The 270,574-nt window shown below is 44.0% G+C and overlaps 4 protein-coding genes across 5 annotated transcripts; 2 read left to right on the forward strand and 2 right to left on the reverse strand.

Moving 5' to 3' along the window:
- Nucleotides 1–3,886: 3,886 nt before the first annotated feature.
- Nucleotides 3,887–20,968, reverse strand: LOC311246401 (uncharacterized protein; the record flags this gene model as incomplete). Its single annotated transcript, XM_084336559.1, has 4 exons — nucleotides 3,887–3,921; nucleotides 4,571–5,200; nucleotides 6,766–6,882; nucleotides 20,794–20,968. The coding sequence occupies 4 exons, from the start codon at nucleotides 20,966–20,968 to the stop codon at nucleotides 3,887–3,889; spliced, it is 957 nt and encodes a 318-aa protein (XP_084192685.1).
- Nucleotides 20,969–21,469: 501 nt separating this feature from the next.
- LOC311245790 (uncharacterized protein) lies at nucleotides 21,470–36,248 on the forward strand. Its single transcript, XM_084335773.1, has 2 exons — nucleotides 21,470–21,788; nucleotides 33,222–36,248. Exons 1-2 carry the CDS (start codon nucleotides 21,548–21,550, stop codon nucleotides 34,529–34,531), a joined length of 1,551 nt encoding a protein of 516 aa, XP_084191899.1. The 5' UTR covers nucleotides 21,470–21,547; the 3' UTR covers nucleotides 34,532–36,248.
- A 14,848-nt stretch (nucleotides 36,249–51,096) lies between these two features.
- ythdc2 (YTH domain containing 2) lies at nucleotides 51,097–181,471 on the reverse strand. 2 transcript variants are annotated; one of them, XM_084336258.1, is made up of 31 exons: nucleotides 181,356–181,471; nucleotides 176,837–176,976; nucleotides 174,014–174,104; nucleotides 169,116–169,312; nucleotides 157,965–158,167; nucleotides 155,514–155,680; nucleotides 147,607–147,709; nucleotides 143,525–143,681; nucleotides 140,939–141,046; nucleotides 124,595–124,746; nucleotides 114,258–114,393; nucleotides 112,294–112,420; nucleotides 109,897–109,962; nucleotides 108,739–108,917; nucleotides 99,846–99,942; nucleotides 97,607–97,694; nucleotides 96,771–96,851; nucleotides 93,956–94,038; nucleotides 91,570–91,675; nucleotides 88,378–88,494; nucleotides 80,122–80,394; nucleotides 78,918–79,044; nucleotides 75,435–75,643; nucleotides 75,049–75,244; nucleotides 74,503–74,597; nucleotides 73,473–73,592; nucleotides 71,235–71,431; nucleotides 64,596–64,746; nucleotides 58,548–58,754; nucleotides 55,376–55,558; nucleotides 51,097–52,491 (listed from the first exon to the last, which is right to left on the reverse strand). In XM_084336258.1, the coding sequence occupies exons 2-31, from the start codon at nucleotides 176,970–176,972 to the stop codon at nucleotides 52,333–52,335; spliced, it is 4,311 nt and encodes a 1,436-aa protein (XP_084192384.1). In that variant the 5' UTR covers nucleotides 176,973–176,976; nucleotides 181,356–181,471; the 3' UTR covers nucleotides 51,097–52,332. The 2 variants fall into 2 exon arrangements, with proteins under 2 accessions (XP_084192384.1, XP_084192385.1); XM_084336259.1 differs by lacking the exon at nucleotides 58,548–58,754.
- A 16,786-nt stretch (nucleotides 181,472–198,257) lies between these two features.
- LOC311246403 (dynein regulatory complex subunit 7-like) lies at nucleotides 198,258–259,847 on the forward strand (the record flags this gene model as incomplete). The annotated part of the gene is made up of 15 exons (XM_084336560.1): nucleotides 198,258–198,352; nucleotides 199,523–199,697; nucleotides 200,133–200,258; nucleotides 211,601–211,795; nucleotides 215,319–215,477; nucleotides 227,806–228,024; nucleotides 232,688–232,751; nucleotides 233,147–233,275; nucleotides 239,672–239,794; nucleotides 242,706–242,932; nucleotides 245,041–245,226; nucleotides 253,343–253,453; nucleotides 254,904–255,014; nucleotides 257,644–257,835; nucleotides 259,833–259,847. The coding sequence occupies 15 exons, from the start codon at nucleotides 198,258–198,260 to the stop codon at nucleotides 259,845–259,847; spliced, it is 2,127 nt and encodes a 708-aa protein (XP_084192686.1).
- Between the last annotated feature and the right edge of the window lie 10,727 nt (nucleotides 259,848–270,574).

Raw genomic sequence — 270,574 nt, forward strand, 5'->3', positions numbered from 1 at the left:
ATCCTTACTTACAGTATGTTCAGATACAATGCGAAGAGAAACAGTGTCTCACTTTCCTCACGAAAATTGACGTAGTGACATGGCAGTACGTTTGGTCTCAACGGTGGAATTGTTGACATTTACAAAAAACTAGACAATTTCTAAATGTAACATTCAATATATATATATATATATATAAAAGCCACAGAGCATTCATAGCAGTCCATTTAATATCCATTGTTACTATATTTGCTCCATCTTGCCTAGTGAATTTCTCGCTCAAGTTGAAATATTTTCAACTCAGCCTATAGTGAAGCTGCTTCTGTTCCTCTCCGTTTGTGTCTTTCAATCGACTTGCATTCACACCGCCTCCAAATTCCATTTGTTGTTGTATTTGAACTTAGTTAAGACTTCCACATTGGTTCTTTAGCCGCAGTGGTTGCGGCATTTATAGTTCCATGCGACCTTCTCGCTAATCCCTTGTCCAGAGGAGCGCAAGGTAAAGGCGGAAATGTGCGTCTCAAGGCAAGTGGGCCAATCACGGTGCTTGAGGTGCTGTGTCGCTCGACACAGTTACATTTTGGGAGAGGTGCGCGTAGGCTCCTTGGCCGACGCCGGGACCAGCAACACCTGCCGGACGTGTACCGTTCAGTAATGACTGCATCCTTCGTCACACGTGCTCTGACTGTGGTTTTGGGGTTCCTTCATGATTCTCATATGGATTCTCATATTTTTTCAGCTAATTTCCCGCACGATCAAACCGTTGTCATATTTCACATCTCACTGTCTCACACCATCTTTTGGCTCATTTGGAGTAATGAATATAAAAAAACACATCTTTTTTGTGGCATCTAAATTAGAGTTGAAAATAAGAGAGGAGGGCAGACAAGTATTTTCTGGGAAAGATTTGGTTCAGTAGTTAAAGGGAGAATGCGCCCTACAACAGAATTTGCATTGTGTATTCCAATAATTATTGGATAGTTAAGAAACACACCAACATTATGGGAAATACGCTTACAGTCTTCTCCAGAGTCAGACAAGAAGATAAGATACCAATTTCCTCTCTGTGTGTTCAGTAGAAAGCTATCTGGCGCCAAGCTAGCCTAGCTTAGCAAAAATGAATGGAAGCGGATATGGACCACTACCCTAGCTTAAAACTCCGGAAGGTGTTTTCGGTTCAACAGCTAGGCTAGCTGGTCCATATCCGCCTCCATTCATTTTTGCTAAGCTAGGCTAGCTTGCCGCAAGATAGCTTTCTACTGAACACAGAGGAAATTGGTATCCATCTTCTTGACTCGGGAGAAGACGGTGAGCTCACTTCCCACAATGTTGGCGCGTTCCTTTAAAACAATACATCATAGACAATCATCTCCAGGAGCTGGAAATCAGATCAAGACCAAAATCTGTGATGTCATCGAGTGACACTGTTGGTCCATTGATGTGGGGGCTCATAGACATTTACTTTGAGATATTACATACAAATGAGTTTCATTTAAATATAGATTAATAAAGTTTTACCCATCTCCCAGTAAAATAGATTGTGTAAAGTATAGGGCTGACCCCGATTAGTTGAATAGTCAACTAATCGATCGAAAGGAGCCGTAGTCGACTTAGTTTGAATGCAAAAAATATATATATATATATACTATTTTTTTTCCATCATTCTTTCCAAAAGCACCAGAGAGGCTAACTGCCTAAGATAACGGGCACAGAGGCACTGAAAGAGGATTTCACCCATCTGGACAAGGAGCCTTCAGTTGACTCCTTCAGACATTAACACTTTGAGTGCCAACGACGAGATTTCTCGTTAGTTCATGCCAACCGTTCAGTGCCAACGACGAGAGATCTTGTTTTTTTTATTATCAGCCATTTCCATTAATATTTCATCAATCTAGCCTCACGTTACCACTGGAACTCTCTCTGAGCTCCATTGGGAAAATACCGCCCTCTATCGTCTCTCCGGATGGTACTGCACCCGTTTGGATTGGATTGAATGAAACGCATGGGGGAAAAAAGTCCTGCTTCCACATTTTACTTCTCAGGCATGTAACTCGAGCCGATCAGATTCATTGTGGACCATCAGAACAGCGTGGAATCTGTGTTTCGACCACCCAGCGTTGGATCAATAAACGCAATCGATATTTGGAATGGCGATCAGGAATTGGAATAATCTTTTTGGAGAACATCTGATCTGAGGTAAGGAATCTATTTTACCAGTCTTGGGATAATCTGAGCTTTTTTCACCTATATATCAACGTGGGGCCTATGTGTGTGTGTGTGCGTGTGTGTGTGTGCTGATTTGGGTTGTCAAAAATATAGATTTTTCTATACACATCGATTCTGAATATTTAAAACAGTTTCAATACTCATTTTCCGCAATATCGATACTTTCTGCACTATCGATACCAGCTGGCGTTCTCGCAATCTTCTCTCCTTGTTGACACACACTCACACACGCTGCTGCGGCATGCTCCTCCCCCTCCCCTCTGTCTTGTGTCAACACAGCTCCTCAGCTCTCACTCGCTCCAAGCTGCAGAGAGCCTCGACAGCTCTTCTTTCAACATCACTGAATCATTAAACGAAATGACCCATTAAACGATTGACTTTAGTTTAATACATGAGGCGTTGTCTAACGTTGGCCTTCGTGGCGTTTGTTGCAGCTGTTGGCTAGCTAGCTATCTTTCTCAGTTGGCTAATGTTAGCTACCTAGCTAGCTAATACTGGCCTACCTTTTAATTCGCAATGGAATGGCTAGCTAACTAACTGTACATATCGATGTGATTGGCTGTCTGGCTGAGACCGTAATTTGTACAGTTGGCTGGATTGGGGGTGGCCAGCTGGCAGTTCATGGTGCAGTAGCTGGCTAATGTTGGCCAATATACAGTAGCTGTAACTGAATGATGCTAGCCTTATGTGGTCTTATGAGTTTCAGTTCATAGGAAAATACTTTGACTATAATGGTCAGAAGTAAATTAACTGTATATACTCTCTTTTAGAAACTCTGTCTCTTAAACAGTACTGTATATCTTGTATGTCATAAATGTCTGGATGTAACAGTACTGTTTATCTGTATATCATATATGTTATGATTCATTGAAAATGGGGGACCCTGATGTAAACAAGACAAAAGTCTTTCTCTGGTCTGCATCCCCTTAACAATTGTGTGTATTGAGCCGTACTATATTGTACCCATTCTGCAATCTGTTAATAAAAATGTCAATCAATCAATCTGTTATGCTTAACACGCAGTACTATTAACTTTACTTAATTTCTAAGATTATATGTACACATACTATCGATAATCTAGCGTTTATTTGAAAACTATTCATAAATAGGCCGAAAAATTACAACGTTTTGTGTATTCCAGTGTATTCCACTAAAGGGCGATTATCACAGAATCTTTATATTTCCCTGAAACTTAAAAAAAAAAAAAGGTTGTTCAAAATGGTATAAAACGGAAATGAACCGATTAAAAAACAATCCGTTTCGACAATGTTGACTGCAAACAAGTCATTGATAAGCGACGGCCATATTATACACATAGCCATAATTTAAGATATAGTTTATGTGTTCGCAAATATGAGAGCTCCATCATTGAAGTGGGCGTTGGCACGCAACAGGGTTCCGGGGGAACCGCATGGCTGGCACGGAAAGTGTTAAGAACCCCCCACAGCCCAAATGGAATGATAACAAAATTTAAAAATTTCAGCCAATCAAAGTTGACTATACAAATCCTTAGTCGAGGTCAGCCCTAGTAAGTCACAGTATGCACACTAATTCAGACTAGACTACACCAAAACCTTGTAGTTGCAGCTTTTGACTTGAGTTATTGGTAATAGCAGCGCAGGTGACAGCAGGACAACCAACAGCTAACCTAATGCATCACAACCATCCCCCGTATGAAGCCTCACGTGTGTCTGCAGATGAACTTTTTGTCCAAATCTTTTGCCACAAAAAGAACAACCAAAGGGTTTCTCCCCGGTATGACATCTCATGTGTGTAGCCAATGACCCACTCTGACTAAATCGTTTGTTACAAACTGCACACGCAAAGGGCTTCTCTCCCGTGTGGCTTCTCATGTGTGCCGCCAGTGATCCACTCTGACTAAATTGTTTGTTGCAAACTGGGCAACCGAATGGTTTCTCCCCCGTATGACTCCTCGTATGTGTGACCAATGTCCCACTCTGACTGAATCGCTTGCCGCAAATTGTGCACCTGAAGGGTTTCTCCCCCGTGTGAACTCTCATGTGTATCTTCAGGTGTCCCTTCTGACCGAATGCTTCGTGACAAAACAAGCAAATGAAAGGTTTCTCCCCTGTGTGAATTCTCAAGTGTCTATTCAGAATTTCCTTGCGATCGAATATTTTCCCGCAATATAGACAACTAAAGGCTTCCTCTTGAGTATGAGTTCTCAGGTGTATTTCCAGAGCTGCAGTGGAGGTCAATCTTTCGCCGCAGACGTTACATGTCCTGAGAGCTTGAGCTTGGAGTTCCAAGGTCCCTGGAGGCTCCAAATGAAAACCAGTCGAATGCACTTCAACATGTCCCACGAAAGAACCCGCATCGGGAGATTTTCCAGACACATTCAAACCAGGCGTCGACGGGACGTGGTTGGATGACTTCTGCTCGCGGGATGACTCCGTAGATCTCTTGAACTCGCCACCGATAGGAAACCGCCGTAATTTGTCCTTCTGCGTCCTCTTAGGTCTCAGTGCGTTTGAACCGGACTTGGGCTCCCTAGTCTCTCTCCAGTCGTCGCTTTCGCAAGTCTCCGTCTCAGAGTAGTCCGAAGAGAGGAGGAGCTGGCCGTCGCCGGCAGCTTCAAAACCGCAACCCGGTTCCGAGTTACCGGCCGGTTCCGACGCTCCGCGGTCGTCTCCACCGGGTTCCGTTTTGGCCTGTTCGCTGGAGGCGCCGGGCAGAGGCATGGCCTCTCCGTTTTCCGCAATTTGAGTTTGATTGCGTCGCGAGCACTGAGGCTTCTCGTCCTCCTTCTCCCGCTTCACGGGGACAGGGGTGAACGTGAACTTCATGATGTCGGCCTCCTCAAGACCTTGGAGCTGCTCTCCCGCCTGACCGCTCCAGAGTTTCTCCGGTTTGTCCGGCTTGTCTTTCATCTCCGGGGGCCCTGGGGGGTCTGGGTCCTCCTGAGCCAGACAGGGGCTCCACTCCGGCTGCACGGGGGGAACCTCCTCCTCACAGGCGGCAAGCTGTGGCGTGTCTGGAAGAAACAAATGATAGAAATATAAATTTTTATCCAAGGCACTTTACACGCAGAGACTCTGGGATCTAATTCAGCTGTCAGCGGTACCTCCGGTTTGTTTAGTCGTCCTTACTAGAAGCACGGGCCCGATATTTCGGCCCCAGCCCTCGGCATTCAGGCAGGCGCTACCCCTAGCCCGACAAGTTAAGCAATTACTAAGCCCTAGCCCGACTAAAAGCCAGAGGCCAATATTACATTGTGATGACAGACGCATGTCACACACACACACACACACAAAATCCAAGAACAAACAAAAACATTCGCCAACCGGCTAAATCAAAGAACAAACAATAAATGAACCACTCCGGTCCGCTGTTCATTTGCGGGCGCTGTGGATGAAAATAATTGCATCATCCACCATTGATGGCTTCAGCGCTGTCTGTTCCCCTCTCCTCGAGCGTTCTCCCTGCGTTCAAAATGCTTCCAAAATGCAGCTTTCCCAGATGCATTGGGAACTTTTCAAAAGCTCTCCCTTTACTATTTTATCTGTTAGCTTATCCATCTTGACTCAGACACGAGGCTCTCACTCTCTGATCTGATGACAGCACTATGTTACGTTACGGCGCAAAAAAGAAAGTGAAAGTAAAATAAAAGTAAAATAAAAGCTGCCCGGCCGAGCCCGAATTATTTATTTAAAAACAAAGCCCTACCCAGCCCGAACCCGTCTGGTCGGGCAGGGATGCAGTCCACTAGTCCCTACTAACACAATTGGCAGTGTTCACGGGTGGGAAGCCGGTGGGATAAGAGTCCTGGACGTTGCAAACAGCGACTCCTACTGGTCGGTCGGGGTGCCTGTTCAGCAGGGAGGGGATATGGGGGAGATAATGTGAACCTCTGCACGCATTACGTTCCCCCAGTGAAACTCCTCGCTGTCAGGTGAAAAGAAGCGGCTGGCGACTCCACATGTATCGGAGGAGGCGTGTGGTAGTTCTACACCCTCCCCAAACCGACAGTGGAGACATGTGGTAGTCTACACCCTCCCCAGACCAACAGTGGAGACATGTGGTAGTCTACACCCTCCCCAGACCAACAGTGGAGACATGTGGTAGTCTACACCCTCCCCAGACCAACAGTGGAGACATGTGGTCGTCTACACCCTCCCCAGACCAACAGAGGAGACATGTGGTGTGGTAGTCTACACCCTCCCCAGACCAACAGAGGAGACATGTGGTGTGGTAGTCTACACCCTCCCCAGACCAACAGTGGAGACATGTGGTAGTCTACACCCTCCCCAGACCAACAGTGGAGACATGTGGTCGTCTACACCCTCCCCAGACCAACAGAGGAGACATGTGGTGTGGTAGTCTACACCCTCCCCAGACCAACAGAGGAGACATGTGGTGTGGTAGTCTACACCCTCCCCAGACCAACAGAGGAGACATGTGGTGTGGTAGTCTACACCCTCCCCAGACCGACAGTAGGGCAATGCGTGCAACGACCAGGAAGGGAATTGGCATAACAACTAAATTGGGGATGGGAGAAAATTATTATATAAATCTTTTTTTTTAACAATTGCCGGTAACCTTTTAGGTAACATGCCACAAAGGACTGGTCCCCTGGATCTTCCTGGCACAGACTGGGGCTCCACTCCTGCTGCTCAGGGGGAGCCGGCTCCTCACAGGCGGGGAGCTGCGGGGCGTCTGGAGGCAGAGGAGCACAAAACACATTGACATTTCCTGACGAAGGCATGCTGCCGAAACGCCTGGGTTTTTAACCCTTTCACTACCACTCTACCAAAAGGTGAACCCTTTCACTGCCACACTACAGAAGGATAACCCTTTCACTGCCACACTACAGAAGGTTAACCCTTTCACTGTAGTGTCTGTAGTGTGGTAGTGAAAGGGTTAATGATATGAATAAAGAACATTGTTGGTTTTATTTTAGAACATCTGCTGAACTCTTCTCCCTTACTGCTTGTTTCCAGTTCACGCACCTTGTTTGAAAGACGAAGTTGCGACAGATCTTTTGTTTCTCTTTCATTATAAATTAAACAAATCCCAGTCGCTATTGAGGCAACTGGCTGAAAACAAAAGCTGAAAAGATTATTCAACAACGATTCTCAAAAAAGTCGACAATAATATAATGTATAGAAAGTAGTGATGCACCGATGTGAAAATTGTGGCCGATACCGATAACCGATATTAATATTGCTGTTCTGGCCGATACCGATATTTACCGATGCCGATATTTACCGATGCCGATATCTCTGTATAGAAAACACTTTTTTATGATAATCAAATAAAGAGCTATTTTCCAAAAGGATTTTTTTTTTTACCTTTTAAACTTTTTTTCAGAAATGACATTTTGAAACTATTTAAGGCCAAAAGATGTAAAAAATTAAAATAAAAAAAAATATCAATTTTTTTTTTATATATCAGCCCATATCTGCCCTATCTTGATATCGGACCGATACCGATGTGTAAAAAACGGCCATATATATCGTGCATCACTAATAGAAAGTAAATTCCTTTGTTGATTTGCTGCTGTTACGGACGGTGTCCTTTTTTTTTTTTAAATTTTTTTTATTATTGCAAAACAAAACGTATTAAAAGTCAGTACTCAACACACAATGTATAATGAAACTTTCAGTAAAGGTGGTTAAAATATATGCAAGTACAGAAACAGGATAAAACAAAAATAGTCAATAATAACATTTTAACCGTATACCGTGTATATCCAGTGAAGTTACAATTATATAAATGTTAGTATATAATATACCCCTAATACCTATTTTCTAAAACCCTACACACATATGCTCCAGCTCAAATCCCCCCCTCCCGGACCCCCTCTTGGATAGTACCTCCATTATCCCTCACTCCTAACCAGACATCACCATTATAGGCTAGCTTTTATTCTCTCCACCACTTCTAACCACATTAACATTTTGGATTCATTGAGCCCCAGAATTCTTGCTGTTGATATTTCTTGATATATCACATCAAGATATGTAAGAAACCACACTTTCCGGCACATTTTTTCTGGTTGAAACCAACGTGATGCAATCAGTTTTTTAGCTACTGTGATACCCGATAAAACCAATCTTTTTAGTTGTGGGTTCACTGCAAACTCAAAAACATCATTCAATAGCAATACCGCGGGGTGTACAGGTATATTCCAAAATACGAGTATTGATAATTGTTGGGACACATCTTTCCAGAATGCCTTAACTGGTGGGCAGTCCCAATACATGTGCATAAATGTTCCTTCGTCCCCATTTGTACATTGGGAGCATTTGGAGTCTTGTATAAGCCCCATTTTGCACAGCCTTATAGGAGTCAAGTATGTCCTGTGAATATAGTTCAGATTGATTTGTTGATGATCCGGGTTCCTTGATGTAAGTCGGACATTTGCCCAGGCTCCTTGCCAATCAAAGTCATTTTCCAGGTCTGGTATATCCCTCCTCCAGACATTGTCTAGTTGAAGGGTTTCGTACGAGGACGTTAGTAATTGATAATAAAAACCTGATACAAAACCTCCCAATGTATCTCTTTCATAGAAAAATTTGTGGTATCTGTGGTGTTCAATTGGTATGTGTAATGGAACACCGTGAGATCTCATACAAAGTCGTAACTGTATGTAAAAAAGCCATGTGGACTCGGTGAGGTTAAACTTTATGCATATTTCGACATAACTACAGAGGCCCTTGTTATTAAAAATATCCCCTAATGAGTGTATGCCTCTTTCTTCCCATACAGGGAATCTTATAGGTCGTTTTCCCATTAAGAGAGCATTGTTATTGAATATGGGAGTGTGATTATGCCATACTTGATGGTTAGGAAATTTCCTTTGTGTTTCCCGCCATGTCCTGATTGCATGGGTTATTATTGGGCCAAATTCTCGCTCACAATGCTTGATTGAAAGTTTAGTGTATGCTATGTCTTTCAATCTCTGTGGGGCTACTATGTTTTCTTCTAATTTTCTCCAAGATACCAAAGCCTCGGGGTCAAACCATATCTTCTTCAATGGTCTTAATGTGAAGGCATTAAAATATTGTAAAAAATCTGGGACTGCCATGCCACCGTCTGCTTTACTTCTCTGTGCGGTGGATCTTTTTATGCGAGGTGGTTTGTTATTCCAAATAAATTTGTATGTGGAGGTTTGTAATCTTTTCCAGTAGCCCTCTGGAGGAGGTAACGGAAGCATTGAGCTGAAGAAATTGATTCTTGGTAATACATCCATCTTAACTATTGATACCCTTGCCTGTACTGAGTTTTTAAGTTTTGCCCACCTGTCCAGGTCGTCCTTGATTTTGTTCTGTATTTTTGTGTAATTGTGCTTCACCGTTTGTCTTATGGTGGGAAATATTTCCACACCCAAGCATCTGAAATGTTTGACCATGGGTATCGCACCTGGGAGGGTTGTCTCTTTTTTTGCACTGGTGTTAAGAGGAAGAAAAGCCGACTTAGGCCAATTTATTTTAAATCCCGATAAATCACCAAAGTTCTCTATCAACTTGAGTATAAGCGGCAATGTGTTGTTGGGGTTTTGCATGAACAATATTACGTCGTCCGCATATAAACTAATTTTATGATGTGTGCCCTTGATTACTATTGGTTCTATGTGTTGGGATTGTCTTATAAATTGTGCTAAAGGTTCTAATGATAGATTGAATAGTCCGGGACTAAGAGGGCAACCTTGTCTGGCTGAGCGCGATACCGGAAAGATATCGGAGATGAATGTGCCTGTTGTAATCCTGGCCGATGGGTCCTTGTATAGTACTTTAATCATATCAATGAAACCTTTTCCTAACCCCATCCTTTCCAATACTGCCCATAGAAACGACCATTCCAACCTGTCAAATGCTTTCATAGCATCCAGGGATAGTATCGCCTTAGGTGTGATGTCCTCTTTGTCTGTATCTAGTACGTGCAGTATTCGCCTTATGTTATCATTGATCAGGCGACCTTTTATGAAGCCTGTTTGGTCCATATGAACTAAAGACGTCATATGCTTTTGCAATCTGATGGCTAATATCTTAGAGTACAGTTTGACATCGGTTCCGAGGAGGCTTAAAGGACGGTAACTACCGCATTCAGTGGGGTCTTTGTCTTTTTTGTGAAGAACTGAAATGAGTGCGGTATTTTGGTGTTCAATGAAGTTTCCCTCTTTGACTGAGTATAAGATCATATTTAGTAATAAGGGTCCAAATATGTCCCAGCAAGAAATGTACATTTCTGATGGGATACCGTCAATTCCCGGAGCTTTGCCGTTTTTCATTCCGGATATGGCCTTCTTGAGTTCTTCTAATGTGATCGGTACTTCTAACTGTTTAGCGTCTTCATCCGTAAGTTTAGGGAGAGTAATTTGATTAAGATATGTGTCTAATTTGTCTTGATCAAAGGTCGTTTCTGAGTTATATAAATCGGAGTAGAATTCTTTGAATGTATCGTTTATTATTTTGGGTTCTGTTACTAGAGCTTGTTGTTTCCTAATGGCAGTTATATCTGCAAATTTTGCATTAATTCTTAGTCGCATGGCTAATAGGTGACTAGGTTTAGAACCTTGGAAGTACTGCTGTTGTCTAGTGCTGCGTATTTGCAATTCCGATTTTTGTCTGTACATTGCTTTGATCTCTGTCTTTAGAATGTTAACTTGGTTATCTAGTCTAGTAGAGTTGTTGTATTTTAAAGAATTAAAAAGCGTTGAGTAAAGCGTTTCCATTTCAGACAGTTTTGTGTTTTGATTTTTGCGCAATATGGAGGTAAATCTATCCGAGAAATCCTTGATCATATTCTTTACCGACATCCATAATATTCTGGGATCTTGCACCGAGTTAGCATTATCTTGTAGGAATACTGTGAGAGCTTCTTTAATTTGTGTAATGAATTCCTTGTTGTTAAGCAGCATCGAATTAAAACGCCATCTTGGGGCCCGGGTAGATAGTGTACCAAATGTTGCTTTCAGGATTAAGTAGCAGTGATCTGATAGCGCATTGGGTGTCATTTCCACTTCGTATTTATCAAATATTCTCGGGGATGCAAAGACGTAATCAATTCTGGATAGTGTGTTGTGTCTCGCCGAACGACAGGAGTACTTGCGGGTCATGGGGTTAAGTGAACGCCATAAATCAGTTACTCCTGTTGATTTCGACCAATCTTTTAATGCTTTAGATGAATTCTTTTGTTCGCTGGAGAAGGAAAGGTAAGTTTTGTCCATCCTTGGGTTCCAAATGGCATTAAAATCCGCACCTATTATATATGAGTACTCGGGATGGTTTAACATTTCTCCTGTTAGTGAAGTGAAGAAACCCACTTCGTACAAATTCGGGGCATATACCGCTGCCAATGCAATTTTCCTGTTATTGTGTATAATCCTAGCTATAGTTATGCGCCCCTCAGCATCCGACCATACCCCTTTCAATTCGATATTTAATTTGCGTCTGACGACTATGGCTACCCCTCTAGTTCTCGTAGCAAAAGAAGAGTGACCAATATTATGGTATATGTTATCCGCTAACGTATTTATGTCTCCCTCTAAAATGTGCGTTTCGCTTAATAGTGCCACGTCCACATGTTCTTTTTTCATCAGTGTAAGCACGCTTTTGCGCTTGTGTTGTTTGTTTATCCCACCGGTGTTCCATACCATTATATTCAAACTAGCCATAGTCTATGCATGTTTTCGTGTAGTTTTTGGTAATGTTTCTGGAGTATGAAGCTACAATAGATGCACATCCAATTAATGAGGTCCCGTTGAGAGCTGAGCTTAAAAACATATATATATACAAATAAAAATCCCCTATTTTCCCCTCTCCCAGAAAGTCGAACATGCCTGTGTTCCAAGAACACATCCTCCGCGATTGACTTTCTCCCATGGTCCACCGGATTGCCCAACCTGAGCATTGTAATCCTAATTTTCCTATGCTCATTGCCATAGGATCTAACATTTCCATTCTATTGCAATAGAATGTCGCTTTTGGTCTTGCACCTTCCCTTACTGTAATGAAGTATTGTGATAAATAACCTAAAGATAAAAATAAAAAATAAAATAAAAAGAGAATAAACCTTTATCGACATATTCCTTTGAACCCTCCACCAACGTGTGGGGGAAAAAAAAAAGGAAAAGATTGTAGATCAATATTGACACCTTAATGTGAAGAACATTGGAAAAGAATAATGTAAGTTACAATATATTTAAAAAATATATAGTAATATTGACACCTTAATGTGAAGAACATTGGAAAAGAACAATGTAAGTTAAATTATATTTAAAAAATATAGAGTAATGAGAAGAAAAAATTTAATAAAATAAAAATCAATGGAAAGATATAGATAAGGAATAAGAGATAAATAATTATCAACGTGGAGAAGCCACTAGAACCGATTTAACTGATTAGATAAGATAGAAAAGCAGCGCCTTTTAGCGCTTCAATGTGCCTTTAATGGAGTGATTACTTAAATTGTTAGAATAACCTTGCTGTGCTCATACGTTTATGTGTGGATAATTTTTAAGTATTATTAAGGGTTGATTGCACTTCATTTAATTTATTATCTGCTATGTGTATGCACACCGAATGTTATTGTTAGAGTTGTATGCTTCGTTGTCATGGTGCCTTATATTCTAGAAGGTTGTAGAATATACTAGTGCCTAGACTATTTTACATTCCAGAATGATCTAAGAGACCCAGGGCATTTGAGCGATAAACCCAGAATATTCCAGATAGATCTTTTTGCATTGATATTTATTTGTCCCCTCAGAGACCAGAGACTGAAATTATAATGTATTATGAATCGTATTATACACAGTACACTTTGTTATAGACGACTTGCATATCGTTTGCTACTTTGATGAACACAACAATGTCATTCCAACACTGGTGGAATGACCTCATTGATGAACACAATAAAGTCATTCCAACACTGGTATATATTTAGAGAGAGGCTTAACTGATTCCGGCATTTTCGTCATGCTTTGGGTTATTTGCTGCATTTTGCTTCAGGAAATCCTCAGCATCAAAGGGTGTAAATGGACCTGACCTGCGGCCGTTATTGTCCAAGAATGATAACAGCGCCGGATATGCTAGCCTTGGCTTGTGGCCGGCTATGTACAGCTTTTGCATCACATCTTTGTATGGTTGACGTCGGATGATGGCCTCTCTGCTCAAATCTTCGTAGATAAATATTGGTTTATCACCATACTTCAGCTTCCCACGTTGGTTGCGCGCATATTTGATGATTTCATCCCTTGTTGTAGTTTTCCGCAGAGTGACAATGATGACTCTCGGCCCGTTGATATTTTGCCCCTGGGAACCAATTCTGTAAACTTGTTCCACTTCTGGCACTTTGTTTGGATCGGAGTTTTCCAAAATCGTTGATAACTCTTTTGGAAAGTTGATGTCATCGCAGTTCACTGATTCATCAAGCCCCACAATGCGGATGTTATTCCGCCTGTGGTAACGATGGGTTTCTAGTTGCCTCTCCATCACTTCGTTTTTAAGCAATTTTATTTCCCTCCGGTATTCATCTTTCACTTTTTCCATCTCTTCTCCCATCTCTGTCATGATACCTTCGTTCGCCTTGACTGCTTTTGTGTTTTCTGTCACCGAAATCTCCACTGTCGTGATTCGCTTTGACTGTGCATCGATCGCTTTCTTGACTTCTTCTAATTTCTCATCGATGCAATCGAATTTAGCCTCGATGCGATCGAATTTAGCCTCGACGTTTGCCTCGAGCGCCTTGATGTGTGTAATCTGCAGGTTAGACTGTTCTACCATCTGTTCTTTCATCAGGTTAGACTGTTCTAACTGTTCTTTCATCAGGTTAGACTGTTCTACCATCAGGTTAGACAGTGTGTTGAAATCGGGTGGATTTCTGCTTTCTTCAGTTGACGGCATATGGTAGATGCAGTGACGTTGGAATCCATAAATCTGGCTGCTCTCCCTTTCACGGAGCTTGAATCTGTACCTTCTTTTATGTTGGTCTCTATTGACTCTCTTTCGGGGACCGTAATCGATGATCCCGGTAAGTTGTCCTCTTCCTTCTCCTCCTCGGAGCTTGTCGCCGTCGGCTCAGAACCAGCGACGGTTAGGACGCGTCTTTCTCGTTTTTTTACGTCCTGCGCCGTTGAAGTTGCCGTAGTTATTTTCTCTGCCTTCTTTCCACCTTTAACCATATTGTCTTTTGATATGGTTAGTAGAGGGTCTTAACAATACATACGATGTGGTCTATTCTCTTTCTTTACTGTCCAAATAATGTTTTTAAACGAAATTAGCGTTAGTGGGAGCGGAGCAATTGCAAAATGTGTGTGCTACATGTTGTAGCGTAACCGGAATAAGGACGGTGTCCTTATGTATATGTATAGAGGGAGTAATGTATAATATCTGTTGTGTGTATATATAGGCATGTTTTTGTTTGTTGTCTTGTCTCCCTCTTGTGGACACATCCCCATTATCAGGTGTCTCAGTTCCAGCAGCAGCAATCACCATCTCACTCCAGCAACAGCTGAGGCTTGTCAGCAATCAACCTTCTCTCTCTCTACACCATTGTGTGCAGTGTTAAGTTAGCTCCCTGGTTCATTGGTTGTGGTAACTATTCTGTGTCTTTGTGGGAGAGCTGGTACTTTGTAGAGCTGGTGAAGGCTCTGGCACTTTGTGCTGTTAAGTTAGTTTAGGAGACATCTTTTGTGTTCAGCCTTATTGTAGAACTGTGTCTTTTGGAGTATTATTGTAATTGTACAGCTGTGTGCTTTTGAGTAGGACCTTTGGTGAATAGTTCTTTATTGGAATCCTTGTGTCTTTTGGTGTTTGTAGTATATTTCTGTATTAATCCCTTGTATATTTGTTCCCTGGTCACCCAACCTATGGTGATTCCTTTTTCCTTGTGTATTAATCTTTTGTTTTCTCACACAGGGACATTGAGGACAGGAAGATACCCTGGGGTCTACATTTTGCACCACGTAGGTGACCTGATGTTAAAGACACCAGCTTTAGAGTGAGCACCACCGCCTGTACTTTTGGGCGCCAGCGCCTGTAGAGGGGGGGGGGGTCATTTCCTTTTGGTATTTCATTTGGTGCCACTAGGTAGTCCTCCTTGCTCTCTGTGTTGCTGAGTTTTTTTGTGTTTGTAAAAATAAATACTATTATTTTGCAAATTGTTTCCTTGGTTTTGTGTCACTGCACCCTCACCTACCCTGTCTGTGGCCTTGTGTTGTGTCTCGTTACTGGGGGACGTAACACTGCTTATATTTTGAAAAGGCTCTATTCTTCAGAGGAATGTCTCTTTCAAACCGAGGAGGGTATAAACGTGCAGCATCTAAAAGGAGAATGGCTGGCGCTTCTAAACACAGAACCAGATCTTTGAAAAACCTGTATAATAATAATGTGTAATGTGCAACAAGTTCAACGGTATGTGTATTCGTCTTTGCGACTTCGTGGTACGGACGTCACGGTTCGCTGCGTCCAGCCTCACAAACTTTAGAATACATCTAGTTTTGTTGTTATTCTGGTCATAGTGCAATGTGCCTATATCACCACAAGATGGTGCTAAATGATCATAATAAACATCTGCAAGTGCGACCCTGGTCAGGAGGTGAAGAGTCAGAGTGGAGGTCGATCTACATATACGCGACAGATAAACATAGCAGCCGTGGCAATGATCAATCGTTTTATACTAACGTTATAGTTCAAAATGGCAGACGGTCGAAGTTATCTTTGCATCTGTTATTATGCTACATGCAACAATGTGCAAAAATGCTAAAATGATTCTAAATTACATTTGGACTTAAGCTGAAATGACAAGTGGAATAGCCATGGTCTTAGAATCAGCAAGAAGAACAACAGAACATGTGGATTTATTTTTATTACCAACTTTCTTGGCAAGTTGGATCGTATATGTGTCACGGTCAGGTAAGCACTAGGGGAGAAGACCTTTAACACATTAAGTGCCACGGATGCGTTTTGTCGTTAGTTCATGCCGACCTTTGAGTGCCCCCGACGCTATATAGCGTTTGTTTGTAGTTTTATTTTAATTTATTGGCGATTTTAATTCATATTTCATCAATCGAGCCTCGGGTTAGTGCTGCAGAGTCTCTCTGAGCTCAATTGGGAAGATACCGCCCCCTATCGTCTCTCCCTGTGGTACTGCACCCCATTACTTTACACTGATGCAGGGGGGGTGGCCAGTTTCCTCATTTTACTTTTCCGTCAAGGCCAACTGAAGAGACCAAGTGATCGCCGGCCCGGAAAACACGTGGATTATGTATTTACAGGACCCAACACTAATCAATAAGCGTGATCGATATTTGGAATGGCGATCAGGAATTGGAATAATCTTTTTGGATAACATCTGATCTCAGGTAAGGAATTTATTTGACCAGTCTTAGGATAATCAGAGCTGTTTTCACAGAGATATCATCGTTTGCCCTATGCGTGTGTGTGGTTGTGATCGCTGATGAGGAAATGAGAGAATCGATTTTTCAGGCCGCCTCTATAGCGTGCATAAGTACACATATACTATCGATAATCTAGCGTTTATTTGAAAACTATTCATAAATAGGCAAAAAAATGACAATTTTTGTGTATGCTAGAATATTCCAGTAAATGCCTTTTTATCACGGAATCTATATATTTTCCTGAAAAACGAGGGCTTTTCAAAATGCTATAAAACAAAAATGAACCGATTAAAAAACAATCCGTTTCGACAATGTTGACTGCAAACAAGTCATTGATAAACGACAGGCAGATTAGACACATAGCCATAATTTAAGAGAGATTATGCGTTCACAACGCTATCATTGAAGTGGGTCCTGGGCTGGCATTTAACCATGTTTCCCATGTTAATGGCTGGCACTCAAACTGTTAACAATCGGCTGAATATTGCAACTTTGTGTCATCAGTGCGACCAAGGCAGTGTCGTAACAAAGCCAACAAAGTAATTACATTACATTATGTTGCGCCTAATTGGTGAGCATTTGTTTTCTGGCCTATTGTATTTTCACCTAACCTCGTCCTATGTGGTTGAGCACAATAGAGGTTGGGTGGCTCAGGAGGTAGAGCGGTCGTCTGGTAATCGGAAAGGTTCCCGGTTTGATTCCCTCTAAAATCAGAAATAGCCTATTCTGACAAAAGACAATGTTTAGCCTAATTTAATACTGATTACACTTGCTTGGTAATCCCATTGTTTTGATTAATTCGTCCATTTTCCGGTTGATTCATAAATTAATCAAACCTTTGGGATATATTGGGTTTTCATCTCAGATTGAGCTCCCCAAGACTCCTGGCTCCCAAGCAATGCCACGTGTGGTGCATGAATGGGTCTTTATTACATGGTGTGTGTGATTCACAGCAGTAAAATAGATATAAAGACATAGGCATAAAATGAACATACGATTGACAGTAATGAAGGTGAACTGGTAGAGTAGCAACACAGAGAGTAAGAAAATGGTAAAAGCAATAAAGGTAATAACAACACGTCTGGTTAATGAATTAACAGAATAGCATTACACCTGTGGAACAGATTAGCCACTTCTTCACACCCAGGCCTGGTGTGGAATAATGACATTAGCTACCTGGCATAAAATAGATGTAAATGATTGTCTAGAATAATTTAGATACGGAGTTAGCAAACATATTGACTATTGGTTACAATTCACCACAATGCTGCTCAACACACCAGAGAGATAACATTGATGTGGTCAGACAGGAAGGGTACTGGTCATTTAGCAACAGACTCTGCTGCCACCATGTGTCATCTTTGTGCATAGCACAGTGGAAGGAGTACTGAGAACCACAAACCAAACCAATGTCACTCACAAAAAGATTTCTGGGCAAAACCACTTGCATTTGTCTAATTAAAGTGACAGCTTGGTCCTACTGGCTCTATAATATAAGGTTCTCATTGAAAGGACGTTTAGCGCCCAATGCCCGCCCATGCACAAACGCTGATACTTGCAGAGGACTGATGTCAGCCTGAGCTACAGCAAACCCCCCTATTTCTTTGTTTTCTTTCATTCTTAAATTCGTTACTTACTACTGTGTAGTACTACAGAATTATTTATACATTCATCATTCTTCCGTGCTTAATATTATTTACTCTTTATGTTTTGAAGGTGTAGGGGAGTAGGGCGACAGTGGCTCAGGAGGTAGAGCGGTCATCTGGTAATCAGAAGGTTCCCGGTTGCGTGTAGTCTTTTACCAACAAACTTGCAGTTCCGCGTTCGGGTTCTGCGATCCGATTGGCCACTGACGTACGCTCTCTCTACACCCAAACAGCGCGTTACGCTAGTTCTGCCTCTAACAGCCTGCACTGCAGCCTGCTAGCATTATCCAATTCATATCAATCGAAATAACGTATTGTTTTCATCTCTCTATATTAACGTGATTCCATCAACACAACATAAATGTTCAAAACATGACCTCATTATTGCACGATCTTGCAGTGATTTGAAGCTTATCTCTGTTTACGTTGGGTGGACGAGCAGTGAGTTTTAATATCTTGATTATTCGGGTAGCTATAATCCGCCTAAGGTCAGCAGGCGGTCATTGCTGCATACAGAGTGTAGCCATGTGTGCTTTCGAGCTGTTTCTACTGTATCTAGGTTTGAGCAGCTGACACCATTAATTCAATATCGAGCTCTTGTGGAGTGGAGTTCCATAAGAACGGCAGCTACATCAGACGACAGACGACTGGTGTTGAAACATGCCAGTTATTAGGCTACCTTCTAAGTAACGCCGGAGTGAGCACGGCATAAGAATAGCCTACCAGTAGCCTAAAAACCGCATGAGCATTCTATTTGTAGGTAATATGCTCTTTAGATCACAGGCTGGTCATGCATAATCTCGCCCACTAGACTATTCTCCCGAATTGACTAGGTCATGCAAGTCAATCAATAGATTACACTTTCTGTAGGCCTAACACTCACCTACTCATTCTGTTGTGACACAACATGACATGTTAGGGTTGTCACCTTCCGTGATCATGTTTGAACCAATGTGTAAAAAATCTGTTTTAGATTAGGCTGTAAAAATCTGTTCGATAGGCTATATTTAGTCTAGTTTATTAGACATAAAGCATTTAAAAATACTTTGATGAGTCTACATCAATAGCATTAACCATACATTGTCAAGGTTGACAGAATAAAGTCTTACCGCGGAGTTGGGGGGCAGAACTAGCGTAGGGAACTTACCGCCGCGGAGTAGCTAAGGGTCAGTGAATACCAAAGTTAGTCAAACTTTGCATAATAGTTTATAGATAGACATATTAGCATAGTAGGTAGTAGTATAGGCATGTCATTTTTTTTTTTTTTATATATATTTATTGGAAATGTGTGTTTTTAGTTGACAGTGGAAATCGGCGGTTTCAGCTGTCTTGACTGGTGGGAAGTTAATTCCACCACTGTGGAGCGAGGACAGAGAATAGCCTGCTTTGTTTCAACGATGCCCCAGGAGCCCAAAGAGGAGTGAGTCTCACAGGCGGCCGGAAGATGCAGAGTGTAGGTATCAGAACGCAGCTGATCAGAGCAACTGCTATATCGACCACTGCTCTTCCGCGTTACATTGAGCTCATGGGAGAGAGAGCGGGGGGAGAAAATGAATGAATGTGGATGAGAGCGTTGACAGTCTCCTGAACATGGAGAGACCAATCCCAAGTCGATCAGCACTTTCTCTGCCGAGCTATAATCACTTTTTCTCACCTACTCCCAAAATCCACATGCGCAGATTGATGAACCTAGATCTCTGGACAATCCAGAGAGACTCCGTGGGCAATCTGCGCATGCAGAGTTGAGAAGTAGGTGGGAAAAAGTGACTATAGCTCGGTCGAGAAAGTGCAGATCGACTTGGGATTGGTCTCTCCGTGTTCAGGAGACTCAGGCGTACAAGTCTATTGGATCATGTCTCCAGCACCCCCACAGCCATAGCTACAACCACTTAATGTCAAGGCTCTCATCCACATTCATTCATCTTCTCCCCCCACTCTCCCCCCCATGATTACAGAATACCGGAAGTGTTGCGGTGGTCTATGCATGCCTTGGACACCATAGGTGAGCCAGACAGAATGGTGTAGCTTTGGCATAGTGTCCGGACCAAATTATTAAAATACTATCACCAAAGTCACATTTGGGGCTTGGCTCTACGCCCCTTGCAGGAAGGTGCCAAACCCCAATAGTAGATAGTATTTTAATACATGTGTTTTGTGGGGGTGACCCTGCACCATATTTGTGATTAACAGACGTTTTCACGTGTTTCGCACCGCTGTGATTATTGGGAAAAGTGCAGATAAACATGGCCAAAACTTTAACAGGAATTTTATTCGATATGACGAATGACAAAAGCTGACCCCAAGTTGCAGCAATTAATTATTGGTATTTGTAAACACAGAGCGGGGCAAATTTGAAAGCCACGGGGGTGAATCCCTCTTAGGAATTGTATGTATACATGCAATGTATGGAACATCAGCCATTCTAGTGCTAACTACGCCCCTGCTCGTGTGCTGCTAACTGAACTCGGATGCATCGTGTCCTCAACGCTAACCACATTACACAACTCTACTCGAGTCTGATAATTGTCGAATGATCCTAAAACGTTCCGTAAAATACAATCTAACTGCAAAGTATTTCACCTGATCTGCGCGGCTTCGTCTCGGGTTCGAAAACAACAACACCCAACATCTTACGCAGGCGGCCGATTTCCTCTTCATATTGTATCACTGTTCTTTCAAAGACCCACAGTATCTCCTCGGCAGCTGCGGTTAGTCGCTCGTTGACCACTGTTTTCAGCATTTGTATTTTGGCCATGTTGAAGGAAGAGTAGAACCGTTCTTCTTATTCGGTAGCTTTGCTGAAATTCAAATCACCGATCATCTGAGGAAAGAGATCGAAGAAAAACAACAACCGGGGGACGGGGTCCTCCATGAGCTAGGTCGCGTAGTAGTGACGTCACTACTTCCGGGTTAGTGTGTCCTTGAAAATAAAGGCTCGGGAAAGTTAGTTTTTTTTACCACTCGATGGCAACAATCAGCTCTTCGTAAACATGACATTATTCAGCGCTATAATCTCATAGAATATATATATCAAAATGCAATCAAGTATTTTCCAAAGTGTTGAATTTGTGTGGCGAGTTCGACTAGAGGGCTTTTATTTCGACAAATTCCGACCGGAAGCCCAAACTATATTCTGATGTTCGCGACTCTTCAGAACACTGTCAGTATTCATTGAACACCATCATCTATAAAACCTTTACTGCTTCATACTGGGAGACCGTTGCCCGGTTTGGGTTCTTACATATAAAGAGAGGAGACAGTGCTTATCCAAAAGGATCGTCCCGGTTGATCGTGTGTGTCTGTGTCTCACAGGCGAATATTGGGCTTTTAAAAGATGGTCGGGAGGTCTTGTTGTGTGATCAACTGCCACAGCAGATCTCACGACCGTCGAGGGAAACTCGGCAACGGAATACGATTTTTCAGCTTCCCTACATGGAAGAGGAATGAAGGTAAACTGGTAGAAGATGTGACTTTAAGACGCAGGACGGCCTGGGTGGCAGCTGTGAGACGTCCCGACATCACGTTCCACAAGATCTCGGCGTCGATGAGAGTGTGTTCTCTGCATTTTCATTCCGGTGGGTTTTAGTGATATGTTTGCCTAGAGATCCAGGCTCGTGGCGACGCGAATTATAAACCACTGCACTTCCGCGTCACATGGAGCTCGTGGGGGGCGTGAATGTTGACTAGAGCCGTGATTGATTGATTGAAAAGTTTATTAACAGATTGCAGAATGGGTTTTGATTGATTGATTGAAAACTTTATTAACAGATTGCAGAATGGGTACAATACAGTACAGCTCAATACACACAATTGTTAAGGGGATGCAGACCAGAGAAATACTTTCGTCTTGTTTACATCAGGGTCCCCCATTTTCAATTCATCAGGACATATATGACATACATGACATACAGATAGTTAGCCCCTTTCGTGACTTTCGGTTTGCAAGCCTGTGGCTTTTGTGACCGGAGTCACTTGCCCACCCGCCCCGATCACCCAGTAGAGAAACGACCAAGCGCCGTCAAGGGGCTCGCGGTGTGTCAAGAATACATCAGATCTGAATTTCAAAGATACCCAGCGTACAATATGGGTCCAACACAGCTCCACGATGGGGTCTGGAAGCTCGCAGTTGCCAATAAACAGTTTAAAACATTGTTACTCGACGAGTGGTATTTACAGACCGAACGTCCATCTCCGCCGTTGGTGTCACAGCGCATGCGCACCATGCCGCGTTCACGTTACTGGGAAGAAGCGGAAGAACCAGAGGACATCTCGTTGCTACAACTAGGAAGCTTCACGCTTTGACTCTATATATATCTATGGATGAAACGCCCACATCCATACTTCCGCAATTCGTGACGCGAAGTGGGAGATATGGGGTCTATAAAAGAATCCCATATGTCCTAGTAGGAATTACCACTAGGAGGCTGACGTGAATGGTTTTTCCCAGTCGGAAGCTGGTTCTTCCGCTTCTTCCCAGTAACGTGAACGCGGCATGGTGCGCATGCGCTGTGACACCAACGGCGGAGATGGACGTTCGGTCTGTAAATACCACTCGTCGAGTAACAATGTTTTAAACTGTTTATTGGCAACTGAGAGCTTCCAGACCCCATCGTGGAGCTGTGTTGGACCCATATTGTACGCTGGGTATCTTTGAAATTCAGATCTGATGTATTCTTGACACACCGCGAGCCCCTTGACGGCGCTTGGTCGTTTCTCTACTGGGTGATCGGGGCGGGTGGGCAAGTGACTCCGGTCACAAAAGCCACAGGCTTGCAAACCGAAAGTCACGAAAGGGGCTAACAGATAGTCAGTACTGCTACATCTATACATTTATGACATACCAGATTTGCAAATACAGTACTGTTTGTGATACAGAAGGAGTCAAGAAAAGGGAGTATATACATTTGACGTAGAAACTGTACATTGGAGGAGGTTGGGTGGGGGGGGGTTGGGTACATTGGGATATTGACAACCATACTGGGTAATTTACATTGGAGGTGGTTGGGGGGGGGGGGGGGGGGGGCACACTGTATAAACAAGCAAAACTGTACATTGAGGGGGGGGGGGGAGACACTGTACAAACAAACAAAATTGTACATTGGACTATTGACAACCATACTAGGTAAATGACTGTACATTGGAGGGGGTTGGGTTAGGATATTTACAGGGGCCAGTGTTGAATTGCAGTCTCCCGTAGGTGTCCCTTGAGAGAGGTTTTGAAAGTGGGTAGTGATCCACATTCCTTTACAGCTTTGGGTAGGTCGTTCCACATTGATGTGGCATAATTGCGAAACGTGTTTAGTCCCTTATTTGAGCCGAATCTGGGTTTAACATGATTTGTGGAGCTCCCTCTGGTGTTGTGATCGTGGTATTCACTGACCTTTGGGAAGTATTTTGCCATGTACATGGGTACCTTGGTCGTGTAGTGTATCTTGTAGACCAGGCCCATTGCAAGTTGCTGTACTCTGTCGTCTACTCTGTCGTCTTTCACACTCAGCCTTTTGTATCGAATCACCGTCCCGGAGCACGGGGGGCAGTGTTCTCACTCACCACTTTTGGGGTGCGAAACGGCGCTGAATCGTTTCACCCCCCGCTGAACGGGACCAGCTGGCAGAGGTGGTCTCGGGATCGGTCCCGGGAGAACGGGGGGTGTGGCTTTGCGAGCTTGTACCTTTTCACGGGCGTGGCGCCTGGTGCTGACATAACGTCATAAATGTTGTTTGCCATTGCTATGTCTATACATTTGTTCGAATGCATTTATTTCTATTAGACCAGTGGTGCCCAACAAGTCGGCCGTGGTCGACCAGTAGATCGCTCAAAACGCTCAAAAGCGGCCTCTACAACACCATCCATTCGTGATAAAATATAACTTCATATTTATTGGCAATTTGTTCATTTTATATCAACATCCAGAGTCCGCAGTCGTGTTAAGACATTCCCGTTTACATTTTCGGTCGACCAGTAGATCAATGACATTCAATATAATCGATGCGTATGTTGCATGTGTAGTAACGTTAGCGTTAGCCGTTAGCTTAGCGATATTGTTAACCCTGCAAAACGATCAAAAGCGGGCTCTACAACAGAGTTCCATTCGTGAGAAAAGGGGGGTGGGTTATATTGACAAGGATTGACAAGAGGTTCAAATATAGCTTCATATTTATTAGTTATTTGTATCTTTATATCAACATCCATTCTCCAGTCTCCGTGTGAACACTTCCTGTGTTTACATTTCGAGCGTGACATCATCGACAATAGCCGGGGGGGTGTCGTGATTTGTAGCAGCAGCAGCAGCGCTCCTCTAGTGCAACAGCAATGAGCGAGTGCGAGAGGGATCTGTTTGGCAGTAGGCTGCTGTGTTATTAGCTGGCTTGCTAGGCTACTTATCCAAGCTACCGATATCCCTCCCTCCCTCCCATCCGTGCTTTTGCTCATCGACTACGGCAAGCTTACAAGCTCAAAACGCAAACCGTAAACAAAACCCAGAGCGCACCCAGAATGAAGTGTGTACACAAACTAGAGGGGGGAGAGGGGGGGGGGGGTTCGGATCAGATCTCGGCACGGGCGGAACGGAACGAAATAGAAACGAATAGAGTGAGTGAGAAAGGGCCCTAAGCCATCCTAGGTTGTCAAAGTGGGCAGGGGTGAGGTGGGTTCTAGGAGTAAGGTCAAGCAGTAGTCTGACCAGTTTGTTTTGAGATGTTTGTAATTTTGTTTTTAGCGCCTTTGAGGTGCTTTGGTACCATGAGGTGCAAGCATAGTCGTAGTACCCCTGAATGAGTGCTCCTGCCAGAGTCTTCAGGGTATTCTTGTTTACCAGAGAGGAGATCCGGTACAAGAATCGAGTTCGTTGGTTGACTTTTTTTATTACATTGGATGCCATTTTGTCACAGGAGAGATTAGCCTCTAGGATGGAACCCAGGTAGGTAATTTCATCTTTCCTTGTGACAATATTGTCACCCACTGTAACTGAGAAGCCGTCGGTCTTGCTGAGTTTGTTATTTGAACCGAAGAGAATGGACTCTGTTTTGCCCATGTGTAATGATAGTTTGTTATCAGCGAGCCATATGCAGATTATGCCTAGTTCCGAGCTGAGGGTTTTTTCAACCTGTAACTTGTTCTTGTCAGAGACCAGCAGGGCTGAGTCGTCCGCAAACAGGAACAAGTTGCAGTCACAAGCTGACGACATGTCATTTGCATAAATTAGGAACAGTAGCGGTCCTAGTATGCTTCCTTGTGGAACACCACAGCTCACTGTGAGGGGGGGGGGATAGGGTACCGTTTACCTCCACCATCTGTTCCCTCCCCTCAAGGTAGGATTGTATCCAGCTCACTGATAGACTATCAAAACCAATTGCTTTTAGCTTGTCAATCAGAATGGAGTGATTGACCGTGTCAAAGGCCTTTTGTAGGTCCAGCATGACCATGCCGCAGTATTTGCCTGCGTCCACCTCTTGTTGCCTGCGTCCAGACTCAGCAGCCGCCATCACCCCAGTCATCACACACATAATAAACCTCTCCATAAAACAGGGACACATCCCCAAGGACTTCAAAATTGCGAGAGTGACCCCTCTGCACAAAAAAGGCAGTAAATTAGACCCAGGCAACTACCGCCCTGTTTCTATCCTTACCTCCATCTCGAAAGTCATGGAAAAAATTGTATACGAACAGGTCGAAAAATACCTTGCGGAAAAAAATCTAATCTACGAATTCCAATCTGGCTTCAGAACATCCCACTCCACTGACACATGCCTTCTCTATTTAAACGACCACATCAAACAAGAGGTGGACGCGGGCAAATACTGCGGCATGGTCATGCTGGACCTACAAAAGGCCTTCGACACTGTCAATCACACCATTCTGATTGACAAGCTAAAAGCAATTGGTTTTGATAGTCTATCAGTGAGCTAGATGCAATCCTACCTGGAGGGGAGAGAGCAGATGGTGGAGGTAAACGGTACCCTATCCCCCCCCCTCACAGTAAGCTGTGGTGTTCCACAAGGAAGCATACTAGGTCCGCTACTGTTCCTAATTTATGCAAATGACATGTCGTCAGCTTGTGACTGCAACTTGTTCCTGTTTGCGGACGACTCAGCCCTGCTGGTCTCTGACAAGAACAAGTTACAGGTTGAAAAAACCCTCAGCTCAGAACTAGGCAAAATCTGCATATGGCTCGCTGATAACAAACTATCATTACACATGGGCAAAACAGAGTCCATTCTCTTCGGTTCAAATAACAAACTCAGCAAGACCGACGGCTTCTCAGTTACAGTGGGTGACAATATTGTCACAAGGAAAGAAGATATTACCTACCTGGGTTCCATCCTAGAGGCAAATCTTTCCTGTGACAAAATGGCATCCAATGTAATAAAAAAAGTCAACCAACGAACTCGATTCTTGTACCGGATCTCCTCACTGGTAAACAAGAATACCCTGAAGACTCTAGCAGGAGCACTCATTCAAGGGTACTACGACTATGCTTGCACCTCATGGTACCAAAGCACCTCAAAGGCGCTAAAAACAAAATTACAAACATCTCAAAACAAACTGGTCAGACTACTGCTTGACCTTACTCCTAGAACCCACCTCACCCCTGCCCACTTTGACAACCTAGGATGGCTTAGAGTAGACGACAGAGTACAGCAACTTGCAATGGGCCTGGTCTACAAGATACACTACACGACCAAGGTACCCATGTACATGACAAAATACTTCCCAAAGGTCAGTGAATACCACGATCACAACACCAGAGGGAGCTCCACAAATCATGTTAAACCCAGATTCGGCTCAAACAAGGGACTAAACACGTTTCGCAATTATGCCACATCAATGTGGAACGCCCTACCCAAAGCTGTAAAGGAATGTGAATCACTACCCACTTTCAAAAACACTCTCAAAAAACACCTAAGGGAGACTGCAACTCGAAACTGGCCCCTGTAAATGTCCGAACACAACCCCCTCCAATGTACAGTAAATTACCAAGTATGGTCTTGTCAATAATCCAATGTACAGTTTTGTTTGTACAGTTGTACAGTGTCCCCCACCCACCCCTCCTACCCAACCCCCCCCCCCCACTCCTACCCAACCCCCCCCCCCACTCCTACCCAACCCCCCCCCCCCCCCCCCCACCCACCCAACCACCTCCAATGTACAGTCCCCCCCCACCCCCACCTACCCAATCCAATGTACAGTTTCTACGTCAAATGTATATACTCTTTTTTTTCTGGACTCTTTTTGTATCACAAACAGTACTGTAATTGCAAATCTGGTATGTCATAAATGTATAGATGTAGCAGTACTGTCTATCTGTATGTCATGTATGTCATATATGTTACGATGAATTGAAAATGGGGGACCCTGATGTAAACAAGACGAAAGTCTTTCTCTGGTCTGCATCCCCTTAACAATTGTATGTATTGAGCTGTACTGTACTGTACCCATTCTGCAATCTGTTAATAAAGTTTTCATTCAATCAATCAATCAATCAGAGTTTGTCTTAGAGAATGGCAATATTCTTTCGGAGTTGGTTATGCCTTATGGATAAGGTTAGGCATGGTTAAGGTTAAGGTTAGGCATAGTTTCGGAGTTGCTTAAGGTTAAAGGGTTATGTTTAGGCGCTGTTAAGGAGCTGGTTAAGGTTAGAGTTTGTCTTAGAGAATGGCAATAGACAGCCTATTTCCGTGTTGCAGCGCGAGGCAATAGACAGCCTATTTCCGCGCGACAGCTCTCAGCAGCCTCGTTGCGCGTCCTGAGGCTGCCGCGGGGCGTGGCCGCGCCTGTCACGTGCCTGTCGGGGCCAATCAGGCCTACCCCGGAAGTAACTTATAGTTGCGGAACCGGTACAGGCACCCCGTCAACCATACTTCATAAGAGGGGACGGGGAGCGACGTACCCCTATGACGGGGGGAAACCCATGACTCAACATAGGGCTGGGCGATAAAACGATAACGATAAATATCGCGATATATTTTAATAATCGATATCGAATATCGAAATAAAAAAAACAAAAAATCGTTTTTTTTTTCTTTTTTTTTATTTCTTTTTTACCTGCAACAGGGCAGTTTTAAAACCAGAGACAGTGGACAGACTTGTCTTTCTTGCCTGCAACTTAAAGTAATGGCTTTGCTTGTCCAAATGACAATACTGACCAAATTCAGATTTCTTTTTCTCTTTTTATTTTGTTTGCTTTCTAATTTAAAATACATTTTGAAACCGTCTGTACACAGTAGGCTATGTGTGCTAGCAGAACTAGACTCCAGTCACGAGTCACAGTGCACAGTGTCCACCAAAAAAGCGCCAAAAGATCGAAAATAAACTAGCAGAGCCAGAACTGTTCAACTCCTCTGGAGCCACAGCCAGCAGAGAAGCCGGTTTACTTTAGCTTTTAAACCAGCTGCAGCCTGAGAACTGGAGTGTGAGGGGATGTAACACTAAAGATGGCGGCAATGACAAAGAATTGCTGCAAAATAAACATACATCTGTTGTTAAAAAAAAAGAAAAAAAGTTATTTTTTTTTTTATTCTTTTTATACTTTCGATATATTCGATATATTTATAAATTCGATAATTATCGATATCGAGAAATAAAATTATCATATCGTTATCGCGATATGATTTCTTTCCATATCGCCCAGCCCTAACTCAACATACGTTTAAGGCGAGGAGTCAGGGAAACCCTAAACAATACCCCGTCCACCTACTCCAAAAAGGAGAGGACGGGGAACCCCCAGAGAGACTTCCCACGTGAGCAATAGATTGAAAAGACATATTGCAACCACATACAACAGAGCAGAACTTCTTTTAAAGTTCTACTCACCTTGACAATCTGAGGAGGAGGCTCTGAAACTCTGAGGAGGCTCCCTCACCGGGAGGGAGGGTCTGAACTCACAGGAGGCTCTGAATTTCACTCCCTGAGGAGGAGGCTCTGAAACTCCCTGTAACAGAGGTCCACAACATGGAGCCTGAATAACCCACGGAAGTCTTACCAATAGAAACGCGCCCAGAGACGTACTCTATGGCGGGGGAATTTTCGCGGTCCACACGCCCAATCTTTCATGGCGTGGGACCAGGAAACTCCCTCCCCCCCCCCCCCCCCTACCCTGTAACGTGCTGATCCAGCAACGTGACAGGAAGCCCGAAGGACAGGGGGTTCCAATCAGAAAAAGGGGAGGAAGGTTTACCAGTTCACCCCTTTACGACCACTCACCCCTGATACGATGTAATGACAAAGTAGAGCCATGACACCAGTCATAGCATGCTACATGAATCGTTTAACAGCTTCACATAGACTCATGTGAAAAACCTGCCATCTGATTTTTACAAAGAAAAAACACAGACCCAGAGAAAACAGCCATCTGATTTTTACAAAGAAAAAACACAGAGGGCCCTTTAAGAGCCCCGGTCCAGACTTACACATGTGCTTCTGTAGGCCAACACCTAAACCAGTTGTAGATCTTAACGACACACACAACCCTTCATCACAATAAAAAAGGCAAAGTACACTCGCACTACCGTAAGAGGAATGCCGTTTTCCATAACGAGAGAAGACACAAGTCCTCGATTATGTATTGGCCACAGGCCTTGCTAAGCCCACATGACAGCGACCAAAACAATCTTTTCCCTAGGAAAAAATCGTTTTCTCAAGCAGGAGCACAACCCCAGCAGAGTTGAGGGATTACACCGTATCCCCACAAACATAGTGACACAATATATTGTAAACAAAACATGTTTGAGAGGAGGGGGGGAAAAGCCCCAGGGAACCCGGGGGGAAAATCACCCCTCCCTACCTTACCCTTGATACGACCAGGTACTGCCCTGTTAATATGTGAACACGCTACCTGTTTATTGTCATCACAGGCTGAGAGAAGGACTCACCCCTCTATCACATGTCACTAAGCATAGCTTTGCAGGGTAAATAACCCAACTAGTTGTGAGCTCAACCACGCTACTAGGGCTGCAACTAATGACTAATTTGGTAGTCGACTAATCTGCCGATTATTTTTTCGATTAGTCGACTAATCGAAAACCAATGTAAACAACAAAAAAAAAAAAAAATGATTTTTTTTTTTTAAATGACCTATCAGATTGGACATTGAGCATGACCTCAGAGTTGCTTGTCTACCATCACCCCAGACTTTGAGACTCTTGTCAGGACCAAACAACAACATCATAACATGATGATCCCATAGCAAATTAAAATAATGACTCATGAAACATTTGAATTTGGATCTTTAAGCCACTTTAAATGAAAATGTATTTGAAGAACAATACAGCAATCACTCATAACAAGATAAATAAATTAAATAATACAAATTAAAGTGGAAGTGTACTTTAAATAACTTTTGTTTGCTGTGTGTGAGAGGAGTCCGTGTGTGTGTATGTGTGTGTGTCTTACTCTGATCGCTGTGTGAGTGAGAGGAGTGTGTACTGTGTAATTTGTGTGTGTGTCTTACTCTGATCGCTGTGTGAGTGAGAGGTGTGTACTGTGTAATTTGTGTATGTGTGTGTGTCTTACTCTGATCGCTGTGTGTGAGTGAGAGTGTGAATGTGTGTGTGTCTTACTCTGATCGCTGTGTGTGAGAGAGAGGAGTGTGAATGTGTGTGTGTCTTACTCTGATCGCTGTGTGTGAGTGAGAGGAGTGTGTATGTGTGTGTGTCTTACTCTGATCGCTGTGTGTGAGTGAGAGGAGTGTGTATGTGTGTGTCTTACTCTGATCGCTGTGTGTGAGTGAGAGGAGTGCGTGTGTAATGTATTGTGTGTCTAGTCTGATCATCATCTCCTGCAGGGGAACAATGTTTTCAATGTCCAAAATTTGCTATGGGATCATCATGTTATGATGTTGTCTGGAACCCTGAGAAGCCACTCTCACAAAGATAGGTAGTGCACAAAAAAAAAAAAAAAAATTTTTAATGACTAATCGACGCAACAATTTCTCGTCAACGATTTTTTATAATCGACGTTGTCGATTATGTCGACTAATCGTTGCAGCCCTACACGCTACTAACGTTACATGAACACACACGTTCTCATCACAACTAAACCAGTTCATTTTTACTCACGTAAAAAACAACGCCGATTTTCTAGGTAGAGAGAACCTATACCAGCGACAAGACAATTCACACACAACACATGTCGTATTGTATTGCAGCAACATACGTTTTGGAAAACATCGTTATTACAAAACATTTAGAAGGGAAGGAAAGAAGAGGTGTTAAGTCCAGAAGGACTCCTACCTACACCCTGAGCACAGGCTGAGAGGACTGCAAACACTGGTTAACGGAGACAACCGAAGTCAAACCGGTGTCTCTTGCGTTGGTGACGAGGGCAATGTCCGCTGCGCCACCCAGCCGCTACGTTCTCCATGTTGACGAAGTCCTCGCTGGCACCCGGTGTAGGGTCGACTAACATCTTCTGTCAAAGATGAGGTCGTAGTCAGAGTGTTAAGGCTTGCTATTCTCACGGTAACGTTCAACAGTGTAGCATTAAGCTAACAGCCAACTCCCGACTGATAACAAGCTAACGTTCCTAGCCTAGTGAACGCAACGAGCTAGCGCCGCAGCTAACAGCTAACTGGCTAACAGGTAGGCCACCCAGCTAGCACGCAAGCTAAACAGCTATCACCTGAACTGTACACAAGAACATAATAAGCCACACTTCAGACAGGCCGCCATCTGACTCCCTCCTCATCCTAAGAGAGAAGAGAAAAAGAAAAGTCAACACAGTTTACAGAACGGTGATTTGACAGACATACAGCGGAGTCGGCACAATTCCCTTATAGGCTGCAGCCGGCTTGAGCATGGAGCTTCCGATAACGAAGATCCAAACCCACTTTTCCTCGTGTTTAGGGTTTAAACTTCCACTCATTTGAAAGATGGGGCCTTCACGGGACAGAGAAGAATCCGCTCGTCCAGAGACCCCGGGTTTCAACCACAAATCTCGGTCGCGGCCCACTAGTTTGACTATCATGGGCTTCGTAAAATTGTGCAGCTAACCCCCATAGCAACACAACCGGCACTCGCATAGCAAAACATCACTCACCCAGAGGCAGCCAGTTTCTCACAACAGCCGACGCCTCCTGCACAGTCCAGCTGTAGAACCTGAGGTTCAATACCTATCCAGCCGTAGCATAGAGGACTGCAGGTGGGGATTAGACCAGCGACGCGAGCCCCTAATACGAAAAAGCCGGTGGAGGTCAGAATGATCATCATCTTAAGTTCCAGACACCCCAGTGACAAAGACATTATCGCCGTATTTTCTCGAAAATAGTGAGAGAAAAAAAAAAGATATAACGTCAACGTATCTCCTTCCTTGCTCTTCTGTTCTCCTTTCTTCATACTAATACAACCTAGCTCAAGTGTTGGTATACAGGCACGTCATTGTGGTGAAAATTGAAGAAGGAGATGATGGTATGACCACACCCCTGCTTATGTAGGTAGCGGATGGGGGTGTGGCCAGACAGATGATGGTATGTAAAGGTGCATTGTGAAGTTTTATTCAGTGCGCAAGTACTGAAGTGAAGTATGCCAATATGACGCTGAGCAGAGCTATGTGAAATATAACCTTTCACTACCACACTACAGAAAGTTAACCTTTCACTACCACACTACAGAAGGTAACCTTTCACTACAGTACCACACTACAGAATGTTAACCTTTCACTACCACAGTACACTACAGACTGCTAACCTTTTACTACCACACTACAGAAGGTTAACCCTTTCACTACCACACTACAGAAGGTAACCTTTCACTACAGTACCACACTACAGAATGTTAACCTTTCACTACCACAGTACACTACAGACTGCTAACCTTTTACTACCACACTACAGAAGGTTAACCCTTTCACTACCACACTACAGAATGTTAACTTTTCACTACCACACCACAGCAGGTTTAACCCTTTCACTACCACACTACAGACAAACCTTCTGTAGTGTAGTAGTGAAAGGGTTAAAGTATCATCACGTGACGTTTTGCACTTCATAACCTTCTACCCGGTGTTGTTTACAGGTCAACCGGCGTATGAAATGCTGCAGTCCCATCCAGACTGGATACCTTCTCTACACCTGGGCCACAGTGACGGCAAGGTGACAAACATGGAGCGATTTTCAAGCAGGTCTGCGAGAGACCGGCGATGGAGGGAGATTGAGGCGAGGACACATAGAGAGGAGGAGGAGGAAGAAGAAGTAGTAGCAGCAGAAGAAGAGGAGGAAGAGGCGATGGCACGTCGAGAGGAGGAGGAGGAAGTAGCAGCAGCAGAAGAGGAAGAGGCGATTGCACTAAGAGAAGCAGGCGAGAGTGGACGGGAACGAGGAGAAGACGCGGCTCGCGGTGACGAGGCGGTCGGCGAATGTAGCGTTTGCGAGCGCAGACGTGACGAAATCAACCGCCTGCTGGACGAGAACCGGCGGCTGAAGCGCGAACTCGACAAGCGGAAGACGACGGAGCAGTTCCTGGTGGACGACGACGCCAAGGTGGAGTACTACACCGGGCTGCCGAGCTTCGCGAGTTTCCTCGCACTGCTGACCAGCGTCATGGCCCACTTGCCTCAGGGAAGGAGAGTCTTGACCCCCTTCCAGACGCTGCTACTGACCTTCATGCGCCTGAGGCTGGACCTGCCCGTCCGACACGTCGCCCACCTCTTCCGCGTGGACCCGAAGACCGCCGCCGTGGCGTTCGGCGACACCATATGCGTTCTGCACACGCACCTGAGTCCACTGCTGCGCTGGCCGGACAGGAAGAGCCTGCGGGCCGGCATGCCCGGGAAGTTCCTGAAGGCGTTCGGAGACGGAGTCGCGGTCATAGTGGACTGTTTCGAGGTCTTCGCCGAAGAGCCGCCGAATCCGCAGGCGCCGTCGGACGACAAACGACTTCACTCCCGGAAATACCTTGTGGGCATTACGCCGCAGGGAGTCATCTCCTTCGTTTCCAAGGGGTGGGGGGGTCGCGCCAGCGACAGACAAGTGACTGAGTGCTGTGGCTTCCTGGAGAAGCTGTCGCCGGGCGACACGGTGCTGGCACACCGGGGTTTCGACATAAACGACGGCGCGGGGATGATGTGCGCCGAGGTGAAGGCCCCGGCGTTCGCGAAAGGGGGACAGTTGGACACAAAGGACGTGGAGGAGACGAGAGAGATGGCACACGTCAGAGTACACGTCAAGCGAGTGGTCAATGGCGTGTGCAACAGGTACAAAATACTAGCCGGAACGATACCCGTTAGTCTGGTGCTGCTGCCGTGCGAGGGGGAAGATGGTACTGCCTTGGACACGGTTGTCACCGTTTGCTGTGCCCTGACAAATATGAGTCCTAATGTTGTTTAAAAATGGTAAATGGTGCATTTATATAGTGCTTTTATCCAAAGCGCTTTACAATTTGCTCCTCACATTTGATCCATTTACTCACACATTCACACACAGACGGCAGGGGCAACCATGCAAGGTGCCAACCTGCTCATCGGGAGCAATTAGGGGTTAAGGTTCTTGCTCAAGGACACTTCGACACGCGTGGAAGGAGCGGTAATCGAACGGGGAACCTCTGGATTACCAGACGACTGCTTTACCTCCCGAGCCACTGTCGCCCCTCTAGTTTAGTGTTGGGAGAAGGACAAATTGATATAGATTAGGTAAAGCTACTTGAAATGTGTATAACCTGTTGCGATCAGTAACAATACATTTGTCAAACAAAGCAGTGTGTAATGTAATTGCAGGAGTGTTGTTAGATTTTGGGTCCCATCAACAACAAAATGGGTTGTTCACAGACAACGTCAACGTCGCGGCTGGTGGCTCCTCCTGGGAAAGTGGGCAGGAACACAGCCAAACACAGCCAGCACAACCGGCTGCGTTTTCATGTAGAGCAGGAACGTTAGATCTTCGCAATTCACGTCGGACGGAAAGTCAAATAAAATTACACTCCCCCTCGCAATACGCCATCGAAGAGTGCACATACCCAAGTGCACTCGGCCAGGTGTGGAGAAATGGCCCATGAATAGTGGAGCTAACGCCTAGGGCACTATGGCATTACCCAGAGCTGTAAGCTCAAACAAAAGCTATGAGCCAGGAAGGTTGATCACTAATGTCTCTTGATGACGTCATTCATGTCTTGATGCTCTGATGTCCAGCTTCGGGAGACGGTCGTCTTTGATTATAAATATTGACTTAAAGCTACAAGGAGAATTTTCAACAATAATGTACATGTATATCGTCAGATTAGTTACCTTGGTATAATTATACTAGTAAACATAAACATAGACTGTTGCCAAAACAATTGGTAGCCTAATTCACCACGTTTGCCATAAATCAGTTGCTTGCTGTTGCAAAGGAAATTATGGCGTTTTCTTCCCACCCCCAGCAATAATAATAATATAAAAATGTGTAGTTCACAAATTATTCAGATAAGGGACAAAACATGTTTTTAGAACTAAAAAAAAATAAAGATATATTCTACATTAACTTGAAATTGATATATTTGTACCATGTAAAGGAAAATAAACTTCACTTCATAACTCAGACATTCTGAGCCTTTATAAGGCTGGTTACTATGACCACACAAATCCACTGCTTATAAAGTATCATGTTATGAAATGTAATGATTTGGTTTATTATAAAATATGCAAATAATGTAGAGAGCTAAAGCAAAGTTACTCCCGGATGGTGTGCAAAGTTTTTTTTCAATACATGAAAGAAAATATGATTTGAGAGATATTTGTAAATGTACTGTTCAAAAAGCTAAGAAAGGGATTAAAAGGAGATTTATTTCTATTGTTGGGGTTAACTTGTGGAACAATCTGATATACATTTAAGAATGAGTCATTCGCTTTTGGATTTTAAGAAAATGGTTTGTATAGCTATTTTTGAAGATTACACATGTGAATAATTCTTTTTTGTTATTTTCTTTTGGAATACTGTTTTGAGTCTTAATTTTGTTAAGAATATAGGACAGGCATGTATAAGCATTATGCTTCAGTCTACCTTTTCAGTCACTGCCAAATAAGATTGTTGAATGATTGTGCATATTGTATTGTGTGTGATGACTGAATAAAACTACTACTACTACAAAAAATCATTTGTTCAGTCCAACAAGACTTTAAAGTCCTCAAGTATCTAATTATCAGTTACTCTGATATGTAATAAAATACAATATCAACTTTTGTTCCGATTTCACACTATTCTGAAAAACCCAATTTCTAAATTCCTTTATTTTCTACCTTTTTGTTTTTAATGTTAAGACTATAAAAACACATTTCTTAGACAAATAATTGGAGTTTAATCCATTAATAACTTTAACTCATTCACTGCCAGCTATTATCCTTATCCCGTTCTCACTGGGCCACGCTAAAAGATAGGCATTTTCACTGTGCGTTTCAATGTTTGCATAGCTATCTATTAGAGGTGTAACGGTACACAAAAACCACAGTACGGTACGTACCTCGGTTTTGAAGTCAAGGTTCGGTACGGGTTTTTGGTACAGTGGGGGAAAGTTTGGCTTTCCATGTTGCACTCAGGGGTGATGTAGTGTGCAGTAACTAATTGTACTTGTAGGGCTGTCAAGTGTCAACGAATATTCTATATTGAAATTAATAATCGACTTGTAAATCTTTTTTATTTTTTATTTTATTATTATCTTTTTCCCCCTCTTTCCGATTTTTCTCCCATCCCACTGTTAGTCGTTATGCCAATTCCCAACTCCCTTCCTGGTTGTTGCGCACCCCCCCTACTGTTGGTCCGAGAGGCCGGAGACTATCACGTTTTCCTCCGACACATGCGCAGCCAGCTGGCAGCCAGCCTGGCAGCTCAGATTCTCACTGGGAGTGTAACGTGTGGAAGGTCACACTACCTCCCTCCAGATCCTTCCTTCGCTGAGCAGGCGCCCCGACCGAACTGTAGGAGTATTTTTCTGTTTACAACGCCCAGGACCCACTCATCAGCTTTCCCACCCTCTAATACTGCCAATTGTATTAGTACGGACGACCAGCCAAACTGAAAACAATGTGGAGAGCTGGATTCGAACACGCGAACCCAGCGTCTCCAGCATTGGTGGTGAGTGCCTTGCCCACTGCACCACCTAGCCGCCCTTGTACATTGTTTTTTAAATAATAATAATTATATATTATATTAAAAAATGGAAGTAGTGGTTAACATAATTATATATTATATTAAAAAATTGAAGTAGTGGTTAACATACCGTTGTATTCGTTCGGTACACTACACAGCCGTTCGGTACAGTACGGTACACACTGAAACGGTTCGGTATGGATACGTGTACCTTTACACCACTACTATCTATATTTTATATTATAGCTATGGAGACAATACTATGGCTCATTTAACAGTAACTATCGTCCAACATGCAAAAAGGAGTGAATTTTTTCATGTATACGTTTGCACGTTATCTCGTGGTGAATATTGTATAGTTTCAGAGTGGTCCAGGCTAATTCCTGAAAGCTGGCTGAGCGCTATGTGAATTTTGCTAAAGTCGTTTGCGTTTCTCGCCTGGACATACTACTGTTTCCAAATCAAAGGTATATAATAGGTATTATGTTTCATCATGAATGGGGGGGGGGGGGGGGGGCGTAGTTTTTTGATGTGCTGATCGCCAGCAATGGCATTCGTTTTGAATACTACATACGTTGATCAGCTGGATCGATGTGAAATCATTGTATGATCAAGGTGGAATTGACGTCAGATAGTCCTTCCCTTTGATCGGGTTATTCCAAAAAGAATATTCCAATTGTCTGATCGCAATTTCCAGTATTGATGTCTATCGGGTCCCCGACATAATCTGGCACAACACATGCATCGAGTGTCCTGGATGTGTTCCAATGAGCTCGGATGAACCGCTAGACTTGCCTGGGCCAAAATTCTCCGCCCGGACGACATTAGATGTGATACTGGCCAACCCGCGGCTCGCGAGCCACATGCGGCTCTTTGCCCGTCAATGTGCGGCTCTTCCATCCATAAAAAAAAATAAAAAAAATATCTTTTTTTACTTTTTTTTTTTTAATTTTTTTTTTTTTATGTCACTCATTCCATAAGGACGTAGAATAAACATTTACAATTTTTTTTTAAATGGTCCATTTGCATGTTCTTGGTATCTCTTGAATCTAGGGACATATATGGATCAGTGTCAGAAATAGTGTGTCTGTTACTAGGCTTGAGTAAATTGTAATGAACCAAAGGAGAATATCAATTCTATTTAAAAAAAAATTATCTTTGACTGTAAATAACACCATGCTAAAATTGACCAGACCTGAAAAATCTAAGCAAATGAATAAAGGGAAGATGATTAAACAGAAGGTTTTGTAGATACAGTACTGAATTCTGCCATCTTTTTTATAATGTAAATTTCTCCACCATTTTTCATCATATTGCAACACCGTTTTTTGCAAGACGTTCACAGAAAGGTAGAGAAACTAACTGCGTTCTGTTTTATGGCAATAACGTTCAGGTTTGTGGGAGATAATCCCAAAAAATAAGAGAAATTAAAAAGTAAATCCAGAAGTCAGATGATTGACAGGGGCTGGTGTGAGCTGGGTAGGGTAGTTTTTCGAAATTTGAAAGCCCTGAGTCTCTTCCTTCAAAAGACTACACTCACTTTTGGCTGTGCCACTTCCTCCTGTCAATATGCGCCGGTTTCCGACTCAATGCCCTGAGATTTCTATAATCTTATATTTCACTAATAACAGTTAAAATAATTGGTAAACAAACATAATGCTGAAAATATACACTTTTACTGTATATCTCGGGCTTAAGAGGTTAACCCTGTGAGGCCCAAATTAAAAAGAAATTAGCAACTTCAGAGGCCAGAGGGTGGGACATATAAACACATTTACTATCAAATAGCATTGTGAGGCTGAACAACAGGACCAATTGACTATACATGTGCTTAAAGGGGAACTATCTTATAAATGGCTTTTTTCAGTGTTTACCATTGTTTCTTAGCTATGTGGACTTATATTAATAGGATATATGTCTCTAATTCTCATATTGGCGAATTCTTCCAATTCTCCTCTCACAATATTCACCCTCACTGAACTGAGTCATCTGAAAATGTGCATATCTGTGATGTCAGAGATTTCTCAGCTGTTGTGGCAGTTGGCACCAGGCCACACAGTGGTTGGAGCCCAGCCTCAAAACGGCTTAAGATCTTGAGGTAGAAAAATGCGGTTTTTAGTACTTTATTAGAAATACAAAACAATGCATTTTTTTTGAAAAAAACCTAGGTGTTCCATAGACTCACAGGAATTGTGTAAAAGTGCCCAAATAGTGAAAGAAATAGTAAAATAGTTCCCCTTTAACATTTTTTAAATAAACATTATTTTTTTAAATGGCTAAAAGTGATTTTGTAATTTTGCAACCGTGGGTCTCACAGGGTACTTTTAACCCTGTGATGCCCAAATAAAAAAGACATTAGCAACTTCAGAGGCCAGAGGGTGAGACCTATAAACACATGAAGGGTGCCGTGACTGAAAAAAAAGGTTGAGAAACGCTGGTATATAGTGTGGCTCTTTGTGGTACCACAGTAATTTTTTTGTGGCTCTTAGTCTCTGACTGGTTGGCCACCCCTGTGATACAGTCTGGAACAGGGTTTCAAAGGGTGGGCGATACTGCCACCTAGCAGGATCTGGCCGGTATTGCACTCTCTGGGTCTCTGTATGGCTTTTAACGGTAACAGAGGTCCGTGAGACTGCATAGAATATTAAAATAGAAAAAAAGGAAAACGGACCAAATAACGTATATATACGTGATTGGCACTCAACGGTTGGCGAGCAAAGACGTATATACGTGAATGGCACAGATTGAGTTAATAGATGAACAATACAAACAACAAATAGTAAAAGATGTTTTTGAAAATTAACAAAAACATGCATCTGACGGTGTTGACAAAATCAGTAATAAACACCATCATGTTTGAGTATACTAACAACGGAAAACTAAATAAAAATACTGACAAACTGATGACAACGAGGATAGTCCTTGCAGATGTGTGTCCTCTTCTGTGGCTTCCTGGAAACATACTGTCATACATACGGATAACATTGCAGTACTGTCAGTTGTTCTCCTGATTGAATGTAGTGTTCTTTATCGTGATTCTCATTTTAAACACGTCTGACGGTGTTGACGAAAGGGCTTTCTTTTTCATGTCAAATAGGGCTGCAACTAACGATTATTTTGGTAGTCGACTAATCTGTCGATAATTTTTTCGATTAGTCGACTAATCTAACGAAATAAAATAATAATAATAATAATAATAATAATAATAATAATAATAATAATAATAATAATAAATAATATATCCTTCTTAGCTTAACATCCCAGGGAACTAATGGGATAACTGGGGATGTTGTTTGCTCCTGACAAGAGTCTCAAAGTCTGGGGTGATGGTAGACAAAGCAACTCTGAGGTCATGCTCAATGTCCAATCTGTTCCTCTGCTTTGTCTTCAGCTGGACCAGAGCTGAGAAGCCACTTTCACAAAGCTAGGTAGTGCAAAAAAAAAAAACAGTACTAAAAAAAATTATAATTTCTTTTTTATGATGCATCGACACAAAAATTCTGCGTCGACGAGTTTTTATGATCGACGTCGTCGATTATGTCGACTAATCGTTGCAGCCCTAAATTGTCAAATATGTATTGTACACTGCAGCCATGTTGTTTTTCCTTAGTTGCTAGCTGCCTCAATAACATCACTAAAATGACTAGATTCTAGGGGTGCAACAGTACACAAAAACCATGGTTTGGTATGTACCTCGGTTTTGAAGTCACGGTTCGGTACAGGTTTTCGGTACAGTGGGGGAAAGTTTGGCTTTCCATGTTCCACTCAGGGGTGATGTAGTGTGCAGTAACTAATTGTACTTGTAGGGCTGTCAACGAATATTCTATATTGAAATTAATAATAGACTTGTAAAGAAAAAAAAAAATATATTTTTAGATTGTGAAAAAAACAGCCCCCGGTGGCGGTCGTTAGTGGTTAACATACCGTTGTATTCGTTCGGTACGGTACACACTGAAACGGTTTGGTACGGACACGTGTACCTTTACACCCCTAGATTCTTATTCCAAAATTCTTAATTAAGATGATCATTATTGGGAAGACGGTGTTGACACACACAAGCTGTGACCGCAGTGATAAACTGTCTAAAATATCAAAAGTCAAACTTACCAGATCATTGTGTTGTACTGTTGCATGATACAGAGTGGAAAAGGGGTCCTCGTGGATATAGCTGACCATATGGATGCCTGATTTAACCAGGATTTTGAAAAAGTCTGACGGTGTGGATGGAAACGAAAGGTTATCCTATAACCTAGTTATATGAATACTGGCTGAGCATCTCGCTCTTCGCCATTATGAGATATCTCTTATCTCCTAGCACATAATGTGCTCACGAAACAACAAATGCACGTGACAAGGCCACGCCCCTGCATCCCACTATATGACGCCGGACATGGTCACACTCCACCTTCCTCAGAAAGATTTCCAACACTGAAAACCCATCCAAGGGACCTCAGGGCGCTAAGAGCGAGACGCTCAGCCAGTATTCATAACTAGGTTATAGGATAACCTTTCGTTATATTATCATACTGGCCAATCGCGTCTCGCTCTTCGCCATTATGAGATATGGGGCAGAGCAGACGCGTGGCCCGACAAGTGTACACCCTGAGGGCCCGTAAGCCCCAACCAGGGAGGAGGGGAGTCCCGTCCACCCGCCCGTCCTAACAAAGGGGGAAAGGGCAGTCAACTCCACCAAAGTGCGAAAAAAGGGGGAACCAGACACCCCTGAAAACGCACAGCACAGGCGGGACCATGTGTGACACAGCACCCCGTGGCACACACCCACACACCCCTGCTAGCCCACCAAATGGTGGGACGCAGGAGAGGTCCCAGACCTCAGAACCGCCTGGGAGACAGAACCCCCAGTCACGTCCACGAGGTAAAGCCTAACGAAGGGACCCGGAGAGGCCCAGAAGGCCGCAGCACAGATGTCCTCCACCGAGGCACTCCCTAAAAGGGCAGCAGCCCGAGGGGGGACCTGTCCAGCCAACGTGCAGCAAAGGGCAACGCCCCCGCACAACCAATGTGACAGGTGCTGCTTGGACAGCGCCTCACCCGCGCAAGGGCCACCGTAACAAACAAACAGTTGAACGGAAGCCCTGAGAGCCAGAGTCCTGAGGTAAACCCCCAGTGCACGGACAGGACACGACAGGTGAAGGCCCGCCTCCAACTCACTAGCGTGATGAGGCGGACGAACGCCTGAACCACAATATCCCTGGAGCTAAAAGAGCTCCGGATATTCGTTGGCACGAAGACTAGATTAGGCCTCAGAGTCGCACCGCTATCGGCCGAATAGACAGGCACTCAGGCCTCACCGAGAGAGCACACAGCTCACCCACGCGCTTAGCGGAGGTGATGGCCAAAAAGAACGCGGTCTTAAAGACAGCTGATCCAATGGCGCCTGCTCAAGAGGCTCAAACGGGGCCTCCGACAACCGGCCCAGGACCAGTTGGAGGTCCCACTCTGAGACAGAGAACGTTCCACAGGCTTGAGACGCCGAGCGCCAAGCAGGAATGTTACACGAGAGGGTGGCTGAACAATGTTCTGCCCCCACACTCGACCATACGCCACTCCCCAGCGTAAGCCGCGCTAGAGGACGGAGCATGCGCGTACCGGATAGCGTTAACCACAGAATAGTCAAGACGCATCCCCACCAGATTCACACTGTCAGCAGCCAAGCCTAGAGGCTGCTCCAGAACAGGAGGCAGAACAAAGTTCTGCGTGCCTGAGAGAGGGCCCGCGGTGACCACGGAACAGGCCACGGCGGGGCCACCAAGAGCTGAATCAGGGCCGGGGACCACACAGCTGAGCCCCGGCCCGGCGCGACCAGGATCAAGTCCCGCGCTCCCGACGTACCCGCCCCAACAGCTGAGCTATCAGGTGTAAGGGGGGGAATGCGTACAGAATCCCGGACGGCCACGGAATCGGTCCCAGACCTGTCCGACTATGTCTGGACGTAGTCCCCACTCGTCAGGGTGAGGACCGCCTTGCGACATCACATCTGCACCCACATTCTCCCTGCCGGGGATGTGGAGAGCCCTCAGGCAGCGCAGATGGAGAACGCCCATAGCCAGAGCCCGACCGCCGCCCGGTGCAGACGGGGGGAGCGCACTCCTCCCTGTCTGTCAATATACGACGCTGACGTCGTGTTGTCTGTCCTGACCAAAACATGCTTGCCCACCACAAGGTGGCCAAGCCGTTTGAGGACCAGAAGGACTGCCTTCAATTCCAACACATTGAATGTAGCGCAGACCGGGCAGCATGGTCTTGCCAGCTGCCCCCTACTGCGTTGGCCCGACACGTCCCCCCCATCCCATGAGGGAGGCGTCGGTGAAGACCGTGACGTGCGACAGCCTGCTGCCCACGGGGACCCCGCTGGTGAGGGCACCAGGCCCTCCGCAGAGGACGAGGTCCCCCAGTACTGACATGGGAACCTTCAGCCGCTTCCACATGTCTCTCACCGGGTCCATTTCCATACTGGAAAAAACCACCTCTGTATCCTCCTCATGAAGAGGAGGCCAAGAGGGACCACAGCAGCAGGCGCATCACGGACGTAACCGTCCTAGGATGGAACCTCCAGAGCGCGCCGAGAACCACCCACTCGCCGCCGCTCTGAGAGGGATGCCCATATAGACCTTGAGCTTAGAAAAAGCCCAAGTACTCCACCCGTTGACTGGGAAGAGGAGTACTCTACTTCCAGTCTACACCAAAACCCAGGCTGGCGAGGCACCACCTGCCTGGTATGAGACCTGGCGATCTACCCTGACCGGCCAAGGACCAGAACGTCGTCCAGGGTAGAATAGAATTCATAACCCCCGACGACGCAGAGGCCCCAGCGCGGTCTCCACGCACTTGGTGAAGATGCGGGGAGCCAGAGAGTAGCCGAACGCTAAGCCCTGCAAAGGAAGCATAGGTAAGCCCTAGGATGGAAGATTGTGATGCGAATACGCATCCTACAGGTCTATGGAGGTGAACCAGTCCCCCACCTGACAGTGCCTAACAGGTGGGAGACGGTCAACATTCTGAACCTTCCATGGGACAGTTCCAGTATGGGTCTGACACCCCCCCCCCCCCCCCCCGATTTCTCGGGCACCAGAGAATACCGGGAGGAAACGCCACTCGTCGTGTCCTCCTTTGGGACCACGACGATGGCTTGCTTCGCCAACAGAGATTGGATCTCGTCAGCCAGAGCTGTCACCGCTGCTGACCCTGACAACAGGGTCTGTACCAAACCTGAAAACGGAGGGTGGGGTTGTGCAAACTGCAACACAAGTCCCCGCCTCAGCGTTCTCTCCATCCACCTCGACATATGGCACTGTTGTAGCCATATGTGACGACAATCCCAAAGCGCACCCGCTGTAGATAGGAGGCCCGGTCCCACCCGCTGTACGTTGCCAACCCTGGACTCGCCAACCGTGCAAGCAGAGCGTCTCGCGGAGCCGGGATATCGCACCCTGACACCAACGAGGCAATCGCACCCAAGGGGGGACCCCGACAGAAAGGGCCGGTCTGATACGGGGGAAGCTGACATCACCTTACTGGGTGACATAAGCTCCCCCACTGAACATCTCCCTGGCATGTACTGCTGAGGCCTGCTCTGCAGCTGGACATGCAAGGCGTGTGGTCCCCACACTGCCCGATAGGGTGGGTTCCTACACACCGTAGCCCTGCAGTGATATTACTACCACCCAAACCACGCGTGCCTGACTGACCACCGCCGGTCTTCCGGCCGTGGGAGGCACTAACGTGATACCCGGCCTGGCGAGGGCGGGGCTGGGGGAACTCACACTGCGACCTCCTGGGCCTCGAGTTCCCCCGCTGACAACCTTCGTCGTTGACAGACACAACACCAGGCTCACCAAACACAGACGCAGAACGTGTGGCGTGGGAGCCGCTTGACAGCACAGCATTATCATAGGCAGACCCAGGCCTAGCCAGCAACTGGGTGTCAGCCCGTCCCCATGAGAAGCGAAACGTGGGGCCGCTTGCGCTTCACTGAAAGCATGCGGCCCGCAGCCAAAGGGAACAAATCAGAGCCCGTATCCCGCTGGTGTTGGGGGGGGGAGGGACCGGAGAGCGTGCTAGACACAGCTAGACGGCGAAGTTTTTTTAGGGCGTGCGCATCTAATGTAGCCGATCCCTCGCCAAGTTCTCAGGTGGGGGAAACATGGCCGCTGGTCGGGGGCCTCGCCACAGCCGCTGGCGAGGCCGCGCCCTCACCTCTGGCTGCGCGGTGTGAGGCCTAGGTCAAATACCGCCCGCGCTCCTGCGGAAAGACCAAAAGTCCCTCTGCGGAGAGGGGAGCCCTGAGGAGGGCATTTGACAGAAAAAACAGCAATTTGAACAATGTTGCCAGTCGCTGCTAATTCTATACCGCGGCGGTATAGGCTTTATCAGCCCACCAGCCACCTGCCGGGCCAACTCGCCTCATGGCGTCAGCCGGGCGGGACACCATTCCACCATGTCAGAAGCAAAGGACTGCCACCTGCTTCACTAAGCATGGAACACCAGTGGTGGCTGCAGACCAAAGTCTACTACTAGTGAAGCACTGCCTCACTAGTAGGCATGCAGCAACCTCCACTGTGGTGTGCACCCATGAAGGGGTAAATGAATAAATAAACGAAAACTCTATTAACATATTGCAGAATGGGCTAGCCTATACACACAATTGTTAAGGGGATGCAGACCAGAGAAAAACACCAGTCCTGTCCACACCAAGGACCCCCATTTTTAATTCATAGATTCACAAAAAGCACACAAGCCCCCGTTAAACCCCCAATATTAGACACAGATTGTCCATCAGCATGAATGGTTAAGAGGGAAGACGTTTTAGTAAAGACAGCCCTCGGCGGGGAACAAAGGAACGGTGTCCCAGCATTGTAGCATTAGCATTAGCCGCACGCTCTAGGATAGTTGGGAAAACACCCAAAACAGAGTTATGACGACCATGTTTTCCCAAATATCCTGCCCCTCGCGCCAATACATCACTCGGCTGTCTCACGGGACAACGAGCAGTATTACTCATGCTAGTATCACTGCCTGACAACGCAGGCCTTACCTGTGCACGACTTAGCTCGACTGCTAACCGTCGCGCGACGTCCCTCAGTCCGCTGTCACGAGACGAGGAAAACCCAGGACAGGCCCGTTGCACTGTTTAGGATGTGCCGAGAAGATTCCAGGGGCTGGTGAACTTCTGGCGAATACCCAACATTGTGTAAATTCTCCCTGCGTTTCATAACAGCTAGTTCACGGAGTGCACTGCTACTTCCGTGTTGGAAACAAAAAGAGGAAGGTGGTGTGACCAGCGATGCAGTGGTGGGCATACGCGGTCAAACGACGTTTAGGCTACGTCACTGAGGCAGAAGTGCGCGCATCCTATTATTATGCAAAGTCTAGGTGATAAGTGCCGGCCGGGGTATACGGCGCGACGACACAAAAATGACTCGTCGCGCCGTATCGGTCGGCACTTATCACCTAGACTGTGTGTGTGTGTGTGGAGTGTTGGGCGTGTGTGACAAAAGACCGCCCGTCTCATCCCCAGCTCCGACTCATGAAAGAGGAGAGATACATGTATGCGCGGGAGCGCACGTGCACGTGGCGTTTGGCCTTGGCCCATATTACGACTGCATTACTGGGTGTGACCATGTCCGGCGTCATATAGTGGGACGCAGGGGCGTGGCCTGGTCACGTGCATGTGAGTGCATATGTTGTTTCGTGAGCATATTATGTGCTAGGAGATAAGAGATGTCTCATAATGGCGAAGAGCGAGACGCGATTGGCCAGTATGATAATATAACTGAAGAGGACACAACTTTGATAGGCAGATTTCTACGTTTGATATTTATAACCATTCTTTTTCATTTGATTAATATATTTAATCAAATTTGTAGTTTTCAAAAGGTTGTTTGGGCAGTTTGATATTGTGACCTGTATAGAATAACATGTGTATACACAGTTCCTTTAGATTTACCGTTGTCATCATCATGTTTCGTCTGGAAAGGCTTCCTTTGCGTCCTAATGGCGCTCAGCAGAGCTCCTGTGGAGCCAGAAAACCATTGCTGTGGTTCTCCTCAGACCTTCTCATCGGCCTCATCACGTTCAGGAGGTCATTGAACCAAGAGGGTATGGCTATTTTTAATAACACATTTTTCACGCCCGTTTTCAAAAGGATTCCTGTGTCCACACTCCACACCAACAGTGTTTAAGAAAGTCTCCATCCACACACGAGGCAGGGATCTCTCCATGGTCCCGATTGCGAGAAAATACTTAACATACAGGCAAAGATCTCCACCCTGGAAGGTATTTGTGAGGCTCTGTTTTCAGTTACCTTTGTTTCCATGTAGATGGGAGGCCAACATGCAGAGAAAACTCTTGTGTGGACAAGGCCTGAATTTACAATGATATATATATATTTGTATTTTTTTATTAGTTTAAAATACAGAGACAGTGCATAGGAACATTACTGTAAATATGCCAGTTTAGCTAGATTGGCTAATTTCCAACCGTAGTCTCTGGGGCAGGTGTCATGAGCACTACAATAATTATAGCACAGTACAATAATTAAAACAGTAGGAATCAGTACGTTACAAGCCTGCTGATAAAATACATTACAATACAACCCCTCAGTGAAAATGGTCGCACACTTGACCATCTCTCAACCAAGTTTGATTCCACTAGTTTATCTCCCAAGATCAGTGGAATAGCACAATGTACATTGTTTTAGGGTGGAAGAATAGTACTTTAATAAGTCTTCCATTCTAAATTCTATGCAACATGTTTATCTCTTTTGTATTCGTATATAAACTATATCAAAAGTTAAAATACCCTTTCCAACATAATGTTGGATATTATTAGATTAGTCAATGTATTGTCATTGTATCTAACCAGTGCAAAGGAGCAGTTAAGTGCATTGTACATAGTATAACAATATGGAGCATATCTGCTAACCTAATGTATGTACAGTATTATATACAGTGGTGCAAGGAATACACTTTGATAATAACCACTAATAGCTACTGTATATATACAGATATAGATATGAGTGTACAGTGTTATATGAATAAACTATAGGTTGGGATATAGGTAGCATAATGAAGGTAGGTACCGGTATGAGTACAGTGCAAGACAGACATAGGCAGTAGATAAGTATGGATTTGAACTTGAGTATTGAGTTGGACAGAGTTCTGGAGTGGCGGGTGCAGAGTTCAGTGAGGTGACAGCTGAGGGGAAGAAGCTTAATATCTGATATTTAGGTATGAAGAAGGGAGTTCTGTGGTCGACCAAAACTGCTGTCAACGCAGGCTGGCACACTGTTACTGCTGCATGTCACCAGAAGAGGGTGGCATAGAGGAAACATTGCCGTTGATAGTTGTTCTCTCTCCTTGCTTTAGCCACTGGATTGTTGTAAGTGTTCTCTCTCCTGACTCTAGCCACGTGATGATTGTTGTACAGTAAGTGTTCTCTCCTGACTCTAGCCACTGTGATGATTGTTGTAAGTGTTCTCTCTCCTGACTCTAGCCACGTGATGATTGTTGTAAGTGTTCTCTCTGATGACTCTAGCCACTGTGATGATTGTTGTAAGTGTTCTCTCTCCTGACTCTAGCCACTGTGATGATTGTTGTAGGTGTTCTCTCTCCTGACTCTAGCCACTGTGATGATTGTTGTAGGTAGGGCTGGGCGATAAAACGATAATGATAATTATCGCGATATATTTTAATAATCGCTATCGATCGATAAAAGAATATCAATATAAATCTTTTTTTGCAACAGGGCAACTTTAAAACCAGACAGTGGACAGACTTGTCTTTCTTGCCTGCAACTTAAAGTAATGGCTTTGCTTGTCCAAATGACAATACTGACTAAATTGAGATATACTAGTCACGGTGCACATGTGCAGTGGTTTGTCCACCAAAAGATAGAAAAGAACCTAGCAGAGCCAGAACTATTCAACTCCCCTGGAGCCACAGCCAGCAGAGAAGCCCGTTTACTGTCGCTTTCAAACCAGCTGCAGCCTGAGAACTGGAGTGTGTGAGGGGATGTAACACTAAAGATGGCGGCAACGACAAAGAATTGCTGCAAAATAAACATACATCTGTTGTTTAAAGAAATATATATATTTGTGTATTATATCGAGTGATATGATAACATTATCATATCATTATCGTGATATCATTTTTGGCCATATCGCCCAGCCCTAGTTGTATGTGTTCTCTCTGATGACTCTAGCCACTGTGATGATTGTTGTAAGTGTTCTCTCTCTAGTTTCCCCATTATTCAGGTTAAAGCTGTATTGTGTACATTTTGGGAGGGAAACTGACTCGGAACAATGTGAATATTCTTTATTTACAATTATTTCTGAAGTTCTTAGCTTATCAAAACAAAATCTGGAGGCAGTGTGAACCGTACATAAGCCCAGAAAATATGTATAGTGAACTAAATTGTTGACCCTTCACATGTAAACATGATCTTTCTAAAAGCTCTGGATGTATTATGTTTTATAATTATTATTCTACATACAAATAGTATCTATAGCACCTTTAAACATTGTTCTGAAAAAATGGCATCCTCTTGCCAAGTGAAGGAAAACAGAAAAATTATGACACCATTCATTTAGTTCATTCAAAGCCTGCTGGGAATTCTATGCACTTAACGTATGTTTATTTATTGTTCAGTTTGTTCAAAGTTCACTGCCTGCTCTCCACACAGTTCGTAATTCATCATTCCATTTATTTTACGTTTTGGAAGTTATTTATTTTGATTTAAAAGATTCTACAGGATACAAACGAATATGGTGCATCTGAAAAGGTGAACTTGACGGGATCAGAGAGAGGCAGAGGCGAATAAAGGCTTTAAAATGAATGAACACCTTTATTACAAATATCATATTGACATAAACATGAACAGATAAGAGAACACAAATGGAACATATTAACATAAACGGAACACAAATCCACATGGTCTTACCCAGACCAGATCAAGAACCAACCAAGTCTCGACATCCGGGAAGCGTGTCCCCAGGTCAGACTCACGCCTCTGGGCGCACAAGCTTCTGATGGCCTCACGGTCCGCCATCCCACTTCTGACGCCTATAGCGAATTCAGGGGCAGCCAGGGATCGAAGGCGGGCGACAGCTCTAACCAGTCGACTAAAGGGTCCAACCCTTTAAGCCAAGGGCTAGAGGTTGGTTCTTGATCTGTCTGAGGAAAGACCATGTGGTTTTGTGTTCCGTTTGAACTGAAACCTAAAGTAATCCCGAGCGAATAGGACACCTCCTCTCTGATGACAGGGAGCCACTTGTCAGAGGTGGGACCAAGTTTTAGTTTTAGCAAGTCACAAATAAGTTTGAAGTCTCGAGTCAAGACAGGCAAGTCACAAGTCTTAAACTTTGCGTTTCGAGTCCTAAACAAGTCCTTATGAGTTCTTTGCCAAATTGAATGCCATTTCAACATTTTCAAAACAAGATTATTAGAGTAGGGTAATCATTCAGCTTTCAAAATGTAATGTTCATATTACTCATTACTCTTAACTAAATGTAGCCTGACTAATTATATTACTTCTTCTTCATAGTGATGTGTTAGAAACTCATATTACATTTGCTTTACCTTCTCGAATAGTGAGGCTATGGCAAATCTCATCATAGTGCATCAATCGATTGGGTCCCGCAGACTCTGCGTTGCAAAGTTCATCGGCTGAAACGCCTGAGGAAGTGCATTTAATTAATAAAGGATTGGTTCTGTACCGGGTCGCGTCTATGTTTTAAGCAAGTGGCTTGTCCTTCCGCGTTCCCGTTTTGCACTCTGATTGGCCATGCACGTTTCTGGTCATGTGACGCCAATCGTGGGACGGCAAGTTCCGGGTCGAACAGCCTGCAAACTACCTAACGCCTAGTTTATCACTGGTTAAGCTTAGGTGACTCTTTCGCAGTTGGTTAAGGTTAGAGTTTGGAATCAGGGCAGGCGTTCTATCGCCATGCTCTAAGACAAACTCTAACCGTAACCAACTTCGAAAGAGCGCCTAAGCTTAACCGTCCAAAAACTTGCCATCCCACGATTGGCGCACATGTCACATGACCAGAAACGTGCGTGGCCAATCAGAGCGCAAAGCGGGAATGCGGAAGGACAAGCCACTTGCTTAAAGTATAGAAGCTACCGGGTCTGCAACGTGTAGGTCAGTGGTGTTAAAGGAACACGCCAACATGTTGGGAAATTTGCTTATCGTCTTCTCCAGAGAGAGACTAAAAGATAGATAGAGATGAATGGAAGAGGACAGTGCCGGTTAGCCTAGGCATTGTCCAACTAACACCTCTCCCGAGGGCTAACCGGACCTGTCCGCTTCCATTCATTGTGCTAAGCTAGGCTGCCTACTCGCCAACAGAAGTCACAGGACATCGACACCCTGGTTCTCCTCTGCCACCAGAAGTCACAGGACATCGACACCCTGGTTCTCCTCTGCCAACAGAAGTCACAGGACATCGACACCCTGGTTCTCCTCTGCCAACAGAAGTCACAGGACATCGACACCCTGGTTCTCCTCTGCCACCAGAAGTCACAGGACATCGACACCCTGGTTCTCCTTTGCCTACTGAAGTCACAGCACATCGACACCCTGGTTCTCCTCTGCCAACAGAAGTCACAGGACAGACACCCTGGTTCTCCTCTGCCTATTCGCCAACTGCGGCAGGTACAGAGGGAATGATACTGTATAACGTAACAAGAAGGAAAATTAGGAGTTGATTAGCTTTTAATTTAATTTTATTATTGTGTTTTTATGGTTTGGGATTGGGGAGGGTATCAATTCTCAACAAGTCATAAGTCACGAGTCATTGGTGTTAAAGTCAAAGTCCAGTTCAAAGTATTTTATGATTTTGTCAAGTCAAGTCACACATTACCAAGTCCTCTGATTGAAGTCCACACCTCTGCCGTCAGGAGAAAAGTGGCCCTATTGGCTCTTCTTCCACAGTGAACATCTTTGGAACAAAAACGTTGTTGTGGAGCACGGAGAAACTTCTCTTTCTTTTTAATATACACCAAAGTGCATATGCTCGTACCTACATAACCAAGCCCAAGCCCATGGCCCTATGGCTGGGGCTCGTGAACGTGTAGTGCAGAGAGGTCTGTTGGTAGAGACCAGGCCCCTTCTGGTTGAACCTGGTGCTGAACCTGAGGCTGCTGTCGCTTCCCTGGCATTCTGTCCCACAGCTGCAGCAGCTGGCCGCCAGCCTGGGGCTCCAGCTCCTACACATCACCACACACAGAGAGAGACAGACACTGAGGCTCCTACACATCATCACCACACAGAGAGAGAGACAGACACTGAGGCTCCTACACATCACCACACAGAGAGAGAGAGACAGACACTGAGGCTCCTACACATCACCACACACAGAGAGAGACAGACACTGAGGCTCCTACACATCACCACACAGAGAGAGAGACAGACACTGAGGCTCCTACACATCACCACACAGAGAGAGAGAGACAGACACTGAGGCTCCTACACATCACCACACAGAGAGAGAGAGACAGACACTGAGGCTCCTACACATCACCACACAGAGAGAGAGACACTGAGGCTCCTACACATCACCACACAGAGAGAGAGACACTGAGGCTCCTACACATCACCACACAGAGAGAGAGAGAGACACTGAGGCTCCTACACATCACCACACACACAGAGAGACACTGAGGCTCCTACACATCACCACACAGAGAGAGAGACACTGAGGTTCCTACACATCATCACCACACAGAGAGAGAGACACTGAGGAAGGCAAGGAAGCGGGAGTGGCCATGGAGTGTTGCATGAACATAGCAGAAATTGCCCTCCCATCACATTTCAATTTTCTCAATGATGAAAAGAGAACCATTGCAATGTTAGAGCTGCCCTCAAAATTCTTACTTGAGTAATAGTCATAGTTAGAACTTGAATGAATTAGTTGATTTAAAGGTATCTAATGGTGTTTTTAACCACTAGTTGATTAAAATGGTGTGTTTAACCACTAGTTGATTAAATTGTGTTTTTAACCACTAGTTGATTTTAAAGGTATCCAGTGGTGTTTTTAACCACTAGTTGATTACAATGGTGTGTTTAACCACTAGTTGATTAACTTGTGTTTTTAACCACTAGTTGATTTTAAAGGTATCCAATGGTGTTTTTAACCACTAGTTGATTAACTTCTTTTTTCTTTTTTGACGATTGCATACCCAAAGTAATTAACTATTTATTATACTGTATACATATAGCACATGCATGAGTCTGATCTCTTTTGAAAGGTAACATTCTGAAGTTTCTTACACAATATGAAAAATCTTTGCGCTCGTCTGCCGCCTCCAGGGCTGCGTTTCTCCCAATCATTCAATACATTGTTGGAAAGTTAAACCTCCCGCTGTTCGATCCGACACCACTCTCGACCTACCTTTCAGTCTTGAGCAGTATTTATTTTGTCAGCTATTCTTTATTTTAGTCTGTCATGTGTCAAATGCTCTTTTTCGTTGTCATCATATTTAGTCACCTTTATCTATTTTTCGTTTAGTCTCAATTTAGTCTTGCCACTCAGTTACAGCCTCATAAGTTGGCGTGAGCTTTTTCTAAACAAAAACAAGCTAACATTAGTGCTAGCTGGTTAGACTTATGTAAGCTATTTATTGTGTTCCATGTTATTATTGATGCTGACGTTATTAGGTGGAGTTGCGCGCCCTCTTGGGGTTTTGTTTTGGGGAAGAGTGGGCACGGGTGCGCGCCTGTGACAGGTCCGTTGTTGTGTTGTGGAGTGGAAAGAAGAAGGTGAATAAAACCGCTATGTTGATGATCAGATATCAATTCTCCCGTGATTTTATTTGACTATAGTTTGAAAGCATAGGCGGACTATTCCTCATTGGTGGCAGCGTGAGGATTGTTTCCTGCATTAGTTTCCAGCGTGAGAAGAAAAGGGAATGCCGTTAGAGATGGTTTGACAGGTAGCTAGTTGCTAACAGTAACATAGCAGTTAGTTTCAAAGTATAGTTAGACAGCATTCGCCGTTGGACAGTAAGAAGTGGAAACGGTTCTTGACTTGAGTTTGGTGATCAACATAACAGTTTTATTCACCTTCTTCCTCTTTCCACACCACAACACAACAACGGACCTGATCACAGGCACGCGCCCCACTCTTCCCCAAAACAGCTGTAGCTCCTTCCAGCTCTATATATCTACTAACGTATTCCCAGAGAATCAAATCGCTTGCGCTGCACACAGGACACGGAAATGCTGCACTAATAACATTAATTATTCTAAAAGTTATAATTATTTTGTCTAGTCTTAAAATTAGAGATTTCGGCAAGATTTTATTTTGTAAACTACATTTAGTTTTGTCATCGTTTGTAGTCAATGACATTGCATGAATTATTTCACGTTAGTGAATGAATGAATTTCATGTCACGTTAGTGTCACATGATCTGCATTAACGTGACGTTTCGTTGTCGTCAGGGGGAAAAGCTTTGTTGACGACCATATTTAGTCATAATTTCGTATAACACTGGTTTTGAGTTACATGACGAAACAGCCGACGAGCGTCATTTGACAAGTAATTCGGACAAGTGACCACGTCCGGTTGTGAACGGACCAGTCACCTCTGATGGCGAAAATGATTGACCACCTTTGTAGCCAATGAAATTCTGGAGCCAGGGATATAATAATAATAATGAATACATTTAATTTGTAACACACCCTACCTTCCTGAGAATCTCAGAGTGCTACATAGTTAAAAAGAATAAAATATCCCATGCTGGGGCTGATCGCAATGATCGCAAAATTATATATATATATATATATATATATATATATATATATATACATACACACACACACACACATCGAAATCAAATAAGAAAGGTGCAAAGTATTGCCTTCCCCCCAAATAAATGATGAATTCATCATTTAAAACATTTTGGCGGGTCCAAAATCTATGTTGTTTACATGTTGCCTGCATGTATCCTCTCCATACCTCCCATTTCCCCACATGGAATGCACCTGATTGGATAAACGTGCTGCTAGTTGAGACACGCTGGTGCTCTAGTGGGACACCTAGTGGCTCAATGATCTATATAGTCTTGGTCAACTAAGAGTTAAGACTCTCACCTGTCCATCCCTGCTGATCTGGACCATCTTGTTGTCGTTCCAGGGGTTGAGGAGCTGCTGGGTACACTGGAAGGGCAGGCTCTCCGTACGGACCCACGCCACGCCGAAGACCCCCCCGAGCCCCGGGGAGCCCCAGTCCTGGCAGCGCTCCTGGCTGATGACCGACGTCATGCGAGAAAAGCCCTGAGATACAAAGATCAAGCAGGAAGAAAGACAGTCAGGTTTTAAACTGTGTGGGTATTAAACAGGAAGAAAGACTCATGTTTTAAACTGTGTGGGTATCAAACAGGAAGAAAGACTGGCAGGTTCTAAAGTGTGTGGGTATCAAACAGGAAGAAAAACTGGCAGGTTCTAAAGTGTGTGGGTATCAAACAGGAAGAAAGACTGTCAGGTTCTAAACTGTGTGGGTATCAAACAGGAAGAAAGACTGTCAGGTTCTAAACTGTGTGGGTATCAAACAGGAAGAAAGACTGTCAGGTTCTAAACTGTGTGGGTATCAAACAGGAAGAAAGACTGTCAGGTTCTAAACTGTGTGGGTATCAAACAGGAAGAAAGACTGTCATGTTTTAAACTGTGTGGATATCAAGCAGGAAGAAAGACTGTCAGGCTGTGTGGGTATCAAACAGGAAGAAAGACTGGCAGGTTCTAAACTGTGTGGGTATCAAACAGGAAGAAAGACTGTCAGGTTCTAAACTGTGTGGGTATCAAACAGGAAGAAAGACTGTCAGGTTCTAAACTGTGTGGGTATCAAACAGGAAGAAAGACTGGCAGGTTCTAAAGTGTGTGGGTATCAAACAGGAAGAAAGACTGGCAGGTTCTAAAGTGTGTGGGTATCAAACAGGAAGAAAGACTGTCAGGTTCTAAACTGTGTGGGTATCAAACAGGAAGAAAGACTGTCAGGTTCTAAACTGTGTGGGTATCAAACAGGAAGAAAGACTGTCAGGTTCTAAACTGTGTGGGTATCAAACAGGAAGAAAGACTGTCATGTTCTAAACTGTGTGGGTATCAAACAGGAAGAAAGACTGTAATGTTTTAAACTGTGTGGATATCAAGCAGGAAGAAAGACTGTCAGGCTGTGTGGGTATCAAACAGGAAGAAAGACTGTCATGTTTTAAACTGTGTGGGTATCAAACAGGAAGAAAGACTGGCAGGTTCTAAAGTGTGTGGGTATCAAACAGGAAGAAAGACTGGCAGGTTCTAAAGTGTGTGGGTATCAAACAGGAAGAAAGACGTCAGGTTCTAAACTGTGTGGGTATCAAACAGGAAGAAAGACTGTCATGTTTTAAACTGTGTGGGTATCAAACAGGAAGAAAGACTGTCAGGTTCTAAACGGTCTGAGTCAATATTTGTGAACATGAGCTACTCTCTTTTTTGATTCTATAGTAGTGGTCTCAGTCCTCAAACAGAACATGTACCTATGAACTCAGAACATTCCCCTGGGTGCTCTCTTTATGGAGCAGCTACTGACTTTAAATTTGATGACTAGGGCACTCTAGTTTTTGGATTTGGGAAAGAGTTGCTAATTTTCTCTAATATTGTTATACAGTCTCAGACCAGAGGAATAACATGTATGAATTCTGAAATTGGCCACATTATAAAAACACCCCATTCCTCAACCAAACCAACATCAGCCTACTGATGTACGCCTCCAGAACCCTGAAGCACGCAGGCAAGATTGTGGCCGACCCGTACCACCCCGGTCAGTCACAATCTGTTTGAGACACTCCCCTCTGGCAGGAGGCTGCGGTCCATCAGGGCCAAAACCTCACGCCACAAGAACAGATGAACCCCATGGTTTGGTTTTTATAATGATGGGGCAAACAATTTTATGACAAAGGCCCACAGTGTCCTTATTTTTTTGTATCCTCTTTTTCTCCGCCTGATTTTCTATGCTTTTCTCCCAATCCCAATTTAGTCGTTATGCCAATTCCCCCCCTCCCCTACCTGGTTGTTGTGCGCATGTTCCCCCTACTGGTCGGTACAAGGGAACCCTGAAGTTTACCACATGCTTCCTCCGACACATGCGGAGACAGCCAGCGGCTCTCTTTTCACCTGGCAGCGAGGACTCTCATTGGTGAAGTGTAACGCGTGGGAGGTCACGCTGCCTTCACCACTTCCTGCCTTTCGTCTCTCTAGTCCTGCAGACGTCTCTAGTCTGCCTCGTCCTACAGACGTCTCTCTAGTCTGCAGATGTCTCTCTAGTCTGCCTCGTCCTGCAGACGTCTCTCTAGTCTGCAGACGTCTCTCGTCTGCCTCGTCCTGCAGACGTCTCTCTAGTCTGCAGACGTCTCTCGTCTGCCTCGTCCTGCAGATGTCTCTCTAGTCTGCAGACGTCTCTCTCGTCTGCCTCGTCCTGCAGATGTCTCTCTCGTCTGCCTCGTCCTGCAGACGTCTCTCTAGACTGCAGACGTCTCTCTAGTCTGCAGATGTCTCTCTAGTTTGCAGACGTCTCACTAGTCTGCAGACGTCTCTCTAGTCTGCAGACGTCTCTCTAGTCTGCCTCGTCCTGCAGACGTCTCTCTAGTTTGCAGACGTCTCTCTAGTTTGCAGACGTCTCTCTAGTTTGCAGACGTCTCTCTAGTCTGCCTCGTCCTGCAGACGTCTCTCTAGTTTGCAGACGTCTCTCTAGTTTGCAGACGTCTCTCTAGTTTGCAGACGTCTCTCTAGTCTGCCTTGTCCTGCAGATGTCTCTCTAGTCTGCAGACGTCTCTCTAGTTTGCCTTGTCCTGCAGATGTCTCTCTAGTCTGCAGACGTCTCTCTAGTTTGCAGACGTCTCTCTAGTCTGCCTCGTCCTGCAGACGTCTCTCTAGTCTGCAGACGTCTCTAGTTTGCAGACGTCTCTCTAGTCTGCCTCGTCCTGCAGATGTCTCTCTAGTCTGCAGACGTCTCTCTAGTCTGCCTCGTCCTGCAGATGTCTCTCTAGTCTGCAGATGTCTCTCTAGTCTGCAGATGTCTCTCTAGTCTGCTGAACTACTATGGAAACTCAGTTGAGCAAATGACATCTGTTGACAATGGTCCACTAAAAACCAGTGCCATTACGCCTAATTGAATCGATGACCTTGGGAATGGAAATTTAATCGGGGGGGGGGGGGGGGGGGGGGGGTTAATCAGTGCCGCACCCCAACCGTAGTATTGGAGCATCACGCCGGTTGGTTCTACGCCTGGGCTCACCTGGAAGTGTCCAGAGCCCTGGACGGAGAAAACGAGGAAGACTGCGCTGCTGTTGCAGAAGGCTCTGTTGAGCTTGGGCTCGTTGTTGGGCGTGGTGGACCAGATCCCCTTCTGCTGCGAGGTGTCGATGTTCCGCAGGTTGCTGCTCTTCATGATGAAGTAGCGCACCGAAGACAAGGGCGGCCGCGGGAACGGCATCTTGGAGTGCTGGAGGAACGGAGCCCAGCGGCGGGTCAAGATACAGAGAGAAAGGAGGGGACGGACTACAGTATACGTATGTTCACATCGCCAACCAACAGTGTTCTCTAGTCTAGAACCTATTAAGACCATTAACCATTTGGAAACGTTAACCCACCTCCCTGGTTGCTGCTGTATAGCCCCTTCATGCACCGCCTCCCTGAGTCATGGTTGCTGCTGTATAGCCCCTTCATGCACCGCCTCCCTGAGTCATGGTTGCTGCTGTATAGCCCCTTCATGCACCGCCTCCCTGAGTCATGGTTGCTGCTGTATAGCCCCTTCATGCACCGCCTCCCTGAGTCATGGTTGCTGCTGTATAGCCCCTTCATGCACCGCCTCCCTGAGTCATGGTTGCTGCTGTATAGCCCCTTCATGCACCGCCTCCCTGAGTCATGGTTGCTGCTGTATAGCCCCTTCACGCACCGCCTCCCTGAGTCATGGTTGCTGCTGTATAGCCCCTTCATGCACCGCCTCCCTGAGTCATGGTTGCTGCTGTATAGCCCCTTCATGCACCGCCTTCCTGAGTCATGGTTGCTGCTGTATAGCCCCTTCACGCACCGCCTCCCTGAGTCATGGTTGCTGCTGTATAGCCCCTTCATGCACCGCCTCCCTGAGTCATGGTTGCTGCTGTATAGCCCCTTCCGGACAAGCACTGGACTCTAATTAATGGCACATTAATCTGAGGCGCTGTATGTCCAGGTAATGACAAACTGTGCTCATGTCCGAACGCAGTTTATGAGTAATGATTGTGATTGATTGATTCACTCTGTAAACCAAGCACAGTATTACCATATGTGCAAAAATGCTTCTGATGGTGTCATTATTGGAATAATGACAGTACTTTAAATTCCCCTAGAATACCATTTAACCATTTTCCTTTTTTATTAATTTATCTTCAAGTGCTACAAAGTTGCATCAACTGCTGCTCTCCGTTCCTCTTCGTCAGTTGGAAGTGTGGCATCAGAGCACTGCGCGACTTTGGACTGAAGTCGTTCCTAAAGACAACTTGTGTTTTAAGTGTGGCATCAGAGCACTGCGTGACGTTGGACTGAAGTCGTTCCTAAAGACAACTTGTGTTTTAAGTGTGGCATCAGAGCACTGCGCGACTTTGGACTGAAGTCGTTCCTAAAGACAACTTGTGTTTTAAGTGTGGCATCAGAGCACTGCGCGACGTTGGACTGAAGTCGTTCCTAAAGACAACTTGTGTTTTAAGTGTGGCATCAGAGCACTGCGCGACGTTGGACTGAAGTCGTTCCTAAAGACAACTTGTGTTTTAAGTGTGGCATCAGAGCACTGCGCGACGTTGGACTGAAGTCGTTCCTAAAGACAACTTGTGTTTTAAGTGTGGCATCAGAGCACTGCGCGACGTTGGACTGAAGTCGTTCCTAAAGACAACTTGTGTTTTAAGTGTGGCGTCAGAGCACTGCACGACGTTGGACTGAAGTCGTTCCTAAAGACAGATGGAGCGGGGATCGCGTCTATATTTATCACAGCCGAAGAGTGCGTCGCGTTTCTCTGATTGGCCATGTGACCGCGGCAGCGCGACAGTGCGGAAATAGGCTGCATCCTCCACGTCAAGAAAGACAGACAGGCATTCTCTGTGACAAACCCTAACCTTAACCAACTCCGAAAGAATGCCTAACCTTAACCCTCCCTAACCTTAACTTAACCCTAACCTTAACCAACTCCGAAATAATGCCTAACCTTAACTTAACCCTAACCTTAACCAACTCCGAAAGAATGCCTAAAAAAAGAAAATTGAAGTGATTCGAACTTGTGACCAACCGCACCGCAGGCTCCACAGCACGGCGGCGTACCAGTTGAGCTAAGCGTCGATGGAAAAACATCTGGGATTACGGCTACATAATGCCGCAAGCTCTGCCGCGGAGCGGCTGCCGCGCTGCCGCGGGGCGTGTCGCAGCCAATCAGGGAAAACGCGGAAGCACTCGGCAGCACTCTTCGGCTCCAATTAAAGAATAGGCGCGGGGATCCCGTCTCGGACCAAAAGCCACTCTGAGGCCGATGGATATGTGTTGACAATAATGAGTGTGCTCTCCCGTCATCCATTCAAAGTGATTGACTGATTGACACCAGCTGAGTGATGGACTCATTAATATCAGCTGAGTGTCTGTATATAAGAGCGACCTTCACAAATAAAAATGTTGCTTCCTTGATACACGGATTCAGTCTCTCAGCGTTTTATTCCTTCTCTCTATATACTGTATAGTCCAGGTTATGATGTCTAGCCAATACGCAATATCCGACATTCAACAGGTTATGGGCCCAGAGCGCTAGAATCATGACGACCAGACAATCGGAAGGGAGTTCGCGTTGGTCTCGTCTAGCGTTTGACGGAGATGAACAAAAGTATGAACTGTGGGAGACTAAGTTCATGGGCCATCTCCGGCTACGGAGACTAAAGGGCACTCTCGAAACGGATCTCCCTGACGAGGCGTCTGCTGACGAGTTGAGAGAAGATGGTGAGACAAACGCATTGATATACACAGAGACGGTACTGAATTTCACATCCATGAACATAATAGGCTGTATTATTTGCCCATAGTGGATGACCAATGTGATCAGAGCAAGGGCTGTTTTGATATACAGACATGGCATGAAATTCTAGGACACTGCAATTATGCTGATGTTGAGAAACTCCAGCCTATTGTTGATGGTATGACTATTAAAGGGAAAATTGACAAGTCTAAACTGAACTGTGAAGTGTGCACTCAGGGAAAGTTTGTACAAAGCTTCAACAGGAAGCCTGATGTGAGAGCCAAAAAGGTTCTAGAGTTGGTGCACACAGACCTAGCGGGTCCTATTGACCCAGTGTCCATAGATGGGCATAGATTTACACTTTCGTTTACTGACGACTACTCAAGTACTGTGTTTATCTATCATCTGAAGCATAAGAGTGATACTGTGCAAGCAACAGAGCAGTTCATAGCTGACACCGCCTCATATGGGAGGATCAGACGCATCCGGTCTGATAATGGTACAGAATACACTGGTAAAGAGTACCAAGGGCTACTGAGGAAAAATGGTATAAAGCATGAGACGTCATCACCATATTCGCCACATCAGAATGGTACTGCAGAACGCCAGTTTAGGACTCTTTTCGACATGGCTAGATGCATGCTATTAGAGAGCAAGCTCCCAAAAGAATTATGGCCTTATGCAGTACAGACTGCAGCTCAAGTAAGGAATAGATGTTTTAACAATCGCACTAAACAGACACCTCACATGCTGCTGACAGGGAAACGTCCTAATATGTCTAGGATGCAGAAGTTTGGAACTCTGTGTTATGCCTACAGACAGCACAAGAAAAAGTTAGACCCTAGGAGTGAGAAGGGCTTCTTTGTCGGGCATGACAAGAAGAGCCCAGCTTACCTGGTTTTCTACCCCGACAGTGGAAAGGTGAGAAAGCACAGGCTGGTCAGATTTATGCCAAAAACAGTAGGTGAGCAGCAGACACAGACTGAGATATTCATAGATGATGAGGATTTTGGTGGGCCACTTAGGGCTAGCACAAGCAAACAAATGGATGCTAGTCCAGAGACTGCTAAACAGCAGATTCCTGTGACCAGGCCAGAGAACAGCCAGGATCAGGCTAGAGAGGAACAGGAGGTCAAACAGGAGTCTCCACGCTATCCTTCTAGGGACCGGAAGAAGCCAGATTATTTTGGTGATAGTGTATATGAAGTAAGTCAAGACCAGACACAGGTTAATGTTGATTATTGTTACAAAATGTTGTGTAACATACCTTTAACTTACAGTGATGCAGTGAAGTCACCCGAATCAAAGGAATGGGTCAGTGCCATGGAGGATGAAATGCAATCACTGAGAGAGAACGGTACATTTACTTTGACCAACTTGCCACAGGGCAAAGTTGCAGTGGGGGGTCGATGGGTGTATGCTATCAAGAAAAATGCAGATGGTACAGATAAATACAAGGCACGATATGTTGCTAAAGGCTACAGTCAGAGAAGGGGTGTTGACTATGGAGAGACTTTTTCTCCCACAGCCGACCTGACAAGTGTCAGAGTATTGATGCAGAAAGCTGCACAAGAAAATTTGATTTTAAATCAGATGGACGTTAAAACTGCCTACCTACATGCACAGATAGATTATGAGATATACATGGAACAGCCAGAGGGTTATGAACAGACATCTGGCACAGAGACATTGGTGTGTAAACTAGAGAAGTCACTGTATGGTCTAAAACAGTCTGGCCGGAATTGGAACAACATGTTACATGACTATCTAATTGTGAATGAATTTGTGCAAAACCCTGCTGATCACTGTGTATATACAAGAGAAACTGAGCATGAGAAGGTAATCATGATTATATGGGTTGATGATTTGGTTCTTGCAGCCAGTAATGAGAATGGAATGAAGGCTGTAAAAGAGATGCTCACAAGGAAATTTCAGATGAAGGATATGGGCAGATTGACACACTTCCTAGGAATCGACTTTGAACAGTGCGATGGATGTGTGACAATGTCACAGAAGCAGTGTGTAAAGAACATGCTAGAGAGGTTTGACATGCAGGACTGTAAACCCAGATCAACACCATGTGAGCGGGCACTCGATTACACTGAAGGGGCAGGACTAATGAATGATGTCACCCGGTATAGAGAGGTGGTCGGTAGCCTAATCTATCTTACTATGTGTACTAGGCCAGATCAGTGTTTCATAGTGAGTAAACTGTCTCAGTATTTTAACAAACCAACTGAGGAACATTGGGCTACTGTCAAACATGTATTGAGGTTCTTAAAGGGCACCAGTGATAAAATGTTGTGTTACAAGAAGTGTAATTCTGATTTGAGGTTACAGGCTTACAGTGATGCGGACTGGGCAGCAGATGTCACAGACCGACGCAGCACAACAGGGTACTGTGTTAGTCTACATGAGACTGGTCCATTGGTCTCATGGAAGACCAAAAAGCAACAGACGGTGGCATTGTCCACATGTGAAGCAGAGTACATGGCACTAGCTGCAACCACCCAAGAGTGTTTACACCTGGTACAACTGCTGACACATATGGATGCATGTAAGTATGCACCACCCATTGATCAGGGAACCATAGGATTAGCTAAGAACCCAGTCTGCAGACAAAGATGGAAACACATAGACATAAAGTACCATTTTATCAGATCTACAGTACTAAATGGACAGATCTGTTTGCGATACTGTCCCACAGATCAAATGGTGGCTGATGTATTTACCAAACCAGCAACTAAGGACAAACTAAATAGGTTCACAAAGGTTATGTTTGGGAGAGAAACCACATCAGTGTGAGTAGTGACCAAGCGGTCACATTTTTTGTTTTTCTTGTTTATTTCAAAATGTTATAAGAGTGCCAGTGAAAGAAAATGGACTGTGTAAATAATGAAATCCAATGATTTATGTTCTTGTTTCACTCAGGAGAGGAACCATATCAATGACGGCCTTCGTTTGATTAATGGAATGTAAAAGTGTTACAATAACCGATTGTTATTATTATTTTTCCTTCTCCAGTTTAGATAGGTCAGTAGATAGCAAGTGGGGGTGTTGACAATAATGAGTGTGCTCTCCCGTCATCCATTCAAAGTGATTGACTGATTGACACCAGCTGAGTGATGGACTCATTAATATCAGCTGAGTGTGTGTATATAAGAGCGACCTTCACAAATAAAAATGTTGCTTCCTTGATACACGGATTCTGTCTCTCAGCGTTTTATTCCTTCTCTCTATATACTGTATAGTCCAGGTTATGATGTCTAGCCAATACGCAATATCCGACATTCAACAATATGTGTGAATGAATACCTTTCCTGAGGAGGTCGGGGAGCAGCTGCTGGAGGGGCTGTTGAAGACAGTAGAGTCAGAAGACGGGGTGGAGGAGGAGTGCAGTGAGGCCTTTTCTCTGACGTGAGGCCTGGCTTGGAGCGGGGCAGAGGCTGGGGACAACCTGGAAGACCTGTGTGTGTTAATAATAATAATAATAATAATAATAACTTTATTTGTATAGCACTTTTCATACAGAGCTTGCAGTTCAAAGTGCTTCACAACAATAAAAAATACAGGCATAAGCGAGCATAAAAAATAAAAAATGTAAATACAAAGAGGTAGCAAGGTTAGGCAAATCAGTTCTTCAGCAATACAAATAATAAAATAGAATTGATTAGATAGAGTAAAAAAGTGCGGTTTGATTCAGTTTAAAATAGGCTAAAAATAATAAGATAGAACGGACAGTAAAAAGTGTGATAAGATTGTTCAATAAAGAAAAATATATAACAAGGGAGCAGTGTATCGCTCTTAGTACTTTGAGTTTCCATCGCTCTTAACACTTTCTAAGTTACCTTATAGAACAACAGAGCAGTGTGTCGCTCACAACAACAGAGCATCACTCTAACATCATAGAACCGACATATGAATTTCATTGGAAGTGTATGAAAGTAGGTAGGGTAATAATAATAATAATAATAATAATAATAATAACGAGCATATAACGAGATCTAGCATCCCAATAGGCTCTCTGTTTACAGTTTGATTCAGTAATACAAATAATACAAATAGTTTAAAATGATTCAGTTTAAAAATAGTCATCAGTAAGAAGTAAAAAGTAGGGATGTCCCGATCGCCTTTTTTTGCTTCCGATCCGATCCCGATCATGTGATTTTAAATATCTATCGATCCGATCGTTTCCGATCCGATCTTTCACATTAGTAATCAATTTTGACGCATTTTTGTCAGAAACTGGCAGAACAACAAGCCCATCTGTTGCCTACAGTCCGGGGCGCGAGAGCGGAGGCTTTTGTTATTACATTCACCCTGAGAAATGTGCTTCTGCTTCATATGAGAAATATTAAAAGTTTCAATATATGTTTGCACATTAGTATACATTCAGTGTTCGACTTACGTAATGGTCCATTCTGGTCTGAAACGCAGACGATAATCCTCAGTCACGTAACGTTATCCTCCAGGTGAAAAGTTAGTCTGAAAACTTCGCCTCGAGCCTGTCCTCCTTGCAAACATTGCAACTGGCTTGACTTTCTATTTTAAAATGCTTAGTTCCAAACCTCTGACATTAAGTCTAGCTGCTCAAGTCAGTGGATATTAACCGTGTTTCGGGAGCGACGTGTTGTACTGTTGTTGTGATGTGGTCGAGCGTGTAGCGTCTAAATTAAAGGGGTGTTTGTTGCAACGGTGAAAATTAAAGGGGAATGTGTTTGTTGTGGACAATTATTCTGCTCTGTGTGACAATAAATACATTAATGATGATATATTATATGTAATTTAAAACCAAAACTAAGGCCTCCGTATGAGTTTAAGACGTGGACATGGTCATGTTTGTTGAATAAAATTTCTCTTTTTTTGACTGCCGATTTTTATTATAATTTTTTCCCGATCCCCGATCCTCTGAAAAGCACGTGATCGACGCCGATTCCGATCACGTGATCGGATCGGGACATCCCTAGTAAAAAGTGTGATAAAATAGTTATCTTAAAATTACAGCTTTTTTCCCATTCTGAGCTCCTGTAGGGGCTGCTGTACCAACGGGAGACTCGGTTGATGAAATATGATTTCAGATCGCTAATAAAACGATATTTGTCGTCATCGGCACTCAGTGGGGGGGCTAATAAAACGAGTTATGACGTCCCTGGCACTGAAAGTGTTAAACCAGGAAGTGAAAGCACTGTTGATAAGGCTGTAGCCTCCACTACTGTGTAGTGCCCTGCGCTGCAACACAACTAACAGAAGAGTGAAAAAAGAAACGCTCATGGACCTGCGGTCTGTCGTTGACTGCTCGCTTGTGTTGTTCGTTGGATTAGTTTTGGATTATTTGGGCTCGCCAAACCAACTATCAAAACGTACACGGACTCAATCTCTCACGTTGACTGAACTGTCACTGTGTGTCAGACCCTGGATGCTTTCAAACCTATACCTCTGATTGGCTTACCGTGCCATTTTACTCAACCTCAGCCAATCGCGCACTGTCCACTAACTAAGGAAAAAAAGTATTGCTTCCGTCTGATGAAAAAAATCATAGTAACTTTTTGGCAGTAACGGTAACAGCGTTATTAAGATTGGAAGAGTAATCCGTTAGATTACTAGTTACTGAAAAAACTAACGCCTTTAGTAATGCCGTTATTTATAACACCGTTATTCCCATCACTGATCATCAGCATAAATCGCTATACCCATAGGCGGTAGGTGAGCTGGACATTAGGGTAGGCTATCGATGGGATGGGACTCGCATGGAGCATGCAAAATGTTTCCTTTTTCTTTTTTGCTTGCACGCAAACGGTGCTGTCCAGGTTCTGATTTCATACAATACACACTAGGCTACTGAATGAATGAATGAATGAAAACTTTATTTAACAGATTGCAGAATGGGTACAATACAGTACGGCTCAATACATACAATTGTTAAGGGGATGCAGACCTGAGAAAGACGTTTGTCTTGTTTCCATCAGGGTCCCCCATTTTCAATTCATATAGACATATATGACATACATGACATACAGATAGTCAGTACTGCTACATCTATACATTTATGACATACCAGATTTGCAAATACAGTACTGTTTGTGATACAGAAGGAGTCAAGAAAAGGGAGTATATACATTTGACGTAGAAACTGTACATTGGAGGTTGGGTGGGGGGGGTTGGGTACATTGGGATATTGACAACCATACTGGGTAATTTACATTGGAGGTGGTTGGGGGGGGGGGGGGGGGGCGGGGGGCATACTGTATAAACAAGTAACACTGTACATTGAGGGGGGGGGGGAGGAGACACTGTACAAACAAACACAATTGTACATTGAACTATTGACAAAACCATACTAGGTAAATGACTGTACATTGGAGGGGGTTGGAATGATTGGGTTAGGATATTTACAGGGGCCAGTGTTGAATTGCAGTCTCCCGTAGGTGTCCCTTGAGAGAGGTTTTGAAAGTGGGTAGTGATCCACATTCCTTTACAGCTTTGGGTAGGGCGTTCCACATTGATGTGGCATAATTGCGAAACGTGTTTAGTCCCTTATTTGAGCCGAATCTGGGTTTGACATGATTTGTGGAGCTCCCTCTGGTGTTGTGATCGTGGTATTCACTGACCTTTGGGAAGTATTTTGACATGTACATGGGTACCTTGGTCGTGTAGTGTATCTTGTAGACCAGGCCCATTGCAAGTTGTTGTACTCTGTCGTCTACTCTAAGCCATCCTAGGTTGTCGAAGTGGGCAGGGGTGAGGTGGGTTCTAGGAGTAAGGTCAAGCAGTAGTCTGACCAGTTTGTTTTGAGATGTTTGTAATTTTGTTTTTAGCGCCTTTGAGGTGCTTTGGTACCATGAGGTGCAAGCATAGTCGTAGTACCCCTGAATGAGTGCTCCTGCCAGAGTCTTCAGGGTGTTCTTGTTTACCAGAGAGGAGATCCGGTACAAGAATCGAGTTCGTTGGTTGACTTTTTTTATTACATTGGATGCCATTTTGTCACAGGAGAGATTAGCCTCTAGGATGGACCCCAGGTAGGTAATTTCATCTTTCCTTGTGACAATATTGTCACCCACTGTAACTGAGAAGCCGTCGGTCTTGCTGAGTTTGTTATTTGAACCGAAGAGAATGGACTCTGTTTTGCCCATGTGTAATGATAGTTTGTTATCAGCGAGCCATATGCAGATTCTGCCTAGTTCCGAGCTGAGGGTTTTTTCAACCTGTAACTTGTTCTTGTCAGAGACCAGCAGGGCTGAGTCGTCCGCAAACAGGAACAAGTTGCAGTCACAAGCTGACGACATGTCATTTGCATAAATTAGGAACAGTAGCGGTCCTAGTATGCTTCCTTGTGGAACACCACAGCTCACTGTGAGGGGGGGGGATAGGGTACCGTTTACCTCCACCATCTGTTCCCTCCCCTCAAGGTAGGATTGCATCCAGCTCACTGATAGACTATCAATGAGCCCCACTCATTTTATATAGTGCAAATTAATTGTTCAAATGAAGACATCCAATATGATTAAAACAATGTACATAGTAGCTCTAAAAAGTTTCCACGATTTGATTAACTCTGACTCAGTCTCATCATGCCCTCGTAGAGCAAGCCCTTGGCCTCAGGTGATCCGTGTTATGGCGGCATGTAACTTGGAATGGAGTTCCAGGTCTTGGCAGCTCTCACGGAGAGGGCTGATTTGCTAAATGTACTTGTCCTTAATGGAACAGCCAAGTCACCCGGTACAACAGTTCTGGTGAACCTGGAGGTGAAAAATCGGAAAGTGGGGGTGGGGCTAGACCATGGAGGATTTTGAAGACCAGACTGGCATCGGTTAGTTTGATGATGCTGCGTGATTGATTACTGCCTGCACTCTGGAATGTTAAACGGCCACCAAACCTACTGCCATTGACACCTTGGTTGGCCGACCCTTGCGTATTGTCACCACCGGGCTGCAGCAGCCCACACACACACAATATCGTAGCCTAGGCCTAATAATGCGCAGACTGGGGCTGCTGGTTTGGGTCGGCATAGCCTGGCCTGGCCTTACATACCCGCCGCCTATGGCTATACCTGCACTTTTCAATAGATAAGGCATATCATTTACAAATATAAAGTAAAGGAGGGGTCCAAGACAACTTCCTTGGGGAATACCACACTGGAGTGTTACCATATTTGACATGGAACCATTAAATATAACACATTGTTGTCTATTAGACAAGTAGCTTCCCATATGTGTATAATTCAATAATAATAGGTCATGATCTATGATGTCGAAAGCCGCACTGAAATCCAAGAGCACTGTACCCACAACTAACTTCCTATCGATCAGTTGTAGCCAGCTATCTGTAAGAGATGTTAAAGCAGTTCCTGTAGAGCAGGGGTCGCCAATTAGTTTTGGCCGCAGGCCAGATTTTCCCCAAGCCGTTGCTTGGCGGGCCAGGATCAAAAACAATGGCTAATTTAATATACTGATATTGAAAAAAGACAAACGTTTTTCTCTGGTCTGCATCCCCTTACCAATTGTGTGTATTGCGCCGTACTGTATTGTACCCATAACCCATTCTGCAATCTGTTAAATAAAGTTTTCATTCATTCATTCATTCATTCATTCATTCATCATGAACAGCAGATCAGCTGTTGCAGATCACAGCGGCGTGTGATGAACACAGATCAAAATGCATGAAAACACGACTCACCATACCTTGTTTGTTGTTAAGTCCTCCAAAATCCCTGCTAATGTTTGAAACAGGTCATATCCACTCGCCGCCCTCCAATTCCAGATTGGCGTTGAATGCTTTATCTGAACTTTATCTGCCAACTTGAACACAGTTGTCATCATTGCCTCGTTGTTGTTGTTGTTGTTGTCGCCACATATTATGCAGAGAGGACGTCGGCTCGGCACGCAAGAATCACCGACCTGTTGCGATAAACCCGTATTTTAAGTATTGCTCCTGTTTATTAAAAGAAGCGTTATATTTCCCCGTTTTCTTTTTAACTCGCTCGCATCTCGAACGCGGAAGTGAACGTGCGTTCGGGAAATATACACAGGCCCGGTGGGACTATTCCATTGGTTCTCCCAGTCCACGTGACCATTTCTAGCATTTCAATTGGCTATAGTGACAGACATGATGACTACCGGTAGATAGATGCAGCCTCACAATAAAAGACACCCTGGCGTCCCGAGTGAATATTTCCCGCGCGTCACATCAATATCATATTCTCAAAATAATCTGACGGGCCAGAAATTATTGCTGGCGGGCCAATGTCGGCCCGCGGGCCGCCTATTGCCGATCCCTGCTGTAGAGTATCCTACTTTGTATGCATGCTGGAAATCAGAATTTATGTTGTTTTCGTTGAAATACTTTTGAATCTGCTTGAACACAATTCCTTCCAATAACTTACCTATTACTGGTAAAATACTAATGGGCCTACTGTTTGAACCTGTAAATGGCTCTTTACAGTTCTTTGGTAGTGGAGTTACTTTAGCTATTTTCCAAGGCTGAGGAAAGACCCTCTCTTCAAAACATAAATTAAATATATGGGATAGTGGCTTAGCCACACATTTTGCAGACATTTGTAGCAGTTTTCCATTCAGATTATCAACACTGCAATGTTTATCTGGTTTAAGTGCTAGGATACATGTGGAGTCGCCAGCCGCTTCTTTTCACCCGACAGTGTGGGGTTTCACTGGGAGAGCGCAGAGGTTCGTGCTATCTCCCCCAGATCCCCTCCCTGCTGAACAGGCTGAACAGTAGGAGTCGCTAATGCAATGACTCATACCCTCACCGGCTTCCCACACGTGAACACTGCCAGTTGTGTTTGTAAGGACGACTGACCCAGCCGGAGGTACCGCTGACACCGGGATTTGAACCTCGGATCTCTGCGGTAGTAGGCCAGTGCTTAGACCTCTACTACACTACCCAGCCGTACCCGGCAATGGTAATATCCTTGATACCACTGGAGCGCCTCCCTCTTACCACTCATTGGCAGGTAGTGTGGACGTTGGCAGCTCTCCAGGCGGTTCAGGGGTGTCGTGGGGGACCGGGGCCCTCCTGCTGTTGCCGTTCTTCCAGGAGGAGGCTTGGGGGGGCTCCTCAGTAGGCAGGTGACGGGGCCGCTGGCCGATGCCTGTGGGCTGCTGCAGGCCCGCTACCTGCTCCCCTGCTCCGAGCACCTGGGGAAGAGGCAGGAAGACACCCATATGGATCAACACACAGCTACATGGACCATTGTTATTTTCTTGACATTAAGTGTGCTGAGGTTCTGTCTGTCTGTTGCCACCGTCGGAAGAAACCTCCTTTCTGGAAACCTCCTATCTGGAAACATCGCATCTGGAAACATCCCATCTGGAAACCTCCTATCTGGAAAACATCCCATCTGGAAACATCCTTTCTGGAAACATCCTATCTGGAAACCTCCTTTCTGGATACATCCTATCTGGAAACCTCCTTTCTGGAAACCAACTGGATACATCCTATCTGGAAACCTCCCATCTGGAAACCTCCTTTTTGGAAACCAACTGGATACATCCTTTCTGGAAAACTATCTGGAAACATCCTATCTGGAAACCTCCTTTCTGGAAACATCCTATCTGGAAACATCCTATCTGGAAACCTTCTTTCTGGAAACCTATCTGGAAACATCCTATCTGGAAACATCCTATCTGGAAACATCCTATCTGGAAACATCCTAACTGGAAACCTTCTTTCTGGAAACCTTCTTTCTGGAAACCTATCTGGATATATCCCATCTGGAAACCTTCTTTCTGGAAATCTCTTATCTGGAAACCTCCCATCTAGAAAACTCCTTTCTGGAAAAGTACTTTTGGGAAACCTCCTTTGTAGAAACCTAATTTTTCTTTCCGTTCGGCTGGTGAACTTGAACTGTTGGGACTATCTGACTCTTATTTTTTTATCCACTTTTTCTCCCATTTTCTATTTTTCTCCCATCCCAATTTCGTATCATCCAATTCAACCCTCCCCTGTCTCGAACGCTGTTTCTTGCCTCCCACAAGCCGGCTGCAATGTGGACTAAGTCATACATAGCACGAGTCCCCTCCGATACTCGAGGTAACAGCAGTTGCATCTTTTCACCTGTGCGGCGCGATTTTTCAGCGTCAGGGGTCTGCGCTTTGGAGGGGCGCCGCCCCCATCGCTTCCTGATTCTACTGCGCAGGCGCACCAACCGACGCTGTCCACAACGCCCGATCCCTACCCATCAGTTTCCCACCCCCTAATACTGCCAATGTGTATTAGTACGGACGACCAGCTAAACTGAAAGCAATGTGGAGCGCTGGGCTCGAACAGGCGAACCCAGCGTCTCCAGTATTCGTGGTGAGCGCCTTGCCCACTGCACCACGTAGCCGCCCTGGACTATCTGATTTTTTTTTTTTTTTTAATCTTTTCCCCCCTCCTTTTTCCTCCGATTTTCTCCCATCCCAATGTTAGTCGTTATGCCAATTCCCAATCCCCAATCCCCTTCCTGGTCGCTGCGCACTTACCCCCCACAGTCGGTCTGGGAGAGTGGAGGCTATCACGTGCTTCCTCCGACACACGTCTAGCCAATCAACCGCTTCTTTTCACCTGGCCGCGCGGACTCTCACTGAGAGGGTGTAACGTGTGGAAGGATCAGTGTGAACGGCCAGCCAAGCTGGTGACACGCCGGGAGCTGGATTCGAACAGGCAAATCCAGCGTCTCCGGCGTTGGTGACAAACGCAATCTCCGCTACGCCACCTGACCGCCCTGACTATCTGACTCTTAATAACAAAACACTGCACGGACTCTGGTGCAGTGTGTTACTACATTACGGACCACGTATACCATCATCACCATTATTACTGACTGATTGAACCCTGCCATTCACAACTGTTCAATACTGTTATCACTAATCACCATTACTTTGTTCTTTGTTCTATAATTATTATAAATATGATCTATTCTGTCTGTACCTCCCCCCTCCTCCATGCTGCCATGACACCATCATTTGGATCAACAAAGGACCACTCTACTTCTCCAGTAATGGAGCCAATGATTCTTATTTTCCAACTGAAGTCCCTTTGAAACGACAGAATGGCTTTCGAGACAGGGTTCCTCTGTGTCTAGGGTCACAATGACGTTTACTCAACATGTCAAGGACCACTTTGAATTTGAATTAAATGAGAAGTTCTAAGGTTTCCTCGCAGCAGCTGTAATGAACAACGAGGGGTGTGACGCACCGAGACGATGGTGTGGATGGTGGCCTCGTCCAGCTGGGACCAGGGCTTGGAGGGACACCGGATCCTTCGGAGGAACAGGCTGTGCCACCTCTGCCTCAGGTAGAACACGAGCGCCGCCATCTGGAGACGCGGGACAATATCATGTTAGCAACATAAACCTCAACTAGATATAATTAAATAACCGTCAAAGCAGACATTCAATATCAAAACATCTGTTGTTCGATATTACGTGCTTTGTTTAAGAAATGGGGGCATCTTGTTTCAAAGACAATTCTTTGCAAAAGGAGTTGCACGGATATGACAAAAATAATAATTGCAATTATTTTGCTTGATATTGTGATTACAATGACTAATTACCATTAATGGAATTACATACTTGCATTTTTGCAACATTTAATTTGTAATTCTTTATTAAATGGAGATTTCTCCTACTATTTACACTACAGCTTGTCCATAGCCCAAATAATAATGGACGTAGATGGTTATTTACCATCAAATGTTTACTACATATTATTTTTAGCCCATATCGTACCATATGTATATTCTGATAGGAGTGTGCAATGCAGCTCACAGCAAAGAGCTGTTGAGAAGTTTTTAGTTTTATGAGAATACGCAACCATGCGTAATGTTTGGCCAGATGGTGGCGCTAGAGGAAAGGTCATAGGGTCACCAAAATCAATAAGGTTCATCCTCTAGGGGTCATAAATGTGCACCGCAAATTTAAAAACAATTGAATGAAAGGTATTTGAGTTATCGAGTCCATGCGAAAGATCTGCGGCAGAGGCAGCCGGAATAAATACATAATATCCCCCCGACACTCATTCGGGATATAATGATCGGCGAAGGTATTTTTAAAAAGTACAAATACTTTGTCTTGTGAACAGTTTTCAGTTATTTTAATTCCTTCTCTAACTTTGTTTGAAGCTACCGATGTAAACAAGAAGGTCGTGCTCACAGTGCACTGGAACATGAAAAGGCAACATTTCCCAGTGAATCCCATTGGGGGCCAGCGGACAGCCATGTCGCTCACCTCTCGGTCCATACTGAAGTTCAGCCACTCGTCAATCTTCATCTGAGCCAGGTGGTCTGTGGAGCACTCCTCTGTCTCACTGTCGCTGCTCTCATCTGGAGGACATGGACAACATGTATTCAGTGGACTTGCTTCAAAAGTTGATTCGATTTAGGTTGTTGGGTAATTTTTTGAAAAATAAATGGACACACACACACACACACTTAGTAGGAAAGAATGAATGCCAGTGGCGAACCATCTCTGCTTTCTATGTATTGAATGAAGGCCAAAAATTATTTATAAAAAAAAGATAAAATGAAGTGCATTTATATTGATCCAAATGGCATATCGTGTGTCAGCCTTAGAAATGTGTTCTATATAGTAAGGAAAGCCAAATTAGTTTGGTTGCTACTCGCGCAACTTTGAGCATTTCGTGGCCATTATGGATTTTGGTAAATTTTTCAACTTTTGATCTCCTTGACCCAGAGGGTCGCGTAATACGTCTTTTTAGGGGTTTCAGAGGGCAGGGAGTCCATTTATGTAGTTATTTTCTTGAACTTTTACTACCTTTCTGCACAGCGGGCTCCTGCAGAGCAGAGATGGGGAGCTTGGCGCAGCCCCCAAATATCGCCACGGTGACCGGCGACACCACAGAGCAGCAGCGGATGCTGGCTATCCTATGAGCTCGGGTCATCTCGTCGTAGATCAGCCAATCGGTGGGCAGGGCCTGGATCGCTGCCGCCTGCCCATTGGCTGGGGGGATCTGAGTGGGGAAAGACCCAGGTTAGTGTGGACCTCTTTGTACCAACACTGTTTCAATTGTCCTATTACACCATTAACTTTTTATGTAAACAGAACACATATTGTCACCATATGAGAGGTGAGTAAATGCCAGTCGCTCTGAAAACAAGCACTGGGTGACAGTGACACAAGTTGATAAACATCATATCTACCTTCTTGAGGCACTGGGTCTGGCCGAGGACGGAGGTCGGGTGGAGGCGGACCCTCTTCTCCTTGTGTCCGGAAAGGGAGCAGGTCTTTCGCTCCACGTGGATCAGGTTGGGGTACATCCCGGCCACCAGGGCTGCCTTGACCACCGCCCAGTTCTCAGAGTTCAAGTTGACGTCGCGGATATCCCCTGCCCCTCGCGCCCGCACGAACCCTGGGGGACACCGGTCGAAAAGCGTTAGTAGAGATGGAGATCAGCTTAACCGTTTTCATTTTCACAATTACACACCTTAAAGCTGCTATAGATAACGTTTGGCCACTAGATGTCGTACTAGAGCACCAGCATGTCGTTTATCCAATCAGGTGCATTTTACGTGGGGGAAATGGGAAGTAGGGAGGGGATACATGTACAAACATTCATTTTGGACCTGCACATGTATTATGTTAAATAAATTCTTTAATCAATAATTTATTTGGGGGAAAATGAGGGACTCAATGAGGCATCGTGAGCATTACACACAAACTGCAAACTAAATAAATAAGAACTAAACCGATCGCCGTGGATATAGCAGTGTATAGTGGAATATACTGTATTAATATGCCATATACTGTCTTCTCCTCTATATTATTATTTATTGTTGGTTTGATGTATTCAGAACAAAATATGTCTAGAACAAAATAAATGCGTGGAGAAACGGCTTAGTGAGGCAGCCTCAGCGCACACGCATACACACACACTTACTGTATACGTGCAAAATTAATCGTTCCAGAAAAGTAGGCTTCCATTATTCTAATGACTTGTTTTATTAGGTATTCTAGTAGTAAGTCCTACTGTAGAACATGACATATTAGCATGACATCTAGGGGTGGACGGTATAAACGGTATACGGTATAAACGGTATGAATTTGCTCTACGGTATGGATTTTGACTATACCTTGTAACCGGTAGAGCAGCTCTAAAATAGCAATGACGTCATGTAACCACAGCGTGACTATTTCACTGCATTTGCCCCTAAAAATAGATAGAATTAGTCATAGATAATAGATATGTGCAATCTGGAAAAAGTTATTTGGAGGCTTCGCGCAGTGGGCGTGTCAACACGCAATTGTCATTTCATAATAAACACATATCACTGCGGCGCACAGCAAGTTTCAATTTCAGTTCCTGGCATTTTTAACCAGTGGAGAAAGGGAAGAGATTTCCCTATCGTTTTTCTTATATGAATTATTCTACGTTAATAAAACATACCTGGTGATCAACTACAGTTTGCTGTGAACATTATGATATGTGTGTCGTGTTCTGATAACGACGGCTGGGCAGCGGGAGCTGGAAGCTGGATTTTGCGAGAAGCATATGCAGCTGCAGAGCCGCAGAGTAGGGGCGCTTTCAGGTCCGGTCACAGGCCCGCTCAACAGCGCCCCCCACCCAACGGCTGAATTGCCAATGGCTGAATTGGAGTATTGCACTGGCTGAAGCGCTAGTTTGCTTCTAGAATTGAAGGTCCGCTCTGCTCTGGGGTGGCTGATTGGCGCATTGGGCAAGGCGCTCGCCACTAACGCAGGAGACGCTGGGTTTGAGCCCAGCTCTCAGCGTTGCTACCGGCTGGCCGGCCGTCATACTAACACAATTGGCAAGTGTTAGAGGGTGGGAAAGCCGGTGGGTGGGGATTGGACGTTGTGGACAGCGCCTCCTACAGGTCGGTTGGGTGACGCCGGTGCGGCGGAAACAGGAAGTATCGGGGGCAGCGTGAGCCTCCCACGCGTTACTCCTCGCCACAGAGTTCGAGCTGCTGCGGTGAAAAGATGCGACAGGCTGCCTCCTCGTGTACCGGAGGGGACACGTGATGAAAGGCTTCTATCCTCACCACAGCCGACCAGTGGGAGGCATAGTCTAGCAACGTTCAAGACAGGGGAGGGAAGAATTGGAAATACAAAATTGGGATGGGAGAAAAATAGAAAAATGGGGAGAAAAAGACATTATAAAGGATATATAGGCTATAGCAGCTAAGGGTTCCCAACCTTTCTTCCCCAGAGCCCCACAATTCCTTGGAGACATAGGAATATGATATGATATAGGTATACTGGTCCGGCAGCGAGGAGATAGCCCACAGCGGATAGCCATTTGAGAATAGGCTATTATACTATAGCCTATACATATTATTTAATGTTTTCATAAGCGTAAAGATACAAGGACAACAGTTAGATTAACGATCAAGTTAGTTTACTGTATGCAGGCTTCACAGGGCTCCGTGTCTGTGCCATAATGTCTGTTGCATAATGTAGGCTATGCTATTATATATAATTTATATAGGCTACCTAATACCGACACCAAAATAGATTGTATGCCTCTACAAATCATATACCAGGTAGCCAATCAAAAAAGGCATTCATATTAGTGGTCTGCAAGGGCCTTGAAATTAAGCCCGTGCCCAGCCCGAGCCCATGACGTTCAGGCCCTGCCCGACAATAAGCCTGACTGTAATGCAACATAATGAAGCCCTAGCCCGAATGAAAACCAGATTTTTTTTATTTATTTAGACTTACATTTTTACAATTTTCTTTAATTTGTTTTAAATATTCGAAACACTGTTTTATATGAACTTAATAAAAAAAAACGAAAATGACGAAAATGTCCATATTGCGCTGAAAACTAACAAGCATTATATTATAGCCAAATATACATGTTTGTTTTTGTTTTAGATATTTGAAACACTGTTTATATATTAACTTAATAAATAAACAAAAACGAAAATGTCCAATAGGTCTGCCTAAATAACACATCACGCTCAAAACTAAGAAGCATTTAGATAGCCTGTTTCGCTCTTATTAGAATGCCGTCCCAGTGCTTTTTGTTTTTGGCGCAGGATGTGTTAAGACACCAACGCCAAACAGGTTAACGGTCTTTATTAGTATTTTGCGCTGCCCCGGAAGCAATCGTCATTACCGTGTACAAGTCCATCAGCCTGTCGCGTATTTCTCCCGTAACACGCGTTGTGTCTTCTTGGTTCGACAGTGCGTTAAATTTGTTGGTTTTAGACCTCCGTGAACAATCTCGCTCGTGAAGTTTCTCAGAGTTCGCTCGGCTTAGTCCATTATTTGACATCCCATGGGGGTGTTTCATTACCATATATGGATAATCATGCACGAGCATAGACGGTAAGAACAAATGGTTTTTTTTATCAACACTGAGTGATAAATCCCGATTTTTATGTGCGTAGAGACATTCTAAATTCCGTGCTTAGGAACAAAAATAGAACACTTTCTACGCATTATTGATAAATAAGGGCCCTGGTGTGGTTACGTCATTGCTACTTTAGAGCTGCTCTTCCGGTCACAAGGTATAGTCAAAATCCATACCGTAGCGCAAATTCATACCGGTGTACTTTCTATACCGTTTATACCGTCCACTCCTAATTTAGATATATATACAGAGAACAGTAGGCTGACTGACCTATATCTTATAGTGAGAGAACAGCAGGCTGACTTACCTATAGCTCTCAGCTGTCCCAGCAGCTGGGTCCTCATGCCGATGATGATCTCCATGGTGGCCTGGGACAGGAAGTTCTTCTCACAGAACGACCTCTCCCAGCCGTCGTTACGGGCCTTCTGCCACGCCTAGCCGCACCACAAGAGAGAAGAGTGTTATGTCTTATTCATGCTTTGTTGCCTGACACTTCTGACAACCAATGTGCAACAGAAATTAAGCTGTCGCACTACATTTAGTATATATATGCCGTGTATGGGGCGACAGTGGCTTAGGAGGTAGAGCAGTCGTCTGGTACTCAGAAGATTCCTGGTTTGATTCCGGCTCCTCCCGGCAGCGTAACCCCTAGCTGCTCCCGATGAGCAGGTCGGCACCTTGCATGGTCGCCTCCGTCATCTGTGTGTGAATGTGTGAGTGAATGTGAGGCGTAAGTTGTAAAGCGCTTTGGATAAAAGCTATGTAATTGAAGTCCATTTAACAATGGTAACAAGACACCAAACTCCTGACTGTTACTCTACAAATATTTCCTCTGTGCCCTCAATGTATAATATTTTTTTATCAAATTAAAACATAACTTCATGGCATGATTGGCATTCCATCTAGCTATAAATAAAATATTAAATAAATGGTAAATGGTGCATTTATATATAAAAGTTTGTTCCTCACATTCACCATTCACTCGCACATTCACACACCAATGGCAGAGGCAACCATGCAAGGTGCCGACCTGCTCATCGGGAGCAATTAGGGGTTACGTGTAGGGATGCTCGATATTGGCTTTTTTACCGATACCGATATACCGATATTGTCCAACTCTTAATTTCCGATACAGATATCAACCGATACCGATATATGCAGGGTTTCCCCCTCCAAAAAATGGAATAATTTCAGGTAATTAACATTACATATCTCTTGTTGTGGAATTAACACAACATTATGCATACTTTTGACAATAAATAAAATCAGAATTTGTTCTTACTTGCCTGGGTAAATAAAGGTTATAGAAATAAAAAAAATTATAAAAAAATAAAAAATTGAAAACCGATACAGATATTTTCCGATATCACATTTTAATGCCGATATCGGCCGATAATATCGGTAGGCCGATAATATCGGACATCCCTAGTTACGTGTCTTGCTCAAGGACAATTCGACACTGTGCCCGGGAGGAGTGGGAACCTTCTGATTACCAGACGGCCGCTCTATACCTGGAATGCTCGGAGCAGGGCCATGTGGTCACTGAAGGTGCCCGCGGTGAAGCGGTTGCGACAGAGCATGGCTGCTCTCTTCTGGGAGGCCTGAGGGGGAAGCACGAAGGGATCTCGGTGGGCCAGCGTGCAGGCGATGGTCAGGATGGGGTCCAGGCACTTGAGCACCACGCTGCAGAGCACCATCTTGCCCAGGTGGGGCTCCACAGGCAGGTTAGCCAGATGGTAGCCCAGCTCCGTCAGGTCCTCCCACGGGTCCATGGCATCTATGGTCTGGAGGGGAAAGAATCAGTGTCATAGGTCTCCTAGTGCCAATGGCCCTCATGCTCCAGTCTGACCATGCCGGTCTAGATATGAATATGTTTTAGCCCATTTACTAATCACAGGGTTCCCACAGACATTGAATAATGAAATTCAAGGACTTGTAAGTACTTTTTCAAGCACTATTTTTCATTTTCAAGGATGTCACTCAAAGGATACAATTAACTTTTAAATGCTGTTTAAGCATCTTCTTGGCCTGCTTGCCAGCTAGAAGAAGCCACATGCAAAGAAATGAGGAAAAGCAGTTGTAGCGAACGAGACAGCGACAATTTGATCATGGATGAATATTCAATGTGAATGGTTGATTTTAATTTCAAGGACTTTTTAAGCACCTTGTTAAAAAATTGGCAGTTTTCAAGGAATTCCAGGCCATGACTTTCTTTTTTGCACTTTAAGCACTTCAAGGACCTTGTGCAAACCCTGTAATCAGCACACATATTTTACATTACCCCAGACCATTTCCTGAGCATAGCTTGCTTTTTAGATTTTCTTTTTTTTAAACTTAAATTTTTATTTAACATTTATAGACATACAACACAATATTTACAGTGACATCCATAACATAACAACATACAGATATGGGCCCCTTGAATATGGCCTAGTTCAGCCGTCCAGACCCCCGTAAGAGGAACCCCCCCCCTCCCGCCATCCCCCCCTAGAAACCGGGCTCCCCCGCATCACAGGTCCGTCCCATGCGGGACCCAGCACTCAGCGACACGGGTACCCTGAATTTGATTGTGCCAGACCCAGTAGAGGGGCGAGGGGTGATACTCCACCCCCACCGAGCCAAGCCCGCTACCTCCCATGTCACCAAGCACCCCACCCCACGTACACCGAACCCACAACCCATGAGATCCCACTCTCCCGGATCAAACCGCGGAAACGATGCCCCCCCCCCAAAGGAGGCTCTCCAAGCCTCTCTTCACGTCCAACATTTTGAATTCTTGTCCTTCATATTTGTCCATGTGCACATTTAAAGCAACTGCTATTCTAACATAACTCTGAAGAAATAATATAAAAGAGACTAAAGACAATTGGCACTTCCCAGGTAATTCTTTTAACCCCGTTTAACCCCCGTTGGCGGGTTGGAGGGGTAAGGCTCTCCTTGAGAGGGCCCCTCCTATAACGACGGAGATGTCCCCTGTGGGGGTTCTCCAATGTCCCTATTATTGTCCAACATTTTATTTGAATTTTTATCTTTCATATGATAGTACATTTCCAGAGCTCCCGGTCAGGTCTCCGAGTGTGATTCCCCGTGTTCCCCGTCCTCTTAGCTGTGTGTTAGTGTCTATAGTTTAGTTTAGTACGTATTATTTGTATTAGGGATGTCCCGATCCGATCACGTGATCGGGGCCGATCACATGATTTTCCGAAGATGGGGATAAAAAAAAAAAAAAAAAATTATTCAACAAACATGACTATGTTCACGTCTTAAACTCATACTGAGGCCTTAGTTTTGGTTTTAAATTGCATATCATCATTAATTTATTTATTGTCACAGAGCAGAAGAATTTTGCCAAAACAAACCAATAGTATCCAGCTGCAGAACGGCAGACCAGCCACACTCTCAGACCCAAACGCATTTCCTTTGATTTAATTATACATCAAATGATTTATGTCAAGGATTGCAATGCCTCACTTGAATGAAGTTAACTTTTCACCTGGATAACGTCAACATTCAGGGTGAATGTAATGTGAGAAATTGGGATTAAAAAAATAGAAAATACAAATTTGATCGGATCGGGAAAGATCGGTATCGGTAGATACTCAAAATCACATGATCGGGACATCCCTAATTTGCATTATATGTCCCGAGTCAAGTCCCAATTTCCCCAACTAGCGTATTTACCTTGTCTGTATTCCCAGTGGTCTGTGTGTTGTCTGCAGTGCGTCTCGAATCATTGCCTCCATTCACTATCTAATTATATGCATATGTGATATTGAATCTTGGTCGGTGTGTGTGACCTCAGTGCTCGAGTCCTGCTTGGTGTGTGAGACTTCGTTATTCGAGTTCTGGCTGGTCCGGTTGATCTCGGTGCTCGGGTCCCGGTTGGTGTGTGTGGCCTCCGTGTTCGCATCTTGGCCGGCCCGGGCGACCTCCGCGCCTGCATCTCATGTGCGGATGGTCCGGCCGACCTCGGTGCCTGAGTCCCGGTTGGTCCGTTTGTATCCAGCGTCTCCCTGTCCCTCCCCCGGGGGCCGCCCGTTTCACCTCTCCCGAACCAGCTTGTATCACTTGCTGCGTCATATTCCTTGTGTTAACTTCCATGTTAGCTTGCAGCTCCTTCTCCGGCCAGGCCTCGCTGCCGTCCAACACCACGTTAGCTTGTATCCCTTGCTGCGTCATATTCCTCATGTTAGCTTCCGTGTTAGCTTGCAGCTCCTTCTCCGGCCAGGCCTCACCGCGGTCCAACGCCACGTTAGCTTGTATCCCTTCCTGTCCCCTCTTTAACTCTTCCCTTAGTCCATCTATGTTGCTTTGGATATTCTGCGTGCTCGCCTGGTTAGCCATTGCGTTAGCTTGTACGCTATTTTTTAGCTCTAGATTAGCTGTCGCGTTAGCCTGTTGGTTAGCCAACACGCCAGCTTGTATGCTCTGCGTGTTGGTTTGTATGCTATTTTGTATAGCTTGGATAGCTTTTGCGTTAGCCTGCATGTCAGCCCGTAATTCTTGTACGCTGGCAATCATGGTCGCTTGCATCTTCGCTACCCAGGCGGGCTCCACGTTCTCCACGCCTCCGCCTACCTGTGTCACGCTCGTCTGAGTTATCTCTTCCGCCATTTCCTCGTGTCGAGATATTTCCTCCAGTGTTTGTACGTCCTCCGGGGTCCTCTTTCTCTCGCTCTTTCTCGTGGTCATCCTTCCTTTTCTCTTATATCTTTGAGTTACCACTTTTTATTTTGTTTTAGACAGTTTTAGACAGTTTTACTTCCTTCTTTCGATGTTGTTTGACCGGGAGCTCTTTCAATGGTCGACTACCCACACATCTCCAAACCGGAAGTCGCTTTTTAGATTTTCTAATTTTACATTTATATGGTTTTCTTTCAACATTATGGTGATAAACCCTAGAATTAGCCAAAAGTCTCTCTCTCTCTCTCTATTTCTTCGTTTACATTCATGAATCACTGCTGTTCCATAGCGCCTTTCTGGTTCAATGCATGCCAATTCATAAGCAATTTTTACGTAGGTTTATCACCATACCGGTTAACGCTTTCTGCGCCAAACACAAGATTTCTCGTGTTTCAAATCAAACTGTTGAGTGCCAAACACGAGATATCTAGTTTTTTGGTTACTTTTTTCTTTCCCCCCCCCCCGATATTCCCCATTCTAAACACTCGCGCGGACCTGCCTGTGTCTCCCTGGCACCGCTGGGAACTACTGGGATTAGTACCTTCTGACTAAGGTAAGGTCTATTTTAAGTATATTTTACCAAACCTAAAACATGCTTTTGGTAACGATCGCAGCTTCGTAAAACGACCCCCCCTTGATGATTTTGTGAAGAAACATCTATATTGGTATTAGGGCTGACCCCTATTAGTCGATTAGTCGACTAATCGGTCGAAAGGAGCCGTAGTCGACTGCCAACCTCTTAGTCGAATAAAAAAAATAAAAAATAAAAATATGTGACTCGGCGTCATCAAACCCGACTTAGTCCGGCGAGATACAAGCGTCAGAAAATGCGAAAATTTCGAAATCTTGCCTTTTTGACTGCTTTGTAATGTCATTGCTCTATTCCCTTATTTGCAAACTTTAATACAACTTGTAAATTAGTTAATTATTGTTAAGATTGTCCCGACAGTATTGTGTCTCAATACTGTGGAAAGACTACAGGCGAGGGCTTTACGCTGGGTGGTCTGTCTGCGAGTGCTTCATGCATTAATCTTCACAGGTACTTAACGAGGTGTTAAAAACACACACAAGCACTCCTTTCTTAGCAGAGAATGAAAATGTAATACACTTATCTTAACGTTATAAGTTACAGCAACTTAACTTGTGACAAACGCAGTGTCTATATTAACCCATTCTCCGCCAATCACGTGTTAAGGCGGGTTTCTCCACCATGCGTTGTCTGCCAATAACTCCGTAAGGCGTTTTTGAGATCAATATTTCATATTTTCGTCATGGTACTCATATTTCACCCATGGAGTCTTGGGTGATGCTGTCTGAGCCATCACAACTCTGCAACGCTTCAATACCGCCACCTGGTGGCCGATCTGCGAGTTGCCAAACCGGAAGTGCCCATTGTAGCTGGGTCCGTCCCCTATTTTCGTCCGGCCACTCGCTTATCGTCCCGGGGCTCAATACAGACACCGTCGATATAGATCTATACCATAACTCAATAATCAACATGATTTGGACGTGTATTAGTAATATACAAACCGGAAATGGATCGCATCGATCAACATCCCATAATTGGGATCTGTTTGCTCCACTCTCATCGCCCAACGCTACGAGGAAACTGGGGTGAGTTTCAGCGTTTTTCTTTACCATTTTCGATACAAACTGCTCTGATCAATATATCACCCATACTACATAAATCATTTAACGTCCGTCATTGAATTATAAATGACCCCCCCCCCCCCCCCCCCGTTCACCCGCAGATGACCAGTCATGACGTTTTGAAATTTTTAATATAATGTTGATCGGTATCAAACTGCATTTGATCATCTAATATATGCATTTATGCCTATATCTCACGTTCTATGAAATACAGCAGAAAACGATAAAAACATATTTATACTTAAGACGGTATTTTAGTATGAATGTGTGAATGAAAAAGTAAAACGTTCCTACATCCTGAACGATAGATAATTGATGTTGAATGGGCCATAGTAATGTTAATTTAGCAATACAATTTAAAAAGGTATAGCCCTGCAAAGAAGGTGAACATCTCCATAGACTTATAGCGCTGGCAGAGAGGGTACAATGATGGGTACAATGCCCGGCAGAGAATGGGTTAAAAAGACCATCATAAAACGCGAGTCAGGACTTAGGTGTATTGTCATTAAACAACATTAAAACACATTTAGAATGTCACAAATTTTATGAGCGAACGAATTTCGTTAGAGTGGATTTAATGCAACCTAATGCTGTCCTTATTTTAATGTTGCGCTTTGTTATTGCGTGGCTTGAATCCGCAGCAGTAAGCCAGATAATTTTTTTTATTAATGCGCCTTTCAAGATGCGCTATTGGTCAAGACAGGCCGCTGTCCTCATTCAGAGCGAGAGAGGGGGAGGGTAGCAGGCTGAACCTGGACCGCTGAAATAGGTGGTTCCGGGTGCGCACCAGTGGGAGCGGGGGCGTGGTGTACAAGCTTGTACCAAAACACGGGAGGCTTCTGTATCAACTTGCTGACACACACAGCGTTGTTACTGTAATGCTTCATGCTTGCTTGAATTTTGGGCAGATAAAAACACACGGCAACAACTGGACAATACCCACAAAAACGATATTTATGGGCAATTTGCGAGTTCAGACCTCAACCAAAACAAGCATGTGGAGCCTCACAGCTCAGTGGATGAAAACATGAAGCCACGTTACAAAGCACAACACTTCCCTGGCTCGCATTAGGCCTGGCAATTTTGTTTGCCATTGCTATGTCTATAAATTGGTTTCTTGTTCAAATGCATTTATTTCTATTAGACCGGTGGTGCCCAACCAGTCGGCCGTGGTCGACCAGTAGATCAATGACATGCAATATTGCCACGAGCGATGGGCTAATGTTAGCTGCTGAACAGCTGCTGAACATTAGCGTTAACCCTGGGAAACGCTCAAAGCGGAATCCACGACACCAGTTCCATCAACTGACATGCAATATAATTGCCGTGAGTGATGGGCTAATGTTAGCTGCTAACTTTTCGGACTATAAGCCGCGGCTTTTCCCCCCATTTTTCGACCCTGCGGCTTATATAACGGTGCGGCTTATATGTGACTCGACGTGACCAAACCGGAAAATGTAAAAATCTAAATATTGCTTTTTTGACTGCATTGAAATGTTATTTATCTGTTCCCTTATTTGCTAAACTTAATACAACTTGTAAATGAGTTAATTCTTGTTATTTGTCCGACAGTATTGTGTCCCAATGCTAATTACATATGGTAATTAAACATTAAAACACCTGCGGCTTATAGTCCAGTGCGGCTTATATATGTACACATCATTCAATTTAGCTGCTGCGGCTTATAGTCAGGTGCGGCTTATAGTGCGAAAAGTACGGTAGTAGATAGGTCTAGTACAGCGGTTCCCAAACTTTTTTGGCCGTGCACCCCCTGTCACCTCCCGACCTAGCTGACGCACCCCCCAATGGGTTTCTGTTAGAAAAAATTGTTGCTGGTCTCCGTGCACAGATTTTATTTTTTATTTGATCTCTTCCCACGGCGACTATGGATAGGGAATTTCTTTATTTAATTAAATTTTTCACAACAACATGGATGCATGTACTCTGCCAGCATGTTTAATATCCATAATACTAAAGGTTTGACTAAGATTTGTATGAAATTTTATTGTAAAAAAAAAAGAAATTTTAATTTTCTTTTTACCACCATTAGCCTTTTCATGTCACGCACCACCTAGAGGGCGCTCGTGCACCACAAGGGGTGCGCGCACCACAGTTTGGGAACCACTGGTCTAGTAGACTAGATAGACTAGTAACCCTGGAATATGCTCAAGTGGACTGCACGACACCAGTTCCATTTGTGAGAAAAGGGGGGTGGGTTATATTGACAAGGCTTGACAACAGAGGTTCAAATATAACATCATATTTATTGGTTATTTGTTTCTTTTATATCAGCATCCAGTCTCCACCGCTGTGTTAACACTAGGGATGGGTACCGAATTCGGTTCTTTTGAGGTACCGAACCGAAACACGTCGGTACTACAGAGTATCGATTCAAGTGAGATACCGTTTTTTTTTTTTACCTTTTTTCTTTTCATGTCAACGTTCACACGCACAATATATGCTTACCTAGGATTTGACTTGATTCAACAACAAAGCAGTTGGAGCAATGGCAAGCCGAAAACGGTCGAAATTGTAGTTATTTGAAGTTAGGATTTTTTTGTTTTTACAACTGAGGTAGGTAAATACATTTTTTTTAGACTAAAGTACCGAAAAAAGGTACCGTTGGGTACCGGTATCGATTCACAGGTACCGGTACCGTATCGGTTCAAATGTGAAAGGTACCCATCCCTAGTTAACTCTTCCTGTGTTTACATTTTCGAGCGTGACATCATCGCCTACGGCAAGCTTACACGCTCAAAACGCAAACCGTAAACAAAACCCAGAGCGCACCAAGACTGAGTGTGTACGCAAACTAGAGGGGGGAGAGGGAGGGGGGAAGTTCGCACCCAAGGACGCAACGAGGACGGAACGGACTGGAACGGACCCGAATGGTGAGTGAGAAAGCACCCTAAGACTGTCTTTCACATCATTACATTATAGTAACAAAGCCATGTATGCTCTTCTGCAGCTCACCTGCAAGGTGTTAAGTGGGGGAGGAGTTATGTATATCGCAATGGCTCATGGGTAAAGTAGTCAGCATGCATTTCTAACAGAAACAGCTCCAAGCCTTTGAAGCTCTGTGGCTCAAAACGAGCTATTGTGGTATCATCAAGGTTAATAAAACATAGATTGAAAAGTATCCGCCCGATTTGTACAAGTGATGTTATTTTGAAGGTATGAACCTGTACTTTCATATCATGTCAAAAAGAATAGTATCTGCGATACTATTTTGCAAGGGCACAGTCGCTGCATCCTGGGCTTAGCGCTGTCCAGGATGATTGTGATTGGTTTAGAGAAATACAAACAAGCCAGAGCGTTCTTTTCCGCTGTAGCGAGGAGGTTCAGCCAGACCTCTCTCCAGCCTGGCACAGTGCTAACACAGTGTGGAGAGAGGCTGCGTGACACTACAGACACAGTACAATGTAGGTTGCTACCTTGAGCATCTGCACAGCGTTCTTCACTATGTGGATGGGAGGTGGTTCTGGTGCCTTGGCCAGGAAGTCAGCGATGGGAGCAGTGGGGGCCAGCAGCTTGGTATGCAGACATAGTTCCTGGTACACAAGAAACAACAAGACATCGTCAGCACACGGTACAACACCATTTGATCATTTGAAAACTAAGTACCAGTATTATGAACTTTTAATCATAAAGTCCTTGTGGCAGAGTTTGAGAGACGAATCGGTGCCAGACGGGGGAGCGCCCATCTGTGCTCTGATTGGGCAGGGGAGCGCTCATCTGCACTCTGATTGGCAGGAGACGGCATGCAAGTGTGAGAGAGAGAGCGAGAGAAAGAGAGCACTCAAGAGAGAGAAAAAGAGAGCAAGCGAGGGAGAGAGCAAAAGAGCAACCGAGAGAGAGTATGTCCAGTGAGAGAGAGCATGTCCAGTGAAAGAGCATGTCCAGTGAGAGAGAGCATGTCCAGTGAGAGAGAGCATGTCCAGTGAGAGAGACAGGGCTCTACAGTGCGACCATATTGCTCGCATATGCCCCTAGAAATGTGTGTGCGAACCGGAAAAATAAATTACTTGCATGGTGTGCGAGTGAAGATTACAGCCTCAGTCGTGCTTTTTTTCCCCCTCCACTGATAAATCGTTAAAAAACTACAAGTCCCACATTGCACTCAAGCCAACGATCCAATCACAGTAGAGTGACGTGACTGGTTTCAAGGGAAATAAAGGAAATTACCAATCGGAAGCTCTCATTTGCTTTTTTACTTCCTGAAAGTCCGCCATTGCGATATGCGAGAGTTTTCCGAGACACAAGTAACATTAAGTTAATGTAACTTATTCTAGTCTTACCAATAGCAATAGATTTTAGAACACCTAGATGTATCGATAGCAATAGTAATATAACGTTAATGCAACAAAACGAATGCCTTGCTTTGTTAACCATAACGTTGATGCAGTAGCGTATATGTCGTTGTGTTGGCTGTAACGGACATGACAATAACATAACATAACTGTGTACACATTATAATTGCGATAATCGATTCTAACGTTTTTCAAATCGATGCAGTTGAATTTTCCCCTTAGGATCGATGCATTGCGATGCATTGTTACACCCCTACACCAAAGTCACTGGCCCACTGTGTATGAATGTGTGTATGTGCTAACTTGGCTAGCGTTATCAACAGCAGAGGTGGGTGAAAGCGGTGTGACGTAATTGGCAGAATCGACTGTCAATCAATGGTCTACCTGACACGCAAACTCATAAACAAAGCTCTTAGAAAGTACATCGGTTTGTTTACAATCCTCTGTCCCCTGAGGCCTAAATCGCCGCGGGGCGCCGGTTGCCATAGTGTTAACAGTCACAAGTCTCCCAGTCACAAGTATCCAAGTCACACAAGTCTCCCAGTCACACAAGTCTCCCAGTCACATGAGTCTCCCAGTCACACAGACTTGTGTGACTTGTGTGACTGGGAGACTCGTGTGACTTGTGTGACTGGGAGACTCGTGTGACTTGTGTCTGGGAGACTTGTGTGTCTGGGAGACTTGTGTGACTGGGAGACTAGGGAGACTTGTGTGACTGGGAGACTTGTGTGACTGGGACTTGTGTGACTGGGAGACTTGTATGACTTGGAGACTTGCGTGACTTTGAGACTTGTGTGACTTGGAGACTTGTGACTGGGAAACTTGTGTGACTGGGAGACTTGTGTGACTTGTGTGACTTGTGTGACTTGTGTGACTGGGAGACTTGTGACTGGGACTTGTGTGACTTGTGTGACTGGGAGACTTGTGTGACTGGGAGACTTGTGTGACTGGGAGACTCGTGTGACTTGGAGACTTGTGTGACTGGGAGACTCATGTGACTGGGAGACTTGTGTGACTGGGAGACTTGTGTGACTGGGAGATTTGTGTGACTTGTGTGACTGGGAGACTTGTGTGACTGGGAGACTCATGTGACTGGGAGACTCATGTGACTTGGAGACTTGTGCGACTGGGAGACTTGTGTGACTGGGAGACTTGTGACTTGTGTGACTGGGAGACTCATGTGACTGGGAGACTCGTGTGACTGGGAGACTTGTGTGACTTGTGTGACTTGGAGACTTGTGTGACTGAGAGACTCGTGTGACTTGTGTCTGGGAGACTTGTGTGTCTGGGAGACTTGTGTGACTGGGAGACTTGTGTGACTTGGAGACTTGTGTGACTGGGAGACTTGTGACTTGGAGACTTGTGTGACTGGGAGACTTGTGTGACTGGGAGACTTGTGTGACTTTGAGACTTGTGTGACTTGGAGACTTGTGTGACTTTGAGACTTGTGTGACTTGGAGACTTGTGACTGGGAGACTTGTGTGACTGGGAGACTTGTGTGACTGGGAGACTTGTGTGACTGGGATACTCGTGTGACTTGGAGACTTGTGTGACTGGGAGACTCATGTGACTGGGAGACTTGTGTGACTGGGAGACTTGTGTGACTGGAAGATTTGTGTGACTGGGAGACTTGTGTGACTGGGAGACTCATGTGACTGGGAGACTCATGTGACTTGGAGACTTGTGCGACTGGGAGACTGTGTGACTGGGAGACTTGTGACTGGGAGACTCATGTGACTGGGAGACTTGTGTGACTGGGAGACTCGTGTGACTTGTGTGACTTACGAGACTTGTGTGACTGGGAGACTTGTGTGACTGGGAGACTTGTGTGACTGGGAGACTTCTGTGACTGGGAGACTCGTGTGACTTGTGTGACTGGGAGACTCGTGTGACTGGGAGACGTGGTAAATACACAGGTCACAACATGTTTACAGGAACGTTTTGGAGTTGTATTTCGTGACTGTAGGGAACAGGCGTTCCCTAAGCCTAATGCATGCAGAGAGACGAAAAAGGTATGTATCGTCTTGTCTAACTCCAGGGAAGATGTTAAATATTTGTTTACACTGCTTGTGTTGTTTTTACTACCTGTACCCCCCCCCCCCCTTCCCTTCCCCCATGCTGCTATGATGCCTGAATTTCCCCAAGGGGATCAATAAAGGAATATCTTATGTTGGAGTTTTCCTTTAACATGGTGGTGTGTTGGTCTTGACTTACCACATCAGGAAAAAGACGATTTTGTCTTTACCAGCCAAGAGCTGCCCTCCACTAAATGAGCCTCGTGGCTGGTGGTAAACCAGGTGCATGTGTGTTGTGTACCTGCAGGGGCATCCTCAGCAGCTGTGGGACCTGGTACTCCAGCATGTTGTTGAAGCGCAGGCGGCTGAAGATGTGGAAGGAGATCCCTGGCTTGCATCGTCCGGCTCTGACCACACGTGCAGAGGAAAAGAGGGTACAGGGGGGAGGGATGTGTTACCAAAAGGCCTTGAAAGGAAATGTCACAGTAGTCAATAGTTCCCAGTTACTGTCAAATAGCAATTTTGTGACTTTTGCCTAGGGATGGGACAATACCACTTTTTCATGTTCAAATCTTTTAGTTAATAAGTCAATAAGACTACAGCGATTTCATGACGGCTTCCTGTCCTCGCCCCCATTTCCGGTGCAATGTGCAGAGATTTTAAAATCATTGGTAAACAAACAGTGTTGAAAATATACACTGACTTCTGTTTTGATAGGGTTACAGTATGTTCTTTACTCTTGGCTACATTTGAAAAAGAAATACAACATTGTACTTATTTGGGATAGCCGTGTCGGAGATAAAATGCCGGTTTGGCAACATGAAGCGTGGTTAAGCGTCGGAAACCTAACGTTACATTTTCAACAACAGAAAGGGGCTGGTCGTCCTGCACAATAAATTCGGTTCATTTCTCTGTTAGAGTTATCAGCTTTGCTTTGTTACCGTCTGCAGGGAGTTTCTCGCACTTCTGAATGGTTTCCAGCTACGTCAGTTGCGGCTAAACTTTTCCTCTTGGCATTCGTTGCACGTATAAACTCGGCATACTCCCGTTTGCATGATGAATCTGCAAGTGTTTCTGCCACCCCCAGAAATACTTCCGTTGCAGACATTACACTCGGCTGTGTCGTGTTATTCCACAAGTATACACGCGAGTCCTCTGTATTTGTGAGTGTCTTTATTGTTAGCTCCTCCATTATCCGCTCCTAGTCTACTCTTCCCTGCCAGTGCGTACCTGTCCCAGTACGGTGGCCTGTACGCGTGAACACTTAAGGTAACGCACTTGTGCTTCCGCATTGCTCTGATTGGCCAGCGCTCTCCCTTCGTGAATCGCAGCAGCTCTACGCACCGAGCGTAGACGCGTCACTCGTTGCAGGCTCTCCAGGAAAACACAAAGCCGCCATCTTTAATGTGTCAATGTGTCGCATAGGTAATATTAATAGGTTGCCGCGGCATTATGCATTCGTAATCCCCCCTACATAATAACCACGCAGGTTAATCAGCAGGTTAATCAGCAAAGGTTAATAATAATAACCATGCAGGTTAATTAGCAACGCTCGCACAATACCTAGCTTAATAATAAGTAGGGAATTGGCACAAGTGTAAATTATACATTCGTCACTCAGTTTTAACATCGACGGTTAGCTCAATTCGTTAGTCAGCTGTGGAGCCTATGGTCAGTTGGTGACAAGTTCGAATCACTTCAATTATATATATATATTTTTTTACGTTTAATTAATTTATCATCTCTTTATCATCTCTAAACTAGCTATTCATATCAATCGAAATAACGTTAATCTCCGCGAGCCTTCAGAGCTGAAGAGAAAGGAGTTTTTAATTGTTCAAATATGTTGCAGAAAAAGAATTGAAGTGATTAAAACTTGTCACCAACTGACCATAGGCCCCACAGCAAGCTGACGAACGAGTTGAGCTAACCGTCGATGTTAAAACTGAGTGACGAATGTAGTGGGGAGTGTAAACAGTGATTCAACCCCCCTCAATGTACAGTGATTCAAACCCATAACGTTATGAATAAAACACAAAATAACAGCATATAGCGTTATGAATAAAACGCGAAATAACAGCATATAACGTTATGTTATATAACGTTTATGAGTGAATCTGGTAGAGTGAATCTGGTAGTTGTTTTGATAAATATGTACATTCCGCCGATTAACATTACATTTCCGCGAGTAGGTCGCTTAACATTACAAGGCTCGCTTGCGTTACGGGCGTGCGGGCGAAAACGAGTGTAGCATCACGTGCGGTCAGTGGGCCAATCAGAGCAATGCGGAAGCACAAGTGCGTTACCTTAAGTGTTCACGCGGCCTGTACTCTGTGTTGTATTAGCATGCATACATTAACATAACACCACAGGCTGTTTTGCCTTTTTCTTCTTTGAGCTTAAAATAACTCCACACAGCTGACATGACTGCGGCGCTCACGTTTAGCTAACGCTAACATTGTTGTCGCGCTACTACTGTTGACGTGATGGCGCGCTTTAAGGCATGTATCGGATCGGAAAATACCTCCTCCTGTTGTTCCGATATCCGATCCTGTGAATTTGACCAGTATCGGCCCGATACCGATACTGAGTATCGGATCGGTGCCATCCCTACTTTTGCCCTTCGCTAGTTCTAACAAACTCCCCACTCCACTCAGCTCTCCGCGCTAGTCTTCATTAAGACTCACCTGCCCTTCCTCTGCAAAGCGCTGGCTTTGGAGATCCACACCATCTTCAGCATAGTCACGTGGTTGAGAACATCAAAGGATTTCTAGAATATTAGAAAGATTACATTTCACAAGTTGGTCGACTCTATTAGGAGGCTTTCACACCGGCAGGGCTCCGGTTCAAGCTCCAGCTCCGTTCTGGAGCCTCTGAACCTTGGTGCTCTCTGGCGAACCAGCCCGCGTTTACACCTATTTAAGCAGAACCAACGTTCCACCGTCTCCGTCATCAACAGGGGGCGTTACTCAGGCGGAGGTAAACACAACCAAAATGCGTGGAGAAAGGTTTAGCGAGCCTCAGCGTGCGAACGCACACACAAAAACACACACACACTGTATACGTTTGAAATCCGTTCCAGCAAAGTAGGCTTCTATTATTCGAATTACTGGTTTTAATGGGTATCATAGTAGTAAGTCCTACTGTAGAACATGACATATTAGCATGACATCTGATTTATTAATCCCAATACTGGAAGACAAGCGCAATTGGCACTTGACAAGTGTAAACTATGGATTAGTCAGTCACAGTTAACGTCGGACCGTTTAGCTCAAATGATTAGTGCCTATGGATCCTATGGTCCCAGGTTCAAATCTCTCGGTTACAAAAGTTTTTTTTCTTTTTAACGTTAATTAATTTATCCACTCTGGTTGGATGGTGTATTGTACTTGTGCTGTATAATGGCAATACATTTGAATCGAATCTCATTTTGAGATCAGTCGCAAATTGCTTCCTGTTGAATGGATCGATTGAGTGCAATGCAGACTTTCCCCCGTTTACGCTTGTTTTCACAGCCTAGAATATGACACGCCCACTGATGATGTCACGGTTCGCAAGGAAAAAACAACAATTTTTCGGTTCCAGCTGAGCACCAATTGTTCATGTTCAGAACAAATTAATCCCATTAAGGCCATCAGAGCCTTGAACACTGAACACTGAGTGCCACAGAACACTGAACTCTCCACACACAAGCACACATGAGCACACACACGACACGCACGCTGTACACGCTGTTGTTTTATTGGATTCTATTATATGTTGTACTACTGTATTGCACATCGTTGCAGGCAAGACCACCCGCATTTCATTGTATACTTGTATGCCGTGACAAATAAAACTCTTGACTTGACTATCCCGGTGTGAACGTGCTGGCCGGTTCGAGATTACGTTCGGGAACTGGCTCCAGCACGGAGCCCGGCCGGTGTGAAAGGCCTATTACTGAGTTGTATCCAACTTTACAACAAGGGATCCAACTCAGTATTGCTCAATCAAATTCCATGACCTTTCTATGACTATTCCATGACATATTGTGCAATTTCTAAGAGCAATATCTGTCTTAATCTATGTTCAAATGTTTTTGGTGTTGTTGAATAGCTGATTTGTATATCCCAGGCCTTGTTTTAACTATCTTTTTTTTTTTCAAGTGAATCGATACTCTGTAGTACCGACGTGTTTCGGTAGGTAACTTTAAAAGTACCGAATTCGGTACCCATCCCTAAGAATGACACAAGCACAAACCTTCCGGGTTTGTAGAATGACACAAGCACAAACCTTCCGGGTTTGTAGAATGGCACAAACACAAACCGTCCAGGTTTGCGGAACGACACGAGCACAAACCGCCCAGGTTTGTAGAACGACACGAGCACAAACCGCCCAGGTTTGTAGAACGACACAAGCCCAAACCGCCCAGGTTTGTAGAACGACACGAGCACAAACCGCACAGGTTTGTAGAACGACACGAGCACAAACCGCCCAGGTTTGTAGAACGACACAAGCCCAAACCGCCCAGGTTTGTAGAACGACACAAGCCCAAACCGCCCAGGTTTGTAGAACGACACGAGCACAAACCGCCCAGGTTTGTAGAACGACAAGCACAAACCGCCAAGGTTTGTAGAACGACACGAGCACAAACCGCCCAGGTTTGTAGAACGACACGAGCACAAACCGCCCAGGTTTGTAGAACGACACGAGCACAAACCGCACAGGTTTGTAGAACGACACGAGCACAAACCGCCCAGGTTTGTAGAACGACCGACAAGCACAAACCGCACAGGTTTGCGGAACGACACAAGCACAAACCGCCCAGGTTTGTAGAACGACACGAGCACAAACCGCCCAGGTTTGTAAACCGCCCAGGTTTGTAGAACGACACAAGCACAAACCGCCCAGGTTTGTAGAATGACACAAGCACAAACCGCCCAGGTTTGTAGAACGACAAGCACAAACCGCCCAGGTTTGTAGAACAACACAAGCACAAACCACTAGGGCTGTACCAAATGCTTCGAAGCTTCGATCATAATGTTGACATTCAAATTCTAAATCAACATTCGAATTTTTTATTTGTAATTTTTTTTTTATCCGTTTAAATATGGCTACACTAATATTATATTATTATACATAAGTCGTCACCATCACTTTCATACCAACCGTGCCCTTATTGGATTATTTATGTTGACGAAACTGATGAGTTATATTCATTAAAGAAAGTTGATTTAATAAAAGAAAAATACTAATTTCATCAGATTAATCACTTTATTAAAATTGAGGATTTAGTTTGAGAAAAAAAATAAAAATTGAAGTAAATTTTTTTTATAGACATTCGAAGCTTCGTTCGAATACTTCAATCGAAGCTTCGAATGTTAAAAAATGACATTCAGTACAGCCCTACAAACCGCCCAGGTTTGTAGAATGACAAGCACAAACCGCCCAGGTTTGTAGAACGACACGAGCACAAACCGCCCAGGTTTGTAGAATGACACGAGATAAAAAGGGTGATGGTACCTCTTTGACTTTTCCTGAGTCGATGACAAAAACCACGTCGTTGACGGTGATGCTGGTCTCAGCGATGTTCGTGGAGAGGATCTGGGACAAAGACGATGAAGACGGTTATGGTGGAAATTTTTCGTGCAAATGTCTAGACATCATATAGTTCTAAAAACAGGGTGTTGCGCACACAGAGTGGCCCGGGCCAGACCCCATGGGTCACTTGAGCCTTTATGCAGTCAGAGGAAACTTACAACCCTCTAAAACCACAGGGGTAGGTTACTAAATGTTGACGCTACACAAATCAAAACAAATCAAATGTATTTGTACACCCAAGAGGAATATCCACACACTGTATATTATGCTTCCAAAGTGATTTTAATGTTTACATTTAGTCATCTAGCTGAACGCTTTTATCCAAAGCGACCTACAAGTTCTGTACAACAGGTCAGCAGGAAGGGTACAACTCTTTCAGCTGAGTAACAATGTTCATCAAATAGTGCTGAAACTTGGGTGCTGCAGTGTTGAGTGCATAGTAGTAGACATATTAGTATAGTAGGTAGAGTGCATGATAGTATAAGACAGTAAGAAGGTTAGTGTTTTTTTTTTTTTTTTATTATCTTTTGTTATGTACTCATTCACTATGTTCTCATTAACTATGTACTCAATATCTATGTACTCATTAACTAAGTATATATATATATATATATATATTTATAATCCCCATACCACAGACATGATTGAGGACATATAGTTCTTTATACAAGAAATGGCTAGCAGGTTACCATGACAACCTACATAGGTGGGTAAGTTAGGGTGAGTGACATCACAGAGAGATGAAAGAGAAGACCTACTATTTTCCTGACACCGGGGGGAGTGTACTGCAGCACCCTCTTCTGGTCGGAGGTCTGCATGTTGGAATGGAGGGTGAACACTTGGAACCTGAGGGCGCGCACACACACACATTGTATATCTGTCAAGGCATTCACATGCACAGATCGACCACTCCTGTTTTACCACACATACTGACCACTCCTTTGTTGCCACACACACCACTCCTGTTTTACCACACATACTGACCACTCCTGTGTTGCCACACACACACCACTCCTGTTTTACCACACATACTGACCACTCCTGTGTTGCCACACACACACACTACTCCTGTTTTACCACACATACTGACCACTCCTGTGTTGCCACACACACACCACTCCTGTTTTACCACACACTGACCACTCCTGTTTTACCACACACACTGACCACTCCTCAGGGCTGTACACTGCGACGAGATTATCGCAAATTGCCCCTTAATTTGGCCCGTGCGAGTGGTAAATAAAATTTGGGGGCAACCTTGCGAGTAGTGATTTCAACCCTTCATTCGCATTTTACTCCTAAATTAATAAAAATAAATAGTAAAACATTAGCCTACAACCAGGGCTGTACAGTGCGACATAAATTATGTCACATAATGCTGCGGTGCTATGAAAAAATCTGTCGGCAATGAATGAATTTACTGCGATAGCCCGTGTGGGAAAAAAAGATTTGCGTGTGAAGTGAATCTGGGTCACGCTATATACTTGGTAGTTGTAGTCTATTGTGCGATTAAATACCATGTCCCCGTCTGGTAGAGTCCATACATCCAACACCAAATCCCATAATTCCTAGCGAACAATCTAAACTAAACTGAATGTGAACTTCCTTTCAATACGTTTAAGCCGCTAATTTTGCTCTGCAAGAACAACGGAGCGGATATCAGTCCATCTTATGACAACCACGTCCGATGTGGAGAGATGATAAGAGACCATAGCCGGTGAAATTAAGTCGGACCTGGCAGTGATGATTGACGGTCGGGGACACGGACACTTCTAATGTTCAGCCATGCATCCCACTATTAGGATGTGAAATACTGTCTACTTAAATTTCCCTCCGGGGATCAATAAAGTATCAACCTATCTATCTATCTAATAATGAGACAATATGCAAATAAGATAATACTAATAATTGTCACGGTTCCCCGTATGAAAGTGGCTTGCAACTTACTGCTGGTAAAATCAACTGTTTATTTCTCGTTTTTCATAGCATTACATTACTCTTCTATAAACAATCAAAGTCCTACCGTAAGAGCCTCATACGGGTCAATTAAACCTTTTTGATTAGTCTTTCCTTCGAGCTAAGTTGAACTGAACATTTCACTGTCAAAAGCGCAAACTTAAACAAGGTTGCGTCGCAACACGGTTTTCAAAATAAAGGTAACATAACAAATACCGTAGTAGGCCTCTCAATTCTTATAAAAAAAAGTCCTGGATATACATAAAACATTAATTGGCATAGATCTCTATAAATGGCCCAACACATTGATCACTTTAGGCACACCCTGAAACCAGTAACATCATAAATATGAAGCAGGTAATTACCCATAAAAATAATAAACCTTTCATGGGGTTATTTACAATAATAATAATTCATTTTTATTTATAAAGCACTTTTCATTGTGAAACAAAGGTATTAGAGTTTCTTGTCCTCCTGATCCATGCAATGGTGTGTGTGTGTGTTGTGGTGATCTCATTCAAGAGCACTACACAAGCGTGCGCACACACACACACAGTTTGTTGTTTTTGTTCCATTAGTGATTTACACACTTTCTCAGTTGGTTCATTATAAAAGATACAAACCTGAAAACAAACGCACTTAAATGTTAAATAAAAGGACCACAGTAATGAGGCAGGAGGAACATATTTATTTGCACTATAATGGTAAAATTGTTATTTAAAAATGTGCCCCTAAAAAATATTCTGTGCCCCTAAATTTCTCATTTAGGGGCAAGTGTGCCCCTAGTGAAAAAGCTTAGCGTACAGCCCTGTTTTACCACACACACACACTGACCACTCCTGTATTACTACACACACACACACACACACACACACACACACACACACACACACACACACACACACACACACACACACACACACACACACACACACACACACACACACACACACACACACACACACACACACACACACACACACACACGTCAGTGGATCTCTTATCACAGAGGATGTAAAACCTGTGTTTAGTCTGCTTTACCTTTGAGAGTGGTCAGTGAATCTCTTATCGTCACAGAGGATGCGGTCCTTCAATGACACTATCTCATCGTATCCAGGGAGGAAGATCAGAACAGCGCCTTTAAGGGAGGAGAACATGTTTTAGACGGACGACTCCTAAAGGAACAGGCCAACACTGAGGAGAACATGTTTTAGACGGACGACTCCTAAAGGAACACGCCAACACTGAGGAGAACATGTTTTAGACGGACGACTCCTAAAAGAACACCCCAACACTGAGGAGAACATGTTTTAGACGGACGACTCCTAAAGGAACACGCCAACACTGAGGAGAACATGTTTTAGACGGACGACTCCTAAAGGAACACCCAAACACTGAGGAGAACATGTTTTAGACGGACGACTCCTAAAGGAACACCCAAACACTGAGGAGACCATGTTTTAGACGGACGACTCCTAAAGGAACACCCCAACACTGAGGAGAACATGTTTTAGACGGACGACTCCTAAAGGAACACCCCAACACTGAGGAGAACATGTTTTAGATGGATGACTCCTAAAGGAACACCCCAACACTGAAGAGAACATGTTTTAGACGGACGACTCCTAAAGGAACACCCCAACACTGAGGAGAACATGTTTTACACATTGACTTCTCCAAGAAACATAATAGTTCCTCGATATTCATTAAATTCAACTTGGTACACAAGGAGGCAGCCTGTCGCATCTTTTCACCAGACAGCGCGGACTCTCAGTGGCGAGGAGTAACGCGTGGGAGGCTCACGCTGCCCCCGACACTTCCTGTCTCTGCTGTGCAGGCGTCACCCAACCGACCTGTAGCAGTCGCTGTCCACGACGTCCAATCCCCACCCATCGACTTCCACCCCTGACTCTGCCAAATGAGCCAGTACGACGGCCGGCCCAAGTCGAAGGCAATGCTGAGACTCGATACCGGAGTCTCTTGCATTGGTGATGAGCGCAATCTCCGCTACGCCACCCAGCCGCCCGGTCACCCTCATTTTCAAGACTTTACAGACATTTCAATGCACACATTTCTACAATATAACAATAATAAATATTAATAACTATCTATAGTTTTTCACACATGGACCGCAGTCCAGAGTGTGCCACAGCAATTAGTATAAAATGAACATAGGCATAAAATCAGCACACAATTGACAGAATAAAAAAAAACACCCCAACACATCAATCCCTACCACATCCCCATCCAAAAACCCCCCCTGATAAAGCACGCCATGACCGAAGAAAAACACAAACAGCCTGCGCGCCACTCACACGCCATGCACGGCGACGGGAATGCCACCCCAATAATAATAATATTGCATTTCACTGTAGACCGCAGCAACGATAGAAATATATGGCGAATGTAACTGTGCATTCACTGTACATGTATTGCAGGACAATGTGTGTACTGCCTAATATCTGCCTTGGTACAATTATATATAAAACGATATATATTTTAGCGACTAGCCCACTAGCGTCCTGCTAGGCTCATAGCGAGGGGGGCGTACTAGCGTAGGTCAGTGGCCAATCAGAGCGCAAAACGGGAAACCGGAAACACGAACGCGTTGGTAAAAGCATAGACGCAGCCGCGTAGGTAGCATAATGGTCTGTTAACAGCTGGGAGAAAAGAAAAGAAAGATGAAGAAAGAGAGACTGGAGATGTTACAGTACATGGTAGCAACGTTTTGTACGTTTGCCATGATGTTTCACTAAAGTTCACACATTTCAAGCATCAGTGACGTAACGTTCAGAATGAATGCTTTTCCACACACGTACATATACACATAGTTGAAGCATTTCTTGCTTTTCTTCCCAAAATACGGTAGCATTGTGAGTTAGCGTTAGCTGTTAGCTTTGCGAGTTAGCATTAGCTGTTAGCTTTGTGAGTTAGCGTTAGCTGTTAGCAATGACATCAGCCGAGCTGGCTTGTTTGATTGATTATCTCATATTTACTTTTCTTTAGGTGTGAAACTGAAACTGGTGGAGTCTACCTTTCTACCTGTGATTGATTATGGTGATGTGTTATATATGAATGCCTCTGCTCACCGTCTCCACATGCTAGATAGCGTGTATCATGGGGCTCTGAGATTTATTACAAACTGTGGATCTCTTACTCACCATTGTGTATTATATTCAAAAGTGAACTGGCCTTCCTTATGTGCACGTCGGCTCAGTCATTGGTATGTTTTGATTTACAAGGCCATTCTTGGTATGGTTCCGATTTATTTATCGCCTCTTTTAAATTTGAAAAATTACAATCTCCGTTCGAAGGATTTTCTGCACTTTGCCGTTTCCAAAGTCCGAACAGAAATGGGAAAGAAAGCTTTTAGGTTTTCCGCACCTACTGCATGGAACAATCTCCAGTCGATCAGAAAATTCAAAGCTTGGTAACCCTGAATTTATTTAAAGGAAAATGCCAACATTTTGGGAAATTAGCTTATTTGCCATCTTCCCTGGAGTTAGACAAGAAGATGCATACCCTTTTCTTCTCTGTGCGTGCAGTAGGCTTAGGGGACGCCCGCACCGTTAGCGTAGCTTAGCTTCATCAATGGAAGTGGGGCAGTCCTTTACCCTGAAGTTCCGTACAGTCCCCTACAGTCCCGAAATACACTCCAAAACGTTCCTGTAAACATGTTGTGACCTGTGTATTTACCACATGAAGAAATAAAAAATAATTGAATTCGACAATTACGTTTTCTAGGCAGATATACTCTGAAAAATTTTGCCGAACCACTCCTCTCTGGGCTCAGTCAGTGATTTCACGCAACGCAGTGATACTTTCTAACAGCAGCTTTTAGAGGTCATCACATCTGAAATGAAGACATTTTAAAAATGGTTTGATAGAAACAAATTATCATTGAACTTGAGCAAAACTAAAATTATGATATTTGGAAACTGTAGATTAAATACTCAAGTACAAGTTAAAATAATGTGATTATTGAAAGAGTTTATGAAAATAAATTTCTAGGTGTAATAATAGACCATAAAATCTGTTGGAAACCTCACATAAAACATGTCCAATCTAAACTGTCAAGAAGCATTTCAGTCATGAGTAAAGTAAAGCACATTCTGGATAGAACATCACTCTACATTCTCTACTGTTCACTAGTTTTACCATATTTAAATTACTGTGCTGAAGTCTGGGGAAACAATTATAAGTCTACACTACAACCACTTTTTATACTCCAAAAAAGGGCCATAAGGATAGTTCACATTGCAGGTTATCGTGATCACACAAACATATTATTTTTAAAGTCAAAAACATTAAAGTTAAATGATCTTGTGGAATTTAAAACGGCACAATTAACCCTTTAATCGCCAACGACGTGTTAAGACGTCATTCCTCTCCATGCGTAATCTGCCAATGACGTCGTACAGCGTCTTTGAGATCAATATTTCAAAAATCTGTCATGGCAATCATATTTCACCCACAGAGACTTGACGGGTGCTGCAGATCTCCTCTCAACTCTCCAACGGTTCAAGACCGCCATCTGGTGGCCAATCGGCAAATCGCCAAAACCGGAAGTGAGCGGCCAGAAGTGATGCTCACCAGGGGAGGAAATTAGGCCACTTTACTCGCCAAATGCGAGTATTTTTTACGTTTGGCGAGTGATTCATGAAGACCACTCGCCAGTCTGGCGAGTTGACAGTGCCACGAGAGCACTGCACAAGACCCGCGGACATATATGTTTAATAAAAGTTCCCGCAGTACTGGCCAACCCGCGGACATATATAATGTTTAATAAAAGTTCCCGCAGTACTGGCCAACCCGCGGACATATATAATGTTTAATAAAAGTTCCCGCAGTACTGGCCAACCCGCGGACATATATAATGTTTAATAAAAGTTCCCGCAGTACTGGCCAACCCGCGGACACATATAATGTTTAATAAAAGTTCCCGCAGTACTGGCCAACCCGCGGACATATATAATGTTTAATAAAAGTTCCTGCAGTACTGGCCAACCCGCGGAAATATAGAATGTTGAATAAAAGTCCCGTGGTACTGGCCAACCCGCGGACATATATAATGTTTAATAAAAGTTCCCGCAGTACTGGCCAACCCGCGGACATATATAATGTTTAATAAAAGTTCCTGCAGTACTGGCCAACCCGCGGAAATATAGAATGTTGAATAAAAGTCCTGTGGTACTGGCCATCAGTCAAGGAAGCACTCGCAAACAGATAACGTTAAACACAGAAGATGGAAAACAGACAGATTGAGCAACGGGGAACTGCATCCAACCCTAGTACAACTCTTGAGTCCAAGGCAAGGACACATTTAAATTACAGAGGTGTATGTATTGCGCACCGGACTACGACGTAAGGTTAGACATTTTATTTCATGCTCAAAAGCCCCTGGCTTGCACATCGCAGTCACGAAAGGGGCTAGCTCAACCAGTGCACAACAGCAGACCAACCCAACTGACGTTACCACAACACTTGACGGTACTTCACAGCACTGTCGTAAGGCCACTGTGCCGTCTTAAAGGCACAGTGAACACTCGGATGCATACACAACATTGACGTGGCTTGACAACCGAGGTTCAAAGTTAACTTGATTGACTGATTGAAAACTTTATTAACAGATTGCAGAATGGTACAATACACACAATTGTTAAGGGGAATCAGGGGATGCAGACCAGAGAAAGACTTTCGTCTTGTTTACATCAGGGTCCCCCATTTTCAATTCATCATAACATATGACATACACGACATACAGAGACAGTACTGCTACATCTATACATTTCACATCTATCTATCTATACACTTCACAACATACTTCGGTTTTTTTCTTTCACTGCCCAACCCAGTCCAACCCAGCATCTTTCACTGCCCAGTTCAGCCCAACCCAGTCCAGAATAGATCCCTCTTTCATGTTAATATGTGTTATGCTAATATTGTGAAGAGTAGAGACTGTTATTAATGTTTATGCTAATAAATATTTTAAAGAGTAGAGAGACGGTGTGATTATTACTATGATTGAAAATCTATTTAGACGAAGACATACAAAGAAGTAATTATCACAATTAGCGATTTTTTTTGGCTGGTAAAAAATCAGTTTGTCTGGTAAAAAAAATCAGATACTCGCCAGTTGGCTGGTAAGCCAAAAAGTTAGTTTCCTCCCCTGATGCTCACCCATATTTCGTCCGGCCACTCGCTATCGCTCCCGGGGCTCCATCTCGACACACTGGATAATCGATCGGTTGCCCTAACTCAATAAACAACGTTATTTGGACGTATATAGTATTATACAACCTGGAACTGGACCAACTAGATCGACATCCCATAATGACGATCTTTTTGCTCCAGTAGCATCGCCCAACGCTGCGAGGAAGCTGCGGTGAGTTTCAGCGTGTTTGATTATTATTATCCATATAAACTGCTCTGATCTATATATCGCCCATACTACATAAATGATTTAACGTCGGCCACGGACTTATAAACCTCCCCCCCTCCGGTCACCAGCAGATGATGAGGCATGACGTTTAGGACCTTGTACAATTGAAATTTTTAATCTGACGTCAATCGGTATCAAACTACATTTGATGATCTAATATAATGTATTTATGGCTATAACTCACGTTCTGCAGAATGCTGCAGAAAACGATAAAAACATATTTATACTTTAGACCGTATTTTAGTATGAATATGTGAATGAAAAAGTAGAACGTTGCTACATCCTAAACGATAGATACTTGACGTTGAATGGGCCATAGTAATGTCAATTTAGCAATACAATTTAAAAAGTTATAGCCCTGCAAAGAAGGGGAACATCTCCATAGACTCACAGTGGTGGCAGAGAGGGGATTAAGATCAGAATAATCCCTGGCAGATAAAGGGTTAATGTATAAAGCAAGAAGTCATGTACTTCCAAGAAACATACAAGAACTGTTCTTCGATAGGGAGGGGGGTTATAATCTGAGGGGAGAACTCAATTTAAAAGTGCTTAATGTACGCACTACCATGAGAAGACACTGCATCTCGATATGTGGAGTGAAACTGTGGAACAGTCTAAATGTAGTGCTAAAGCAATGTCCAAACATGAGACAATTCAAACTGATGTATAAGGAAATGATGTTCACAAGGTAGGTACAGGGATGAGGAAGGGACTTGATATTCACGGGTGTTTACAGTTTTATTTTATTTCTTTCATGTTTTACATATAGTTTTTTTTGCATATATATATATATATATTTTTTTTTTTATGTTTTAAAATAGTACACTCATTTGAGTAGTGGAAGAGGGGTAGAATTAAATAAGTGTATACTTCTTCCTACTCCTTTTCGAACATGTAGATTGAGTTGGGTTTTGCTTTTGTTATTGTTTGTTTGTATTCATTGCATGTTCGAAATAAAGATTAAAAAAAAAAAAAAAAAAAACGTGACGCCATGCAGTGTTTGTTTTCTCATTTCATTCAAAAGATCCAAACCGATTGAAGTTTATGGATACCATGCCTTCAAATCATCTTACCTTGACGATTAAAAGCCTCCACAATTTAGAAAACAGTATTCCCATGGCTGGTGTTGATATGCTGCTAGCTAACGGAAACAAACAAACACAGGACCGGACACTAAAGCAGATAACTAGGCATAATTTTTACTTCCGCTCAGGGGGGTTCAAAATAAAAGAGCGATGTCTAAAGCACCGGAAATACGTTTATTTTGTACATTATCTAACGTTAACACAAACCTAAACTAACTTTAGGTTAGTTGTAACGTTAGTTTAGGTTCGTGTTAACGTTAGATAATGTACAAAATAAACGTATTTCCGGTGCTTTAGACGTCGCTCTTTTATTTTGAAACCCCCCGACCGGAAGTAAAAATGATGCCTCGTTATCTGCTTTAGTGTCCGGTCCTGTGTTTGTTCGTTTCCGTTAGCTAGCAGCATATCAACACCAGCCATGGGAATACTGTTTTCTAAATTGTGGAGGCTTTTTAATCGTCAAGGATTTGAAGGCATGGTATCCATAAACTTCAATCGGTTCGGATCCTTTGAATGAAATGAGAATGTAAACAAACACTGCATGGCGTCACGTTAGAAAGTATCACTGCGTTGCGTGAAATCACTGACTGAGCCCAGAGAGGAGTGGTTCGGCAAAAAAATATTCCGAGTGTATTTGCTTAGAAAACGTAATTGTCAAATTTAATTATTTTTTATTTCTCCACATGGTAAATACACAGGTCACAACATGTTTACAGGAACGTTTTGGAGTTGTATTTGGAGTGTATTTCGTGACTGTAGGGGACTGTAGGGAACTTCAGGGTAAAGGACTGCCCCACTTCCAGTGATGAAGCTAAGCTACGCTAACGGTGCGGGCGTTCCCTAAGCCTACTGCACGCACAGAGAAGAAAAGGGTATGTATCTTCTTGTCTAACTCCAGGGAAGATGGCAAATAAGCAAATTTCTCAAAATGTTGGCGTTTTCCTTCAAGGCGAACAGGTTTTCTGTATGCAAATGTTTTATCTGATCATTTTGTAACATTACTTTTATCTGTAATGTCTATGTGTTTATTTTGAAACTTTGTGTTGCTGCCATTCTTGGCCAGGTCTCCCCTGTAAAAGAGATCCTGGATCTCAGTGGGACAAACCTGGTTAAATAAAGGCTAAATAAAATTATATATATATATATATACATGTTCTCAACTACAAAAATTGTTGAGCACAGAACTTCAGGAGCGTGACCAGTGAAGATAACTGAAACATCCCTACAGAACTTCAGGAGCATGACCAGTGAAGATAACTCAAACATCCCTACAGAACTTCAGGAGCGTGACCAGTGAAGATAACTGAAACATCCCTACAGAGATCCAGGAGCGTGACCAGTGAAGATAACTGAAACATCCCTACAGAACTTCATGAGCGCGACCAGTGAAGATAACTGAAACATCCCTACAGAGATTCAGGAGCGTGACCAGTGAAGATAACTGAAACATCCCTACAGAACTTCAGGAGCGTGACCAGTGAAGATAACTGAAACATCCCTACAGAGATCCAGGAGCGTGACCAGTGAAGATAACTGAAACATCCCTACAGAACTTCAGGAGCGTGACCAGTGAAGATAACTGAAACATCCCTACAGAACTTCAGGAGCGTGACCAGTGAAGATAACTGAAACATCCCTACAGAGATCCAGGAGTGTGACCAGTGAAGATAACTGAAACATCCCTACAGAGATCCAGGAGTGTGACCAGTGAAGATAACTGAAACATCCCTACAGAGATTCAGGAGTGTGACGACTGACGAGTGAAGATAACTGAAACATCCCTGCTTTCAATCAATTGGCACATGTGCTCCTTTTTACATTTTCTGGGAAAGATGAATTTATTTTTTACTGTATGCTAGTCTGTAGAGCGGCCACACATTTACTGATGACTCAGTTTTGTGTAAAGGGTTGAAAGACACAAGAACATTTACTTCGTAAATTAAAAGTGCTATAGATAACATTTTCACGTAATCATTTATTTTACGAAAACGTTTAGAAAGGCGTGGAATAAAATTATTGCATTTACCCCCCCAAAATATGATTGATTAATGAATTGATCATAAAAAAAATGTTGCAGGTCCAAAATTAATGTTGTTGTTGTATCCCCATGTATGTATCCCCTCCCTACTTCCCATTTCCCCACGTGGAATGCACCTCATTGGATAAATGACATGCCAGTGCTCCAATGCGATATCTAGTGGCTGAATGTTATCTATAGCACCTTTAAACATGCATGCAAAATAATTTACATAAACACTAAGGACTAACTATACTGGCTGACTGTCCCAGCAAAGACTATATGAATTGTACACATTGTTATTCTCTTCTGTATCTTTCATACAAATGTCAGCATATTCTAAGTTGATAAACATGGGCAGAAGTGGCAGGGGGACTCCCTGTCTCTCACCGTCGTCTGAGGTAGTCAGGATGTTATGTAGCAGGTGCATGATGAGGTCCAGGTCCACCATCTCATCGTCAAAGCTGTGGTGGTAGACCTTCAGCAGCTCTTGGTCCTCCACGCTCAGCTCCGCCGTCGCCGACCGCACCAGCGACGACTCGTCCAGCATGCCCAAATCCAACGTGGAGCTGGGCGGGTGACAGGGAGAGGGGATTTAGGCTGGGATATGTGAAATTTTATTTTTTTGACAATTATTAATTAATTATTCAATCGCAGCCATTACATCATGGATGCCTTGATGAAGTTGTATTATTTCCATCTTATTCCTTTTCGTCTTATCTACAAGTATTTTGTACAGGTTCCCATGCAGGCCCCAATATAATATGCCATTATCTTTAACAATATATCAGAGCCTTTCATGTTCCTTTGTCACTTTTCAGCTCAGAAAGGTTCTAAAGGTGTTAAAGGTGCTGTAAGTGGTATTTTTTTCCCTACATCTTAAAATAATATCTCTACATTCTGATAGCCGATCACTGATATCGAGTGTTCGGTCAGTAACATGGGTATCCCAGTCCCTCTGCTCTGCAGTAAAGACAAAATACAGTATATCCCGTTCCTACTTTGTCCAATGAGGATAGAGAACTGCACACTGTAAATATGGTCTGACAAAAATAAGAAATAAAATATGTGCTTGAAACAAGTAAAATAATCTGCCAGTGCTGTAAGCCAATTTGGCTTGGGCAAGACTTCTTGAAATAAGTGAAAAAGAAAATATCTAGGGTTCTCTCTCCTGATTGGATAAAGCGGGAACGGGATACCATAACATTTATTTTGTGTTTACTGCAGAGTGGAGGGACTGGGAGACCCATCTTACTGACCGAACACTCTGTATCAGCAATGGCTGTCAGAATGTAGAGGTATTTAAGACTTAATTTTAACAAAGAAATATACCAGTTATAGCACCTTTAACAGTCTGGATTCCACAACCACCTAATGCAACAGATGTTGGTGAAACAAGCATCCTGGTAGATCCCTGTAAAGTGGCGCATTTGTAGAACCTCCTGGTAGTCCATTTCACTGGAGAACTTCACCGGCATTTGCAATACAGGATATTCCAGCAACGTGGTGACCAGTGGGAGCCATGTATGTTGTGTGCAGTTCTCTTACAGGTAGGACTGAAGTAGATCCACAGCCTCCGTTTGCTGAAAGTGCTTGGCAAAGTCCAGAGCGGTCCTGAAACAAACGCAGACACACGGCGCTCACAAGCTTTTCTTCATGGAACAACAAAAACCTTGTTTAATGGACCAGGCAATTAGACATAGTACACTCACAAATCACAAATGCTTTAAACTCATGTCTAATCACGTCACAAATGCAAAGAAATATAGCTGTTAGAGCAATGTTATTTTTTCATTGCATGAAAGAAAATATGATTTGAGACATTTGTAAATGTACTATTCAAAAAGCTAAGAAAGGGATTAAAAGGAGATGTATTTCTATTGTTGGGGTTAACTTGTGGAACAATGCTGATATACATTTACCGTAAGAATGAGTTATTTGCTTTTGGTTTTCAAATAGAAATGATTTGTATAGCTATTTTTGAAGATTACAAATGTGAATAATTCTTATTTTGTTATTCTTATTTCTTTTGTTTTCTGTTTTGGGGCCTTAACACTTTGATCGCCAGGCTTAAATTCATAATTTACCAGCCTCCGCCAGCCCTATTTAATATGGAGAAGTTCCCCTTCTTTGCAGGGCTATAACTTTTTAAATTGTATTGCTAAATTGACATTACTATGGCCCATTCAACGTCCTATATCTATTGTTCAGGGTGTAGCAACGTTATACTTTTTCATTCACATATTCATACTAAAATACGGTCTAAAGTATAAGTATGTTTTTATCGTTTTCTGCAGCTTTCTCCAGAACGTGATTTATAGCCCCAAATGCATTATATTGATGATGAAATACAGTTTGATAGGAATCTGCGCGAGATAAAAAATGTCAAATGGACATGCTTCTAGAAGTTACTACTGATCATCTGATGTTGACCGGATGGGGGGGGGGGGGGGGTCGTTTATAATTCCGTGGACAACGTTAGATGATTCATCTAGTGTGGGTGATATGATCATCAGAGCAGTTTATATGGAACACGTTAAAAAAAAAACGCTGAATCTTACCGTAGCTTCCTCATAGCGTTGGGCGATGAGCGTGGAGCAGAGATATTCCTATTATGGGATGTAGAAATATGCGATCCATTTCCAGGTTGTATAATAGTATATACGTCCAAATCATGTTGTTTATCGAATTATTGGTAACGGATTGATATCCGTTGTGTCTAGCTCGAGTCCTGGTACTATTACCGAGTGATCGGACCGAATTGAAATGAGCACCAGCTTCCATTTCCTGTTTCCGCTCTGGGCGATCCGCCGATCCGCCACCAGATGGCGCTCTTGAACCGTTGGAGAGTTGAGAGGGGATCAACAGTATATCTCAAGTGTCCGGGGGAGAAATATGATTTCGATCACAGATTTTTGAAATATTGATATCAAAGACGTGGTACGTCGTCTTTGGCAGAATGAGCATGGCGAGGAAAGACGTGGTACGGCGGTTTTGGCGACCATAGTGTTAATTTGTTAAGAATATAGGACAGGCATGTATAAGCATTATGTGTCAGCCTGTACCTTTTCAGTCACTGTCAAATCAAAGACCATTGAATGATTTTGCATATTGTATTATGTGTGATGACTGAATAAAACGACTACTACTAATACTACTACTACTACAAAGCGGACTAACATTAAAAAGGAACGCGCCAACACGCACAAATGAATGGAAGCGGATACGGACCAGCTAGCCTAGCTGTTGGCCAAAAACACCTCTCCCGGAGTTTTAAGCTAGGCTAGTGGTCCGTATCCGCTTCCTTTCATTTGTGCATGTGGGCGTGTTACAGAGAGGAGACATGCTGTGAAAACAGCAGAAGGAACTAACATTGCAGTCACATATCCGCAAAAAAAGTGTCTTGAATCGAAAAATGTCCTTAAATCTTTTTTTATCTAGTTTTTAATAGTAAAATTCTCCTCTCTGAACACTTTATTTACATAAGACATAAAATATTTAGAATTTCTATTGTGCAACTATGTCATGTAGCTTTAAAATGTAGAATCTGGTTCATCTGATGAATGTGATGTTATGCAGCACCTTAAACTTTACAAGGTTCTATTGAGACAGTATACTGTACACACCACATCTACCAAGAGGTCTGGAGAAACTCAACAGTATACTGTACCCACCACATCTGCCAAGACAGGTCTGGAGAAACTCAACAGTATACTGTACACACCACATCTACCAAGGCAGGTCTGGAGAAACTCAACAGTATACTGTACACACCACATCTACCAAGAGGTCTGGAGAAACTCGCAGTATAAAAAATCCAACCCACACATCAGATCAAAACCAAAGTGCAATACCAAGCAGGGCTCTGTTGCAGAGAGGCCGTTGTTTTGGCATCATTACAGACCCTACCTTCGAGTGTCCACAGTAAAATTAGGGATATCCTACCAGCCGTTGGCGGCCTTGACGTTAATGCTGGCCCCCATGTTGAGCAGTTGCTCCATCTGGCTGAGGAAGCCCCGGCCACCCGCTGCCATCAGAGGGGTGAACGTGGTCTTGCTGTGCATGTAGTCAACTGCAGGAGAATGGAGAGGAGTAGGTTGGTTCAGTAAAACACTGCATGGTTTGGTTCAGTAAAACACTGCATGGTTTGGTTCAGTAAAACACTGCATGGTTTGGTTCAGTAAAACACTGCATCAATCAATCAATCAATCAATCAATCAAATGTATTTATATAGCGCATTTAGACATGACACTTGTCAACCAAAGTGCTTGACATAGCTAAAAACAAAGAAACGTGCTAAAGTATAGAATAAACAGAAAATAAAACAACCAACGGATAGACAAGGAAACAAAACAACACGTCAACAAGCAATTCAAGAGTCAGAGTGAGTCAGGGAAGGCCAGGCAGTATAGATGGGTTTTGAGTTTCGATTTAAAAGACTCGATAGCAGGGAACAAAATAACTACACGCCATTCGCCAAATGCGTGTAGATTTACCGTCTGGCGACTAAAAATAATAGTCTGCCCGCCAGCTGGCATGTAGTTCATATCGATACTCTTATTTTGAAAATCCTGGGCGGGTCTCATTGCCGCCCCAAGCGCAGCTCCAGTCATAATATCTGGGCTCCGGCAGCTAGCAACGTTCAGGTTCATATGATACTCTTATTTTGAAAAACCCTGTAGCACCTCCGCGAGTCATATGATATCCGCCGACTCCATGTTTCACTTTCTTGAAAACAGAGCAGCGTTAACACAGCAGCGGTAACACAGCAGTGCGCCTACAGACGCGAAATAAGTCTGTGATGTTTTTTTTCTTCTCACAACGAGTCCAATGCAGCTACATGCTTTGCACCGTCGCCATTCCTTTCTGCCCACATCGCCCAAAATTAACGTTTATGTACCAATCACTACAACGTTAACGTAAGCTAACAAGCTAATCCTGATGATCAGACGAGGCAGAGCCATAAGCCATAGTGAACAGCACTGAGGAAAGGGAAATGGGGGGGGGGGGGGGGGGGTACTCTCCCCTTCCCCGTGTGTGTGTGTGCGTGCGTTTGGAAAGACGACGGAGTCACTAGTCAGGACTCAGGACAGGAGTATATTATAGTAAACTGAGGATTACTGAGGATGGACAGATAATGTTGATATTCAAATATAAAAAAGTTTTGAGAGGAGTGGAAGTTTGAAGACAGACTACAATATGATGCGGGGGTGGTGAGTTGAAACACAGTGTGTGTGTGTGTGTCCCGACCCCACTTCTATGTTTCAATAAATTATTTGCATTTAAAACTATTAACGCTGACTCATTCCTTCAGTCTACTCAATTATGCTAATATTCCTTATGTTGTTTATGATATTAATTGAAAATAGCATATGAGAGTATTATATGTAATAATAACACATGGCGATATACTAAAAAGCTATTTATAATTTTTGGCTGGTAAAAAATCTGCCCGGCTGGTACTTTTAAAAATCTACCAGCCAAATGGCTGGTAAGTCAAAAAGTTAAGTTTGTTCCCTGCGTCGATAGTACTGCATAGTTTGGTTCAGTATTCAAAACACTGCATGGTTTGGTTCAGTATTCAAAACACTGCATGGTTTGGTTCAGTAAAACACTGCATGGTTTGGTTCAGTAAAACACTGCATGGTTTGTCAAGTCTATCATCGACTAAATAATAATAATAATAATAATCTTCATTTATATAGCACCTTTCATACACGGAGTGCAACTCAAAGTGCTTAACAGAGACACGTCTTCTTTAAACAAGTCAAGAAGAAACAACACAATAAGTCAAGAAAAAACAAGAATACCATAAGGTCCAAAAAATTATAATAAACTCAAAATAAATAAATAAATGAATGCATGCATGCAACACTCCCAGACAAAGACAAAGAAAAGTCAGTCATACCGCTGACGTCCTCGCTCAGGACGAGGTTGAAGAGTTGGACGAAGCCGTCAGGGTCCTGGTTGAGGAAGATATCAGAGAGGCAGGCGTCCATCTCCTTCACCAGCCACGGGGCGAGGGACACCACGTCCTTCTCGTTCTGCAAATACAGAAAGAGCACACTGACTCAACCTGACCCAACTAATGCCATATGTGACCAGGCATGAAGAATAGGGTCTTGTTGAGCAGTCTTCAAATTTGTCTTTTTTACATTATATGAAAGTACAGGTTCTTACATTCAAAATAGGCCATCACTTGTACAAATCGAGCGGATACAATTAAATCTACAGTATGTAGTTATTAACACTTTGATCGCCAGGCTTAAATTCATAATTTACCATCATTCGCCAGCCCTATTTAATATGGAGAAGTTCCCCTTCTTTGCAGGGCTATAACTTTTTAAATTGTATTGCTAAATTGACATTACTATGGCCCATTCAACGTCCTATATCTATTGTTCAGGGTGTAGCAACGTTATACTTTTTCATTCACATATTCATACTAAAATACGGTCTAAAGTATAAGTATGTTTTTATCGTTTTCTGCAGCTTTCTCCAGAACGTGATTTATAGCCCCAAATGCATTATATTGATGATGAAATAGTTTGATAGGAATCTGCGCGAGATAAAAAATGTCAAATGGACGTGCTTCTAGAAGTTACTACTGATCATTTGATGTTGACCGGATGGGGGGGGGGTCGTTTATAATTCCGTGGCCAACGTTATATGATTCATCTAGTGTGGGTGATATGATCATTAGAGCAGTTAGTATCGAACACGGTAAAAAATAACATTGAATCTTACCGTAGCGCTTCCTCATAGCGTTGGGCGATGAGCGTGGAACAGAAATTTTCCTATTATGGGATGTAGAAATATGCGATCCATTTCCAGGTTGTATAATAGTATATACGTCCAAATCATGTTGTTTATCGAGTTATTTGCAACCGATCGATGTCCAGTGTATCAAGATGGAGTCCCGCTAACGATAGCGAGTGCGGGGGGGCAGGTGGCGCACGGAGATTACGTTCGTCACCAACACCGGGAGACACTAGGATTCGCCTGTTCGAATCCAGCTCCCGGCGTTGCTATCAGCTTGGCTGTCCTCTCACGCTGATACAATTGGCTGTATCAGGGGGTGGGAAGCTGAAGGGTGGGTCCTGGGCGTTGTGGACAGCGACCCCTACAGTTCGGTCGGGGCGCCTGCTCAGCGAGGGTTGGATCCGAGGAGAGATAGTGTGGCCTCCCACACGCTACACTCTCCCGGTGAGAACCTGCGCGGCCAGGTTGGCCTGCCCCAGGCTGCACATGCGTCGGAGGAAAGCATGTGACAGTCTCCGGTCTCCCGGACCAACAGTAGGGGAAAGTACGCAACAACCAGGAAGGGTGGGATGGGAGAAAAATCGGGAAAAAGGAGGGGAAGAAAGATAAAAAAAAAAAAAAAAAAAAAAAAACGATAGCGAGTGCCCGGACGAAATATGGGAGAGCACCACTTCCGGCGCATCACTTCCTGTTTGGGCGATCCGCCGATCGGCCACCAGATGGCGCTCTTGAACCGTTGGAGAGTTGAGAGGGGATCAACAGTGTAAGAGCCAATTTACATGGTTGTAGTGCCATATGTTATATTTTATGCATTTGTTTGGATTTATGTATTTATGAATTCTGCCTCTATACATTGTGCCTGCCAGCCTGCCAAATTGAGTTTGTGGCATCAGTTCCCGTTGCTCACCAGTAGGTGACATACGTAGCTACTTAATGAGTAACGGGACTGATGACAGGCAGGTGTGTTTGGTTACCGGTAGAGCCAAACAGTTTTTGACCGTCAAGTCGTCAAGTTGTCACGTCGACACGGCACGTTGTTTGTTATCGTTTTGTTTGTAGGGTAAAGTGTTTGTTTGTTCTTTTGAAAGGTATCGTTTGGCAATTGCTTTATATCACATTTGTGTGGTAAATAAACCCATTGGGGTATTAGTGGAACGAACCTTGTGGACATTCATTCCTTTCACCAAGACGGTTACAACAGCGGCCACAGACGCGTCAATTACAGGTTTTTAGCCGGTAGCAGCCTCCTCAAGGGCTTATAGTTTTTATTGTTTTGTTAAAGTCAAGTTGGCCCTTATACAAGTCAAAAACTAGTGCTCGTTGAGAACACATGAAGAGCAAGTCAAAAACTTGTGCTCTTTAGTATAAAGGTGGATTGGAAACCACACCAAGAGCAAAGCAAAACTTGCTCATCAGTAAAGTGGATCAGCACAGAACCACAGCAAGACGAGCAAAGTAGGTTTAAGCTTTGCGCAACAAGAAACGTTGAGGACAGCGGGGAAGCCATTCAGCCTCGCTTTGATGCGCGCGCGGAGCTGATGCGTTGAGGACTGCGTGGGATTTGCGCAGTTCCAGCTGTTGGATGTCAACATAGCCATGAGCTGAGAAGCGCTGAACGACAACCTACTCATCAGAGCTCCGACTACAACCAACGGTACCCAACGTCAGCTGCCAACATTTTCCGTGGTAGGCTACAAGCCGAGGTAAGGTAGCGCTACCCCTTTTTTTGGCCATGGTAAATGTGTGCACACAACTCTTACGTTTTGCGAGCATAAAGTCCAATGCATTGGTAGCTGAAAATAGACTGCGCGTACCAGTCTACCGTTAACTTCGATTTGTTTGTGCGCGCCACCGTTGGCGTTGAATCCGTTATGTGCGCCACGCACAACTATCGTTGACTGTTTGAATCCCTTCATGCGCGCCGGGCATAACGTTATTGCTTCAATCATTTCACTGCTGATTGTCAACATGAGCGTTGCGGATGACAATCAAGACATTAATAATGAGCAACTCGTCGGTGCAGAGGCGGCTGTGAAAACTGTCACAATGGAAAAAAGGGAAATTAAACTGACCTTAAAGGCTGTAATGGAAAAATTGGGAAAATAAAAGATCAGATATATTAAATAAGGCACAAAAGTTGTACAAAATGATGGAGGTATTTATGCACAATGCTGACGTGACAGGGGTACAAGATGTATTATGTGAATATGTAAGGCTGTGTGAGACAGCCAAATCTGTACAAAATGAATTTATGAATACGTCAACTATGTCCCCGGACGAAAATACATTACAAACTGCCTGGTTTGGGTCAAGAATAAACACGTTGGAAAGCTTCCACATGCTTGTTGAGAGTTGGCTGGCACAAAATATGGCAATTACAAATAGCCAGGGTGAAGTGCACTCAGAACCTGTGCACACAGAGGATGTGCACACAGAGGATGTGCACACAAGGGAGGTGCACACTGTCAGTGCACCCACAGAGGACGTACGCCCAGACAACATACCAACAGTGGTTGATGATGTGAAACCAAATGACAGTATTTCAAATATCTCCTTTGGACGCTCACAAGGCAGCAGAAAGAGTGGTAGCAGTGCCAGCTCTGAACGCCTCATAGCAGAGGCTAAAAGAGCATCACTGCTGGTGAAAGCAGCGTACTTAAAGGAGAGACAAGCTCTGGAGGATCAAGAGGAAGAGTTAAGGAGGAATAATGAGGAGCAAGAGCAACAGTTAAGGAGGAGCAAGGAAGTGTTAAGGAGGAAAAAGGAGCAGCTTGAAATGGAGGCTGAGTTGGCTGTATCCACTGCCCATTTGGCTGTTATGCATACTACGTCAGATGCAGGGAGACGGTCACGAACCTCTAGCCAAAGGCATGTGGGAAATCACACTGGACCTCCTCATTCAAGCCATACTGTGCTAAATCCAGCAGCACAGCAATTCAGCACTCCTATGCCAGAGCCTGTTGTCAAGCCAAAGGTTAAACCTCACCTCTTCCACATGCCCTCACAAGGTGGAGCTGCTGCACAACCAACCCTCTTCCACTTGCCATCACAAGGTGGAGCTGCTGCACAACCACCCCTCTTCCACATGCCTCACAAGGTGGAGCTGCTGCACAACCACAATTGTATCAACCTTTTCAAATGCCACCACAAGGTGGAGCTGCTATGCAACCACAACTGTATCAACCTTGTCAAGTACAACTTCAAGGAGACTTGAGTACAGTCCTGCAACGGCAGAATGAAATCACTAATGCTCTTGTGCAACAACAGCTCACAATGTCTCTACCATCCAGAGACATCCCTGCCTTTGATGGTGACCCGCTTCACTACAGGAGCTTCATAAGATCCTTTGAGCACAATATTGAAGCAAAGGCCAACAAAGCTGATTGTTTATATTTTTTGGAACAGTTCACAAAAGGACAACCACGTGAGCTGGTAAGGAGTTGTCAGCACATGATGCCAGACCGTGGTTATGACATGGCCAAAGGTCTTCTGAAAGAACATTTCGGGAATGAATTTAAGATCGCTACGTCATATATCGAAAAGGCCTTGGCCTGGCCCGCAGTTAAGGCTGAAGATGTAAAGGCACTACAGGACTATTCTCTGTTCCTGCGCAACTGTTGCAACGTGATGACAGAGATGCAACACATGCAGGAACTTGACATGCCTACCAACATGCGCATGATTATAACCAAGCTGCCCTACCGATTTAGGGAAAGATGGAGGACAACAGCTTATGAGCTACTTGAGCGACGACATCATAGAGCTGTTTTTAATGATCTGGTCACATTCGTGGAACGTCAGGTCAGGATCCTTTCTGACCCACTTTTCGGTGACATCCAGGATAAACCAACCATAAAGGATGGATTGAGCAACAGGAGCAAGTTCCAGCCTCAGTCCAAGTTTGGCAGAGCTGAAGGCAACAGCTTTGCTACAACTGTCACACGTCTGGACTCCAAGGACCCAGACTCAGGCCCTGTCCATAGGGGACAGGATTCCAAAGCCAATTCAGGCTCTGTCCATAGGGGACATGATTCTAAACCAGACTCAGGCTCTGTCCATAGGGGACAGAATAGCGGAGCATACTCAGGCTCTGTCCATAGGGGACATGATTTCAAAGTCAATTCAGGCTCTATCCATAGGGGGCAGGATTTTGAAATGGAGAAATCTGAGTCTTGTGTATGCTGCTTTCAGGATCACTCTCTGTCAGAGTGCCCGCGGCTGAAAGGCAAGAACCACAATGATAAAATTATCTTCATAAAGCAAAATAGGATTTGTTTCGGATGTTTGTGTTCCGGTCACATGAGTGCTGGTTGCGACAAGCGCCTAACCTGCAAGGTTTGTGAGAAAAAACATCCAACCATGCTTCACATTGACAGGCCTTACCTCAGCACATACCAGCAGCCTAATTCATCTGCAAGTGTCACTTCAGCTGTCAAGTCAAGTGTCACTATAGCCACGCAGACGTGTGGTCTTACTGGGGCCGGCGGAGGAAATTGTAAGCTGTCCATTCTGCCAGTCCAAGTCAAGTCCACAAAGGGAAAGATACTGCAAACATACGCCTTTCTCGACCCTGGCAGTTCTGCAACATTTTGTTCTGAACATTTAATGAGTGCATTGGATGTGACTGGACCACAGACTAGCTTCCTTCTGCGCACTTTGAGCCAGGAGCAGGTGGTATCAAGTACCTCACTGAAAGGTTTGGAGGTCTCTGGTCTCAATGGGGACACTTTCTATAGCCTCCCAGAAGTCCTTTCACAAAGGAAAATGCCTGTGACAAGTGACAATGTTGTATCACAGGAAGATTTGCTGAAGTGGCCTTACCTGTCCCATGTCCAAATTCCCAGCATAAAGGCAAATGTTGATCTATTGATTGGTACCAATGCTCCCAGGTTATTGGAACCTTGGGAGGTGATCAACGGCCGTGGAAATGGTCCGTATGCTATGAGAACTGTTCTGGGCTGGGTGGTCGACGGCCCCCTGCAAGAAAATAACGGTCCTGAAAATGGGATTTCAGTGGCCACTGTCAATATGATTTCTGTGAGCAGATTGGAAGAGACACTGAGCAACCTGGGAACTTCGCTGAACAACCAGATTTCGGTGTGCCATCCCTTGAGTTTCCTTGGCCCAGTTACACTTCCTGCCAAGTCCATGCTGCTCAAACTGTGGAGAAGAGTGTGCAGCTGGGATGAAAACATTCCCAATGACATTGAGCGCCAATGGACAAAATGGCGGGAGATTTTATTGACATTTGCAACTCTGCAGCTCCTCTGCAGAGTTTTTAGAGGCCTTCCCAGACGAGAACGGCTTGGGGTGCTCGGTGCTTAAAAGCCAAGACATTGATCTTGGAATGACCATTGACCGGGCTTGGTCCTAAGTTTGTTATGCACGAGGCGATAGTCTCAAATATTTGATTTGTTTTGTGGTTATATGGCATTGATTTGTTTTGTGGTTATATGGCACACTTTGGCTCTTTTTGTTTTTCATTTTATGTTATAATTGTTATATGTTATGACATTTAACAATTAGAGGCCGGGGTGTAAGAGCCAATTTACATGGTTGTAGTGCCATATGTTATATTTTATGCATTTGTTTGGATTTATGTATTTATGAATTCTGCCTCTATACATTGTGCCTGCCAGCCTGCCAAATTGAGTTTGTGGCATCAGTTCCCGTTGCTCACCAGTAGGTGACATACGTAGCTACTTAATGAGTAACGGGACTGATGACAGGCAGGTGTGTTTGGTTACCGGTAGAGCCAAACAGTTTTTGACCGTCAAGTCGTCAAGTTGTCACGTCGACACGGCACGTTGTTTGTTATCGTTTTGTTTGTAGGGTAAAGTGTTTGTTTGTTCTTTTGAAAGGTATCGTTTGGCAATTGCTTTATATCACATTTGTGTGGTAAATAAACCCATTGGGGTATTAGTGGAACGAACCTTGTGGACATTCATTCCTTTCACCAAGACGGTTACAACAGCGGCCACAGACGCGTCAATTACAGGTTTTTAGCCGGTAGCAGCCTCCTCAAGGGCTTATAGTTTTTATTGTTTTGTTAAAGTCAAGTTGGCCCTTATAAACAGTATATCTCAAGTGTCCGGGGGAGAAATATGATTTTGATCACAGATTTTTTAAATATTGATATCAAAGACGTGGTCCAGCGTCTTTGGCAGAATAAGCATGGCGGGGAAAGACGTGTCCCAGCGTTTTTGGCGATTAAAGTGTTAACAAAGATGATAACACAATAGCCCGTTTTGAGCTACAGAGCTTCAAAGGGGCTGTTGGCTGTTCTCTTATGATGCATGCAGAACTAGGCCAGAAAGGCCTCTCCTCTGTCCTGATTCTCCTAGATCTATCTGCAGCCTTCGACACAGTCAACCATCAGATCCTCCTCGCGGCCCTCGCAGGAATGGGAGTGGCTGGATCTGCGCTGACATGGCTGACATCATACCTCAATGACCGCTCCTACCAAGTGTCATGGAGAGGGACTCTGTCGGCCACCCGCCCCCTCCGGACGGGTGTCCCCCAGGGCTCGGTCCTAGGACCCCTTCTCTTCTCCCTCTACACTAAATCACTGGGTAACATTATCACGTCTCATGGCTTCTCATATCATTGTTATGCCGATGATACTCAACTCTTCCTCTCCTTCCCTCCCTCAGATATCCACGTCTCTGAGCGGATCTCGGCCTGTCTGTCCGACATCTCCGCCTGGATGACGACCAACCACCTCAAACTGAACCTAAGCAAAACAGAATTGCTCCACCTGCCGGCCAAATCCTCCCCCCTGACCGACCTCTCCATCACAGTCGAGAATGCAGCTGTGACCGCGTCGCCGACCGCCAAGAACCTTGGTGTTGTCCTCGACGACCAGCTGAACTTCTCTGCTCACATCGCAGCGACAACCAGAACCTGCAGATTCCTCCTGAGCAACGTCAGAAGGATACGCCCCTTCCTGACAAAAGAAGCCACCCAACTCCTCGTCCAATCAACAGTCATCTCCCGCCTCGACTACTGCAACGCACTGCTAGCTGGCCTCCCGGCCACTGCCACCAAGCCTCTTCAACTCATTCAAAACGCAGCGGCCCGCCTGATCTCAAACCTACCGAAGTCGGCCCATGTCACCCCACTTCTTAGGGACCTGCACTGGCTCCCCATTGCTGCACGTATCCGCTTCAAGGCCCTCGACCTAGCATACCGTGCGGCAAAGGGAACCGCTCCCGCCTACCTCCGGTCAATGGTCTCTAACTACACACCCTCAAGACCCCTACGCTCTGCATCTTCTGGCCGCCTCAGATCTACTCCTATCCAAGCTCCCGGAGGGTCATCAAAGAGAAGCCGCCTATTCTCAGTCCTTGCCCCACAATGGTGGAATGAACTACCCATCCCAGTTAGGACAGCCGAATCCCGTCCAATCTTTCGCCGTCAACTAAAGACTCACTTCTTCAACCATTATCTGAAATGATAAAAAAAAAAAAAAAAAAAAACTAACCCGACTAACCTTAATGTCATGCACTTGTCCTAATAAACTAACCTACACTGTAACACGCAACACTTTGATGAACATTGTTACTCAGCTGATAGAGTTATACCCTTCTTGCTGTCTTGTCGCACAGAACTTGTAAGTCGCTTTGGATAAAAGCGTCAGCTAAATGACTAAATGTAAATGTAACTACAAATACCCACTGGCCTTTGCCACCTAACCCCTCCCCCAACCTAACACCTTTCCCAGGTGAGAGGCATTCACTGGTAGGGGGTAGGTGTGCAAAAGTGACCATAGCTCAGCGTATGTACGCGGTCTCTACGTGTTCGGGAGACTCGGGTGCATAAAAACCTGATTATGATCATGTCTCTACCACCACAACCACAGCCCGAGCTGTGAGTGAATTACGCGAAGGGGAGCATTATGGCAGAAGACTTATTTTACGAAAAAGAGTGAGGCACAGGCGGAAGTGGCCATTTTTCTAAGTAAAATACCCGGAAATAGCTGAAAATAAATTTCCCCCCTTTTTTTTTTATTATTATTATCTTTTTCCCCCTCCTTCTTTTTCCGATTTTTCTCCCATCCCACTGTTAGTCGTCCCAACCCCCTTCCTGGTTGTTGCGCACTCCCCCCTACTGTTGGTCCGAGAGGCCGGAGACTGTCACATGCTTTCCTCCGACGCATGTGCAGCCAGCCGGCAGCCAGCCTGGCAGCTCAGATTCTCACTGGGAGAGTGTAGCGTGTGGGAGGCCGCACTACCTCTCTCCAGATCCTACCCTCGCTGAGCAGGCGCCCCGACCGAACTGTAGGGGTCGCTGTCCACAACGCCCAGGACCCACCCACGGCTACCCTCCCCCCAACTCAGCCAAACGAGTTAGTATAGCGATCAGCCCGAGCCAAGGCAATGCTGACTCTCCGGGAGTCGAGACCGCAGCCTCTTGCATTGGTGACGAGCACAATCTCCACTACGCCACCTGACCGCCTTACATTTCCTTTTAAACAACTTTATTCTTTCTTTGCGGCCGGTACCAAATGATCCACGACCAGGTACCTGTCCGCGACCCGATGGTTTGGGACCTCTGCTATAGAGCCTTCTCTCTATACTCCGTTATGCGCAAGCTTACAGACTTGCAGAACTGGGGTCAAGCCAGCCTGCAATTCGGATATCAGTCAAGTGGTCCACCCGTTTATTTTCGTTTTGCGCATACACTTGCCTTATTACGGTAAAAGGGTTTTTAGTTCATGCTAACATTACCTTTTCCTTAATGCCTTCCTGTGTACAGACAGTTGCCATCCTGTATCCCCTTCACCCCTTTGTATCTCATACGATTTAGCAAGAGATGTTATGTTCAGTTACAAATTAATATTTCATATCGTATACACGAGGAGTGTGACATGAAGTGCTACATTCAGAAAGGGGAAAAAAAACTCGGAAACGTTCAGTATTCTGATGTGGCATTTCAAAATAAAAGCCCTCGAAAATGTATAAATTTACCTCAACTTTCAGATTATAATTTAAAGGAAAGAACCCATAGTTTAAGGCCAACACCTCAGTGTGTCACCCAGAAACTTTCAGTACATTCTGATGTGGCATTTCAAAATAAAAGCCCTACATTTTTATATAAATTTACCTCAACTTTCAGATTATAATTTAAAGGAAAGCACCCAAAGTTCAAGACCAATTCCACTTCAGAGTTGTAATGGAACACCTCAGAGTGTCACCCAGAAACATTCAGTACATTCTGATGTGGCATTTAAAAATAAAAGCCCTGGTCGTGGCACTGTCAACTAAAGCGAGCACTCAGAAGACACGCACCGTTTGCCAGTGACCGTGATTGCAGAATGTTTTTTTTTGTTTTGTTTAGTTGCCAGTGTGGCGAGTGGTCTCCATGAATCACTCACCAAGCATAAAAAATACTTGCATTTGGCAAGTCAAATGGCCTAATTTCCTCCCCTGGAAACAAGCCCTCTTGAAGCAGAGGGTCCTCCTGAGAGAAGTGTTGTTTTACCAGCTGGTTGAAGATGACGTCCCCTCCGTCGTCCAGCAGGTCGTGGTTCTGGAGGGGGCAGGAGGCAGACGTCTGGTCCCTCTGGGTCTTCTGGCGAGAACCGACCTCCTGGACCTTACACCACTCAGTCAGAGAGTCCCGCTGCTTCTCCTCTGAGACACAGACACACAAAGCTATGGTAAATATGAAGTCATGATATGCATGATGGTTAACAGTTTGAGTGCCAGCCATTTAAGATTGGAAACCCCATTGAATGCCAGCACCCACTTCAATGATAGCGTTGTGAACGCATAATCTCCCTCTTAAATTATGGCTATGTGTCTAATCTGCCTGTCGTTTTTCAATGACTTGTTTGCAGTCAACATTGTCGAAACGGATTGTTTTTTTATCGGTTCATTTTCGTTTTATAGCATTTTGAAAAGCCATCGTTTTCAAGGAAAATATATAGATTCCTTGATAAACGGCATTTACTGGAATATTCTAGCATACACAAAAACGTTGTAATTTTTCGGCCTATTTATGAATCGCTTTGAAATAAACGCTAGATTATCGATAGTATATGTGTACTTATGCACGCTATAGAGGCGGGCTGAAAAATATATTCTCATTTCCTCATCAGCGATCACCGCGCGCACACACACACAGGGCAAAAGCTTATATCTCTGTGAAAACAGGTGTGATTATCCTAAGACTGGTAAAATAAATTCCTTACCCGAGATCAGATGTTATCCAAAAAGATTATTCCAATTCCTGATCGCCATTCCAAATATCGATCACGCTTATTGATTACAGTGTTGGTACTGTAAATACATAATCCAGGCTGTTCTGATGGCCGGCGATCACTTGGTCTCTTCAGTTGGCTTGACGGAAAAGTAAAATGAGCAAACTGACCACTCCCCCTGCATCAGTCTAAAGTAATGGGGTGCAGTTACACAGGGAGAGACGATAGGGGGCGGTATCTTCCCAATTGAGCTCAGAGAGACTCTGCAGCACTAACCCGAGGCTCGATTGATGAAATATGAATTAAAATCGGCAAAAAAAAAAACGGCAAACAGACGCTATAGCGTCGGGGGCACTCAAAGGTCGGCATGAACTAACGACAAAAAGCGTCCGTGGCATCCAATGTGTTAAGAGTCAGACACACAGACGCCCCCAAAAGTGGGCCTTTTCGTTTAAAAAATTTTGAGGACTCCATACTTCTTTTGCAAACCAAAATATTATATTTTATACTAGCACATGCATGAGCCTGGTCTCTTTTGAAAGATAACATTCTGAAGAGTCTGATACAATAAAAATTCACTTTTAGTGCTAATGAAATAGAGTAACATAGGTCTGAACTTGAGTTGAACTTGAACTTGTGTACTCACGTTTTTCTGTAGTAGCAATATCCCAAAGTATATTTCCAAAAAAATGGTATGGCTGAAAACATATCCTGGGTCCATAGCCTGACGAGTTGCCAAAACCGGAAGTGGCCGGAAGTGCTTAGTCCGTCCCCTATTCCATCTGGCCACTCGCTATCGCTCGCGGGACTCTATCCAGACACCGTGCATATCGATCCGTTGCCATAACTCAATAAACAACATGATTGGACGTATATTAGTATTATACAAACCGGAACTGGATCACCTAGATCAGGGGTGTCAAACTCATTTTCACAGAGGGCCACATCAGCATTATGGTTGCCCTCAAAGGGCCAAAGACCGTATAAATGTTAATGTAATATAAAATAAATGTAGCTACACATTTACATATTGTTAAACATGGTGTTTCTGTATTTATTACTTATTCAAGTTATACATATTGCATATTCATTTGCATAAATATAAAAATATATGTTAGCTTATGTTATTTTAACAAATAATTTTAGTTTATCAGAACCCCATATTACTCCACCAATCAATGATCAAACCATTCAAGTAAATAACAAAGAAGAATATCATCAAATACAAGCTAATGACATTAAGTTTGTTCAAAACCTTTTTGTCACAGTCAAGAGGGGCAGAACTAACAAGTGTGAGCTGCAAAGAACACGTGGGACAGATGTAGCAGATGTTACAAAAACAAATGGCTGCACACAACCTTGCAGAGGCCATACATCCAACTAATGGAAGATAGTTTAATTAACGTTAATTAACAGATTGCAGAATGGGTACAGTACAGCTCAATACACACAATTGTTAAGGGGATGCAGACCAGAGAAACACTTTCGACTTGTTTACATCAGGGTCCCCCATTTTCAATTCGTAATGAAATTGCTATTATGTGTCTGCATGAACACACAACTGTAACTGTACTCAAAAATAACAAAATAAGGGTTGTCTCAGTTCACAACTATATTGGTCAAGTTTTGGGTGGGACTTGTTTGCATCCCTACAGCTTCTTATTCAATTGAGCGAGATGCTCGGTTATGTCACACAGCCAGCTTGCATCTGACAGTTCAGACAATATTTCTTCAGCCCTTTGTTACCTATTCCGCCTGGATCTTTTTTGTATTTTGGGCTGTAAAATTGTCAAAGAATGTCTGAGGAGTAAGTGCTTTTGGCTTTTTTCCTTTGTTACCTCAGATGTTCAACATACATGTATGTGTAAGAATGTGTAATAACTAAAGCTGTCAAAGTTAAAGCTTTATTAACGCATTAACCCACAATTATTTTAACACTGCTATTTTTTAACCCAATATTAATGTAAAAAAAAAAAAAAAAAAAAATTTTTGAGTGAGTTTGACACCTATGACCTAGATCAACAGCCCATAATAGCGATCTTTTTGCTCCACGCTCATCACCCAACGGTAAGAGGAGACTGGGGTGAGGTTCAGCGTTTTTCTTTACCATTTTCGATACAAACTGCTCTGATCTATATCACCCATACTACATAAATGATTTAACGTCGGCCACGGAATAATAAACAACCCCCCCCCCGGTCAACCGCAGATGATCAGTCAACACGTCTAGGATCATGAACAGTTGAAATTTTTTTATCCGGCGTCCATCGGTATCAAACTGCATTTGATGATCTAATATATGCATTTATGGCTACCGGTATATCTCACTGTAACTGAGGGGTACAATTCCCTGACTGTATTACTAGATATGATACTTACTACCACTACCTTTGTACTTAATATTCGGCCACCCAGTACACGGCATAAATATATTATCATAAACACTCTCACGTAGATGAAACGGATCCAACACAAATGTACGAAGTCGAAACAGGTCTTTATTTCTACACAGCGATGGTGTGTAGAACAAGCACTTAATCACTTAATTACATTTATGAATTGAAATAGTATGCACTTTTATGGCAAAGAGTATTCGTCGGTATATCAATAGAGAATGTCCAATCTCTGAAGGCGCAGGTGGTAAATATACGACCTGGAATAGTTAAGGAATAACAGCAATGATACTTTAATGATTATATACTAGATACACTAGAGGGGGTTAATCCGGTCGCTTGTAAGCCGACAGGAGTAGGAGGGGGGGGGGGTAGAATCCGGCTGCCTCGTCCGGCCAAGGGTATCCCAGGTGAACCCACTGTAGTGCCGTTCAATGCGCCGGCGATCCTTGGACCACAGATGAAAGCAGGTGGACTCTTTGTGGGCCGGCTCTCTCCGGTCCACGGGGGAGAGACGTGAAGCGACCTCGTCTTGCAGAGCGTCTCCTCACCTTGCGTCCTCTCCAGGGGGGGGGTTCCAACACACGGCAGTGTCGGGGGTCTTTATCCATGGAATAATCAAAGTATACAAAGCATAATCCGTGCCTGGGAAGGCGGGCTGTCGTCGGTAGAATAATCCGGTATACAGGTCCACTCGCTCGTCGGCTCTGGGACTCCTCGGGTGCAGCTTCACATGGGGTCAACCACCCTGGGTAAGCAGCCAGTTCTCTGCCCGAAACGATGGGGTACTGACTACGGTAGTATTCTCACCGCACGAAGCACTATATATTAACAGACTATTATTAGCTTAATAGACTACGTCCAACTCGACGATATAGTGCCAAATATGACTATTCAAATATTAATATACACGATGTCTCAATACCGATGGTAGGCGAACTTGGCCTTACTCCCACACGTGGCGTCGCGGGGAGGCTTTACGTCTGTGACTCTATTGGAGGGTAAGAAACTGGACTGAAAAGAAAGTCCTACTTTAGTAGCGCAGTATATATACGCACTATGAACAAATAGTCCCATTAGTGGTGCGGTAGCCAGATTCCTACGCGGAACTAGGACTTGTTCGTACATGTGGAGCGGTACGTTTGAACTGGGTCTGAGGGGTATGGCAGCCTGGCACCAAGGTCTCGACCAATAGTAGAATGGAGACTATTATGGGATGTTCAGTAGGCTAGAATGGATATTCAATGCATATTGTACAATGAATATACAAGGGATATCAGGGAATATTAGAGAATATACAAATACAATTAAATATATATATATAAATAAATATATATATTCGGTTTAATCTGGCCCTTCACAACAGCCACCCCCTGAATAGGTCCCAGACCTAATCAGTTAAACAGAGACAGATTAATCGCGTTGTCTATTTACACATAAGGGTTTGCTGTAGGGGTCAGTCAACTTCACAAAGTCATAGGGTTGTAGGGTCATGGTCATCATCGATTGTGTCTGGGAGTCGAGGCAGTTCTATGAGCCTTGCCACGGGACGGGTGTAAGTGCGACCCTGGACGAGCACTTCAGCTGCTCGGACCTTGCCGTCGGCACCGGTGATCACTTTGCTTACGCGGCCGGCCGGCCACATAGCTCTGGGCAGTGATTGATCAATAATCATGACGACTGTTCCTTCTGTCAAATTGTCTCTCTCCTTTACCCACCTCTGGCGGGTCTGTAGAGACGGTAGGTAGTGCAGTAGGAAACTGTTCCAAAACTTGTCGGCTAATACTTGGCTGTACCTCCACATTCGTCGGCCGTTCGCTTCTTCAGGCCGGTACATTGTCTGGGGTAATGCAGGATCTAGCCGCCCCATCAGGAGTGTGTTGGGGGTAACTGGGTCGATATCCGCCACATCACTGGAGACATATCCGAGGGGCTTCGAGTTAAGTACTCCCTCAATCTCCGTGAGGACTGTCAGTAGGACTTCTTCCGCCACAGTCTGGGCCCCAAGTAGTGCGTACAGGGCTGTCTTTATGGAGCGCACTTCTCGTTCCCAAGTGCCACCGAAGTGGGGTGCGTTTGGGGGGTTGAATTGGAAATCAACCTGTGCTGGAGCGAGGTGGGTCTTAAGTTCTGGGCCCATAGCTTGGAAGCTCTCTCTCAGCTCTCTTTCGCCGCCTTTGAAGTTTGTCCCATGATCGGACAATAGGGTAGACGGTCTTCCTTTCCGTGATGTGAATCTTCGGAAGGCCATAAGGAATGAGTCTGTGCTCATGGTCGGGAGAAGCTCGATGTGTATCGCTCTGGTGGTCATGCATTTGAATACAATACCCCACCGCTTCTCGGTTCCTCTTCCTTTCTTTATGTGCAGCGGGCCAAAGCAGTCCATACCCGTTGAGTGGAATGGCTTGTCACCGATTCGGAGGCGACATGGAGGAAGGTCAGCCATCCTTGGTATGCTGGGCTGCGCGCGCCACTTGCGGCAGTCTAGACATGTTCGCTGGAAGCGTCGTACCGCCTCTCTTCCTTGTAGGATCCAGTAACGACGTCTGATTTCCGCGAAGACTCTTTCTGCTCCTGCGTGATGTACATCCTCATCGTATTTCTTTATAATCAGCTCTGTGACCTTGTGTCGGCTGTTCAATACGATCGGGTATTTAATGTCATCCGGTAGATTGGGGGCTCTGCGTAGGCGACCACCCACTCTGATGAGGGTATGAGCGTCGCTCTCGGGGGCCAGGTGAATTAATCTGCTGTCGGATGGGACGGGCTTTCCTCCCTGTAGACAGGCCAATTCATCGGGGAACGAGTCTCTCTGGGCTCGCTGCAGTAGAAGCAATTCTGCTTCCTCGTAGTTAGCTGCTGACATATCAGCGGGGGACTTGCACTCCGGGTGGTACCGCAGGAATGTTCTTTGTTGTGCACTCTCTATGGACGTGCAATCGTCTATGTTAGGGTCGGTGGAGGCTACGGTGCTCAATCCACAGAACACAGACTTCTTATTTTCCACCTCCTCTGGACTTGCTTCCCTCGGGATAGGCGTGGGCCACTGTCCTTCCGGGAGTCTTAGGAATGCGGGGCCGTCACTGTAGACATTGCGACGGGTGAGGTCATCCAGGGGCATCCCCCGGGTGATGACGTCAGCTGGGTTCTGTTTTGTATCAACGTAGCGCCACTCTGTTTCTCCGGTTAACTCTTCGGTTAAGTCTTGAATCTCGGTGACTCTGACTCCCACGAAGACTTTGTACTTGCATGAGTCCGATTTGATCCAGGCGAGTACCGTCGTGGAATCTGACCACAGGATTGTTCTAGACACCGGTATGGTGAGCTCACGTTGGATGAGCGTGGCTAGGTGCGCTCCGGCTAGGGCTGCGCAGAGCTCTAGACGTGGGATAGATTGTTGCTTGCGTGGGGCTATTCTCGAGCGGGCGAGGACGAATGCTGTGTAGATCTCTCCCCCCTGGTCTTGGGCCCGCAAGTAGGCTACTGATCCGTATGCGACCTCTGAGGCGTCACTGAAGACGTGTAAGTCCATTTTACATGTCTCTGGCCTCACCGTGGGTGGGAAGTAGCTTCGGCGCATATTAACGCCTGGGAGTGAGTGGAGCTCCATCTCCCACTCTCTCCAGGTGGATGCAAGGTGTGCGGGAATGGGCTCGTCCCAGCCCTGGTCCTTGTCCCACAATGCTCGTACAATCATTTTTGCCCTGGTGGTGTACGGTAGAATACATCCTAGCGGGTCATATTGTCGGGCGAGTGTTGTGTACACACTCCGTCTGGTGGTCGGCGCCGCCGCCGGCCTTCCCTGCTCCGTAGTCAGGGGCTTGTGTCTGTAGTGAAGCGAATCTGTTTTGAATCGCCACACCAATCCCAGGGTCATCTCCTGGGCTTCTCCCGGGATTGTAGCCATCCAGGTCTCGCTGCTGGCTGCCTTGTCCTCGGAGGAGAGGCTGCGCAGTACTTGCGGATCGCTGCTGGCCCACTGCCTGAGATCAAAGCCGCCTTTGATCAATGAGGCGCAGAGTTTAATCAGGAGCCTCGGCTTCTTCCTGGGTTGAAAGGCTTTGTAGACAGTTGTCTACGTAGAAGCTGTTCTTTACGCTGTGTCGGACCTCTTCGTCCGCTGCTGGGTCCTCTGCTACATGTTTCTGTAGTGCAAATGTCGCACAGCAGGGGCTGCACGTCGTTCCGAAGGGGAGGACTTCCCATTGGTAGATGGCTGGGTGCTCATCTCCTGGCTTCTCTCTCCATAGGAACCGTAACAGGGGCTTGTCCGCCTCTACTAATCTCACCTGCAGGAACATTCCTTTAATGTCCCCGCTGATGGCCACCTTTTCCTGGCGGAAGCGGAGTAGAACGCCGAGTAGGGAGGGGCCGAGTGTGGGACCGGGCAGTAACTCTTTATTCAGATTTTGGGATCCGATCTGGTAGCTGCAGTTAAATACTATGCGGTCTTTACCGTTGTGATGGACCTTGTGGTGGGGCACGTACCACGATTCAGTGGTCTGGTCAGCCTCTTTAATGTCCATCTTTGTGACGTGTCCCGCTGTGATGAGCTTCTCAATCTCAGCGCGGTATACACTCTCTTGGGCGGGGTTCTTGGCTAAGCGCCGCTCCGTGTTCAGCAGGTACCGTTCTGTGGCGTCTGTCTTGGCGTGGAAAGTAGGCATTCCTTCTCGCCGCAGGAGTGGCGTGGCGTATCTCAACACGCCGTTGACCGGGACTCTCTTGGTCCCTGTCTCGAGGAGGTGAATGGCGTAAATGTCATCTTTAGAGCGAATGTCTTTCTTTCCGTTCTTAAAGGGCATTTGTTCCAAGGTCCATAGCCGCTCTACGTGTTGCAGGAGTGCGGTTTCTCCCTCTGTGACTCGGGAGTGGAGACATCGAGTGGCTGTACTTCGGTTGAGAGATTTGGCGAGCGGGCCTTGGAGAGTCCATCCCAAACGGGTCTCGACTGCTGCAGGACAGCCTCGGGGTCCGGTATGAACCCGGTCTATCGGGACAATGAGGTCTGCATGGTCGGAGCCTATCAACAGGGTCGGCATAGCATTGTCTATGAGCGGGATCGGTAACTTGCGCAGATGTGCATATTTCTCCATCAGCTTGGCGACGGGGTATGTGTACCGCGACAGTCCTATTTCTTGGCTGGTGAAAGCGTCTGCAATCTGGTACCGTCGCTCAGGCTGGCCGCTTGCTGCGATAGAGAATGAGACATTCTCGCCCTTTATCGTCTTCAAATCTCGTCTTATTGTCCGAATTGTCATTTGGGTTTCGCTTCCCCGCAGCCCTAGCTGGGCCGCAGCGGAGGCGAGCAGCAGGGTCTTCTCTGACCCGTCATCGAGGACGGCGTAAGTGTCCAGGACTTTATTCTGGTAGCTTAGTGTCACACGCACTACTTTTAGGAGTACTCGGGCTCCACTGCTGCTGGCGGGATCGATGTACATGACGCTCGCTTTGCGGCTGGATGGTGCAGGTGAAGGGCGCCGTCTGTTACTGTCGTGAAGTATGTCCAGATGGGCTCCATCGCACTTGGTGCACCTTTTCTTTAAGCGGCATTCGGCTGCCATGTGTGAGCGCGCACAGCGAAAACAGCGCTTGTTGGACTTTATCCATTGACCTGCTTCCTCCGCGTTCAGCTTGGGGAAGGAGTCACATTGCGCTAGCCAGTGTTCTTTCTCACAGTAGGGGCACACTATCTTCCACTTCTCCGTTCTGGAGGGGGTACTGTGGCTCCTGCTGCTCGGTACTGACTCCGATTGGTGCATCACAGTCACCGATCTTCTTCCATCATTTAGTCGTCTGGTTCCTTCTCTGGAGCCAGGGGTGCTCCGTCCGAATGTATCTAGCCGTAGGCTGCTGACTTCTCTCGCCAGGAAGTCTGCTAGATCGAGGAGGTTCGGTTCGGGGCCATTCGGGTCTCTGTGGTCCCTCTGCCGCCTAAAGCGCTCCTGACGAGCGGGCGGCAGCTTCTCCAGGATCCTTTCCACATTTGAGTTGGCGTAAAGTTCATGCCTCCCCTTCTCTCTTTGCGCTCCCAACATCCCTACCAGGGACTGCACTCTGATGGACAGGTCGTCCAGTGCTCGATTGTCTATTGCTGGGGGTAAGCGGTCGATGTGTCGGATCTCCTGGATCACGTAATCCCATATGCGCCCATACCTCTGGTCCAATGCTACCAGCGCTGCTGTGTATGGGGTGGTGGAAGTCGCGTAGGCGAGCGCTATATTATGTGCGCGGGGTACCTTTAAGTGCTTCAGTAGGATGGCGTATTTGTGGCGTTCATCCAATACATCCACCAACATGGTCTCCAGACACATGCAGAGTTCTGTATACTGGGCCCGGTTCTCTTGGGTGAAGTCGGGTACCATAGGCGTGCCAATGTATGACGCTGACTGTGGATACATCGGCGAGCGTTGGGGGAGAGGCCTCCTAGGCGAGTCTCCTCCCGCTCCTTGGTATGGGCTGGTACCGGCAGTGTACCATGGCCCGCTTGTCCAGGTGCTGTTCCTCGGTGCGGGTCGTGCGTCGTGCTCACCCGGGTATAGAGTCGGGGGTCTGTAGCGCAGCTCCGCGGGAGTATAGCCTGGGCTGTACCGGGCCTCCTGGTCCGGTAGAGTACTGTGCTGTCTTCGGGCGTGGTTCTCCTCCTCTTCCTCTTCGTCTTCAGTTAGGTCATCCAGTGCTTGTAGTCTCTGGTTTAGCCTCTCCACAGGATATGCTGCTCCTTCCCGGTTGCTAGGTCTCGCTTGGACCGGTGGGGGGAGGTGGTCTGTGGGGGGTATAGACCTCGTCTGTTGGTCAAGTTCAGGGTTGTTTACTCGGCTAGGGGATGCCGCCCTGGAGGTGTGTCTAGACGAGTTCCTGGAGCCTCTGGCGGAGGGAGAGGGTGTTGTCCGTCTGATCAGCTGTTCTATTAGTTGCGACTGCTGTCTGTCGCGCGCTGCGTCCCGTTGAGCACCGGCTCGTTCTCGGGCCACATTCTCTTCCATCTGAATGCGTCTTATTTCTAGACGTATCTGCTCGTGTTCGCTTCGCTGCTGGATCTGCAGTCGGTCGCGTTCAGCAGCGGTGTTCAGGCTGATGAGGAAGGCCTGCTGTAGGGTCCTCTCTGCCTCGCTGGGAGAAGGCGGTTGTATAGGGGAGCCTTCCCTCGGGGTACTCCTTGCGGAGCCTTGGAGTTCTATCTCCACGGTGCTCTCCCCGTCTTCTTCCGTGCCGAGTTCTTTCTCGGTAGCGTTGTATTCCTCCCGGGACTCATCGGGGACTACTTCTTCAGTACTGGCGGGGTGTGAAGTCATGTCTGGTTCCCACTGGTCCCCACCGTGAACTTGGTCAGTTACATTAGAGCCCGTAGGGGCCTCTATGGTCGGGGTAGTCTGGGCGTTGGGGTTAGACATACTTTTACTTTCTAGTTTTACCGCGTTTACTGTTAGTAGAAGACTAGGTTGTTGACTGACAGCGTAAGCCTCTAAGTACTGAGGGAGCCGTCGTTCGCGCTGCGGGCGTTGGTTAGGAGGATCGTTTCGTGGAGTGTTCATCATAGGCCATTTCAATATTAATAACACTATATTAATATTACACTAATTACCATCCGGCTCGAAGGACCAATTGTAACTGAGGGGTACAATTCCCTGACTGTATTACTAGATATGATACTTACTACCACTACCTTTGTACTTAATATTCGGCCACCCAGTACACGGCATAAATATATTATCATAAACACTCTCACGTAGATGAAACGGATCCAACACAAATGTACGAAGTCGAAACAGGTCTTTATTTCTACACAGCGATGGTGTGTAGAACAAGCACTTAATCACTTAATTACATTTATGAATTGAAATAGTATGCACTTTTATGGCAAAGAGTATTCGTCGGTATATCAATAGAGAATGTCCAATCTCTGAAGGCGCAGGTGGTAAATATACGACCTGGAATAGTTAAGGAATAACAGCAATGATACTTTAATGATTATATACTAGATACACTAGAGGGGGTTAATCCGGTCGCTTGTAAGCCGACAGGAGTAGGAGGGGGGGGGGGGGTAGAATCCGGCTGCCTCGTCCGGCCAAGGGTATCCCAGGTGAACCCACTGTAGTGCCGTTCAATGCGCCGGCGATCCTTGGACCACAGATGAAAGCAGGTGGACTCTTTGTGGGCCGGCTCTCTCCGGTCCACGGGGGAGAGACGTGAAGCGACCTCGTCTTGCAGAGCGTCTCCTCACCTTGCGTCCTCTCCAGGGGGGGGTTCCAACACACGGCAGTGTCGGGGGTCTTTATCCATGGAATAATCAAAGTATACAAAGCATAATCCGTGCCTGGGAAGGCGGGCTGTCGTCGGTAGAATAATCCGGTATACAGGTCCACTCGCTCGTCGGCTCTGGGGCTCCTCGGGTGCAGCTTCACATGGGGTCAACCACCCTGGGTAAGCAGCCAGTTCTCTGCCCGAAACGATGGGGTACTGACTACGGTAGTATTCTCACCGCACGAAGCACTATATATTAACAGACTATTATTAGCTTAATAGACTACGTCCAACTCGACGATATAGTGCCAAATATGACTATTCAAATATTAATATACACAATGTCTCAATACCGATGGTAGGCGAACTTGGCCTTACTCCCACACGTGGCGTCGCGGGGAGGCTTTACGTCTGTGATTCTATTGGAGGGTAAGAAACTGGACTGAAAAGAAAGTCCTACTTTAGTAGCGCAGTATATATACGCACTATGAACAAATAGTCCCATTAGTGGTGCGGTAGCCAGATTCCTATGCGGAACTAGGACTTGTTCGTACATGTGGAGCGGTACGTTTGAACTGGGTCTGAGGGGTATGGCAGCCTGGCACCAAGGTCTCGACCAATAGTAGAATGGAGACTATTATGGGATGTTCAGTAGGCTAGAATGGATATTCAATGCATATTGTACAATGAATATACAAGGGATATCAGGGAATATTAGAGAATATACAAATACAATTAAATATATATATATAAATAAATATATATATTCGGTTTAATCTGGCCCTTCACAACACTCACGTTCTATGAAATACTGCAGAAAACGATAAAAACATATTTATACTCTAGACCGTATTATTGTATGAATGTGTGAATGAAAAAGTAAAACGTTCCTACATCCTGAACGATAGATAATTGATGTTGAATGGGCCATAGTAATGTCAATTTAGCAATACAATTTAAAAAGTTATAGCCCTGCAAAGAAGGTGAACATCTCCATAGACAAATAGAGCTGGCAGAGAGGCTACAAGGATAGATATAAGCTCCGGCAGAGAATGGGTTAAAATAACAAGAGTAATAATAAAAACAGAGTATAAAATAAAAGAAAAAAGAAAAAACAAGTGGACATGGGCACTCGCTCGCTCTCTTCTCCCCCCCCCCACTCACCCCAGGACCTCAACGTGAGTTAAGTACATAATATATTATCCAACAGTCTAAAGTTTTTTTTTTATCCACTTTTTCTCCCATTTTCTATATTTTCTCCCATCCCAATTTCGTATCATCCAATTCAACCCTCCCCTGTCACGAACGCTGTTTCTTGCCTCCCACAAGCCGGCTGCAATGTGGAGAAAGTCATACATAGCACAAGTCCCCTCCGGTACTTGAGGTAACAGCAGTCGCATCTTTTCACCTGCGCAGCTCGATCTCTCAGTGGCGAGGAGTAACGCGTGGGAGGCTCACGCTGCCCCCGACACTTCCTGATTCTACTGCGCAGGTGCACCAACCGACCTGTAGGAGTCGCTGTCCACAATGCCCGATCCCCACCCATCAGTTTCCCACCCCCTAATACGGCCAATGTGTATTAGTACTTAGTACGGACGACCAGCTAAACTGAAAGCAAATGTGGAGCGCTGGGCTCGAACAAGCAAGCCCAGCGTCTCCAGATTTTGTGGCGAGCGCCTTGCCCACTACGCCACGTAGCCGCCCTCCAACAGTCTAAAGTTATATGCGCTCTTTTAGCTTTGCAACTGCTGCCAACCAGATTTCAATATTCGACTTGTTAACCCCTAAAACCTGTGCAGTGGATATCTCCAGATATATCACATAGAGATAAGTGAGAATCCATACCTTCAGGCATAGCTTGTCTGGGTGTATCCATCGTGAAGCAATAAAAAGAAATTGGCGGCTGTGAGGCCGGCTAGAATGAGTCTCTTCACATGCATAGAAGTCGGTAGTTGAGAAACATCATTCAATAACAATACAGCAGGCAAAACAGGTATGGTCAGAGAGAAAATATCTGATAGCTGAGAGGTAACATCTTCCCAAAAGAGCTCAACAAGGACATTCCCAGTACATATGCATAAATGTTCCGGTGGCATCGTTTGGACATAAGGTACCCTGTCCAATAATTTTCAAGATTGCCAAATGATTGACGGAGTTAGAGCCTCGGGAGTCGGGAGTGGTATTCGAAAAAATTTAAAGTCTACTAAAGACTTCGGTGCATGCCTCACATATCGGCATGTAACTCTAGAACCGCTGTCAATCGACAGGCAACAAATAGGGCTTTAATTAGATATATATATATATTGTATATGCACACCCAAGCCGCTAGAGGTTGCCAAAGTGGCGTGTCGCGCCGGTGGGAAAATCGTGGGCCGTTGCATGTTAAGAGGTTGTTAACACGTTGAGTGCCAGCAGGGGGGGCGCACAATTTATCACTTGAATGCCAGCCTTTTTAGACAGATTTTCCGATATTCCATGATTTCCACGGAGCTATTGCTATATTCTATATTATGGCTATGTGTCTAATACGCCCGTCGCTTATCAACGACTTGCTTGCAGTCAACATGTACGAAACGGATTGTTTTTTCATCTGTACATTTCCGTTTTATACCATTTTGAAAAACGCTTGTTTTTGGAAATTTCCAGAAAATAAAAAAGATTCTGTGATAAACGCCCTTTAGTGGAATACACAAAACACGTCGTCATTTTTCAGCCTATTTATGAATCGTTTTCAAATAAACGCTAGATTATCGATAGTATATGTGTACTTATGCACGCTAGAGAAGCGGGCTGAAAATCGATTATCTATTTCCTGGTCAGCGCACACACACACACACACATACACAGATAGGGGACACGTTGAGATATATGTGGGGAAAAAAACTCCGATTACCCCAAGACTGGTAAAATAGATTCCTTACCTCACATCAGATGTTCTGCAAAAAGATTATTCCAATTCCTGATCGCCATTCCAAATATCGATCGCGTTTATTGATCCAACGTTAGGTACTCGAAACACATATTCCACGCTGTTCTGAGTGTCTACATGAATGGGATCGGCTCGGGTTACGTGCCTGATAAGTAAAATGTGGATTCCGGAGTTTTCTTTTCTCATCCATTTCCATTGAGTCCAATCCAATGGATGCATTACCATCCCGGAGACGATAGGGGGCGGTATTTCCCCTGTTCAAGCTCATAGACAGTCCCAATGGTAATGTGAGGCTAGATTGATGAAAAATGAATGGATATCGCTAATGAAAGCAATAACGATTAAAAAACGAGACTTCTCGTCATTGGCACTCAACGCATGGCATGAAATAACGAGATTTCTCGTGGCTGGCACTCAAAGTGTTAAGAGTCAGACACACTTAGTGGTTAAGAGTCAGACACACTTAGTGGTTAAGAGTCAGACACACTTAGTGGTTAAGAGTAGGGCTGGGCGATAAAACGATAACGATAACTATCTCGATAAATTATTTCCTCGAAAATAAACATGAAACGTGGTCGCAAAGTTTCGATATATCGATTTTCCAAGCTTGGATATGAACACACGCACTAACAACCAATCAGTGAAGGAGATGGCCGATAGCTGAAGGAGACCCGGAAGGAGGCGCGGAGGTAGGACTCGGTAAACAAGGCTGGCTATGGCTAATTAGCTTGCACAGCGCTATTTTACAGTTTACCTGCCGAGTTGGTGTGTGTTTTGAATTCTGAGGGTAACTGTTATAGTAGTGTGGGGTATACGGTGGACGTCGTTGCAATGAATTGGGCGGAACAGAGTATTTTAGGGTCATTTTTTAGTACATTGTCATGAAATAGTCCGCTCGGAAACGAGGCTGGCTATGGCTAATTAGCTTGCACAGCGCTATTTCACAGGTTACCTGCCAAGTTGGTGTGTGTTTTGAATTCTGAGGGTAACTGTTATAGTAGTGTGGGGTATACGGTGGACGTCGTTGCAATGAATTGGGCGGAACAGAGTATTTTAGGGTCATTTTTTAGTACATTGTCTCATGAGATACTCTGCTTGCTTTGGCTAACTGCTAACGTGCGCGGACTGATGACGACATCAACTCGACTCTCTCGTTCACATTCACAGCAGCAAAACAAGTCAGCCCGCGTATCGGCGCCGGGCATAATAAGTTAATTAAACTTGACAGACATTATATCGACGATAATTATCGATATCGAGTTATATGAAAATAATTGTATAATTTTATCGCGATAACGTTTTTGGTCATATCGCCCAGCCCTAGTTAAGAGTCAGACACACACTTAGTGGTTAAGAGTCAGACAGACACACTTAGTGGTTAAGAGTCAGACACACTTAGTGGTTAAGAGTCAGACACACTTAGTGGTTAACCCTTTCTCTGCCACGCTTATGTACATCCTTATACCATCCTCTGCCAGCTCTATTTGTCTATGGAGAAGTTCCCCTTTTTTGCAGGGCTATAACTTTTTAAATTGTATTGCTAAATTGACATTACTATGGCCCATTCAACGTCAATTATCTATCGTTTAGGATGTAGCAACGTTCTACTTTTTCATTCACATATTCATACTAAAATACGGTCTAAAGTATAAATATGTTTTTATCGTTTTCTGCAGCATTCTGCAGAACGTGATTTATAGCCCTAAATGCATTATATTGATGATCAAATACAGTTTGATAGCGATCGTTGAACCGTTGGAGAGTTGAGAGGAGATCAACAGGGGATCTCAAGACTCCGCGGGTGAACTATGATTGCCATCACAGATTTTTGAAATATTGATCTCAATGACGTGTTACGGCGTCATTGGCAGATTATGCATGGCGGGGAATGACGTGTTACGGCGTCCTTGGCAATTAAAGGGTTAAGAGTCAGACAGACACACTTAGTGGTTAAGAATCCGACACACTTAGTGGTTAAGAGTCAGACAGACACACTTAGTGGTTAAGAATCCGACACACTTAGTGGTTAAGAGTCAGACACACTAGACGCTAGTTACCTTTCTGCATCTCCTTCTTGTATTTCACCATATCTTTATTGGCATAGTCCGTCATCCTCAATATGTCCTCCAGGAAGAGTTGCTTCACCTCAAACGGCCGTCCTTTGACTATTTTAAACACAGAAAAGTCATTAAATGGTGCTATAGATACAGGGCTCTACAGTGCAAGCATTTCACTCGCATTTGCCCCTAAACATTTATTTGTGCGAACCAGAACAATTATTTAGAAGCACAGTGTGCAAGTAATAGTTTTGCGTAGTGGCCGTGTCAACGCACAATTGTCATTTTATATTACACAGAACAGCACGGACCATCAATTTTAGAATCCTTTGTGTCTAGTAGGCATGGGCCAATGTGTGATTTTGGTGGTATGTGCCACACACACGCACAGTATAATATGCATGTAATAAATAGTTTGTTAATAAACTGTTACTTGAACATTTTTCACTGTACTGACTGAACTGTCCTGGGGCTCAGGAAGAACATACTGAATGAACTGTCCTGGGGCACAGGAAGAACATACTGAATGAACTGTCCTGGGGCACAGGAAGAACATACTGACTTAACTGTCCTGGGGCTCAGGAAGAACATACTGACTGAACTGTCCTGGGGCACAGGAAGAACATACTGACTGAACTGTCCTGGGGCACAGGAAGAACATACTGAATGAACTGTCCTGGGGCACAGGGAGAACATACTGACTGAACTGTCCTGGGGCACAGGGAGAACATACTGACTGAACTGTCCTGGGGCACAGGAAGAACATACTGAATGAACTGTCCTGGGGCACAGGAAGAACTAGAGATGTTCCGATACCATTTTTTCCTTCCCGATCCGATTCCGATACCTAAGCTTTGGGTATCGGCCGATACCGATCCGATACCAGTGCATACATAAAAAAAATAAAAAAAATATTATATAAAAAATTTACAGCTACAGATACTGTTTTATATATACTGTTTTTAGTAATAACTAGAAAGTAATGGTATTTATTCAACAACAGGTGATTGTATAGACTAGTATTAGTATCATTAACTATGCTCAATGAGTTCAAGGAAAGGTTGTTGGGACATTGTTTCCGCACGGACGTTATACGCTGTTGCACTTGCTATCCAGTCTGCAGAGGCTCTGGCTAGTAGTAACGTGTATGTTGTGATTTTCGATGCAAAATAAATATTCAACATTCTCTTTTGAGACTCCGCCTCAGACTCTTATCCTTTGGCACTAAAAGCTAAACATTGTCACCGGTATGGCTGTCCGCAAAATGTCATTAATTGCGTGCGAGAGGTCGATCAGCGACGACACTTTAGGTTAGCCACTTTAGCGTGAGCTAACGTTAGATGGAAAGACAATGTAACATTACTGCCAGTAACTTACTGGTGAAAAAGTGATTTTTCATTTGCCAACTTGCTGTACTTTGCTTGCAGGTCTGCAGCCATTATTGCTGGATTATGAATAGCCCCAAATTTAGCCAAGAAAACTAGCTTTTCAGCTAGCGCTTCAGCTAATGCTAATAACATCAGCAAGCCCCGCTCTGCCGGGATGATGGCATTTAAGAAAGTATCTGCTGTTAAAATGACAAATGGCATTGACACTTTAATTCACGGTCGATTAAAAACACGTTTGTTTTATAATGCTCGCTCTCAGCAGACCGCACGTGTTGTTGATAAATGATGTCATATGGGATCGGACGCTAGACTTTCGGCGTACTCGCCGATACCGATACCAGCATTTTAGGCAGTATCGGAGGCATTTCCGATACTGGTATCGGTATCGGAACAACTCTAGGAAGAACATTTTGTAATGACTGCAATTCTCTGTGGGCATTACAGAAAAACACTTTTAAGTGGATTGAAGTAGCTATTTCTCACAAAATGATAAAAGATTTATACAACAAAATTAACAGTATTTATTGTGTAATTGCTTCTTCTATATACAGGAATGTTCAAATAATTTTGAATTATTCATCAATGTCTATTTAAAACTGAATCAAACCATAAACAAGGTGGCCTGTTGGGATGTTGGATCCTAATGTGAAAAACTGTGATTTTATATGTCTGCACTTTATGTGCTCATTTTATGCCTGTCTTTTTTTCTGTTGTGAAGCACTTTGAACTGCAGTTTCTGTATGAAAGGTGCTATACAAATAAAGTGTATTATTATTATTATTATTATTATTATTATTATTATTATTATTATTATTATTATTATTATTATTATTATTATTATTATTATTATCAATGATCAACAGCAGCTCAGGAGGTAGAGAGGTCGTCTGGCAACATGTCAAAGTGCCCTTGAGCAAGACACTTAATCCCTAAGAGGCAGGGAACAGTTCTATGACCTCTATTAATTTACAGTTTTCCGGGGGATAAGTGTTGCTGATGTTTATGACAGGACTGGGCGAGGGCGTCATCCTCATATGATGTTTCCAAACCAATGAGTTAGTGTTAAATAATCGTGATTTCAATATCAAAATCAGAATAATAGTGATTCCGTTTTCTTTTGGCCATATTGGAGCACAAGACAGCAAAGACCCAGTGAAGGCCAACAATAGAAAGAGAGGACAAAACAGCGAAGCCTTACTGCGGACGACGGGGCAGGAGCCGAAGTAGCGGAGGAAGAGCTCTACATCCAGGGCGGCGCTGGAGAGGATGAGCTTCAGCGTGGGTATCGTCTGGAGCAAGTCCCTCACCTTGGTCAGGAGGAAGTCACTCAGGCCGTCTCGCTCGTGGACCTCGTCCTGATGGAGGAGGTAACTTCAAATGTCAATGTGCTTCACTCTCTTTTAAGCCAAGTGGTATTTCAGTAGAACGCATTACCCTTTTGTTGTGGCACACATGTAGGTGTTCACAGGGCTGTGGTGAGGGATGGGTACCGAATTAGGTACTTTTAAGGGTACCGACCGAATCACATCGGTACTACCGAGTACCGATTCACGTGAGATCTGTCGGTGCCACATTTAGGTAATATCTTTCTTCTTTTTCTTTTTTTTGACGACGTCAATGTTTAGTTTACCACAAAACTATGAAGTGTGCCGCACGTTCACGTCAACGTTCACACACACAATATACACTTACCTAGGATTTTACTTGATTCAACAACAAAGCAGTCGGGGCAATGGCAAGCCGAAAGCGGTCGCAAGTGTTGTTACACTTTACAAAGCTAGATGCAGACAACGCTAGCTGTAATATTATATATTATAATAAATTATTTGAAGTTTGGATTATTTTTTGTACATCCGAGGTAGGTAGATTAAACTGTTAGAGACTAAAGTACAGAAAAAAGGTACCGTTGGGTACCGGTCTTGTATCACAGGTACCGGTTCAAATGTGAAAGGTACCCAACCCTAGCCATGGTCCACTGGCCTCTCTGGGAACTGTGGGAAGCCCTAGTCTCCACCACTACTGGCCTCTCTGAGAAGTCCTAGTCTCCACCACTACTGGCCTCTCTGAGAAGCCCTAGTCTCCACCACTCACTTAAAGTACTATTATAAAGAATAGTAGTAGTAGCAGTAAAACAACCAAGTAGAAATGACAGATAAATGTTACCAAACAGAGTAGCAATGCCAGGCTAAAACAGTATCAATATCAAGCTAAAACAGTATCAATATCAAGCTAAAACAGGGTATCAATACCAGGTTAAAACAGTATCAATATCAAGCTAAAGCAGTATCAATATCAAGCTAAAACAGTATCAATACCAGGCGAAAACAGTATCAATACCAGGCTAAAACAGTATCAATATCAAGCTAAAACATAGTACTAATACCAGGCTAAAACATAACTAACCTTACTATCATGCACTTGTCCTAATATACTAATATACAAAGTGTAGCACTCAACACTTTGATGAACATTGTTACTCCGCTGATAGAGTTGTGCCCTTCCTGATGACTTGTCATACAGAACTTGTAAGTCGCTTTGGATAAGAGTCAGCTAAATGACTAAATGTAATACCTTATACTTATACGTACTGTAGTGCAAAATAAATCGTTCCAGCAAAGTAGGCATTGTCAATACTGAACGACTGCGTGCTTGTCAAGAACCAATCGCGCAGTAGGTTGGGAAATACTGGATCTGTCACCTGTCATCTCTCTCTGAAAGGTCCCTGTGGCTAAAACCCAGAGTGCGCTCAGAACTTGTAGTTGTGGAGCAGAGAGGAGAGGAGAGGGGGGAGGAGAGGAGATGTTGTAAATATGTGTTCTATGCGTACGCCTGGGCAGCCAGAATCTAACTGTTCTAACAGCAATATATAATCCATTTCCGAAGCAGAACGCATATAGTTATAATAATAATAATTATTGAAAAGTTCTGGGTTTATTTGGGGGTATTTGGGGGCAATAGACCAATGTTTTGCTTTCAACCGATGAACTCCTTCCTCTCTCACCTTTTTATATATATATTTTTTTATTGTATCTACTAACATTTTATTGTATCGTTTGTTTTGTAAAGTGTCTTTGAGCATTAGGAAAAGCGTTATATAAATCTGATGTATTATTATTATTAGGAATGGTAGGCTTTTTTAAGAGTTTTTTATCTGGGTAAGAGTGCTCTCGACCAATTTGGTCTTGCCTGAGAGAAAAGCAACAATAAGAAAACATTGCTGAATCCCAGGTAAGAACAAAATAAGAGGAAATGCTAGTTAAGAACGAAATCTGTTCTTATATCGCTTCATGAATGAGGCCCAATGAGCTCCTATCTAGCTCTGGTGTCTGGCCAACTGTCCAGAGCTAGTATGAAGAAGAGGACTGTGCTGCGAGAGGACTCTACCAACAACATGAAGGGGCCTTAGATGTTTGTAAAAAGACTTCTGTAACAAGTCTCTCCACTTTCACCATTAACACTAATACACGGACAGCGCTAGGGTTTCTTTCACCATTAACACTACTACACGGACAGCGCTAGGGTTTCTTTCACCATTAACACTACTACACGGACAGCGCTAGGGTTTCTTTCACCATTACCACTAATACACGGACAGCGCTAGGGTTTCTTTCACCATTAACACTACTACTACACGGACAGCGCTAGGGTTTCTTTCACCATTACCACTAATACACGGACAACGCTATGGTTTCCCCTCCTCTTGTATCAGGAAGCAGGGGGTCACCATGGGGTCCAGCTGCACTCATGTTGCATGCTGCTATCTGCACACGTTTCTGTTAGTAAACCTTACTTTTGTAGCTTTCTGGTGTGATCCTAGCCCTTCCAGAAGCTCTGTACTTCAGCCTGGAAGAGCAGTGTCCTTTTGGAGCCTTTACAAAACTAATATGGCTTGCATATTAGTTACATGACTTATCTTGTAAAAATTTAAATAGCTTTTCACGTGTGTTGAATAAAAGCTTACCCCCCCCCCCCCCCCACCCCCTGATACACAATACCCTGATACCCTGGGATAACACATTTCTGAAGCCAAAGAGCTTGTTAATTATTGTTCTGAGTTTCTTGAACAAAGTTCTAAATGTTATATTTCAAATGTATAGTGATATAATTTATACAGTAATGTATACATCCATGTGACATAACTATAGCATTGATATTCTGATAGGCCAGGTTGTCCTGGAAAGAAAAGATACACATCACTTCACATTCTACAATACTGGGTTGAGGTTATACAGGCGTCATTACACAATTAAACGAGGCAAACTTAAAGGGGAACTCCAACATTTTGGGAAATTAGCTTATTTAACATCTTCCCTGGAGTTAGACAAGAAGATACATACCTTTTTTGTCTCTGTGCGTGCATTTTAGCTTTGGGAATAGACGCTCCGTTAGCATAGCTTAGCTTCATCACTGGAAGTGGGGGAGGGTTAGAGCCGTACAGTGCCTTACAGTGTATTGCAAGGTCTGACATTGACCAAACTTGATATGCATGACCTTGGTGGGCTCTAGGTCAACTCCTGAAAAGGGGGTCAATGTCAGACCTTGCAATCAAAAGTTAGGGGCGCACTGAAATTATGGCAAGGGTTATTAGCCCCCTAACTTATGATTGCAAAGTCTGACATTGACCCCCTTTTCAGGAGTTGACCTAGAGCCCACCAAGGTCATGCATATCAAGTTTGGTCAATGTCAGACCTTGCAATACACTGTAAGGCACTGTAAGGCTCTAACCCTCCCCCACTTCCAGTGATGAAGCTAAGCTATGCTAACGGAGCGTCTATTCCCAAAGCTAAAATGCACGCACAGAGACAAAAAAGGTATGTATCTTCTTGTCTAACTCCAGGGAAGATGTTAAATAAGCTAATTTCCCAAAATGTTGGAGTTCCCCTTTAAAGGAACACGCCAACATTTTGGGAAATTAGCTTACCGTCTTCTCCAAAGAGAGACAAGAAGATGGATACCAGTTTCCTCTCTGTGCGTTCAGTAGAAAGCTATCTGACTGCATGTTAGCCTAGCTTAGCACAATGAATGGAAGCGGACATGACCAGAGAGGCGTTAGTTGGACAATGCCTAGGCTAACCGGTCATGTCCGCTTCCATTCATTGTGCTAAGCTAGGCTAACATGCAGCCAGATAGCTTTCTACTGAACGCACAGAGAGGAAACTGGTATCCATCTTCTTGTCTCTCTCAGGAGAAGATGGTAAGCTAATTTCCCAAAATGTTGGCGTGTTCCTTTAAAATAGGAACAACTGGCTCCAGCGGGGCACCTCTGGTCAAAACACTCACCACAATGACGTGTGTGACGGTGGCCAGGGTGGCGTCTCCGGCCATCAGGGTTCTCAGCAACACCCCACTGGTGCAAAAGGTCAGGAGTGTCTTAGGAGAGACCCTGTGGGTTCAAAGGTCAACAGGCCATCAGATGGGGAAACTTATATATAGCACACAACTGCCGTCATACCAACACGGTCTCGTCAGAAAACATAAATAAAGTACCAATCAGCCACAGGGTATATAATGTATGTTGTGTTGTGATAGCCGTAATATATATTTCATCATCAACCTTTATTTATTCTCGAAAATACAATTGAGGTCACCCTCATTTTCGATGTCGTCAAGACTTTAGACATTTCAATGCACACATTTCTACAATATAACAATAATAAATATGAATAACTATCTATATAGTACAATATTTACATATTGTAATGGCAAAAGTCCAAAACAAACACCACGACCAGGAGTCGACAAAACAATCATCGTCTCTGGGGCGAGTGCTCTCACCACCATCTAACCATGATTATAGTTAGAGTTGAGGTTAGTTTTTAACATTCGCTGAACGGTTGTGGTTAAGACATAAAGTTAAGGTTAATGTTAGGGTTCCATCCCCAGCAGGGGAACTTAAAAGTATATAATTTTTTTGTATCTACTTTTTTCTCCTCCTTTTTTCTGTATTTTCTCCCATCCCAATTTTTTGTCGTTATGCCAATTCCCCCCTACCCTTCCTGGTCGTTGTGCGCATTTGCCCCCCACTTACCGGTCTAGGGAGCGCTGAAAGTCTATCACATGCTTCCTCCGATACACGTGGAGACAGCCAGCCGCCTCTTTTCACCTGACAGCGAGGACTCTCACTGGGGAAGTGTAACGCGTGGGAGGATCACACTACCTCCCCCAGTCCCCTCCCTCGCTGTGCAGGCGCCCTGACCGACATGTAGGAGTCGCTGTTTACAACGACCAGGATACACCCGACTGGCTTCCCACCCACTGACACTGCCAATTGTGTCAGTATGGACGACCGACCAAGCCGGAGGCACCACTGACAGCCGGATTCGATACCAGTGTCTCTGCGGTGGTAGACAGACGCTTAGTCCGCTGCGCTACCCGGCCGCCCTACTTAAAGGTATTTTCAAAACTATATGTACGTATTTGTAATATGTACAAATGCATTATTCCCACTGCTCCATTGTTGAGCGAATTGTTGATTCTCTCTGTCGGCACCCGCACACGTCAACCTGTTTGAGTTAGTGTCAGTATTTCCACTCGCTCTGTTGTTGAGTGCGCTACAACCATAGAGGGCCGTTAGTTATGCAGATCAGCAGCACCTACTGACGTCAGGGAGCAAGTCAAATCAGAATGGCATATTTCACTGGGGAGGATATTGTCTCAACTGAATTGGAGCAATCCGCCAAAATGAGAATTAGAGACACAGACCCTATTGATACAAACCCCCATTGCTAGAAAACAATGCTAAACACTGAAAAAGGCCATTTATAAGACAGGGGACCTTTAAAATATTTGGGCTGAAATCTACATAGTTTGAAAACTACTAATACTCAGACTAACAATGGCTGCCTAGTTTACACCTAGTTTAGACTAGAGCTACTGTAGCTAGTTTAGTTCAGAGGCATGATTCACCTTCAAGGTAATACAACTGATACAGAGGAGATAATCCCTCATCACAGACATGAGCACAGATGCTTATATTATGAGAAATATTACTACCTCCAGAAGCTCTCAAGGTTCGCCACAATACTAATTCCACACACGTGTCAGACTGCTAATAATAATTGTATTCAATAATAATAGTACTCGCTCTTCAAATTTCAAGTTGATTTGTCCCGTCCCTAACATTTTACAGTAGTGACATTTCTTGGCTCCTGTCTAGCAGCAGCATCGACACAGTAGTGCAGAATAAGCAATAGAAACGGTGTGTGATATAAAATTTATAGCAATAACATAAAAAATGTAAAAAAAAAGGAATAGCATCAATTTACAGTAAAAGTGTAGTGTGTGTGCAAATCAGTATTGTGTGCAAGTCAGTATTGTGTGCAAGTCAGTATTGTGTGCACTGCAAATCAATAGTGTGCAAGTCAGTATTGTGTGCAAATCAGTAGCAGTGATACAATAGCACTGGTTTCCTCAGTCGCCGGTCGTACCGGAGGGTATGAACTGGTCTGGAGTCTGCTGCTCGGGGCCCTGAGGCTAGGGGTGGGAATCACCAGTTTGATCACAATACGATACGCATCGTATCATATCGTGGCAGACTGTGATATCTGCAAATATCGTATCGTTGTCCAAAGAATCGATACGATATTTGTCGATATCACAAAGTCTGCCACGATATGATTCAGGTGCCTGCGATCGATATGAGACGATATCATATGTCCATTTAACAAAATCAGTAACATTAAGATCAACTCAAAAAGGCAACGAAAAATATATTTGACATTTACATTTTTTAGTTCTTCCAGACATTTAAATGAAACGAAATCTATTGTTTTTAATACAAATAAACCTCATGTTCACTGTAAAGTGCCACGTTTTGATATCGAGCTTCAAACCTTTTTGGAACTCACAACACACAACATAAAACCCCTCCCTACCGCTCTCTCCCAAACCGTTCCTACAACAACAAAGGAGGCTCTGGTTGTGTCTCTGTAGAAGACCAGTCAGGAGGCTCTGGTTGTGTCTCTGTAGAAGACCAGTCAGGAGGCTCTGGTTGTGTCTCTGTAGAAGACCAGTCAGAAGGCTCTGGTTGTGTCTCTGTAGAAGACCAGTAAGGAGGCTCTGGTTGTGTCTCTGTAGAAGACCAGTCAGGATGCTCTGGTTGTGTCTCATTAGAAGACCAGTCAGGATGCTCTGGTTGTGTCTCTGTAGAAGACCAGTCAGGAGACTCTGGTTGTGTCTCTGTAGAAGACCAGTCAGGAGACTCTGGTTGTGTCTCTGTAGAAGACCAGTCAGAAGGCTCTGGTTGTGTCTCTGTAGAAGACCAGTCAGGAGACTCTGGTTGTGTCTCTGTAGAAGACCAGTCAGGTGGCTCTGGTTGTGTCTCTGTAGAAGACCCGTCAGGAGGCTCTGGTTGTGTCTCTGTAGAAGACCAGTCAGAAGGCTCTGGTTGTGTCTCTGTAGAAGACCAGTCAGGAGGCTCTGGTTGTGTCTCTGTAGAAGACCTGTCAGGAGGCTCTGGTTGTGTCTCTGTAGAAGACCAGTCAGGAGGCTCTGGTTGTGTCTCTGTAGAAGACCAGTCAGGAGGCTCTGGTTGTGTCTCTGTAGAAGACCAGTCAGGAGGCTCTGGTTGTGTCTCTGTAGAAGACCAGTCAGGAGGCTCTGGTTGTGTCTCTGTAGAAGACCAGTAAGGAGGCTCTGGTTGTGTCTCTGTAGAAGACCAGTCAGAAGGCTCTGGTTGTGTCTCTGTAGAAGACCAGTCAGGAGGCTCTGGTTGTGTCTCTGTAGAAGACCAGTCAGGATGCTCTGGTTGTGTCTCTGTAGAAGACCAGTCAGGAGGCTCTGGTTGTGTCTCTGTAGAAGACCAGTCAGAAGGCTCTGGTTGTGTCTCTGTAGAAGCCTGTAGGATCTGGGGCCCCATGTCGAATGTCGTTAGCCGCCTGAGGTGAAAAGAGACGTTGTGCTTTCTTCACCACCTGTCTGGTGTCCTCGTCCCAGGTGAGGTCCTCTGTGATGTCTGGTGAGCTCGTCCCAGGTGAGCTCCTCTGTGATGTCTGGTGAGCTGGTCCCAGGTGAGGTCCTCTGTGATGTCTGGTGAGCTGGTCCCAGGTGAGGTCCTCTGTGATGTCTGGTGAGCTCATCCCAGGTGAGGTCCTCTGTGATGTCTGGTGAGCTGGTCCCAGGTGAGCTCCTCTGTGATGTCTGGTGAGCTGGTCCCAGGTGAGCTCCTCTGTGATGTCTGGTGAGCTCGTCCCAGGTGAGCTCCTCTGTGATGTCTGGTGAGCTCGTCCCAGGTGAGCTCCTCTGTGATGTCTGGTGAGCTGGTCCCAGGTGAGCTCCTCTGTGATGTCTGGTGAGCTGGTCCCAGGTGAGCTCCTCTGTGATGTCTGGTGAGCTGGTCCCAGGTGAGCTCCTCTGTGATGTCTGGTGAGCTGGTCCCAGGTGAGCTCCTCTGTGATGTCTGGTGAGCTGGTCCCAGGTGAGCTCCTCTGTGATGTCTGGTGTCCTCGTCCCAGGTGAGGTCCTCTGTGATGTCTGGTGAGCTGGTCCCAGGTGAGCTCCTCTGTGATGTCTGGTGTCCTCGTCCCAGGTGAGGTCCTCTGTGATGTCTGGTGAGCTGGTCCCAGGTGAGCTCCTCTGTGATGTCTGGTGTCCTCGTCCCAGGTGAGGTCCTCTGTGATGTCTGGTGAGCTGGTCCCAGGTGAGCTCCTCTGTGATGTCTGGTGAGCTCATCCCAGGTGAGCTCCTCTGTGATGTCTGGTGAGCTGGTCCCAGGTGAGCTCCTCTGTGATGTCTGGTGAGCTCATCCCAGGTGAGCTCCTCTGTGATGTCTGGTGAGCTGGTCCCAGGTGAGCTCCTCTGTGATGTCTGGTGAGCTCATCCCAGGTGAGCTCCTCTGTGATGTCTGGTGAGCTGGTCCCAGGTGAGCTCCTCTGTGATGTCTGGTGAGCTCATCCCAGGTGAAGTCCTTGGTGATGTGAACACAGAAAAACTTGAAGCTGCTGACTCTCCAGAGCAGACCTGTTGTTGATGGGGACCAGCCTTCCTCTCCTGTAGACCATGACCAGCTGCTTGTTCACCCTGCACCATTGTGCATGTTAGTGTACTCGACTATATCAAATAGAATAAACAATACAATATGCAATAAGTGCAATCATGATAAAAATGTGTACAATCAATTAAAACAATTATAGTTTATGGTGGAATGGTTGGTGATCAAGGACATAAACTGACCAAAGTACTGTGTTTTAGGATTTGTTGTATGATGTTCCACGTGTCAGGAGCACAGAAGCTAAAAGATTTCCCAAGTTCAGTACAAACTCTAGGTGCTTTAATTGTCAGCCAATCATTGGAACGTGTACCATAGGGAGCAGAGAAGTAAGATAAATCGGGCGATCTCCAATTATGGCGTTATACAGAAGCAGATGCCAATGCAGCTCTCGCCTCTCTGCTAGGGAGGACCATCCAGTTGGACCGTTCAGGAGTCTCCTGAACACAGGGAGACCAATCCCAAGTCGATCTGCACTTTCTCGGCCGAGCTATAGTCGCTTTTCTGCCCCTACTCCCCAAACTCTGCATGCACAGATTGCCCAGGTAGTCTCTCTGGATTGACCAGACACTCAACAATTCGCTCAACAATGGAGCAGTGGGAATAATGCATTTGTACATATTACAAATATGTACATATAGTTTTCAAAATACTTTTAAGTGACCTTCGATTTTTTTTGGGAATTCGAAGCTTCGGGCCGAGATTCGATTTTAATTCGAAGCTTCGAGATTAAATTTTTTTTTATAAATTTTTATTTTTAAATAAAATTATGTTGTGGGACTTGTCCAGCACATTGTTCAACTTTGTCAGTGCTGTAAAGTTTAAACCTTTTTAAATCTTAGACAAACCAAACACTGTGCTTTCATGAAATATTGTAAGCAGTCATTTGAGGCTTTATAAAAGCAGCACAATGAACACAAATGCAGTCAGTGCCGTCAGTGCCGAGTCCGACCTCATCTTAAATAACAAACAGCATTGCTTGTTGTAGTTAACAAAGAGAGGCAGAGTTGATTCTAAAAAAAAAGAAAAAAAATTATATATATATTTTTTTATAATCGAATTTTATTTTCATATTCGAATCACATGCCTATCGAATGAAGCTTCGAAGTATTTAAGACAGCCCTACCAGACACACAACCGCCGGTTTGAGAGTCACTTCCTACATACAAGCCCAGGGGCCTCGCCTCCGCTGAAGGTGATCACTCGCTTCCCGGTAGACTGAATAACTTTTACTCCAGATTTGATGAAAATAACACAGAGCGTCCTGTTTTTACTCCTTCCAACCCCAGTGACTTGTCTGGGCTGACTGTCACAGAACATGAGGTGCGCAAGGTCCTGTCCAGTACTAAGGCTAGGAAAGCCACTGGCCCGGACGGCATTCCTCCCAGGGCCGTCAGACTCTGCTCTGAGCAGCTTGCCCCTGTGCTCACAAACCTTTTTAATATGTCACTGGAGCGCCGCCTTGTTCCAAGGAGCTTCAAGGAATCTACTATCATTCCGGTTCCCAAGAAATCACCTGTGACTTGTCTTAATGATTACAGACCTATTGCTCTAACCTAACCTCAGTTTTAATTAAATGTTTAGAGCGGCTAGTGCTGAATTATATAAAAGGTCAGATTCCTACCTGTCTTGATCCCTGGCAGTTCGCCTACAAGAAAAATAGATCAGTAGATGATGCTATTTCCTTAGCTCTTAATCCTGTGTATAAACACTTAGATAAGAAACTCCTATGTTAGATTATAGCTCTGCTTTTAATACGCTTATCTAATCCACAAACTTCAGTGTCTGGGTCTATGCGACGCCATCTGTGAATGGATTCTTAGCTTTTTAATTTTGAGACCTCAAGAGTCAGGATTGGAAACAATATGTCTGATGAACTTGTTTTAAGTACTGGTTCTCCACAAGGCTGCATTCTAAGCCCTTTACTGTTCTCTCTCTGCACTCATGACTGTACTGCTTCCTATGATAAGAATCTGATAGTAAAGTATGCTGATGATACCACGGTCATTGGGCGTATAAACTCAAACGACGAGTCATTTTATAGATCAGAGGTACAGAACCTAGTTAGGTGGAGTGAGACCAATAACCTCACCCTGAATGCTTCCAAAACGAAGGAGCTAGTCATCGATTTTAGACATAGCAAGGTATCCCATCTCTCCATTACCATAAATGGCTCAGAGGTGGAGATGGTGAGCAGTTTTAAATTTCTCTGGGTCACTATTTTAAATGACCTGAGCTGGCACTCCAATACCAGAACCATTGTTAAAAGGTCCCAGCAACGTCTTTTCTTTCTCAGGAAACTGAAAGAGTTCACAAATAACAGGGTGATTCTACACAACTTCTATCGCTGTGTGATCGAGAGCGTCCTTACTTCCTCCTGTACAATATGGTTTGGTAACATCACAGACCAGGAGAAGAAATCTCTGAATAGGATTGTGAGTCTTGCACGCAAGACAATCGGGTCTAGCCTGCCAGCTCTAGAAGAGATCTATGGTGCCAGGCTGCTTTCCCGTGCCTCTGGCATTATCAACGACCCCTCTGGTCACCCAGCCGCAGGCCTCTTTGTCCCCCTCCCATCGGGCAGACGTTACCGCTCTATCACATGCTCTACCTCTCGGTTTACAAAGAGCTTTTTCCCCAGTGCTGTGCGGAGCCTGAATGACTCCAAAGGCTAGTTTTGTATTTTATCCTATTTTGTTTCTGTGTTTTTATTCGTTTTTTAGTCAGGTTTGTGGAAACGCTGTTTTAACTATGATATGCACTTTTAGGGGATGTTCGATATCAATTTTAGCATTTGTCCTTTTTATACTGTCTGTGTTTTTACATATTTTTCCTGTACTGTTTACACAGTGTTTGCTCGTGTACCCGTATTCCAATGTGGATTCGTCCATACATGGCAATAAAAATCTTTGACTTTGACTTGACTTGAGGTGCTTTCGGAAAAGTGACTATAGCTCTGGATTAGTCTCTCCGTGTTCAGGAGACCCAGGCATATATATATATATATATTTAAAAAAAAAAGTCTATTGGATCATGTCTCCAGCACCCACAGCCGTAGCTACAACCACTTACACCGAGGCTCTAATCAACATTCATTCATGTTATCCCCCCGCGCTCTCCCATGAGCCGAAAGTACCGGAAGTGTTGCATGGTCTATAGATTACATCTCCGCACCACAAGATGAAAGAAGATGCCGCTTCACCTGCTCTCCAGTCTGATCTGATAGCCAATGGTCTGGCCGATGCTCTCCCCCCTCTCCGCCGCCACCCGCTCAGCCACAGCGATGGCCGCCAGCCGCCTGGGCTGCGTGCAGAAGATCCTGCAGGTGCTTCCCGTCCTGCTGCAGTCGTCCAGCAGGAACTGAGGAATCTGGGAAACACAAGGACATTTGATGAGACTGAAACAGGTCACAACTTCTGTTCAAGGACGGCGGTTATGAACCTCAGTTATATACGTAACTATCGATTTAACTTCACATGAAGGAGAAAGAAGGTTACTTGACTTGACACGAGAGCTTGACATACTGGGGTACCTACGGATCCCCATCGTCTAGTTTCATATGACACCAGTGTCTTCACTGTAGCTTTAAAGCCAAGCCTGGTACAGTCTCTAAAAGACAGTAATGACAGCCGACCCTGCGGGTCTCAGAGGGTTAAAGTATTAACCTCTTAACCCCTAGCCATATTTTCAGAAAATGTAAAGTCCATAGTAAATGGAAGATTGCTCCACTTCTACATGGCCATTTGCATGTTCTTGGTATCTAGGGACATCTATGGACCTCAGGGAATGTATTCCAAGTGTCGGAAATATTGTGCCTGTTACTATGCTTGAGTAAATTGTAATGAACCAAGGAGGAGAATATAAATTATTCCTTTTTTCTTTTGACCGTGAATAACACCATGCTAACATTGACCAAAAGTGAATCATTTCATTCAGCACCTTCTTGAGATCAAGTGACATGTACTAAAAATCTAAGCAAATGAACCAAGGGCAGATGATTTACAGGGTTTTTTGTAGATACAGTACTGAATTTTGCCATCCGGACAATGCAATTTGAAATATGAATATAAAATATCAGTCCTATAAATGTCCTTATTATGGCCAAGTCATACATCTATGGATCGGCCCAACTCTCCTCTTTCCAATGGCAGAGTTAAATCTGGATTTAGTACCACCAGGCGCCTGTAGCAAAGACTGAATGAACTCTACTGTAAGTAAAGTTACTTTTGTATGTGTCCATAGCTCCGCCATTTTTTACCGGATTGCGGTGCGTTTTTCCCCCTAGACGTTCACAGAAAGGTAAAGAAACAATATATGTTGTATTTTATGGAAATAACGTTGAGGTTTGTTCAACCCATTGGGATATAAACACGATTTCCATGTCAATATTTGTAAAAGAAAATTGGTTGGCCTACGTTTGTATGCAGCTGGTGTGAGCTGGGTAGTGTAGTTTTATGAAATTTCAATCTCCATCGAAAGCCCTGGGTCCTCCTCTTTCTTAGAACTACAACTATTTCATGACGGCTTCCCTTCCTCGCGTCTGAATCATCCGTTTTCCGGTGCAATGCACTGAGATTTTTTATAAGCTCATATTTAGCTAATAACACTTTTTGGTAAACAAACGTAGTGATGAACATATACACTTTGACTGCCGTTTTGATAGGGTTAGGTAATGACTCTTGGCTACATTTGAAAAAGAAACGCAACATCACTTAACACAATGGCGCACAACCACGGAGATCTCCGTGTTTCGATTCCACCCGTTGTGGACAGAAGCACGGATATATCCGTGGCAAGTTGTTATTGCTTTTATTCCATTTTAATAACCTATTCAAGGTCGCCGAGCGGCACTGCAGATTTACCCTACTTTTTTTTTGGGTTTTCTAATGTAGTTTTCTACTCATCTGAAGCGATAGCTATTGTCTGTTGCACGGGATACGTTTTGAATTGCGGATTTCACTATGCAATAAGGGGATTTATCATCAGCCAATGGACAGCGATCTACCAGATGGCGATCGATAACGGGGAAATGCTCGGGGGGATCCAACCAGCTCATGGTAAGATCTTTTTCACGTAAATTACAGCCCGATCGAGCCTTGTTATGATACGATACGATCGGCCTATGTGGCTAGTTAGACGAACACGGTTATTGGTAATCAATAATAAGAAACGACGTACCCCCCCCCCCCCTTTCATGCATACATGCTTGAGGATCGTGCCGATCATATGCAGTTTGAGTTTTAACTGTAGCATCTGTATAACGGAAATGCCATTGGCTATAACGTTAACAGCTATTAGCCCTTTATCTAGCCTTCGAGAAAATATACTAGACCAAATCCCGTATAACGCTTATATTCACGGCGCTATAAAATGAGAACGTATTGATGATTTTTTTTTTCTTTAAGCCATTTTGAAGGGACGGTTTATGGCCTCAATTGACAATGAGAATGGACAGATAGCAATACAAACAGCCCCACGTCTGTTTACATTTGCCGGTCCTCTAGAGATTTATTAGACGCATCCCAATGGCCCCGAATGTGTTAATACGGACTGTATTGATCCATTTGTGACGTCAAAAAAATAAACGTCAATTAAAATAAAAAACAGCAGGCCCACTGCGGCTACGTCCATGACATGACTCTCTCCTCCTCACCTGCGTGGTCTTCCCAGAGCCGGTCTCTCCCAGCACCAGCACCACCCTGTTGTCCTTAATGAGCTGGACAATCTCTTCCTGGCGCCTGTACACGGGCAGGGAGTGCCGGAAGCTGTCCAGCTCAGACGGCCGTCTCGCCGGCGGCACCAGGGGGATGCCACTGTTCAGCCGCCCGCTCGTCCGGTTCCTATCTCGCCCGCCGTCTGGAGCGGAGAGAGAACCCAGGCAAGCATTTAAGTAATACATTCACAGAGCTTTCAGAAAGGTGCGGAATAAAAGCATTTAAGTAATACATTCACAGAGCTTTCAGAAAGGTGCGGAATAAAAGCATTTAAGTAATACATTCACAGAGCTTTCAGAAAGGTGCAGAATAAAAGCATTTAAATAATACATCCACAGAGCTTTCAGAAAGGTGCAGAATAAAATCATTTAAATAATACATTCATAGCAGGGCTGGACATTAAGGCTTGTCCAATTGTCCGGGACAAGTAAAAAGAAAAATGGTCGGACAAGCATAATAAAATTGTACTTGTCCGACCGGACAAGTAAAAAAAAAATATATATATATATATATATATATATATATATATATATATATATATTCCCCAAACTAATAGTAACTTTATTCCATCTGATCAGAAAGTGCCTGTCTCACAGGGTCACACTGGAAACTCTCACTGTACATCAATATTACTTGTCCCGGACAAACGGTGCGCGTCTTCTGAGTGCTCGCTTAGTAGTTGACAGTGGCACGAGACCTGCAAACATATCAGAATGTTTCATAAAGGTTCCTACTTCCTGCGATACTGGCCATCCTCTCAGTCAATGGAGCAATCGCAAACATGCTGCACTATTTGAAGTGGATAACGTTAAACACAGCAGAAGAAGATAGAGAACAGACAGACTGACCAACAGGGAACTGCATCCAACCCTAGTACAACCCTTGAGTCTAAGGTAAGGAGTCTATTGGAACTGTATACAGTAGTCAGATATTAGTTAGCATTCTAGCTTGATCGCGGGTTGCTTGCTAGCTAACGTTAGCCCTGTGTGTGAAAAAACTTTACACAGCAGCAGTTGATTTGATTGTGTGTGTATCGTTTAGGGCTGACCTTTGAAGCTTTTTTTGGCAATGGAAGCTTCGGGGCCGAGCTTCGATTTTAATTCGAAGCAAAAAAAAATATATATATATATATATATATATATATATTTTTTTTTTGTATCTTATGTTGTGGGACTTGTACAGCAGTTTGGTAATTTTTTTTACTTAAATTTAAAACGTTGTTTTTAAATGTGCTATATAAATAAAGTGGATTGGATTAATTAATTAAGTAGCACCTTTCGTGACTGACGCAGCCAACAAGGTTTCACTCGGCTGTGCTGCCTGGGTGCAGTGGGGCTGCTCTCACAGCCAACGACATGACATTACATAATTATGTTGCAACCTTCGTCTATCAAGCAAACAATTATATTATATTTAATTCATAATTATATCAGACAATGCACCTACAAAAGCAGATGATTACAATTAAATTAGCCAACTTGGTAACACATTAGTCATAGCAGCATAGGCATAGCCTTATTAATGTTTTGTGTGGCATCGCCGTCGTGTACAACGATACTTACGTTTTTTAAGTGATTTGACAAAGTTGTTTGTTGTTGTAGAGTTGTGATATGCCATTTTCTTCTGGCATATCTGGCACTCTGCTTTTTGGGCATTGTCTTTGCATATTTTAAAGTGTAACCACACGTCTGATGACTTCTTTGTCGACATGTCTGCTGCACATGTCCTTGTTGTTTTCAACACCGATAATCTCCATGTGATTGTTGTAGAGAGGTGGAGTCGAGGCGCCACTTACTTTTGTTTAAAGGATAACTCCACTTTTTTTTTAAATTAGCTTATTTAACATCTTCCCTGGAGTTAGACAAGAAGATACATACCTTTTTTGTCTCTGTGCGTGCATTTTAGCTTTGGGAATAGACGCTCCGTTAGCATAGCTTAGCTTCATCACTGGAAGTGGGGGAGGACAGTAGCCTTACAGTGCCTTACAGTGTATTGCAAGGTCTGACATTGACCAAACTTGATATGCATGACCTTGGTGGGCTCTAGGTCAACTCCTGAAAAGGGGGTCAATGTCAGACCTTGCAATCAAAAGTTAGGGGCGCACTGAAATTATGGCAAGGGTTATTAGCCCCCTAACTTTTGATTGCAAAGTCTGACATTGACCCCCTTTTCAGGAGTTGACCTAGAGCCCACCAAGGTCATGCATATCAAGTTTGGTCAATGTCAGACCTTGCAATACACTGTAAGGCACTGTAAGGCTACTGTCCTCCCCCACTTCCAGTGATGAAGCTAAGCTATGCTAACGGAGCGTCTATTCCCAAAGCTAAAATGCACGCACAGAGACAAAAAAGGTATGCATCTTCTTGTCTAACTCCAGGGAAGATGTTAAATAAGCTAATTTAAAAAAAAATTGGAGTTATCCTTTAATTCCTATATTTCCCTCCCACACTGCTATCTCTCTACTTCCTCCCTGCCACTCTTGACAAGACAATGTGTCTCATACCTATATCCACAATCTGCTCCTCCAGAACTGACTCTACCCATCCACGCCAGTTTGCTAGCAACCCGGCTAATCTCTCCTACCCTCCTACAGCCACTAATACACCTGTCACAGTACGGGGAGGCTTATGGAATTGTCAATCAGCAGTCAAGAAAGCTGACTTCATTACTGCCTACGCCCATAGTCTAAATCTGCAGCTCCTGGCTCTAACTGAGACCTGGATAACCCCCAATAACTCATCAACACCTGCAGCATTATCTACAAACTATAACTTCACTCACACACCTCGACCTTCCAGACGGGGTGGAGGCACTGCCCTCATGACATCTCCTTCATGGGCTACAAACGTAACACCACTCCCAGAACTGTCACTCTCCTCTCTCGAATATCATGCAGTATCTGTCTCTAATCCTTTCAATCTCACCATTGTTACACTCTACCGCCCTCCAGGTACACTCGATCACTTCACAGATGAGCTGGACATGCTTCTTAGCTCCTTACCGGAAGATGGTACCCCTCTCCTTCTACTGGGCGACTTCAACCTGCCTGACTCATCTCAGTCAGTCATAGTAGTCTCCCTCCTACAATCGTTTGACCTGACTCCCACTGCCATGCCTCCCACCCACAAAGCAGGCAACTCCTTGGATCTCATATTTTCCCGTAACTCCAGCATCATTAACACCACGGTAACTCCCCTACATGTATCTGACCATTCCTTCATATCCTTCTCACTAACTCTCATGCTTAACCGAAAGGTCTTCACCCCAACTCAAACAGTCTCACTCAGACGCAACCTGCCCCCCCTATCCCCCTCCACCCTCTCCTCTGACATACTATCCGCTCTACCTTTGAGTGACACCTTCTCTGCTCTCTCCACAGAGATGGCAACCTCCACCCTCCTTTCAGCCCTTGCAACCTCCTTCGACAAGCTCTGTCCCCTCGTTGAGAAACCTGCCCGCCGTTCCCCACCCAGTCCATGGCTGACAGATCCAGTGAGAGAACAAAGACAGGTCCTGAGAGCAGCTGAAAGGAAGTATAGAAAGTCACGCCTCACTGCTGACATCGACACATATCACAACCTCTTGTTAACATTCTCCAAAACCATCACTAATGCCAAAGCTTCTTTCTTCCACCATAGGATCGAGGCCTCTGCCAAGAATCTTCGCAAACTGCATGCTACCATGTCCTCCCTCCTCACTCCCCCCCCACCCCCCCCACCCTCATCTTTCTCTGCCGAAGACTTTGCGATCTTCTTTGAGGAAAAAGTGGAGAACATCCGCAGCTCCTTCTCCCAACCCCCACCCATTCCAAATGCTGAATCGAGAACCTCATCCTTCACTCTGTCATCTTTCTCTCCCATTACAGAAGCAGAGACCCTGACACTGGTAACGTCAAACCGTCCGACTACTTGCCAGCTGGACCAGCTACCCTCCCCACTCCTCCAGACCATAGCACCAGACATCCTCCCATTCCTAACTGCAACCATCAACTCCTCACTCAACTCGGGGGTGGTCCCCACCTCCCTAAAACAAGCCAGAGTCACGCCGCTCATAAAAAAACCAACCCTGAACCCTACCGTCATAGGCAACTACCGTCCTGTCTCTCTTCTCTCCTTCCTTTCTAAAACACTTGAACGTGCTGTATCCAACCAACTTACTGCTTATCTCTTACAGAATGACCTCCTAGACCCTAATCAGTCAGGCTTCAGGACTGGTCACTCCACAGAGACAGCCCTCATTGCGGTCACAGAGGCACTTCACTTAGCAAAAGCGAAAGGCCTCTCCTCTGTCCTGATTCTCCTAGATCTATCTGCAGCCTTCGACACAGTCAACCACCAGATCCTCCTTGCGGCCCTCGCAGGAATGGGAGTGGCTGGCTCTGCGCTGACATGGCTGTCATCATACCTCAATGACCGCTCCTACCAAGTGTCATGGAGAGGGACCCTGTCGGCCACCCGCCCCCTGCGGACGGGTGTCCCCCAGGGCTCGGTTTTAGGACCCCTTCTCTTCTCCCTCTACACTAAATCACGTCTCATGGCTTCTCCTACCATTGTTATGCCGACGATACTCAACTCTTCCTCTCCTTCCCTCCCTCAGATATCCACGTCTCTGAGCGGATCTCGGCCTGTCTGTCCGACATCTCAGCCTGGATGACGTCCAACCACCTCAAACTGAACCTAAGCAAAACAGAATTGCTCCACCTGCCGGCCAAATCCTCCCCCCTAACCGACCTTTCAATCACAGTCGAGAATACAGCTGTGACTGCGTCCCCGACCGCCAAGAACCTTGGTGTTGTCCTCGACGACCAGTTGAACTTCTCTGCTCACATCGCAGCGACGACCAGAACCTGCCGATTCCTCCTGAGCAACGTCAGAAGGATACGCCCCTTCCTGACAAAAGAAGCCACCCAACTCCTCGTCCAATCAACAGTCATCTCCCGCCTCGACTACTGCAATGCACTGCTCGCTGGCCTCCCGGCCACTGCCACTAAGCCTCTTCAACTCATTCAGAACGCAGCGGCCCGCCTGATCTCAAACCTACCGAAGTCGGCCCATGTCACCCCACTTCTTAGGGACCTGCACTGGCTCCCCATTGCTGCACGAATCCGCTTCAAGGCCCTCGACCTAGCATACCGTGCGGCAAAGGGAACCGCTCCCGCCTACCTCCGGTCAATGGTCTCTAACTACACACCCTCAAGACCCCTACGCTCTGCATCTTCTGGCCGCCTCAGACCTACTCCTATCCAAACTCCGGGAGGGTCATCAAAGAGAAGTCGCCTATTCTCAGTCCTTGCCCCACAATGGTGGAATGAACTACCCACCCCAGTTAGGACAGCCGAATCACGTCCAATCTTTCGCCGTCAACTAAAGACGCACTTCTTCAACCATTATCTGAATTAAAAAATAAAATAAAAAAAACAATAAAAAAATCTAACCCTAACTAACCGTACTGTCATGCACTTGTCCTAATAAACTAACCTACACTGTAGCACTCAACACTTTGATGAACATTGTTGCTCAGCTGATAGAGTTGTGCCCTTCCTGATGGCTTGTCGTACAGAACTTGTAAGTCGCTTTGGATAAAAGCGTCAGCTAAATGACTAAATGTAAATGTAAATGTAAATTGGAATGGAGGCGGGAAGGCGCCGCTTACTTTCGTTTCATTGGAATGGAGGCGCAAGATTTGAGGCAAAAAAAAAATTCGAAGCTCGTGCCATCGAACGAAGCTTCGAAGTATTTAAGACAGCCCTAGTATCGTTCGCTCAAAGCAGCCCGCCCCATGTTAGATAGGTGTATCTGTTATATTGACAAGGCTTGACAACAGAGGTTAAAATTTTACTTTTATTGGCTGTTCATTTACATATTTAATGCTAATGCATCGGAGGCCAGCGTACAACTGTGTTTGTCTTGACTTCCGGACCTAGTGTGACACTCAAATACGGCATCCAAGAGGATCAAACACAAACCCAATACATCAGTCTCTGTTGTAATCCCCTGTTGTATGACTACGCTGCCACCGAGAATGCCAGTTTGGATTTCTTTACTTTTCACTACATGTTTTATTACTTCATAAACTATCCCATCAGTCCTTAACACATTAGACGCCAAAAACGAGTATACTCGTTATTGCCCACCATGCGTTGTGCGCCAGAAACGAGTTAACTCGTTTTTGGGATCAATATTTCATTCATAATTCATCCAGCCTCCCTCCGGGACTGCAGCTGGACCCTGTCTGATATTGCAACGCCTCAATACCGCCGCCTGGTGGATGTCGGGTGAGTTACACTCCAAGCCAAACCGGAAGTGGCGCTCTGTGCATCGAGGAAATTCCTCCGGCAGTAATATCTTGTAGCGTGGATCTAGATTAGGAATGCACCGAATGGGAAATTCTTGGCCGAAACCGATACCGAAAATAGGAAACAGTTGGCCGAAAACCGAATGCCGAAAATGATTCATAGAATAGAATATTTTTTTTACCAATGTTGTTCAGCTACCTGATTATGGAAAAATATATGATTATGGCAAAACTTAAATAATCACTATTATGGGTCCATAAAACATTTATTCAGCACTTCTGAATGCATACAGTACATTAATTCCAAGTCAAGTGGCGGACGGACATCTGTGCTCTACTGAGCGCACCTTTCTAGTCCGCAGATGAATGTGCTCTCTTGACTTTGGCACAGTAGATGCACGACGTGTATTCTCGAGAATGATAATAATAATAATGCTCTTCAGATTATATTATCAACGACAGACAGCATCAATGTGAGAAACACAATCCCCCCCCTCTTAAGTTAAAGGGGAACTCCACTTTTTTTGGAAATTAGCTTATTTAACATCTTCCCTGGAGTTAGACAAGAAGATGCATACCTTTTTTGTCTCTGTGCGTGCATTTTAGCTTTGGGAATAGACGCTCCGTTAGCATAGCTTAGCTTCATCACTAGAAGTGAGGCAGGACAGTAGCCTTACAGTGCCTTACAGTGTATTGCAAGGTCTGACATTGACCAAACTTGATATGCATGACCTTGGTGGGCTCTAGGTCAACTCCTGAAAAGGGGGTCAATGTCAGACCTTGCAATCAAAAGTTAGGGGGCGCACTGAAATTATGGCAAGGGTTATTAGCCCCCTAACTTTTGATTGCAAAGTCTGACATTGACCCCCTTTTCAGGAGTTGACCTAGAGCCCACCAAGGTCATGCATATCAAGTTTGGTCAATGTCAGACCTTGCAATACACTGTAAGGCACTGTAAGGCTACTGTCCTGCCTCACTTCCAGTGATGAAGCTAAGCTATGCTAACGGAGCGTCTATTCCCAAAGCTAAAATGCACGCACAGAGACAAAAAAGGTATGCATCTTCTTGTCTAACTCCAGGGAAGATGTTAAATAAGCTAATTTCCAAAAAAAGTGGAGTTCCCCTTTAACCGCAACGGGCATATAGTAAATAAGGATATAAAGCATGTTAAAGACGCATTTACATAGAAAACGGCCGAAATTTTGGTGCATCCCTAATCTAGATACACACTCGAGTGCATTGGGATCGCTTTCGAAACGCAATAATCAATATGATTTCGGCGTTTATTGCGTCATACAAACGGGAAATGGATCTAGCAGATCGACTTCAAATAATTGGAATATTTTTCCTCCAGTCTCATCGGCGAACGGTAAGAGGAATATAACCTTATTTTCAGCCCGATTGTTTATTCATTTCATGGCAATCCATCTGATCCAACGTATCAACCCATAGTAAGAAAAGACGCTACTGACGATCAAGGAATTATAAACGACCCCGCCCCCCCACCCGTTCCTTCACGCATGATGAAGCATAATGTATACCGATCATATACATTTGAATTTTTTTATATAGCGTGTATAGGAAAGAAACGCCAATCGATAATCTATCATATGCGTCAGGGCCTATAACTCGCGTTTTAGGAATTACTGCAGAAAACCTTAAAACATACTGTACTTTTCGCACTATAAGCCGCACCTGACTATAAGCCGCAGCAGCTAAATTGAATGATGTGTACATATATAAGCCGCACTGGACTATAAGCCGCATGTGTTTTAATGTTTAATTACCATTATGTAAGGAGTGGAGCCTGCGGCTTAATTTGACTCAACACGGGAAACCTCACCCGGACATGGAAAGGATTGACAGATTGATTGCTCTTTCTCGATTCTGTGAGTGGTGGTGCATGGCCGTTCTTATATTGAGCTTTAAGTTCCCACCTCTACAGAGAATGACTCCCATTGGGACACAATACTGTCGGACAAATAACATTAACTCATTTACAAGTTGTATTAAGTTTAGCAAATAAGGGAACAGATAAATAACATTTCAATGCAGTAAAAAAAAGCAATATTTCGATTTTCACATAAGCCGCACCATTATATAAGCCGCAGGGTCGAAAAATGGGGAAAAAAGCCGCAGCTTATAGTCCGAAAAGTACGGTACTTATATTCGACGGTATTAACACGACAATGTATGAATGGAAAAATATAACGTTCCCACATCCGGAACAATAGATACCCGATAGTAAGGGCCATAGTAATGTCGATATAGCTATAATATTTAAAAAGTTATAGCCCTGCAAAGAAGGTAAACATCTCCATAGGGTTACAGCACTGGCAGACTGGGCCCAAGGATGGGTACAATGCCTGGCAGACAATGTGTTAAAATAATAGAGTTGCAAATATCCATAATAATCTACAAGACATCATTAACACTAAGAATATATATATTTTTATTTGTATGTCATAATGATTGTGAAATCTTTCCACCTGGGAGCTTTTTGACTAAATCAATTTATGTTCTCTTTCTCTACAGAAACAAATACTGAGGCAACTGACTGAGATTTGATGCTCGGTCTCTCCCTCTCTCTCACACAGTATTACTCTGACAATAATATAAGAAAGGTGTTTCAATATTGTTATTGTTTTGGTTGTTTTGTTGTTACCCGTTTATTATTGTTAAAATAAATTATTTCAAATAAAAATACAATTTATTTGAATGGTGTTTTTTATGGCAATAACAACTATACCGTAATAACAACTATAGGCGTAGACCAGGGTTTAACCCCTGGTCGTCAAGAGAGATGGGAGATGAGGAAGATGAGCTGGTGCCGATTAGGGTTGGGCACCGAAAACCGGTTCTAATTAGGAACCGGTTCCTAACTTCCGGTTCTGGAACCGGAAGTAACATGTCTTCATTTTGATTCTTATAATAAAAAATAATTACTTTGTTAAACCCTAGTTACAGTACAGCAACCAAATTAAACTGTATCAAAGTCAACTGTGAAAGAAAATAAAATTTTTCAAAAAAACTAAAAAATTGTCCTGCGAAATAAGCTGTGACCTGCACCTCAAAGAATCGGAATCGAGAATCGTTCAGAACAGGAATCGATATGGAGAACCGGAATTGGAATCGTTCAAATCCAAACGATGCCCAACCCTAGTGCTGATGGGGAGTGAAGATGAGCTGGAGGACTGATGATACAGTATATACCCCACACACAAACACTGTGTTTAAGTTATTACCGGTAAATCATAATAATTGTCCAAATCTCTTGTCGGTTTTATATATATATATTTTTTAATAGACCTTTATTTTCACAAGTACATTTCGGACAAGTAAGTTTAGCTTTCGGACAAGTAAAATATCTGAGCCATTTGTGTTTTTTATATTAAAACATTTACCATTTTAATTTATTTTTTTAAAATACTAAAATAAATATTTTCGGTTCATTATAAAACTGTGGCGGGCCGCCAGTCTAGTTAATGGGAAACACTGCATAGTATTATATTCAGATGGTAAATGGTGCATTTATATATTATCCAAAGCGCTTTTCAATTTGTACCTCACATTTTACCCATTCACACACCGATGGCGGAGGCAACCATGCAAGTTTATAAAGTGTATTTGTACATTTAAACAAAACGAGAATACAAACGACAAAAAAGCTAGGAAGTGGCCGGCTGCTGTCGGTGCTGCCGCCATCATTCAATCAGCTGACAATTTGTTCGACAATTTACCCATTCACACACCGACGGCGGGGGCAACCATGCAAGGGGCCAAACTGCTCATCTGGAGCAGTTAGGGGTTAAGTGTCTTGCTCAAGGACACTTCCGACACGCTGCCCGGGAGGAGCGGGAATCGAACCGGGAACCTCCGGATTGCCTTTTGTCATCCCCATCATACCATACTAGGGATGTGAATGACACTAGTCGACATGTCGGGGGCATCTATGAAGTTGTCGCGTTTAAAAAAATATATATATTTATTATGTAGAACCGTCGGCTTAATAGAACTGTCGCTCTATTGGTTGGACTCTTATATTATATTATTACTTGTATTATGCACATCGTTACGGGCGAGACCCCCCGCATTTCACTGTATACCTGTATGCCATTGCCGTGACAAATAAAACTCTTGTATCTTGTATCTTGTTCCAACAGACCGTGTCTGCGCTGTCCTTTCAGCACAAGAGATGGATGCTCTGTTGTGTTCTGTATAACGGTATGCCGCATGCGGCTATATCCATGTGTTTTCAATGGAGGAATATCCGCTTGTTGGACAGGGTTAATGTTGTGTCCGTCTCCCTGCCAGATGTATGTCCGTTTTGATGGACGGAAAGGTTTGGAGGATGAACTGCCGCAAAACTGATGTTTCTGCAAAGGCATGACTGTGTTTAAAAATAAACCAACGGACAGTAATACCTTCCGTCAAATTTCTATATGTTCATTGGCGGATAGACGGTGCATACCACTCTCATATACACACACAATACTAGAGTCGCGATATTGCGATATATTACGATTTATTTATTTTTTTCCAACGGCAAATCCCCAAAGGAAAACGTTGTTAACATCTGCAATAAAATATATACACTTCATCTGTTTTATCTAATAAGATAAAGTTTTTAGTCTGTTCACCTCATTTTTATTGCAGTAAAAATGGGATTGTCAAGCAAATCTTTTTTTATTTTAATTATGCATTATTTTTTTTATTTTTTTACTTCCCTGCATCGATATAATATCGGCAAAATAGGACAATACATTGCTGTATTAATGAATGTTATGTACACTCACCGGCCTCCAGGGTGGCTGACGTGCCTCTCTCTGTGCGGGGAAGCAGCTCTGTGCGCTCCTTGTTGCTGAGGGGAAACCTCTGGAGCAAACTTTGCACCTCGTGCACAGAGCTGTGAGAGAGGTCGAAGGTCATGGTGGACTGGGGCGTGTCAGAACCCCCCTTCTTCCTGACTGTGAGGTACCGGCTCGACCCTTTCCTGAACAGAAGGATAAAATGGGATTAAGATGATATTCCTTTATTAATCCCCTTGGGGGAAATTCAGGCATCATAGCAGCATGTGGGAGGTATGGGCAGGGTAATAGTAGAAGACATAATAAGGTATTCCGGAGGTTCCCAGTTTGATTCCCACTCCTCCCGGGCAGCGTGTCAAAGTGTCCTAGAGCAAGACACTTAACCCCTAACTGCTCCCAATGAGCAGGTTGGCACCTTGCATGGTTGCCTCCGCCGTCGGTGTGTTTCAAGTTTCAAGTTTCTTTAATAGTTGTCATACAGAAGTACAGAATACTTTTGTACAAAATGCTTCTTACTGTTGCGCTCCAGAGACTGTGCATGACAAGATAAGTATGAAATAAAAACATAGTAAAAATTAGAAGTAAAAAAAAGAGGTCACAGTGTTCAGTTTAGACATATGTACAATGTTCGTAGACGTAGTTACCATACAATATACAATACTGTGCAGTGTACTAATATACAATACTATATAGTGCAAGGCATAAATGGACGAGGTGCAGTTTAGGTACAATTCACAGTAGGTGTACGAGTTGTAGTGCAAATCCTTTATCAATAAATATAAAGTGTAAGTGTGTTTGTGTGATCTAAAGTGTGGAGAGTGGGTGCTGCAGTGTGTTGTTTGTTTGAGTGAGTGTGTGCGTGTGGGTGTGTGTGCTGTGTGCATTTGATGGTTGTTGCATAGTGATTATTGTTCGTTTAGCGATTATTGTTCGTTTAGCAGCCTGATGGCCTGGGGATAGAAGCTCCTTCTGAGTCTTTCTGTGCTCGCCATAAGACTCCGGTATCGCTTGCCTGACGGCAGCAGTTCAAAGAGGCAGTTGTTCGGGTGGCTCGAGTCCTTAATAATTCTGATTGAATGGGTAAAATGTGAGGTACAAATTGAAAAACGCTTTGGATAATATATAAATGCACCAATTAGGCCTACCATCTGAATATAATACTATAATGAGTAAGTAAGGTACCCTAACTCAGTGGTTCCCAAAGTGGGGGTCACGAGCCGCCGTGGGGGGTCGCCAGATGATTTTATTTTTTTATTTTATTTTTATGTATGCAGTCAGGCCACTGAACTTAGAAGCAGGTCAGGCCAGTGTTTCTAGTTGCAGCGGTGCAATAGTTAGATAACCTAGGTGGGGAACAACCAGGAGATCACTGCAACTCACACAAGTTGGAAAACTATCTCTCTCTCTCTCTCTCTTGCTCACACACACACAAAGGGAGCCGCATGGGATTGGTGGAGGCGGGACCCTTACAAAAAACAAAAAATCCATCAAAATCCGTGTTGTTGCTAATCATTGTGCTAGACAAGATAAGTACTATGTTATTTGATACTTATCTTGTCTAGCACAGTCTCTGGAGCGTAACAGTAAGAAGCATTTTGTATAAAAGTATTCTGTACTTCTGTATAACTATTAAAGAAACTTGAACTTGAATTGACATATGCCTAGCCTGTAATAATCCCCCCCATGCATTTGATATATTGCAAATATATGCCATCACACACTGGCATTTAAAGGGTTAGAATTATAAAATGAATATGTGGTGTTATGATCAGGGCTGAAGTTGAATAGAAGATTTATAAAAGAAAAAGTGGTAAATTATTTCAACATAGTAACATTTTTATGGTGTTTTTGAAGAGGACAATTTAGTCCCTTATGGTAAGAGTGAGTATTTTTTTCAATCTGACATTACAAAAAAACTGAAAATCCATTAAAATCAGTGTTGTTGCTAATCATACATATTATGCTAGCCAGTTTTTTAACAATAATTTGTGATGCCATCACAAACACTGGCATTTAAAGGGTACAAATAAAAAAATTCCTGCACCAAAATGCAGGAAATCAAGTCTTTGTAACAAAACATTTCCTGGTGGGGGACCCCCAGACCCCCCGCTTAAAAAGTGGCCTGAATGGGGCTATATTTCGCACTATATTTCCTGGGCTGAATGATTTCCCCAGTCCAGCCCTGGTTAAAAGCCTCCAATGCTGCCGGCGGCTGGGTGGCGCAGCGGAGATTGCGCTCGTCACCAATGCAAGAGACTCCGGTCTCGAATCCGGGTGTCAGCATTGCCTCCGGCTTGGGCCTGCCGTCATACTGGCTCAATTGGCAGTCAGCGGGGAAGTCGATGGGTGGTAATCTGGACGTTGTGGACAGCGACTCCTACAGGTCGGTTGGGGGACGCCTGCACAGCAGAGACAGGAAATAGCGGGGGTAGTGAGCCTCCCACACGTTACACCTCGCCAATGAGAGTCCGTGCTGGCAGGTGAAAAGATGTGACAGGCTGCTTCCTCATGTACCGGAGGGGACACGTGATGCAAGGCTTCTATCCTCCCTACAACCGACCAGTGGGGGGCATATGCGAGCAACGTTCAAGACAGGGGAGGGGAGAATTGGAAACACGAAAATTGGGATGGGAGAAAAATAGAAAATAAGGAGAAAAAGTGGATCAAAAAATAAATAAAAGCCTCCAATGCTTATTAGTGTGTGTGCGTTTGAACGTTTGCATGTTTCAACCATACATTTATTTTTTATTTATAATAGTTTTTTTACCTTATAATACTGGGGGTTGCGGCTCTCTGACACCGTTATTTCGGGGGGTCGCGGCCTGAAAACTTTGGGAACCCCTGCCTAACTGGCATGATATAAGTCATACGTAGGGATGGGTATCGTTAGGATTTTATCGATACAACTTAAAGGGGAACTATTTTACTATTTTTTTCACTATTTGGGCACTTTTACACAATTCCTGTGAGTCTATGGAACACCTCTGTAATATATATATTTTTTTTTATTCATTGTTTTGTATTTCTAATCAAGTCCTCAAAAACAGCATTTTTCTACCTCAAGATCTCGAGCTGTTTTGCAGCCGCAGCTGCAGGTGCCACCTAAACCACTGTGCACCGTCGTGTTCGCCTGAACATTAACATGCAGCAGTGACTATGTGACATCACATATAGGCACATTTTCAAACGACTCAGTTCAGTGAGGGTGAATATTGTGAGAGGAGAATTGGAAGAATGCGCCAATATGAGAATTTTGAGACATAGATCATATTAATATAAGTTCACATAGCTAGGAAACAATGCTAAACACTCAAAAAGGCCATTTATAAGATAGTTCCCCTTTAATGGTTCGGTACTTTATCGATACCCTTATCGGTTCTTTTAGATTATTATTTAAAAAAAATGCATACATTTATTATTAGAGTGGCTTAAGGCTATATCTGTACTTGATGTTTGTTTGTCGTGTTGCATATTTGAAATAAACTTCAATCAAATCAAATCAAACCCCCCCTCTTAAAAACTAAAACCTGCGGCGAGCTCCCGTAGCTCACCGCGTACCTCGGCGCTATTTCTGCGTCGGGGACAACCGTGCTCGTCACGGATCTGGGGTACACGAGTTCGATTCCCGGACCCGCCGTATTTTCTCAGAGTGTCTTCCCCTACTCTACATCCCATTCAACCTGTTTCTGTCGGTCATGCTTGACCAGAAAAAGCGATAAACGCTAAAAAATAAAGTTTAAAAAATAAAAATAAAGAAAAACCTGTGTTTAACCTAGCCATCTATAAAAGTTTAACATCATGCTAAAACTGTGAAACAAATGTCCTACTCCCCTATAGGGTTGTCACGAAACCAACATTTTAGTTTCGATACTATACCAATATTAATTTCGATACTTTTCCTCAAAATCAGGGAAAAACTCTCAGATGTCATTATTGTTCTTTATTTTAAAACACAACAATGAACAATGACAAGAATTAAATTAAATTAAAAGTAATGGCATTCAAAATGCTGGAGAACTTTTTTTGCACTCAAAACAGTTGCTGTACAAGGTTTCTGAACCCAGCTTTCTCAACTGTATATATATATATTGGAACTTGGTCCATACAGATGAACTCTGCTACTGCCCTGTTGATCCTTTTATCATCTTTGGACTATTTGTGTACTTAATATGCTGCTCAAAAAAAGCTGGGAGGTTAGGTTGCTTCTGAGTGTAGGGAGTCACTCTGTGAGCCGAATGCAGCAGACTTCTGTAGTTAAAAAAAATTCAAGGGGTAGAAAAAGTATGGTTGTATTATTATAAATTTGTCATAGCAGAGGGCCTAATTAGTTTGAGATACCATAAGTTACCTAGAAAACATTTTGATGAGTGAGACTGATTATAGCCTTATCATAATTCTAGAACTAGGTTATGTCATATTGTAGGCTGTTTAACAAAAATAAAATAGATTTCCGTTGTCTTTATACAGTATGTATGAACCATTAATGGGCAATTGTCAAATGTCTCTGTATAAATCACGTTTGTGACTAAGCCATAGAGATGAGATGCACGTGTGCATCAATTAATTTCTGTTGTGGGTAGGGAACAAACAGGGGATGCTGTGTTTACTAGCTTTCAGCACGGCAGTTTAGGCTGTGTATAGCTTATTATTAGGCTTTTCAATTTATTTTATATTCTTGCGAATAGCATTGTGGACATTTTCTAATGCTCGTATAAGGAACTGTAGTCACGAGAGCTAGCATAGCCCATCCAACGAACGTTGGCACCAACGACACGACCACAGCACCGATAGGAGCCACCGCAGCACGCAACGTCAGCCACCACAACCACCATGACCTGAAAGCACAGTCTCGCCGGGACATTCTCCCTTCGATAACTTTGACATACCCTCTGCTTTTAGAGATGAAGCCCAGCGACGGTGCCAAGCGGTGGACGAAGGCCCTCTCTGTGCTGGTGAAGGACGAGGGAAACTCCATCTCTGTGTAGTTAGGAAACCATGGGTACAGTTAAGACGGCAAGGCAAGTGACGTCGTCAGTATGCAAAGCACACTTTTTGTTGCGAGTTACTGTACCTACACCTTCCACATACCTTTTTGTTGTGAGTTACACACCTTCCACGTACCTTTTTGTTGTGAGTTACTGTACATACACCTTCCACGTACCTTTTTGTTGTGAGTTACTGTACCTACACCTTCCACGTACCTTTTTGTTGCAAGTTACTGTACCTACACCTTCCACGTACCTTTTTGTTGCGAGTTACCTACACCTTCCACGTACCTTTTTGTTGTGAGTTACTGTACCTACACCTTCCACGTACCTTTTTGTTGACAGTTACTATTAGGGCTGTCCTTCGAAGCTTTTTTTGGCAATCGAAGCTTCGGGGGCCGAGCTTCAATTTTAATTCAAAGTTTAAAAAAAAGAAAATAAATGAAAATAAAATATTTTTAATTTTTTTTTTTATGTTGTGGGACTTGTAACTTTGTTGTCTTTAAATGTGCTCTATAAATAAAGTGGATTGGATTAATTAATTAAGTAGCCCCTTTCGTGACTGTGACGCAGCCAACAAGGTTTCACTCGGCTGTGTGATTTAATTCAAGGTGGATCGCTGTTGTCGTTTGAACAACTTCAGATTTCATGGGAACTACCAATCCCCCAAATCAAGAATGTTTAAGATGAATGAAGTAAGATTTTGATTATTTGAAATATGGCCTGTGTAGACTAAACTATGCACAGAATTATGTCAGTCTACAAGGTCCGGATTCTACATGGTCCGGCAATGTAGACCTTGTAGACTCCACTACAGACCAATTATCAGTGAATGTTCATGCATTTTTAAGAAGGGCTACTTCCACAAAAAAACTAAGAACTCACCAAAACATCTCAGTAGCACCTTATCTAAATGTTCTATTTCATATATGGAGATTCATAATTGTAACTGAGGGGTTACAAAACCCTGACTGTATTAAAGATTGTGATAGATTAAACCACTACTACGTATTATTATTATTACTTGCCAGACAGTACAGTTAAATATGGCAGACACTCAGAATAGACGGCACGGTGACAAGGAGATATCATTTACAGTATTTATTATTATGCATCCAATATACAAATGGGAATGACTTGGTCGCTCTTTTATGGCGAATAATATGAGAAAGTCAGCGAGTAGCAAAGTCAGTGGGAATGAATAATTCCTAAAATGGGTATACTAGACCAAACGCCGCCTGGCGTGGGATGGCAATATAGGGGGGCAAACGAGGGTACCGCTGGAGACAGGTGATATCCTCCCAGAGTTGTAAGCTCCAGGGGAAGGAAGAAGGTACGGATACTCAGGCTGTTCACTTGAAGAAAAGGGGTTCTCATACGGATCCGGTCCTTATAATCCAAGTGCTCAGTAGCAAGGTAATAGCTGTAATCCAATGCCCGATAGCAATGATGATAGCCAGCCAGCTTCGTCCTCGAAGCTAGCCCGAGGTAAGATCTTCAAGGTAGTTAAATCCAAACGACAGTGGGTATTAACGATGCTCTTCTCCACGGTAGTACGTTCCACAATCACTATAATCCAACCAATAATGGTTCTACAATATCGCCGCGGTAGGTTCCAATGTGCACATGTCCAATAGTTCTGCTACTAGGCCCTCCTCGTGTGCTGGCACTAATTACTAAGTCCACACACACTTGCTAAGGTTCACACTAGTTACTAAACGAACGAACTGCTTGTTAATGCTGCACACCGAACGAACTGCTGTAATACGATTCACACTAAATGACGACTCTTTACTTCACATTAAGTTAGGTCGAACTTGACTCTGCTATACGCTAGGTGCAGCTACTGCTGTTGCATTACTCCGGACGAACTTCACGTTACTTCACACACGAACGCCGAATCGCTACTGTTTGCGCCTTCCACGATATATATACTTAGAGGGCTTTCTAGTGCCCAGCCTCAGCTCTTGTCTGGAATCAATGCGCTGGCACCAGGCATGTCCCAACTTGTCCAGACTCGCCTTTGAACCTGTCTCAGGGGCGCGGTCCTTGGCGCCGTGAACGTCAAGGGCATTATCCAATGAGGAAAGCGAATAATGCTATGATTCAAACGGAGGCTTAAAGGGATATAGCTTATATATATAAATAATATACAAGTTATATAAAACAATAAAACATAGATTCTCAGTGTTAATCTGGCCCTTCACAACACATTTATTTATGTATTGCATGCATTTCTACATTTTATTTCATATTTTGTTTATTCATCCCAGTATCTTTCTTTCTTATGTGTGGAATTCTACAAGGCATGTAGGTGTATATGTGTTTGAGGATGATAACCTTCAAACAGGCAATAGTGATGATATAATTTGGGCAGTGCTGAGCTGGGTTACTTTCCTCCAGTGTATTTGTCCCCCGGCCCCACCCAATGGCCCCATGCACAAAGGCGAAGTAAAAAAAAAAAAAAAAAAAAAAAATGATTTCGATTTTTTTTTTATGTTCGAAGCTTGTGCCATCGAACGAAGCTTCGAAGTATTTAAGACAGCCCTAGTTACTATACCTTCCACGTACCTTTTTGTTGTGAGTTACTGTACCTACACCTTCCACGTACCTTTTTGTTGCGAGTTACCTACACCTTCCACATACCTTTTTGTTGTGAGTTACTGTACCTACACCTTCCACGTACCTTTTTGTTGTGAGTTACCTACACCTTCCACCACGTACCTTTTTCGTCGCTGTACTGAAAGTGCTCCAGGGCGATGTTCACAGCTATCTTGACTTCTTCAATGAGACAGATGTCTTTCAGCCCTCTGCCTCTGTGGCCGCCGGACTGTCTGCCCTGGCCCTTGGGACGTGACATGATGCTGTGCAAGATAAAATGGTAAACGGTGCATTTATATAACAGCTTTAATGCAAAGCGCTTTGCAATTTTGTTCCTCATATTCAACCTGCTCATCAGGAGCAATTAGGGGCAGCGTTTCCGTTAGCCGGTAATTACCGGTATTTGACCGGCAAAATCTGTTGAAGTCCGACATATTTAATCTCTCCGGTCATAATGTCCGGTGAAAATAATTCCCTCTAAACACAATTAGATTATTTGAATTGTATTAAAATAGGCTAAAATTAAATAGCCTATGCGATGAACGAAACAATCATTACATTTGTCGTTGCTTCACCAAGCAGCCGGTCTAATAATGACATCCTGTTGTCAGCGCGAGCTGGCTGCTGATATATTTGCGAGAAGCATGGCTTGGCAGGGTGCAGTACTCCAATTCAGCCATTGGCAATTCAGCTGTTGGGTGGGGGCGCTGCTGAGCGGTTTCCAGACCGGACCTAAAAACACCACTCTGCCTGCTCCATGCTTCACGTAAATATATCAGCAGCCAGCTTGCGCTGACAACAGGATGTCATTATTAGACCGGCTGCTTGGTGAAGCAACGACAAATGTAATGATTGTTTCGTTCATCGCATAGGCTATTTAATTTTAGCCTATTTTAATACAATTCAAATAATCAAATTGTGCATTTTCCCCTTAGGATCGATGCATTGCGATGCATTGTTACACCCCTACACCAAAGTAACTGGCCCACTGTGTATGTGTGTACAGCTAACTTGGCTAGCGCTATCAACAGCTAGCCATAGGGTCCAGCTGCAGCGCCGGACGGCCATAGGGTCCAGCTGCAGCGCCGGACGGCCAGAGTGCAAGCGGTGTGACGTAATTGGCAGAATCGACTGTCAATCAATGGTCTACCTGACACGCAAACTCATAAACAATGTTTCTGTACTGGAGGTGTACAGTATTTCAATAGGCAACCCTGAAAGGATTATTTTTTCTAGAAGAGCAACACTAGCTCCCCCCTCTACTGATGGCCCTGGTGGTAATGCCAGTGTCTCCTTTTTGTTCAATGTCACTGCCTTTCTTATTAGGCCTAGTTGTTGGCTACAACTTTGCCACAGTAGGCATTAATCACTTAATTAATAGTTCAAATGTCTGTGTCCCATTCCCGTTTGCACACGCAGATACACACACAGTGGGCCAGTGACTTTGGTGGTATGTGCATTGCACAGATGTGTGTCCCGTTCCCGTTTGCACATGCACGCACAGTACAAATATATTTATTTTTGAAAAAAATATTTTCACTGTGCTCCTAAATATTTGTGGGTGCTCCTAAATTTCTTTGTGTGCTCCTAAATTTTCTCATTTAGGAGCACGTGCTCCTTGGGAAAAAGGTTAGCGTAGAGCCCTGTGGAGCATTTGTTATCAGGAGCTATCAGTAGCTAGCCGGCTAGATACCGTTAGACAATGCATCATGTATTAAACTAAAAGTGAATAGTTTAGGTAGCTAACGTTAGCTCACGGTCCCATGCACTAGACTATAGCAGAGGAGCCTCCTCTGTGTTTACACGGGTGCGGGAGAGGCAGGAGGAGGAGGAGCGGCAGTTTGCAGCTCTGTGTGTCTACAGAAGTCAGCAAGTGAGATCTCCGTTAAGAATTGGATCATGTTTTTCAATCGGTTTTCACGATTGGCGAAAATAAAGCATTATCGGAATTCACCGATCTCATATTTATACTGAATATCGGCCGATACCGATCGATCGGGGCATCCCTAGTCCTTTTAGAATGTTATTATTATGGTCAGTCACTTGTTAATTGTTGTTTAGACACCGTCTGAATGAATGAAAACTTTATTTAACAGATTGCAGAATGGGTACAATACAGTACGGCTCAATACACACAATTGTTAAGGGGATGCAGACCAGAGAAAGACATTTGTCTTGTTTACATCAGGGTCCCGCATTTTCAATTCATATAGACATTTATGACATACACAACATACATGACATTTATGGCATAGGGACATACAGGTATTTAGTACTGATACATTTGTGACATAAACGGTATTCAAATATACAGTACTGTTACCCATAGATCCTGACAGAGTATGATGGGGAGGGGACTGTACATTAGGAGGGGGTGGGTGGGAGAGAAATATACATACGGTGGGGTGGAGACTGTACATTTGGAGGGGGTGGGTGGGAGAGAAATATACATGCGGTGGGGAGGAGACTGTCTATTAGGGGGTGGTGGGGGGTTTGGGCATTTATGGTGGCCAGTTTTGAATTGCAGTGAATACCACAACCACTACACCAGAGGAAGCTCAACAAATCATGTTAAACCCAGATTCGGCTCAAACAAGGGACTAAACACGTTTCGCAATTATGCCACATCAATGTGGAACGCCCTACCCAAAGCTGTAAAGGAATGTGAATCCCTACCCACATTCAAACCCGCTCTTAAAGAGCACCTACGGGAGGCTGCAATTCGAAACTGGCCACCGTAAATGCCCAAACACCCCACCACCTCCTAATAGACCTTCTCCTCCCCACCGCATGTATTCTCTCCCCGCTGTATGTATATTTCTCTCCCACCCACCCACCCCTTCCAAATGTACTACAGTCTCCTCCCCACCGTATGTATATTTCTCTCCCACCCACCCACCCCCTCCTAATGTACAGTCCCCTCCCAATCATAAATTATGTATATACTCTGTGACTGTCAGGATCTATGGGTAACAGTGCTGTATATTTGAATACCGTTTATGTCACAAATGTATCAGTACTAAATACCCGTATGTCCCTATGCCATAAATGTCATGTATGTTGTGTATGTCATAAATGTCGATATGAATTGAAAATGGGGGACCCTAATGTAAACAAGACAAACGTCTTTCTCTGGTCTGCATCCCCTTAACAATTGTGTGTATTGAGCCGTACTGTATTGTACATTTGTACCCATTCTGCAATCTGTTAAATAAAGTTTTTCATTCATTCATTTCAGAGTACAGTAGAGGGTCGAAGTCAACTTCCTGTCTGTTGTTGCTAGGCAACTGCGGCGTGGGGGAAACATGCACCCGGGTACATTGTGTACGGTTCATTTAGTGCAGAAACGGATCGGAAAAGCGGCAAATTAAACACAACCAAGGGTACTTTTCTTCAGTGCATCACAATGCCAAAGAGCCACTGTGTTACGCTTTGTACTAGTAATAACATAATCAAAAATCCAAATCGAAAGTTTTATATAATACCAGTTGAGGCATCACCGATAGCTGGCGGCTATCAAGAGGGCACATGTAGACTCAGATTGATTGATTGATTGAAAACTGTATTAACAGATTGCAGAATGGGTACAAAACAGTACGGCTCAATACACACAATTGTTAAGGGGATGCAGACCAGAAAAAGACTTTCGTCTTGTTTACATCAGGGTCCCCCATTTTCAATTCATCATAACATATGACATACACGACATAGTCTGGTTGATTGAAAACTTTATTAACAGATTGCAGAATGGGTACAGTACAGTACAGACGGGAGAGTCGATCAAAGCAGACCCTGGCCCCCAAGTCAAATCATACGTAATTCTGCTCTACCCATTTCATAACAGGTGAGAATAAGGAACAAATATGTATATCGTAAATTAAGTTTAATTGGCTGTGAGGCAAACAGCAGAGAAATGTTAGCTGCTAGCTACTTCACCATATAACGTTAGTCCATTCTCTTCAATAATTAATTAGTTGTTAGACTGTATAAGTCTTTATTTGTCATGCAGTTTTAACACACACGCGAGATGGGCGACCCACAGGAACAAGTAGCCTACATGACTTTTTTTCGCCTTAGAATCACCAGAAAGGCTTTCGAAATAGTGAAATGCCATGTTGGCCTCAATATTTTCAAAACAAATTATATGAAAAGGTTATTAAATGAACAAGAATGTGATAAAATATGTAATAAAAACAGAGCTCAACGCATACATTTGATCGTAGAAATCAGTTTGTTTTCCACCATACCAAGATGGCGGCGGTCTCGTGACATCAGAGTGTCTTCGAGAATACCAGCTAACGTTACGTATTCTCAATGCGTCGTTGCCATCATACAATATCACGGCAGGTGTTGTCACCAGCTTATTAAAATCATCTGTGGTTTGCGACCAAGATAATATAACGCGATCGTGTACTAGTGTGTATGAATATCGGCTAATTCGACCAACGAACAAGCTATAGCGTTAGCTAGCTAACTTAATCACTTCAACCGCTCGACCAATTTAGCGGCTATCTTTGATATCGTGTTTCAAACGAAGCCTGACGCCAGGCATGTTGGTCCAGTCAACTAAATGTGAAAAGACATGCTGAGATAAATACAAGTTATGTCCGCGGCACAGAATGATAATAAGTTACAGCGCTACCTTGTTGTAGCAGAACCTCTCGTAGCAAATCAGAAAAACGAGGAAACCGAGTGTCAAACGAGCCGCACACACATTAGTTGGATAACGTCCCACTGACTGTCAAACATGTGTGTTTATCAGCAGGCGGTGATGATGATGATACAGGGCGCAGGCGCAGAGGCAGATCTGCGTAGGAGTGTGCCCAACTCAAACCAAACACGAGGACAGCGACGTCACATCCGGTAACAATAGACCTCTCACGCGGCCCACAGCGAAACAGGCGTCGGCCAATCAGAGAGCGTCTCCGAGAAATGCGGCTAGGAAACAAAAATAACGCCGGCAGGCACGCCCACGGGCGTCCAAGTATAGATATCTATGCAAGTATGCGTTATTTTTTTCCGTAGCCGCATTTCTGGCAGACGCTCTCTGATTGGCCACTGACGCGTTTGCCCAATCGCGTGTCTTTGCCCATTTCCGCGTCAAACAGCCTGCAAACTACCTGATTGATTGATTGATTGATTGAAAAGTTTATTAACAGATTGCAGAAAGGGTACAGTACAGTACAGCTCAATACATACAATTGTTAAGAGGATGCAGACCTGAGAAAGACTTTCGTCTTGTTTCCATCAGGGTCCCCCATTTTCAATTCATCATATGACACACACGACATACAGATAGACAGTACTGCTACATCTATACATTTATGACATACCAGATTAGCAAATACAGTACTGTTTGTGATACTAAAAAAATCCAGAAAAAGAGTGTATACATTTGACATAGAAACTGTGCATTGGAGGATGTTGGGTAGGTGGGGTTCTATCGCCATGCTCTAAGACAAACTCTAACCTTAACCAACTTCGAAAGAGTGCCAGTACGGTAATGCGCATTTCCTTTTCCTTCGCCCAGGTGCTCGCCGCGCATGCGCATGAGGTCGCCGCTTGGTTTGACGCGGTTCAGACCCCCATTAATCACAGATGCCAGAACGCGCCAGCCCATATGCCATATTAAAAAGCCAAAGCCTTTGGTTCATATTAACGCTGGTCAATCACATATTAACACGCCAAAGCCTTTGGTTCATATGAACGCTGGTAAATCACATATTAACATGCCATATTAGCACACATTACAAGACGAAAATCTTTCTCTGGTCTGCATCCCATTAACAATTGTGTGTATTGAGCCGTACTGTATTGTACCCATTCTGCAATCTGTTAATAACATTTTCATTCAATCAATTTCATTCAATCAATTTTATGAATGCCCGAATAACGTTATGGCGTTGCGAGTGATAATATACATGTATTCCATAATATGTAAAGTACAGTTGACAGCTGCGTTGTGTTAACGTTACAATGTACAGGGAAATAACATTATGGCGTGTTATGGCGTTATGTGGTCCTCGTTTGGATAATATGTAAAGTACAGTTGACAGCTGCGTTGTGTTTATGTTGCAATGTACAGGGAAATGCTGCATTGTGTTAACGTTGCGATGTACAGGGAAATGCTGCGTTGTGTTAACGTTACAATGTACAGGGAAATAACATTATGGCGTGTTATGGCGTTATGTGGTCCTCGTATGGCGTTATGTGGTCCTCGTTTGGATAATATGTAAAGTACAGTTGACAGCTGCGTTGTGTTAACGTTGCAATGTACAGGGAAATAACGTTATCGCGTCGCGATAATATACATGTATTCCATTTGGGCGTCTGAGTGGGGGAAAAGAAAATGGGCATTTGGAGGGCATTACCGGGGCCAATCAGGGCAAAATGCGGAAGCGCTCTTGCACTCTTCGGCTGTGATAAATATAGACGCTTCCGGGTCTAACAGCCTGCAAACTACCTAACGCCTACTTTATCACTGGTTAAGCTTAGGCGACTCTTTCGAAGTTGGTTAAGGTTAGAGTTTGGAATCAGGGCTGGTGTTCTATCGCCCTGCTCTAAGACAAACTCTAACCATAACCAACTTCGAAAGAGTGCCTAAGCTTAACCGGTGTAGAAACAGGCATCACACGATTTGGGGCGCACATGTCACATGAAGTGGCCATTCAAAGAGCGTCTCCGCAAAATGCGGCTACGCAAAAAAATAACGCCTCCAGCGTGCGTCGTTGCTTTACCCAAACGGTGCATTGGGCGCACATGTCACATGACCAGAAACGTCAGTGGCCAATCAGATTCGCAAAACGCATGAACCATTTGGGTAAAGCATACGCCTCCAGTATACATTATTTTCCCGCCTATGGCAGAAATGATGAATGGTCTTTTACTTGACCAGTTTACCAGTAATGTCCGTGATACTGTATGTGGGGTTAATGGGGAAATTGCTAACCCAAACAGCTGTAAAAGAATGTGAATCCTGTGTAGTGATTGTAATGGTACATAATTCACCCACGCCCGAACATTCTGGAACATTTGTGATGATGTCATAGCTGAACGTTCTAGAACATGGGTGATGTCACCGTATGATGTCATGACCAATGTTCTAGAACATTTGTCTATGTATTCGGCAATTCAGAGCGTCGGCGGAGTGCAGAGTGACAGCTCGGCTGACCAACCGACCCAAATCCCAGGGTCGCTACATTACCCCCCCCACAACAAACTCCCTCACCCGAGGGACGAACCAAAACCACCCACAGTCCAATACAAAATTACCCGCCCAACAACAATGCTATGCCAGCAGCTAGCCACGCGACGCTTCCGGTGGCTAAGTGTACAACGCCATGCTCACTGCTAGCCCCCTCATGCTCTGTTGGTTACCGGCTGCTCTGCTCTCTGTCAGGCCCCAAGAGACGACAACCACCAAATCCCATTGGTTCCAGGTTGCTCGCGCCCTCCTGTTCCCAGACCGACAGAGAGATGCCCTTTCCAACAGAGACGTCTTGCTTCCCACCCCACACAATGCTATGCCAGCAGCTAGCTACGCGACGCATGCCGGTGGCTACACCTAACCACCAGGGGCGACGCTACGCTAACTGCTAGCCCCACCCCAATACCCGCTAAACACAGTACTTAAACTCCCCATACAGTACACAGACCCACCCAGTACCCAGACCCACACAGTACACGTACACACAGTACCCAGTACCCAGACCCACACAGACTGTATCGGAATTAAATCAGTCCATTGCGCCATTTAGTTTCCACACATCGACATTATTAATTGCGATGGTTCTACTTAATTCTAATACGGCACATAGTATATATATATATATATATATATATATATAGTCCGTTCCATAATCCATTCCACATGTCCCGAGTCACGTTTCATTCATAAATACAGCAGCGTCCAAACAATTCCATTTCGCGGTAGGCCATTACAGCTCTTCATGTCCTTCAAATACTTTATCCAGGTCTTCATTAACAGAGGTTTCCAAACAATTGTATCTTCACAGAAGGCTGGTTCAGCTCTTCACGCTATTATCAATTCCTTTATCCAGGTCTTCAACAACAGAGGTGTTATTCATAAATCTTCTTACCTCTGGCTTTCTTTGGTGAGGGAGGTTGTCCAACTTTATACTCACACGTCCTTCTTTCATGAGGAATTTTTCCTACTTTGTAGTGGCCAACTGCCATTCCTCGATGTGCTGACAGGCGTCCACGATGCACCCGTAATTAATTCTCTACTCAGTATCAAAGTTTGTGATGTAAATATGTAAGAAAGTCCAAGTTGCGGCTGGTACAGTTTACAAGGTTTTATAGTCCAAAAATGAATGATAGTAAATTAATGAGTAAATCAGAACAGTTGTCAATTGCTCTATTTGTCAGTTCCAAACGGTGAGACAGGTAGGAAAAATTAATCATCATAACAGGTGCATGAGATTACAGTAATTAGCTAGGCTACTTATAGAGGTGGGGCTGTAATGGAGGTGGTGAGCCCCCTAGTGTTCAAACATAAATAAGACACTAGTCTAAACGATATGAATTCTAATATTCTAGCAATATAAATCCACCAAGTCGGTTTCTGCTTCTACAATTAAAGAAATATAATCTGATTGATTGGGGTAATGAGGGACTTAATATTAGCCTATAGATTATGCATTTAACTTGTCGGCGAGGCTATTGAGCCGTACTGTATATTGTACCCATTCTGCAATCTGTTAATAAAGTTTTAAATCAATCAATCAATCAATATAAATATATGATTAAATATAAAACCATTATATATACTACAGAAGAGGGCTGTACGAATCACACATAAAGTGAGTTATCGAGAACACACAAATATATTATTTATTAAATCTAGAATAATTAAACTTGAAGACATGGTTAAGTTTCAAACAATGTTAATTATGTTTAGGGCAAGAAATAATACACTGCCAGAAAAACTACAAAATCTTTTTCATTTAGAAAGTGAGTTTAGTAGGAGAAAATACAATTTTAAACATCAGTTTGCACGTACCACACTTAAACAGATGTGTCCTTCAGTTATTGGTGTAAAGTTATGGAATTCTCTCCATAGCGAGCTTAAGGGATGTAACAGTGTTTATCAATTCAAAAACATTTATAAAAAAAAAATATTTAGTCAGTATGAAAATCAAAATGTGATCTGAATAGTGAGATCTTTTTTTTTCTCTTCTCTTTCTTTTCTTTTTTATTCTTTATCATTATTATTATTATTTAAATTTTTCTTGTTTAACTGTGGATTGTGTTTCTTTTATAATGGTATAAATGATTATTTGTGTAAATAAGGTTATACGCCGACCATTAAGAAAATACATGTTAGTTTAGGAATAAGGGGCAGGTAATTATAAGATTTATTCTTCTTCCTGCTCCTTTTGTCCATGGAATGGCTATTTATGATTTTTTAATGAAGAAACTATGATTGTATTATTCCATGTGGCAAATAAAAACTCTGAACTGAACTGAACTGAACTGAATGCCGTTAGAAAATCAGGATTTCTGCGATCAACATCTGCTGTCTTTTCAACTGAGGCGGCCGCGCGCAATTATCCTGAGTATCAAGTCTGGTTCGAATTAACGAGACTGAATCAGCGTTAGAGGAACAGGGAAAGCGCAGATTCAAACATCGGGTTAATTGAATCTGGATAATGGGACTTTTGATCGACTTAGTTGAACCAGGTACGAGGAATAGCTGGAATCTCACTTCACTCACTCTCTACAGAAAGGGTTCATCTATAATTTTGATTATTGTTTTGCATTGTTAAAATGCAGGCTTGTTTGGATTATCTTGTGTCAAATAGAGTAACCGCTGTTGAAGTGAAGTAGACTATATTGGAACACAACCCCCGATCTGTTCGGTCTGTACCAGGGGCGGACTGGGACACAAATTCAGCCCGGGACATTCAGACGCACCAGCCCACACACCGGCCCACGCACCGGCCCTGAAACCGGCCCACACAACAGCCGTTATGAAACACTCGTCCAGTATTAAACAACCAAAGGCTGTGGCTAAGGAGTCAACATCAGGGAGACCAAATCTACACCCCGCCCCTAGATGTGCACTCGTGCACAGTGCATGCACACACACACACACACACACACACACACACACACACACACACACACACACACACACACACACACACACACACACACACACACACACCGTTACTTCCTGTCATTGGCATACGTTCTTTTTTTTTTACTAACATCTTAGTGCCTCATTAGCCTATATTGGAACACAACCCCCGATCTGTTCGGTCTGTACCAGGGGCGGACTGGGACACAAATTCAGCCCGGGACATTCAGACGCACCAGCCCACACACCTGCCCACGCACCGGCCCTGAAACCGGCCCACACAACAGCCGTTATGAAACACTCGTCCAGTATTAAACAACCAAAGGCTGTGGCTAAGGAGTCAACATCAGGGAGACCAAATCTACACCCCGCCCCTAGATGTGCACTCGTGCACAGTGCATGCACACACACACACACACACACACACACACACACACACACACACACACACACACACACACACACACACACACACACACACACACACACACACACACACACCGTTACTTCCTGTCATTGGCATACGTTCTTTTTTTTTTACTAACATCTTAGTGCCTCATTAGCCTAGGGATTAAGGATACATGAAGTATTAACTACACCATAATAATATTGAGGTTTTGATCCATAGAAAGGTCTGTGCTACACAATTTCAGTTAGATTAGATTAATTGTCCTTTAATTTTGGTCATAATCACGGCGAGAGCCTTCTTCACTCCTCCTCATCCTTCCCCACTTTCACGACGGAAGCCTCACTCACCCCTTATCCTCTCACACCCATATATGGGCAGCATCCGTTCCCCGGATTCACACGCTGCCAAGCTCATCAATCAACACGGCTGTTTCTCATCCCCTGATTCACACGCTGCCAGCTCTTCACTCAACACGGCTGTCACTCATCCCCTCATCAACAAGATGGTACATCAACTGGCAGATCCTGTTCCATCTTTGTGGGAGTGTTAGGCCATGTCCCCACGTATCTGGATCTTTTGCCAAACGGATATTCTCAGGCTCCGTTTAAAAAGAAATCCTCGTCCACACGACAGTGTTAAAAAAAAAAACCTGATCCAGACGCAAACACATAAACGCATATAAATTGATCCAACAAGCATGCGGGCCAGTAGGTGGCGATAAGCGATATCCCAAATACCATAGTGGTACGAGCGGTCAGGACGACTGAGAAACTATAGGAATTGTCCATTGGTTCACCCAGCCCACGTGACCATTCCTAGCATTTCCATTGGCTATATTGACATACATAGATGATAAATAGATAGATATAGCAGAGGATTATGCAGTCCAGAGGAAACAACCAATCTAGATATGTCACGATTCAATGCTTTACTTCTGCGCACTGGGCGACGGAGAGATACAATGTCAATGTTGAGATCACAATCTCCTAGCCCCTTTCGTGACTGTGATGCACCGAGTGAATCCACAGTCACTTGCTCCTCAATAGGAAACCAACCTAGATTTACCATGAAGGACTGGTTCTAACCGAACCGTTCGTTATACAAGTATCACAGAGATGTTTCAAAGGTACTCACAGTTGCACGAGGGTTTCGGACAGACATACGGGATGGTTTGAAATCTCGGCGTTGCTAATAAACATTTTAAATATTCTTTATTAACTGCTCAAAACAGCATTATTTCCGGCGTTGGGTGCATGATGTGCATGCGCTGTGATCACACCAGGCAGCCAACGCCGGAAATAATGCCGTTTTGAGCCGTTTATAAAATATATTAAAGATGTTTATTAGCAACGCCGAGCTTTCAAACCATCCCGTATCTCTGTTCGAAACCCTCGTGCAACTGTGAGTACCCTTGACATTTCTCTGTGATACTTGTATAACGAACGGTTCGGTTAGAACCAGTCCTTCAGGGTAAATCTAGGTTGGTTTCCTATTGAGGAGCAAGTGACTGTGGATTCACTCGGTGCATCAGTTACGAAAGGGGCTAACAATCTTCGGATTCTGAAACTAAATATGGCGAGTCCTTATCACAAACTATATATATACTAATTACAACAAGACATTCATTAATTGCATTGTACTGTTCACGTGTGGTGCCGTCGTCGCATATATAAGTAAGGATAGTTTGAATGACATTTCAGCACCAAGTCCACCGAAGTTATTATTACTTCAAAGCGCTACTGCCTATATGGATAAAACAAGGTGTAATAAGGATGTTTTAGGTGGTGGTAGTTTCTCTGTTAGGACATTATAGCTGAAATATATAGCCTAGCTAGCCTATAGTCGGTCTGATATATATTAGAGAAATAGTAAAGTAATATTCGCCAAACAATCTGACGGGCCAGATATTATTACGGCCCGCCACAGTCTGAGCATGCGTAGTGAGCTGTGGCGTCATCGTTTATCTAGACTATGCGTTTACAGTGGCTGCACGGATCCACTGAACGGATATTTTGGAAAATCTTCACTTTAAAATGCGTTTAAGAAAATCTCTGTTTATGTCTCTGAAAACACCCTTTACGTGTGGATGAAAGGCCCAATCGTGGAATAAAATGTGCGTTTGCCAAAAGATCCAGATATGTGGGGACATGGCCTCGAGTGTTAAACTACCTTCCTAGGTACGAAGACTGAACCTAAGCCTTGCAAACCTGTACTTGTTGATATTCCTTGACCTAACCTTTGTTCTCCATGTGCCCAGGACCTCCGCTCCAGTACACCTCCTACCTGGACATCCCGTGCTGCACAAGGAATGCTCCTGCTCTCACCCACGACACAGCCCTGTGTCTACCTGCCTTGTGCTGCACAAGGAGTGCACCTGTCCTAACCTCAAGAACATTCTCCCGTAATGCACAAGGAGTGCACCTGTACTAACCCCAAGAACATTCCTGTACCTGTCTGTCGCACATTCCAAATTGTCAAACTGTCTGCTTGGGGAAACTATATTAAAACACCCTAAAACGCTCCATTCTCTCTCCTCCTGTGTTCTGCTATTGGGCTCCGCCAAATCCCATCCTCACAATTTTGCACTCATGACATTAGTTGCTTGCCGTTTAATCAACATCGAAAGACCCCCCCACTTCCTCCCAGACACCCATTCCAAGAGCCTGTTCGCTTTCCAGGTCTCTCTCTCTCTCTGTGTGTGTGTGTGTGTGTGTGTGTCTGTCTCTCTCTCTCTCTCTCTCTCTCTCTCTCTCTCTCTCTCTCTCTCTCTCTCTCTCTCTCTCTCTCTCTCTCTCTCTCTCTCTCTCTCTCTCACACCTTTGTAAAACACTCATGAGACCCAAAAAAAAAGCCTTTGAAAACAACATGTAAAGATATATAAGATGATATATACATATTGTTCACACTATGGTGAGGCATGAGACATGGTGTTTACACATTCAAGTGGTTAGGGCTGGGCGATATAACGATAACGATAATTATCGCAATATATTTTAATAATCGATATCGGAGAAAAAAACTGATTTTTTATTTATTTTTTGTTAAACCCAGAGACAGTGGACAGACTTGTCTTTCTTGCCTGCAACTTAAAGTAATGGCTTTGCTTGTCCAAATGACAATACTGACCAAATTGAGATTTATTTTTCTTTTGTCCATTTATTTTGTTTGCTTTATAATGTAAAATACAGTTTGAAACCGTCTGTACACAGTAGGCTATGTGTGCTAGCAGAGCTAGTTTCCAGTCACAAGTCACAGTGCACATGTGCGGTGGTTTGTCCACCAAAAAAGCGCCAAAAGATAGAAAAGAAACTAGCAGAGCCAGAACTGTTCAACTCCCCTGGTGCCACAGCCTGAGAACTGGAGTGTGAGGGGCTGTAACACTAAAGATGGCGGCAACGATAAAGAATTGCTGCAAAATAAACATACATCTGTTGTTTAAAAAAAAATATATATATAAAAATGTTTAATACTTATAACAATATAGATAATTATGGATATCGCCTGATATGATATTGTTATCGATATCATTATCGCGATATCATTTTTGGCCATATCGCCCAGCCCTACAAGTGGTTATAGTGTAACAGAGTATTTTCTGTTTCCCAAATAGTAGATTCTTATCAAACTGGTGAACTACATGCCTGTAGCCCCTAAAGCTGCTAAAATACTCATTTTGTTCACTGTTTTGTTTCTAGAAGTAGAGCAGGTTGGAAACCCTAAGTATTACTCTCCCCAAAACCAAGACTTCTCCCCAAGCAGAAACAATTTATGAGTAACGCATACCTACTCCCATTATGGGCGGTAAGTGTGTACACAAAGTTAAAACACAGATATACACATTCTCTCCTCAAGTAGATAATGTTTTTTTTGGGTTATCAATGAATAATTTTTTTCTTTTTTTACATGTATTAACTCTAGAATTGCCGCTATCTACAATAGCAACGATAAAGAAGTGCCAACCACATATTATTATAATAATTCATCCAGTTTTCTTTTAAGTGTTTTGGTTAATCAGAGTGTTTACCAATCGTTATTATTGTTTTCTTTTGTTCCAAGTGTTATTTTTGAATACATCACTAACAAAATAATAAAAGAAAAAATACTCATTTAATCAGATTAATCACTTCATTCAAATTGAGGATTTAGTTTGAGAAAAAATATATTTAATATATAATTATTTTTTTAATAATTTTCTTTTAATTAAAAACGAAGGTTCGAACGTTCGTTCGAAAAACCCTGACGAAGTTTGAAACACTTTATTCAAATTGAGGATTTAGTTAAAAGAAGAAAAAAAAACTGACGAAGTTTTAATCACTTTATTGAGGATTTTGTTTGAGGATATTATTATTATAATTTTTTTTTTTACTTTTTTAATAAAAAAAAAGGTTCGAACCCCCGTTCGAAGAACCCTGATGAAGTTTGAATCCCAAAAACAAGCTTCGGGGACAGCCTTACCAAACATTATTTATATTATTCAAATGGGTCAAACATGTTCCGTTGTGATGTCACAGTTGATGTCATAATAGAACATTCTAGAACATTTGTGATGGCTCAGTATGGTGTCATAATAGAACATTGTAGAACAGTTGTGATGTCACAGTATGATGACATAATAGACATTCTAGAACATTTGTGATGTCACAGTATGATGTCATAATCAAACATTCTAGAACATTTGTGTATCTATTCAACAATTCTCTCAGAAGTGCATTTTGAAACAGTACTGAACAGATAGACTAAACAACATAGATTGAAGCCTGCATTTCTCAACCAAGGTGCCTTGCCTACCGTTTTGCTGTGGAAAGGTGAGTGTCCACAACGGCTAGCTAGCTGTTCTACTTGAATACTGAATGTTAATATCAGACCATATTGAATACTGAATGTTAATTCAGGTTGACAGTTGACATCATTTAACAGAGGGGGCTGGAAAGTTGATTTAAAGGGGACATGCATTATAAATGCCTTTTTTCTGTGTTTAGCATGGTTTTATAGTAATACAGGTTAGTATCAATGGGTCTGTGTCTCTAATTACCATATTGACTCATCATTCTAGTCTCGAGTTCACGAGATCTTCCCTCACTCAACTAAACTGTTCTGATTTGACGGTTTCTGTGACGTCGACATAGAATTTATCTGCAGTAATGCCCCCTCTATGGTTGTTGTGCAGTGTAACCCGACACTTCCTCAAACGGGTTTTCACAGGCAGAGAACGAGCGAGAGGGAGAGAGAGAGAGAGAGAGAGAGAGAGAGAGAGAGAGAGAGCGAGAGAGAGAGAGAGAGAGAGAGAGAGAGAGGGACGGCGGGAGGGACTGCAGAAGTGTGTGTAATGTGTGTGCACCATCTCTCCCTCGTCGGGGACACACACATACACAAACTTGACTGCGTGTGTGTCGGGGACGTAGGCATAGTGTAACCCGACACTTCCTCAAAAGGGGTTTGACAGGCAGAGAACTAGCGAGGAGAGGGAGGGAGAGAGAGGGAGATAAATATATATATATATATATAGAGAGAGAGAGAGAGAGAGAGAGAGAGAGAGAGAGAGAGAGAGAGAGAGAGAGAGAGAGAGAGAGAGAGAGAGAGAGAGAGAGAGAGAGAGAGCAGGGAGAGACGGCGGGAGGGACTGCAGAAGTGTGTGTAATGTACTGTGCTGTTTCATTGGTTTTCTAACTATTTCAATGTGCAAAATCGACCTACTGTCCTGAGAGGTCGATGTTGGACTTTCAGTACAGGAATTATGCATAGATCGGCAAAGAATATCGATCTGACATTTTTTAACGAGTAAAACAAAAAAAACTGATTCATTAGGATAAATTGAACAGCCTTAACACATCCACCGCCATAAACGGCGTACGACATGTTTGATGTCCATGCTAATTCCGCCAAGCCACGGCGTACAACGTTATTGAGATCATGTAAAAAATCTGGGAAATCCGTCCGGCAGTCACATATTGTTGCGGGACTCTAGACACACATCCGTGTATATGGATCGCTGCCATAACTCAATAATCGATATGATTTGGGCGTTTATTGCGCCATACAAACCGGAAATGGATCTAGTTGATCGACGTCAAATAAGTGTGATCTTTTTCCTCCAGTCTCATCGGCGAACGGTAAGAGGACAGTAACGTTACTTTCAGCTTGATTGTTTATTCTTTTCAATGCAAACCGCTCTGATCAATATATCACCCATGCTACATAAAGCATTTACTGATGATCACGGAATTAAAAAACGACCCCCCCCCCCCCCATTCATCCGCGCATGATGAGTCATCACGTTTAGGATCGTATTCAGTTGGATTTTTTAATATAGCGTGTATTGCGAATAAACTGCAATCGATAATCTATATTATGCGTTTAGGCCTATAACTAGCGTTCTAGGAATTACTGCAGAAAATGATAAAAACATACTTATATTCTAGACGGTATTTTCGTATGAATATATGAATGAAAAAGTATAACGTTCCTACATCCTGAACGATAGATAATCGATGTTGAATGGGCCATAGTAATGTCAATTTAGCAATACAATTAAAAAAGTTATAGCCCTGCAAAGAAGGTGAACATCTCCATAGGCTTAGACTGGTGGCAGTGATCATACATTGATGGATAGAAGCGTGGCAGGGAATGTGTTAACAACAGGCAGTTGGAATGCTATGTCCAATTCTTCTAAAAACAAATCCTATTCTGCTCACCAATAATCATGGGTGGAGTGCTGTTGCTTGGTACAACACGAGGCTTCGCGTCCGGTGGGAAAACCACATTGACGAGCCAGAATCCTGAAGAATAATGAAGCACCAACAGAAAGACCACCACCAGCGCCGAGCCGAGTGAAGGGGAGGGAGGGACCGGTCCGGTGAAGAGGGAGAACGTGAGGTCAGACGCGGTACAGCCGGTGGTCCAATCAGAGTAATAATAATAATAATAATAATAATAAACTTTATTTGTATAGCACCTTTCATACAGAAACTGTAGCTCAAAGTGCTTCACAACAGAAAAAAGACAGGCATAAAATGAGCACATAAAGTGCAGACATAAAATCACAGTTTTTCACATTAGGATCTAACATCCCAACAGGCCACCTAGTTTATGGTTTGATTCAGTTTTAAATAGACAATAATAAAAGGAGCAAGATAAAATAGACAGAGTAAGATAGTGCAATAGTGCAGTGCAATAAAATTGTAGAATAGAATAGATAAAAAAAAAAAAATTTTACAGTGCAATAAAATAGTTCTGGATTACTGTTCAACAGTTCAAAGTCGTACAATGGTCAAACTGTTCTGAATTACTGTTTCAACAGTTCAAAGCCGTCCCAAACCTTTGTTCGGTATCCATAGTTCAAAACATGACAGTCTTCTCTTCTGCCTGACACCACAATGCACATTTTAAGGCAAGCCATATCAGACAGTATTAAAGCTGACAGTCTCCCCTGCTCATGACAGTCTCCTGTTGCCTGACACCACAAATGCACATTTTAAGGCAAGCCGTATCAGACAGTAGTCTCCTGCTCATGACAGTCTCTTCTGCTCGATACACACACAGTTCAATACCCGACAGTTTTGAACCTGTAATAAACAATAGACAGAAAACTGTAGCCCAGTGCAATAAAAACCTGACAGTTTTGAACCTGTAATAAAAAGCAATAGACAGAGTAAAATAATACAGTGCAATAATAGAATAGTAGAATAGAATAGATAGTAAAATGATGCAATAGAATGGACAGAGTAAAATAGTGCTACAGTACAGTGGAGTATTAGAAGGCTATGGTGAAGAGGTACGTTTTTAGCTTATTTTTAAAAATATTAAGAGATCTAGCTTCCCTAATGTCCATAGGTAGTGTGTTCCATAACTTTGGTGCATAGTTTGCAAAGGCTGCATCCCCGATTTTCCTTAGACTGTGGCTTGGAACCTTCAATAGACCAGTAGTAGTAGATGATCGCAATGTTCTAGGAGGCACATAGTTGACTAGAGAATTTGCAATGTAGCTTGGTCCTGTTCCATTTAGTGCTTTGTAAATAAGGAGGAGGACCTTGAAATCAATTCTAAATGTTACCGGAAGCCAGTGTAGGTTAGCTAATACAGGACTGATGTGGTCTCTCCTCTTGGTTCTAGTTATATTATCGTACTTGGCATTGTGTCCCGCTCTTAAGCCATACCGAGATATACCTCATCTCATCTACCTACTGTACACCATCAACGAAAAACAAATACACCCACCACCTGCCAGGCCCGCCCCTATAGAGGCGTACTATAAAGTACTAGGCGTGGTCACCACTCACTCTTCCTCTATTTCGTTTCCATCATAGCGGTCGCAAGTCGCCCTATGTAACTAGTGCTATGAAAAGATTAGAGAAATTGCGTAATGTTGAATGCTTACCGGAGGTTTGGCTATGTGGCGTAGTGGGCAAGGCGCTCACCACGAAATCTGGAGACGCTGGGCTTGCCTGTTCGAGCCCAGCGCTCCACATTTGCTTTCAGTTTAGCTGGTCGTCCGTACTAATACACATTGGCCGTATTAGGGGGTGGGAAACTGATGGGTGGGGATCGGGTGTTGTGGACAGCGACTCCTACAGGTCGGTTGGTGCGCCTGGGCAGTAGAATCAGGAAGTGTCGGGGGCAGCGTGAGCCTCCCACGCGCTACTCCTCGCCACTGAGAGATCGAGCTGCGCAGGTGAAAAGATGCGACTGCTGTTACCTCAAGTACCGGAGGGGACTTGTGCTATGTATGACTTAGTCCACATTGCAGCCGGCTTGTGGGAGGCAAGAAACAGCGTTCGTGACAGGGGAGGGTTGAATTGGATGATACGAAATTGGGATGGGAGAAAAAATATAGAAAATGGGAGAAAAAGTGGATAAAAAAAAGAGCCCATGATTGGAGGAAACATCTCCTGATGTCACTTCCGGTGACATCACGCCGAGATTCTCTGCTCATTGATAAAAGGAAACGCTGGGAAAGCGCTAGACAGACACCCAGACACGGAGACCACATGGAAGAAGGAAAACCCATCACCATAGCAACGAACCAAACAACAACAGATCCATCGAGGAGAGCTCCTGGCTCCAGCAGACAAAGAACTTTATGACTTAGCTAGAAAGATTCAATGCTGCTTTGATCATTCTTTTGATATGGAATCCTTCAGCAGAATCTCATGCCTGAGTTTGCTGAAAGCCAAACAATTAGACTAGGAATGAGTTGTTTTTATGCAATTAAACGCATCTATGTTTGATTTGAGCTCTGCGTCCGGCTGCCAATTCCTTCATTCAACAGCTGTCTTATACTGGGTGAATATACAGAGTGTCAGAGCTATTTGAGAACAATGCAGAGTACACTAATAGTGGTATGACTATACATCACGGAACAAGCCGAATCTCGTTACCAAACGCGTTACGCCGTGCATCAATATACGCATCAATATACTGCTACCGCCGTGCATCGCTATACTGCTACCGCCGTGCATCAATATACATTACCTTTTAAATATCTGTTATCTGGTTATGGTATGTATGCTTTTTAAATAAATGCCCAGTCTTGTGCTTTGTCACCACCTGTCAATCTGTTCTGTTATTGGTCCATGATGGCAATAAGTTGATATAGACTTTATTCTGTCAACCATGACAATGTATGGTTAATGCTATTGATGTAGACTCATCAAAGTATTTTTAAATGCTTTGTCTAATAAACTAGACTAAATATAGCCTATAGAACAGATTTTTACAGCCTAATCTAAAACAGATTTTCTACACATTGGTTCAAACATGATCACGGAAGGTGACAACCCTAACATGTCATGTTGTGTCACAACAGAATGAGTAGGTGAGTGTTAGGCCTACAGAAAGTGTAATCTATTGATTGACTTGTGCAACCTAGTCAATTCGGTAGAAGAGTCTGGTGGGCGAGATTATGCATGACCGGCCTGTGATCTAAAAACTGACTGTGGTTGAATAATGAAGCCCAAAGTCACGTCACGCACAAGAGCATATTACCTACTTTTGCGGCATAAGTTAGTTATAAGTTATGCCGTGCTCAATATTAAAACTCACTGCTCGTCCACCCAACGTAAACAGAGCGTTAATATAGAGATGAAAACAATACAATACGTTATTTCGATTGATATGAATACCTAGTTACTTTAATGAATGAGATGAAAACAATACGTTATTTATATTGATGTGATGTCGGACTGAAGGACTTGGGCTGTGGAACTGAAAGCTAGGCGCGATTGTTAGGAGTAACGCGATTGGGCGCTGAGAGAAACATCAGTGGCCAATCAGATTGCACAAACCGAACGCGGAAGGACAACTGGCTTAGGGAAAGTATTCACGCCTCCGGGAACAACCCCACTTTGCCGGTATCGCTTCTCTGCGATTAGAACTGAGGAGGGCACTAATACGCCATGTTGCTTTTACACAGCCGGAAAAAATTAAGAAGAAGAAGAAGCTTCTCTGCCTTTTGTAGGTAGGTAGTTGTAGAATGTAATACATTTCGCACTAAACCCATCCTTTATCAGGTTGCTCTTCTTATTCGGTTGGCAACCGTCTTCCGGTCTGACTTCCTGTGCTAACGTTCTAATATACACTGCTGCCACCTGTCGTCAGGGAGGGGAATTGCAGCCATTTTGTAAAAACAAAAAAATATAAAAATACAGGAAAATATTTGAACGGGATGACGGCGGGAAGGAAGGTTGGAATACGGGACAATCCCGGGAAAAGCGGGATGGTTGACAGGTATGTCATGTTAACGTATCTTTAATTAACGCCAGCTAACTGATTTTCGTTGGTAAGACCTAATTGTCGGACAAGATCATTATTAAGTAGCACAATTTTGTATGCAACATGTACATTTTAGCATTTATTAGCACAGTGAATTCTTTGTTGTGATGATTTGAATTTCAACATTACGTCAGTTACCTAATGTTAGCTAACCAGACAAATAACAACACCACTTGACTTTTGACAGGGTGCAAACGTGAACGTTGTACTAAATTGAAGAGCAGCCACAATCTCATCTGACATCAATAACCAAATTAAGTAGGCTGATGGAGGATATATCTGAGGAGGAGAGTGGGAGGAGAGGTCTGGCTGAACTGGAAGAGAGTCTGGGCAACATCCTCGTGACCCCAGACGGTTCTCTGTGAGTGCACACACACACACACACACACACACACACACACACACACACACACACACACACACACACACACACACACACACACACACACACACACACACACACACACACACACACACACACACACACACACACACACACACACACACACACACACACACACACACACACACACACACACACACACACACACACACACACACACACACACACACACACACACACACACACACTAATACTTTATTTGGTTGGGGACCCTGATGTAAACAAGACAAATGTCTTTCTCTGGTCTGCATCCCCTTAACAATTGTGTGTATTGAGCCGTACTGTATTGTACCCATTCTGCAATCTGTTCAATAAAAATGTCATTCATTCATTCATTCATTCAATCATTGGTTCCACAAATTATATTACATAAACAGGGAATCAAATGTATCGGGGCCAAGCAGCACTGAACACTTAAGGGTACACATAGCACCTCCTTCTCCACGTGGCTAAGCTGCCAATAATAGCTTGCCTTAGACAGAGCAATATTTGGCAATTTGTTTGGCTTTTCTTTTAGACATTGCAGCAATTCTCAGACCGGTCATGGTGCATTTGTATACATGGCCAAGACTTCCGAATACAAGTACACTATATCTACACCTATACCCAAGGTCAGCCATGATCACACTGACTAGTGGTTGGTATTTGATATACTTGTCCCGGAAGGCCTGGTCCATGTACAGATCAAAGGTACAGCCTACTTCTATGACCAGCACCTCCCTGTGGCTGGTGTCAACAAAAACAACATCCGGTGTATTTGGTATGTTAGCAAAGACATCATTGGTAAGGCCAAACCACTCTGGTTTCACTCTGGCATGTTTATACATTGCTGCACTAGATGGTGATATGTTCCGTACCGCATCAGACACAATGTCCACAATACGGTCATGACGAGCGATGTACAGGTGTTTGTATGCATTACATCCGTTTGTTATGTGTGCAATGGATTCTAGGTGTTGTGAATCCTGATGGTTTAAACAGAATGGACTTAGTTTATTGAGAATAGGAAGTGGTGTGTAGGTATTTATGGGTATCGTTTTTCATTCTTTGTTGTCTGTTGAGGAGCAGGAAGCTGGAAACGTCACATTTGGTGTTAATACATAATGTTTTGTCTTTCACTCACTCAAGACCAATCTGGAACAAGGAAGTGGACTTGTCTCAATGTCCCGCCTCCTACAAGGAGAACTCCCCCGAGGAGAGGAGGCTATTGGCTGTCGCCGACCGCTTTCACCGGCAGTACCTGCACATCTACCCTGACCGGAATCCCCTGCTGCTCTGCCCACTGAATGAGTGTGGCGTTGAGGTAAACGATGGAAATACATCTGGGAGGCGTGCTCATGCGCACACACACACACACACACACACACACACACACACACACACACACACACACACACACACACACACACACACACACACACGCACACACGCACACACACACATTGCTTGTTAGCAAGCGCCGATATCATACACAAACAAAATATCTTCGTGTTTCCTCCTCTACTTCTCCTCTTCTCTCTCTCCCCCTCTCGCTCTCTCTAGCTACCTCCTCCTCTATCTTCTATCTTTACCTCCTCCCCAGCTTTTCTCTCCCTTCCTTTATACCTCTCACTCATTTCACAACCCTAACAACGTATACATCTCCCGCTCTCTCTGTCTGTCTCTGTATCTCTCTCTCTGTACCCCCCCCTCTCCCCTCTCTCTCTCTCCCTCTCTAATATCTCTCTCCCACCATTAGAAGTTTGTGTCGACCACCTTACAGAGCAATCTGATAAACTACTCTGAGCTGTACAGATGGGATGGCCTGGCCTCCTTCGTAGCCGACTGCCTTTCCCTGGAGCCACTGGAGCCTTCCATCCATCTAGTCAGTAACACACACACACACATGCACGCACGCACGCACGCACACACACACACACACACACACACACACACACACACACACACACACACACACACACACACTCGCACGCACGCACGCACACACACACACACACACACACACACACACACACACACACACACACACACACACACACACACACACACACACACACACACACACACACACACACACACACACACACACACACACACACAAATACAATTAAACACCTGGAGAGCCTGAGAGGAATATGTAGCTTGTGGAGCAAGTTCAGGGTTAATTAATAAACTTCATTCATTCAATTGTTTCTTCCTCCTATATGAAAGATTACATTTCCCCCAAAGGGTTAACCATCTGTAGTGTGGCAGTGAAAGGGTTAACCTGCTGTTGTGTGGCAGTGAAAGGGTTAACCTTCTGTGTGTTGTCGCAGTGAAAGTGTTAACCGTTTGGTAGTGCAGCAGTGAAAGGGTTAAATTGAATGAGGCCACGTTAAGCACAGATTGAGGCCGCATGTGTTCTCCCCATTTCTCTGCAGTTAACACTGTTCCCAAATGTAATTTAAAACGTTTATTTCCCTAATTTACAGCAACGACAAGTTTATAATCAAGAAAAGACAAATAAACAAACAAAGTCACATAACACAATACAAACTTAAATAAACAACAAAATTGGTTAAAACAGTCCCAAGTTGACACACAGTGATGGGAAATCATACTCTTAAAATCTGTAAATGTTGGAAGAACCTCCACCTTTAGAGTGAGTTGGAGGTCATTCCAAGTGTTGGGTGCGTCAATTGAAAAGGCTGATCTTCCAAGTTCAGAGCTCATGCTCGAGGACCCTAAGAACCAGACCCTAAGAAGCAATGTGATAGAAGCAATAGATAGAAGCAAAGAGGCGCTACAGGGATAAAATTGAACTCCAATATGAACAGGCTGACTCTAGAGCTATGTGGCAGGGCCTCAGCACGATGACATATTACAAAGGCACCTCCCTCAAGCTGAACAGTGACATCTCCTTAGCATAGGCGGCGGGTGGGCTTCATGTCCGGGAAGGCTGTATAGGGAACGGCCCTTGCGCGCAGCGGGAAAAATTTGACCTTTTATTTTTGGTTGCACGCAAACTGTCCAGGTTCTGATTTCATATACACACACACACACTACTAGGCTATACTACAGCGAGCCCCACTCATTTATATATAGTGCAAATTAAGTGTTCAAATGAAGGCATCCAATAATATATGAACCATTGTCTTACCTTAATGCAGATAAATGCGACGTTTCGTCTTGGTGAGAAAGACCGTTGAAAACAATGTACAGTAGCTCTAAAAAGTTTACACGATTTGATGAACTCGGACTCTCATCATGTCCTCTTAGAGCAAGCCCTTGTTTGCCAAGATAAAACAACATACAGCCTCAGGTGAGTGATCGGTAGTTATGCCTCTCCTCGCTTCTCTACAAAGCGATCGGCGGGCTGAAATTCAGAACACAGATGTTTGCTTTACTCTGCCTGCGGGATCAGGATGATCATGTGAATGATGTGATTGGCCACATTATTTAACCTGAGCCTATGCGTGATTGGTTACTGCCTGTACCGAATGTTAAACGCTGCCACCGATTGACACCTCGGCCAGCCGGCTGCAGCACAAGACACACACAATAGCCAGCAGCCTGCGCATATATTATATACATTTCAAGATTCCGAGCATAATATTCTGGGTAGGCATAGCCCCCCCTAGCCTTATATACGCGCCGCCTATGCTCCTTAGCAAATGATCTCAATACCTTCTGACATATTTAACCTGTCCTTGGAACAGGCTGTCATCCCCACCTGTCTGAAGAAGTCCACTATTATCCCTGTACCCAAAAATCCAAGCCTGCTTGCCTCAACGACTACCGTCCTGTAGCTCTCACCTCCATAGCCATGAAGTGCTTTGAGAAGCTAGTAAAGGGCTACATCTGCTCCTCCCTCCTCATCAACCTGGACCCCCTGCAATTTGCATACCGCCCCAACAGGTCCACGGAGGACGCCATAGCCCATGTGCTGCACACAGCAGCATCACACCTGGACAAGAGGCAGGGGAACTATGTGAGAATGCTGTTCATCGACTACAGCTCAGCATTCAATACCATAGTCCCCTCCAAACTCATAGCCAAGCTCAGGGACCTGGGCTTGAACTATGACCTCTGCCAGTGGGTCTTGGACTTCCTGACGGGCAGACCCCAGGTGGTGAGAGCAGGCAACTGCACCTCCTCATCCATCACTCTCAACATAGGGGCCCCCCAGGGCTGTGTTCTGAGTCCCCTCCTCTACTCCCTGTACACACATGACTGTGTGGGACAGCGGAACAACAACACAATCATCAAATTTGCTGACGACACAGTAGTGGTGGGCCTGATCTCTGCAAACGATGAGAGGGCCTACCTGGAGGAGGTCATGGTTCTAGTGGGATGGTGTCAAGAGAACAGCCTCTCCTTGAACGTCAGCAAAACAAAGGAGATGATTGTGGACTTTAGGAGGTTGGGGGTCAAGGACTACAGCCCCCTCAGCATCGACGGGTCACCGGTTGAGAGAGTGAACAGTTTTAAGTACCTCGGAGTCCACATATCCGAGGACTTGACATGGACCACACACATTGACAGTGTTGTGAAGAAGGCACGGCAACGCCTCTACTTCCTCAGGCGCCTAAGGAAGTTCCAAGTCAACCTTCTGTAGTGTGGTAGTGAAAGGTTAACCTTCTGTAGTTGGTAGTGAAAGGTTAACCTTCTGTAGTGTGGTAGTGAAAGGTTAACCTTCTGTAGTGTGGTAGTGAAAGGTTAACTTTCTGTAGTGTGGTAGTGAAAGGGTTAACCGTCTGTAGTGTGGTAGTGAAAGGGTTAACCTTCTGTAGTCTGGTAGTGAAAGGGTTAACTTTATGTAATGTGGTAGTGAACGGGTTAATCCTCTGTAGTGTGGTGGTGAAAGGTTAACCTTCTGTAGTGTGGTAGTGAAAGGGTGTAGTGTGGTAGTGAAAGGGTTAACCGTCTGTAGTGTGGTAGTGAAAGGGTTAACCTTATGTAGTGTGGTAGTGAAATGGTTAACTTTCTGTAGTGTGGTAGTGAAAGGGTTAACCCTCTGTAGTGTGGTAGTGAAATGTTAACCTTCTGTAGTGTGGTAGTGAAAGGGTGTAGTGGTAGTGAAAGGGTTAACCTTCTGTAGTGTGGTAGTGAAAAGGTTAACCTTCTGTAGTGTGGTAGTGAAAGGTTAACCTTCTGTAGTGGTAGTGAAAGGGTTAACTGTCTGTAGTGTGGTAGTGAAAGGTTAACCTTCTGTAGTGTGGTAGTGAAAGGGTTAACCATCTGTAGTGTGGTAGTGAAAGGGTTAACTGTCTGTAGTGTGGTAGTGAAAGGTTAACCTTCTGTAGTGTGGTAGTGAAAGGGTTAACCGTCTGTAGTGTGGTAGTGAAAGGTTAACCTTCTGTAGTGTGGTAGTGAAAGGTTAACCTTCTGTAGTGTGGTAGTGAAAGGTAACCTTCTGTAGTGTGGTAGTGAACGGGTTAACATTCTGTAGTGTGGTAGTGAAAGGGTTAACTGTCTGTAGTGTGGTAGTGAAAGGTTAACCTTCTGTAGTGTGGTAGTGAAAGGTTAACCTTCTGTATTGTGGTAGTGAAAGGGTTAACTTTCTGTAGTGTGGTAGTGAAAGGTTAACCTTCTGTAGTGTGGTAGTGAAAGGGTTAACCGTCTGTAGTGTGGTAGTGAAAGGTTAACCTTCTGTAGTGTGGTAGTGAAAGGTTAACCTTCTGTAGTGTGGTAGTGAAAGGTTAACCGTCTAGTGTAGTAGTGAAAGGTTAACCTTCTGTAGTGTGGTACGATGAATTGAAAATGGGGGACCCTGATGTAAACAAGACGAAAGTCTTTCTCTGGTCTGCATCCCCTTAACAATTGTATGTATTGAGCTGTACTGTACTGTACCCATTCTGCAATCTGTTAATAAAGTTTTCAATCAATCAATCAATGGTAGTGAAAGGTTAACCTTCTGTAGTGGTAGTGAAAGGTTTAACTGTCTGTAGTGTGGTAGTGAAAGGTTAACCTTCTGTAGTGTGGTAGTGAAAGGGTTAACCGTCTGTAGTGTGGTAGTGAAAGGTTAACCTTCTGTAGTGTGGTAGTGAAAGGTTAACCTTCTGTAGTGTGGTAGTGAAAGGTAACCTTCTGTAGTGTGGTAGTGAACGGGTTAACATTCTGTAGTGTGGTAGTGAAAGGGTTAACTGTCTGTAGTGTGGTAGTGAAAGGTTAACCTTCTGTAGTGTGGTAGTGAAAGGTTAACCTTCTGTATTGTGGTAGTGAAAGGGTTAACTTTCTGTAGTGTGGTAGTGAAAGGTTAACCTTCTGTAGTGTGGTAGTGAAAGGGTTAACCGTCTGTAGTGTGGTAGTGAAAGGTTAACCTTCTGTAGTGTGGTAGTGAAAGGTTAACCTTCTGTAGTGTGGTAGTGAAAGGTTAACCGTCTAGTGTAGTAGTGAAAGGTTAACCTTCTGTAGTGTGGTACGATGAATTGAAAATGGGGGACCCTGATGTAAACAAGACGAAAGTCTTTCTCTGGTCTGCATCCCCTTAACAATTGTATGTATTGAGCTGTACTGTACTGTACCCATTCTGCAATCTGTTAATAAAGTTTTCAATCAATCAATCAATGGTAGTGAAAGGTTAACCTTCTGTAGTGGTAGTGAAAGGTTTAACTGTCTGTAGTGTGGTAGTGAAAGGTTAACCTTCTGTAGTGTGGTAGTGGTAGTGAAAGGGTTAACTGTCTGTTAAATTTAATATATTTTTTTAAGTCGACCAATAGTCGACTAACGGCAAATTTTGGCCAATCCTAGTCGACCATCCAAATCCTTAGTCGGGGACAGCCCTATATAATACTAATATACGCCAAAATCATGGGGATTATTGAGTTATGGCAACGATCCATATCCACGGTGTGTCTTGAGTCCTGCGACGATAAATGAGTGGCCGGACGGAATTAGGGGACGGACCGAGCTGCAACGGGCATTTCCGGTTTGGCAACTCGCCGATCAGCCACCAGGTGGCAGTATTGAAGCGTTGCAGAGTTGTGCTGAGTCCCGCAGCATCTGACAAGGCTCCGTGAGTGAAATATGAATACCATGACGAAAATATGAAATATGATCAGAATAACGTCGTACGCCGTGATCTGGCAGAATTCGCATGAACTTGAAACCCGTCTTAAGCCGTTTCCGGCGGAGAAAGGGTTAAGGCCGGAGCATCTACCAAAACAAAGAACAGTGAAGCTCGGATTACTACCCACTTTCAAAACCACTCTCAAAGAACACCTACGGGAGACTGCAATTCGAAACTGGCCCCTGTAAATGTCCTAACCCAACCCACTCCAATGTACAGTAATTTACCTAGTATGGTTCTGTCAATATTCCAATGTACAGTATTGCTTGTTTGTACAGTGTTTCCCCCCCCCCCCAACCCCCTCCAATGTACAGTAAATTACCTAGTATGGTTGTCAATATTCCAATGTACAGTTTTGCTTGTACAGTGGTACAGTGTTTCCCCCCCCAACCCCTCCTACCCAACCCCCCCCCACCCAACCCCACCCAACCTCCTACAGTTTTTACATCAAATGTATATACTCCCTTTTCTGGACTCTTTTTGTATCACAAACAGTACTGTATTTGCAAATCTGGTATGTCATAAATGTATAGATGTAGCAGTACTGTCTATCTATGTCATGTATGTCATATATGTCCTGATGAATTGAAAATGGGGGACCCTGATGTAAACAAGACGAAAGTCTTTGAATGAATGAATGAATGAAAACTTTATTTAACAGATTGCAGAATGGGTACAGTACAGTACGGCTCAATACACACAATTGTTAAGGGGATGCAGACCTGAGAAAGACGTTTGTCTTGTTTACATCAGGGTCCCCCATTTTCAATTCATATAGACATTTATGACATACACAACATACATGACATTTATGGCATAGGGACATATAGGTATTTAGTACTGAATATACAGTACTGTTACCCCTAGATCCTGACAGAGTATATACATATGATGGAGGGGACTGTACATTAGGAGGGGGTGGGTGGGTGGGAGAGAAATATACATACGGTTCAAGTTTCAAGTTTCTTTAATAGTTGTCATACAGAAGTACAGAATACTTTCATACAAAATGCTTCTTACTGTTACGCTCCAGAGACTGTGCTAGACAAGATAGTATCAAATAACATAGTATAGCATGTAATTTAGAAGAAGAAAATGAGGTCACAGTGTTCGGTATAGACATATGTACAATGTTCTGAGTTACCATATAATATACAATACTATGCAGTGTACTAATGTACAGTACTATATAGTGCAAAGCAGAAATTGGATGAGGTACAATTTAGGTACAATTTACAGTAAGGTGTACGAGTTGTAGTGCAATCCTTCATCAATAAATATAAAGTGTGGGGAGTGGGTGCTACAGTGTGTTTGTTTAAAGTGGGTGTGTGCTATAAAGTGTGTGGAGTGGGTGCTACAGTGTGTTTGTTTAAAGTGAGTGTGTGCGTGTGGATGTGTGTGCTATGTGCGTTTGGTGGTTGTTGTTGTGTAGTGTTCATTGTTCGTTTGGCAGCCTGATGGCCTGGGGATAGAAGCTTCTTCTGAGTCTTTCTGTGCTCGCCTTGAGACTCCGGTATCGCTTGCCTGACCGCAGCAGTTCAAAGAGGCAGTTGTTCGGATGACTGGAGTCTTTAATGATTCTCTTAGCCTTGCCCTTGCAACGCTTGTTGTAAATGTTCTGGAGGGTGGGGAGCCCCCCTCCAATTGTGCGTTCGGCTGAACGTGTCACTCTTTGTAGTCTGCTTCGGTCTTGTGCAGTGCTATTCCCAAACCAGGAGGTGATGTTGCCGGTCAAGATGCTCTCTATTGTACATGAGTAGAAGTTCTTAAGGATCTTCTGACTGACTTGGAACTTCCTTAGGCGCCTGAGGAAGTAGAGGCGTTGTTGTGCCTTCTTCACAACACTGTCAATGTGTGTGGTCCATGTCAAGTCCTCGGATATGTAGGCTCCGAGGTACTTAAAGCTGTTGACTCTCTCAACCGGTGCCCCGTCGATGCTGAGGGGGCTGTAGTCCTTGACCCCCGACCTCCTGAAGTCCACAATCATCTCCTTTGTTTTGCTGACGTTCAGGGAGAGGCTGTTTTCCTGGCACCATCCCGCCAGGACCTTGACCTCTTCCAGGTAGGCCCTCTCGTCGTTGGCAGAGATCAGGCCCACCACCACTGTGTCGTCAGCAAATTTGATGATTGTATTGCTACTCCGCTGAGCCACACAGTCGTGTGTGTACAGGGAGTAGAGGAGGGGACTCAGAACACAGCCCTGGGGGGCCCCTATGTTGAGGGTGATGGATGAGGAGGTGCAGTTGCCTGCTCTCACCACCTGGGGTCTGCCAGTCAGGAAGTCCAAGACCCACTGGCAGAGGTCATAGTTCAAGCCCGGTGGGGTGGAGACTGTACATTTGGAGGGGGTGGGTGGGTGGGAGAGAAATATACATACGGCGGGGAGGGAATATATACATGCCGTGGGGAGGAGACTGTCTATTGGGAGGTGGTGGGGGGTTTGGGCATTTACGGTGGCCAGTTTCGAATTGCAGCCTCCCGTAGGTGCTCTTTAAGAGCGGTAATGTTAGGGTTTGTAACCGACCCCAAGCGCAACGGCACAGAGAGAGTTGTTTCAGAGTTAGCCAAAGCAAGGGCGTATTTATTCTCAGAGTCACAAGATAGAATTAGGTTGAGCAACAGAACAAACGGGGAATCTGGCATGTGAAGAATGTTACGGCTCTGCAGATTCTCCCAGTAGGTGGTGGTGAGGAATTAGTTTGGGACGTCTGAGCCGCTCTGCAGATCCTCCCAGCATACACTCCAGGTGGAAACGGAGGGAGAGAGAGAAATCCCAGTTAGCCCAGCGCACAACAGAAACAGAGAGGTGACTGATCCAAATAAATATCCAAGTGACTTGATCTTCGGTGTGATACACACAGTTAGCAGAGTCCAGAGAAAAAACAATACGGTAATCCAAAGTGTAAATCCAACAACAAAAATTAGGTGAGAACAGTATAACAAAAACGGGATCTCTTCGGTGTTTCACAAACACACAAAAAACGGGTGATCCAAAAAGAACTGTTTCCAAAAACTCACCAGAGCGCAACGCGTAAAGCGGGCAGATAAACGAGGCGCAGCTTCGTACGGGGAATCAGATTCTCCACAGGGAATACTTCACGAAAGTCCTGGGGAGCAACAGACAGGGAACAGCGATGGGAAAGACAGGCAGATGCAGGGAATATTCAAAACGATCCAACATCGATACTAGGGGAATCAGGGTATATAAAGCCACAGGGCGCTGATGAAAAGCTGTGACAGCTGCGGGATGAAATTGATCATTGCTCCAGAAGCGTGTGGTGGGAAGAGCACCAATCAACACGGCATCTTACAGGAAAGAAGCGTGTGGCGGGGAATGCAATTAATTAACAAAATACCTTAAAGGAACGGAGCGAGTGGGTGGGGAGCGGACCAAACCTCACAGGTTTTGGATGTGGGTAGGGATTCACATTCCTTTACAGCTTCCGGTAGGGCGTTCCACATTGATGTGGCATAATTGCGAAACATGTTTAGTCCCTTGTTTGAGCCGAATTTCTCTGGTCTGCATCCCCTTAACAATTGTGTGTATTGAGCTGTACTGTATTGTACCCATTCTGCAATCTGTTAATAAAGTTTTCAATCAATCAATCAATCAATCAATCAATCAATCAATCAATCAATCACAGTGACATCATTCTCTGCTCCGGACACCATTACTCCACTATATTTGAGCAAATAGTTGTTTGGTGCTATATTAATGTTCAAAATCTTGAATAGTGCTCCTTTAAATTCTTAGCAGCCTAAGTTAGGCTAACACTACATGCTGGCTACAAGGGGCTAGTAGAATTCACAATTCACTTTCTACAAGTCCCACCACTTGCCCACATTATATAAATAAGTCAGGAAATGTAGATACTGTATATGGCCCACTGACTTTATATTTCATTCAGTATTGAGGCATAGTAATCCATAAATTAAATTAATCAGATAATAATGAGAGTAATCCTGTGGATTATGTTTGAAACAGGTAGTCAGTGTGGTGGAGATACGGCGAATCCGTAATAACTTACTCAGTCAGTGGGTCCGGTAGGTTAATACAATTTATTAACTCAGAATGAAAGTATCAAATACAAATGAGTCAGAGAATATGGCTGAAGGGCTCTCACGTCAAGCTTCTAGCTGGGAGACCTGAAGAGAGAGAGAGACTCACATTTTGGGAACCCTCTTATAGACACGGGGAGGGGGGGCGGGCAATAAAACTGGGGGCTGGGTGAGATAGCTCAAAGGAATGAATGAATGAATGAATGAATGAATGAATGAATGAATGAAAACTTTATTTAACAGATTGCAGAATGGGTACAATACAGTACCGCTCAATACATACAATTGTTAAGGGGATGTAGACCTGAGAAAGACGTTTGTCTTGTTTCCATCAGGGTCCCCCATTTTCAATTCATATTATAGACATTTATGACATACACAACATACATGACATTTATGGCATAGGGACATATAGGTATTTAGTACTGATACATTTGTGACATAAACGGTATTCAAATATACAGTACTGTTACCCCTAGATCCTGACAGAGTATGATGGGGAGGGGACTGTACATTAGGAGGGGGTGGGTGGGAGAGAAATATACATACGGTGGGGTGGAGACTGTACATTAGGAGGGGGTGGGTGGCTGGGAGAGAAATATACATACGGCGGGGAGGGAATATATACATGCGGTGGGGAGGAGACTGTCTATTAGGAGGTGGTGGGGGTTTTGGGCATTTACGGTGGCCAGTTTCGAATTGCAGCCTCCCGTAGGTGCTCTTTAAGAGCGGTTTTGAATGTGGGCAGGGATTCACATTCCTTTACAGCTTTGGGTAGGGCATTCCACATTGTTGTGGCATAATTGCGAAACGTGTTTAGTCCCTTGTTTGAGCCGAATCTGGGTTTAACATGATTTGTGGAGCTCCCTCTGGTGTAGTGGTTGTGGTATTCACTGACCTTTGGGAAGTATTTTGACATGTACATGGGCACCCCGGTCGTATAGTGTATCTTGTAGACCAGGCCCATTGCAAGTTGCTGTACTCTGTCGTCTACTCTAAGCCATCCTAGGTTGTCAAAGTGGGCAGGGGTGAGGTGGGTTCTGGGGTTCAGGTCAAGTAGTAGTCTGACCAGTTTGTTCTGTGATGTTTGTAATTTTGTTTTAAGCGCCTTTGAGGTGCTTTGGTACCATGAGGTGCACGCATAGTCATAGTACCCTTGAATGAGTGCTCCTGCCAGAGTCTTCAGGGTATTCTTGTTTACCAGAGAGGAGATCCGGTACAAGAATCTAGTTCGTTGGTTGACTTTTTTTATTACATTGGATGCCATTTTGTCACAGGAAAGATTTGCCTCTAGGATGGAACCCAGGTAGGTAATTTCGTCTTTCCTTGTGACAATATTGTCACCCACTGTAACTGAGAAGCCGTCGGTCTTGCTGAGTTTGTTATTTGAACCGAAGAGAATGAACTCTGTTTTGACCATGTGTAATGATAGTTTGTTATCAGCGAGCCATATGCAGATTTTGCCTAGTTCCGAGCTGAGGGTTTTTTCAACCTGCAACTTGTTCTTGTCAGAGACCAGCAGGGCTGAGTCGTCCGCAAACAGGAACAAGTTGCAGTCACAGGCTGACGACATGTCATTTGCATAAATTAGGAAGAGTAGCGGTCCTAGTATGCTTCCTTGTGGAACACCACAGCTCACTGTGAGGGGAGGGGATAGAGTACCGTTTACCTCTACCATCTGTTCTCTCCCCTCCAGGTAGGATTGCATCCAGTTTACTGATAAGCTATCAAAACCAATTGCTTTTAGCTTGTCCATCAGAATGGAGTGATTGACAGTGTCCAAGGCCTTTTGTAGGTCCAGCATGACCATGCCGCAGTATTTGCCCGCGTCCACCTCTTGTTTGATGTGGTCGTTCAAATAGAGGAGGCATGTGTCAGTGGAGTGGGACCTTCTGAAGCCAGATTGGAATTCGTAGATTCGATTTTTTTCCGCCAGGTACTTTTCGACCTGTTCATAGACTATTTTCTCCATGACTTTCGAGATGGAGGTAAGGGAGGGAGGGAGGGGACAAGGTTTTTATCCTCCACATCAGTAATAATGAGTAATGTGTTTGAAAGTAGCTGTCATAACCCCGCATGTTAATCCTCCCCACCAGCCCAGGTACCTGTTGTCACCCACCCTGACTCTGCAGAGGCAGAGGGGGACCTGCTTCGACTTCTCCACCCTGCTGTGCAGTCTGCTGCTGGGGGCAGGCTTCAACGCCTACTGTGTCAGCGGCTACGCTGTCAAGGAGATGTGTCTGCTCAACCAGAGCCTGCAGGACTGCCCCCTGCTGGTGGCTGATGTCAAGGTCGGCTTCTGCTAAGTGGTCATTATAATACTGTTTGACCCGAGTATAATTGTTTCTCACACACACACACACACACACACACACACACACACACACACACACACACACACACACACACACACACACACACACACACACACACACACACACACACACACACACACACACACACACACACACACACACACACACACACACACACACACACACACACACACACACACACACACACACACACACACACACACACACACACACACACACACACTTTTGAAGTCACAAAGGTCTATTTTCTGGTTCTGATGTGATCAGAACCGGCTTGATCCTACTCTGCGTTGTGAAATTGTGTCTCCTAAAAACCCTTGTACTTTCAAAAGACCAACCGGTCTTGTTCGACAGCAGCTAAGCAGGAGAAATGAAGAGGAGAAGATGTACTAGCATCTGTTTAATTCAAAGTTAAGAGTGTAATTACAATGGTTTTGGTTCAATTACAATAAAGAACACTATAATATTCAAGGTACCGGAGCACTATGCCGCTCGTCCTTCTAAGAAAGCAGATTAAAGAATGATAGTTGTTCCGTTGTTGATGTTCTTTGTTGTCTGGCTGACAAACAAAGAATAGTCTTTTCTCCCTCCAAAAGCTCTTTTCCGTTGGTTCTCCTCTGCCCGCGCCGTCCGCTGTGTGAAGGTGGGTGTCGTCCTGTGTTGTTCCGTTTCAGAGTCCCTCTCCCGTTCCAACACCCCCTCTTATCCCTGAGCCAGACACCCTCGGCGTGACGTCACCAAGTGACCTCCCGCATAGGATTTCCAGCCAATCGCGAGCCTTCACAGAGTATTTGAAAAAGGAGGAGGGCCCTTAAGCAGACCAATTTACTTATGCCTTCTCTTAAGTCAGAGAGTTGAATTGCCTAGACTAACCTTGATATCTGTTAGTATTTACGCTTCAAGATATATCCAATTGATTTGAGATTGATTTTCTAAATACAAACATATTACTTTTAACTAATAGAATCTTTATATGAGATGAGAATCACCGTCTGTTACCATCAAGCCTAGTTTCAAACCTAAGTAAAACTAGTCTTACTATGCTGGGGATTAAGTCTTCAAAACAGTCTTTCTGGCTTACATTGAATAGCTACAAACAGTTTATACTTAGCGTTCATTAATAATATGTTCCCCCATGATTTACCAAGACTCTTTAACCTAGATACCACATTGTTTTGAGTGATTGCCTCTGAGCTAGTATAATCACATCCCAGGCCGCGAGGCAGGAGATAACGAATTCATGTGATGTGGTCATCCTATTATTTTAGCTGCTGGCCCACACCATTCAGCTGTTGGCCCACACCCATGTGTAACCAGTTTCTGTGTTGTCTTGAAGGAAACCTGTTTATTCAGTAAATAACAGAAGAATGTGAACTGTCCCAAACGGCTGACAACACTTGTATGTAAATCTATTCAAGTGAGATTTTATCAATGGTTGAAATAGAATCTCGGACGCTTGCCTTATCCTCCCCCAGCTACTCCCAACCATTTGGCGGGGGCTCCATAAAGCCTTTTGTTCAAATGTTTACCGGCAAGGGGGAAGTTGTCATGTTAAGCCTGTATTTAAATCTAACAGGTTTCCTGTTTGCCCACCTGTGGTTCCCCAGAAAGACAGACCCCCCAGTATCGGCCCTGACCAGAGCGTATCCTAATGGTGAATCTGCCCAACACTTTAACCTTTAACATAGCAGATTTCCATAATAATTGGACAGTTCTGAACAGAGAATTCCACCACACACACACACACACACACACACACACACACACACACACACACACACACACACACACACACACACACACACACACACACACACACACACACACACACACACACACACACACACGCACACACACACACACACACACACACACACACACACACACACAAACACACACACAAACGTGGGATGCTTACACCTATTTGTATATACCGTAGCTACATGCACATGAGGTATCTGTGTCTGTGTGTGCTGTGTAGGAACAGGTGTCTATGTGTGTGTGTGCTGTGTAGGAACAGGTGTCTATGTGTGTGTGTGTGTGTGTGTGTGTGTGTTGTGTAGGAACAGGTGTCTATGTGTGTGTGTGTGTGCTGTGTAGGAACAGGTGTCTATGTGTGTGTGTGTGTGTGTGTGTGTGTGTTGTGTAGGAACAGGTGTCTATGTGTGTGTGTGCGGTGTAGGAACAGGTGTCTATGTGTGTGTGTGTGTGTGTCTCTGTAGGAACAGGTGTCTATGTGAATGAATGAATGAATGAATGAATGAATGAATGAATGAATGAATGAATGAATGAAAACTTTATTTAACAGATTGCAGAATGGGTACAATACAGTACGGCTCAATACACACAATTGTTAAGGGGATGCAGACCTGAGAAAGACGTTTGTCTTGTTTCCATCAGGGTCCCCCATTTTCAATTCATATAGACATTTATGACATACACAACATACATGACAATGACATTTATGGCATAGGGACATATAGGTATTTAGTACTGATACATTTGTGACATAAACGGTATTCAAATATACAGTACTGTTACCCCTAGATCCTGACAGAGTATATACATATGATGGGGAGGGGACTGTACATTAGGAGGGGGTGGGTGGGTGGGAGAGAAATATCCATACGGCGGGGAGGGAATATATACATGCGGTGGGGAGGAGACTGTCTATTAGGAGGTGGTGGGGGGTTTGGACATTTACGGTGGCCAGTTTCGAATTGCAGCCTCCCGTAGGTGCTCTTTAAGAGCGGTTTTGAATGTGGGTAGGGATTCACATTCCTTTACAGCTTTGGGTAGGGCGTTCCACATTGATGTGGCATAATTGCTAAACGTATTTAGTCCCTTGTTTGAGACAAATCTGGGTTTAACATGATTTGTTGAGCTTCCTCTGGTGTAGTGGTTGTGGTATTCACTGACCTTTGGGAAGTATTTTGACATGTACATGGGTACCTTAGTCGTATAGTGTATCTTGTAGACCAGGCCCATTGCAAGTTGCTGTACTCTGTCGTCTACTCTAAGCCATCCTAGGTTGTCAAAGTGGGCAAAGTGTTGTGTAGGAACAGGTGTCTATGTGTGTGTGTGTTGTGTAGGAACAGGTGTCTATGTGTGTGAGTGCTGTATAGGAACTAGGGATGGGCGTGAGTAATCGATTACTCGTAGCTATGAGTAAAAACGATCTTAAATTAAAAAATAAAAAATAATAAAAAAAAAGAATATGAAATTTTTTATTTCATTCTTTTTACATATTTGTTTCACATATATGTGTAAGATTATAACTGTTTGTTGGTTTCCTTAAACATATACGTGAATGAACAAAAGTAGGTAAAAAAAAATATATATATATATATTCAAAAATATCTTATTTTTTTTTATTTCTTTTGAGTTCCCCCCCCCTTTTCGAGTAATACACGATCACTTGAGTATAGCATGCGATCAATCAATCTGAATTTTTCTTAAAAATGCCCATCCCTAATAGGAACAGGCACCAGAGCAGAAACAGCCAGTGAAGAAGTACGCCGTTAAGCCTCCCATGGTCATGGAGAGCGCCTTTAAGAAGAGACAGGAGGAGAGGAGACAGAAGGAGGCGCAGGCTGCACTGCTGGAGAAACAACAGGAGGCACAACAGCTGCAGGAGGTAATGACACACGATCAATATCAGACAGTGAATGAATGATGAATGAAAAAAAGTTTCTTTTTGAACATGTATTCTCCATATTCCTCCAAACAAATCACAGTATCTAGTTCCGTCAAACAGAACAATCATTAAAAAAAATTATAAACAAAAAGTCAAGAGCAATGTATTTAGTTAGTTGACATGTTCAAAAAAGGAGTAGAGGGAAGCTAAGCTTATTGATCCCTACCCCCTTACATTTACATTTGTTCTTCCATTAATTTGACTAGATATAACATAATTTAGTATAATACATTATAGAATATACTTTTACTTATAGTACAAAAAGAAAAAACTTGATTAGCTTGACAGCAGTAAATACAATACAACACTACATAACACAATATAATATAACTTTGTTTATCCGCATTACTCATTTCTGTATTTCTCTAATGTGTATTCTTTAAGCTGCTTTTTAAATTGTGCCATATGTGTTATGGTTTGTAAACAACCCCAACAGCACGTCACAGACAGGTAGTTCAGAGTTAGCCAAAGACGATGCGCGTATTTATTTCACAAACAGAAATGAGCAAAAATAACGTAAATGCATTCGGGGGGAATGTCCTTTAGCAGAGTAGGGCTCTGCGGCTCTGCCCAGAGCAGAGTTGGCTCTGTGGCTCTGCGGCTCTGCGGCTCTGCAGCTTATTGATAATCCACTCGTGGAGAAAAAGAAACTGAGAATGTCATTAATAGAAATGTAGGGATTACGAGGCAGTCCAGTAACAAGGCAGAGTCCAGTACCCAAAACAAAGCGACAATTTTTTCAGTGTTAAGGAACACATAAAAAACAGATGAAGGAATTGATATATTATATTGTATATTATTTGATTTTCCTATTTCCATGCTTCGTGCAATGAATTATAGATATCTAGTATCAACCCAGTACAGTCGTTGCTTCTAGGTTAATACCAAATAGTCCATAGGAGTTAGCACCAATCCTGGATTTGCCAGCCTGATTTAATGGTTCTAAGATTTACATAATATAAAGTTTTACACAAAGAGTGAAATTACACTCTATTACTTTCATAACCAGTTAACATTCTAAATGACATTCAAATATCGTTTTATCTAATAAGTCAGATAGATTAATATGATATAGTTGTTTTTAGTTCCAGTCTAACATCCTGTAAATACATTCTTCTTTTAGCAAGTCTGGGCTGGTCTGCCCTCTGTTCAGACCAGCTGCTCTGCTCCCAGTGGGGTGTGATCACCACATTAACATACAGTCAACTAGAGGTTCCCACACTGAGCGTGGGAAGATCTAATCTTCTCATATCATATATGTACTTAAGGCATTATTTGAATTAGCCATTATAACAGATATTTTGCAGTTTCAGTGATGATGTAACAGTCTGCTTGTCTCTTATTCTGTAATTGTATGGATTCAAACAGTTCTCCAGTGGGGGATTTTCTCCTACAGTTACCCAACGGTCTTCAAGACTCCCCTTGAAGGTGTCACAAACAGTTTAGCATAATGGGGCTTTTATGACTTGCCCCTGTCCTCCAACTGTCTTCCAGTATGGTTCCTTATTTAGCACTGAAAACCACTCTGCTGCTAAAAAGTACACCAGGCTTTTGCATATATTTCTTCTCATACACAGACTTATGAAATTCCAGTCAATGGTACCACAATTCCTCCCCATTCAATAATGTCATAAACAAGTACATTGACTTGATTCCTATACATACTAACCATTCAATCTAACATTAAAATAAAAATCATACATTTTTTCTTTTTCTTTTCTTTTTCATAATTTTTAAATTTTCTCATTATTCTTTGGTACATATCATCCCTGGGCTTTTGATCCTCAGGGCTCACAGCCAGCGGCCTATTTTATCAAACAAAAACTTTGAATATGCTGAAAACAATTAAAAATAAATTAATCAAAAAATCACACCTTAAAACCAGTACTCTTAATTTATAGAAAAGATGTTCCAACACTCTTAGATGATCTGGTTGAGAGAAAACATACATTAGTATCACAATATTTTCACTTAATACATTTGTTCTCTGAAATAATATTTTTCTTCCTGCTAATAGCACAATCACATTTGCATAATTAATCAATTGGTTTTCTCATCTATCCTCCCCCCTTATGACCATATAATGGTCATACAACCTTACCTCCTCGTCGTCACAGCTCCAGTCGGGCAGGGAAGGCAGATAAACACCCAAGGAGAAAAATAATTTCACCATCTATCCTAGTGTCTAACTTCCCTAACTTACGTGTATGTCATTAACCATCCCTGCGTTGTGTCCTAATCTATCCGCCCTCTGTTTGCGCGTCTTACCAAATCAAATGTGCACAAACAAAGACCATCAGTAGCTCTGTTCAGTCATCTCCCTGTTCCCCACACCCCAACCAAATTTCACCTCCCCCAGAGGATCCTGCTTACATTTCCTGCACAGTCCTCAGACCGGCTCCGCACCCCTCCTTTGCTTGGCAGCTAAGGTTACATGACCCAGGTCTAGTCATCTCTTTGTCCCATGACTACCTGTCGTCAGACTCACAGACGGCTCTCTAGTCTGGATGTCTTTCCAAAACCTGCGTACCACATCTGATTTCATAAGTCCAACCTGTCCCCTCCCCTCAGGGCTTTTGCATATATTTCTTCTCATACACAGACATATTGATTATGAAATTCCAGTCAATGGTACCACACGCGCAGTACTGGGCCAGCCCTCACAATATGTTTACTCAGTTTGATGTATTCAGGTAAATTATTCCACAACTTCACTCCACAAACATATGCACATGCTTTTCAGCGTAGTGTACCATTGGTTGTTTAAGATTCCCTCTCCCTCTTAAGTTATATTCTCCTTCCCTGTCTCTGAGGGTCAAGAGATATCAGATGAGATGATCCGTAGATAGTGGTACTTAGCACCGGGTCTGTCAACGTTCAACTCGATAATCTCTGTGGTTCTATAGATGTTGCAACTTGCCCCCCTTTGGCCACGATCAGCGGCCTCCGTGGGAATTGAAGTTGAATCTAGTTTAATTGAGCTGAATTGATATTGTTTTGAATGAAGGAGAGGCAACAGACTCCTCTATTAACAATCTGCCGCAGATACACTCGTATTAACCCTTTCACTGCCACGCAACAGAAGGTTAACCCTTTACTATCACACAACCGACGGTTAACCGTTTGGTAGTGTGGCGGGTTAAGGGGTTAAGAATTCAAAATAGACCCCATTTGTCACCATGGCCTCCCTGAAGCAGGGTTCTATGCTGTGCTGCTGCTGCAGAGTCAGGTTTTGTTATTTCTTTATTTTCTTTTGCCTTTATTTAACCAGGTTTGTCCCAATTGAGATCCAGGATCTATTTTACAAGTGAGACCCGGGCCCTATTCCCCGTACCTGGTTCAACTAAGTCGATCAAAAGTCCCATTATCCAGATTCAATTAACCCGATGTTTGAATCCAGGCTTTCCCTGTTCCTCGAACGCTGATTCAGTCTTGTTCATTCGAACCAGACTTGATACTCAGGATAATTGCGCGCGGCCGCCTCACCTGAAAAGACAGCAGGTGTTGATCGCAGAAAATCTGATTTTCTAACGGCATTGATTGATTGATTGATTGAAAACTTTATTAACAGATTGCAGAATGGGTACAATACAGTACGGCTCAATAGCCTCGCCGACAAGTTAAATGCATAATCTATAGGCAAATTGCCTGCTGGCAGTATGCTTAATGCAGGGGTCTCAAACTCAATTTACCTGGAGGCCGCTGGAGGTAGAGTCTGGGTGAGGCTGGGCCGCATCAAATATTCCACAAAAAAAGGGTTTCAAGTATTCCAAAAATGTATTAATACATCAACAAACTACCCCCTTGCCTCATCATAAAACCTCAAAAACACCAGCAACTGAGCATTCTCAGTGGTGTCAGTGGACTCATCCACAGCTATGGAAATGCACTGTGCATTTTTTTTATTCTATCACAGCCAGTATTTCAGTTATTCTGGTTGCTGTGCTATCTGAGGAGGATTTGCTTTTGTTTGCCTTCAAACATGGTCTCCATCACTTCAGTCATACATTATTTTATTATTTATGCATCAGAGAATGGCTTCTTGTGTTTAGCCAACACCCATGCCACTGAGTGAGCAGTGACACTTGGTTTCTTTTTATCGTTGTGACATAACTTGAACAATAATTCTGCTTGCAGCTTGATATGATGATTTCATTCCATTTATTTTTGTGGTTCTTAGTGCTGAAAGGTTGCATCAAAATAACTGTGTTTTGTTTCGTATTGGCGTTTCAAATTGCTTTTCAAATTGCCACTCTTCACAAGAGCTACTGTTTCTTGGCACATTGTGCTGGTTGGAGGGAGGATGAACGCATATTTTTCAGTCCATTCACCTTTGAATTGCAGCGATTTTCACTGTTGACTTTTATTTTACTGGCCATCTTTGAACATGCCATATTTTTCTACTAGCTACCTGCTGGTAAAAATTATGCTACTCGCTACAGTACCTGCAGATTAGACTACCTGTAAATGTGCTGTCAACTCTCGCTCTGACTCCGACCCGTTGAAAGACAACACGCATTCCGTGAAGACCCGCCCTACTCTGCTCTGATTCGCAGACTGTGGGTGGGGGGGGGGATGCTGACGGGACGCTGAATATGATTGGACCAAAGCAGTAGACAGACACAGACAGTTGGAGCAGTGCAGAGGAGATAGCAGAGAATTTTGAGGATACCTGCTATACGCACTGATGACAGGATATATTTCCTTCTACTTGGTATCACTCCGGAATCACGTTTCAACCACTAACGTTGCTGCCATGAGCCTGCGCTATGGTAGCCTACAAGTGATGAAATAAATAAAACGCCCAACTCGCGCAACGACTCGGCAACAAGTTGCGCGCGGCGGCGCGGGCCGCATTAACACTACACTTTGATGTCAAGTAGGGGGCCGCAAAATATCATCCAGCGGGCCGCAATTGGCCCGCGGGCCGCGAGTTTGAGACCCCTGGCTTAATGGGATGAATAATCGAATGAGTTCAACTCTTTCAGAATAAGTATAAAAACAAGCCCAAAGAGTATCTAATTGATACGAATTAATAGATACTTATGAGGATATCTGTACTGTATGTGCTTAGGTATCATGTACTATATAAATACATGGTTCCCAAAGTTTTCAAGGCGCGACCCCCGAAATAACGTGTCAGAGAGGCTTGGAGGGAGGCTTGCAGTTTCACTATTAATCAGGTTTTAATCTGTTTCGGACATCATCCATACATGCATTGAATTGATTAACCTTTGGTTTATACCAGTGACACCTCATGTTCATCATCAGATAACAGTGCTTGAACAGATAAATGCATTTTCTCAAATTCATTCATCAAAACGTCAAAGGCTCATTCAATTGATCAAGTCACGTCACATCATCAAATCCGTCAAACAGCACATCTCATATATTTTAAACCCAGTTACAATATCACAATAACGTGTGAGTGACAGTGATACATACAATTCAACAATCCACAGATTCAGATTCCTCGTAATTCACATCACAATCCATGCATAAAGACGCTTCAGTTTATGCTTGAATGAAACACAATCCGGGCGCTCCGTTAAGCAAATACACACAGCGAAGAATATGAAACGAATCAGAGCCATCTCTGTTTCATTTAGGGATGTCCCGATCCGATCACGTGATCGGGATCGGGGGCCGATCACATGATTTTCAGAAGATTGGGATCGGGAAAAAAAATCTGGAGTAAAACAATTTTTATTAATTTTTTATTTTATTCAACAAACATGACCATGTTCACGTCTTAAACTCATACTGAGGCCTTAGTTTTGGTTTTAAATTACATATCATCATTAATTTATTTATTGTCGCAGAGCAGAAGAATTTGCCAAAACAAACGCCATTTCCTTTGATTTACACCGTCGCACGACAGTGACGTATGCCGAAAATAGCAGACCTCACAACACGTTGCTCAACACAGGTCCGCAACACAGGTCCACCTGGACTCAGAGCAGCTAGACAAAAGTTTGGAAGAACAGAGCTGCGTTCAACATGACCAATCTAATACGTCACGTTATGTGACTAGAGCGAGCAAAGGAATGGGGGACTCGGCGGCTGGTGCTTTGCGAAACAGCTGTATTGATTGCAATGCCTCGCTTGAATGAAGAACGTTCACCTGGATAACATCAACATTCGCTTTGTGAGGATTGTCAGCGTTTCAGACCAAAATGGAGCAAATCATTACGTAAGTCGAACACTGTGAATGTATACTAATGTGCAAACAGATTGAAACTTTGAATATTTCTCGTATGAAGGACATTCTCAGGGGCTCAGAGTGAATGTAATGTCAGCCGCCACGCTCGACTGGGGCTATTGAGGCAACAGAGGGGCTTGTCTTGCTTCGCCAGTTTCTGACAAAAATGCGTCAAATTGGTTACTAATGTGAAAGATCGGATCGGGAAAGAAACACTTGGGGGAAGAAGACACTAGAACAAATACAATAATCAACAATACCGGAACAAAGACTAAACTAATACAACACACAGAATCAAAATACCAACACAGGGAAAACCTAAACAGACAACACTTCTAACAAATAACCGAATTGTAACAACAGTAGATTTCTAATGCAATCAGCGAGCATCTTCACCGACACCAGATGGCGCTATAACACCACCATCACCACCATCAGGGACAACCTCCTATTGTCCCTACTGTCAATGTGGGGTTGCCTCTCCCAACCTTGTACAGGTCTGGGAGTGTAACAACGTGCATTATTTAGGACAAAGTAAATATTATCAGCATTTTAGGTCTATTATTTTACATTTCAAAAGCCCCCTCTAGAAAAACGAAGCACAAAAACATAATTCAGAATGGTATAATGGGATCTAGACTGAGAATTATTTCAGGAAGGGAGCTGGCATTTCTTTGCGAGGGCGTGGCCATGCAGGTTATCCAGCTAACTGAACTAAACCGTGTGAACCCTGCCCTCGACCAGGTTCAAACTTTTTGATCTGTTGCCATAGTGATTTAGACAATCGCGCATCTGGGAACCGACAGGTCTAGCTTAAGTCAAGTTATCCTGAAAATTATCCGGCTAACTCAGTTAGCCAGGTACGAGGAACAGGGCCCTGGCCAAGAATAGCAGCAACACAACGTTTCAAAATAAACACAGAACACATCTACACACAGGTTGACATCTAGACAGGGTGTTGTGACGTCAGAGCCTTGGATTTGATTTGACAGCTTGACAATAATACTATACTGCTATAGGCTACTACTATACTACTATACCACTATACTATACTATACTATACTGCTATACTACTATACCACTATTATTATACTATAATATACTATACTACTATACTATAATATACTGCTATACTACTATACCACTATACTATTTTTTTATGTTACCTGGGAGTTCTTGAGTCTTTGCTCAATACATTATCTGTGCCAGTTTAAATTTGAATAAGTCCATTAGCTTTAAGGCATTTTACTGAACAAGTTATTTGTATGATCCCGAAATCTGACCTTGTGTACAATTCTCTTCTTTAAAGTGCTTGTATGCATTCCCCCATATCTCCACACAGTAACTCAAATATGGTAAGACAACAATACAAAGTATACAACATCCTCTGTTCCAGAATATGTTTTGCACAATACTGCAATACTCCTTGCTACTTTGGTTCTAACATATCTTACATGAGATTTCCAACAGAATTGACTGTCATTACTCCTAAAAATTTGATCTCATATACTTGTTCAATATTGACATTTTCTATTTTCACTTGCACATGTGTACCTATTTTGCATTTTCCAAAGACCACCAGTCTTGTATACTATACTATATTATACTATACTACTATAATATACAACTATACTAATATTTCTATTTCACTGCTTGGTTCTATTTGTATTATATGTCCTTCCCTGTCACCTCCCCCACCTTTAGGGTTGGGGTCCTGTTTTTGGAACTGGTTTCAAAATGAGTAAAATACCCCAGATTAAATAAGCTCTGAGTCCCAACAAACTCCCCTCGTCCTCAACCCCAGTCTTTTATTAATATTCTATAATTTTGTTGTGTTACTTACAACATTGTTGAAAGAATATTATGTTACTGCACTGAGTGTAATAAAAGCAATATACATTATTTACCTAAGAAAAAACTACCATCAAAAGATTCTATATGGATTTGAAAGGAGTTCGATTTGATTAGCAGATTCGATTCAGGATTCACATTCGATAAAATGCTTTCAAACCACAAACCTCTACCCACTTCACACTCCCTCTTCCTCTCATCCCCACCCTGCTTCCTCTCATCCCCACCTCCTTCCTCCTCATCCCCACCCTCCTTCCTCTCATCCCCACCCTCCTCCCTCTCATCCCCACCCTACTCATCCCCACCCTCCTTCCTCTCATCCCCACCCTACTCATCCCCACCCTCCTCCCTCTCATCCCCACCCTCCTTCCTCTCATCCCCCCTCCTCCCTCTCATCCCCACCCTCCGTCCTCTCATCCCCACCCTCCTTCCTCTCATCCCCACCTCCTTCCTTCCTCTCATCCCCACCCTCCGTATACCCACCCGCCGTCTTCTCATCCCCACCCTCCTCCCTCTCATCCCCACCTCCTTCCTCTCATCCCCACCCTCCTCCCTCTCATCCCCACCCTCCTTCCTCTCATCCCCACCTCCTTCCTTCCTCTCATCCCCACCCTCCTCCCTCTCATCCCCACCCTCCTTCCTTCCTCTCATCCCCACCCTCCACCCTCCTCATCCCCACGCTCCCCCTTCTCATCCCCACTGTTACGTTCAATCCTACAATATGGCTCGTTTAGGCCTTGCACGTAAAGTGGTGGACACAGGACAAGACAGGAGTCATCAAAAATAACAATATTTATTTGGACAGCTAATTTAATGAACAGAAAAGATGGGGAACTGGGTGCTCCAGACATGAATAAAGAAAAGCACATGGTCAAAAGTTTAAGTAGCAAAAATGGACAAACAGCAAAAAGGCCAAAATGGTGAAAAGGCAGTGTGAGCACAAAATTAGGTCTTCAGGTTGCGTGTAGCTTAATCCCAGCGGAAGAGTGCGTCGCGTTTCTCTGATTGGCCATGACGCCCATGTGACCGCGGCAGCGCGAGAGAGCGGCAGTGCGGAAATAGGCTGCATCCTCCACGTCATGAAAGACAGACAGGCATTCTCTGTGACAAACCCTAACCTTAACCAACTCCTAAATAATGCCTAACCTTAACCCTCCCTAACCTTAACTTAACCCTAACCCAGTGGCGAATCCTTATGGAAGCCAACGGAAGCCAGGCCTCCCTATTAAAATATGAAATAATATCAAATATGAAATATGAAAAAAAAAATATATATATATATATATTTAAATATATAATTTTTTTTTAATATAGTTTACATTCTTTTTCATCTGTGCATCTGTGTTATAATTTTTTTTTTTTTTTTAATGTCTCCCTCTTCTCCTTCTCACTCCCTCTAACACACTGTCAGACTCACTGTGCTCACTGCAGCTATAGAGGAGAGGAGGCAGGGGGTAGGTCTCTTTCTCCAGCCTCAACCATGTGATTCATGTATGTAGAGTCCAAAACCGATCCTAGCCAATCAGATTCGAGCTGACTGCCACACCTTAAAAGTTTAAAACGGGGCTGTGAGCAGAATCATGAGTGTGGCATCCCCTCTGCACACCTCCCCTCTGCATTCTGAACATTGTATTAACCCGTGACTGCTCCCACGGGCCGAATATTGCCCCGATCCTCGCGAGATTAAATCCACAGGTACCTCTCGGCGTGCCGAAGTTTTTCCTAAATCACTTCCGAACCATTATGTCCGATAGGGACATTCCAGGCCGGGTTTGCAATTGACAGTTGGAATAATTGGCGATCAATATGCCTATATTCTATTGAGATTGAAGATGTTGAGGATCTCTATCTCCTCGTCATCTTCCTGATCGGTTGGGGAGCGATCGCAATTTGGATTTGGATTTGCTGCCTTCAAGTAGTAGCAAGATTGGAAAATGCCCACATTGAATTGACAAAGCGGCTCGCTCAACATACAGCCGATGAACAATGTAGGGGTCAAGTAATGTTGGGGGTCGCGCAGGACATTAGGACCGCGACAAAGAAGATGCAAGATCTGGATTAAATTAAAGCATTACAGGAATCATTGTAACCTGTTTCAACCCACCCCCCCCCCCCCCCCCCGCCACGTAACTCAAGTCTGTGGAAGAAAAGAAGGAATGTTTCGAGGTCAATGAAAGAGGCCGAGGAGAAGAAGTCAAGATAAGACCTGGTTTATGACGTCCGTACCATCGCAACCAAGGACGGGACAGTATCTGACTGTCTGAAGATAAGATGGATGGCCCCCCCCCCCCCCCCCCCCTCCCCATCCTCACGCAAACCTCCCCCCCACGAGCACGACTGGCGACGTGCACGAAAGGAGGGGCGGATCCCTCGACTGCCTCACACGCCCAAAACCCTAAGCCACTACCCTCTCCTTAACTCCCACCCCCCACTCTCCGCCCTCCCTCCCATCCCCCAAATTCCCTCCCCCGAGGGTGCTTCCTGAAGCTCACTGACTTTCGACATAAATGAACATTGTATCAACAAATGTGCTTTGTTTTGTATTAATTTAGGGTTGTGCCATTATTATTATGCAAAGATAATAATTGTGATTAATTCTGTAATGAGTTGTGTGTTTCTAGCATCCTTGACACCCAAGGACAACGATGGAAATAAGTCAAGAGGCTTTTACGTTACTATCCTTGACAGCAATGTAAGCTGGATTAATGATCTGTTTATGTTGTGGAGTCTAAATAAAAACCTGAAACCTGAAACCTTCCATCATCGAAAACGAGGGGAAAAGGTCGGCTTGCGACCCTGAAAATGTTGCGTGATTTTAAAAACGCTGTATTAAGTGAGCCTATTATGGGATCCACGCGAGCTTTCTATCGTGGAAACATCTGGGCGTCCCGCAACTTTTACTCATTCACATGTAGCCCCGAAAATGCTTAGAAAAGGAAAACCGAAGGCGTGGAATAAACTCGCCGAAACGGAAAAGTGTCCCACGGGCGCGCCGTGATTCCGATCCGTGTGAAAATATTCACGGCCATAGAGGAGACCGTGGGACACCTTTTTGCAACCGAATATGTGTCTAGAATTTGCTCCCACGCGGCGCGCAAAATCGTGCAAGGAAAGATCGGACCAAAAATGAACCAATGCTCCAGCAGTATTAATGACCCTGATGTAAACAAGACAAACGTCTTTCTCTGGTCTGCATCCCCTTATACAATTGTGTGTATTGAGCCGTACTGTATTGTACCCATTCTGCAATCTGTTAAATAAATAAAAAGAAAGTTTGACTGGCCACCGAGCCATACTGTAGTGTACATGGTGACTGCTTGACTTAAAAAAAAAAAAAAAAAAAATATTAATAAAAATATTTAATCATAATTTTTTTAATACATTTTTTTTGGCTTCCCCTGTTATTTTACCCACGCGACGCCACTGCCCTAACCTTAACCAACTCTGAAATAATGCCTAACCTTAACTTAACCCTAACCTTAACCAACTCCGAAAGAATGCCTAACCTTAACCCTCCCTAACCTTAACTTAACCCTAACCTTAACCAACTCCGAAATAATGCCTAACCTTAACTTAACCCTAACCTTAACCAACTCCGAAAGAATGCCTAAACTTAACCAGCGGAAGAATGCATGTTTATAGCGAGAGATGATAGCCGTAAAAAAGAAGATTTTTTTTTAAGTGATTCGAACTTGTGACCAACCGCACCGCAGGCTCCACAGCACGGCGGCATACCAGTTGAGCTAAGCGTCGAATGAAAAACATTGGGGATTACGGCTACATAATGCCGCAAGCTCTGCTGCTCCGCTCTGCTGCTCCGCTCTGCCGCTCCGCTCTGCGGCTGCCGCGGGGCGTGTCGCAGCCAATCAGGGAAAACGCGGAAGCGCGTGGCAGCACTCTTCGGCTCCAATTAAAGAATAGGCCTTCAGCGCAGGCCTCTGGAGAACCAGTGATGAGTGACAGCTGCGAGAGAGAGAACGAACAGCTGCAGCCTCCACTCTGCTCTGCTCTTGTAGGGCGTGGTGCCTCATCACCACACCTGTGTTAATTAGAGAAGCGGCCATTTTAACTACAAGCAAAAACAAAGGAAGAGTGTGTCAATCAAACCACCCATTAGTGACAACACACTACTACCACAATGTGAATATGCACCACAGACAGTAAGTATCCCTCCACCATGTGAAAGTAATACGTAACACCCACCCTCCTTCCCAGGAGCACGAGCGGCTTCCTCCAGACCCGCTGCTGGGTGAGAGGGTCCACAGCTGGGTGCTGGTGCTGGCCGGGAGCAGGGAAGTCCCAGATAACTTTTTCATCGACCCACTGAGTGGGAAGAGCTATTCCACCTCCGACGGCAACTTTCTGGCCATCGAGAGCATCTGGAACCAGGACAACCTCTGGGTCAACATGCAGGACTGTCGATACGGAATCAGCGTGAGTAGAGGAATGTATTGTTACAATAATCCTAGTCTGGTGTTGGACTGTAGACTGTATTGTTACTATAATCCTAGTCTGGTGTTGGACTCTAGACTGTATTGTTACTATAATCCTAGTCTGGTGTTGGACTATAGACTGTATTGTTACTATAATCCTAGTCTGGTGTTGGACTGTAGATTCAGACTGTATTGTTACTATAATCCTAGTCTGGTGTTGGCCTGTAGATTCAGACTATTGTTACTATAATCCTAGTCTGGTGTTGGACTCTAGACTGTATTGTTACTATAATCCTAGTCTGGTGTTGGACTGTAGATTCAGACTATTGTTACTATAATCCTAGTCTGGTGTTGGACTGTAGACTGTATTGTTACTATAATCCTAGTCTGGTGTTGGACTCTAGACTGTATTGTTACTATAATCCTAGTCTGGTGTTGGACTGTAAACTGTATTGTTACTATAATCCTAGTCTGGTGTTGGACTGTAGATTCAGACTATTGTTACTATAATCCTAGTCTGGTGTTGGACTGTTGATTCAGACTATTGTTACTATAATCCTAGTCTGGTGTTGTTTTTTTTTGTTTTGTTTTATTGTGGATCCCCATTAGTCTACACCAAAGTGAGACTATACTCTTCCTGGGGTCCAAACATTAAAAATACAAACACACACAAAAAAAAGTAACATAAAAATATAAACCCACAAACATTGAAGTACTCACAAGAAAACATCACAACGAACAAAACAGTGAATACAAGCTCACTCAATATTCATAAATTAGATATCACAATTCTCAACCATAAAATACAAATTACATATTCAGTCCATAAGAACAAAACAGATCAAAATCATATATATGATTTGAACTCATTATAGCATAACTTTTATATTTTATATTTATGTTTCCATACTAATTTCAAAAGTCAATGGCCAAAATGTAACTCATTATTCATGAGAGCAATTTTTAACTTTATTTTAAACATAAATTTGTTCCTTATCATTGTTATATTTCTGGGTATTTTATTCCAATAAGCAACTGCTCTATTTAATACATTACCGTCTTTTTCAGAGCATTTGTTTTTGGTAGAGGTAAAATAAAGCATGCATCTAATGCTTGCCTTGTGCTATATCCATGTCTCATATTAGTTGGGTACAGTTGTGAGTGCAAACCCTCCGGTTTCCCAGTATTACAGATATTAAAAAAAAAGTTACCAGGCTACATGCCATCCTCTGTTCCACTGTCATCCAGGTCAGTGCGGCATGCATCACTCCAACACTACTCCTCACAGAGCAGCGCAGAGCTAGACGTGCCGCCCTGTTCTGAGCTAACTGGAGTTTGTTCAGATCAAGCCTAGAGGCGTTAGACCATATAGTAGGACAGTAGTCCAGGCGTGATAAGACCAAAGATTGTATTACAAGCTTTGCCGTACCATTAGTCAACAGATTTTTTTTTTTTATCCACTTTTTCTCCCATTTTCTATTTTTCTCCCATCCCAATTTCGTATCATCTAATTCGACCCTCCCCTGTCTCGAACGCTGTTTCTTGCCTCCCACAAGCCGGCTGCAATGTGGACTAAGTCATACATAGCACGAGTCCCCTCCGATACTCGAGGTAACAGCAGTCGCATCTTTTCACCTGCGCGGCGCGATCTTTCAGCATCATGGGGTCTGCGCTTTGGAGGGGCGCCGCCCCCATCGCTTCCTGATTCTACTGCGCAGGCGCACCAACCGACCTGTAGGAGTCGCTGTCCACAACGCCCGATCCCCACCCATCAGTTTCCCACCCCCTAATACTGCCAATGTGTATTAGTACGGACGACCAGCTAAACTGAAAGCAATGTGGAGCGCTGGGCTCGAACAGGCGAACCCAGCGTCTCCAGTATTCGTGGTGAGCGCCTTGCCCACTGCACCATGTAGCCGCCCTAGTCAACAGATTTCTACACCTTCTGATCATTGAAGTACCACAGCTCATCTTAGCCACCATATTGCTAATGTGTTTCGACCAAGAAAGTGTTTCATCTATTACAACACCCAGCAGTTTTGCCTCACTGACCTGTTCGATATCAGCACAGTTCAGAACTAGATTTAATTTAGGATTTGATCTAGATGTATATTTTGAGGCTATCATTATACTCTTGATTTTTGCAACATTTAACTTTAACTTATTTTCACTTACCCAGTTGGAAATTAGCACTATCTCATCTTGCAATAACCTATTAACAGACTCAGATTGTTCCGCCGCTACATACACGGTAGTATCATCTGCATAGATCTCCATTGATGCATTATTAAGTACTAATGGTAAATCATTAACGAAGATTGCATACAATAAGGGACTGTTGATTCAGACTATTGTTACTATAATCCTAGTCTGGTGTTGGACTGTAGACTGTATTGTTACTATAATCCTAGTCTGGTGTTGGACTCTAGACTGTATTGTTACTATAATCCTAGTCTGGTGTTGGACTGTAGATTCAGACTGTATTGTTACTATAATCCTAGTCTGGTGTTGGACTGTTGATTCAGACTATTGTTACTATAATCCTAGTCTGGTGTTGGACTCTAGACTGTATTGTTACTATAATCCTAGTCTGGTGTTGGACTGTAAACTGTATTGTTACTAGTGCCGTCAGGCGATACAAAAAATTAATCTAATTAATTACAGGATTTGTAATTAATTAATCTAATTAATCACATTTTAATCGCATAGCCATTTTAGGCCTGATGTTCTATATTCTATAATCATATTTCAAATTGCATGTGTCCGAATGGCAGAATTCAGTACTGTATCTACAAAACCTTTTGTTTAATCATCTTCCCTTTATTCATTTCCTTAGATTTTTCAGGTCTGGTCAATTTTAGCATGGTGTTATTCACAGTCAAAGATAAAAAAATAAAATAAAGACAATTTAATTGATATTCTCATTTGGTTCATTACAATTTACTCAAGCCTAGTAACAGACACAGTATTTCTGACACTGGGAATACATTCCCTGAGATCCATAGATGTCCCTAGAATCAGATACCAAGAACATGCAAATGGACCATTTAAAAAAAAAAAAAGTCTGTAAATGTTTATTCTACGTTCTTTCGGAATGAATGAGATTTAAAAAATAAAAGAAAATTAAAAAAAACCTTTTTTTAATTAATTTTGAGTTAATTTTCATAACGCGATCATTTGTTGTGTAATCAATTAATCTAATTAACGCGATAAACTGACAGCCCTAATTGTTACTATAAACCTAGTCTGGTGTTGAACTGTTGATTCAGACTGTATTGTTATGGTCTGCGCTCCTTTCCATTTAATAGTTTCCATTTTCCTTTCAAAATCGATTCCAAATTAAAACAATAACTTGTTTCTTACAAATGATTACATCTAATGGGAGTAAATGTGATGGCTTGCTATTTATCTGTAGAGAACGACAGGTAGTTTGATACCCAATTGACCTGGACATTCACAAGTTCTTGATGACAAGGTAGTACGGTGGTGTTGAAGTAATAATATTGATATTGTAATAAGAGTCCTGCTGCGATGATCCATTGTTTAACCCTTTCATTACCACACTACAGAAGGTTAACCTTTCACTACCACATGGTAGTGACAGGGTTAACCTTCTGTATTGTCGCAATGAAAGGGTTAACCCTTTCACTACCACTCTACCAAAGGGTTAACCCTTTAACTGCGACATTACAGAAGGTCAACCCTTTCACTACCACACTAACTAACCATCTGTAGTGTGGTAGTGAAAGGTTCACTTTCTGTAGCGTGGTAGTCCAAGGGTAAAGACACGGCCTGGCATGTCTAACAATTGGCAACAAGAGGCTTAAACAAAAACAACGGCAAGTTGTCAGTAGGATATACTCTCCTGAAGCTTCCCTGTAACAGAACACAAGCGAGGACAGGGCAGAATGCAAAATAAAAGATTTGTAGAAACTAGGGAGGATGTTCGATATTGGCTTTTTTACCGATAACCGATATACCGATATTGTCCAACTCTTAATTTCCGATACCGATATCAACCGATACGATATATGCAGGGTTTCCCCCCCAAAAAATGGAATAATTTCAGGTAATTAACATTACATATCTCTTGTTGTAGAATTAACACAACATTATGTGCGTGTGTGTATATTTGTAGGATATGGCGTATGACCTTGGGAATACATCGAGGTGGGAGTCCCTGCTAGAAATGGTAGACGACAACGAAAAGGTGCGTATGTACAGAATGTGTATGTATGTTTGTGTGTGTCCACTTCTAATATCCTCTCTCTCTCTCTCACTTACTCACTCACTCACTCACTCACTCACTCACTCACTCACTCACTCACTCACTCACTCACTCACTCACTCACTCACTCACTCACTCACTCACTCACTCACTCACTCACTCACTCACTCACACTCACTCACTCACTCACTCACTCACTCACTCACTCACTCACTCACTCACTCACTCACTCACTCACTCACTCACTCACTCACTCACTCACTCACACACACACACACACACAGTATTTTTGAATGTCATGCAGACAGGTTTCCCATTAAACCTGATAGTAACATGAATGTAGTTCAGTGAAGTGTGTTGTTGTGTTGTTTGTGTTCTAACATGAATGTAGTTCAGTGAAGTGTGTTGTTGTGTGTACTCTGTTGTGTCTGTGAAGGAGCCAAAGGTGGTGTTTTATATGCCCCGATCGTGGGTCAACAAGATCACCATCTCCAAGCAAGGTACTGTACTACTGCTCTATCTGTTCGACCCCACACCGATTAGATTCGATTACGATTCTTCAGGCAATGATTCAATGCATCATGAAATATCTTCATTTGACCACGATGCGATTCGATACATTTTAGATCAGTTAATTCCCCCCAAAAGAATGTATACACAAATGTGGCTGGGGGAACTGATTCACTCAGCATGAATGGACTATAGGTAAATAAAAGAATCGACATTAAAATAAATAAAATAAATAAATAAAAGAAAAGATTTTCAAATCGATGCAGTTGAATCGTCACCTTAGGATCGATGCATTGTTACACCCCTAGTAACAACCCATGCCCCTCTGCGTATATTTCTGTCCCGTCCACTAACAACGGAGTGTCTCATCCCGTGTGTCCCATAGACGTGGAGAGACGCTACCCAGGAGGAATGAAGGTGACAAAGTACCGCAAAGCCAAGCTGGAGAGATTCGCTCCCTACCTGCTTCCAGAGGGCCTGGTCACACGCCTCACCACCTACACAGACCTGGACTGTGAGTCAGTCAAACACCAGGCCTGTCAGAAGGAATTTCATTTAATCATTATACAATAAACAATAAACTGTGCGGTATGTGCAATAAAATAAGTACACATTCGACAAGCTAAAATAATTGCACGTTATATTGTTGCATGAGGATGCAGTAAAGTGGCTGAGCAGCATTGTAGAATCATTTGAGTCCAGTAATGAGCGGATGAACTGTTCATCAGGCGTACTGCCTGGGGGTAGAAACTGTTCTTGTACCGGTTTGTGTTAGTAGTAGATAGGGCTGTCCCCGACTAAGGATTTGTATAGTCGCCAAAATTAGCCGATTAGTCGACTATGAAAAATATATATATGAAAAAAATAAAACTATAATTTCTTTTTTCATTCCATTTGGGCTGTGGGGTGCTAACTCTTCGGAGTTGTGGGATATTTTCAATGTTTTAGCAAATTTTTCTAATTTGCTAATAATTCCCATTTTAAAATGTTTTACCATGGTATGTTTGGTATCCTTTTTTTCAGCACAGCCTCACATACCTGACAGTTAGTTTTCATACTGTATAATACTGTATACTGCATAATGTACAACACAAAACACAAAATCGGATTGAGAAAATGTGTTCTTTTTACTATGAACCAATGCAAACATATTCAATCAAGCATATAAAACAGTGGAAATGCACCCTCAGGTAGCATATTTACATAAACAAAAGAGAACAGAACAGAATTAAATTTTCAAAGCATTATTTTCTCCATACACAGGTAATAAACACAGACGAAATTTTGATTCTCAACTGGAAATCATCACCAGCATGCTTTATTTTTTTTACAAAGTCAGTAAAAGTAAGTTTTTTTTACAAAAAAAAGTTAAAAAAAATAGTTTTACAGTAAAAAAGAAAAAAATAAGTAAAGTGGGATATTCAATATACATATATACAGTACAAATATGACTAGAGTGCAGTCATATAGAGCAGGGGTTCCCAAACTTTTCAGGCCGGGACCCAGAAAATAAGGCGTCAGAGAGCCGCGGCCCAATGCACATCGTCAGGCTTTTTCTTTTTTAAGCCAAATATCACTTCAATCCTATTAAGTTAGTTCAAGTTAGTTATTCGTTTATATGTGCTATTTATGAGAGGGCTAACTTGTTGCAAAATAATAATGATAATAATAATAGCCTCATTAAAATACTATTGTTGCTTCGGTTGTTTTCAGCGTTTTATGTGCATAATCTGTTATTTAGTTTGAAATGTTCGTTGAAATAAGTAGATTTTCGTTTTTGTTTATTTATTAAGTTAATATAAAACCATATAGTCACATTTTAGAATACAATAGAATTGAATTTTAGAATACAACTAGAAACACTGTCCTGGCCTGCTTCTAAGTTCAGTGGCCTGACAAAAATCATCTCGCGGCCCTCCCGTGGCTGCTCGCAGCCCACCTTTGGGTCGCGACCCCGACTTTGGGAACCACTGATATAGAGTGCAGGATGCCTGAGGCGGATCCAAAAAAGATGCACCCTCAGGTAGCATATTTACATAAACAAAAGAGAACAGAACATAATTCAATTTACAAAGCATTATTTTCTCCACACACAGGTAATAAACACAGATGAAATTTTTATTCTCAACTGGAAATTATCACCAGCATGCTTTTTTTTATTTTATTTTTTACAAAAAATCAGTAAAAGTACGTTTTTTTTAACAAAAAAAAAAAAAAAAAAAAAAGGTTTTACAGTAAAAAAGTTACAAATATGTAAAGTGGGATATTCAATATACATATATACAGTACACATATGACTAGAGTGCAGTCATATAGAGTGCAGGATGCCTGAGGCGGATCATAAAAAAAAAAAACTGGGTCATGCCAGTATGCGCCTTTGTCGCCACAATTCGCTCATCCACCGCCAGGTCTTTCTTTGGGTGGTAATGAGCCTTGCAGGAATCAAGAATTTCGTCCATCAGAGGCTTGATCCTGGACAGAACAAAGTCACGAATAAGAATAACAAAACAAATTGCCTAAGAATAAAATAGGCCTAAGAATAAGATAATAATATAGTACGTACCGGGACAGCTTGTCATACTGCGGTGTTCCCTTCTTGGCGTCATTGGTGTCATCATCCACTGGATCACTCATGTGGAGGTTCCATAGGATCGACCTGAAGTCAAAGTCAGCTTTATTGTCGCTTCTCATAACATAGGACACTATAAACATAAGTAACGTACATACACTATACAAGACTATATATTATACCTGTATCGGTCCCGGAACATGACCAGCCTTGGAAATGCCACAGATAGTACGTGCTGTACTTTCCAGTAGTCCGGGATGGCAGGCAGATGGAGGAGCGCTGTGTACAACAGCAGGCCGATGAATTTGGACATCTCATCCGCGTCGACATCCACCCACTTGTGCTTCTGGCCCAGAGCTTTCCGTCTTGCAGCATACCTGTTTGTGTTGTCAGCCACGGTCTTCATTGAACCTAGGGAGAAAAACAACATAAACAGATCTTTCGGCGAGTATGCTGCGTGGGCATCCAGCTGGGGTCCTGGGGGCCTGCGAGGCATGAAACGGCTGACTGGCGGGGATCCTTGGTCAGGATCCTTTTCAGTCTTCCAGGGTATCGGATCTGCCTGGGCTGGGGGTCTTCGCCTGGCCTTGGTTGTAGGCTGCGCACGTCTGCAAATAAATGGCACACACATTGTACATGTAAAACATTGCTCATTTATCACACTACAACAGTGCACACACACTGTATATACACTCTCAACATTCCATTCTGCAAACTGAGTAATACAAAAAAAGCTATAAACAGCCATAATAAGTCTGTCTCACCTGTCTGGGTCTGACCTGGACCGGGACCTGGCTTGGGTCCTTCCGGTCGATGTTCCAGGTAAATCATCATCATCGCTGTGTAGACAATGACATGTAAACACATTATTTTCAACTTTTATGAAGTTTTATTTTTTATTTATATTTTTTTCAAAAGCACTAACTTCCATAATACGTGTCTCACCTTTCTGGGTCATTTGACCTGGCCAGGCCCCTCCTGGCCGGGCCTTTTCGCCTTGTCCTTCCGGTCCCAAGTTGTTCTGGTATCTCATCTTTTTCTGCCGAAGACTTTGCGATCTTCTTTGAGGAAAAAGTGGAGAACATCCGCAGCTCCTTCTCCCAACCCCCACCCATTCCAAACGCTGAATCGAGAACCTCATCCTTCACTCTGTCATCTTTCTCTCCCATTACAGAAGCCGAGACCCTGACACTGGTAACGTCGAACCGTCCGACTACATGCCAGCTGGACCAGCTACCCTCCCCACTCCTCCAGACCATAGCACCGGACATCCTCCCATTCCTAACTGCAACCATCAACTCCTCACTCAACTCGGGGGTGGTCCCCACCTCCCTAAAACAAGCCAGAGTCACGCCCCTCATAAAAAAAAAAACCCTGAACCCCACCGTCATAGCCAACTATCGTCCTGTCTCTCTTCTCTCCTTCCTTTCTAAAACACTTGAACGTGCTGTATCCAACCAACTTACTGCTTATCTCTTACAGAATGACCTCCTAGACCCCAATCAGTCTGGCTTCCGGACTGGCCACTCCACAGAAACGGCCCTCATTGCGGTCACAGAGGTACTTCACTTAGCAAAAGCGAAAGGCCTCTCCTCTGTCCTGATTCTCCTAGATCTATCTGCAGCCTTCGACACAGTCAACCATCAGATCCTCCTCGCGGCCCTCGCAGGAATGGGAGTGGCTGGCTGACATCATACCTCAACGACCGCTCCTACCAAGTGTCCCCCAGGGCTCGGTCCTAGGACCCCTTCTCTTCTCCCTCTACACTAAATCACTGGGTAACATTATCACGTCTCATGGCTTCTCATATCATTGTTATGCCGATGATACTCAACTCTTCCTCTCCTTCCCTCCCTCAGATATCCACGTCTCTGAACGGATCTCGGCCTGTCTGTCCGACATCTCCGCCTGGATGACGACCAACCACCTCAAACTGAACCTAAGCAAAACAGAATTGCTCCACCTGCCGGCCAAATCCTCCCCCCTGACCGACCTCTCCATCACAGTCGAGAATGCAGCTGTGACCGCGTTGATGCGTCGACGACCAGTTGAACTTCTCTGCTCACATCGCAGCGACAACCAGAACCTGCAGATTCCTCCTGAGCAACGTCAGAAGGATACGCCCCTTCCTGACAAAAGAAGCCACCCAACTCCTCGTCCAATCAACAGTCATCTCCCGCCTCGACTACTGCAACGCACTGCTAGCTGGCCTCCCGGCCACTGCCACCAAGCCTCTTCAACTCATTCAAAACGCAGCGGCCCGCCTGATCTCAAACCTACCGAAGTCGGCCCATGTCACCCCACTTCTTAGGGACCTGCACTGGCTCCCCATTGCTGCACGTATCCGCTTCAAGGCCCTCGACCTAGCATACCGTGCGGCAAAGGGAACCGCTCCCGCCTACCTCCGGTCAATGGTCTCTAACTACACACCCTCAAGACCCCTATGCTCTGCATCTTCCGGCCGCCTCAGACCTACTCCTATCCAAGCTCCCGGAGGGTCATCAAAGAGAAGCCGCCTATTCTCAGTCCTTGCCCCACAATGGTGGAATGAACTACCCATCCCAGTTAGGACAGCCGAATCCCGTCCAATCTTTCGCCGTCGACTAAAGACTCACTTCTTCAACCATTATCTGAAATGATAAAAAAAAAATCAAACCCTGACTAACCGTCATGCACTTGTCCTAATAAACTAACCTACACTGTAACACGCAACACTTTGATGAACATTGTTACTCAGCTGATAGAGTTGTACCCTTCTTGCTGTCTTGTCGTACAGAACTTGTAAGTCGCTTTGGATAAAAGCGCCAGCTAAATGACTAAATGTAAATGTAAATGTCATCTGGTACATTGCTGTGTAGACAATGAACTTTTATGAACAGTTGAACAGTACATCATACAGCAAGCAACCCTTTTATTTAGTTTCTTACCTGGTCCTGATCAACACAAAGCAGTGACACCCCCCACCCCACTTGTGGTCTCACCTGTCGGTCTCATGAATGGCCTCCTCTACTCTCCTTCCTCTCCTGGTCCCAGGCTCATCGTCTCTGTGTACAATTCCATGTAGAAATACATTATTTTCAACTATACTAAGTGTTTTATTCAAACGTTGTACAACGTTGTACATGTGTGAGGTGTTTCCCAGACAGAACAGTAATGAGCTGTACCTGTCGAGGACAAAGGATGGGTCCACGTCGGAGCCAGATTCTTCAGCTGAAATATCGGAGCCTGATTCCACACCAATAATTGCATCCAGTTCCTCGTCATCTTCGAAATAATTATCCCAGTAGGAGACGGCTCTAGGACGCGGTTCAGCTTGCCTCGTCATGATGCCAAAAATTGTTCCAAAAAGTCAAATTTTATACACAAACTTGCTCCGACAATCTGCCGACTGTTGTCATGCAAAACACGAGGAAGAGTGAATGGAACCGTCTAGAATCTTCTAGAAGGGGGTAGGCCTGAGTCTACAGCTTCCGTTTCCGTTTACCGTGTGACGATACGATCTTCCTAGCCAAAGTTATTCACCAAATAAAAAATAAATGTGGCACATTTTACGCACGCGTAAACGTTTATTTAGCACAAATTGAAATTATCCTGGTTCAGTTATTTATTGTTTTATCAACTCCAAATAAAAAGTAGCGTGTAACTTCCGGTCTTATCATCCGAGCTACGTTTAAATAAACCCGGAAAATGACTACAATTCCCAGGCAGACCACGTCAAACAATTGACGTCATTCTATCGCGCCCGCGATATCAGCGTTGCTGTAGAGTTTGTCTGAAGGAGTCGACGGAAGGCTTCTTGTTCTCTGCGAAAGCATGCAATTGGTCCACTGATGGATACATCTTGATATTTGTCTAGTCTAGTGTGTTCATTAGATGGGTGAAATCCTCTTTCAGTGCCTCTGTGCCTGTTTTCTTAGGCAGTTAGCCTCTGGTATGCATGCCATTAGCGTTAGCCACGCTTCTAGGCCTCTTTGCTTTTGGAAAGAATGAAAAAAATTATAATTATTTTTGGCAGTTGACTACGGCTCCTTTCGATCGATTAGTCGACTATTCGACTAATCGGTGTCAGCCCTAGTAGTTGATAGTGTTGACTTGTTGTTTTAACTGTAGCGCTTTGAGATTTGCCCCGCAATTGTAAAGCGCATTACAAATAAAATCTATTATTATTATTATTAGTATTATTATTATTACTTCAGGGCTTGCTAGTTGGATGTAGCTGGCGGCAGGTGTAGCAGATATCTTTAGAAGAGATGACGGCTACCCGAGAGTCGGGCCAACACAAGGGATCTGTATACGATTTTCGTGTGTGTGTGTGTGTGTGTGTGTGTTTTATCCTTCCAGGCACCCAGGTCAGTGTGGTAAAGGAGTGGTACCAGAACAGACTGGACCACCTGGAGGAGCGAGAGGCGAGGCAGGACAACAACGTCACCACAGACAGCTTCACACCTGGACGAAGACTCAAATGTAACCTGGCTTATCTTCTTCACTTTTTTATGATTCACTTATCCCTTTTTTTTTTACACATTTGATAGTTAAACGTCAAAAATAGAATAATTTTTTTTTATTATTATTATTATTATTATTATTAGCTCTATTTTTAATCTTTCAAAATGTTCAGTTGCTATCGCATGCACTTATCTGTGTTTCATTACACATATGAGTGCATGCTTACCAACTGTTCGCCTGTTTTATTGCAACACTACTATCACCGACATCTAAGGGAGATCCCCCCTTGAATGGCCTTTTTTTATTTATTTCTTTTAAAGCTTACATTTTTTATTTTTTTAAACAAACACATAAACAAACATGACAACATAAAATTAGATATACAAGCATTAGACCATTGAAAATATGGTTTGATCCCCAGGCTTTGGTATCTTGGAGAGAATTAGAAGAAAACATAGTAGCCCCACAGAGACTGAAAGACATAGCACACACTAAACTTTCAATCAAGCATTGTGAGCGGGAATTTGGCCCCATAATTACCCATGCAATCAGAACATGGCGGGAAACACAAAAGAAATATCCTAACCCCCAAAAATGGCATAATCACACTCCCATATTCAATAACAATGCACTCTTAATGGGAAAACGCCCTATAAGATTCCCTATATGGGAAGAGCAAGGCATACACTCATTAGGGGATATTTTTAATAACCAGGGCTTATGTAGTTATGGCGAAATATGCACAAAGTTTAACCTCACCGAGTCCACATGGCTTTTTTACATACAGTTACGACTATGTCTGAGATCTCACGGTGTTCCATTACTCATACCAATTGAACACCACAGATACCACAAATTTTTCTATGAAAGAGAAACATTGGGAGGTTTTGTATCAGGTTTTTATTATCAATTACTAACGTCCTCGTATGAAACCCTTCAACTAGACACTGTTTGGAGGAGGGATATACCAGACCTGGAAAATGACTTTGATTGGCAAGGAGCCTGGGCAAATGTCCGACTTACATCAAGGAACCCGGATCATCAACAAATCAATCTGAACTATATTCACAGGACATACTTGACTCCTATAAGACTGTGCAGAATGGGGCTTAAACAAGACTCCAAATGCTCCCAATGTACAAATGGGGAAGAAGGAACATTTATGCACATGTATTGGGACTGCCCACCAGTTAAGGCATTCTGGAAAGATGTGTCCCAACAATTATCAAAACTCGTGTCTTGGAATATACCTGTACACCCCTCGGTATTACTATTGAATGATGTTTTTGAGTTTGCAGTGAATCCACAGCTAAAGAGATTGGTTTTATCGGGTATCACAGTAGCTAAAAAGCTGATCGCATCACGCTGGTTTCAACCGGAAAAAATGTGCCGGAAAGTTTGGTTTCTTACATATCTCGATGTGATATATCAAGAAATATCTACAGCAAGAATTCTGGGTCTCAATGAATCCAAAATGTCATTGTGGGTAGAAGTGGTGGAGAGAATAAAAGCTAGCTTATAATGGTAGTGTCTGGTAGGAGTGAGGGATAATGGAGGTACTATCCAAGAGGGGGTCCGGGAGGGGGGGGTTCGAGCTGGAGCATATGTGTGTAGGGTTTTAGAAAATAGGTATTAGGGGTATATTCTATACTAACATTTATATAATTGTAATTTCGCTGGATATACACTGTATACGGTTAAAATGTTATTATAGACTATTTTTGTTTTATCTTGTTTCTGTACTTACATGTATTTTAACCACCTTGACTGAAAGTTTCAATATGCATTATGTGTTGAGTACTGACTTTTAATAATTTTTGTTTTGCAATAATAATAATAAAAAAAAAAAAAAGATATACAAGCATTAATTACCAGTGCACATCCAATGAAATCGCCATTTAAATAAATGTCTTATACAAGATATACACCTAATACCTGCTATCTAATACCCTACAACACATATGCTCTCGCTCGCTCCCCCCCCCCCCCCCCGGGCCCCCCATTGGATAATCCATCCATTATCATTCGCTCCTAACCAGGCACTACAATTATATGCTAGCTTTTATTCTCTCCACCACTTCTAACCACTTTGTAATTTTGGATTCACTGAGACCCAAAATTCTTGCTGTAGATATTTCTAGATAAATCACATCGAGATATGTGAGAATCCAGACCTTCCAGCACATTTTTTCCGGTTGAAACCATCGTGATGCTATCAGCTTTTTAGCCACTGTGATACCAGATAAAACCAATCTCTTTAGCTGTATAGGTACTGCACACTCAAAAACATCATTCAACAGTAATACAGAGGGGTGTACAGGTATATTCAGAGTTAAGAGATTTGATAATTTCTGGGTCACTTCTTTCCAGAATATCTTGACTGGTGGGCAGTCCCAATACATGTGCATAAATGTACCCTCGTCCCCATTTGTACATAAGGAGCATTTGGAGTCTTGTTTAAGACCCATTCTGTTCAGTCTTATAGGAGTCGAGTATGTCCTATGAATATAGTTAAGATTGATTTGTTGATGGTCCGGGTTCCGTGATGCAAGTCGAACATTTGCCCAGGCTTCTTGCCAATCAAAATCTATTTCCAGGTCTGGTATATCCCTCCTCCAGACTGAGTCTAGGTGGAGGATTTCATACGAGGACGTTAGTAATTGATGTTAAAAATCTGATACAAAACCTCTCGATGTCTCTCTTTCATAGAAGAATTTGAATGGCCCTTCTAAGGTTTCTCTCCTCCACATTGCCTGTGGTGCATTTTTTCATAGGTTTTAGTGAGTTTTCTTCTTGACTTGTTTAAAGAAGACGTGTCCGGCCCATGGGGACACTAACGTGTGTTGTCGGGCCTTACAAATAAATTTGATTTGATTTGATTTATTATTGAATGAGTTGCCTTGAGAGTTTCCCCGTTTTGCCGGCACAGCCCACAGATATGTAACCACAACCCCGGAAACGGAGCGAGAGATGCAGTTCAACAGCGGCTCGCGTGCCGACGGGTTGGTCCGCAGGGTGGAGCTCCCGGGGGAGATGACGGAGACCTTCAAGGACAGAGATGACTTCCTGCATTGGCGACACGTTGTCTACGCTCAACGCCCCAAAGTGCTGGGACCGGGGAGAGAGAGCCCTGAGCTAGGCCGCCAACCACTACAGGTACAATATTGATTGATTGATTGATTGATTTAAAACTTTAATTAACAGATTGCAGCTAATGGGTACAGTACAGTACAGCTCAATACACACAATTGTTAAGGGGATGCAGACCAGAGAAAGACTTTCGTCTTGTTTACATCAGGGTCCCCCATTTTCAATTCATAATGACATTATGGTCACAAATCTTGAAGATTGGTCGTGATGTATTCTATATTTCTAGTGGATTACTCTGCGTTGGTAAACCTTGTATAATTACCCAGTAAGCAGTTGAATGAAGTATTTCAAACGGGGGAGGCGCTCAAGTCAAAAATATATGCGTTTATTTGCATAACAAACGCATACTAGACTAAGGTTGGCTTCCAGAGACGCTCACTATAACAAGATGCGTCCTGGAATGGTCCATATAAAAAATGATCAATACAGCTTTGAATTATTTCTGTCTAAATCTGCATTTCTCGGCTGGATCTCTGCTTCGTCTCTGCTCGGCGTGGTTGCCCCTGGTGACCGTTTCTTCGTCGGTTGTAGTTTCTGTGTGTGTGTGTCGTCTCTGTGTTCCTTTGTTTCCCAGCGCCCCATTTTTCTGAAAGAGCCAGGAGTATCTGCGTGATGTCACAGGAAGTGACATCAAGGAGACGTTTAGTGGCTCTCTTAGTTCAATTTGAAAAAAGGGGCTGTCCCTAGCAACCCAACGGCTTCTATTCTTTGTTCCAAATCTCAGAATAGATTTACTGTCAAATTGACTTCATAGTTTTGTTATTCAATTCAAGATTTATATTTTCAAATTGGTGTTAACCAGATGAACACAGACATACCATTTTTGACTAGTTTCTCTTTATGCTAGACGAGAATCACAGTTTTTATCATTAAGTCCACTCACATATTTTCTAATAATAATGTTTTAACTTGAATCAATATCTATTCTAAACAGTTCTTATTCATACCATTTTAAGTACTGGCAATTTGGTTCAGAAGCTGCTTAATTTCAAAACCCTGTGCTTCTAATCATAACCATTTCATATTTAATATCATTGCATTCAGTATAATGAGCACATCATAACAGGAATATTTGCAGTTCAATTTAAGCTAAATTGAGTATAGAAATTACATTTTAAAGTGTACTGATTGCTTGCAATACTGAAAACATAGTCCCTCCTTCTGCAGCTGTCTCTCAGGGTGTTTTCACAACCACAAGAGACCTCAGCAGATAACAGGGACATGTTTATCTATTCACTCCATTGTCTCAGCTGTTGGCCAACACTATATGTAAATTGATCTAGGGTGACCACAGCTCAAACCGTTTCAAACACACATACTATGCTCTCTTGGGAACTAGGTTCCTTAGTCAAAATGAGGTTACAAGTATTTTTGATTGTTAAACCATTAACCATTGATTGTTAAAAACTGGAAATATAAAGCATTCATATTCAACACCATTCCAGTAGTACTTACTAAATATATGACTATGATTATTTGCAGAGTTCCTCTTATCAGCAACAGGGATCTGTTCTGTTACCTATCTTGTCTGCCAGAGTGATTGTTTATACTGCCTGTATAAATACAACCTTTCAGGGACAATTCTCAACATGTTTTATGAGATATATTTAGCATAATTTACCACAACATTTATGACATACACAACATACAGATATAATAATCTAATCTAATCATCTAATCTAATCATGACATACACAACATACAGATATACAGATATAATAATCTAATCTAATCATCTAATCTAATCATGACATTTATGACATACAGACACATACATATAACCTGTAGGAGCAGGTACTCACTGAGACGGGTATACCCCCAGCCAGATGGCAGATGAAGGAACCTGTAACGTGTAACGCAAAGCATCAGATGTGAAGTAAAGTGCCATGCCGTGAGCCACCACTAGGGGCAGAGTGGTTAACTGAGTGAATGAACGACTGACTCACTGAATGGGTGAGTGAGAGAGTGACTCAGTGACATTGTCGGGGTCTATGAGGTGTCTAAAAAGGAACCTATTGGTGTGTGTGTGTGTGCGTGTGCGTGTGCATGTGCGTGCATGTGCGTGTGTGTGTGTGTGTGTGTGTGCGCACGCGTGCGTGTAGCTTGTGCACCAGCGTTTCCACAGGGACAGGTCCAAGCCGGCCAGCGAGGACGTGGCGGAGCAAGCGTTCATGTTGTCCCACGAGCTCATCGAGGTGACCTACCACCTGGAGGACGACCGCATCATCCCCGCGTCGAGGCGCTTCAGGAAGCTGCGCGAGTTGCAGACCTTCACGCGCGGCATGGTCCACGGCTACCAGGTGGGTGGGTGAAACACAGACACCTGTCATGGTGGTGGTATTATTAGATGCACTTTTTTCCAGGACATTCCATTGATTGACATTGATTACCTAAAACCCGAAGTGTGACCATAAGTTAACACATGCCCAATACATGCCTAAGCTTAACCCTTTCACTACCACACTACAGAAGGTTAACCCTTTACTATCACACTACAGACGGTCAACAGTGTGAGTGATTTGATTTGATTTGATTTAATGTTTTTAATTTTCGTGTCTTACATACAGGTGTATGCCCAGCCCATATGGGCTTACAAGACACATAAACAATAAGTATATAATAGTATACTTGACAAATTACTTGACAAATTATGACATATGACCACAAGGTGGCGAGATACAACGTAAGGAGGACAGTAATAGAAGCAAAACGGCGCTACAGGAATAAAATTTTACTTCAGTTTGAACAAGCTGACTCCAGAGCTATGTGGCAGGGCCTCAAAACGATGACAGATTACAAAGGCACCTCCCTCAAACTGAACAGTGACATCTCCTTAGCAAATGATCTCAATACCTTCTATGCGAGGTTTGAGGCTGGGAATAACAACACCAGCCTACAAGCCACGGCAATGGGGGGGGGGTCTGCTGATGGAGACTCAGTGTTCAGGGTAACAGAGCATGAGGTGAGGAGGACCTTTAAAAAAGTGAATATCAGGAAGGCAGCAGGACCATACGGCATCCCCGGCCGCGTCCTAAAAGTCTGTGCTGACCAACTGGCCCCGGTATTCACTGACATATTTAACCTGTCCTTAGAACAGGCTGTCATCCCCACCTGCCTGAAGAAGTCCACTATCATCCCTGTACCTAAAAAATCCAAGCCTGCTTGCCTCAACGACTACCGCCCTGTAGCTCTCACCTCCATAGCCATGAAGTGCTTTTAGAAGCTAGTAAAGGGCTACATCTGCTCCTCCCTCCCCATCAACCTGGACCCCCTGCAATTTGCATACCGCCCCAACAGGTCCACAGAGGAAGCCATAGCCCATGTGCTGCACACAGCAGCATCACACCTGGACAAGAGGCAGGGGAACTATGTGAGAATGCTATTCATCGACTACAGCTCAGCATTCAATACCATAGTCCCCTCCAAACTCATAGCCAAGCTCAGGGACCTGGGCTTGAACTATGACCTCTGCCAGTGGGTCTTAGACTTCCTGACGGGCAGACCCCAGGTGGTGAGAGCAGGCAACTGCACCTCCTCATCCATCACCCTCAACATAGGGGCCCCCCAGGGCTGTGTTCTGAGTCCCCTCCTCTACTCCCTGTACACACATGACTGTGTGGCTCAGCGGAACAACAACACAATCATCAAATTTGCTGACGACACAGTAGTGGTGGGCCTGATCTCTGCAAATGACGAGAGGGCCTACCTGGAAGAGGTCAAGGTCCTGGCGGGATGGTGCCAGGAGAACAGCCTCTCACTGAACGTCAGCAAAACAAAGGAGATGATTGTGGACTTTAGGAGGTCGCGGGTCAGGGACTACAGCCCCCTCAGCATCGACGGGGCACCGGTTGAGAGAGTGAACAGTTTTAAGTACCTCGGAGCCCACATATCCGAGGACTTGACATGGACCACACACATTGACAGTGTTGTGAAGAAGGCACGACAACGCCTCTACTTCCTCAGGCGCCTAAGGAAGTTCCAAGTCAGTCAGAAGATCCTTAAGAACTTCTACTCATGTACAATAGAGAGCATCCTGACTGGCAATATCACCTCCTGGTTTGGGAATAGCACAGCACAAGGCCGAAGCAGACTACAGAGAGTGGCACGTTCAGCCAAACGCACAATTGGAGGGGGGCTTCCCACTCTCCAGAACATTTACAACAAGCGGTGCAGGGGTAAGGCTAAGAGAATTATTAAGGACTCCAGCCACCCAAACAACTGCCTCTTTGAACTGCTGCGGTCAGGCAAGCGATACCGGAGTCTCATGGCAAGCACAGAAAGACTCAGAAGAAGCTTCTATCCCCAGGCCATCAGGTTGCTCAACGAACAATAACACTATGCAACAACCATCAAATGCACTCACAACACACACATCCACACGCACACACTCACTTTAAACAAACGACACACTGCAGCACCCACTCTCCACACTTTAGAACACCTAAACACACTTTATATTTATTGGTAAAGGATTTGCACTACAACCCATACCTCAGTACACCTTACTGTAAATTGTACCTAAATTGTACCTCGTCCCATTTCTGCTTTGCACTATATAGTATTGTATATTAGTGTATTGCATAGTATATTGTATGGTAACTCAGTTACTTCTATTCTGCATCGAACATTGTACATATGTATATACTGAACACTGTGTCTACGTACGTGACTTCTATTTTTACTTCTATTTTTACATGCTATACTATTTTATTTTATTCCATACTTCTCTTGTCTAGCACAGTCTCTGGAGCGTAACAGAAAGAAGCATTTTGTATAAAAGTATTCTGTACTTCTTCTGTATGACAACTATTAAAGAAACTTGAACTTGATATAGACCAAGATGGCCACAAAAAAATACAATAAAACGTAATATAACACAAGCTGTAAGCAATGTATGTATGAATGAATGACTTTATTTGACAATATAAAAAATAAACAGAAATAGACAGAAAAGCACAGTCAGGATATACTGCCAAGGATGAAACACAAAAAAGCTCAGAGCTTATTTCCATTGTGGTCCTTGTGGGGGGGGGGGGGGGGGGGGGTAGGGGAGTGTGATGCTTATACATGCATCATACAAAACATGACATCACAACACATCATGTTACAAAGGATCAGATTAAACCGAATATATATATTTATTTATTGATATATATTGCATAGTATTTGTATATCGTTTGATATCCCCTGTATATTCCTTGTACATATACACGGAATATCCCTTTAGCCCAGACCATAATAGTTCATTCTCCTATTGGACAGCGGTCCACCGGAGCCAGGGACCGGCCTCCGGAGCCAGGTTCAAAGTCACCGTCAAGATGTGTCTGGACATGCCCGCCCTTGCCCAGGGATACGCGACAGAAATGAGAGTGGAACTAGTTTGTGCACCGTGCGTATAAATACGGCGCAGGTGAATGTAGAAGCCCCTTAGCCCCTTACCTCCGTACCCTTCGTCCATTTAGTATGTTACCGATAAGTTGAAGCCTCACCCACGATACAACGTGCGGTGAAGTATGGCCTGTTTGGCCTCAGAATAGAGCATCGAGACCGCGTGCGAATTAGTAACTGAATTGTCAGAGTTTGGCGCTATACCGTCGAGTGCGACATATTTCTATTGAGTCTATTTGTGTATAGTGTATCGTGCGGTTAGAATTCTACAGTGACCAGCATCTCCAACGCTTTCTCGTATTAGCTAGAGTTCTTATCCAGGCTGGGCCGACCGCATGGCGCTTTCACCCGAGGAGACCTAGGCGAGAGCCGTATGGACATGTACACTGGATTAATCTACCCGACGACTACATAGCCCTTTGCGGCTGGAATATATTTGCTTTGGTCTTGTGATTTATGGAGCGGAGAACCAGCCAACGCTGCACGTGTTGGATTTACCCCCCGAGAGGAGTCAAGTCGAGTCGGCGCTCAGAGAGCCTGAGGCCGCCTAGCTTTCTTCCCTGTGGAGCTACAGTCTACAAGAGAACCAAGCTGTATTCGTCTGTGGATCAAGAGGCTACTGCACCGGCTTCTGTACCTGAAGTCTCCCTAGTCATCGTTGACCAGACGTCCTACTACCGACAGATCTTCTACCCCCCCTGCTGGCTTACAACCAGTGGGAACCCCTTCCAGTATCTCCCGCTATTACTAGTGCACCATAGATATAATTCCCTAAGATTCAGGTTGTATAATTACCTCCTGCGTAACCAGAGAATGGACATTCGTTATTGATTTGCCTACGCATACTTCTTTGCCTTACAAGTGCATTCAAAGAATAATGTAAAGTATCCTATGTACCTTTTGCTCCATTAAATACTTGATTAATACCTTTGACTGGAACCGATTTCATTGTGGGAAGTGTTCATCATATTCATATATCGTGTACTGTATGGCCAGTAATTAAAGTACATAAAGCGGTAGTGGTTTAATGATACCATACTTATCAATACAGTCAGGGAATTGTACCCCTCAGTTACACATCACATATACCATTTAACATTTATATACATGACAGACTCATACAACATGCAAGGTGCCTTAAGCTAAGTGTCTAGGTTAAGTATAGTCCCTTTTGAGCCATGTCTTCAGGCTGGACTTGAATCTAACGGCATTGTCTACGATTTTCAGGTTGCTGGGCAGACTGTTCCAATAGAATAGAATAGAATAGAATACAGAAATGACTCCTTCCCCATACAGCTTCTGAATCTGACTGGCACAAAGTCAGTTGAGCTGCGCCTAGTTGGGTATGCATGGGTGTCCCTGATTCGGTTGAAGTAGTTGTTGAAGTACACTGGCACTACCCCGTGCACTATTCTGTGAACTAGGCACATCCCTATCTGGTTTACTCTGTCTTCCACCTTAAGCCATCTCATGATCTCAAAGTGTGATGGGTCAAGGTGGGTTCGGGCAGGTAGCCTTAGTATTACCCTGATTAGCTTGTTTTGTGTCTGTAGTTTTATTTTCTGACTTTTGGGGGCACTGTTGTACCAGGAGCCACACGCATAGTCATAGTGACACTGTATGAGTGCTCCAGCAAGAATCTTCATCGCTGACTGATCTAGAAAAAGAAACAAAGAAACAATTCATATACAATTATATAGGATATAGTGTGTTTTGTCTCAAGTGCCATGCTTTCTCAAACTCCTGCAAAACTGAAGATGTCCTCCATAAAAGAACAACTCAACATACAACTCTCAGACTGCCAAAACAAATCCGGATCATTTGAATTTTCTCAAATAAAGCCCTCCTCAAATCGGTGTACAAAGGGCAATAAAAAACAAAATGATATTCATCTTCCACCACTCCCAGATCACATAGAACACACAACCGCTCCTCCTCAGGTTTACCTTGGAATCCACCCACTTCCACAGCCAATGGCAGGGTGCCAGACCTCAGCTGGGCACACAGAGACCTCCGTCTTCTCTTTAAGTTTAACATTACATAAGGTTCAGTAAAATAATTTTTTTTAATTACAACATATTTTCTAAGTTTAGTTTTTTTTCCATATCTCCACCTTCCACTTATCCTGATGGATTGTTGATACTTTTTATTTAATTATGTGAACCTTACACTGCAGATTGTTCATAAAAATCATACATAAGTCAGCAGAAGAAAAAAAAGTAAAGGGTTAACCTTCTGTAGTGTGGTAGTGAAAGGGTTAACCCTTTGTTGTGTGGCAGTGAAAGGGTTAACCTGTATTTTCGCAGGGGAAGGGTTATAACCATTTGGTAGTGCGACAGTGAAAGGGTTAACCCTTTGTCGTGTGGCATTGCAAGGGTTAACCTGTATTGTCGCAGTGAAAAGGTTATAACCATTTGGTAGTGCGGCAGTGAAAGGGTTAACCCTTCTTCTGACCTCAGCCCTGACCTAACCCTAACAGCGCAGACCCCAGACACACCAGTCGTGCGTGAAGGCAGGCGGGCGGGCGACCAGCACTTCACTTTCGCTCCCATGTTAACGGACGTAGCTGTGCCCACCGGCCGCAAGCGGGTGCGCGACTCGTGGGCTGGAAGCGATCGTTTTCACTTTGGTTGGATTCATTTACATTTTACATTTAGTCATTTAGCTGACGCTTTTATCCAAAGCGACTTACAAGTTCTGTACGACAAGCCATCAGGAAGGGCACAACTCTTATGAGCTGAGCAACAATGTTCATCAAAGTGTTGAGTGCTACAGTGTAGGTTAGTTTATTAGGACAAGTGCATGACAGTACGCGTGTATCACTTCCGCAACGGATTTAGTTGGATTTCGGTTTCCGGGTTCGCCTGATTGGCCGCGACGGCCGCGTGACACGCCGTGGCACGCCCCCGCGGCAGCGGCAGAGTCGGCAGCGGCAAGGCGCCGCTACACGCTGCTGTGTTTTACTGCCGCTTTCCCACTTCAACGCCAGAGCAATATTGTCGCGCCATCTTCTGAGTGCAGACGCGCTGCTGTTTATCAGAGAGCGTAGATTTCAGTGTGTATCATTTAATCATTTATCATTTAACATTTGAAAGGCATACATTGTTGTCATACAGAAGTACAGAATACTTTTATCCAAAATGCTTCTTACTGTTACTGTTAGAGACTGTGCTAGACGCGATGAGTATGAAATAAAATAGTATAGAGACATATGTACAATGTTCGATGCAGAATAGAAGTAACTGAGTTACCATACAATATACAATATACTATGCAATGTACTAATATACAATACGGCTCACTTTTCCCACTTCAATGACAGAGCTGCTGTTTAATAATATTGTCGCGTTGTGGAAAGCAGGATGAGAGAGCGTAGATTTCAGTGTGTATCATTTAATCATTTATCATTTAACATTTGAAAGGCATACATTGTTGTCATACAGAAGTACAGAATACTTTTATCCAAAATGCTTCTTACTGTTACTGTTAGAGACTGTGCTAGACGCGATAAGTATGAAATAAAATAGTATAGAGACATATGTACAATGTTCGATGCAGAATAGAAGTAACTGAGTTACCACAATGTACAATATACTATGCAATGTAGCAATATGCAATACGCTATAGTGCAACGCAGCAATGGGATGAGGTACAATTTACAGTAAGGTGTACGAGTTGCAGTGCAAATGCTTACTGGCGCGCTCCAGAGACTGTTACCATACAATATACAATATACTATGCAATGTACTAATATACAATACGCTATAGTGCAAAGCAGATGCGGGATGAGGTACAATTTACAGTAAGGTGTACGAGTTGCAGTGCAAATGCCATACAAGTGATTCTTGACAAAAGGGACACGCCAATATTATTAGATGACTGATGACTGCACAGCAGCGTGGCGCGATATTATTAGATGACTGATGACTGCACCGATGTGAAAGGGGAAGTGAACTCCAGCCTCGCGGTCAAGTCCACTCCGCCGCAAGCATCAACACAGCAGCGCGCTGCCGCGGGGGCGGGCCACGGCATGTCACGTGGCCGTCGCGACCAATCAGGCGAACCCGGAAACCGAAATCCGTTGCGGAAGTGATACACGCTGACAGTACGGTTAGTTAGGGTTAGATTTTTTTTTTAAATAATAATTATTTTTTTTATTCAGATAATGGTTGAAGAAGTGCGTCTTTAGTCGACGGCGAAAGATTGGACGTGATTCGGCTGTCCTAACTGGGGTGGGTAGTTCATTCCACCATTGTGGGGCAAGGACTGAGAATAGGCGACTTCTCTTTGATGACCCTCCCGGAGCTTGGATAGGAGTAGGTCTGAGGCGGCCAGAAGATGCAGAGCGTAGGGGTCTTGAGGATGTGTAGTTAGAGACCATTGACCGGAGGTAGGCGAGAGCGGTTCCCTTTGCCACACGGTATGCTAGGTCGAGGGCCTTGAAGCGGATTCGTGCAGCAATGGGGAGCCAGTGCAGGTCCCTAATTCAGAGGCGTGGACACTCATTTTCACAGAAATACACTCAATATCTGCATTATTACCACACATATAGATGTTGTTCAACCAGCTAATGTGTCCATCTTTCCCAATACAAATAAACCATATTACATACTATCCTTTTTCAGGAGTAGTCACACTGATCATCATTCTAAAATGAATTCTAACATTCTAATTAATCATATAACTGGTTATACATGCAAAATGGACAATAGTGTGGACACTGGAAATCTTTAAAAGAAATCTTCAAACGGGGACTGACTTAGACTAGGCATTTACAGCCATCCTCCGTGCGCTTTCGCCCGCTCTGAAGTCGGACTCGGTGTGCCAGGCCACGCGCGCAATCTCGCACGGAACCCTGTGTGCCTGCGTGCGCGGCTGGTCTGTTTGCGCCGTTAACTCTCCACATCACTGTATACCCTCTTGTGCAATTATAGCAAGTATTCCCTCTTGTGTAATATTTCCAATTATAGACCCTCCCCTCTGTGTGTGCGTGCGTGTGTGTGTGTGCGTGTGTGTGTGTACATGCAGGTGGACCCGACTGAAAGTCCTCCTACGAACTTGTTTCTGTATCAGATGTTAGTGGCTCTGATGAAAGAAGAGGAGGAGGTAGCCTTCAGGATCAAAGACTCTGAGAAAGAGGTGTGTGTGTGTGTACCACAGCACCAAAAAGCCAAAGTTATTATTATAGATTGGATAGTTCCAGCTAAACGATCTGATTAGTCAAACGTAATTGGGCATTTACTCTGCAGTAAAGTGGAGTCTTGTGGTACAATGTGTTGGTAACTGCTGTAGAAAAGCCATTATACCTTGGCAGGCATTCTACACTGTGTTTGTGTGAATCACAATATATGAATGTTTGTACAACAAAAATACTAAAATACAAAATTGCTCCTAAATTGCTATATATACAAGATACCTTTATTGCCACACTCAGCCCTGCTGGTCTCTGACAGGGACAAGTTTCAGGTTGAAAAAGCCCTCAGCTCTGAACTGGGCAGAATCTGCACCTGGCTTGCTGATAACAAACTATCATTACACCTGGGTAAAACAGAGTCCATTCTCTTTTGATCAAATAACAAACTCAGCAAGGCCAACGGCTTCTCTGTTACAGTGAGTGACAATATTGTCACAAGGAAAGATGAAATTACCTACCTGGGTTCCATCCTAGAGGCAAATCTTTCCTGTGACAAAATGGCAACCAATGTAATAAAAAAAAGCCAACCAACGAACAAGATTATTGTACCGGATCTCCTCTCTGGTAAACAAGAATACCTTGACGACTCTAACAGGAGCACTCATTCAAGGGTACTACAACTATGCTTGCACCTCATGGTACCAAAGCACCTCAACGGCCCTAAAAACAAGATTACAAACATCACAAAACAAACTGGTCAGACTATTGCTTGACCTTACTCTTAAAACCCACCTCACCCCTGCCCACTTTGACAACCTAGGATGGCTTAGAGTAGACGACAGAGTACAGCAACTTGCAATGGGCCTGGTCTACAAGATACACTACACCACTAAGATACCCATGTACATGTCGAAATACTTCCCAAAGGTCAGTGAATTCCACTACCACAACACCAGAGGGAGTTCCACAAATCATGTTCAACCCAGATTCGGCTCAAACAAGGGACTAAACACGTTTCGCAATTATGCCACAACAATGTGGAATGCCCTACCCACAGCCGTAAAATAATGTGAATCACTACCCTCCTTCAAAACCGCTCTCAAAGAGCACCTACGGGTGGCTGCAATTCTAAACTGGCCCCTGTAAATGTCCTTTCTCTGAAACAGTACTGTATATTTGTATATCTTGTATGTCATACATGTCTGGATGTAACGGTACTGTATATCTGTATGTTGTGTATGTCATAAATGTCATGATGAATTGAAAATGGGGGACCCTGATGTAAACAAGACGAAAGTCTTTCTCTGGTCTGCATCCCCTTAACAATTGTTTGTATTGAGCCGTACTGTATTGTACCCATTCTGCAATCTGTTAATACAATTTTCAATCAATCAATCAATCAATGTATGTGTGTGCGTGTGTGTGTGTGTGTGTGTGCATGTGTGTGTACTGTAGGTGAGAGCCATCCTAGCCAAAAGAGAGCAGGAGGAGAGCCATATTGAACTATACATCTCTATCTATGACACGGCCCGCAGCGATAAGCCCCGCCTCCACCGAGAGAACCTGGTGAGACACACATTTACATTTACATTTAGTCATTTAGTCATTTAGCTGACGCTTTTATCCAAAGCGACTTACAAGTTCTGTACGACAGGTCATCAGGAAGGGTACAACTCTATCAGCTGAGTAACAATATTCATCAAAGTGTTGCATGTTACAGTGTAGGTTTGTTTATTAGGACAAGTGCATGACAGTAAGGTTAGTTAGGGTTAGATATATATTTTTTATTATTATTATTTCAGATAATGGTTGAAGAAGTGCGTCTTTAGTCGACGGCGAAAGATTGGACGGGATTCGGCTGTCCTAACTGGGGTGGGTAGTTCATTCCACCATTGTGGGGCAAGGACTGAGAATAGGCGGCTTCTCTTTGATGACCCTCCCGGAGCTCGGATAGGAGTAGGTCTGAGGCGGCCAGAAGATGTAGAGCGTAGGGGTCTTGAGGGTGTGTAGTTAGAGACCATTGACCGGAGGTAGGCGGGAGCGGTTCCCTTTGCCGCACGGTATGCTAGGTCGAGGGCCTTGAAGCGGATACGTGCAGCAATGGGGAGCCAGTGCGGGTCCCTAAGAAGTGGGGTGACATGGGCCGACTTCGGTAGGTTTGAGATCAGGCGGGCCCCTGCGTTTTGAATGAGTTGAAGAGGCTTGGTGGCAGTGGCCGGGAGGCCAGCTAGCAGTGCGTTGCAGTAGTCAAGGCGGGAGATGACTGTTGATTGGACGAGGAGTTGGGTGGCTTCTTTTGTCAGGAAGGGGCGGATCCTTCTGACGTTGCTCAGGAGGAATCTGCAGGTTCTGGTTGTTGCTGCGATGTGAGCAGAGAAGTTCAACTGGTCGTCGAGGACAACACCAAGGTTCTTGGCGGTCGGGGACGCGGTCACAGCTGCATTCTTGACTGTGATGGAGAGGTCGGTCAGGGGGGAGGATTTGGCCGGCAGGTGGAGCAATTCTGTTTTGCTTAGGTTCAGTTTGAGGTGGTTAGTCATCATCCAGGCCAAGATCCGCTCAGAGACGTGGATATCTGAGGGAGGGAAGGAGAGGAAGAGTTGAGTATGACCGGCATAACTCCGCACAACCACCTCAGTAAAAGTAACGTACCTTTTGGAAGCTGACCCAGCCTCCGCACAACCACCTCAGTAAAAGTACCTTACATAACATGCACACACAAACACATACACACACACGCATAGATACATACATAGACACATACATACACACACACATTGATACATACATAGACACATACATACACACAAACACACATGCACATAGATACATACATAGACACATACACACACATTTTATAGGGCGATAGTGTCCTGGAACTGTCTTCCCAGCGATGTTCGGAACATCAAAGAAAAGGCTAGTTTTAAAATAAATCTTAAACACTATTTACACTCACACACACAATAAAATGTTGTCTTCAGCACAGCTGGAATACATGCACACCCTGATAAATTGTTTTGTTTTATAGGGTGCTGTCTGGGACAGTTGGAACAATGTGAACAGTGGCCTTCTGCTGCCCTCTGGCGGGCACCTTCAGATTGTGCACGCTATTATATATTTATGGCTAAATATCATTAATGTTATGTCCTTGTGCATGTTGTCTTTGGCTCTCCCTTCCTTTGTTTTATGTCGTCCTCCTGTCTGGTTGTTGTATTATGATTATGCCTTTTGTGTTGGTATTTTCCTAGTGTGTTTCAGATATTTTGCCTTTTTTGTATTATTGCCTGGGCTCGCCAGCTGTTAGTCATTTCAATCAAGGGTAGTATTCATACCTGCTTGTTTCTGAGTTCCTTGTGGCATCATTGTCTCCGTTCTACCCCGGTATCCTGTCGTGTCTCTGTTTACCATTTGTGAAGCTCCCTGTCTGCCGTTTACCCTGTATTTCCCTGTGAGTTCGTTCCTGTCTATCCTAGTCCTGTTTTCCAGCTCTGCTGAGGTTTGTTTTTACGTGTTTTACAGTTCGCTTTTGTTTGTCCTTGTAACATGCTTTTGTGTACCGGCTTGCTCAGTAAATACCCTTCATTATATACTACTCCTTCGTCTCTGCCTCCTCTTTCTCGTTATCGTGGTTCCGCATCTGGGTTATCCTCACCTTCCCTCGCCACCCATCGTAACAATATGTTTTACTCTATTCTATGATTCATTTTCTTTGTGATATATGCTTTTCTTATGTTTTATCGGTGTATGTTATCTTGTGTATATGTATGTTGTTGCACCCCAGGAAGACTAGCTGCCGCTAAGGCGTCAGCTAATGGGGATCCGTTTAAATAAACAAATAAACACAAACACACACACACACACACACACACACACATAGATGCACACGTAGACACATACACACACACAAACACACACACACACACACATGGATACACACACACACACACACATACACACACAGACACACACACACACACACACACACACATAGATGCACACGTAGACACATAGACACATAGACACATAGACACATAGACACATAGACACACACACACACACGCACACGCACACGCACACGCACACGCACACGCACACAAACATACACACACATAGATACACACACACACACACACCCTCAAAACCTATAATTAACATCCCCTCACATCCCGACCTGGCTGGACCCTTCTCTCCCTAGGAGCGCTTGGCTGCGGAGGAGCGGCAGCGCCAGGAGAAGGGGCTGGACATCCTGGCCCCCCGCCTGGCCCTGCTGGGCGACCCGGAGACCCTGAACCAGCAGGCCGCCCAGCAGCTCCGGCTCGACTGTCTGGCCGACTTCAAACAGAGCCTGAAGAACAAGCACAGGATCATGAAGGAACGCTCCCAAAAGGTGAGGTGGTTGTGCGGAGGCTGGGTCAGCTTCCAAAAGGTACGTTACTTTTACTGAGGTGGTTGTGCGGAGGCTGGGTCAGCTTCCAAAAGGTACGTTACTTTTACTGAGGTGATAGAATAGAAATACTGTATCATCCCGAGGGAAATTTGGCACTATAGATCGCTCACAGTAAACATGTCACTAATAAGAATAGAAATAAGAATAGAAATACTGATTGGGCAGAGCCTGGGTCAGCTTCCAAAAGGTACGGTACTTATCGCAAAGGCAAGGACGAATATAAAAAGTTGATGTACAGATACAGCGCTCAAAACTCAAACCTCTCATGCGCCTCTACCACTCCTCCACCACTGCACTCCAAACTGATTGTGTGACTCCTATTGTTCTTGACCGGGCCAGAACTCACACCTCCACTTCCTCCCACAGGCTGGGCAGATTTTCATCTTACATTTTTATTCGTCCCAAATGTCCCAGCCCCATCGGATTTCTTAGCTTTTTTCACTGTTTACTTATCATGCATTCCAACACTAATATATGGTCAGTACCCCAAGTCAGACTGCCCATATACAAATTATTTTGGGGGTCTGAGGGCAGTAGCCCCCGACCCCCTCCCTGGGGAAGCACTTAACTTAAGTACCCTCCCTTTGTTCCCCCAGCCACCACCCCCGGAAAATTAACACCGGAGTAGACTTAAGTGGCACACAAGCAGCAACAAGCAGCAGACAAGCAGCAGACAAGCAGCAGAATTGGTTTGATTTTTGAGCGCTGCGTCTGTATATCTGTTAAGCTGGCTTTAACGAGGAAGTAAAAATGTGTAGTTTGCTACATACTTTTAAGAAATGACTCAAATATAAGGTGATACATAAATATAAAACCTCATTATTATCCTAGTTATATTTTATCTATAACATAGCTGTGTTCAAATAGTGACAAAGGGAAAAAGAAAAAAGAAAAAGAAAAACATATATATATATATATATATATATATATATTATATATATAAAAGTATTTAAAAGAAAATACATAAATAAATGTGTATACGTTTTGTACATAAAACTATGAAATGTTTGTAACCTTTGCTAAATGATATACTGAATTATGTTTATTTTTTGTATTTTTTTTTGTGTAAATAGTGTAATGTAAAAATGGTAGGCAATTATAAGCCTCGGCTTCAGCCTACACCTTTTCGGTCATTTAATTTCTTTCGTTTTTTTTGGAAGTTCTACTACTATGGTTTGTAAAAAAAAAAAAAAAAAAAAAAAACACAATAAAATCATTCATTCATTCATTCACTTTTACTGAGGTGGTTGGGCAGAGGCTGGGTCAGCTTCCAAACGCCAACTGCAGTCCTGCTGCCTCTGCGCTCCTCAGCCTACATACTGTATATATTTTTTTAATGACATCGCATCAAGAATTATATGAAGGCTACACACACAAGAGTGCCTGCCTGTAACCTCCTCTGTCTTCCTACCTCTCCTCATCACCAGCACACCCTCTCTCTCCCTTCCTACCTCTCCTCATCACCAGTACACCCTCTCTCTCCCTTCCTACCTCTCCTCATCACCAGTACACCCTCTCTCTCCCTTCCTACCTCTCCTCATCACCAGCACACCCTCTCTCTCCCTTCCTACCTCTCCTCATCACCAGCACACCCTCTCTCCCTTCCTACCTCTCCTCATCACCAGTACACCCTCTCTCTCCCTTCCTACCTCTCCTCATCACCAGTACACCCTCTCTCCCTTCCTACCTCTCCTCATCACCAGTACACCCTCTCTCTCCCTATCTACCTCTCCTCATCACCAGTACACCCTCTCTCCCTTCCTACCTCTCCTCATCACCAGCACACCCTCTCTCTCCCTTCCTACCTCTCCTCATCACCAGTACACCCTCTCTCTCCCTTCCTACCTCTCCTCATCACCAGTACACCCTCTCTCCCTTCCTACCTCTCCTCATCACCAGTACACCCTCTCTCCCTTCCTACCTCTCCTCATCACCAGTACACCCTCTATTGAAGATATAATGCTTGTTTGCAAAGTTTGCTGGAGCCACTTCATCCAGAAGGGCACACCCCGGTCAGAGAGCGGACGCAGACACAGAGAACAGTCCTTTCGAATTTATTAAGGATTCTGTTGTTGAGCGATATGCTTCCATCCAGGTCGTAGGGCTGGATGGAGCGATCAAAGATTGAGTGAGTGGTGTTTTAGTTCATGAACGCACTCTTACTGGGAAAGCAGACAGCAATGGAACACATGGGGGCAAGATGGCCGCTGTATTTAAACCCATTAGGACCCCTGGGCTGTCCAGAGAGATGCCAGACTATAAATAATAGGACCCCTGGGCCATCAAAGAAGTGCCTGACTGGAAATGACAATACACAGCATAACAAATCATGGGGAATTTACAACAGCCGCCCCAAGAATAGCATAGCTATTATGTAAACAGTCAAATTCCCTAAGTGGCTACCGAGGTCTCTGATTGTCGCCATCATTTGCCACAGTCGGGTCGGGAGCGTAGGACACTTGTGGCAGGGAGGCATCCCGCCGCCCCATCAGCAACCTGTTTGGTGTCACATAATGGTGGCTTAAGGGGCCGCAACCGGGCAGGAGGTAAGTCTGCCACCATTGGAGCCACCGGCTCCCACCTCCACTTCCTACATCCTGTGCAGGTCCTCTGATGATGCTTGATGGCCCGTCTTCCCCACAGGACCCAGTACTGGTGCCTGATCTCTGCGAAGACCCTATCGGGCCCTGGGTGGAGTAGGCGGGCATCTACATCCTTGATGAGTTTCGTCACTGCATGGCCAGGATCGAGAACTATGGGGTGGATGTCAGTAGAACAGGAGGTGTCCAGGTGACAAGAGCGTCCACCAATTTGGAGAAGACCCATTGTATGATCCATCTCTGGTGAGAGCGTACTGAGCTTACTACTGGGCAGTACTGGGTTTCCAGCTCTGAGACACTTAAATCCCTCTGGGAAGCAGTCCGCCTGGCTGGTCTTCAGCAGGAAGACTTCGGTGTCATGCAGGTTAGGTTGAGGTAAGGAGGAGTCGGCCGCCGCCCCGTGATGGGTGAACCATGACTCGTCAGACTCATTTACCGCTTCTTCACCCAGCTTGGCAACACATCCTCCATCGAGCTTTTTGATCTCTGCTCCAGTGATTTGAGCCTTAGCTGAATCTCCTACCAGTCTTTGCTCTGTGTTACGGGGCATTGGCATGACTGCTTTGGCAGTGGCTTTCAGTGGTGGCGCGTCCTTTGCGCGGAGCAGAGGCGTGGCGTATCGGAGTGTGTCACCAACCTTCACCCTCTCAGTGCGTGCTTCCAGGATGCCCACAGTCTCGTGGTCCAGACGGGCCCTTACTGCTAGCTTTCCACTTCTAAATGGAAGCACATCAAGCTGCCAGAGACGTTCAACGTGTTGATAGAGGTCGTCCGGTGCAGACTTGAGAGAGGTAAAGTAGCATGAAGTAGCCTGTGACGCAAGACCATCTGGGCCTTGGAGTGCCCAGCCGAGCGCTGTGTGGACTGCTGCGGGTCCACCTTTGGGGCCGAATCTGATGGGTTCTTGGGATGTGATCAGATGGGTGCAGTCTGCACCAATTAGCAGTAGTGGATGCACTTGACTGAAGTCCTGCAATGGGAGCCCCCTCAGGTGGCGATAGCGTTCCTGAAGCGCAGTCACAGGGTAAGACTGCTCGGACAGGGCTAATCGACCTGCTGTGAAGGCGCCCTTCACCAGGTGCTGTTCAGAAGGATGAGTCAGGGAGGCCACATGGAAATCTACAGACTTGCCAGTGAGGCGAGCCACGTCCTGGCGAATCGTCCGCAGTGCGAGGGACTCCACTTTGCCTTTAAGGTCCAGGTGTCGAGCTGCAGCAGGCAGTATTATCGTGCGTTCAGCTCCATCGTCTAGGATCGCATAAGTGTGCAGTGACTTGCTCCCGTTAGTAATGACGATTGGTACCACCTTAAGGTACACCTTCCCTCCTTGTTTGGAGTTGGAGAGCGAGGCACCATCCTTTGGTGTGATGAGGTAGGCACGGGGACCCGGCTTGGCGATGGCGTGGAGAACTCTGAGGTGGACCTCCTGGCACTCACTGCATGGTTTCCTCAAGGTGCAGGCATCTTGCTCATGGCTGGTACGACCGCAATTACGACAACGTTTGCCATTTGCTATCCACTTCTCAACCTTTCCCGGCGAGCATTGGACAATGTCTGGACACTGCGATAGGTAGTGCTCGGCACTCCTACAGAAGAGACACATCCTCTTGAACTTCTGCTTCTTGGCTTCTGATTGAGATGTCTCAGCAGGCTGGTGGCTGTCTTGTTTAGGCTGGGCGGAGCCATAATAAACAGAGAAAGGCTGGTTGCAAGGTCTGGGTGGGGGAACTTGCTTGTCTCTGTTAGAGAACTGTGTCCCTTCCATCCGATGGCGCTGTGCCATTCTCTCTGACAGTCTTTGAGCTTCAGCCTTTACCCTGAGCCAGTCGGCGAGGTCTCGAAGGTCGTACGGGTTTAGGCTGGTCGTGTCGAGGCGACCTCGAGCCTGTAGGTGCTCCACAAAGCCATCTCTCACTTGCGTAGGGAGTTTACACAGGAGCCGGTCCACATGGCCGGTCGACCTGACTTCCATCCCGTTAGGTCCTTCCAGTGATGTGAGCATTCCCACTAGCAAGTCGACGCTAAGGGCGAAGCTCTGGAAGGCTTTGGTATCTCCTGCTTTGAGATCAGGAGCGTTCAGTAGTGCGGCAATCTCGCTTTGTGCAAGCTGATATGGCTGTCCGTATTGCCGCTGCAAGGCCTGCATGGCGGCGGTGTAGGGTTGCGCATAATGCCTGCAGGACTGGGCTATCAGCTTAGCCTCATCTAGAACCAGCTGCTCCATAAGTACACGGTACTTGTAGTGCTCAGAAAGTTCAGTGTGGGCATCGAGTAGGTGGTCCAGCGCCATCTTAAGGTCCGTGAACTCTCTCTCGCTGTCATGGACCAGGTTAGGCAGTTTAGGTACAGGGACTGGCTGCCTGGGAGGCTGGAGAGCGTATGGATCCTGTAGTGCTGTGTACTGGGCCTGACGGACATACTGGACCGGTGGAACTGCTACATGATAATAGGGTGCTGGACCGGGTGTTGGATGCACAAGCTGATAGGCTGGCTGAGTCGATGCAGCAGGCTGAGGCTGATACACTGGTTGTGGATTGTGGCTCAGTTGGTGCAGCAATGGTTGATACATATGCTGAGCAGGGATGGCTTGTGGAGGCTGACATGCTGGTTGTTGATGGCTCTGCTGGTACGGCAGTGCTTGATGCAATTGCTGAGCAGTGTTGATTGGTGGAGGCAGATATGATGATCGTTGATGGTGGCTCAGCTGGTGCGGCAGCGCTTGATACGCTTGCTGAGCAGGGAATACTGGTGGAGGCTGATATGCCCTCGCTGCTGCGACAGCGGTTGTGAATGGTGAAGGCGGCGCTGTCCAGGAGGGTAGTTGATAGGTAGACTGCTGAGGTGCACCTGCTGTATGTTGGCCCACTGGCTGGAGAGCAGCTGCAGTGGGTAACCATCGTGCAGGGTAGAGTGCTGTTGCAGTCTGAGGTTGATAATTAGGCTGTGCAGGCGTAGCTGTAGTATATTGATGCACTTGATATGCAGATCTCATTGGCGTAAGCTCATACCGGGTCTGTGCGGCCGCTGGTGTGCTGCCATGCCTGCTCCTCACCATTGATGACACAGGCTGGTTTGACCGGTAGGTAGGCTGGTAACTTGGTACCGTTGGCATTTGCTGGCCCACGTGACCCACTGCTTGCATCACCTGGAAGTCAGACTGTGGCATGACCAGACTCATCGCGGTGGGGGCTGGGGGCCTCGGAGCAGGAGGTTACTGTCGGCGGTAGAGACTGAGTCGACATGTAGGCTTGCTGCCTTTGGCCCGGTGTACAGGTTGTGGCTTGAGACTGTAACGTTGCAGTTGTTGGGCACAGCAGCGGTATTAGTGGCAGCGAGCTCGACCATGGTGAGCGGTTGGGTGGGACGCTCAGACTATGATGTGACAATGGTGGTGGAAGGCGTAGGGGCACGGTAGAGCAAGGTCCTCTTGCGTCAGAGGTGCCACCTGTTAGGCTCCGACTGTGGTGGCTCTGCTCTGATGGGGATGGCGATGTGAGCCCCACACACACTTCCCGCTGGTCAGGCCGGGTGTTAGCATACGGTGATAGGTCCCAGTGTCGCGTCTGATCGACTGCTCCCGGCAATGAGAGGCAGGGAGGGGGCCCGAGCGCAGTGTGGAGCTGGTCACCTGTAGCTGCAAACTCGGTCTGCAGGCTGAGTGACCGCAGCTGCTGTGCGGTGGCACCTTCGCTGTCATCTGGTAGAGACGGTGCAGTATTAGGCATGAGGGACTGTGGTAAACTAACCAGATAGCCTTGCAGGTGTGCTGGAAGCTGTCGCAGCCTTCCTCCTCGTCTTCCATTTTCGTCTGCTGCTGTTCTCTGTGTGTCCATGGCGCCGTCGTGGGTGAAGTTCTCCGGCTCGAAGGACCAATATTGAAGATATAATGCTTGTTTGCAAAGTTTGCTGGAGCCACTTCATCCAGAAGGGCACACCCCGGTCAGAGAGCGGACGCAGACACAGAGAACAGTCCTTTCGAATTTATTAAGGATTCTGTTGTTGAGCGATATGCTTCCATCCAGGTCGTAGGGCTGGATGGAGCGATCAAAGATTGAGTGAGTGGTGTTTTAGTTCATGAACGCACTCTTACTGGGAAAGCAGACAGCAATGGAACACATGGGGGCAAGATGGCCGCTGTATTTAAACCCATTAGGACCCCTGGGCTGTCCAGAGAGATGCCAGACTATAAATAATAGGACCCCTGGGCCATCAAAGAAGTGCCTGACTGGAAATGACAATACACAGCATAACAAATCATGGGGAATTTACAACACCCTCTCTCTCCCTTCCTACCTCTCCTCATCACCAGTACACCCTCTCTCCCTTCCTACCTCTCCTCATCACCAGTACACCCTCTCTCTCCCTTCCTACCTCTCCTCATCACCAGTACACCCTCTCTCTCCCTTCCTACCTCTCCTCATCACCAGCACACCCTCTCTCCCTTCCTACCTCTCCTCATCACCAGTACACCCTCTCTCCCTTCCTACCTCTCTTCATCACCAGTACACCCTCTCTCTCCCTTCCTACCTCTCCTCATCACCAGTACACCCTCTCTCTCCCTTCCTACCTCTCCTCATCACCAGTACACCCTCTCTCTCCCTTCCTACCTCTCCTCATCACCAGTACACCCCCTCTCCCCCTTCCTACCTCTCCTCATCACCAGTACACCCTCTCTCCCTTCCTACCTCTCCTCATCACCAGTACACCCTCTCTCTCCCTTCCTACCTCTCCTTATCACCAGCACACCCTCTCTCCCTTCCTACCTCTCCTCATCACCAGCACACCCTCTCTCCCTTCCTACCTCTCTTCATCACCAGTACACCCTCTCTCTCCCTTCCTACCTCTCTTCATCACCAGTACACCCTCTCTCTCCCTTCCTACCTCTCCTCATCACCAGTACACCCTCTCTCTCCCTTCCTACCTCCTCATCACCAGCACACCCTCTCTCTCCCTTCCAACCTCTCATCACCAGTACACCCTCTCTCTCCCTTCCTACCTCTCCTCATCACCAGTACACCCTCTCTCTCTCTTCCTACCTCTCTTCATCACCAGTACACCCTCTCTCTCTCTTCCTACCTCTCTTCATCACCAGTACACCCTCTCTCCCTTCCTACCTCCTCATCACCAGCACACCCTCTCTCTCCCTTCCAACCTCTCATCACCAGTACACCCTCTCTCTCCCTTCCTACCTCTCCTCATCACCAGTACACCTTCTCTCTCTGTCTTCCTACCTCACACCACCCACGTAAGGCATCTCTCTGTGTCTCTCACATTCACCAACTCTTTTCCATTATATGACAAATTGAGGCAAGTATCACTTTGGTTCTTGTCATCACCATCAAAGCAGTGTAATTACATATAAACGAGTAATCGCGATCACCGATGGGATCGTTGGAATTATTCTTTTTGGATTACCTTCTGGCTAAGGTAAGGACCCCCTATGTCTATTTTACCGAACCTGAAACATGTAATCACAGTTCTGTGTTTTACCGGACGTAAAACATGCTCGACAAACATGATCACAGTTTTGAGTGCAAATGCCCCCCCCCCCCCCCCCCCCCTTGATAATTTTGTGAAGGCACATGCGTACATGGTATATACCTTTGATTTGGGAGTATTTGGGGTTTCAGGGGATCAAACAGAACGGTTTGGGCGTATTGCATATAACTAGTTTTATCTCGCGATCTATGGAAAAAGACTGGATTATCTTGGAAATGCGCAATGTTTAGCGTGTAATAAACTACAAACTACAGTGTGTAGAAACAAAAAAAAATCCATGTTGGACTACAAGTAGTGTGTCAAATGAGCCACACCATTGTCTCCACAGCTATAATACAGAACACACACACAGCTCGGCAAGCATCGTGAAACACCGTGAAAATTACCATTTTAAACTGGCGTGAAGCGGCAAAGATGGGGACTGCATATGATAGTCTGATATTGGAAATAACTGACTCCATTCATAAAACCATTCCTGAGAAGACTGTCATGAGCAGTAAAAATGACCAGAACCCCTGGCTTACAAAGGGCATCTTAACACTATCAGTGCCGACCTTGTTTACCTTTTTACCCGGTTGAATGCCATCATCCACTTCAATGTTAGCGTTAAAAACGCATAACCTATGTTTTAAATTATGGCTATGTGTCTAATCTGCCCGTCGCTTATCAATGACTTGTTTGCAGTCAACACTGTCGAAACGGATTGTTTTTTAATCGGTTCATATCCTTTTTATAGCATTTCGAAAAGCTATCGTTCTCTCGGAAATTTCTGCGAAAATAGAAAGATTCCCTCATAAACGGCATTTATTGGAATATTCTCGAATACACTAGACACGTTGTCATTTGTCGGCCTATTCATGAATCGTTTTCAAATAAACGCTAGATTATCGATAGTATATGTGTACTTATGCACGCTATAGAGGCGGGCTGAAAAATCTATTCTCTTGTTTCCTCAAGATCACGCACACACACACACACATGGGGCAAACGCTGTTATCTCAGTGAATACAGCTCCGATTAGCCCAAGACTGGTAACATAGACTCCTTACCTTAGATCAGATGTTCTCCAAAAAGATTATTCCAATTCCTGATCGTCAATCCAAATATCGATCGCGTTTATTGATTGATTATTGGCTGCTGTAAATATATATTCCAGGCTGCTTTCTGTCTTGCAATCAGATCCCTCATCATCAGACGGCTCGCCAGCACAATGGAGCCAGTTGGCTCCACCTCTACAGATCCCCACAGGGATCTCCCAGTATAATGGACTGACCTGCAGTTACACAGGGATAGATGATAGGGGGCGGTTTTTTCCCATCTGAGCTCCTACAGGGGCTGCTGTACCAACGGGAGACTCGGTTGATGAAATATGAATTCAGATCGCTAATAAAAAAATAAAACGACAAATCTCGTCATCGGCACTCAACAGGGGGCATGAAATAACTAGATATGTCGTCGCTGGCATCCAAAGTGTTAACATCCATTAAATACAAAAATAAACTCTACAAACTTTATCTTAAGAAGCCTAGTATAAATAATAGAAATAAATACAATCTATATAGAAATAAGCTCACTCATTTAATAAGGAAAAGCAAATGTGATCATTATACTGATCAGGTAATAGCATCTCAGGGTGATTAAAAAGGGACATGGTCAGTTCTAAATAAAGTACTAAATAGGGACAAAAAAACATCAGTGCTCCCTGACCCTGCAAATATGTCTCAGCAGGATCTCTCTGATAAATTCAATACCTACTTTGCATCCATTGGTGAAGACCTGGCGAATACAATTAGCCATCCCGGGGGTGTCTTTTAAACAGTATTTATCAGGTAACTATCTTAACTCTTTTTTCATGAAACCAACTGGCCATGATGAACTATTCAACATTATCATGAAGATGAAGGACACTCGCACAGCCGGTGCTGATGGAATATGCAGCAAAATCCTAATAGCCATAGCCAATATTATAGTCAGACCACTCGCTCACTGTATTAATTTGTCCTTACTTCATGGTGTGGTGCCAATAAACATCAAAATAGGGAGAATAATACCCATATATAAATCAGGTGACAAAAATAGTATCAATAATTACCGTCCAATATCCGTGTTACCAGCTCTATCCAAAGTGTATGAGAGAGTTGTGTATAACAGATTAAGCGAATACACTACCAAGCTAAATATACTCACCAGTTCTCAATACGGCTTTAGGAAAAAGAGAACAACATATATGGCGATATTAGACCTCATTGAATAAATAAATGATGCCATTAATCAGGGCGATTGTGGGGTGGGCGTTTTCTTGGACTTATCAAGGCCACTATTCTACTTGGGGAAACTGCACCATTATGGCATAAGGGGTCTGGCTCTCAACTGGTTCAGTAGCTATTTACATGGTAGGCAACAGTATGGCGATATAAACAATCACAAATCAATAAAAATGGACATCAAATATGGGGTCCCCCAGGGGTCAATTCTAGGGCCTTTACTATTTATTCTATATATAAATGACTGTCAACTCATCTGAACTTCTGCACAAAATCATATTCGCTGATGACACTAATTTGTTTCTGTCACATAAAAATCCACTCGAGCTACAAGATCTACTCAACACAGAACTACAAAAAGTGGACACCTGGTTTAAATGCAACAAATTATCACTTAATCTCAGCTAAACAAACTTTATTGTCTTCCACTTAAATTGGATGCGCACACATCACATGTGCATACAAATAAATGGAAAGGAGCTGTCAAGAGTGGTGTCCACAAAATTCCTGGGGGTCGTCATCGAAGAGTCAAATGCCACATAAAATATCTAGAAACAAAACTGTCCAAATATGTTGGCTTATTCTGCAAAATACGTCATTTTCTTCCCTTGCCTGCTCTTCTCACTCTATATAAAACCTTGTATGAACCCCTCGTTAATTACTGTAATGTCATATGGTGCAACACTTACCCCAGCCATCTCAAGAAACTTGAAAGCTTACAAAAGAAAATACTACGAGTACTATCATGGTCCGGGTATAAAGCGCCCTCACAACCTCTGTTCCATCGCTTTGGTCTACTGAGGCTCGCTGAGTTTAACATTCACCAAAACGCATCAATCATGTATCAAGTTGTCAGCAACATGAATCACAGACTGTCTGAGCTTGTCCCAGTCTGCCGACCACTGCACATCCATAACAAGAAATAGGCATCTTATATTTGGCAAGAGGAGAAGGCTCAAATGTGCTAGCCTAAGCATAGCATGCAGGGGCCCACAGATCTGGAACAAGCTTGACGAGAGTCTGAAAATGTCTAAATCCTTTAAAACATTTAAAAAATCACTGAAAGAGGAACTGCTTAAATCATATCTCTAATTTGAATCATAACTTAGGTATATAAATTGTCTGTATTATGTATCTATGTTGTTTGTCAGTTAGTAGGTGTGTAAACCTACCCACGTTGTATGTTTTGTTTTGTTTTGTTTATTGTTTTTGTTGTTTATATTCTGTCTATATTTATATTTGTGTTCAGGCTCCCTCCAAAAACTTTAAATAGCTTCTTGGGAGACCTGGCACATGCACACAATTGCAACGTTGTTGTATCACATGAGGATATTTACATGTAATGTATCGTGTGTGTGTGTGTGTGTGTGTGAATAAATTCATTCATTCATTCACAGCTTATGGCGCTTGTTATGTGTACTACTCTCACATATACTTACTGTCTGTGGTGTATATTCACATGGTGGTGGGTATATTTACTGTCTCTGTTACATTCACATTGTGGTGTGAGTGTGGTGTCACTAATTGTTTTCTTGTAATTGACAATTGCTTTTGTGTAATCAGACGAGGCTCCACGCTCTATGTAAGCAGACCGTCACTGCTGTGTCTCTCACCTGTGCTCTCACCATTTTGATCATTGCTCTACTCTTTTTTGCTGCTCGTAGAAACGATTGTGATATCCTGAACCAGGGAGGCTGGTGCACCCAGCTCTCCACCTTTTAGTACATTTAGAATAGTAGTTGAATAAATATTGTTATTTTTGCTAAAAAACATGTCTGACTCCTTGTGTCCACCACATTGCAACCAAGGCCTAGGGGAAAACGAGCCATCTCTACTTGACTGTGGAGGCCTTAGGGCAAAACATCCAGGCTTGGTTTTAACAGCGCTGAATGAGTTAATGCGGAAATGTTGCAGGGACTGGTCAAATTTGCAAGCTGTCGCTAAATCCTGGAGGGACTGGCTATCTACTTATATTTAGTCGCCAGAAAGTATACATACAAAAGTAAGTAACAATACATCATTGGCTGGTGAAGATTGGTGTGGTCGGCTGAGCTCAGCGTGGACTGGAACTGTGATTGGCTGAGCTCAGCGTGGACTGGAACTGTGATTGGCTGAGCTCAGCGTGGACTGGAACTGTGATTGGCTGAGCTCAGCGTGGACTGGAACTGTGATTGGCTGAGATCAGCGTGGACTGGAACTGTGATTGGCTGAGCTCAGCGTGGACTGGAACTGTGATTGGCTGAGCTCAGCGTGGACTGGAACTGTGATTGGCTGAGCTCAGCGCGGACTGGAACTGATTGGCTGAGCTCAGCGTGG

This window comes from Notolepis coatsorum (genome assembly GCF_963971535.1).
Source record: "Notolepis coatsorum genome assembly, chromosome: 19".
In the NCBI taxonomy this organism is placed as follows: Eukaryota; Metazoa; Chordata; class Actinopteri; order Aulopiformes; family Paralepididae; genus Notolepis; species Notolepis coatsorum.

Coding starts and splice junctions, on each gene's coding strand:
- LOC311245790 (XM_084335773.1), top strand. CDS start 21,548: ATGGTCGGGAGGTCTTGTTGTGTGATCAACTGCCACAGCAGATCTCAC. Junction 21,789..33,221: donor TTCTCTGCATTTTCATTCCG/GTGGGTTTTAGT, acceptor TGTTGTTTACAG/GTCAACCGGCGTATGAAATG.
- ythdc2 (XM_084336258.1), bottom strand. CDS start 176,972: ATGTCACGTCCCAAGGGCCAGGGCAGACAGTCCGGCGGCCACAGAGGC. Junction 155,681..157,964: donor GCTCTGGGAAGACCACGCAG/GTGAGGAGGAGA, acceptor TGTGTTTCCCAG/ATTCCTCAGTTCCTGCTGGA. Junction 94,039..96,770: donor ACTCAGGAAAAGTCAAAGAG/GTACCATCACCC, acceptor CTAATATTCTAG/AAATCCTTTGATGTTCTCAA.